General features: G+C 47.1%; 1 protein-coding gene and 1 long non-coding RNA gene across 2 annotated transcripts; one reads left to right on the top strand and one right to left on the bottom strand.

The window, feature by feature from the left end:
* Positions 1 to 459: 459 nt before the first annotated feature.
* Positions 460 to 226,856, bottom strand: Lama3 (laminin subunit alpha 3). Its single transcript, XM_028876683.2, is given in 76 exon segments — positions 460 to 1,810; positions 2,657 to 2,776; positions 4,689 to 4,782; positions 6,901 to 7,034; positions 7,134 to 7,293; positions 10,795 to 10,935; positions 13,343 to 13,526; positions 17,763 to 17,932; positions 23,989 to 24,142; positions 25,186 to 25,317; positions 26,275 to 26,414; positions 28,790 to 28,930; positions 29,169 to 29,286; positions 32,278 to 32,411; positions 33,200 to 33,319; positions 36,783 to 36,927; positions 38,602 to 38,735; positions 39,146 to 39,308; positions 39,452 to 39,603; positions 40,885 to 41,055; positions 44,061 to 44,203; positions 45,720 to 45,899; positions 45,982 to 46,098; positions 47,781 to 47,883; positions 48,836 to 48,977; positions 49,274 to 49,428; positions 50,046 to 50,162; positions 51,451 to 51,647; positions 52,818 to 52,985; positions 53,171 to 53,282; positions 53,390 to 53,500; positions 58,199 to 58,350; positions 59,025 to 59,075; positions 60,736 to 60,842; positions 64,222 to 64,302; positions 66,875 to 66,984; positions 72,509 to 72,622; positions 76,521 to 76,751; positions 79,510 to 79,593; positions 81,368 to 81,466; positions 84,795 to 84,956; positions 87,647 to 87,787; positions 88,399 to 88,543; positions 99,955 to 100,159; positions 101,054 to 101,265; positions 102,305 to 102,420; positions 105,240 to 105,379; positions 105,480 to 105,606; positions 109,359 to 109,503; positions 111,222 to 111,319; positions 113,032 to 113,140; positions 116,275 to 116,435; positions 119,281 to 119,434; positions 119,934 to 120,031; positions 122,107 to 122,249; positions 124,714 to 124,846; positions 127,944 to 128,100; positions 129,972 to 130,071; positions 131,061 to 131,166; positions 131,390 to 131,442; positions 132,148 to 132,247; positions 133,669 to 133,715; positions 135,392 to 135,529; positions 146,521 to 146,655; positions 156,061 to 156,123; positions 157,303 to 157,341; positions 157,344 to 157,433; positions 157,966 to 158,056; positions 163,899 to 164,017; positions 166,328 to 166,443; positions 169,429 to 169,520; positions 171,853 to 172,023; positions 173,758 to 173,876; positions 174,530 to 174,647; positions 203,381 to 203,533; positions 226,524 to 226,856. Coding segments are annotated over 76 exon segments (10,008 nt in total). The 5' UTR covers positions 226,809 to 226,856; the 3' UTR covers positions 460 to 1,664.
* LOC119086243 lies at positions 185,120 to 189,686 on the top strand. Its single transcript, XR_005089467.1, has 2 exons — positions 185,120 to 185,362; positions 189,420 to 189,686. It is a non-coding gene; the product is annotated as an uncharacterized LOC119086243 (long non-coding RNA).
* Positions 226,857 to 243,793: the final 16,937 nt, after the last annotated feature.

The following is a 243,793-nucleotide window of genomic DNA, read 5'->3' as shown; positions in this document are numbered from 1 at the left end:
CATGACCTTGCAGATCCAGTCTGTGTAACAGTGAGAACTGAGAGAGATCATTCATATTGTGAAGACCTGCTGATGGCTGGAAGCATGGAGGAGCTTCCAGCAGATGCCAAGATCACCACTGGGTTTTTTTTTTAATTTTAAAATCAATGTATTTTGAAGCACCTGACTTGCAGTCAAGCAGCATCCCTAAAGATTACCAGTCAGCTTTCATGAGCACCTGCTGGGGTAGGGAATTGGCTGCATGTGTACAGCTGGAGCTGGTGGAAAGCATGCTCAGAGGACTGTGTTGCAAAGACCATGGAAGAACTAGCAACTCAGAAGTGGAGAACACAGAGCTCTAAGGATACCATAGAGGATTACTATACCCAATTTTCTTATTATACCCCATTTTCTTATTATACGCAATATTCCCTTTTTCCCCTATCTAAGAGTAAAAGATACAAAAATACTTGCATAGTCTTTGTTAGCACAAGTGGGTAGTAATGCTTGTCTATTGTATCATGAATTATTTTGTAGATAAATCTAAAAGTGATTTCTCCTAGTTGGGTCCTGGTGACTTGCCATCAAAGCTTCAGTCATCAAGTGGTCTAGACAGCTTGGTAGATAGGCATGAGGATCTGAGTTCGGATCCCCAGCAGCTGCCTAAAAGCTAGGCACATGTCTGTAACCCTAGCACTGTGGGCGAGATGGAAGGATCCTGGAGAGACTTGCTGGGTATTCAAGCCCAGTCAAAATGTTGAGCTCTGGGTTCAGCAAAAGACCTTGTCTCAAAAAATGAGGAGGAAAGTGATTGAGGAAAGTGTTGAGCTCTGGCCTCCACATACGTGCACAAAGATACACAAAGCTTCAGTTATAGTGCATATATTCATCTTAGCACCTCTACCAGATGGCTTGTGTTCTCAACAAATTAATAATCATAATTTAGATTTGGTAGCAGATTGGGGAAGACAAGGATTGGGAAGCCAGTGAGCCTCATTAATTAATGGTTTCAGTGGTTCAATATGCTGGTTCCTATAGTATGATATTGTATGTCTCTCCATTGAAGTGCATGCTCCTTAAGGGCAGGACTGACTTACTAAACGTCAGTGTAGTTCACACACTGACTTATTAAACGTCAGTGTAGTTCACACACTGAGCACACAGATAACCTCTTAGCATGTGCTCAATAATTATCTGTAGGAAATTGTGTTGCAGGTAACACTTTGAGCAGGTGCCGAGGAGTTAATATAATTAGCAGTGATCATCAGCCCTTGGTTTTCCTTGCTTGTAAAACATCATTTGAAGAGTGCATTGCATTTATTTAATCCCATGAACTGTAGCAATTTAACATTTTAAAGTTTTATATTCATAAAGTGCTCTAAACAAAATTTACTTTTTAGCAATTGGAAAAAATGTTCTCTAAAAGGCATTTAATTCTTAGTGGAAAAAATATTAACAAAAGCATTGTGTGCATGTTTGAATAACAATTTGTTCATTTTCTTCAAGAAATGGGCTTTTATATAAAATACATGTGTAGCACTGAATGGCAAAATGATCGGTCTGTATAATTGAAATTAAACATGAGATTGGCTTTTAAATGTGTGCTATGGTGTCTTGACTTTATGGGGAGGGAGATCCACTGGGTTCTTGGTGCCTTCAAAGGTGAATTTTCTTGCTGTGTAGGGTTAGTGGTCAGGGCAACCATTCAGGCTGACGGATCCGTGGACTTCCGCAGCCTCAGTGATGGGGACAGGGGTGTGGTTGACTTGAATATTCTTCAGACAGCCAAAAAATGAGTTCCACACAGGGAGTGTAAGCATTTTCAGTTTGTCTGAAAGAGGAAAGGAAGAGACACTCAACAGACAGCTCACACCATGAAATGAATGCACCTGGGGTGTTGGGAGGAGTATTAGAAAGAGTCAGAGACCCCGTGGCTCCGCCCACCTGGCAGCTTCCTGCCTTCCTGCCTATGGTGATATATCAGCAACAAAGCTGTTGTTTGCCTCCAGAGGAGGAACTTCCACAGCCCGAATCAATAGATAATAACTCTCAACTCTGCTACCTTTTATGGGTTATAAAAGCACTATAAAATTAGTAAGCAGACTACCTGAAGGGACATAAAACAAGAAAGAATGAAAAAGCCCCTTTCCAGGCAACATTTCAGTCTTAGAACTCAACCCGCCCAATTCTCCCAGGGGAAGAGAGACCATTGTTTCTCATCAACTTTCTTGTTTATTTGCTGACATAAGCTTCTGAGTTAATGGAGTCTCTTTTTGTTGTTGTTGTTTTTTGAGACAGGGTTTCTCTGTGTAGTTTTGGTGCCTGTTCTGGATCTCTCTGTAGACCAGGTTGGCCTCAAAGTCACAGAGATCTGCCTGGCTTTGCCTCCCAAGTGCTGGGATTAAAGGCGCCACCACCGCCCAGCTTAATGGAGCCTTATTAAGGGAGGATTATAGATGACAGGTTTGGAATCAGGGAAGCGGTAGTCATGTGGCCTCCACTATCCTGAGATGTACCAGATGCCGAGGTAAAGGACCTTGCCACCTCCACTGTGCACCTAGGGCTGCCCTTCTCTTTATGCAATTATGGGAGCACCTTAACTGTTGGGTTAAGAAGAAAATGTCAAGAGCTGCTTGGGTTCAACAGGGGTGTAAAAGTTGGGACTAGAGTTACTGACCTGGGACGCCTCCGACGTGTAGTGACCCTTGGGTGTTGTTGGGTGGGAAGGACAGCTGTCCGGCAGTGTAGCTACTGTCTGTGTCCAGTTCCAGGTGCAGGATGTGCTGTTTGACAGAGACTGGAAGAAAGGAAGCTGGTCGGGTCTGTCCCGAGGAGAGCCCGCCCACTGTCTAATATCTGCACGCCTGTGTCACCGCTGGCTTTGAACTCGTTCCCACTGGACCCTTGGAACTGTGTGAAGGCACTTGGTCAGCCTTGGGTAGAAGTTCAACACACCACTCAGAGGCAGTCAGGGTTTGGTGTCCTACGGACATTCCTAATTTAATCCCTAAACCGAACCTGTGGGTCAAGGAGATAGCCACGTTGGTAAAGCGCCTGCCTTGCAAGCGCGGGACCCGAGTCAAGCACTCAGACTTTACCTAAAAACAAAAAGTGCTAAGCGATGTTGTGCTTTTGCAATCCCAGTGCCAGGGAGGCAGACAGGCTGGTCCCTGGGGCTCACTCAGCAGCCAGCTGAGACTACTTAGCAAGCTCCAGGACAATAAGATCATGTCTCAAAAACCAAGGTGGTTAGCACCTGAGGAATGAAAGCCAGTGTTGGCCTCTGGCCTCCACGGGTGTGCACACACATCACCTGCACACAGTGAGTCTGCAAAGGCCACATCGTTACTACTCACTAAGGGACTCACAGAGGGCCGAGCAGAGGTCGCTCTAAATGAAACCCAAGCTCTGGTCTGTCTCCAGAGGCCATGTGCACGTGATCTGACCTCAGGTGCTTTCTCAGAAGCCAGGGTCAGTCCGTACAAACTTTGACCCTCAACACAAAAGCTTTCCTAGCTTGAAAATTGCATCTAACAGAAAGACAGCTTTCAAATTAGCCAAGAAAGGACTTTTTACAAAAAGGTGTTTTAGCCAGTCCAGGCTCAGGTATTTCTACGCTTGATCTTAGCCAAAAGGCCAACATGAGATAGAAATCATGTTTATTATTTACTTGCTTGTTTATGGGGTCTCATACTGGCCTCAAACTTACTATGCATCTCAAGATGACCTTGGACCTCTGACCCTTAGCCCTAACCCTCTTTCTCCTTCCCAGTGCTGTGGTCACAGGTGTGTACTGCCATGCATGGTTTAGGGGATGGGACGCAGGGATTTATGCACACAAGGTAAATATTCTACCAACTGGGCTATACCCCCGGCTTCAGGCTCATATATCTCTAAGTTAACACCACAAGTCGTTACTAAAATAACAGATTCTGAGAGGGTGTGTTCACTTTCCACCATTGTTTTATTTGAATACTTTGGATTAATTTTGAATAATTGTTGAAAAATAACAATGATCCTTAAAAATCCAGCAATAAAACTGGATTCTTACTGAATGCTCACTAAAGATCAGATGCTGTAAGTAACCTACCCATAACAAGTGGTTTCTCTTTTTTAAAGCATGTGTGTGTGTGTGTGTGTGTGTGTGTGTGTGTGTGTGTGTACACTTGTGTGTCTGTGTGAATATATGTCTGTGAGTGCAGTGCCTGAGAAGCCAGGAAAGGGCATGAATCCCCAGGCTCTAGAGATGCAGGTGGCTGTGACCCACCCGATGTGGATCTGGGCACCACACTCAGGTCCTCCAGAATAGAAAGAAGTGCTCTTACCCACTGAGTCATATCTCTATCCCCAGAAAGTTGTTGTTGTTGTTATTGTTTTATTCCCAAGAGTTCAGAGCCAAAACCCAAACCACAATGTTATTGGCACCTTAAACACTAAAATAGCCTATCCGTTTTCTGGGCAGGGCTGGGCTGAAGAAAATCTCCACCTGAAGTTTCCACACCCCAAACTTAGCACATTATGGGGAAGTAGAGGCAACAGCCATAAGATAATCTGTGCACAGTTGGGGCTGGAAAGAGATAAGGAAACTGGTGATGAGGGCTGGCTATAGTATCTGGTCCAGTCTACACCTTCCAGTGGATGGACTGACTGCCTTCGAGATGTTCAAACACAGATTTCCCTGTATGTGCCAAAGGTTACCAATGCCATACCTGTCACTGAGTGCCACTGTCCATCACACAGAGACTGCTTTGGTGAGATTGATGTCAAGGTCCCACCTGTCCCACTGTTCATAGAGGCTGTGACCTGAAACACACATACATTTGGCGATTTCCTTCAGAAGGGCACATGGAGCCAGCTTTCCTCTGTCCTTTTCCCTGGAGCCTGCTAGCTGTGGCCCCCAACTCTTGTACCAGGTGACCACACAATGCCCAAAGCTTCCAAAGAATTCCTCTCTCACACTCTTTCCAGGCAAACAAACCAAACTGTAAACCCAGGTCCTGCCTAGAATTGCTAGCAACAGCCATGGGCTTTCCTAACCCCTCCTCCCCAACCTCAGAGGTCACTGGCAAGCATCCATCCCTCTCCTCGGCAGTTAGTGTGCAGCAGTGACTCTGCTGACAAAGACACCTGGAATCTGGAAGTCAAAAATGCTGGCAGAGGTCCGCATCTTTCTGCAAGGACCAGCCAGTTACAGTAATCCCCCAGTGCACTGCACATCACAGAGGTCCGCACCTTGCTGCAAGGACCAGCAGGTTACAGTAATCCCCCAGTGCACTGCACATCACAGGATGTTAAGCTACAGATTGTATTTGACAGGACATGTGTCAGGTGCCAGGCACTGGGTACACTGAAGGCAGAACCCCACCTTCCCACTCTCCAGGTTGCAGACTCCTCCGGGATCTTCCAAGGGTTAAGTCAAGGTGAATAGAATGAGAAGGCTAAAATAAGCCTATTTATAAATAATTTACATCTGATTTCTCTGTAGCTACATGGGGCAGGCCACTCACAAGCAGGTTTTGACTTTCATTCAGTCATGAAGGTCACCAAGTCTTGATTTTGTTTTCTTGGCATCATTTCCTGTCTGGAGGCAGTCAGTGATGACCCTCCCCCAAACCCTCCTCTGCAAAGCCAGCCACCACATGCCCACCACCCACGTAGGCAGCTACTTCTTCCTCTGCGTGACTGGAGATTCACACTGACTTAACGTTTACAGCTTCAGGAAGGATCTACCACCGTTGTTGGTTATGGGAAGGAGTGTCAATTCTTCACAAATTGCCTGTGCTCCACCCATGCGCCTGTGAGCAAAGCCAGCTGAACTCACCGGGTTCCCCCAAACCAAAAAGACAAAGTAGAAGAGGGGGAGTAGGAGGGGCCCAGGGAGCATCATGGGTAAATATGATGTAAATTCGTTATGTTCGCTCATAGAAACATCATAAGGAAGCCCATTATTGTGTATAATTGTCATTCGCTGATAAAAACTTTAAAAACGGGACATAGTGGCTGGGCCAGGAGTCCGGCACTGAAATAGACTCCTGCACAGTGTCAGAGACTCTGTGTTTGACCCCTAGAAAGAAAAAAACCAGTATTCTAGGACTTTGAGCCATTTTATTATCATCTTGGACATTCTCCCCTATTTTTAATAAACTGTTGAAAGCTAAATGAAAGAAAATGGTACAACATTCATCTTGACTTGAGGCCTTAGCTACAGAGAAGATTCCTGAAAGAATTTCGTTTTAAAGATATAAAATGTGGTTGTTGAAATAGGATATTGACTCGGGCCTGTGACTGATAGGAACCTGAGGCAGCAGAAGCATTAAATGGGGAAGAATCCAAGCCAAGCCAAGGGAGAGACGGTGTGGGAGCCGGCACGCAGCTTAGCACAGAGACCAGAGCACAACAGCTACTCAGAGAGAACTATGGGCGCAGAGTGGATTCCAGGGGCTCACCTGGACATGGAGGGCGACACGGAGGAATATAAACATGGGTGAGGTGTGTGGCATTTCCTCTAATCCTGACAAAAGTCCAACGATTGACATTTGTTTGCAGCCACACTACCTGAAGGTACCCAATCTTATCTGACCTCCGAAGCGAAGCAATGTCTAGCCTGGTGCCCGGATGGTAGAGTTATTGTCTATATTTTATAGACACTGCAATTGTGTCTGAAAAAATTGAGCAGCTTCTCCCGGATCCTATAATTAAGTGGTGTCTCCAGAATTCAGCTCAATTTGTTTGACGTTTCACAATTTTAAAAATGAAGCAGAGGAAATATGATAACCTGACTTGCTAATAAAAAATGGGAAGTTGTTCTCCAAATCAGGTCTCTTAGGTATAATATTGGATTCCACCTGTACCCTAACTTTAGACTTACTGAGTGTCTCTGTTAGTGAACCTGGCTCCCTCTCCCCTCCCATGTAAGCATACCTTTCCTGCCTTCATGTAAACACTTAAGTGCAGTCCAGATTGACTTCCGCCGATGTGTATTAAGGTCCCAGTGAGACTCCTCGGGCGAATGCTGAAAATGAGCTGAAACTCTGACCCCAAGGACACAGAATTGGCTTCCAGAAGAAAGAACAAGAAACAGTTAAAACATAATTAAGGAAAGAAAACAGAGTTCTTTAGACTTACAGACATGAACTCCGCCAACTGTTCCTTACCCAGGGCCACGTGGCCTCCTTCTTGGGAGAAATAAATGCCTTTCTCCAAAGAGCCACCTGAGCAAGGAGATACCCCAAACCTTGCTGAGGGAGAGTCCAGGAGTTTTGAGTTCAACCGGAAGTTCCTCAAGCACCCTACAAAGCTGTGTTGGGGGAGGCTCTGTAATGAAGCAGAGGATCAAACGTTCATAGCGTGTAACTCCCAGAAAAGCCATCGTGAAGGGCATGCAGCCTGCCAGAGAACTGGGGGGCGTTTGGAGGCAGCTCTGAACCAAACGCTGGGGGTGGGGTGGAAGTTGCTAGTCTGTGCTCAACTAAGAACAAAGAGGGTCAACATGACTCTGGCTCACACAGACTGAGCTGCAACACAAGGAGAATTCCGCCTCACAGTTTATACATCTCACCATTCTCTGTAGGTGTGAACCGTTTCTTAGGGTTTTGTGAGCCAGCGTGATAACTTAATTCCAGGCAGCTGACTGAAAAATGGGGCCAAAATGTTCCCAAAATAATGAAGTGCAGGATGGCTCTCTATATTTTAGGCTTGGTACACTACCAACAAGCCAGGAAGGCCACAGAGGTCAAAGGAGATACCGTGTACCTCATCCACACCTGCCTGAAGCGGGCCTGGAACAAGAGCTCCCAGTCTGGATCTGGGTTTATGACGGTTCACAATACCTTGTGGTATACAGCAGATGCTCACTGTGTGCACATCCCACCCTCCAGGAGAAGAACCACAGCACATTCGCCAAATCCACAAAACATTCCTGAAATCCCCAATTTTTACAGGTAATTTTAAGGGAGCGTGGCGACCTGAGAGATGTGTGTGGTGAGGCGGCAAGTGGCCCGCAAGCCCTCCTCAGAAATGAGTCTCTATGACGGTTAATGTCGTCACCTTGACAGGACCTGGAACCACCTAATAGATAAGCCACTGGGCATTCCTGTGAGGGAGTTTCTGGATTGGTAACTGAGGTTGATCCACCGTAGATGTAGGGGGCACCGTCGCATGGGCTGAGGTCTTCACCCAGTGGAAGCCCAGCTCTTTCACTGTTCATCTCCATGTCTAGCTGTGCATACATCTAGTTGCGGGTGCATCTAGCTGTGAGTGCGTCTAGTTGTGCATACATCTAGCTGCGGGTGTGTCTAGCTGCGGGTGCGATGTATAGTCATCTCCACTCTTGCCACTACTACAACTGCACTGGAGAACTGGGAGCCAAGATAAGCCCTCCCTTCCCTATGCTACTGTCATATTGTCAGGCATTTTCCCCAGCGATGAGGTAGTGCCTAACACATTTCCTCACATTTATTGTGCTACACAGACGTATTCTGTATCTGAAACCATGTGCAGACACCACAGGCCTGACTGTGACCCAACAGCCAAACCCAAGGCTGTCTGCAGTTCTGCTGCTTAGCACTCTACCGGATTTTATATTCTTACTGTTGGAATCTTAAGGGTCCCAAAGGCCACGCTAAAAGCCTGCCTATGGCATTACTGGAAGGTTGTGCACCCTTCAGGAGGCAATGGCGGTCATTGCTGGCATGCTCACCCAAGGGGGATGGGATCTTGGTTCTCACCTCACTTTTTTGCTTCCTGACCAAGGCAAGTAGCTTTGCCCATTAGACCTTCCCTGCTGTGATGCCCTGCCTTGCCACAGGCCCAAAGCATCAGGGCCAAGTGACCATGTCACAGGAAAATCCACTACGCTGTATATCAACTGAAAGTCCTTTAAATTGAACACTGTAAATAGACGCTGCTGTCTGCCCCCACTTAGGAAGCTAGGTGTGATTAATGAGGGTTAATAATAAGAGAACTTATCAGAATCAAAAGAATGCCCTAATCACACCCTGAATAACCTGTGACTTTCCTGAGAGAAAAATGGGTTTAGAGGTTGGAGCAAAGTCACTGTTAACAGTAAGGAGCCCTGAGTGTATGCCATAGACACCATAAGCCTATTATAGAAATGTGGCATGCAGTATTTGTGATGGACATTCAAAATGACTGCATACATAGTACCAAACCATTCTTTATTCCTTGCTGTGGCTTTGGTACAAAGAATGGGCCAGACCTACCCCAGCTCTGACCGGGTCACCCTGCAACACTAAGGTCTAAGCTGGTGGACAATGCCTGCTTTACTTACATCCTTTTCCAGGCCCAGATTCGAGCCCGGGCCCTTTCCTAGCTCACTGCAAGCGAACATCACACCAGAGAGCGCCCTCAACTCTTGAGGAAGCGCCAAAAACTACATCTGGGTAAAGGATAGCTCCCAGGCCTGAGCTCTCACGGTACCATGACCTGAAATGGCACAGCCAAGGTCAGGGACGTAGGGCATCCCTGGTGCAGTTGGCACTTTGGCAGAGTGAGAGAGAGACAGGGAGAGAGCAAGCAAGAGGGCTGCGGCCCTTTAAACGTGACAAGGACAGTGAACCGTAGCTCCTCTTGGGTGTCAGGGGACGCTCAGCTGTCACACAGCCACGGTCCCTAGTTTGAGTCTTGAGCCAACGCCGTCACTTCAGGGAAGAACGGTGTGATGCGTGTGGTGTGAAGATCTCCTCTGTGTTTTCCATCTGGGCTAGCAATCCGGCCCAGGCCCGAGCCCCAGCAAGCACAGTGTCTACTGCAAACACACCTTCCACGTCTTCAAGTCTCTTGGGGGCCCTCTGACTAGAAAAGGGAACGCACTTGGCTTTGTGCCAATGCTAATAGGTTTCAACACCTCTTGACTTGTTCGCAAGCTCCGCTCTCCACAAGAGCAAGCACAGGCCAAGCCACCTCCCCGGACTTTAATGATGCTGCCCCCTGTCCAAGTACTCATTTGTGTGGTTATTTGCTATTTATGATACAGACATTGGGTTTCCATTTATGAAAGAGAAGTGGCCCTTTAAAGTACATTTTGATTCAACAGCGAGGTGAAAGGCAGCGAAGTAGGAAGTACATGCTTTGGCTCCGGTTTGGCAAAGGTGGCAGAGACTGCCAACGCTTGGGACACATTGTCTTAACCCGAAACCTCTGCCTCAGGCTGGAGACGTGGCTCAGTGGTCAAGACACTGGCCATTCTTCCAGAGGACTAGGTGTAATTCCCAGCACCCAGATGGCCGCTCATAACCTTTTCTAACCCCAGTCTCTGGGGGATCTGACGTACTCTTCTGACCTCCACAGGCACCAGGCACACATGTGGTGCACAGACATGCATGCAAACACAATATCCACACACAAAATAACAAATCAACAAACACACACCTTTCCCTGGAAGAGAAGCTAAGAGAGTCATGTTTCTTCTTAAATGTTCTTAAAGAACACCATGACACTTCTTTTTTTTTTTTTTTTTTTTTTTTTTTTTGGTTTTTCGAGACAGGGTTTCTCTGTGTAGCTTTGCGCCTTTCCTGGGACTCACTTGGTAGCCCAGGCTGGCCTCGAACTCACAGAGATCCGCCTGGCTCTGCCTCCTGAGTGCTGGGATTAAAGGCGTGGGCCACCACCATGACACTTCTTAAATGCTTGTATCTCAGTCTGGTCCTTATACACAGGCCCGAGAATGCAGAGTGGGCACTTCCTTTGTGGGTTGAGAACATTAAATATGTCAAACAATTATTTAAAGGATGTTGAAGTATTAAATGTCTTACGTGATAACAGCTATAATGAGAAATATTTTTTTTCTAGCTTTACCTTCAACTTCCTTGATGGTGACAAGCCCAGGTAAACCTGTGCCCTGGGGCTGATGGTAGAATTTCCAGGCAAGCTGCCTTCCTGGGCCCTTAGCCCATCCACAAGCAAGCGCGCCTTCCCTCCACTTTGTCCAAACGCCACCTTCAGAATGAAGAAAAGAATCAAAGGTTTACCTCTGTTAATTACGGCCATATTTCACTAGCGGTCATAGAAAACTTTTAAAAAGGTTCTTCTACCCTTGAGTAGCTTTACAAGGAGAGAAAGGTCTTTTCTTGTTTATTATTGTGACCCTTGTTTTGAGATGATGTCAGAGACCGAACAGCTGTGATGGAAGCAGAATTCAATAAAGAGCTGCTTGAAAGTGGCGGAATCGCAGACACAGGGGTCAGGAATGTAAACAGAGGAGGGGTAACCAAGAGCACAGGCTGCCATGAGGGTCAGAACAGCCGCGGAGCTGAGGGCGGGGCAAGCCAGGGCCAGGCTCAGGGAAGCAGGAGTGCGAGCATTGTGTCTGAATCCTTGTCTGCTCTCTCCGTGGTGGTGGCGCTTTCACTAAGGACTCCCAGTCCAGTGCCATCAGTGGAGGTCTAAACTGGGCCCAACAACTAACTAACTAACTAACTAACTAACTAACTAACTAACTAACTAACTCTCTCTCTCTCTCCCTCTTCCTCCTCCTCCTCCCTCCCTGCCCTGCCACTAGCCCAAGGACCTGGCCAAATCATGGAGGCCACACTGGCTCCTCCACCTGCGACCGGACAGCTGTGCCCCTGCTCTTCTTTCTGCATCCACCCTCCACACCACGGCCCCCCACTCCTCCACACCACAGCCCCCCACTCCACACCACGACCCACCCCCCCCCGACTCCTCACCATGGCCTTTCCAGATGAGGACAACAACATCTGTCTGCTTTCCCTACTTCCGTTCTTGCCCTGGTCTAGATCCTTCAGCCAAAGAGACTCTGGAAGAAGTCACTATATTCCTGTGTCTGTGCCTTACCAGTTTAAGAGGCTTCCAAAGCTTCAGAGACACTTGTAATAGAACCCAGAGGCCAAGCTGGCTGTAGTGACATGCATGTGCCTGGTACTCTTAGCCACTTGGGCTGATGCAGGAGGATCACAAGCTCTAGGTCAGTCTAGGTTACCTAGTGAGTTCCAAGACAGCCTGGGTTATACAGTGAGATCCTATCCCATAAATAAATAAAAACAGCCAGGCCTGAAGGCACAGCTTGGTGATCCCAGCTGTCTGGAGACTGTGGTGGGAGGGCACAGAGTCAAGGTCAGCATAAGCATCTGAGCCCCTATAACTTCATGGCAGAGTGCTTACCTAGGTCTAGGAGGCCCTAGATTCAGTTCCTAGCATGTCTACAATACATACATAAATGCATACATACACACAGCCAGCAATATCCTAAACCCTTAGTTTGGGCTTTGAAGCTTTAAGCTATCTGATTCCTGTCCACCCTACGCCTCCAATCCCGCCCCTTATAATGTGGTCTGCTCACTGAGCTAACTCTGGTTCTAGTCCCATGATGTCATGTGGTGGTTGCCCTCGCCCCCCCTCCAGAAGCCTTTTCCTGATGACTTTAACAAAAATAGCATCTCCACTCTACTTCCCTGTGGTCTAGCCAGTCTAACACTTTCCAAAAGACTAGTATCTGACATTACAGTCAGGAGGCTTGTTCATGTGTTCCAAGAGAGCCGCCCATTGAATATTTGTTGAATATTAATGAGTGGAACTCATCAGGTCACGCAGGTTTTCTGATTAACAGTTCCATCATTAGAAAAACATGGCTTCCTTTTCTAGTGTATACTTTTAACTCAACTAGAGTCGGGATGCAAGGGATGCAGTGAGAGACGGCATTCTGCTTGTGCTGTGAGAAAGAATACCAGGTACAGAGAGAGGAGCCTGGAGCCCAGAACTGGTTCTGAGAAGCGGTCCAGTGTGCAGAGATGGGAAATAGGCTGGGGAGCCATGCAGCCCAGGTAGTTCGAGAGGAAATCACAAAATTAATGGTTGAAGTCTACCTTGACATTGACATTCAGGCTGCCATCCACACATGGTGCATGCATTGTGACAGACTTTGTCCCAAGATGCTGGGTGTCCAGTGGCCCTACCCACCCAGACTCTGCCTGTACACATGCAAGGGCTCCTGGGAATAACTCTGGACTTTTCCTGTTGGGTCCTGATACAGTAGATTCAGGACCATCTGGAAGTACAGACTGGATCCGGGATCCCTTATCTGAAATGCTTGGTACCATAAGTGTTATAGTCTGTTTTCTGCTTTCAGAATGTTCATATATACATAATGAGATATCTTAGGATGGGACTCAAGTCTAAACACAAAATTCATTCATGTTCAATATATATAAACAGAAAGAGAATCTATATATTTAGTATTTTGATTATAATCTGTTATAAGAGACTGGGCATGAAAATTTCTATTTGAGGTACTGTCTTTGCTCAAAATGTTTGGGACATTGGACCATTTTGGGCTTGGGGTTATTTCCAGATGCTCAACCCATTTTCACACAGTCCCAGCTCTCACCGTGTGCCACTTCCCATCATGGTATTTCTTCTTGCTCCTGAGCCTCAGTCTCTTCCCTTCTGCTCCCAAAGCAAAGATGACATGCCCTTCTGAGAGATAAAGAGCCATGAAGGAGTTCTTGGTGCCTGTGTAAAACACCAGCCCTTTGGAGGAGGTTGTCTGTATGTCCACAGAAAACTGTGACCTGTGGATAAAGAAAGAGACAGGGACAAGGACTGGGCATGCTGGCCTATAGTCCCAGGTTTCAGGAGCCAGGGGCAGGAGGATTACAAGTTTGAGGCCAACCTGGGCTCTCTAGACATTTTCAGGTAACAGCAGTAAGATCTTTGCTCAAATAAGGAAGGAAGTATGTGAATAAATATAAAAATAAAGGGAAAGAAATAGGCAGTGGAGGGATATAGATGCCTTCAGTTTCCTGCACCTCAGAAGAGGAGTAGGGGTGAGCCCACTCCCAAAGACACAGGGACTTCTGGACGCCAGAGCACACTCGCTGTCAGTAGTTTTCTGGTACAGTTTCCTGACTATGTTGGGGAACTGCACATATTTCCTACAGCGAGCCTAGCTAGTGGAAAAGTCCTAGCATGTGGCAAAAGGAACATGCTGGAACTTTAAAAATCAACATTAAAAATATGGTAAAATCACATGACCTAAAATTGACCATCTTCGCCTCTTTTGAGTGTCCAGTTCATTAGGGTTGGTTAATTCGTAACGTTGCCCCAAACCATCTCCACAGCCCCTGTGTGTGTGAAACACACGTCCTAGCCAATAGTTCTACTCTGTTTGCTGAGGGTCTGGCTACCGCTCCTCCACTTCTGTCTCCCGGCCCTGACTGCTCTTGGTACCTCATGCAAGCGGAACCACACGGTTTGTCTTTTGGTGGATGGCTTAGCTTCCTCACTAACACAGAGTGTTGAGAGCCGATGAACGTGCTTTCCATTCGTGTGCGTTCATGTGGAGGAGGGTGGCAGGAGGAACAGGGACAGCCTGGCTAATGACAGTGTGGCTTGGACATCAGACGAGCACTTTGTATGGGACATATTTAACACAAAGGCACAGGAGTACGGATTCACCTTCTCCTGCTCCCCTCTTTTCTCTGACCAACCCCCCAGACCTCAACTGTCCTGGAAGAGGAATTGCAAAATATTCTTGAGAGCCAGCAGTAATTTACATGATGGCTTCATATCATTTCCAAACCAAGCCAAGCAAACTTTACTTTATATGAAGATTCCTATCCATCCATCCATCAAAACCATTCAAGAAACATTTATTAAGAGTTCAGTGTGTAGAAGGCACTGTGCTGGGCCCTGGGGATACAGCCATAGAATTTTGTTTCTTGAACTATCTATGGTGCATGGGACCACCAACAAGTTCACTGAGGTACAAGCATGAAAAGGCAGTAGAGAGGCAGGAGTCAACTAGATATCTGTACTCACTCCATGGGGTTCATGTCTAATACCCCCAGGAGGACAGAGACCAGGGTTATCTTGCTATTGTAGCTGTATGGGTAGTTTCTACTACACAGTACACATTCAACAAATAGCAATGAGATCGAGTTAAGGAGGAAATGAATAATTCAGGAGTAGAATCCGGAGGTAGAAGACATTAGACTGTTAATTCTCTGCTTCTCAACATTGTGAGTCTAAGATGCATATTTGTTCATCAGATGAACAGGTTTCCTAGAGGGCAACATTCTTCAAGATGAAAAAGAACCCGTATTTGTTAAATGAAATTGCCCAGATGGCCCATGGCTCCATATTTCTCCTGACGTGTCTGGTCTCCTGTGCCAACTTAAAAGAATATTGGGATGCACTCCAGAGCACACAGCACTTGCATACGTGGGCGCAGTGATTGGACTTGACATTCGCTTTCCAGAACTGTTTCTTAAGGCAGTCTTCCGCAGAAAAGACTAACATTTCAAAAAGGCAGCAGCACATTTGCATCCCAGACTATGGCAGAGCAGCTGTGAGTCCTCACTGCTGAGGGGAGGTTGGGGAGAGCAAGAGCAAGTCACATATTCACTGCAGGGTTCAAGTGATGGCGCCCTTTACGGGACGGTGAAAACAGCTAAGATGCAAATGATAATGAGGACAACAGCTCACAGCAGAGCAGGCAGCTTCCTGAAGGCAGAACTGTTAAAACATTTGGGACTGGGGTAGCTTAGGATTGCACACACTAGTGTGACAGCTCATCTTGACTGCCAACTTCACAGGACTTAGAGACACACCCTGCAGCAGTCAGCAAGGGGTCTTCCAGAGAGGTTTAACTGGATGTGGCAGCACCAGGGCTGGGATCCCTGACTAAATGAAAAGGAGAACGTGAGTATGCATTAGCTGCCCATCTCTCTGCTTCCTACTGTGGATGTAATGTGACCTCACATTCCTGCTGCTTTCTCTGCCACAGTGGACTGTACCCTCAAACCATGAGTCAAATGACCGTTCATTCTTAAGTTGCTTTTGCTACAGAGATGAGAAAAATAACCAATATTGTAATGATCAGCTTTCTACCCCCTACCCCCACTTCACCTTTCAAAATGCTACCTGGATGAGAAAGCATCAGGGTTGACTGTGAGCAGGCCACTATGCTGAATGTATGAAGGGAGAAAATGCTGAGGGCAGGAGGCGGTGGGAGAGGGGGGGGGGGGGGGGGGGGCAGAGCTGGGGGGGAGGTGGGCGGTGGGCAGGGGGGGGGCGGAGCGGTGGGGCAGGAGGCGGTGGGGAGAGTGGGGGGAGGAGGCGGGGGGAGAGTTGGGGGGCAGGACGGCGGTGGGAGAGAGTGGGGGGGCAGGAGGCTGGTGGGAGAGTTGGGGGAGGAGGCGGTGGGAGAGTGGGAGGAGGGGAGGAGGCGGTGGGGAGAGTGGGGGGAGGAGGCGTGGGGAGAGGGGGGGGCAGGAGGGCCGGTGGGGAGAGTGGGGGCAGGAGGCGGTGGGGAGAGCGGGGGGGGGGCAGGAGGCGGTGGGGAGAGTGGGGGGGTCAGGAGTTGGTGGGAAGCCGGGACAGTCAGGGCGGCATCTGCAGATTAAGAGAGGGATCGTTGTCATTAAGGTCAGCCTGGCCAAGGGAGCAGGGCTAGACAATGGAGCCTCCCTTCCCAGAAGTGATGACGTCATTAGAGAAGGGCCAACTGAAGGACATCCTGCCTCCTCCTGCTCTGGTCTTCTACAAGTTGAGTTTCTGCAAATGACAAGTTCTGAGTCTTTCCATGGGGTCACTGCTTGCTCAGGCTTTTCCTTCAGATTATTCTGACTGTCACATCTGTGAGTCATCCTGTGGCTGAGTGGACTTCCAAGGGCCAGTATCCTGTCAAACTATTAACCTGTTCCCATAGTCAGGAAATCAGTATTAACCCCTTTTAACCAATGAGAAAATAGAGGCTAGAGAGAGATGTACCATTAGCTAAAATGTCAGGCACACTGAGAAGGGAAATACAGATGTAGAAAGACACACTGTTTTGAAGGTCACAAAGATATATCAATTTCGAGAAGGCTTGTGACAGGCACAGGGTAGTCCCCAATTGTCATATTTTTTGGATCTGCTGAATGTGGCAGGCATGACAGAACATAGACCCTTCCGAGGTGATTTCTGCTTCTGGGGACCCCGCAGGACTAGATGGCTTCCTCAGGTAGCGCTGCAGGCTGACGCCCATTCTCCATAGTGGCCCTATCCCAGACTCAGGCTCTCCCAGCCTGTGCCTGCCTGCCCCCCTCTCCCACCTTTCACTTCCATACTAAACCCCTGCCTCTCCAGACCCATCTCGACATCCATATCACAGAGAAGTGAGCTAGCGTATGACGCAGCCAGTGTGTGGCTAAGCGCAGGCTGAGAACCAAGAGTTCAAGCCAGTCTTTTTGACCCCTGGGCCCTTCTGCCGCTGTTTAAAAAATGAAAGTCTGAAGAAATCGCTGGCATCCATGTTTCCTTCAAGACACCCAAAAAGGACAAAATGTTCGTCTCTCCTTTCTTCTGACATCATTAGCTAAAAGCATTCTCTAGGAATGTTCCATCTGCACCAAGGCTACCTAAGAGAACAATTTCCCTTTCAATACACAGTGCAAGAAGAAAGGTGATTTATCACATAAATAATAACTAGCTTTGGGGGTGGGGCAGCAGCCTTATTTTTAGAACACCATCAATTCTCAGCCAGAGCTGAGCTTATTGTTTGGGCCCTGAGCAGCAGCAGTGGCGGCGGCAGCAGTCACATTTCCATTCCAGCTGTACAGGGGAGAGAACACGAGGGCCCCCACTCTGTCCTATGCAGGCTACGGTCTCCAGCAAACTGACAGCACCCCCTTCATGAGCGTGGTGTCCTGGGGAACAGACTTTCCTGGGAGAGGTGGGAAAGTGGGCTCTGATTTGGCACTGAATGGAACAAGAAAAAAAATTTTTTTAAAGAGAAAGAGTAAAAAAAGGGAAAGGAGAAATACCTGGGTTTCAGCAGCTCCTGAGGAAGCTTGAATAGCAAGTGGCTGGTGGGACTGTCCCCAAACCGGAGGGCTCTGTGGCTGGCCTGGGCGTTAAGAGGGGGCAGGCAGGCCTTCCCATCTTGCCATGCCTCCATGCTCCTTGGGGAGGCCTGAGGTGCGTCCTGCAACAGCTGTGGGGGAGAGCGAAGGGGAGACGATGAGGAAGATGAGGGGCCAGTGGGGCAGCTGGAGGGCGGCGTGCTCGCCTGGCCAGCGCTCAGGTGTCACCCCGGCGTCTACGCGATGAAGCCAGCAGAGAAACAGAAGACTCAGCAAATGACCCCCAGGGGACTCCCCCAAGAGTCCTTCCAGGGGGCCACTCGGGGGAGACAAAGAGGAAGGTGCACACCTAGTCTCAGCTTCGTTACTCTCCTGCACACGCACCCAGCACCGTTCAGTGCCCCAGTGTGGCTGTAGCTTGGGGCCTTTTACCTTCAGGACGTTATGAAGGGGGCTGGAAGACACAGCTTTGGAGAATCCAAACATCCCTTTTCTCCTATTTCCTTTCTGGGGAGAGTACATGTTCCTCATGCCTTATACAAGTCTTCCTCTTTAGGGGAAACCGCCAAATCTGGAGCCTGCAGGGATCCAGCATTCCATCCCATCATGGACCACCAGAAGAAACAAGTGTTCTCAGCGACACCCATTAGGAGGCATCTACAGCCAGAGTAGGACACAGAGCCAAAACCTGCCACCTCCCCTGCCAGGCAGTCCCCTTGGGCTTCTGTATCAGGGCAAGTAAGAGGCTGAGAGAAGGGGCAGAGAGCAAGGGCCCTGGACCTGTCCTCACTGCCGTCAGCACTGACCGGGGCACAGTAATCTGTCTATGGTGGAGAGCGCTTTCAATGCTTGAGCGTTAGCTAAGAAGTTGAGTCTCCAGATTGCCTCCTTTCCTCACATCAGAGTCCAGGTTCTGGTGTCCAGGTCTGGACCACAGGACTCAGAGCTCAATGGGGATCTCCGGAACTCGAGTGAAAGCTGAGGATTTGTCCTGCTAAGGGTTGGTTCAGGAATGAACATGTGACCCTTGCTCTTGGACATGATTCTCAAGGAGAAGTTGTTGGGAAGAGCTGTCCTGGCAGAGAAAAGCCCCGGCAGAGTCCGTTGTTCCTCTGCTGGACACTGCTCAGCAAGTGCTTCTCAGAGCCAGCCAGGATGAAGCAGAGAGAGCTGGGGTCGAGCTCCATGTTCCGCCTACCACTGAACGGCCTCCTAGGTGGGATCCCAGCTCCATTTCAGCCGCTGTGAGAAAACACTCTGACAAAAGCGACTTAGAAGAGAAAGTGGACATCGAGGCAGGCACCTGAAGCAGCTAATCATATCAGCCCCAGTCAGGAGCAGAGAGAAATGCATGCAAGCATCTTTACAGCTAATCATATCAGCCCCAGTCAGGAGCATGTTTACAGCTAGCTTTCCCCGCTCAAACACAGTCCAGGCTCCCACGCCAGGGAACAGCGCCCCCACTTTCCGGCTGCTTCTCCCCACACCAGCGAAGGCAATCAAGATAATGCCCGCAGACACATCCCCAAGTCAACCTGATCTGTTCAATCCTTCACTGAGACTTTCTCCTCAGGTGATTCTAAATTGTGTCAAGTTGACAAACAAGCCTTCACAGGTCGAACTGTTGTCCTCGTGAAAGCCATTTGCAAGGAATCTTTGGGAGCCATCAGTAAAGAACTCCCCTGAAACCTCCTTCATAGTCGGGTGTTCCTTTCCAGCCTGATCCCAGACAGATATGGTGCCAGAGTGTACACTTCATACCAGCTGTCTGTACAGCCAAAGCCAGGCCTGTTGGCATAGGCCTGCAAGTTACTCTAGAACTGAGAGAGGAGGACAGCAAGTTCAAAGCCAGTCTAGGCAACTAAGGTAGACATGGTCTCTAAATGAAAGTAATGGAGAGTTAGGGATTATTCCAGAGATGGGATGCTTGTCTAGTGGAACACACACACACACACACACACACCATACACACACACACCATACACACACAACACAAACAAACACAGATTCAGGGCTGCAGAGGGGGATAGACTACCATATAAAAGCAGCCCAAGCTTGCACACTGTTGGAGATGTTCAATCACACCCATCAGAACTCTAAGTGAACTGCTGAATCCAGAGCTATGCTGGGTCCTCTTGAGAACAGAACCCAGCCTGAGGCCTGCCTGGGATCACTCCAGCAGGCCCTACTGCCTCCTAGGAACCCTCCTAGGGTTCCTTGTCTGTCAATAAGCTCCCTCTGACACCGTTAACTCCTCCGTTCTCTCATCATCCTTGAAGGACCCAGGCTCAGCACCACGGCCTCTGTGGACACCTGCCCTCTCCTTCTTCCATGCATCACCCGTGTCCTCCTGCTGAGCTCTGTGATGGACTTCGTTTCTTTGCTTCTTTCCTCACATCTGGTTTCTCTGCCCTGGGAACAGCCCTGCTCTTGCCCGGATGGCTGTAGTAACTCGCTATCTCGACTCCTTGTGTTTATGATTTTCCTACGACATGTCATCGTAAAGCTTGCTGCTAGCCTACTGTGCTTTGATCTCCTAAGCAGCTTGAAGAACTCCTTCAGTAGCTCTACACCAGCAATGGAAAACGTCCAAGTCACGTATGTCACCAGCCTGACCTGGCATCGGGGGGATTCGCGTCCCTCCCTCAGCCTCCTTTCTCTATCACATTTCCCAATGTTTATCAAGTTTTTCAAGCCAGTAGAGACTTGAAGAGCAAATTCACTAGGGTGATACTATGCTTAATGAGAATTCTGGGTCTATCATTTACTGACCAGGTATTATTGGAAAAGCTTATAAACAAAACAAAACAAAACAAAAAAACCACTAATCTGAAACCTGACATCTGGACCTGTCCAGTTTTCACTTCCTTCTGCTTTCCGAGGAGTGTGGTGTGAGCAGATCACCATAAGCCTTGTTCTCTCTCCATTGCCAAGCTATACACAGCAGAAATAATATAGTTTATCTAATCTGGAGCTTGTGCAGAAGAAGGAAAAGTTAGACAATACATTCACTAATGCCTCTCAGAACAACGCCCCCCACTACTCTCTACCTGTCTAGGCCCCCTAAGAGATACCAACAGTTTCCCACCAATTCTCTCTGCCTGCATGACCTGCAGGTACCCGTCACTCAACATGCCACAAACTCCTCTGTCCCTTCTCTTTCTCTCCAAATGCCTGTCCCCCATCTTCACAAAAGTCTCTAGCATCACCATGTAGTCTACAATCTAGACTGGACTAGGATTTTTCTGCTTCTCCCTGCTCTCCCAAATACAATTATTGTCTGAGCTTAACACTCTCTACCTTCTGAGTAATAGTGGAGTCCCTTCCCTCCTCACCAGCTCCACCTCCAACCTACTGACTCCTCACAGCTCCACCCCCATCCTGCTGACTTAGTCCCAGTAGCTACCAGCCTAGAACAAACAAAATACATGACTTCAGAAGGGGCGATTCTAAAGGCAGTATTGTCATCATAGTAAGATAACAGTCCCCAAGTATCCATGAAGTGAATTGTTTCTAAGCAGTACAGAACATTTCTTAGTCAGTATTGCCTGTTAATAACCACCACGTGGCTGGGGAATATAGCTGGATGAGGAGCAAATGGTCATTGTTAATGAGCACTGTGGCTGAGCTGGAGCAGCATGCTCTACTTGGTCAAAAACTAGTGCTCAAGTACTGAGCTCTCCCTGCAGCCCAGCAGCTTGCTCTTAGAGGGCACAGCCCCATTGTCCACCTTCTGTTCATAGCATAAATTGCTCATCTGTCCAGACCTGAGCCTCCTTCTATGTACGATGTGGCTAGTGATATAAGAACATGTACCCACGCCTTAGCAAAGTGCCTGGTAGATCAAGGCTGCGTGTTCTTCTTATTGTGACCTCAGTTACACTCTGTTGATCAAGCTCAGAGCAAGGCTTGTGTTTAATTAATGACAATGATCACACTCTTCCTTGTTAGCAACATGACTTCCTTTTGGTCTCTGCAAGACATGAGAATCTCCCGGAGGTCCCTGCCAGGTACTCAGACCCTCTTCAGATGCCTCTGATCTAAGTGGTCATTGAGCATTGTGATTTGAAAACTCCTTGCCTGTTTAAAATACACAGTCCAAGCTAAGCTACTCTGGCTTTGACAAAGCTTGGGTGAATATGTAACCTTGTCATAGAGGGTGCACCAAGGGCAGAGGGGATATTTGTGGGCACGTATGTAAGAAGGGGCATAGCTCCCCTAGTCTTGAGAAAATCACCAGACCTGCTATCAATACATGAAAGTATATAAAAGCAAGGAATCAGCCACAGAAATTCCGACCGCCAAATTAAGGTCTGTTAGCAGTTAGGCAGGTAGCTTTAGGGGCAATGATCTTGGCTTAGGCAAGGGTTGAAGAGTGAGCTGTTGTACCTTTAAATGCCAGTAAGGGTCCTTTGGGGGCTTTTATTTGTTTCAGATAAGGCCTTTGTGATTGTGGTGGTTTGAAAGAAAATGGCGCCCAAAGAGAGTGGCACTATTAGGAGGTGTGGCCTTGTGGCAAAGGTGTGGTCTTGTTGGAGGAAGTGTGTCACTGTGGAGGTGGGCTTTGATGTCTTATACATGCTCAAGATACTACCCAGTGTGTCAGACCACTTCCTGTTGCCTGTCAGATGTAGGACTCTCAGCTACTTCTCCAGCACCATGTCTGCCTGCACACAACCATATCCACCATGATGATAACGCACTGAACCTCTGAACTGTAAGTGAGCCACCCCAATTAAATGTTTTTTCTTCATTTAAGTGTTGCTGTGGAGATGGTGCCTCTTCACAACGATAGAAACCCTAAGACAGATGATTATCTTTAAATGTCAACTTGACACAACCTCAAATCACAGGAGAAAAGTCTTAATGAGGGATTGTCTAAAGTGGGTCTGTCCGTGGGCACAACTACGGGAAATCATATTGCTAACTGATGGAGGAAGATGCAGGCCACTGTGGGTGACCTCATTCCCTAGGCAGAGAGCCCTAACTTGTGTATGAGTGGAGAACTCTAGCTGATCACAAGCAAGCAAGTGAGCAAGCATGCATTCATTTCTCTCTGCTCTTGACTGTGGAGGTGATGTGACCAGCTGTTTCAAGTTCCTGCCTCAACTTCCCAACAATGATGGGACTGTAACCTGAAATTTTAAGATGAAATACATCCCTTTCTCCCATGAGTGGCTTTTTATCACAGTGACAGAAATGAAACTAAGTAATCCCTGCAAAGCAGACTGCAAGGAGCTGGTTTAATACAGCTAAGACTACATTGCCTCTCCTCCAAGTGACTCAGAGTCAATGCTGCTCAGGATGGTTGCATTATAATGAAAATTCCTCTGCAGAGGGTGTTTCTGTTCTACCAAGTTTGGACAAAGGATATATGAAAAAGTCGCATGATGTCTAACTGAGCATGCTCAAGATTGTACCTCCCCTAATGTGATGGAAATATTTTCTATATGATGTACATCAGTTTCCCAGTGAAAGCCCCATAATTTCTTGGCTTGAGGAGAAGCACTCTTGGAGAATGAGCCTCGATATTCCTATTAGATACAAGTAACAATGCTTCTTTCCTCTCTTGTGCCCCAGTTGGGTCCACTGGTGTTGCACTCACAGAGTGAGCTCACAGCATTCGGTTACAGCCCCACTTCTTTGGAGACTGCAAAAATCACCAAATTCTTATCAAGATACAAGATAAATGTTGAAGAGAAATCACTTTGTCATATTTTTAGTGTATGTGTATGTACATGTTTGTGTATACATGAGCATGTGCGAGCATGGGGAAGTCGAGGCCAACGTCAGTCAGATGCCTTCCCCTGTTGCCCTCCACCTCAATTTTTGAGACAGACTTTCTCACTGAATCTGGAGTTCACCAATCCAGCTGGACTGGCTGGTCAGCGAATCCCAAGGATCTTCACGTCCTCTGTGCCCGGTTACAGATGCATGCTATCACACACGTGCTGGGAATCCGAATTCAAGTCTTCATGTCTCTGCATGACTCTACCACCCTGCTGACTGAGGCATCCCTCAGCCCTGGCTTTGCCATTTTGGTGTCTGTCAACTGGTGCTGATCCTTTGGTGCCACTTCATGGTGGCACTAACCAGCAGAGACTGGGGGATGTGCTCCCCTCTCCCATCATCTCCCCCTAGGCAAGGTCAGGAGAAGTAAAACCCAAGGTAAGGCTTTGACACTTACCTGGTTGACATCGAAGGTTCTGGCCTTGTTAAACCTCTTGGGGCCTTTGAACAGCAGGAGAAAAGGCGGCTTGTTCAAACTGCAGCCTCCCAAGGAGGCATCCCTCTTGGTAGATTTACTGGCCAAATCCAGGACTTGGGGACTCTGTGACAACCTGGAGTGAGGGAAAAATGAAGACTATGACCAAACTCTTGCCTATGGAGGGAGACCCACAAGCAGGCAGAGAGAGCTCGTGGCAAAGGACGTTCTTACTGTCATGATCTCTACATGAACTTTTTCATCTGCGCAAGTCACATATGCAAGATAGAAGGGCTCCAGAAAGTTCTGCGGACTTCAAGTATGGCAGAATACTGGTTTATTCTTTGAAATGGATATCATATAGAAATATAAAATCAAATACGCAGAGAGGGAAGTTACAGACATGGTTCAGCACGGGAATCTGGGTGAACATCAGGACGCCACAGAAGTAGTTTATGGAAAGATCTGTGTGACAGTGCTTGCTTAGAGCTGTGTGTGTTGTCTGGCAGAGGCTGTGAGTACACACCTCCTGTCTTCTCTGTCCCCCCCAACACACGCTCTGCTCCAACCACTGGCCTACAAGCTCAAGAGAGCTGCTTTATCAGCTATGGACAGGAGTGAGAACTGTGCGCCTCATCGTGGTCCAGAAAGTTCATGCCTGCTGGATGGTCGGAGGGATGATGGTGCCATTTTGGAAGGCTGCAAGTTCCAGCCTAAGGTTCCCAGCCAGAGCCAGGACCTTCCTCTGCTACAGTGTTCTGAATCAGAGATAGCAATTAAAGCTTGTATGAGTGGAATCCTGGAGCTCTACTCTTCTGAAAGTCATGGTCAGCACTGTGTGACTGGGTCTCCCCAGAACTGCACAGATCCTCAAAATTCCTTAGCCCTAAAAGTCATGGAGAGCTGATCCAATCAAACTGTACAGTCTTGATTAAAATGAAACCATATAGCATGAATATTTTTTCAACGGCCATGATCTGAAAGTAAATTTTTGTTAGATCTTTTCCAAGGTCTGTGCTGCTAGGAGCTTTTGCTTGTCGGTTTTTAAATGAATTTTGGAAATATGCAGAATGAGAGCCTTGAGAAACACTAAGAAATCTAATCCAGTAACTGGGTTAAGTGTGACAGTGTGCAGGTGGGTGGGCTCTTATTGATAACCACAGAAAAAAGATCCCCCACCTTTGGACAAAAACGTTGCTGATACAACCCTCGAAATAACCGCCTCCCAGACGGAGGGACTGCTGGAGATTCGAGAAGCCAGGGAGCCTTTGGTTCCTTCCCTGAACCTGGTCATCAATGAGGAGTCGGAGGCTGCAAACGGAGAGACACAAGACAAGGGTGAGACTCCTCGCAAAAAACCAAACAGCAACAAAACACCCCCACACTGTGGGCACGATCTACTGACTGACCCAGCCTCAAATCTGTCACCCACGACTAGTCAAATCAGAAACGATTTGAAAGTGCAAAGTATTTTCACACACAACACTTCAGCCAACTAATATATATGTACTGAAAGTATGTATCATAGACATCTGCTCAAGCAATTTTTTAAAAAGGTTTTTTAATTTTTATTTTATTTGTATGTGTTGCCTAAATGCATGTCTGTGCACCATATATGTGCCTAGTATCTGAGGAGCCAAAACCAGGAGTCAGATTTTCTGGAATTGGAGTTAAAAATGGTTGTGAGCCACCATGCAGGTGCTAGGAATTGAACCTGGGTCCTCTGAAAGAGCAGCCAGTGCTCTTAACTACTGAGCCATCTCTCCAGCCCTTCAATGAATTTTTGCAACATGAATATATCAAAATAGTTTGCATTCATAGAAAGATACCAACTTTCCCGGTACCTCAAGAACACAAGTGCCTCGTGTTAATTGTAGTTCCCAGCTTCCCTCTCCCTCCAGGAATAACCACCACTCTGAATTCTGAACCAGTTGATTTGCCTTGTTTTTAAACCCGTGGACACAGAGTCACAGGAGGTCCCTCTCAGATGTGCCTCTCTTCCCCACATTTTTGGAGGCTCACCCATGCCATCCTATATGAAGGTTTGTGATGGCTCCCCCCACGTTTAGGGTGGGTAGTCCATTTTGAATTTTATCTGTCCACACACATCTGACCACTGACTTTACGCTTCAGTCAGGACAGGTGGACAGAACTAGGAACGGGAGAACACGTAGCCAACCAGCGTCAGCACCAGGAAGAGATGCTCTGAGAAGCTATGCTGGAGAACTCTGATGAGCTAGACCCCGGCAGCAGAGGCAGTCCACTCACCCTGAGGTGTCGCTGATTACAGACACGTGATGCAGTAAGCCGTCCCTGTAGGTCTGTGAAGACTTGAAGATGGGGTCTCTGCTGTCCCTGGTGCTCAACTCAATGTGACCATCTTCTAGGGTGACCTGCAGGCTACTTGTCTGAAACCATCCCAGAATACACCACCACCAATTAATGTGCATTTAGAGATGACGAATGAACGATCAGAACTAGGCATAAAGCAGCCAGGGTGTTTTGACCCAGATAGTTGGTCCTTGACTCTTGATCGAAAGATAATTTTAAATAGTTCACCTCCTTGTTTATGAATATAATAATGATATGCAGATTACTTCAACAATGATGAATTTGTCAGTCTTTGTCTAGATCTACTTTTGTTCGGCCCACTTGATTTTCTAACCAGATGCATAGAACATTAAATCACATCTAATTTCCCCCTATTTTTACTTATTTTGATGAAGTTATCTCTATCAGAATCCATTCTCTTCTGCATAAACTTTACAGCAAGGAGTTGATTCATCATCATTCAGAATCTTTTTCCTATGTAAGATAACAACAAGGACTCCTTCTCTGTGATTTTCATAAGTGTTTTATGTTTTGGTCATTATTTCTAAGAAGCCCAACTTTCCAGGTCAAGCTGTGCTCATCCAAACACTGGCAAGACAACTGACTCTTTCTGTCAATGAGTAACTTAAAACCTATCATTAGTGGTCCTTTCAGCTTCATTCAGTTTCTCTGCTATGTCTAATTTCTGACATTTCCCTTAAGATGTGTGTTCTCGGCGAGTTCTTCTCCAGTGCATACTCACAGCCAGAGATGGCTTTGCAGTACTTGTTACCAATGGGATCAACTGTGTTTCCTAAATAACCATTTTTGAACTTGAAAGCAATATCCCTAAGACATTTCTAGAGTTCCTGTACTGTACAGGGTTGCTCTAACTTGTTGCTAATCCAATCCTTCCATCTGCTTTCAACCATTTTGTGGAGGGTGTACCAACTGTACGTACATGTGACAGAGGAAACCAGGATTAGGAATCGTGCTAGGTCTGCGCTGGGGACATGGTTCGGTCAGGAAAATGCTCGCCACACAAGGATGAAGACCTGAGCCCAGTTCCCAGACCCACAGAGAAAAAGCTCGGTGCAGTGGTGTGCGCTCACAATCCCAAGGCTGGGGAGAGGGAGACGGGACGATCTCTAGGGCTGGCTAGGCAGCTTAGCCTATTTGGTGAGCCCTAGGCTGGGGAGAGACCTCCTTGTCTCAAACAAGTGTGCTCACACGTTCATGCACACACACACACACACACACAGAGAGAGAGAGAGAGAGAGAGAGAGAGAGAGAGAGAGAGAGAGAGAGAGAGAGAGAGAGAGAGAGCAAGCGCACAACATTAGGTCAAACTAATGTGCTATCGAGCTTGGGTAGACCACCTCCTGTACTATCTAATGGCACATGTCGTCTCTTTAGCGATCGTTTTAAAAGTCTACAAAAACTGGTAAATAAGACACCGAAAGGTGAGTGACCCTCCTAATGGGCACAGCCACAGAGGCAGCCACTGTCATCCTTTAGATCTGATACAAAATATCCACTGTGGTTGGCAACACTAAAGAAGCAAACCAGAGACCATTATTTATTTTAAAGTCCCATTCTTCCTAGGAGTGGATTTCTAAGCTGACTCATCTCAGGAGCTATAGAGGGCCTTGTTTGTGAACTGAGTCTCTGTCTCAGTCTCTCTCCCTTACCTCATTCTCTCTTGCTCTCTCGCTGTGTGTTCCTTTTCTGTGTATGCCCATGTGATGTGCACTCGCCGGTGCTCATGTGTGTGGAGGCACACGGTTGCCTCCAGGTAGGTGTCTTCCCTGATTGCTGTCTACCTCGCATAGTCAGTCAGGGTCTCTTACAGAACCGGAGCTCACCATCTGGGCTGGTCTAGCTCAGGAGATTGAGCCCTAGACTGCTAAGGGGATATCCTGTCTGCTTCCCTGAGTCGAGACTGGAGGTGGCCTGTCGTGCCCACCCTCACATGGGTGCTGCAGATCCAAACGTCAATCCTCACATTTGCATAGTAAGCACTTTACCTGCCAAGTCGCCTCCCCAGCCCCCAAGGGAATTTCTACTGAAGAGGGCACTGGGCCGGATTTCCTCAAAGTCTCCAGGGTAAAGATTTTCTGAGGAGTAATTGCTGCAATAGAGGATTCTGAAGACCATCTTTTGAAGTTGTAATCAAGAAGAAAATGAGTATAAACCTTAATGTTTTCCTAAGCCACATTATCGCTTACTCCTGTTATAGTTCATTTTAACACTTATCTGCAAAGAATGGAAAAGATTGCTCAATACACACAAATCCAGCTCTATCAATTACTACGCAGCTTCTAGCTGGATTTCCTTCAGGATCTGGCCCAGGTGGAGAGTTGCTCACGTGATAGCAGATAAAATGCCTAAGTCCTCTACCCTCCAAATCTCTCTGCTGCTCTGGACAGAAACTGTGGAGCCAGAATCTTAATTCAAACATTCCACCTCTTACCTGTGTCTGATGATTCAATAGTGTACCGCTGGGCTGAAAGGTCTGAAACCCAAAAGAGAGCTGGAAGCGGTCGGGCAGGGGCACATTCAAGTTGGTAAAGCTCATCTGTCCTCCTCTGGAGAACGAGGCAGTTCGCACGAGCTGACATGCAAACATGGAAATCACTGATGTTATAATCGTGTCCTGGACGCCCAGATATGGGCTCTAAAACTGCACCACTTTCCTGCAATGGCGAACACCATGAGGGCAGTCCAGATGGACTCGCGCTTCGCTTTGCCACACAATCAGGGTTCCTAGGCAGTGCATGAAGCCAGCTGACCGCGGGCACCACCATGGCTCTTGGGGACGCAGTGTGTCCCATGCCCTGAGTCCCGCTTACCTTCCAGTCTTCGGAGCACTTCTTGGTGACTCCCACGGTGTCGTTCAACCTGACGACACCGCTGGTTTTCTTCAGATTCTTCATGCAGCCTTGGAAAGCAGGCGTGGAGATGTTAAACCTGGGGGAGGAATGCAGAAAGGGGACCTGTCAGGCTGGCCTCCCTGGAAAGGCTGGTTTCCCGGTGCTTCTCAATGCATGGAAAGTCTGTGGGTGCGCTGTAAACAGCAGGTGATATAGAAACATGTACGTGGGAATTCAAGATCCAGGGATGTGCTAAAAACCTTCAGGCTCTATTTTACCACAGACCCTGTGAACTCAGGAAACTGTTACTTTTTAGTTCTATTAAATTATGGAAAACATGGCTGATCTAATCAATGCCAAGCTGACACCCTGGGCTTGAATTTACCTGCTGCCCCCGAACTGTGCCATGTGAGCAAGTGGTTGTTTTGAGGATGAAATACATTGATGTTCAGAAAGAGCCTGGAGTGATGGTGGACGCAACACAGGTATGTGAGAGGCTCCGAGTGGGTGAGGGCTGTGGGCCCTGGAGCTGGGCTGCCTGGCTCAAGGTCTGGGTCAGCTTAAGCAGCTTTCCTCCTCTGTTCCTCTCTAATCCAAAATGGAAAACCCACTGCTCTGCTTCATGAGCTGTCATACGACTAACTTAATATGTGTAACCTGCTCAATAACACTTAGGGAAACTGAGGTCTCATTGCAAGACAGTAGGGCTATCTATATAGTACCTGGAACATCACTTTTCATCCTACATTACTGCCCTATTATCATTACGTCAGCCATTTCTTCTGGTTGTGTGGTGGACGCGTGTACATGTGTGTGTGCACTCCTGGGGGGGGGTGTATGTATGTGCATGCTGAAGCCAGAGGTTAACAATGGATGTCTGTCTCTATTGCCCTCCACCTTATTTTTTGAGACAAGGTCTCTCACTGAAGCTGGAGCTCACACCTCAGCTAGAGCGGCTGGCCAGGAAGTCTGAGGCATCCTCTTGCCTCGGCCGCCTAGCACTAGAACTAAAGGCACATACCACCGTGCCCGGCTTTTTTATGTAGGTGCTAGAGATCTGAACTCGGGTTCTCGTGTTTGTCCACTGAGCCCTTTTCAGAGTGACACATCTTCCCCGGCTTACACAAGCCATTTCTATAGCAGACCTTTCTATGCGGCACCCGGCCACTCCCTTTGATTGACTTCCTGACCTGTGTGGAGGTGAGTTCATGAAAATTATTAATACACACGAACCAACTGAGGTCTAGGCAAATATTAATGTTTCTTAATCAAATGATGCACTAAGAAAATCCAGTGCCGATTTCATTATAAATCCCTAAGGCAGCTCTACTAATCCTAATGGAGAGGTGTCCTGCCTTCAGTCTAGTCAGATTCATTATAAACAGCAGAGCTATGAGGAATGTGCATGAATTAAATTTAACTAAAAGAAAAGCACACCTTCGTTGGCACTGTGGCTTAACTATTTTAGAAAGACAGCCTTCACCTTGGAGAGGGACGTATGCTTCAATTTCTGGGGCTGGTTACTTTATAAATTTGTTTATATCCATTCTCTTGGGCCCGCTAAGGGCCTAGACTCCCTCCAGGATGCAAGGTCTGAAAATACTTGCTAGAGGAACCTGATTATGTCAGGGCATGTGCTGTTCAATGACTTCCTGCATTGGAATGGATGTGCGTACTCTGGGCCCATCTGCCCACAAAAGCTCATCCAGCTCCCTGGCTGGAGTCAGCAGATGTGAGGGAACTACAAGATCACAAAGTGATGCTGAGCCCAGTGTCTGTCAGACTCCGGCTGACTGCCACTTTCCTGTGACCTTTGCCTCCACGTTTTATGATTACACTCAAATCCAAGGGAAAATGTCCTGGTTGGTGCCAGGCCCTCTGGCCTTATCAGAAAGGATTTATAGATGAGATCAACAGACACGTGATTTCCAGTTATAATCTCAAGTCGTTCAAAGACCTAAGTCCTCATTCCTAGGAGGCTGAGAGGGAGGAGAGCCATGGTCTCTGCAGCACAAAGCTTCAGGACACAGCCAGGACTCCACCCCGCCTCGTTCCTGTCAGGTGTGAGCTCTCTGAGTCTCCTCACTAAACCTTGAGAAGAGCTGTGTGGTGCCCTGCAGGGTCCTGCTGAGGCTCTCTAGGCCACCGGCCTGCCGGTGACCCTCATCAGCAGATAGTTGCAGGGACTCATTGGATGGTCAAATACCTTACCAGATGGGTAAGACAGGCCAGAAACTGATAAATACCGCTGAGCATTTTATTTCTGAAGAAACAAAAGGCCAGGTAAATATTTCCGTGGGCTTCTGTCCACTTCCTTTATTTCTCTGCTCTTGGGATTTTAATTAAAGCAAGAAAGAAAAGTATAAGCTTATTTAGAAAAGGGGAAGCTTCTCATTTGGAAGCATAAGTCAGACTGCCAGGAAAAGCCTCTCTCTCTCTCTCTCTCTCTCTCTCTCTCCCTCCCCCTCCCCCTCTCCCTCCCCTCTCCCCTCCCCTCTCCCCTCCCCCTCCCCCTCCCTCTCCCTCTCCCCCTCCCCCTCCCCCCTCTCCCATATGTGTGTTCTTAGCCTACACCTGTCCATGAACTTCTTTAATGTGTAGATCAATAGACTCCTTCTGTTTCCCTCGGTGTTACCCACCCAACTGGACTCTGTGTTTCTATCCTTCCCCGAGTGATAACCGGGGCGGGCGGGGGGGGGCATGAGAGTGTCAGACAGTTTACCCCACTCCCCCATGTTGGATGGCCGGTCCCATTATTCAGTTCTACAGTCTGTTCTTCTTTCCTGACTACATTGTTAGTATTGCAAAGTTAACTGTCTGTGGCTAAAATTAAATGAAGGGGACTAGAATTGTTGGTAGCGATTGCTGCCAGCGGGAGAGGGGGTCTGCTTTAATAAAATGCGGCACACTGCGGTGGCAAGACAGCTCAGTGGGTAAGGACACTTGCTGTCAAGCCCGATAATCTGAGTTTGATGCCAGGACACACAGGGTAGGAGGAGAGAACCAACCCCACGAGTGGTCCTCTGACCTTCACATGCATGCAGTGGTCCCCACCCCCCCCCCAAAAAAACCCACAGCGTCATCTTACCTTTCTCTGATTGCAATTGGAATTCCTCCCAGATAATATGTGCCGAAATCAAATATATCCCCTTCAATTTTTATATTATGGTCATGCATATACACCCACATGAGTTTTCTTGAGTTTCCGATTGTAATCGAAATCTAAAATGAATGGGAATGAATGAGCAAGCAATGAGACACAAACCTATTTGTGGTGGTTCACAGTAACTGTGGTTTTCTTTTCCTTGGCATTTATTTACATGCATGTAGAAGACTGCCCTGTGTGTGTGTGTGTGTGTGTGTGTGTGTGTGTGTGTGTGTGTGTGTATGTATGTTCATGTGTCTTCACGTTCATCCATGTGTGTGCAGAGGTCAGAAAACTACTATAGGTGCTGTTCCTCGGGCACTGTCCACCTTTGATTTCAGACAGGGGCGTCACTCACAATGTCTATCCTGCTAGCCCACAAACACCAGGGGCCTGTCTGCCTTTACATCCCCAGTGCTGGGATGACCAGCCCACCACACTTAGCTTTTTCTACTTAGTTTCTGAGAAGTTCAGCTCGGCTCCTCATACAGTCTGAGTTATCTCCCCAAGCCCCCAGAACAGTGGTTCTCAACCTGTGGGTTGTGACCCCTTTAGGACCATCACAGCATTAGGAAGGTTAAAAACCATTGTCCTAAAACATGTTAGTAGAAGTAGTCTCACTTTAATAGAAATGTTCTCAGTTGAAATTTATCAAGGTTTACATAATTTACATATGCTATATATATATTATACTTCATGCCTAAATGTTCAAATTTTTAAAGGACACACCCCTCAGTTAATAAGTTCACCTTGTAATAGGTTTGTGTGTCATTTGCCTATTTTTGTTTGGGGGGGCATTTCTTTCATTTTAAAGGTTCACTGACTTCTAAAATTTCAAATCAACAGACTCCAAGGACATACGTACCGTGTGATCTCGCCCATTGTTGATGGTGTCTTGGAATCCTTTCTCTTTGGGCAGCTCCGAATTCAGCTTGTATCTCACCATGAGATTGCCATCTTCTATGTCCAGGGATATGAAATTATCCTGGAGTGTGGAAACAGATAGATTACCGGGAGGCTTGGCTGAAGAAGTCCCGGTTCTCCAGCGATCCCCGATGGTGCTGTCAGCTTCAGGTGCTCCCGGGCTAACCGGAGACCAGGGCTGAGACCACAGAGGCAGATGACAGCTGACTACTGCAGCTGTGAGAGACACCCCAGCGCCCAGCACCCGGGACGAACTCCTACATGCCAGCCAGAGTCCTGACTTCGTTCTACCACAACCAGGACCAGCGGGCCACACATGGAGTCATCGCTCACCTTCCCCCTTTCTCGTCCAGTCGGCCCATTCATATCTTGGGATTTGCCCCTGAACTGTCACGGCACACCCCGGGCTCAGCCATATCATCACTCCTGTGGTCCTCCCCTGCCCCCCCAGATCACCTTCCACATGCAGCCAGGCAGTCTTCTGCCATCGACAGTGAGCATACTAACTTTCTTGGTTCTCAGGGCACAGCACAGACTCCCTGGCACAGGCTTCGAGGTGCTGCCCATCTCTTCACTTAGCTTCTCATCATGTCCTGCTGGCAGGCCATCTTCTGTCCCTGCAAGTCCTCACTGCCAAGGCCTTCTTTGTGCCCCGCCCCTGTTGAGTCCCCTTCTACCACACACACTTCCGATGTCACCTTCTACTTGTCCACCGGGTTTCAAAGGAGGTGTCTTTTGCTCTGATTTCATACTTCATCATTTTCCCTCTACATGATTCAAAATGGTGATGACGCTCACTGACCAGCAGGGCACCTGTGTGCAATGCCAGCATTCCCCTCTAGAGGGCAGGATATGGTTCATCCTGCTCAGCATTGCCTCTTGGCCATGGAGCAAGCATGGGCTTGAACCAGCTATTTCCGCAATGGTCAGAAAAGCTGAGGTTTTCTAACTTAGACTTGAAGCTGTTGCTCTTATCCAGTTCCCTATGATAAGAAGTCTTCTCTGTGAAGTCCTGTGAGTCTCTGAGAGCCTTCATCTAAAAGGCTTTCAGTGTGGATCCCAAAGTCTTGCCTGGAGAGCCATCAACCTGAGCCAGGGAACAGTGGCTCCCTGAGAGCAGAAACTGTCTCCTTAGCAGAGGCTCTAAGGATTCTTATGCAATGGGGTTATGTAAGGTTCCTCCAGACTAAACACTATTTCTGGTCCCGAGTCTCCAAAAACTTCAAAATGTAAAATAAATTGAGCATCCCCCAAGCCCCAAATTCAAAATGGGAAATGCTTCAAGATCAAAACATTTTCATTATCAGCAGAACAACACAGTTCTGATGGTTTATGACATACAAACTTTGCTCTGTGCACAAAACTGTTTAAAATATATTGCATAAAATTACTTTCACTCTACATGTATACAATGTGTGTTTATGAAACGTTCATTCAGTTCATGTTACACTTGGGTCCTGTGATGTTAGCTCATATTTACCTTGACACAGCCCAGATTCACCTAGAAAGAGCATCTCAATGAGGAACTGACTGTCTACACTGGTTTGGCCTTTGGACATGTCTATGGGGGTTGTCTTGATTGCCTTAATTGGTGTGGGAAGAGCCAGGCTTGAAACTGGGCACCATCGTTTCCTGGTATTGGACCCTGGAGTAGAGAAAGCTACCTGAGCACTAAGCATCCTCAAGATTCCTCATTATGTATATGCAAATATTCTAAAATGAAAAACAATCCAAAATGTGGGACACTACTCATCCTATGCATTTTGGGGGAAAAAAAAAGATCCTCCACCAGAACAAAGTAGACCTTGTTTTGGAATACAAGTGCCTTAGCCTGGAGACACTGGGTAACTGCCTTGCTCTCTCCAGCCTTTAGACTGATTGGGACCCTTCCAAACTTCAGAGCTTAGGGGCCAAACCAACCTCAGAAGGAAGAGTGGAGACAAGGCTTTGTTCCTATCTGGCAGCAGATGAGTTTGGGGAAAATCTCAAGCTGAATATCATCCACACATTCTCAGACTGGTGACCTAGTACACATTTTTTTTTTTTTGGAACACTGCAAGTATACAAGATGTGTTCTGGAGGTGGATCCAACAGAAGACCCATTACTGCAGAACCAGAGCGAACAGCATGTCCACTCTCCTCGAAGCAGTCGAGGGCACTTGCAATCATGAGTGGACGTCCACCTTGCGCACATCTACCCTCAGAAATATAAGAATGACCCTCTGGTATAGCGGGGTCGGCTGGCGGTTCTATGTCTGGTTTAGTTGTTTTCTTCTTTGAGAAACCTCCACACTGATTTTCAAAGGTGGCTGCACCAGCTGACAGTTCCACTAGCAGAACATTCAGGTTCCCTGTGGCCACCGCCACACCAGCACCTGCTGTTGTTTGTAGTGCCGACGATGGCCTTTCTGACTGGAAGGAGATGGGATGTTGTAGTTAGCATCTGTATTTCCCCGGTGGCTATGGATAATCCTGATCAAAAGCCCGCGCCGGCTTGGGAGGTCAACTTCCTTATCTATTTTTTCTTAGAACTTTATTATCTAATTTTCAACAGAATATATTATTTGCTAAATGGTCACAGTGTCAGACTGCCTCCGAATATTTGTGTTTATGGTCACAGACCTAGGCCGCTCTCAGCCTTGGTCAGAGTGGTTCTTCTTGCCAGTGCTGGGATACATGACTGGTCAAAGTGTTAAGAACAGGAGAAAGTGCTCAGCCCTAAGGGAGCATCTTTCTCACCACCACCCCTCACGACTACAGAGGCTCAGGGGTCATCTTTGCCAGACTTACGGCAAGGCGTCCCTTAATGAGTAGATACCGGCAGCTGATGGCTGCCAGGGGAAGGAAAATATTCTCCTTTTGAACATGTGGCCACTGCTAGATTTTCCAGAACCCACTGGACAGCCCCACACATAGGCGGCACTAGTTGGACTTAGTGAGTTATCAAGAAAAAGCCATGACATTGGGAGGGGACCATGTTGGGGGGATTTGAGGAAGTTGGAAAGGGAAACAGGGGAGCGGATTTGATTATATTATTGTACACAGTATAAAGGCCTCAAGAATAAAGAAAAACACTAAAAATAAAGCGTGAGCCTCTGACCTAGGCTGTTTCAAAGTACAGTAGCTCCCGTGCCGTGGGGAGCCAGGCTGCGGGCTCAGAAAGACACAATCCCCACAGCTGCCACGAGCCGGACCAAGGTCACAGCATCAGGAAGTCCAGCCACCTAGACTGGGGGACCCCAGGAGCTCTTCATTTGTTTAAAGCAGAGTGAGACGTGAGCAGGCAAGCCACCATTTTAAAGTCGGAAACGGATGTGAAAATAAGTTAGGAGGAGAATCCTGTCTCCTTTGGGTGGCAACTGTCCAATCCCTGGTCCTTTGTTCTCGTTAAAACTCACCTCAGCAGAAAGAAGACGGACGGGCCAAGGTCACACTGCCAAGCTATTGTACAATAGCCCAGTCACCCCGAGATTGCTAGACACAGTGGATATTCACGTGGTTTCTGGATGCTTGGTGTAAATTACCTGGTTTTCGGCAAAGAACAGCAAGCCTCTGTCCACGGTGGTCTGGATGGTCTGGATGAAGTTTGGGAAGGGGGCGCTGGCTTGCGTGGGAATGCGGGCGTAGCCTGTACCCTCAAAGTAGTTTCTGTCCGACTCTTCCTTCCGCCTGTCAGCACCAACCGGAAGTTAGAGGTCAGCCATCAAAGGCCACCTTGCGGGTGTGTTTCTAACACGGGGCACTGCTGGCTGAACAATGGAACAAGGAATGACGGGCTGGGAGGCTGTCATTGACAGGCTACACAATTGTGTAGGAAAAGGGGAACCACGGTTAGCATGTCGGCCAGCCTTCCTTCCTCGTGTGCTCTTAACCCCTGCGCTGAAGAGGCTGTTCCGTGGGTAAAGTGTTTGCTACGTAAGTACGAAGACCCAAGTTGTGATGCTCAGAACCCATGTTAAAGCTGAGCATAGCAGCACACATCTGTAGCCCTAGTACAGGTGTGTGTGGGGGGGCGTGGAGGCAGGTGAATTTGGGGGCTTTCTAGCTAGCCAGTTTAGTCAAAATGTGAGCTCTAGGTTCAGAAAGAGACCCTGACTCAAAAATAAGGTGGGGGAGTTATAGAGAAAAAGACTGATGTCTACCTCTGGTCTCCAACATGTGTACACATGGATGAACATACCTGGACACACATACATATATCATGTAAACCCGGGGGGGGGGGGGGAGAGAGAGAGAGAGAGAGAGAGAGAGAGAGAGAGAGAGAACATCTTCTAGAGATGTGTATTCAGGAGAAAGTGGCCAACTATAAGAAATTATTAATTTTCAGTGTCAGCTTCTAAATAACAACAGGAACATCTCAAGTCCTTTAAATTATAGAGACGGCTAGGAGCTCAAAAGAGCAGGGAGTGGTGTGAATAAGAATGGCTCCTATCGATTCAAATGTTTGAATATTTAGTCATTATGAGGTGGCACGATTAGGGGTGTGGTCTTGTTGGAGGAAGTGTGTTACCGGGTGAGTTTGGGGTTTCAAAGCCAGGCCCAGTGGCCGCTCTCTTTTTCTGCTGCCTGCAGACCTGGATCTAGAACTTTCAGCTCCCTCTCCAGTGTGCTGCCATGTCTGCCTGTGAGCCACCACACTTCCCACCACGACGATAGTGGACTAAACCTCTGAATGTAGGCCAGGCCCAGTGAAACGCTTTCTTTATAAGAGTTGTCGTGGTCATGGTGTCTCTTCCCAGCAACAGAACACTGACTAAGACAGAGCAATTTTCAAATAGCTTCAGAAGGCAAGTACACAGAAAGTCAATTGCTTTGTAGACTACTGTTATTAAAACTGAATTACATAATTATGTGCCTAAGTAATCTAAAATTGAGTATTTTTTGTAGCAGGAGGCACCAAAAAATTTAAGGCTCATTTTTTGAAAATTGTATTTATTATCATGTATGTGCATTATGTATGTGAGTGTATGTGCTACCGTGGTACACGCGGAGATCAGGGGACAACTTCACGACTTTGGCTCCTCCTTCAACCTTTCCGTGGACTCAGGGATCAAACCCAGGTCCGTAGGCTTGTGGAGCACATGCTGCTACCCATGGAGCCATCGCACGGTCCCCAAGGGTCAAGCTTTTAAAAACGGAGAAAACTAATCTGATGCCTGATATAAACTAGGGCAAGACCGGTCCTGCGATGTCAGGGATGTGGCATGGTGGCGTTGTCTGCAAACAGGAAGTAAGCAGTTGCAATGAACTACAACACCGACAACCTTGCCTGCCCACCAATGGTGGATGTGGCAGCAGAGCCCAGCCCAGCGCTAGGAACAACGGCCTCCAGACTCCACTTACCTCCTACAAGGCTCCACTTCAGTTGTGTTGAGATTGAAAGTTGTCTTGAAGTTGTACAAGCTCAGAACGTTTTCATTGAGGTCATCCAGTTCGATACAGCCTTTGTATGGAGGGAACCTCAGTCTGCTAGGCAGCTGTGAGAGAGACAAGACAAACCTTCCATGAGCTGAACAGGAAGGGACACTGGCCAGGCAGCGCCAGGACTTTCAACAGTGAGCATGGCATGGGGTGAAGGTTGTGGTTCAGGACTTTGACATGTAAGGGCTGTCTCTACCCAGGCTAACTCTTAATCTCCCCTGCCTGAGTGTCTTCATCTGTAAAATGGGGGTGATTATTAATATTAATAAATACAGTACATTAAATTATCTCTCTTAAACTTAAAACAGTGGACAAAGGAAATACATCTCAGCTCTTCTCACTAGGTGTACTCTAAGAGCATACGGGTAATTCATTTTGTACAGAACTGGTTAACACAGAGACATGAAGTCATTGTACCACACCAGAATTGAAGCGCTTCACTCGACGAGTCCACATTGATCCTTACTTGAAAATCGGGTGGGTAACCTCCGACGTAAAACACAGCAGTTTCTGGATCCAAATTCAGGAGGGTGTTGCTGCTGTCGCCCTCCAAGTCATAGACCTCAGGAGCTTTGGGTTTATTGGATGTGGCTTCTTTGGTGTAATTAAGTTTTGCAAGCTGATATATTCTGTTGAAAATTGGACAATAAAGTTGTAGGAAAAGTGAAAGAATCCAAAGCCAACATGCTAAGGGCACAGCTGTGTAACATCCATGGAAGAGTTTGAGGCTGGTCAAGTTCACAAGCAGCAAGCGTCCATGAAAGCACCGTACCTCTGGAACTTCACTCGGTCCATAACTGCCTCCTGGTTCTCACTCTCAGTCAGCACCTGGTCTACCTGGACTTCAGCTTCCCGACCCCCCAGATTGTAGACACATGTCAGCTGCCCATCTACAACCGCCATGCCGATGTAGTCCTTGGAGGCCTGGAGACATAAAGGCCACCTCAGACTCTTTTTGTTCAAAATGAGACAGCATTTAAAACGATATTCTAGAACAGGGTCTAAGCATGAGGGTTAAGACAGTGAGGGATTCAGAAGACAGACAGATATATCCCAGAGCATAGGTGTGACAAGAACTCAGAGCCTTTCAAACATTACAAACTCATTTTCCATATCAAGAGGTTCCCAAATGTTTTATTACATAAAATAATGGGCCTTATGCCATAGGCCTTGGGAAGACAGAACACATAAGGTATATCCTCTGAAGGCCACAACAGCACACTTGAGTAATAACACCAGGGCTGTCCCTCGTGTTTTAGTGGACTGGGTCACTGATTCCCCCACTGTTCAATCTAATCGTTCACCAGCATCTACCACAGAGCAAGCAGACTTAGCTGCTCACTGGAGTTCATCAGCAAGAGAGATAAACCACCTCTTCTCTGGGTGCCATGCAATGTCCTCTTAGCACTCTGTGCCAGCCTCTGCTATGACATTTCCCCATAGTCAGTGAGTGTGGCTTTCTTCTCTATTAGAATGGGAGAACCATAAGGAAGAGACATCTATGGATGGATGGATGATGAATAGATAGATAGATGATAGATAGATAGATGATAGATAGATAGATAGATAGATAGATAGATAGATAGACATTAAAACTGACAATCTGGACCTTTTTAAAGTGTTTTTTGGCATTCAGAGCATTTAAGTAAATTTATTTTATCATAAATATCAACTGTGGCACATAATTAAAACAGTGGTCCACCTGCTCAGCACCCATGGGACACTCAAGTCACCTGCTGACAATGCCTGTGGTGGTGGCAGTTTCATGAGTTTGGGGTGAAGGATGGGCAATAGAGAGGTAGGCTCTGCTTCCGGGTCTCATTTATATTATGGTCCCTACCCCTCCGGCCTGGGGAGACATCTGTGGCTGGGCCTTCCCAGGAAGAGGACAGGACACAGTGTGGTGAAGAGCAGCCACTTCTAGTTTCTAGAGCCTTGATACTGCTTCCTGGGAAGAAAGAACTAATCCTACAGTTGTAAGCATGCGTGTGCTCACATGTACACACGTGTGCCTATATCTTAAGCCCACTGAGTGAGGCTTCTCATCAGTGACTTCCATCTGTGATGAACTAGAGGTCTCTCCTGGCACCACCACAGCACCCAGGAGGTGACAGCAGGGTCACAAACTCAGTTATGTCACGAGTCTCCTGGTGGCCTCCAAAACCACCCTGTTAGTAAAACGAGCAAAGTCTGACCAGCACTCACATCCTTATTCCCGAGGTACATCACGAACATGTCCTCGGTGCCCCCGTTCTCCCGAAGGTCAGGTCTTTGGAGAAACAGAGACAGAGACGTGTATCCCTTTAAGTCTTCCAGGTCATTTGGCAGCCGGACCTCGACACCAGATTTCCCGTTGAACCTCATGGGGACTGCAACCTTGAGGAAGGGTAAGATGGAAGAACGCGGTGTCAAACAGCTATGAAAAATAGGACGTGCTCAGCGAGGGAGCTCCGCAGCCATCCTTCTCAGGGACACATCAGCTTGTCCCAGCTCCTGTGATAAGCATCAGGGAGGGGTAACATCTCTTGGACCCAGGTTAATTTTTGTGTTTTACATACATACACACACATATTCATACATACACACATATATACACATATATGTATACACACACATATGTTTGAGACAAGGTCTCACTCTGTAGACCAGGCTGGCCTCAAACTCACAGAGATCTGCCTGCCTCCCCCTCTTGAGTGCTGGGATTAAAGGCTGTGCTGCCATACCCAGCTTGGACCCAGGTTATAAATTCATAAAGTTGTTTGCTGAGCCATCTATTGTCAATGTGAATTGGCTAAGGGCTATTAAGAAATGAGCTTGGTCTTTCGTGGCGACGATGGTGATGACGATGGTGATGATGACGATGATGATGATGATGATGATGATGATGGTAACAGTAACAGTAATTCCTACCCTACAATTAGTGCTCACGGAGTTAATGTTCACAGAGTTAATGCTCATGGAACCACTTACAATAGTGCTTGCATATGGTTAAAATACATTAAATATTTTAAATAGTTTTTTTAGATAGGATCTATGTGATCCAGGCTGGCCTCAGGTGCACTCTACATCTCAGGATGGCTTTGAATTTGTGACCCTCCTGCCACCTCTTAAGTGCTGCGGTCACAGGCATGGCCCACAATACCCAGCTCTTTCAAGTCCTTTTAAGAAGGGAATGGATTGCCAATGAGTATGTTATGCACTGTGCCTACATTTATCACAGACATTCCGACTGGAAATAGGCACGCACTGGGGTGAGGAGATGGCTCAGTCAGTCATGTCATGCAAGATGAGACCTTGAGTCTAGACCCCTAGAATCAACACAGGAACACAGGAGCAGTGATGTGTGTTTGTAACCCAGCACAGCAGAGGAGCCGTGGGTTTGCCGGTCAGGTGCTCTAAATGAGCCAGCGAGCTCCAGCTTCAGTGAGAGACTGACCGTCTCACAACATAAGGTAGAGAGCAACCGAGGAAGACCTCCGGCCTCTGTACCGTGGGCACACACAGGCATTAAGACTATGTGTATATCTTAGATACTGTGTGATGGAGGCCCTGCCCAGCTCTCCACCTCCAGCTGGTCATGAACCAATACGTCTGTAACATCAAAATTACTAGAAAAGTGTAATGAGGAAGCTGTATGAAATGGAAGTCCACCAAGCACATGCAGTTCAAAGCACTGAAACTTCCCAGCATTACTGCTTACTTAGATCCTACGAACCGTCAGCAAGAGTCACCTAATTAGCACTGTCTGTGGACCACCACAGGGCAGGTCCAGTCCAAACCACAGAAAAGAAACATCCTCCTGCAGTCAAAGAACAACCATCTTGGAATGATCCTCCACATGACACTGCCACATGCTCTCTCTGTCACGCATTAGTGTTTCCTGGCATCTTGACGTGTGATGGTGAGGCCAGGGTCCTCTCACCCGCTCTGTGAGCTCACATCAAGACTCGTCCACTCACCATCTGCCCTCCAGGAGACCCAACAGCACCGCTGGGTCTCCTCCTGGGAAGCCGTTCTGTCCCCTGGTGAACCCACGCTTGTGTTTTAAATGAAGAAGATACTTTGTGTGGACGGTAAAAGATGGAGGTTGCGGCCCTGCGTTTGTATCCTCACCTTGAGAGAGGAAACATCCCTGACAGCCCTGTGCCTGCCGCCTCCTCTCATTCACAGCAGCCACCACCCTGCAGCTGGAGCCTTATGCAAATGCTCAGGGAGGGTTTGCTATTTTTACTGCTCATCTACGACTACAGCTGTGTCTGCTTACCTGTCAGCTACAACTGCTGTCTTTATCACACTTAAATTGTTTCTTGTGAATGCTATCTGACCACACTTTTATAACTTGCTTTCTTTACTGGAAACTATATTTGTAGGTTGATCTGGGTGATATGCATGAGTCCAGCTCATTAGTATTTAGCACTGTAAGCAGTTAGCTTTTTTCTTAAAAATAAAAACATGATTATATAAAGTGTATTGTAACAAGCATCCCTTGTATAGGGTGTGTATATGTGCATGTATGTGTATGGATATGTGTTTGTATGTGCATGTGTGAGTGTGCATGTGTGTGTATATATGTGTATGTGTGTATGTGAGTGTGTGTGTGTGCATGCGTATGGATGTGTGTGTACGTGTATATGTATGTGTGAGTGTTTGTATGTGCATGTGTGAGTGTGCATGTGTGTATATGGATATGTGTATGTGTGTATGCATGAGTGTGCACATGTATATGGTGTGTGTGCATGTATATGTGTGTATGTATGTATGAGTGTGCATGTGTGCATGTGTGAGTGTGCGTGTGTGTATGGATGTGTGTGAGTGTGCATGCGTGTGTACCAGGTGTGTACTTGCATGTAAGCAGAGGCCAGAAGAGGAGGTCAGATGTCCTGCTCTATAGAGCTTATTCCTTGAGCAAGGGTCTTTCTCTGAGCCTGGGGCTAGGCTGGCAGCTGTCAAGTCCCAGTGACCCCCCCGACCCCCAACCCCCACCCCCAACCCCCACCCCATCTCATCCTGACAGAGCTGGGGTCACAGACACAACACATCTGTGTCCTCCAACTCAACAAAGGTGGGTTCCAACACTTTCAAACTGTGAAAGACTAGGTCCTGACCACAGAGCCTTCACTAAATCTTGCAATTACCATCCACAAAGTGAGGCCTGAGAGAACCTCCTTTTGGCCTATGTGAACTCAAAGCCTGGGAACAGCCTCAGGTGCAGATAAAGCCACAAATTTAGGTGACTAAGGCCGTGCACACCGTGAAAGGTGACAAAAGGCAGTTAAACTTCATTTAACTAGAATTGGGAGAAGACAGAGCACCAGTTCCTGTACGTCCTGCGAACGTGTTGCGGCTCTTAGCGGCCGCTCTGGCAGCCTGGGAACACCCACCTTATTGGCAGCGTCCCGGGCCTGCTGGATGAGTTCTCGGATTCGGTCCACATTGTCAGAGATGTTCCCCAGGGGCAGCAATTGCTGGTTGATACTTTCAATCTTGATGAAAAGATCAGGCAACTTCTTGGTTAATTTCTTTACTGTTGGCAAAATGAGAAAATGGAAATATTACACAGTACATTGAGAAAAGGTTAAATGCAGACGTTCTTGATGGGAATGTTTGTTCTGGCAATCTGGGAACAAGATGGATCATAATCATGCAAGACTCTCCTAAATTCATTATAGATTTCTGTAATGATGTAGATATCAAATTATTTTCCTTGGTTAATATGGAAAAATATTTCTTTTTTATCTTTTAGTAGCAATCATAAGTTAATATATCATGATTAAGAACTCCCACAGTATCAAAAAGAAGAAGGAAAAGAAAAGAAATAAAGTAAAATAAAAATCTATAGGCCACTCTGGGGCTGGGGAGGTGGCTTAGCTGCAGAGTGAGTGCTGTGCACACAAGAGGAGTTCAGACCCCAGAGCCATGGAAGAAGCTGGGCGCAGCAGTGTGAGTGTGTGCCCAGCACTGAAAGGTGGGGAGACTGGTGAGACCGCTGGCCAGCTACTCTGCGTCATTTCCAGGTAGAAGCTCCAGCTTCAGTGAGAGACCCTGTCTCAGAAACTAAAGTGGAGGCTTGGGAAGATGCCCAGTGGGGACATCAGCTGCTGTTCAAGAATGAGGACCTGAGTTTGAATCCCCAGAATCCAAAATTGAATGCGGTGCGTGAGCCCACCATACCAGTGCTCCTAGAAGGGGGGCGGGGGCAGAGACAAGAGACTCACCAGCTTCTCACAGGCCAGCTAGTGTGGTGCACACAGAGTGAACCACAAGCAACCCTGCCTCAAAACAAACAGGAAGGCAAGGACCAGCACTCAAAACCTTCCTCTGGCTGGGCATGGTGGCGCAGGCCTTTAATCCCAGCACTCAGAAAGCAGAGGCAGGAGGATGTCTGAGTTTGAGGCCAGCCTGGTCTACAGAGCAAGTTCTAGGGCAGTCAGGGCTACAGAGAGAAACCCTATCTCAAAAACACCAAAACAAAGAAAGAAACAAAAATAAATAAAAAAAGCTGTCCCCCAACCTCCACACACATGCTCTGACATATGCATGCATATATATGCATACACACACACACACACACACACACACACTTTCTTAAGAGACAGGAAGAACATAGGGCACGGTGGTACACATCTTCAATCCTATCACTCAGGAATCAGAGACAGGTAGATCTCAAGGGGCTCAGCATAGCCCGATATGTATGTTCCAGGGCAGCTGGGGATATATGGATATACACTGGGACCTTGTCTCAGGGAGAGAGAGAGAAAGGAGAGAGACAGGAAAATGACTGAAGAATATACTTAACATGAACTTCTGGAGACTATTGACCTGCATACATTCATGAACACACAAACACATACATCACGTACACATCACACACACAAAAGGGGGAAAGAAGACACACTCCCTGTCTCTCTAACAGACCATTTGCTATTTGATCACACGATTCTAACTTGAGGTCAGACTTCACCAAAAAGGAACTGAAATGGATGGAGGCCTTAGCAATGGAGAACACAGCTAAAACACCCTGCCCGGAGGATGCCTCATACCTGAGTTATTGGCATCGGTCAGAGCCTTGTTGAAGTCCTCACTCCGTGTGCTCCCGTAGCTGTCCTTAATTCTTCCCAAATCTGTCTGGATGGGGTTGAGCCCGTCCAGAAGCTCGCTTGTTATACCATTGGCCTTCCTGACCATGTTCTTCGCACCGTTGATCATACTGTCGACATCACCTGGTGCACACACATAGGGAGGCATAAGGACATGAAGCATTCTTCCCAAGAAACTACAGTCAGGGGTCCAGGGTGACATTACCTCTCTGTAATCCATGAAGACCATCACGGACGGCAGTGAGGTTGGCATCTAGCAGGCCCTTCTGAACCGACACGGTGTTCAGGGTTTGCTGCAGGCTGTGGAGAGCTGGGCCGACTTCTAAAGGAAGGAAGGAGGAGAGAAAACACCAAGAGGCAATTTTTTCATGGATTTGGATGTTCCGTGGGCATTTGTGGCCTCTGAAGTGGGCGGTGTCTTCAGACCATTGAGTACGCGTGTACCTTGGTCACCACCCCACAGATGCTCCTGCAGTGGCCAGCCCCACAGCTCTGGGTACAGAGGCCGGAAGAGCAGTTACCAGAGCCTTGTGGTGACCAGCTGAAAGGACACACCCAGAGGAGAGCTGCAGACTAGATCAGGGGACAGCTGGACTTCTACTCTGACCTGAGCAGAGGAAGCTTGCCGAAGGGGTGTCCTAACATACAGTGTGCGGCTGGCACTGGCTGGGACTTAATGCTACTGAACGCTTGTTCAATGAATGAATGCTGGAGTGAACAAATGAATGATGCAGAAAAGATGCCTTGCGCCAAGACAAGACTGTTCTTGAGAGAGCCTCACGCAAAGGACACAAAGCGGATGTCTGTTTCTGCCCCTGCAGAACAATGAAAGGACCCATCTTTAGGGTTCTCCCCAGAGATGCTCCAAGTGACACATCAAAAATAAACTGACGAACAAGATGGTCCAAATCCACATCCCTGGCTGGAATGCAGCCATCTTTGGGATGTAGGAAGTGACTGGCCAGTGTATTAACACCATGCTGGTGACACATGGCTCTTTATGACTCCAGGACTCTTTTAGTTAGCAACATGGTCAGTATTCCACCATACTTAAAACACCTACCTTTGCCACAGCCACGCCACCCTAGCACTGAAGAGGTGCAGAGAGGAGGACTGATAGAGGGCATGCTTAGCATGTTCAAGGCCCCAAGATCAGTTCACAGCCATGAAAAACAAATAGACGAGCAAACAACCACAAACATACCAATCCAACTCTAAACTTGTGTAATGAAGACAGACCTAATTCCCTACCATCTTAATGTTGATTAATGATTGCACATCAGAACATACTTTGTCAGGGTTTTACTTTTTGTGCATTTGATTTTCAAAAATATTTAGTAAGCAATTTACATTGTCTTCATCTACCCCTCAGAATGGACAGGGTAGCCGAGCGAGGACGGAGAGTCCAGATGCCCGCCTGGCCATGGCTTCCTGGGAGAGACCATAACATTTCAAGGGCAGCATTTTCAAAGCTTGGGGACTGCTGAGTTTCAGATGGCTTCTATCCCTGTGTCCCAAAGCCTCTACCCTGGAGCTACATCTCATGTTAAGACAATTTAATTATTTTTTAAGTACATAAGATGAAAAACTACCAAAGATGCTTAAAATTTTCTCATGGCCCATGTTAGCCTTTTTTTTTTTGGACACTTTCAGTTGCTAAGATTTTAGGGCTTTTGGTATCCTGAAGCAGTTGCTGTAATAACCTGGAATGAACGGCCTTCATACGTGGCTTCCCACTGCCGGGGTCACCAGTGGATTAACTAAGAGTGCCTCAGAAGTCAGCCAAGGAAGGCTAGCATTCTGTATGAGACCTGAGTCAAGTCCATGCAGGATGGATAGGGGCTGTGTTAGGACTCTTGGTAAATGCACGGCACTGATAACATAAACCATGAGTGCAGACATGTCCTTTATGTTGGCACTGGGATCAGAACATGCCTCTGCATCCGACCGCCCCCACATCCCACAGGCTGACTTGACTGTCCCTGCCGCCCACCCTTCTGATACCTTGCTGTAGCTTCTTCTGTGTTATCTTGGCCTCGTTTAACAGCTCATCGCTGTCGGAACTCAGGGTCTTAGCTCTTCTTGGAAGATCTTCCTTTATCAGTGTCTGAAAGCAAAATGTTTATCAGCCTTGAGCAGACACTATACCTTAGCAAACACAGAGTAAGACTTTTCACCTTAGGCCCAAATCCCTTATCTTTAATCTTTAAAGAACAAGATTTGAACGAATGAATTGCACACTGTGGCCTAACGATGTGGTTAGGACTCTAGGCAGACGTGCGCCTGTGGCTTGGGGAGCTGGCCTGATCTCTGGTGACAGACGGCTTAAGCCCCTATGAAACCCCTGCAATCATTTACTTGCTTTGAGGCTTTCAAGCCTTGGAACCTGAAAGTCTTTGATCTTTTAAGGCCCAGCTCCCCAACTCTAATATTGAGTGCTCTATCCTTTATTTCTTGTATACGGAGATATTATACAGAGCACCAAAGATCCTGTAGGCTCTACAGACATGCCTAGATTTAAGACTAAATCATTAAAAAAAAAGGCAACCCAGTTAATTCCCAAAATCTTTCTTTTGGTAAACATCAATTATTAACTAAGGTTTAAAAACACCTAGTGAAAAGCAGGATATACTATTTGTTTAGGTTCAAAATTGACAGTGGTATGTTTTCTATCTGATTGTATAAATACACTTTAAATCATACTCTTTTTTTTTTTTTTTTTTTTTTCCGAGACAGGGTTTCTCTGTGTAGCTTTGTGCCTTTCCTGGAGCTCACTTGGTAGCCCAGGCTGGCCTCGAACTCACAGAGATCCGCCTGTCTCTGCCTCCCGAGTGCTGGGATTAAAGGCGTGCGCCACCACCGCCCGGCTTAAATCATACTCTTGATATCAAACAGTAAATGCAGAAATGGTCCATACCAAGAACAAACTCAAGTCTATACCTATAACAAGCTCTGACTTTAAATAAATAATTTTTAACACTGTTCCATGTATAGGAGAGTAAGAAAATGAGCTGCCTCCAGAGCCAGTCCAGAAAGCCAGTGCAGCTCCAGGTACCCACTTGGAGGGCAGATTCCGAGGCGCTGGTGGCCTTGCTGGCTGCATCCTCCGCTGCTCTGATGGCATTGAGGATGTTCTCGTAGGCGGTGGCAGCATCCACAGCACAGCGTACCAGCTCATCCCCGCTGGTATTTCTCTTTATCCTGGAAGATGACACAGGGTGGGGGTAGGTCATCCAGCATCCTTTCTCTGCCTGGGGATGCCATCCTCCCAATGAGTGTGCAACATGTGCTCTGCACTTGCTACTCTGTCCCCAGGGCACAACTGAGAGACAGATCTCACTGCAAGTCTGGTTTTGACTTGGTCTATGGGTTCTGGATGGCGCTTTGGCCTTGGTCCAGCCCTCCACCCTGTTCCCAGGTCCTAGCCAGCCCAGTGAGGACCTTGCCTGATACTCAATCAACCCATGATGTCTGGACCTCTGCAGCCAGGCACTCACTCTTCCAGCTGCTTCGCCAGCTCCTGTAAAGACTGTGCATGCTTCTCGGCCTCCACTACCAGGGATGTTTTGCTGGCAGATCTGGAGAGCTCTTGCACTTTGCTGCTTAGCTCCTGTCTTGCTCCATTCAAAGCCACAGCTAAGCTTTCGTATTCCTAATTTTTCCAAATAAACAATATAAAATCAAGCAGTGAACATGTACGCCAGTTTCTCAAACTCCTTCATAAATGATGTTCTAATGTGATTTTATATTTTCTAAGTCATTTTTATCATATCAACTTTTCCTTAGTTCAGATAGTGCCATTGACTATAATTCAAGTTTTGCTATCATCTTGAATATCTTCCTTTTGATGGGCACCATCTTTATAAGGTTTATAGAGTTACAATGTCATCATCGAGGTGAGGTTCAGCTAAATGGAAGGGCTACTTATGATATAGAAACAGATACTGGGAAAGATTACTTCAAAATGCCCACAGCCTACTAAGAAGTCTGTCAGGCTTTTATCAAGTCTTTGATGTCTTCCATCAAGAAAGGCATGTTTGATATTTTTAAAATAGCTTCGCAATGCTTGTTACCACAAAAGTGACTTGCTCATTGTGGACAAATGAGGTAATGTAGACAGACTTAAGGGAAGCCCAGCATTCACCCCCCTCTCCCAGCAGAGAGCTCTGTCTAAAAGGGATATACTCAAAAGTCAATAGGTTCGCCTATTGCATTGTCTCCTGAGCATTCGACTAGTTTGGATGTTTCTAGAGAACCGGAGTCTTCTACCTTCTGGCTTTTGTCCATCTGCTGCAGGAGATTGTTGGTCAGGAGCAGGGAAGAGTCTGCCGTGGCCAGGTACTTGGTGAAGTCATTCTTCAGGGAATTCATTTCTTTCATTTGTCTCTGGAGAGAATAAAAGAGCCCATGTGCACACATTCCACGACACATTAGCAGAAAGCACAGACATGTTCACGGAACAACAGGAAATAAGTCAGAGTCCATGTTTTCTTGAAGCTGACAGTAGCCTAGCCTGCTGTAAGTGATGGGGCCTGAATTCCCACGTTGCTGCGTTACCATGGTATCCTCTGCCAGCACGGCTGAAGAAGTCACACCCTGGGCAACCCCACCGGTGAGGTGGGGCATGTTATTAAGATCTGCTTTGGAGAACAGAACGTAAGATTTCAACTAAATAAATGCACCAGGGCCAATCGCCTCCACACACTAGACCCAGTGAGCATGCAGCGGTCATCTGAATGAAAGACGGCGCAGCCAGGAGTCTGCCAGGCTGGACGGCGTAGAGGCTGGGACCCACACTGCTGGAGCGTGCCCTCTTCCCTGGCATAACCAGAGATGCACATAGAGGTCCTGCTGTCCAGAACAGCACTGAGCTGAGCGCATCACCCACTAAGGTGATACTGGTTTGTGTTTATCAGCTTCCTCCTCTTTGGGTGCCATTCATGTTATTCAATTCCGGTCTGTCATTGACAACCCTTCATGTATTTTTTTGTTTGTTTTTGTTGTTTTGGTATAGGATAGTCACCATCAAAAATATAAACTATAGGGCTGGGGTGTTGGCTTGATTTTAAAACAGTTGCCTAACATGAGACCCTGGGTCGGATTCCAAATGTGCCAAAAAAGAAAGCCTCTACCTGCCTGCCATCTATCATCTATCTATCTGTCTATCTATCTATCTATCATCTATCTATCTATCTATCTATCTATCTATCTATCTATCTATCGTATGTGTGAGTGTGTATGAGTGTCTTATGTTATATGTAAATGTGTCTCTGTGTGTCTCTTGTGTGTGTGTGGTCTGTCTCTCTTGTGTGTATGTGTGCATGTGCTGAATCCTTAATCTCGAAATTCTGCCATTATAATGGCATGTGACCTATCCTTCTGCCTCTTTCCTATAAACAGGTAGATAATTGTTTCAAACAATTGATGAATTTCTCATTCACTCAGCAACCTTGTCCCTCTGATGGGCAGGCTGTGGCAGTTAGTGAGGCTCTGCCAGAGGTTCCAGAGTCCTCTGAAATCGAGGAAGTGAGGTGACTTCTCCTGCATTTAAAACCTCACTCCTGGCTGATCAGGGTCTGAGGTAGAAAAACCAGACAGGCGCCTGGTCGTGCCTCCCGCTCCCTTCAGCCCCACCATTAATGAAAGCATGAGGAGGCTTCTGCCTGCGGCTCACCTGGATGGCTCCTAGAACCCCGTCATTTTCACCGTTGAGGCCAGTGGCCTGCTTTGCCTGGGCAGCTGCCTCCTGGAGAACAGCACGCAGGTCCTGCAGTTTGGCTTCATAATCGTTTAACGAATCCCGAATATTCCTTAGCAGTCCATTGTTCTCCACCTGGTGGGTTTCCAGCCAGGTCCTGAGCCGGTTCAGCACTGCAACACAATTTCCGATTTTCACCTGAGAGATGAGGTTACTTAAGCTGGGTGTCAGAACAACAGAAAGAGGGCCACCTTCCTGCTCACTCCACGACGCTTCCACAGCCTTGGAGGGAACAGGACGGCAAAGCTCACTTTCATAGACCTATCGTGTGCACTCATGCTCTGCCTTTCTGCTGCCATGGTAAGCACCCAGGAAAGTAGCTATCATTCTCGTTACTGTGAGAAGACAGTCTGAAGGGTAAGTGACCTCAGATGTAGGAGCTGAGCAGAATAGAAGGCCATGATCCTTCCACTGCTAAAAGCAAGGATTAGTGTTGATTAGCACAAACGTCACACATCAGCTGCAACCTGCACATGTGCCCTAGATACATCATTTTACCAGAGAATAAATATCCATATGAAAGATATATGGTAAATTAATATGGTTATTTTTGACCCAGAAAGGCATTTACATATACCTACATTTACATATACCTAACTAGTTACTCAGATATTTGGTTTGGGCATTGTTTTATAATAATAGTGCCAATGTTAATTTTGTGAGTAAAAAATTCAGCCGTGGTAAAGTAATAATCTTTAAAAATGGTTTAATGGAGCTAAGCGTGGTGTCTCGTGCCAGTAATCTCAACACGTGAGACACTGGGGTGGTAAGGACTGCACATCAAAGCCATTCCGGGCTATGGAGTGAGACACTACCTCCAAGGTGAAAGGCAAGAATGGCGTCTGTGAGAGAATTAGAAGAGAGGAAATCGTCACCAGAAAGAGGTTTGTACAGATGAAAGGGCCACTCGTGGTGGCTCACGCCCACGGGGCCAATACTCGGAAGCCTGAAGCTGGAGGACTACCAGGAGTTTTGGCCAGCCTGGGCTAAAGAGTGAGACTTCACCTCAAAGACAAAAAAGTGGGGGAGGACAAGGCACAAATATTTTAATTTTAGGGTCACTTCTGAGGTCATTTACATTGTGGTAGGATGTCATGCCTCGTGGAAACTTGAAGAAAAGACTCAGCTCTAGGGGCAAAAGGGGCAGCCCCATTCCCACTGCGGCCTCTAGCAAGGTTTGCCGAAATGAGACCTTCCTCCCACAGCCCAGAGCTCTAGAGAGCCCTTAGAATACGGCATTTCGAGTTGGTGAGAGTGGACACAGGAATCGGGGCTGGTCTTACGGCGCTGGGCTTCTGTTTTCTCGGCCTCTGCTTCTCTGAGGTGCTTTCTGAAGTCTCGGGCTCGAAGCTCCCGCATCATGCGCTGGACTTCTGCCAGCTCCCTGGACCAGTCGCCCATCTGCGTGTCCGTTCCTTCTCCACCTGGCCTAGCGATCTGCTTCAGGAGAACTGGAAAACATCAAGTAGCTTATTAAACTGGGGGTTCTGGAAGCTTTGTGGAGAGTCCTGTTCATCTTTAAGTATCACAGTGGGATCTTCTTCCATAACGTGGTACTCTCAAAAATAAACTCTTCACTCAGCACACAACAAAAGCTACGCAATAGGTTTTAATTGGGCTGGGTAACTTTTCTTACTGTGCACGTTCTGGATGACGTTTTTAATCTTCGTGTCCAATTCTTTGGCGCTTTGGGTTGTCCGGTCAATGTTGTTATATAATGTTTGTGCTTTTCTGGAATTGACTTGTGCCTACATCAAAGTAAACTCATTAGGAGTGAATTAGAGTAAAAGGGAAAATGAAACTGAAAATATCCACAAGGGAGGGAAAGGTTAAGGTAATGGACTCAATACATCACCTTTTCCTGGACAGTTTCGAATTCACGGTTCAAATGGCCCAGTTCTTTTTCCAGGCCGTCCAGTTTGGACCCGTGGCTTGAGATGGTGGAACGTAGGCCCAGCAGCTGGCTCTGAAAGCAGACACAGAGATAAACCCTTCGGAGCAGACATTGCCCAGCCGTCTAAGTTCTAGTCAACAAGCCCAACGCTGGCTCCATGGGGGGGTGGGGGAGGATGGGGTTCTTTGAAGTAACTTACAAGATGAATCTACTTTCTGGCATAAATTATGATACGGTTGTGAAGTAAAGCAAATGTGTTGGCCCTCTTTCCACCACTACAATCAATTTAATAAATTATTATAGATAAAAGATAATCAACTGACAAAGAAAAGGCTTCTCCTGGCTCAGTTTTAGGGGTTTTAGCCCCATGGCCTTGGGTCCCTGGGGAGGTAGCGTTTCACAGTAGAAGCACATTGTGAGCAAGGGGATGAAACTGAGGAAGAGGAAGAGCTGGGGTCCGACAAAGTCCCTGGAGAGCATCCTAAAACACCTACCACCGTCTCTTACACTTGGAACACCCATTCAGAGCTTAGGCATTGGGAAGAGGGGGCACTAAAGACCCAAACTAACAGCAAATCCAACTGACAAGAGATATTTTTTACTTGAATTAATGACTTTGCCTTATAAAAGCAGTACATATAGCTGTTTGCGCTGAAAGAAGCTTTATATTCAAAGAGGCCCGTCTCACTGTAGGGGAATTCTGAGTGGCTATAGTTGGATGTCCTCACGTTCAAATGAGAAGTTGGCACACCTAAGGAAACTGGATGGCGTGTCTGAGGCAGCACAGCTGATCACTGATTGATTGTGTTGGGTCACAATCCAGTTCCCTATTCGTTTATTGCTGTTATATCATTACTGAATTGCCTTATTACTTTTAAAGGTGACATTGCCACGCATATTTAGAATAGGTTTATTTATTTATTTATTTATTTATTTATTTATTTGTTTGTTTGGGTTGGTTGGTTGGTTGGTTTGGTTTTTTTCAAGACAGGGTTTCTCTGTGTAGTTTTGGTGCCTGTCCTGGAACTTGCTCTGTAGCCCAGGCTGGCCATGAACTCACAGAGATCCACCTGGCTCTGCCTCCCAAGTGCTGGAATTAAAGGCATGCGCCACCACCGTCCTGTGGTGATATTGTGTCTCCCAATACATTGTGCACCCTAATAAACTTATCTGGGGTCAGAGAACAGAGCAGCCACTATATATAGAGACCAGAAAATGGTGGCACACAGACCTTTAATCCTAGCATTCCAAAGGCAGAGATCCATCTGGATCTCTGTGAGTTCAAAGCCACACTGGAAACAGCCAGGCATGGTGACACACGCCTTTAATCCCAGGAAGTGATGGCACAAAGCAGAAAGGTATATAAGGCATGAGGACCAGGAACTAGAGTCTGTTAAGCTCTTAGACTTTTAGCAGCAGTTCAGCTGAGATGCATTCAGATGGGACGCAGAGGCTTCCAGTCTGAGGAAACAGATCAGCTGAGGAACTGGCGAGGTGAGGTTGGCTGTGGCTTGTACAGTTTCTCCTATCTTTCAGCATTCACCCCAATACCTGACTCTGGGTTTGTTTTTCTTAATAAGATCTTTTAAGATTCGTGCTACACTGCCTGGCTCTAGAATAGGGATTATTTTTAATTTTTGGAGGAGGGATGTAATACCTAGAAAGAGAGAGTTAAATAAAAGGATTCCATTGCCTCCGTCTGTATGTCAGAGACAGTGCGGAGAAAACCAGACCCAGGGCTGCAGCTTAGCAGTGAGTCTGACGCTCCAATGAGGGTATTCCGAACCACTGGGTGTAGGTACGTTCTCATGAGCATGGAAAATGTCAGTTCGTTTTCACTGAGCTGTCTCGGAATTTGGGTGGCAGAGCAGTAAAGACAGACAGATCACTGTAACTTTACAGTGGGAAAGCCAAACATCGCTGAGCGGCCACGAGCGAAGGGTGTGAGAAAAGCGTGGGAGCATCGGGCCACGGGTGAAGGTGGGGAGCAAAGCATGGTCTTTAGACTTTGGATTTGAATCCCAGCCGTGTGAATATGCTATTGTTCTTACAGCATCTACATGTCAGCTAAATGAAAACACTTTTTCTCCAAGAGACCTTGTGGGACGTGAGTGAGACCCAGGACAGCACCTGGCGTACAGCATCCGTGCAGAGACACCAGATAAAGCAACTGCCTCACAGAGGCTCCTTTTCTCTTACCACAGAGACGGTCGTTTCCTTCTCTATATTAAACCCATAAACCACGCAGTTGAATTCCTTAAGGGGTGAGAAGGAACACTCTTCCAGAATCACTTTCAGACGGAGCCGCTGGCATCAGTTCTCATCCCAAAAGCACTCACTAAACCTCGCCCAAAGCCTCTTTCACTGTGGCTAGCCTTGGCTTTACCTCATCAATTCTTGTACTTCAGTAACCATATTTTTCCATTTCAGTGATTTTCAGTCAGTGTTCTCATCTCTCTCTTACTTGATTTCAAGTGAGATTTTCTCCGCATCTCATTTCTCATTTCTTCTAATGGATGCTATTCTTTCAAGAAACTTTCAGACTGTCCAGTTATTTTCATTTCTCTAAAGCGCCCTCATCTCTTATCTGCTGCATTTCTGGCTAATGTGTCTGTCAAACATTTGCAGACTCAATCAATCATCGGGAGTGTTCTCCTTCCTCCTCACACTCTCTGTCATCTCTAGTGATCTCATAGCTATCACAGCCCTAACACGAAACCTTGTTCCCTGAGTCTAAGGCCAGGCCATACATAAGCAGTTCAGAACTCGAATACTATGACGATGTTGAGGATGTTGTTTTCCAGCATGAATCCAGGCTTGAGGATGCCATTTTCCAGCACGGATCAGGCTTCTGGGCTTGTCTAGGCCCTGGTCAGAAGACTAGGACTCCCATGGTCCACCTCTTTTCTCCTTTTGTCAACAAAGGGCATTGGACAGTTTCAAGGTTTTGTGCTCAGCCCTCATTAACGGGAAGAGTGACCCTCAGGACTACTTGGGGGAGCTTGGCTCAGGCCTGTGGCCCCATCTCTTCTCATAATGCCCTCCTAACTCCCTCATTTCCAAGGACACTGAGAGCACTGACCCAGGTGGACTATATCCCAGCTTTGGAACAAACCTCAACACATCCAAAGGCATTGAAATCCTACATAGTTTGCTTCTGACCACAAAAGGAACAAATTATAAATCAACACTAGAAAGCCATTAGAAAAAAAAATCTCTGATTTAGATTTACCAATATACTTCTAAATTACTTGTGGGTTATTCATACATCACAGGGAAATAGAAATGTGTTTTGAATTGAATAAGAATGAAAACAATACTGTGATATAGTATTTAAGCAATACAGCAGAAGTGGTATTTAAGAGAAGTATTTCTTCACAGCAATAAATCCTTATGTTAGTAACAAGAAAGTTTTAAATCAGTAAAACAAGCTTTGATCATAAGAAACTAGAAAATGAATAGCAAATTATCCCACAGAATATAGAAAGAAGAAGCGAAATATATGTGTAAGAGTAGTAATCAGTTAAGTTTGATAGTATGCCCATTTAGCAGAATAATAGTAGCACCCTTGAGGCCTAATAGTACTAGTGCCCTTGAAATCCCCAGTCTGGTTCTTGACCAGATTTACTATACCAGCCATACGATTCCCCTAGTTGGTCACCCCTGATGTTTTTGCCACTTTGCACCCATGGACATATCTTGCCATGTTGGTCATTATTGTAGTGTGTAAAGGTTCAGGGCTGGCTAAGATGGCTGATGACATTTTTCTCCACAGTAGCCTGCAGAGAACCTCTGAGCACTATGATAGCCACTCAGCAAGGAAGAAGCTTCCTGGTCAGTACCAACTTGATTCCTCCATGACCTGAGAAAAATTTGTATCTCTCAATGTAAAGATTAGTCAGCTCTCAGCTCGTCAGAGCGTTTCTTTGTGCAGTGGTTGGTAGTTAACACAGAACCTCAGAACTGGCCATAGTACACAGAGAGTGTCAGCTGAGTGCTCAACACAAATGGGACCTACAACCAACTCTTACTCATGAAGAAATAAATGAGCTAATGAGTCTACTATCTTTTGTACAAATTCCAAATACTGATTATTAAAAGAAGAACCATCTAAGGACCACCTAGGCTCACATAACTTCCCTAGAAAATTCTAGCAACTATTTTAAGAGGAATAATACTAGCTTTGAAGAAGCCCATGTTTGAGTCCTCTGAATGCAGGACATGGAGCTGAATGCTTTATGAGAAAGCAAGCTTAGGAATGTTCAGTGAGCAATGAACTCACACTCACAAGTGTCAGACCTGTGTGTTGGTGAGCACTTCTCACTGGTGAGAATTGACTTGAGTTTTAAGTGGAGTGCCTGTACCCTGATTCCTGTCTAAGGAGCAGACATTTACACACACTCTATATCCAGCTCTCTGCATCCATGGTTCTATGTCCATGGATTCCACCAGGTCCAAAGATTTTGGGGGGAAAAAAGTATTTGTACTGAACATGTAGTGCTTTTTCCCTTATTATTCCTTAAACAATGTGGTAGGATGGTTATTTGGATGGATTTATACTTATTCATTGTTATAAGTAATCTAGAGATGATGTAATGTTTACAAGTCAGAATGATGGGTCTTAAGAAAGTCCTAGGCCATGTCATATTAGGGATGCGAGCATCTGCAAGTTTGGTTTTCCACAGAGGGTCCCAGAACCGATTCCCCAGTACAGAGCAAGGCCCAGCCACACTCACTAAGCACCAGTCTGGATCCCCACCGAAGGCTTACCCTCAGGTCCTTGGCCTGCGTCTCCACATGCCGGATCTGTTCTAGAACACCAGCGCTCACACTGAGGCTCTGCAGCTTTGACTTCACTAGGCGGAGTTCCTCACCCATGGTGGCCAAGTCATTCAAGAGTGTCATCACACAGCTGTCACAGTCTGCAGGGGCCACAGGGAAAGCCGGATATGCTGTAGGCTGCAGCCCAGAAAAGCCACAGAGAACAGCAGGGCTCTGTAACCTGTCCCCTCAAATACAGATGATCACAGGCAGAAGTCACACCCCTCCATGGCTCACGGAGGGATGCGCACTCTGAAGAAGAAAGAATTGGATGTGCGAGAGCATTTTTACTAGAAATGGTGACTCTTAGCAGCTTGTTGCTTATTTTACCTGTGGTCACCCTTTGTTTATGGGGTATCTGCTAATGACTATTTTTGTTGATTGGTTTTGAGACTGGGTTTCACTAAGCAGCCCAAGCTACATCAAATTAGTGATCCTCATGCCTCAGTATCCCATGTGATGAGATTACAGACATGTGCCACTACACACAGATGATTAGACCCTATGTTAAGTGGGTCCTCAGAAGGTCCCCAGAAGTTGTATGAGGTGGGCATTCTGTGTCCATTCTATACATAACTGAGACTTGGAGAGGTAAAGTGGCCTGTGGGTGGTAGACAGCTGGGAGGTGATGGGGCAGGACCTGAGCCAGTATTGTCCTTCCCTGTCCTCTTGTTTTTGTTTTCCCAGACTAGCAAGTGCCCAGTCCAGTCCAGCACTCATGCATCTTAAATGAAACACAGCTTGGGAAAGGCAGGGAGGGATTTTCTTTTCTCACCATCGCATTCTTCTGCAGGGCTGCCGTCTTTGGGTTCTTGGCTTACACAGTCTAAAGTCAGGAGGAAAAAAAAAGACATTTTAATTTACTTGGTCTTCATCTGCCTTTTAACTTGGTTTCAGAAAAGCCCATTTTGGAAGGTTTTAGTCGCCCAGTCACAAGCAACACTGGCCCCGGCTCTCCACTTTCACCTGCCATCGCCATGAGCGTGGACTTCCTTGGTGGCCTCCTTCACTATTTCCCTTCTAAGAAGAGCATTTCTCGGAAATGGCATGTCTTACTTCCTTTTCCTCTTTTGGTAGAGATTCAGCTGGGGTCTCACACATCAGACCATCACTCAGCCACGGAGCGACATCGTCAGTCCTCTCGTTACTCAGGTTTGTGTGTGTGTGTGTGTGTGTGTGTGTGTGTGTGTGTGTGTGTGTACCCCATCTATACAGATACCTGTGAAGGCCGGAAGAGGGCACTGAGTCCCCTAAAGCTGGAGTTACAGTTGTGAGCGTCCTGATGTGCAGGGTGGGAACTGAGCCCAGGTCCTTTGGAAGAGCAGCCATCATCCTTAAACACTGAGACATCTCCAGTCCCTTGTTACTTTTAAAAAACAGGGTCTCTCTAAGTTGCCTAGGCCAGACTTGAACTTCTGAGGGCCTGCTCCGATCTAACAACCGGTGTTAACCCGTTTGTTCTGTCCTGGTTTGGGGACAGTTACTTGATCTGCCATAACCTGCACATCCCCAGTTCAGTTCTTCAAGTTGCCCACAATCAGGAGAGAGTTCACCTAAGTACATCTCTGCGCTTTCCTAACACATCCTTTCAGCATTTTCTATGAAAGAAGAGAATATTCCTCTGTTCTGTTCCAAGTTTTTCTGAATGAATCCACACAAACTGTGACAAATTATCTTTCACACAGTGTATACTATCCAAACCTCTGACTTGAACATATCCCAGAACTTGTATAGCTAAGAAAGAAAGAACAGCTGAGCGGTGGTGGTGCACGCCTTTAATCCCAGCACTCATGAGGCAGAGGCAGGGGGATCTCTGTGAGTCTGAGTGGATCTCAGTGAGCCTGGTCTATAGAGTGAGTTCTATGACAGCCAGAGCTGTCACACAAAGAAACCCTGTCTCAAAAAAACAAAAACACACACAGAGAGACAGACAGACAGACAGACAGACAGACAGAGACAGAGAGAACACCTTAATTTCTTCAGGCTCACACAGAAAGAGCTGACAGAGAAATAACTGTAGAGTGGGACTAGAGAGAGAGCTCAGTGGTAAAGAGCTACTTTGCCAGCGGCCTGAGTTCAAGTCCCAGCTCCCCTCAGGTGGCCTAACTGTAACTCCAGTTCTAGGGGATTCTGTGCCTCTCACTCCCACTGACACTGGAGCTCGTGTGTACATACCCTCAGACACACATGTGCACATAACTTTAAAATAAAGCTGTTAAAAAAAAACTACAGTGTCCCAGGAACATCTCAGTAAAGTCACCAAAGTGGGTCTGAAGTTATTGAAGCTACAAATCATTGGGGTTTTAAAACAATCTACTTTAAGAAACTGAAGTAATTGTTCCTCAAAGCCACCAATACTACCCAGGCACTCGCAGGACTGTCAGGGGAAGGACAGTTTGTGAGCTACAGTGCTGTGCTTTGCCCGTTAGACCGTTGTCTCACAGAAGCTTTAAAACTGAGGTCAGGGGGCTGGGCATCGAACTTACCTCCAGTCAGGGGGTCACAAGTGCCTAACTGGCCATTGCTGTTACAGGTGCAGGGTTGGCAGCTACCTCCAAACTTCTGGGGGTTCCCAAAATACCCTGGTGCACACCTACACAAAACATGGAAAGGCTAAGAAACACTCAAATAACTATCATTTATCCACCTTATTTTCCCGATTTGAGACACCATAGCTGCGTAATAGGAAAAGTGACCCAGGCTGGCGAGAACGAACATTTCTTAAAGGGCGTGTTTATTTTCTCCCATGAATGAGGCTACTAAGGGTAGGAGTCAGACAGGGACTGCTGCTTGGCCTCCCAGCTGCCCCTGCTACAATGGCAGAGGATAAAGTGGTTTGATCAACACAGAAGGGTGGGCTGGATTTTCCTGAGTTATGCTCCTGAAGACATCACATAAATATCGTTTAATTCGAAGCCAGCATATTCATAGAAATAAATCCAGGAGATGGAAATTTTCACAGGGAGAAGAATTTCTGTATTTCCCAATGTGTGATTTCAAGGCTGTGTGATCTATATTTTCACTAATTACAGCAGTGGGGGATACAAGAATGTGACGTTACTGACGGGAATCACAGCTGCTGCCTCTGGACCTGGGCCACTGTTATTCTAGATAACACAGTAAAAGTCAAGTCCAAACCTCAGAGTTTAAAGGTCATGTGCCCTTGACACTTAAATTCAGTTAGTAAAAAAAAACCAAAAAAACAAAAAAACAAAAAAAAAACATGTTAAATTCTAATATTGGGAAGTCAATTAAAATATTTCTATTTATTAATATTTCCCCATATGAGGAAGTTGAATTTTCAGTAAATTGGTATATGGTATGTCAACATAACAGAGATGATAGACTTGAGGAAACGTGGTAACCCTTTCTCCAAAGTTTAAGTCTTGAATAATAATTATAATAAAACCCCAGCCATTTGCAGCACATGTTCCCAAAGGTACCCTGGTGATGTCTGCAGGGATGTAGATCCTAGATTGGAAACTTGTGCCCCTGTGCTGTGGTCTTGGGCTGCCATGTCCTTGCGTTCCAGCTGACCATCAGATGCCCTCAGGGAAATGTCAGTTCCATAAAGACACTGGGGGTTTTGTTCACTGCTCATCTCGAGGACCCACAGTGCTGCCTGGCCCACCCCAGGAGCCAAGCAGGTATCTCATGGATGGAGGGATGGAGGGATCAATGAATGACTAATAATGCCCACATTGATCAGTGGATATAAATGATATTAGTAATAATCTATCAGCCTTCACATATAGGCACTCACTAAAATGTACCCACGATTATAAGGTGGGATGCAACAGTCATTTTACAATCAGTATCACTGGTTATTGCTACATTTCAGAAAGCAGACAGGAAGGCAGACACTCACATACTCTTCCTTATTAATAAGGGTGAGATGTTTATCCAAATCTACAAAGCAGGGGGCTAAATGCTAGTACTGAGGCCTTACATACTGACCAGTCCCGTGTTCGTCTATTCCGCAGAAGATCTATGCCCTAAAATACTTTAGTCTCATTTCTCACTTATATCTAAAGTTTCTGGAGAGAAGATCAAAAGTACAATATACCCTTTATAAGGTCATAAAAAGAATTGGGGCATTTAATTCTCCTTCCCTCTTCTTACAAAGAATTACATTACTAGTTACAGGAAATAACCGGTTCTCTTATTTTCCCTTCACAGCTAAACACAGTGGATTGGAGCAGTGTTTCCTGCTTCCCCAGATGACATTAGCACAGGAAGAAAGAGCAGAGGACACACCTATCTGGCTCTGTGGCTGAGGGAGGGAGAAGGGAGCATGGGCGGAGCTAGGAGCCTGTCCGCACCTGTCACAGGCCACTCCTCCTCCAGACTTCTCCTGGAGTACATTCCCACTTCTCCCCTTGATTTTCTTACTTGTCATTCTGGACCTACCAAGCAGTGCTGTGGATGATGCCTAGGTGTGCAATCATGTTTAATAAACAAAAATGCTGTCATCAGCCTGGCACCCATTAAAAGATGCTTTTAATTAAGAAACAATAACTTGTTTTGAGACATCAAGTGTAGCACATGCTGAGAGAAGAACTGTTAATTAAAAAATGTCTCTTCAAATCAGTTGCCAAGCAAACAGATGCCTCTTCCAGCCTGTTACTGTCATTGACTTTGCTGTTTGTGTGGAACCACAAGGAGGCTAAAACTAGGAAGAGCCTCTCTCAGATGTGCACCCCAAACTATAAAATCACAAAACCTGGAACAACTTCCCAGTCCTCCTTCTCTGGCCTACATGCCCTTCCCATCTCCATATAGCTAATTCTTTCATCCTTTGCTCTCTGGTTGGTTGACCCTTCAGATGCAAGCCAACTCCGCCCAGTTGGTTTTGTGACTAGTGTCCCATGCATCCCCTACAATCAACATTTCATACTGGGTATATTTGGGAGGGGAACCAAATACTTTGTGTATTTTGTGCATCACGGCCCTTAGATTATTGAGAAGTAGGATGTTAAGTCATTAGAACCTGGGTCAACTTTTGCTGTACTCAACCTACACAGTATCCAGTGCATAGAAGTTACATAAGACAATCTGTGAATAACTAAAGCGTATCTCTAAGACACTGGCCCTCCCACAACCCTTATTAGTAGTAGTTATTTTACTAAATACATCTAATATGAACAGTGTCATGATAGGCATCAAGGATTGGGAAATGAACAGGCTTTCCTGATTGTTCAAAATATACTGTGAGAAGTACTTCGTGTGTGTGTGTGTGTGTGTGTGTGTGTGTGTGTGTGTGTGTGTGTGTGTGTAAGGCTATGGATTATGTGTGTATGTAGAATTATAATTAAAGTTATTTATATATACAGAAAAGAATATTGGTGAAGATAAAGGTATATAAAGATGTGTGCACTTGGGTGTGGGCATATGCAGCGAAGAGTCTTTATGGTAATAAGAGCATGTACAGATATTTTGGGGAGCAGTATTTAAGAATGTAGGGGAAGTGGTATCTAGACTTTGGGAGATGAGAGTTACATAAAGAACACAAAGGGTGTGGGTAAGGATGGATGTGTAGGGGTGTGGGTAAGGATGGATGTGTAGGGGTGTGGGTAAGGATGGATGTGTAGGGGTGTGAGTAAGGATAGATGTGTAGGGTACTGACCAAGGCTAGGGCATGCTGGGTGGAGGAGGGATGTGTAGAGATGGGGAAGGGCATGTGGGAATGAGGACGGGGCCCGGGGTGCTCAGTGACAGGTGTTGGGAGAATATAAGTCTGTATGTATGTGTGCTGGTGTGGTGTGTGCACCTCATCCTCAGACTTCTAAAGATGAGCAAGAAAGAAGAGAATGTTAACGGTTTGTTGAGTGAGAAGTCTTGTTTTTTCCCACAATTGTTTCAGCCCTCAGTAGGGTACCAGCTCCAAACCAACCTGTCCAACACACCCCACCTGCAGATTTCGGAAAAAGGGGGCTATGGGCAAGGGGTACATGGTGCAGGGAGAAACCTACCTCTCACACTGTGCTCCTGTGTATCCGGGTTTGCAGGCACACCTCACGTTTCCTCCGTCCACAGTACAGCCAGTAGCAAAACTTTAAAGGAAGACAGGAAAAAGGTCTCAGTGAAAACAGAACCCCATGGGCTCATTGTTTTCTATCACAAAAGACCAGCTTTCATGAAGCGAAAATTGAAAGCCATTGTCAGGAGGATTTTGAGTAAAGAAAGTTGTGTGGGGAGAAAGTTTTGCCCCTGGAGACTCTCCAGACTGCTTGATGAAGGGCTTCAGCTGCCATCGGACAAATGGGGTAATGCAGACATGCATTTTCTTTCTGGCTTGGATAAATGCATTCCTTCCCTGGAGACAGACCTAGTAACTCAGCCTGGCAGAAATGATTACAACACGGTTTCCCCAGGAATAACAAGGAAGGGCAGCAAGTCCAGGCAGGAAAGAGAACAACACCAAGTCCTGATTCTCTTAAAATCTGGTCTCCTTGTTTATCCCAGTGTCTTCTACACAGAGCCCACTCCTGGCAGACAGGCCAGGCCTTGGGAGCCCCAGAGAGAAGTACAGAGTTCCCTGTCCCCTTGCTTTACATTGTTTTCCAATCAAGTCCTAAAATTTCAATTCCTTTTCTTTTAGCTCTAAACTGACATATATTTGGGGAATAAAGAAGCCATGTGGATTTGCAAATTTGTGGAACATTAAGAACTGATGCACATCAGAGGGAATGTCTAGTTGGAGAGGTTATGCTTGGGAAGCCTCCCTGGCTGGGCGGCACGGATGTAGAACTTCCCCTCCTTAGGGACCGTGTCAAGTTTCTCAGTGGTGTTTCAGCTGATGGAGGACGAGGTATAAAACAGCTGCAATGATAAGTCTGAAGGTCTGTGTGCACTCCAGCCCCACCGGAGCTGGGAGCTGGCTTTGCTGACAGATCTGTGCTTTAACCCAAAACAAAGCTCCTGAGTGCACTGAGGGAAATCTTGGTGTTCTGCTCGTCTGCCAGCCTCTGTCTGGGCCAGTCTGGGCAGGCCCGGAGTGATCGACGCTGTACAAATAAGGCTGCAGGACGGCAGGCTGAACGGGACCCAGACACAGAGATGGGAAAGCAAGGCAGATGTTTCAGACTCGGGGATTCTCCAGGGAAGCAGCAGCCCTGGGGCACGTGACAGGAGAGAAGGAAGATGTGGTCAGTTCATCTGACCCCGGGCAGAGTCAGTCTGCTTTGCACCCTGGTCAGTTCATCTGACCCCGGCCGGAGTCAGTCTGCTTCGCACCCTGGTCAGTTCATCTGACCCCGGGCACAGTCAGTCTGCTTCGCACTCTGGTCAGTTCGTCTGACCCCGGGCAGAGTCAGTCTGCTTCGCACTCTGGTCAGTTCGTCTGACCCCGGGCAGAGTCAGTCTGCTTCACACACTGCTCTTCTTTCCGAGTCCGCGTCGCATAGACGCAGTTTCGTGATTTTTCGAGCCCATTTCTACTCTACTTCCTGTTGTGTCGCTCTTTCCTGGAGTCCATGGTGGACACTAACAACAAGAGTTAACAACAGTGTGCCAGGCCCAAAGGACAGAAGAAACAGTGACTGTTCTACCTGCCATCCGTCAGTCCCACCGGGCCTAAATGACAAACAATGTATCACTCAAGGGCTCCCCCAAGGCTTCCATCACAAGGAGTGAAGCTTGGCTCTATAGTCTTCAAGGTCCTGGAGTCTGAGTCCTGGTTGGACCTTCAGCTGCATCTCCAGACCTCTTGGCACTGAGAGAAAACCTGAAGAATCCTCTTACTTCACCTGCTTCTGTTTCCTTAAAAAAAAATTACCCTGAGCCGGGCGGTGGTGGCCACGCCTTTAATCCCAGCACTCAGGAGGCAGAGGCAGGCGGATCTCTGTGAGTTCAAGGCCAGCCCTGTCTACAGAGAAAGTTCCAGAACAGCTAGAGCTGCTACACAGAGAAACCCTGTCTCAGACCCCCCTGCTCACACAAATGACCACTGTGGGGCCCATGCAGCTGAGTGGCGCTATCAGACTCCCGTGAGCTTAGCTGTGGTAACACCCCTGACTCGCGGGTCTTAATGATCATCCAGGCGACTTTCAGGGCTTGAAAGCTGCTTCTCTCGGAACCACTGACTGTTCTCTTGGGCATGTGCAAGTGTCCCATGGGTGACATCGCAGACATCTTTACCATATGTCGGCGTCCCTAGTACAAAGCCAAGCTGAGGCCTGGCCCCATAATGGGTGCCCATGAAAGTCGTTAAACCATTGAGTGAGCAGCAAAAGAAAGAAGAAAAGGAAAAAGACAAAAGGGAACAATTTTAAAACTGTTTCTGTTTAACGATTGAGGTTTTTCCTTACACATGTGTCTGTTATTAAGAAAAAAATAAACGGCTCAACCATTAAAGGCTAGGCTGACAACCGAAATGACGTATATATACACCAACCTTAGTGAAGTGCTATTCACACACCGCACACTTTACCCACAAATAGTGCTCAGGGGCTCAGTGTAGTTGAGGAGCTGTAGAGCCACCACTGTGGCCGACCGATTTCAGAACACTGTCATCGCTGGAGAAACCCGCAGCCCTCCAGCCATCCCTTCTCCTTAACCCGTGGTCTCCTCGGCCGCCCTCAGCTCTGCCAGACCACACACTGTTACTGCCAGCTCCTACTGTACCTGTTGGTGTGAGGGCAGGGACAGACCCTACAGGATCCATGGATGGCGTTTCCATAGTAACCTTCCTTGCAGTGCTCACAGTGCTCCCCAGCTGTGCTGTGCTGACAGTTCTGGGGACAGATGAACAGGACAGTGAGTTAGCTGCTCATTATCAGTCTACACATCTTCTTCAGTGCTGATGATTAAACCCAGAGCTTCGTATGCTCGGTGAGCTTGGCACACCTGGACTACATCTCTAGTCCTCTGCTGCATGATGATATTGGCTCTGTTGAATATATATATATATTCCTATTTAATTGCTCTTGGTACCACACAAAAATACTGCAAGGCTGGAATGATAGCTCAGTCTGCATAAATTACTTGTCTTGCATGCACAAGGACCTGAGTTTGCTCCCTAGAAGCCGTGGTTTAAAAGCTGGCTATGGTGGGACATGCTTGTAATCCCAGGACTAGGGGGATGGGTAGATCTCCAGGCCTTACTAACTAACCTACTTGGCGAGCTCTAGGCCAGTGATAGACTCTGTCTCAAAAATAAACACAAGAAATGGATGGTGCTTTGGAAGGACACTAGTTTTTTCCTCCAGCTACACACACACACACACACACACACACACACACACACACACACCACACCCCCACCAACATCCCCACCCCCACCACAGTTCAAGGGTCCTTTCATTAGCTACAATAGAGAAAGACCATATAGGTTACTATGCCACAGCATCATTTCACAGCTGTGGCATCTTGGGCAATTTCCTTTATTTATCTAAGTTTTATTCTTTCCTATATCAATTTTATTGACATGTGTCTAAGTATAAGTACAGTTTTCCTAAAATGTGCCATTAGAAGAGCGCCACTTTCTAATGCTATTAAGAGTATTTTATTTTATCCCCCCCCCCCCGTCCCAATTAAGAGCATTTTAGAAAGCAAAAGGGAGGCTGGATGTGGTGGTGCAAGTATTTAACCAGGCACTCAGGAGGCAGAGGCAAGCAGAACTCTGAGAGTTCAAGGCCAGCCTGGTCTACATAGCAAGTTCCAGGCTATCCAGAGCTACAGAATGAGACCCTGTCTCAATCAGTCAAGTAAGCACACAACTAAAAATGTGCGGGGTCCTTGGGAAGTGTGGATTCCCTCTCCTCCTGTTAGAAAGGGTCTTATCTGGAAGCTAACCTCATTCGCTTCATAACTCACCTCAGTTACTGAAGAGCAATACATTTTAAATAAGTTTTCATATGTGGAATTTGTGAAAATAATAGAAAGTTACATAATGTTAGAAGAAGTCCTTTATAACTCAATTTCCAGAGAATTAAGAAATTGTGTCTGGCCAGGCAGTGGTGGTGCCCACTTTTAATCCCAGCACTCGGGAGGCAGATCTCTGTGAGTTCAAGGCCAGCCTAGTCTACAGAGTGAGTCCCAGGGAGACAGCCAGGACTACACAGAGAAACCCTGTCTCAAAAAACAAACAAACAAAAAATAAAAGAAGGAAGGAAGGAAGGAAGGAAGGAAGGAAGGAAGGAAGGAAGGAATTGCGTCTAAGCATTATATATTTATAAATCCAATTACCTTTATGTCACAGTTAATGTCTAAAGGACGGCACTCCACAACATCACCACCAATCAGCCTGATGGTGGGCTGCATGGATTGTGTAAAGCATGTTTTCCTGTGGGATTTTTAATCTGCTATAACCTTTCGTTGATTCACCCTCCCTCACAACAAAGCTTCAAATACACACACACACACACACACACACACACACACACACACACACACACACACACTGAGGGAAATCCCCTGTGCTATGGACCTCTGGTAACTAAGAGATAACTTGTGTTAATGAAATGACCTGGAACAAGGATGAGCTCTGAGGGTTGCTTACATGTTTTTACCTCTATACGCCACCACGGCGCTTGCACAAGGGAAGATAACCGGTGTAAAGGCTTAAATAAATCCTGAAGCTAAGTTAGGAAAAATAAAACACACGAAGATGGGGCTTGTCTCCAGTGGAAAAGACGCCTACTTAAACAAATCCATCCTTTATGAATCTGTAAGGAACTACAAGTTATATAAAGCATGGTGAGGTGGTGTGGTGGTTTCGATGAGGATGCCCCTTAGCCTCATATATGTGAACACTTGGTCCCCAGTTGGTGGAGGTGTTTGGGAAGGTGTGGGAGCCCACAGACATTTCCTAGGGAGATCTGAGCTCGCTTTACCCAGCAGGGCTGCATAAGGGGATGGACTGACCACAGGTGTGGTTACCAGGTGCGTGGAAGGGTCTGCACTTGGATGTGTGCTGTGCTTTGATCTAGCAAAGGGAGGGATTTTTGCCCCACCCCTTGGCATTCCTTTAAAAAGCCCTTTAGAAGAGCCAGAGGGGGCCAGTGGATTTTGATCCAGGTCCTCCTTAAGCTATCCTGTGTTTCTGTCTGTCTCCTCCCTGCTATCTTTTTATCTACTAATTCCTTATGCTTCTCTCCTCCTATAGGAACCCTGCAAAAGGTGGGGGTGGCCCCCACAGGAAGGATTAGGAGGTGTGGCCTTGTTGGAGGAGGTGTCACTGGGGTGAGCTTACAGGTTTCAGTGGCCTATGCCATGCTCAGTTAGCTCTCTCTGCCTCATGGCTGCTGCCCCCATATGTGGATGGGAGGGTGGGTGTGGGTGTGTACACACGTGTGGTAAGGTGGGTGTGTACACACGTGTGGTAGGGTGGGTGTGGGTGTGTACACATGTGTGGTAGGGTGGGTGTGGGTGTGTTCACATGTGTGGTAGGTGGGTGTGTACACATGTGTGGTAGGTGGGTGGGTGTGTAAGGCAGGTTCTTGAGAGGAAGGGTTGTGTCTGGCAGGTCTGAGCTCAGCAGGGATCTCAGAACCACAGCAGTTTATCAGGATTTCCTGAGGAGTGAGTGCTCAGCCTCGAGGAGCCACGGTGGCCTCAGAGACAAGCAAAGACAGAACTACAGAAAGAGCAAATGGAAAAAAACAAACAAAAAAACAAACCCTAGTTTGATTGGAAAATGAAGTATGACTCCCACAAGTTATCCTCCGTGAAGTGTACCGAATCTAGAGAAAATGCCCTTTGTTCTCTGGTGGCTTTTACAAGATAGACTTGACATCCAGCAACGGCTCCGTGGTAAGATAAACATTGCCTCATGATGAAAGCATCACCGAGTCACACACACCGGGAAGCATCAAACAGACTTCGGTTCAGGAAAACAACCCACTGGGGCCTTTTAGTCTTTTTGAACTTATAAGGCCAAATTCTAACAAAAAATTCCATCAGGCAGCCCCCTCGGCACTTTCCTGTTCTGGCCTGCCCCAGCCTGCAGAGGAAGCAGATCGCGAGCCAACAGCCAGGCAGGCTCAGGAAAGGCCAGGACTCCACAGGCGCTGCCTACCACACCACACCAGCAAGGCCATGGCCGCAGAGTGAGCTGCCTTAACTGGGGGCGGCCCTGGCTGCCGAATGAGGAGAGCTCTGATGGAACAGAACAGTGAAGTACAGTTAAAAACGGGTATATATATATATGTGTGTGTGTGTGTGTGTGTGTGTGTGTGTGTGTGTGTGTGTATATATATATATATATATATATATATATATATATATATATATATATGAATAAAAAATGTTCTTTTTGAGATGTGGTCTCACTGTATAGCCTTCTTAACCAGGAACCTGCCATGGAGACCAGGCCAGCCTTGAACTCACAGAGCACTCTCTGCCTCTGTTTCCCAAGTGTTGGAATTAAGTGCTACCATTCCTAGAAACAAGCTAATTTTTGTTGTTGGTTGGTCTTTGGTCTTTATTTTGGGGGGTGGCGCCACCCAGCTCCCAAATAAATCACACATGGAGGCTTATTCTTAATTATTAATGCCTGGCCTTAGCTTGGCTTAGTTTCTTGCCAGCTTTCCTTAACTTATTCTAACTACCTTTTGCCTCTGGGCTTTTTGAGTTCTCTTACTTCTGTAAATCTTACTCTTACTCCGTGGCCTGCTGTGTAGCTGTGTAGCTGGGTGGCTGTGTGGCTGGGTGGCTGGGTGGCTGGGTGGCTGGCCCCTGGAGTCCTCCTTCTTCTCTGGCTCCTAGCTCTTAGATCCCTCCTCCCAGTTTTTTCCTCCTATCTATTCTCTCTGCCTGCCAGCCCTGCCCATCCTTTCTCCTACCTTGCTATTGGCCGTTTAGTTCTTTATTAGACCATCAGGTGTTTTAGACAGGCACAGTAACACAGCTTCATGGAGTTAAACAAATGCAATGTAAACAAAAGTAACACACCTTAAAATATTCTACTACAAAAAAAATTCTACTACAAATTTTATTGGAGAGAATTTGATAAAATATTCCAAAGTAAGACCCTTTTCTAGCATATAAACTATAGCCATCAATAACTGCAAAAAAGAAAGAAAGAAAGAAAAAAGAAAGAGAGAGAGAGAGAGAAAGAAAGAAGGAAGGAAGAAGAAAAAAGAGGAAAGAAAAGGAAGTAGCTGGAAGGCCTGGGGCCTCTGTGAGGAAGGCAAGGTGAGGACACACTTCGCCTCCTGGGTGTGATCCCTTCACCCACCTCTCCTGTAACCCCACTTTATCTTGGCAGTCAGGGGTGTTTGTATTTGACTGACTAGGCATGAGCCATAAGCCATTCTCAGTATCCCCATCTCTCTAAATTTTTTCTTTCTTTTTATCCTTTCTTTTCCTTTCATCACTAATGCCCTACCTCTCTCTTCCCAGTTTTTTTTTCCTTCCATGGAAGGTCTCCTGTGTCTCTGGATGGCCTCAAACTGGTGGTTTAAATAAGAATGGCTCCCCCAGGCTCATGTATTTGAATGCTTCATCATCAGGGAGTGGCACTATTCGAGAAGGACTGGGGGTGTGGCCTGGTGGGAGGAAGTGTGTCACTGTGGGTCAACCAGGTCCAGTGTTGCTCTCTGCCTATGGATCAGGATGAAGGACTTCCAGCTCCTGCTCCAGCGTCCACCTGCATGCCGCCATGCTCCCACCATGAGGATAACAGACTAACCCTCTGAAGCTGGAAGCAAACCCCAATGAAATGCTTTCCACTGTAAGAATATCTGTGGTCATGGTGTTCTTCACAGCAACAGAACGGTGACTAAGACAACTTCCGATCCTCCTGCCTCCAACACTAGAGTCTGGGATTACAGCCTGGTTTAGGAGTGCTGGGGGTCAAACGCAAAGTCCTGTGCACACTAGGTAAGCTCTCTGCCCACCCAGTCCCATTTTCAACACCCTGTGATAGAGTTACCGCCCCTCTGACAGCCACAAGTGTCCCCCTTGAGACCCATGTCACCCCTACAACACTGAGCCCCAAAGTGACAGCTCAGACTTACATATCCAGGCAAGCGTTAAGCCCCGTGATGCACTTCTTACTATCACTTGCTGAGGCGGAGATCATAGAAAGGTATCTCATAACCGTCCCGACAGGTGCTCTCTTCTGAGAGCACATGTTACAAGGGAGGCAAGAGTGAAGTCTGAAATATCTAATTCAGCCTGAGCATTCAGAAGCCTCCTCCATGGCCATAGCAATCTCTGTTGGGGGTTCAGTGAGAGATGGAGCATTGGCATCTCAGGGGAGAGAGGAGGAACAGATTGCCTGCCAGCAGCAGCAGCGACTACCAGCTTACTCACAATGCACACCCCCGAGCCGTCCTGGCAGCGGTTTGAATGTCCGTTGCAATTGCAGGGAACACACCTTCCCGCGGGTAGGATTTTGTTGTCCCGATAGTATCCAGGGCGACAAGCCTATTTTTCAAACAAAAATGTTTCATCGATACAAAGAAAAGAGAATTATTATTTTCCAAAGCCCGTCACAATTCTTTCTGTGAAGAAGTCGAGGTTTTAAAACCTTCCCTCCCCGGGGGCTGTGTGGATTTCTGATCCACCAGCAGCCAGCGCGGCTGCTTTTTGGTAAGACTGTGCTGTGTCTTTGTGATGGTGGTGGGAATGGAGCCTAACAGAGGAAGGAGAAGTGGCCGTGGGCCCCTCTCACATACCAGTGGTCTCAAAGGGGTTGGGCAGGTGGAGGGCGGGAGTAAAGAGGCTGCCAGTCCCTCCTGGGGCACAGAGCTAAGCCAACTCAAGGTCAACAGTCTCCACACAGCCCACCCTCCCCAAGTATGGGGTCAGGCTTGAAGGGGGGGTGGAGTGGGCACAGTCTTCAACGGAGTCCGCTCAATAATGATACAATTATTGGAATCATTTTAGCAACACTCAGTAACCAGTGGTCCGCAGGTGTTGAGTGCTCACATGCAAGACTGTTCTCAAGAATTTGGCCCACTGTGAAGACAGAGACCCAGCCTGAGAGAGTCTCCGGGTTTAGTCTTGTTTCCATGTTTCTAAAGAATCAGTCAATTCTATCTCCAGTCTGCTGTCTCCTTCCAGATAATAGCATGGCTTTTAGCTGGATGAAAAGTGTGTGTGTGTGTGTGTGTGTGTGCGTGCGCGCGCGCGCGCGCGCGCGCACTCACTTGGGTTTTTTGAGGCATAGCCCTGGCTATCCTGGATCTCACTCTGTAGGCCAGGCTGGCCTTGAACTCACAGAGATCCACCTGCTTCTGCCTTTGCCTCTGAGTGCTGGGATTAAAGGTGTATGCCCCCACCACCCAGCAAGAGTTAATATTTTTTCCATGGACTTATGTCTTATTTAAAAGATGCTGTTAAGAACTTTCCAAGAGGACTTTAATCCCAGCACTTGGAAGACAGAGGTAGAAGGATCTCTATGAGTTCCAGGTCAGTGCTACAGAGTAAAACCCTGGCTTTAAAAAAAAGGATTATAGGTAGATGCGGTCTTTATCTTGGCAGAGTCAATCCATGCACAGCTTAACACTGGCTTTCCCCTTGTTTGTGGCTCTGGTCTCCCAGATTTCCATCTTGAAAGAACCAAGAAGAATTAATATCTCAACCCATCTGATGAATGATCTTAAACAGCACATATGTCCATAACAAGACTCTGAAATGGCAGTCAATGCAAAACCTGAATAAACAGGCCAGTCTCGGTGCCTGCGCCTGGGCATCTGGAAGAAGCGTGGGATCACGTGCTGTGGGGGGGGGGGATCAGCTCCAGCCAGGATCTCCTTCCCAAATGACCAATGGCTGACAGATCATACAAACAACAGAACGCAATTCCCAAAATAATGCTCCTTTACGTGATTAGGGACCATGTTTGGGCAAAGGGATATATTGCAATTTTTTTTTTTTTTTACTTTAAGGCTCTATATGAACAGGCTTGTCTAAAGGAGAATTAAGTATGAAAGGAATGTTCTGTAGCTCAGCTGGGAGACACACCTGAATGAAATCCAGCCAGGGACTGTGTGGCATATCAACAACAAACCAGCTGCAGGATGAACTGGCGGCTGCCTTACATACATCACGTCATTTGCTCAAAATAATTATATTTGGTAAGGGACAAATTATTCAAATGAACGAATAGGTCTCGTGAGTGAAGGCACCATGCTCGGACGAAAGCCCTAATTAAACCTGCTATGGGAAAGAACAGTCTATCATGATCAAAACAAAATCATCCACCTTAATGTGCTTTTAATTACAAGCAGGAAAAATGCTCTGCCCAAGTTCCAGGTCATGTGACTCGGAGTACTTGTCAGTGACTCAAGTGTAACCATTTCATGCCTCCACAAAGCAAGCAAACGCATTTCACAGAAGTATTAAAATTCTATTGAAGATCTCCAGGTGGAAATGAGTGTGTCCTATACTTCAATAAAGAGACTTAGAAGTGGTGAAGCTTTACAAAGCCGTGTTCTTAAGGATAAAATTTCCTGTAACATTTTATATTATAGATGATAAAATGCCCCATCCACTTTCCGGGTCAATCTCTTAGGCCACAGGCTCTATTTCTCTGTAAGTACACATGTAGCAGCCAGGGCATGTAAGGAGTGAGCAAAATTCATGAATGTTTCATGCCCGGCAAATCGCAGCATGTCCGTGAGGCACTATACAAACTTTGATCGTTTTCTTAGCCTTGGTTCTTACTGTTTGTTTTACTTTGTGGGCAAATGTTCTTCCTAGTGAAACTGGCAAGCGTACAGGCAGTAGCCTCTTGTCCCGGGCTTGAGCTAGTCCCTAAAGGGCACCGAGTTTCATGGTATACCGCTATTCCACAAGCATCCAAGCTCCCAACTGTCTAGGCATTCCACGGTGGGCCGATGTTTATGGGGCTTGTGGTTAATAGCTCGGGAGAGCAATCTGCCCAGCCCTGCAATAAACCCTGCCACTCACCACAGCCGGGAGGCTGCCTGCCCTTCCCCCAGCCCACCCATCTACTCCGTAATAACTCTAACTCAACATGTCACCAAGCTGGACACATTTTCCCACCCCAAACGGAAATTTAAAACGGGTATTACCTGACTAGGTCTGAGCTCCGTATAGCTTGCTTGCAGATGATTTTGACCTGGATGCTGAAGAAATGCTACCCTTTGCTGCTCTGAGCCATATCCCAGGCACTGGCCCAGGGCTGCCCCAAAGATCCAGAGCCATCCTGTGCTCCAGGCTGACCATCTCACTGCAGGGGGCATCCTGATCCCTGGGTGCCCCACGGGCCGCATGAAAAGCTCTGCACTCTGCCTCTTATAGGTGCCCTCCCTGCTCAGTGCCCGGGCCTGTCTGACTCAGGGAAGGAAGGCTGTCTGCAGCAGGGGCCCCACCTTTACACTTCACACATGACTCAGCCTACTGGGGAGAGAAAGCACAGAACAGTTCCACAGGTAAGCAGAGCCTTGTAATTCCTGAGAGGTGGGGCAGACGTCACCTTCTGCCCACCTGGCCCTGCAGACAGCCCCAGACGAAAGGAGCTGCCGTAAATCACAGGCTGAGTCAACACAAAAGCCCACACCCGGGCCACGAGGGTGCTAATCTGCCGTCTCCTCTTTCCCTTGGGCTATCTAATTTATATTTTAAGTCAGTTAGAAAAGAGACGGAAAGCATTGAGCTGAGTAGAGCTCAGCCAACCTGTGAGCCAACTCACAAGAAAAGGAGTCTCCAGGATGCCATCACAAAGGAGGAGTTTCTGGCTTAAAACACAGGAAAGTGAAGACGTTGGCTGGTTTACGCACTTTGGGGGACAGGGCACAGAACAACACCATTGCTCTCTCCCACTAATTTTGCCAACACCGATTCTCATCAGGGAAGAACACATTGATGTGTGGGCTGAAAATGGTTTCATTTGTAGTACATTTTAATCACGTGAGGGTAAGTTCAAACACCTCGGACCTGCTGAGAGGTGGAAAACGGGAGAGAGGTTTCCCTTTTGCATCCAGGGAATTCTCTGGATTTAACTGCAGTAGGCTTGCAGGGTGACAGGAGGCCCCAAAGATCCAGAGCCATCCTGTGCTCCAGGCTGGGCCAGCTTACAGGGAAGGACAGATAAACACCGAGTCTTCCTATCCCTGATTTCCACATCCACGGAGCACCCACAGTCTCCTGTGAAAGGCAAGACACTGTGGTGTCTTTGTCACATTTTGAATCCCTAAAGGGAGTCTCGGGAAGATGCTAGGCCTGGCCCAGCACACTTGGATGACCCAAGTAGAGAAAGCCCCAACTGTGGGCCATTGCTGGACAGCAGCCAGACCAAGTCAGACACGGATGAGGGCCCCAGGAAGTGAGGAATACGCGGCTGGGGAAATCCTACCTGACATGAGTCACCTGTGTAGTCAGGGGGACAGGCACACATCTCCACAAGATGAGCTCTGGGTCCGCTTCCTGTGTCGGAGGCTTCCTCCAGCCCTACCTCGCCCAGGGTGAGCCGCTGTGTCTCAGTGAAGTGGAGGCCCCGGATGTACAGTCCTTCCAGTTGGGACAGCACAGTCATCAGCTCTTCCCGGGACACTGGGGCACCGTTGCCCTCGTGTCTGAAGTTTCCCTGCACAGTAAATGGAGAGGTTTCCTTAGGCAAGGTCACTTCCGGAGAGAAAGGCCCTGGAATGGGTCCAAGCAAAGACATTCAGAATGTTTGAGGGAAAGGGAGTCCAAGAAAGATGGGGAAGTCCTTCCTGGGACAGGCACACCCGGCTGCTCCAGGGAAGGGATCTCCATGACAGCGCCATGCCTTCGTAAATGTCCTTTAATCTGGGAAAATATAAAGTCCGTGATGAGGATGCAGAAGAAAAAGCCTAACTCGTAAGTTAGCTAAATGTGCATCGTTAGGACAGCAAACACAATCACTTCTTGCACAAGTATTTGTTTGATTAATTTGCTGCTTTGTTTGTGTGCTTGGTTGGACTTTTGTTGTTTTGTTTTTTTCTTTTTGAGACAGAGTCTAGCTGAGACGCCTCGGCTGGCCTGGCACTCAGGATCCTTGTACCTTAAGCTTCCCAAGTGCTGAGATCCCCAGTGTGAGGAGACACTTCATGACTCTTCCTGTCATTTGTTATTTGTAATAGATGTATGTGATTTTTGTTTTGTTTTGTTTCAAGACAGGGTTTCTCTGTGTAGCCCTGTCTGTTCTGGAACTCACTATGTAGACCAGGCTGGCCTTGGACCCAGAGATCCACCCACCTCTGGCTCCTGAGTGCTGGGATTAAAGGCGTGCACCACCACCACTGCCTGGCTGATGTATGTCATTTTATTGTTAAAAACCACATGCCATGAAATGTACTATCATGTCCATTTTATTTATGGATTCTGTAGTGCAGTGGTCTGAGCTATGAGCACAACATTGTACAAGTCTCAAAAACTTGCTCGTGGTTGGAAACAGAAACTCTAGGCAGACCCCTCCACCCATGGAAACACACACCCTACTTTCTAAGAGGTGGACTGTGTTAGGGACCACATATCAGTGGACTTACATCCTGTATGTTTCTGTGACTGGGTACTTCTTACCAAGAAGTTATTTAGTAATGAATTTTCTGCTCGTAGCTCAGATCAGTGCACTAACTTTCTTGCACATGAATTCTTTGTTTCTTAATTGTTCACGTTAATTGTTTGTTTCTTCTGCTTTGTACTTTTTTCCACTTTCTGTGGTGTATGTGTATGAGCGCACACCTATGTCAGGACACATGTGGAGCTCAGAGGGACAGCTGGCAGGAGCCCGCCTCTCCTCCCACTACGTGGATTCCTGGTCTCGAACCTAGGTCCTTAGGCGTGCTGGCCGATGCCTCTACCTGCTGCGCCATCTCTCCAGCCCTCCTTCGGTGTTTGAATAGCTCATCCACCACCTTCGACCACCTCGTTCTGTTAGTGAGGCCACTTGCATGTGATGGATCGGGCTATGGTAGTCAGTTCTCTCTTTGTCTTTCTGCATGTGCATTACAATATGTTTGTGTGGACCTCTTCCTTCTATCCTAGCTAGACTTGGGGGTTTGGCAATGAGATATTAGTGACTCTTATCATGTTTGGTAAGTGATTCCTGCCTCGAATATTTTCTCTTCTCTTTCTGAAATCTCCATTACATACGATGGTACACTTGAGCTCCTCCAAGCTTGCATCTGCCTCCAAAAGAGGATACAAACAAAAGCATGTAAGCATCAGACCCCTGCGGTGTACTGTAGTCTAGATTATGTAGTGGGGATTTTGTGCTTTGGTCATAACAAAGTGCCAGGTAGTAGCTGGCTTATACCATGATGTTGTTGTCATGGTCCTGGAAGATCTGAGTGCCGGCTGCATGGGCTCCTGGGGAGGCTCTCTTCCTGATTTGTAGATAACCATTATCATTACATCTTGCCTCTTGTACGTTGGTTTAATTATGTGTATGTGGCAGTCTGCATGTGCATGACTCTCTCTCTCTCTGGAGAGCAGAGGAGGCACTGAATCCCCTACAGCAGGAGTTTCAGGAGGCTGTGAGCCACCCAGTCTTAGTGTTGGGAACCAAACTCTGGCCCTCTACAAAAACAGCAATGCTCTTAACTGTGGAACCATCTCTCTTAACATTAAAGAACATGAGCTCTCTGGTCGTTCTGGGCATGAGAGATGCTCAGTGGGTAAGATAGAGATGGGAGCATCCCCCCAGATTGATGGCCAGCCTACCTGGCAAGTTTCACACCAAGAGAAAGCTTGTCTTAGAGAAAGGAGAAACAGCAGCTAAGGAACTACAGCTGAAGTTGTCCTCTGGCCTGCACACACATGCATGTGTACACACACACACACACACACACACACACAGACAGGGGAGATATCTATAAAAGAGTATATAAGCAAAAACATGTAAGCATCAAACACTCAATGGTATATTATGTTCTAGATTATGTGCGTGCGCGCGCGTATCATGATGTTTGTATGTAGATCAGAGGACAAATTTTGGGAGTCAGTTTCCTCCTTCTACCATGTAAGCCCCAGGGATCAAACTCAGGTTGTCAGGGTTGGGATCAAGTTCTTTACCCATGTAGCTACCTGACTGGTCCCTGTTTGTTTTTTTATTTTTTGTTTGTTTTTTTAAGCCATATCACCCCCACCCTCTGTGTGTATGTGTGTGTGTGTGTGTGTGTGTGTGTGTATGTGTGTGTGTGTGTGTGTGTATGTATGATCTCTCTCTCTCTCTCTCTCTCTCTCTCTCTCTCTCTCTCTCTCTCTCTGTACAAATGCAATCTGTATTCTTAAAATATTCTTAAAGTGAAAATCTTGACTAAAAGAACTAAACACAGATCAAAAGACCCATCAGAGACCTCTTCGGGGACTTGTCTCACCTCAACCATTTGCACTCTCCCATGATGCAACCTGTCTGGCCGTGGGTCACTGGATTCCTTATGGATGATGGACATGTGCTGACCCTGTTTAAGGGGAAGCAGGAATGCATTAGTGCCTGGGTTGGGATGCTTAGAACAGATTTCTATGTGTGTCTACATTATAAAAACACCTGGCCCTAAACAGTTCAGAACTGACTGGGTTAGTGACCCAGACACAGGTGAATAGCAGCTCATATGGTACGTTTCCACATATGAAAACTACCTTGACCAAAAGTGATTTTAAAAAATGAAGAAAGAATAAGAGCTAGAGAGATAGCTCAGTGGTTTGGAGCACTGGTTGCTCTTTCAGAGGACCTAAGTTCAATTCCTAGTATCCCCTTGGAGATTCACAACCATCTATTATCCAGTCCCAGGGGATCTGCTGCTCTCTCTTGTGCACAGACAGACATGCACACGCAACACCCACACACATTAAATAAAGTATTTTTAAAAATGGACAAAAGTATTCATTTTAATCATTCTTTGTAGCAAATGTGGGAAGTGCACTCCATGGCTGCCGATAGGACCATGCTTCTAGACTGCTGGAGAGGGCGGGGATGGAGGGAGGGTTAACAGCCTAGCTTTGCAGCTGGTGTGCTCAGAGAAGAGAAAGAGTTCGTGGATGAAGGCATGGGCCCAGGGCTCCGGCCCCGCCTGTGGGATCAGGCCACCTACTCTCAGCCTCTGCCCCATCCCATTCAGGGCCTCTTGGGGGCTTTCACAGGACTGCATGGGCATGTCCTGCATAGCAGCCCCACCCCGAGTCTCACACCACAGCCCAGCTGTTCTGTGTTGGCTCCAAACCTGGAGGCAGTCCATTCATGAGGGCAGAGCATTATCGAGGATCACAGATCGCTCCACACCTTAATCTAAGAAACATGCCCCCAAGGCTCTTAATTACAGTGGTTTAAATAAAGCAACAAAGAAAAAATTTTGTGAGCCTAAATGATTTCCATGTCTGAAGGTAAAATCAAGGGGGATTTTGATCTTTGTCTCCAGTGCATTCCAAGAGCATGTACAATTAAGTCCTCTGCAGCAGACATTATACACAGCAGCAGCTTCACCTGTGAGATGCGCTGCAGAACAGAAGCTGAAACACAGCCCTGCTGGGACAGTGCTTCCATCGAGTAATACGTGTCCTTATGGAACTCTAAAACCTTTGTTGTTTAATTTTCACCATGCCTTCTAAGGTTCCTTTGAGTTCTTACCAGAACAATTCAATACATTTGTTTACTGGTCAAAGCCAAATGTGGCTCGGCAGTGCTTGAACACAAAGATCTACCAAGCATACGGGGTCCTTTGCTGTGAGGATGCGTGTAAGGCTTGCTGGTCCCCATTTACACTGCACGGTGCAAAGAAACCTTCCGGGAAGCTGGAGCTGCCCGCACCCACCATAGCATCTAAGGCAGAAATGGAGGTGGGGATGGCGCCCAGCGGCAGAGTGCCTGCACAGCAAGCGTGAGGCCCTGGATTACATCTCCAGCAGCCTCCTTCCAAATTAAGCAAGAACAGAGTTAGAGTCAGGCTAGGGCTCCCTAACCCATATTCCAGGGATTTTGTCCGTATTGCAGGGTGCCATGAAGAATGAACTCAAAATCATTTTTGAGACTAAGTTGAAAGACTGAACCACAATAAAGCACGAGGCGTTTCGAAGATGAAATCAGCTGCACTGGAAGGGGAAACAGGCACCCTTGGGCAAGAGTGCCGTGCATTCTAACCTTCTGTGTCAGGGGCTTCAAATCACAAATCAATCAACACTCTGCACAGCCACACTTACGAGCACTGCTTCCCCCTGCTCGGCCCACACCCTAATACCTACAGTGAGCTGCACATCTGGCTGCTTTTCCAGAAGAACCATGTCGCCAGGTAAGCCGAAGGACTTGGCTTGGTAGGTGAGGTAGCCGCCATAGGAGGAAACCTGAAATTGAACGGACAGTCTCCACAGCACTGAAAATGACCAGGCTGACATTAACCAGGATGTCTGGAAAGACGAACACGGGCCCATCGGCAAAGGCACTCTAGCGGGTAGGGCTAAGAATGCTGCCTTCATCTCCTACTTTATGTCATTTTTAGATTCCTGAAAACCATTGACGTGCTTTTTATAAGTGGGAATGTGTAGTGGGTAGCCATTCCAGCTTTGATCCGGAAGTTCCAACCCCCATTGAGGCTTCGGTAACTGTCACACCTACAAGGTGGGGCTGAGAGAGGACCCTGAAGACCGAGATCCGGATGCGCCGGCTCTCTTGGTCCTGGACCATGGACACTGGAGGTAGACTGAGCAGAGTTCTCCAGAGAACACCACTGGACTGCGCTGTGTCTTTCCCAGACCCTGCAACCTACCTATCCCTTCATTTGTAAGTTACGCTACTAAATAAACTACATGGAGTTTAACTTTTAACTACATGGAGTGGCCTTAATAATTTCACCAATAGAACTGTGTACTTTTATTAAAAAGAAAAATAACAACCATACTGCAACAGATAAGATTTGTTTTCTCCCTCTCATGATGACTGAATAAAAAGTTTGCTTAATCCAAAGAAATCCATTATTGAAATAGAAGAAATGGGATTATCAGTTGCAAAACAAACCCCTAAAAATAAATGTTCAAAAAAAAATCCCTTGACAGCAGATGGTGACCATTCCCTGTTTGCTGGAGAGAGAAGCCATGATCACTGGCTCCCTCAGAGACACAGCCTGGGCCCGCACAGTGTGACCGTGGTGGCAACGTGCAGTGAACAGTCATAACTTTCTGTCAACTAGTTCACCTCTCCTCCTGGTCCCTCCCATCTTAAAGTCATCTAGGAATGAGGAGTGACAAGAGTGTCACCAGTGACATCATCTCAGCTGAGAACAAAACGCCGCTGTTCCAGGGAGAGCGGGAAGTGTCTCTGGGGCCCTGGGCCACAGAGGCTTCTCCTAGGACCTGCAACCTGATCAAGCTTCCCAGAGCATTTCCAAGAGATACCTGGTCTCGTCTAATTGACTTTAAGCACTGTGTTTTCAATAGGCCAGGCTATTTTAAAATGCATGCATGAATTCTGATAATCCTTCCTAGAGTGGCTGGAATTAGCAATGTCCCCATAGGCTCAGGTATCTGGACACTTGGTTCTCTACTGTGGCCCAGCTGTTTGGGGAGGTTGTGGAACTTTTACGAGGTGTAGTGTAAGGTCATAGCTAGAACAGCCCCCCACTCCAGTGTAGCTTGGCCGCAGAAATTCTATCACTGGGGTGGGCTTTGAGAGTTCATACCCTTGCCCCTTTACAGCCCACTCTCCGCTTTCTCTGGGTGGTTGGAGGTATAATCTCTCAGCTTCCTGCTCTAACCACCTGCTTCCCTGCCTCCGCCAAAATAAACTCTTGTAGATGTTGCTCTTGGTCATGGTGTTTGATTGCAGTAACAGAAAAGTAACTGACACACGAGGGAAGTGCCATTGCCCTCTCCTTGCATGTGAGCTCAACTCACTGACTCATTTTAACAAGTTCATGAGCAGAATAAAGCAGATGTGAGACTTCACCTTTTCCAGAGTGGAGTTATAAGATTATCACTTCTGTCTAGAGTTCTTTCATTAATTCTCACCATCGCATTCCTCTTCCTCAGCTACTTTGTAGATACCTGCCACCTTGTCACGATGCTCCTCAGGTAGTCCAGGAAGGTCTCATGGGATGAGGCTCTGAAGCCTCCGCCAGATGGAGAAGGGACAGAAACCTGCTAGCAACCATGGCAGTGGCCTCAGTAAGTGGATCTTCTAGTTCTGAAGTGACTAGCCCTGGCTAACATCTTGACCACAGCCCCAGAGGAAACTCTGCACCACTGACTCCTGGATCCCCAGTCCACAATGAACAATTACTTGTTACCTTTAGCTGCTGCATAGTAACAGATGACCAACACGTGGGCTAACCATGGAGAGGAGAGGAGGGTTAGCAGGTGATGGAGGAGGGGGTCACATGACCAACACATGGGCTAACCATGGAGAGGAGAGGAGGGGTGGAGGGGGGTCACTGACCAACATGGGCTAACCATGGAGAGGAGAGGAGGTTGAGTGGAGGAGGGGGTCACGTGACCAACACATGGGCTAACCATGGAGAGGAGAGGAGGTTGATGGAGGAGGGGGTCACATGACCAACACATGGGCTAACCATGGAGAGGAGAGGAGGGTTAGCGGGTGAGGGAGGAGGGGGTCACATGACCAACACATGGGCTAACCATGGAGAGGAGAGGAGGGTTAGTGAGGGGGGGTCACATGACCAACACATGGGCTAACCATGGAGAGGAGAGGAGGGTTAGCGGGTGATGGAGGAGGGGGTCACATGACCAACACATGGGCTAACCATGGAGAGGAGAGGAGGGTGAGTGGATGATGGAGAAGTAGGTCACGTGGAAGAAGTAATTCTTTGCACATGAAAATGTCAAAGTTCATAATTCTTCATCCAGAATTGAAGATCTGGAGCCAAGGATGAGTTAACAACCACTGAGTTAACTCACAGACAGTGAGTTAATTCCTCAAAGACTGATAATTTCATCAATTTTGCCTACATAATTGAACATCCATAAACACTCTGATATTTATTCAAGCCATGCACAATATAAAATTATGACAACTCATGAGCTGGGCCCTCTGAAATCCACTCTTTTAACATCTTCCATTATGACTACCTTGAAGCCTACGCTACCTGATAGTCTTTCTACACAGGACGCGAACTGTACTCATACCTGGCCAGGCTCTGCCATGCTCATGTATGTGGCTCACTTGTAAGATCCTGGGGGAGCGTGCCATTAAGTACACTTGATCCTGCTTGTGAGAGTCTAACTGCTGTGGGTCCTGTGCTTCTTTTAATAACCCTGTGAGTCACTTTTCAGCTTTTGTTCTTCTGACAAGGAGCCTTTCTGCTTTAAAACAAAGCATTCTCAGCAGAGGGTTTAAAAGCACCTGGCTCATTTACAACAGCTATTATTTAAATGGTTTTATATTTCCCAGAGGAGAATTCCTTGGCAGGAAGCACAAATCAAGAAGAACACCATGCAGGCCTTCCTTTTCTGGGAACTCGTGTAAGTGGGACACACACACGTGAGATGCTTTTGCGGTCCTCCGTGTGACAGGAGGCAGGACATCTTCATTATTGCCTAACTTGCTCAACATTAATTACCTGAACTTCCAGATGCTTCCTCCCAGACCTCTAGGAAATGATAATTATGCAGCGATAGCTGAGACCACAGAGGGCTCAGAAGAACATCAGAACATCGTTACCTTGTCACCTAGGTAGGATGGAGGTGACACCCAGGATGCACTGCGGACTGAAGACGGCAGTTCCTGCAGATCTGCAACCACGCTGTTGCTGCCCGGGTTGAAGGACACAGGGACAGCAATTCCATCCTCTGTCTCCAGACGCCAGCCCGCCATGTCTACAAGCTAGAGCACAGCAGAGTGGTGGCTACGTCTTCAACCCTGAAGGACTCACACAATGACCACCGAGCTTCAAAACTTACCTTTATGTATATTTTTTTAATGCTGAATATTAAACTGGTCTAGTGTGGAGTTTACCACTGAGTCACCCCCAGCTCCATTCACCTCTCCTTGAGTCGGCCCTCCCTGGGCATGACAGGGCTGCCACCTAACTCTGCTCCCTTCTGACCCAGAGGACATGTGACCACATGGATGTGGGCTTTGTCTTTGTATGTCAGCACATACCTTGGTTCTTAACATGAAGTAGTTATTTACTGGATGTTCAAATAATCAAAAGATAAGTGTATGAATAATAACTTGGCTGTGGGCATCTTTAAAAGGTGAAATCCAAGGCTGGAGAGATGGCTCAGGGGTTAAGAGCATTGCTATTCTTGCAGAGGACCCAGGTTTGGCTCCTAGCACCCACTCTGGGTGGCTTAGCACCATCAGGAACTCCAGTTTCCGGTATCAGATGCCCTTTCTGGCCTCTGAAGGCACCTGCACTCATATGGTACACACACATACATGCAGGTACATGCACATATACATAAATAATAAATAAATCTTTAAAAGATGAGACCCACATAAAGAAGGATATAGGAGGAATTCAGGGGACCTTCCTCATCACAGATGAACTATTTCTTAGGAATAGATTCATGAATGGGGGGAGGGGAGGGCCATTGCCTTTAGTTGTGAAACCACTGGTGACTCCATCAAGCTCCAATGGGGAATTACAAGTCAATGATCACACAGATGACCCTGGTAACTAAATGGGTAACAAAACCAAACCAAGGGTCATTGATCTGGGAGAGGAACAGGAAAGAGCAGGGGCTGGTGGGGGGGAGATAAGAGGGGAGGAAATAATCAGAATTTAGTCTATACAAGTATGAAACTGTCAAAGAATTAACTTAGATTTTTAAAAGGTTTTTGACAACATTAAAATTTTTTTAAAAAAAATTAAGTAGCTAAAATAAAATATTTCCTTTGTCCCCAAGGAAGTCAGCTCCATTTAGAGGGGAGGAAAAAACAAAGAATGGACAGATTTACAAACTCATTTTTCTTCCACTTACCAGCCTGCCCTCCACCCGGGAAGCAGGAGGCAATATAAAACGGTATCACACAAAAACAGTATGCATAGTGCCGCTGGTTCACGGACTAATGAGGGTGACAACAATCTTAGTTTTGTAAAGTCAATCCTAGAAGTAGACAGGGCTGCGGAGATGGCTCAGTTGGAAAGCACTCGTCTCGCCATCATGAGAACCCGAGTTGATCACCAAGAACCCACAGAAAAAAGCACCTGAGTCTCAGTGCTTGGTAAACAAAGGCAGGGGGATGCCAGCCAGTGTAGCCAGGGCAGGACCCAGGTTCAGTGATGGAGAGCCATGGAGGAAGACACTTGACATTGACCTCCGGCTTCAGCGTGCATACACACACACACACACACACATCGCAAAGTAGGCACATTTAAGATGTGGTAAACATTTGAGAAAGAAATTAAAAGAGGAAGAACATGAGAAGAGAATGAAGAATGTGATATTACCATCATAAAATATTTTGTGGGGCTGGAGGGATAGCACAGAGACTAAAGTGTGTGTCACACACGCACAAGGACCAGAATTTGAATCCCCAGAACCCATGTAAACGCTGGGCCAGCGGGGCAGCTCACCTGCAGTCCCAACCCTCAGGAGGCAGAGACATGACAGTCCCAGAGCCAGCTGGCTGGCTAGAGCAGCAGAACTGGCAAGCTCCGGTGTCAGAGAGAGCCCACCTCAGCATGCATGGTGAACCAGGATAACGGCTGGCATCTAACATGAGCAACTGGCGTGTGCAGACATGTCCAAGCACACCCGCACATACACATGAACCTAGGCACATGCAAACACACCCTGTTTGCTTGTGAGATCCGGATTATTGGGCCTCCTAGTTAGCCTCAGGATGGGAGCTGGAGAGAGGAAGACCAGCAGTGTGTAGGGAGGCAAAACTTTCAGGCCATCCTTAACCTTCCCATAAGTCAATTACCAGTTATGTTAATTACCAATAGCTAATGATTTAATCAATCATGTCTGCATATGGGAGCGATGTGAAGACAGTAAGTGATATTTTTGGAGGGCTCAAGGAAGTGGCATGTCCTAACTTCGTGGTGACAGAAGTTAGTGTGCTTGGGGACCTTCTGACCCTGGAGATTTGCCTGCACAGATGTCTGTCTCGATACCACCCTGCAATACAACAAAATCTATTCATCGAATGGCATTTCTGGGTATTTTTATGTCCCAAATTCCGTCCTAGGCCCTGGTATATGTCAAGGAGTTAACATTCTACTGATGAAGGGAAGACAATAAGTTAAAGGCATAATATGTTACAAAGTGCTAAATGCTGTAGGGAAGTCAAGGGCCACAATACAGACAATGACCAGGATTATCTGTTTCGAAGGGAGTGGGGACAGAAAGCACTCTGAGCATGTGACACTGGATCAAAACCTGAATGATCTGGAACACAATCATGATGGCATCTCTGGAGACAGTGCTGAGGCCAGCGAGCGTGAGGGCAAGGCTGGCGACGTGAATCATCAGTACACAAGACACACCGCAGCTCGTGCCCATTCCCTTGTATCTCAGTCAGGAACACTGACCGAGAACCCAAACCTAACCCTCACACACCTTAGCTCTTCGCTTATGTGAACTTTGACAGTCAGTATTCACTCCAGAACAGAAGCATGCGGTGCAACCCTTTGGATTGGCAGGGTGTAAGTAGAACGATCCTCGGCGGCACACGTGGCATTCTGGGCCTTCTACGTTCTCCTGTTGAAGCAAAGGGTGAAGGATGAGTCCTGTAAGACACTCTCTAGCGTCGGGAGGCACAGACAGCCCCGTGTGGGGGACAGCAGGAGGGGCAGCTGGTCCAGCTTCCACCACCTGGAACATCTGCTCAGATGTGATCCCACCACAGCCTCGTGGGACCTGCGGCAGGGAAGACAACCTGGGTCCTCATCCAAGAACAAATTACAAAGAAGATACCAATCTCTTTAGAAAACAGTTCATGTTGCCTTTCTTGATTTATTCTTTTTTATTTTGATTTTTTTTCTATACAGGGTTTCTCTGTGTATCTTTGGCTGTCCTGGAGCTCACTCTGTAGCCCAGGCTGGCCTGGAACTCACAAGAGATCCGCCTGCTATGCCTCCCTACTCCTGGGATTAAAGGCGTGTGCCACCACTGCCCAGTAAAAGGATTTATTCTTAGCAACAGATTATCATGGGGGGGGGGGGCTGCAGTCTTTCTAAAAGATGAGAAAAGTCTTTCCTTCAATTATGCGTATAAAGGGAGATGATAAGTACAAAATCTACACACGTTACAGAAATCATCATGGCTCAGTTCCCTTGAGGAACTCCCAGGTGTCACATGACCTGCCTTACCTTGCACATGCAAGCCCCAGTCCCTGGGTCACACACTTGGGGCTCAGTCCCATCTCTGTTACAACTGCAGGGAACACACTCAGGGAACTGGTGGAAGCCGGGAGCACATCTGTCGCACCGCTGCCCTGCGATTCTTGGCTTACACCTGCCCAGGAATAAAGGAAACAAACCCACATCATTGCTCTATGCAGGTCCTGAAAGGCCTCCCTGCCTTGAGAGAGAGCAGCCGCTGCAGGAGAGCAGCTACACAGACACGGTGCTGAGTGTGGCTGCTGATACCACAGAGAGGGGCACACTGTGATCTAGAACAGACCACCCACAGAGAGGGGCAGGCTATGGTCTAGAACAGACCACCCACAGAGAGGGGCACGCTACAGTCTAGAAAAGACCACCCATAGAGAGGGACACGTTATGGTCTAGAACAGACCACTCACAGAGAGGGGCATGCTGTGGTCTAGAAAAGACCACCCACAGAGGGGCACGCTACGATCTAGAACAGACCACCCACAGAGAGGGGCACACTGTGATCTAGAACATACACACAGAGACACGCTGGTCTAGAACAGACCACCCACAGAGAGGGGCACACTATGGTCTAGAACAGACCACCCACAGAGAGGGGCACACTATGGTCTAGAACAGACCACCCACAGATAGTAGGTGAAGACATTACCACAGATGGCCTGCGACCCCTGGATCAGGATCCCTGCTGAGGGCTGGAGGTGCAAAGATGTATAACACCGCTCCCCGAACGCCGGCAAGTAGAAATGGGAACAGTACACATGGGGTCCAGCCCAGAATAGTTCCCAGTTTCCCTGGGGCAGGTCACACCTGGGCTGACGTTAAATGCCGTAGTGCCGGTGTTTTGAGCAGAGGGCACACAGTAGGGACACCACCGAGGGTGTTCAGAAAGTACATTTGGTGTCACTGGAGCGGAATCCCACGTGGAGAATGTCCAACCTCAGGTCTGTCAGGTTAGGTGAGAGCTCCACTGTGCGGCAGAAGGGCTGGCCCGTCCTGCTCACCACAGCGCAGGGGTTAGGGACTGTGCACCAAAGGCAGCTGGCTGAGGTGCTAACTCAGGCCTCAGGTATGACGGATTATCTTACGAACTGCACGTTTACTGCTCTGCAACAGTGCATACAAACTCCAGGGCTGCACCTCCTTCGAGGCTACTCCTAAGCTGCGCGCCGCATGATGAAGAGGTGCCTGAGGAGGAGAGGATGTGGCCAGACTGTGCACAGGGTGGAGCTGAGGAAGAGAGTTCCGACAGAAGGCTGCCCGGTCAGGAGCTAGCTTCAGAAAGGGGATTTAGGGTGGGGAGGAGGATGGTTTCTAACGGTATTTTGAGTGGGGATTCTGGGACTTACATCTTCCACAAGACAGGGAAGAAGAGAAGATGGAGAGTACCAGGTTTCCAGCTCAGTGAGAGGATGGACTCCAGACCCCGTGAAGTCAAGGAAAAAAGGAATCAGTGAGTAGGAGCATGTGGGCAGGAAGTGGCCAAAGGAAGCAGATGGCGAGAGGAGCCACCTGGGGCAAGTCCAGGAGAGACGGACCGTGAGCGCCTGAGCCCATGGACACTGGTTTGTCATTCAGCAGCTGATGCATGGGATGAACAAGGAAAGGTGGGTCAGAGGGGCAAGAACCCTGAGGGGCTCACCATGTGGGGGCAGGGGAAGGGAGGGGGCTGTGTGCTCAGTCCCTGGTCCCATACCTAAGTGAGATCAGCTGCTTTTTAATCCAGTACCTGCTTGTGACCACAGAAAGGATTTTTGTTACAGTGAGAACCTGGAGGCAGCAGCTTTAGGTGCCAGTCCTGTGCTACAGCTCACTGTGCAGGGGGCTCTGGGAAACGTCATCCTTTTTACAACCAGGTTTTCCACATCTGTACAAATGGATTGTTCCTTTAAGTAAGAGACTACATGTGAGACCCTCAGAACGGTGCCTTGCACACACTGATGTGTCTTTGTGACGATTCCTGCTCAACCCCGGCGCACAGAGCCCGTATGCACCCAGCATACATGCAGAGATGACGTCAGCATCTCCAGGAAGGCCTGCCAACAAACCCATGTCAGGTCAGCTCTTCAGTCCCAGCCAGCTCACATCCTCATTGCCCGATAGTGCTGACACTGTCCTTAAAACTACACCTTGGTCATCTAGATGTGAAGTGTGAGTACATCCAGAAGCACACAGGCGGAATTCATAAATGTTCTGCTGGGAACTATCACTCCAGTGCAGGGGATCAGAAATTTTAAAGGGGGGCAGGGATATGCCAGGGAAGCTGGATAATCTCTGGACTATCTTACTCTTACACACACATACACACACACACACACACACACACACACACACACACAAAACCCACACAACCTACACATACACACACCCTATATACACATACCCTATACACACACATACACACAACCTATACACACACATTATACACACACACCCTTATACACACTACCTACACACATAACCTACACACACCCTACATATACACACCTTACACACACATACATACATACACACACACACAACTGGCTTCCAATATCAGAAGGCTTCTGGACCATGGGTTAGTAACACCCAATCTATTCTTATGAAATTCAAACTAAATTCAATCAGATACCCAAGGGAAAAATATCTAAAGCTTGTTTTCAAAATTTGATCTGTTTCTGAAGAGGCATCAAGTGTGGAATATAAAACCATGGAGGTCCAGAGATGCACAGAATAGGAAACTCCATGTAGCAGGTACCTTTGTATAACTGTGTCCAAGACACCCAACAGACTTGACTTATGGGAGTAAATTCCTGTTCGACTCATGGTTTCCGTGGGGTTCACCCTGGCCTGGCAGAGAAGCATGGTGCATGGAGGATGCTGTGGGGTAGCCTCCTGTGCACTGTAAAGAGCTGTCACTCAATTCGGTTAATAAAACACTGGTTGGCTAGTAGCCAGGCAGGAAGTATACACAGGGTGACCAAACTAAGAATGCTGGGAAGAGGAAGGGCGGAGTCAGGAGTCACCAGCCAGATGCAGAGGAAGCAAGACAAGTACGTCACACTGAGAAAGCCACGTGGATAACATAGATAAGAATTATGGGTTAATTTAGTGTAAGAGCTAGTCAGTAATAAGCCTGAGCTACCTGTCAAGCATTTATAAGTAATATTAAGCCTTTGAGTCAATCATTTGGGAAGGAGCTGCTGGATATTTGGGAGTTGCTGGCAGACAGAAGAGTCTGTTTACAGAGGCGGAGGCGCTGTTCACATTGCTGCAGGCAGGAAGCAGAGAGCAAGCCATGGACCAGGGGCTGAGTACACCCTTCATAGTCCCTCCCTATACCCCAGGTCCTAGAGGTTCCCCTAGCTGAGCAAGAGCTCAAAACATGGAGCTATGGGGTCATTTCAGATTCCAACCATATCATTCAAACATGGAAGCTCAGAACGAGAACTCTCAGACCAGTGGGAGGGCTTTGGAGAGGACCTGCCTTAGACGTGGTGGGTCGTTCCTCTCTTGGCATGGTGATGAAGAAAAGGACACTGTGGGACAGTGCTGCTGTCATGAAATAATACATTGTCCCAAGGTCCAGGATGTTTTTTTCGGCAAACATGTAGGGCTCTGTCCCAAGGCTGCATTAACTGAATGTCGGTGCCAAACTGTACAGTGAATGCCTTCGGTCTCAGGTCAGAGTAGTTGAGTATTTCTAAACAAGGAAGCAGTGAGCATGGCCAAGCATCATGCAGCAGAACCTGCACCTGTGTGGGTACTTGCAGCATCTATAAACCACTCCCAAGTACATTGGATTGAATCGCATCCTCTTGATGGTCATCACAGCTTCTTTTCCCGTTGCTATGATACACACCGTCACAAAAGCAGCTGAAGAGACAAAGAATTTACTCTGGCTTACAGTGACAAGGGAACCATTCCATCGTGGAAGACATGGTTTCAGGCACAGAGTCACAGAGGCAGGAACAGAAGGCTGGCTGGTCAGATTGCATCCTCACTCTGGAAGCCTCGAGAAAGTGGGGTTGGACTATCAAGCTCAAGGCCTACCTCCATCAACCCACTTCTTCCCAAACACGTGTGCCAACATGTGAGCCTGCAGGGGACACCTCACATTCAAACAACAGTCTCAGATACTGCAGGGACACTCACGCTCCACTTCCAACGAGGTCCTAGGCCAGGACCTGGAAGGAGAGGGCGTGCTGCTGGAGACACAGCTGTTAGAGTCTCGGTTTGTTGGGAAAGGGAGGTGTGGGTGTCTGTTACAGCTAGGGAGGGGCTGGCTGGGACAAGACAGAAGGGAAGTGAAGGGAAGCTAAAGCGCTCTCTCTCTCTCTCTCTCTCTCTCTCTCTCTCTCTCTCTCTCTCTGTTGATTTCAGGACGCTTGTGAGCTGATGACATGGAGAGGATGATGGGGACCATTTCTGTCACACTGCCCTGGCCCTGAGCTCACAAGGCACAAGGCAGCCGAGAGCACAAGAATGGAGAAGAAAACCCCAAATAGGGAGCCGTGGCCTGGGAACTGTTCCTAGTCCAGATGGGGGTGACAAGTCAGGGCTAAGCAGAACCTGAAGAATATGGGATCTATACTCCAGAGTAATGCAGTGTTTGGATCGCGAGCTTCTGAATCCTGTGAACATCAAGTAACCAAAGGAGGATGGGTGGTGTCATGACAACCAGGAAGAAAAAAGAAACATCCGCTCCAAGATCTGGCAGAGGAATTTCTAAAGCAACCCCCACCCCCCGTCAGCCTGACCTCGCACATTTCTCCAAGGAGACTCTTTGCTACCCAAGTGTGGCCTCTGCTGCAGAGGCAAGAGGACTGCACCGTGCTGCACCGGCTGGGGCCACCTGGAGGAACAACGGGGCAGCTCTAGGGATGCCGGTCTATGAAGTCATCTCTGAGAACTGGGCTCGGGGCCCAACATTATGTAATAATATCTGCCCGTGTGCCTGTGTGGGTGCCTGCAAGCATCTCATAGGAAACCTGGTCCAGATGCTCTGGAGAGAACACTGTCTTTTTGTTATTAAATACTGCAGTTCCCTTCACGTGATGGTCACACCAAACTCCAGTTCCAACCTACAGCCCAGAGGCTACCATGTCACCCATTCCCCCATTTGAGAATCGTTGGCGGCTTCCACATTTCACATCTCTGTGTCAAGGGACTTGTGGGGGACTTGGTGTGGGGTTAGGGGGAGGCTGAACGAGCCAGTCCTGACATCAGCAGTCTCACTGAAGACATGGAGATGTAAGAAATTAAGTAATAGTGTGAGAGATAGGATGACTAAACACTAAGCTGGCTTGTGTTAAAAACAATGGCGGGACTATCTCTGTGACTTGTGGTCTCGTTCTTTCTGTGAGCTTTCAGTTTGCGACACAAAATCCTTGAAGGGCATGTAGAATCTGAAGGCACCAGAAGAGGGACAGAGGCCTTTCTTGGCTGGAGAAGTGAATGTATACAAAGCTTACAGAATGGTGGAAACTCAGAGAGAAGGGAGGGTAGTTGGAGCAGGTGTAAGACAGACTACTACAGCCTTGGTACTTGAGACAATGGGAGCTGAGGGAGGTTTTGATGAAGGATGGTATGATGGAAGTGACTCTGTGTGGAGTCTCATGTCACCAAAGAATCCCCCCACAACACGGCTGGCACTCACAGGCCAAGCTGCCATGATGAATTAGTATAGGTTTCCTCGTTAGAACATAAACAGGATAGAAACACTGTACCCCAAACGAAGCATAGATAAAGCCTGAGCACTGGAACCAAATATGGATGCACAGCAAACAATACAGTCACTGTGAAAACCAGTCTGAGCGTTCACCAGAAACCGCGGTTAGGTTCATGTCCAGAGGAAACGACAGTGGTGTGTCACAGAGACAGCTCCGTGCTCACCTCCAGTGAAGTGCTATTTACAACTGCCCAACAGCCAGATCAAGCTACATGGCCATCAGTGGATGAATGGAAGAGAAAATGTGGCTGATGTGCAGAGTGGAATACTACCCAGCTATGGGACCGTTTGCACAGTCAATGGACGGAGGGACTTGTGCCCGGTGAATTAAGCCATTCATACAATTAAATTCGGCAGGCTCTTCTCACATATGGAATCTAAGATTACAGCGCTCACAGAGTTGAATACAGAATAGTGGTTACTGGAGGCTGAGGAGGGCAGAGAGAAGGCAGGCCTGAGAAAAGCACAGTCAACAGGTAAAGCGCTAGAGGAATACAAGAAGAAAAATGGTGCTTTACTCAAAGCAACCAGAAGAGAAAAAACCTGAACATACTCACCATGCTTAATATGATGTCTAGGCTAATGACCGGGACTTGGTCATTATACAGTGTTATGAGATGAAGCATCATGGTGTATGCATAAATGTACACATATCATATCATTTAATATAATCATATAAATATCACTTTAGGTATGAGCAAACATTTAAATAAAGATTCTAAAAGGCAACAGAATCAGAAACATGCACTCATTTTACTGTCTCAAGTTTTATGGACTAACAATATTATGTATCAGTGAGAAGTCAGGAGGAAACAGATGTTAAAATCCCAATATAGTTGTGAATTAGCATATTCCTATTAAATTAGGGATCCAGAGTCTCCCTAGAGAAATGTGTAAGGTCGGCCTGACTCTAGACTAGTTTAATAGATGTTCAGACAGACTTCAGGAAGGAAGTTTCCTTTTCTTCTCTGTTGTCATGGTACCAACCAAACTCCTCTGGATAGCTGTTTGTTTACTTGAATGAGTGAATAAATAAATCAGGTGGAGAGCCAATCAGGAGACTGCCACTACTGGTCCAACATGAAGTGGGACAGGGATTTAGAGAGGGTGGTAGCCAGAGGGAAGGACAGACCCGACAGGATAGTCTGTCCCTTGCCAGAAACTGACATGTGATTGGTATAGGGAAACTGAGTTTTAAAGTCTGAAATGTTGGCATCTTAAAAACAAGAAAGAGGCCATCATCATTAAGCAGATGATTTGAAATCTAAGAGGTGAGATGCTTGAAAAGCTTGGAAGGCAAGCCATGGGGGTCAGACAGACTGTAGAACTAACTGGGAGTCAGAGATCAGCTAAGAGGGTGCTTTCACTAACAGACCATTAAAATGGCATTTTGCCTGCCCACCCCCACACGGCGTGGGCAGGGCAGAAGACACCCAAGAGGCCCCGCCCACCCCCACATGGCGTGGGCAGGCAGAAGACACTAGAGGCGCAACATGGCGTGGGCGGGGCAGAAGACACCCAAGAGGCCCCGCCCACCTCCACATGGCGTGGGCAGGGCAGAAGACACCCAAGAGGCCCCGCCCACCTCCACATGGCGTGGGCAGGGCAGAAGACACCCAAGAGGCCCCGCCCACCTCCACATGGCGTGGGTGGGCAGGCACCACTATGATGAGCAAGTATGTGGTCGAGATGAGAGGGAGAAGCAGGACAATTGTGTACCATGAAGGGGGCGGAGCTAGAGGCGCTAGGGTGAGGCACAGGCTGACGTGAGCAGTCTGCACTGCCACCCGCGGCCATGGTGATGTCCTGGCCCATGCTGGCCCATGGCCCTGCAGCATCAGGGGTCTGGGTCGATGTCCGTGGCCCCTGTTACCACCAGAGGTCATGGGAACATCCCTAGTCTGGACTGTTGCCTGGGGCCATGTTAATGTCTGAGGGCTGTGCAGAGCGGGCCCCACCCTCGCCTGGGCAGCACAGGAGAGCTGGCCCTGGTGGCTGGAGTGCAGGAGAGATGGCCCAGAGGGCATGAGCACTGGAGAGCTGGCCCCGCCCCTCACCTGGCCCCAAAGGGGTGAGAGCAGGTGAGCTGGTTCCACTGCTCACCTGGGCAGCACAGGAAAACTAGCCTCGGTGGTGGGGGTGTAGGAGAGTGGGAGAGCTGACCGACTCAGCTACCAGCCAGGCCCAGATCCGGGGCTTTGAGTTGGCCCACTCCAACATCCACCCCATCGAAGAACCGCTAGAGCATGTGAAGGGACCGGTCCTGCAGAACCAAAGCTGCAGGGTCTCCAGGACACAGGGCAACAACAGGAAATCTGACTCCAGGCCCGGTGAGCATACAGTACTGATGGTGTAGCGGAAGCCGGAGGCCTCGAACCAGACCAATGACTCATTGCAATGAACATTTGCAAGTAAAACTGTTTGGGCAAAAGGTAGACTGGGTGACACACCATGACACACCACAGCTACCATGGTGAGCGCTTGTTTTCTTTTGGAGGGGCACTGCAAAGGTGGAGGGTGGCTATGGAGATATGGAGAGACAAGGAGGTGAATGGGATTGGAGTACATGGTGTGAAATTCACAAAGAATCAATACAAAGTTTAAAAAATATTATTTCATTGGGGGCTGTGAGAGACAGCTCGGTGGTTATGAGCATTTACTGTTCAGTCATAATTATTGTAGTTCTGTTCCTAACACCCACGTCAGGTGGCTCACAAATACCTGTAACTCCAGCTCCAAGGGATCCAATACCCCCTCTCACCTCTGAGCGCACCTGCACACACGTGTGTACATATACTCACACCGACACAGACCTGTGCATATACACACAAATCAAATCTTTAAGATTATTTCCATTATACATGTGAGAAGACGGGAGCCGCAGGACTTCAGGAGACATGGTCCTAAGTAGAGCCAGCCGGAGCATCCGGGAGAAGATGAGAGGACAGGCAGGGAGGAGCAGGAGGGGAGTGCGGATCTGAGAGACACTCGGGATAGAGGTGTCCAAGTGCAGAAGGGTCTGGGCAAACACAGCACAGAAAGAGAGAGGCAGACCGCCATGGCCCTGGCCAGTGCTAACGACTAACCTTCACTGGGTGCTGAGTGTGGCCAGGCACTGTCTTAACCGTGTTTGCACACGGTACACAGTCGTCTGAAGTCTCTGGAGACAGAGCAGCCCTGTCTCACAGAGCAATGAAGGCAAAGGAGAGCAGGCGTTTGCTTCAGGTCACCCAGAAGCGAGGGGCTGAGGCAGGACGACCTGCTGCAAACTCAGGCCCAAAAGGCTGTGTTTTTCCCTTTGGGGGCAAACACCAGGTATCACCAAGCCATTTTCTTACTCACGCTTTAGGTGTCACTAGGCACAGTCCTTGCTACCGTCCAGAAATTTCCCCGTGCATAGGGAAGCGGTGTGTACACAAAAGTCTTTTCTGAGAGTGGGGAGACAGTTCAGTGTGCAAAGTCCCTGCCACATAAGCAAGAAATTCTGAGTTCAGATCCCCAGCACCCACAGAAGCCAAGTGGGGCAGTGTGTGTTCTGTAAACCCAGTGCTGGGGATGGGGTGGAGACAGACGGACCCAGGACACACTGGCTGGCCAGCCTAGCCAAATAGCTAAGCTTCAGGTTCCGTGAGAGATGGGATCTCCAAAACTCATGTGCACAGTGACCACAGAAGGCACCTGGGGTTGAGTTTTGGCCACACAGATGGCGCGCACACACACACACACACACACACACACACACACACACACTCACCAGAAAACATATAAACACCATACATACAAATACACACAAAGATTTCATGAAGAAAATTTTTGTAAATAATTATTTTAAGCAATTAAATGCTTTTTTCTGTATAAATATTGGATTTTGTGCAATTTACAGCATATAGCAAACTGCTAAAGTTGTTTGGTTGCCATGTTTTCTTCTTCTTCTTCTTCTTCTTCTTCTTCTTCTTCTTCTTCTTCTCCTTTTTTTTTTTTTTTTTTTTTTTTTTTTTTGGTTTTTTTCAAGACAGGGTTTCTCTGTGTAGCTTTGCGCCTTTCCTGGAACTCACTTTGTAGACCAGGCTGGACTCGAACTCACAGAGATGCGCCTGGCTCTGCCTCCCGAGTGCTGGGATTAAAGGCGTGCATCACCACCACCACCACAGCCTGGTGGTTGCCATGTTTTAATGCTCTCTGCTAAGGACTCCTTCAGGACAAGGCCATTTGATCACATACTGATATGTGTTCCCATCAGGTTATGCAGTCTCTTTGACAATTTGTCAAAGCGAGCAGTTTCATATTTTAATTAAGCATGACACCCGTCAATTAAGGTCCCTTTTCCAGGCAGAATTATATGGCAGGCCTTGCTCCCAAGTTAAGAAATTTCTAGTCAGTTAAATTATAACTGTTGGGAGTGGGTGTTAAAATTCCTCAGGTTATTTTCCTCAAATGCTGTGCTGAGGCAGACCCAGCTATCATCTCCTGCTGTGGAACTGGGTTTAAGCTTTTCAGATCCTCTTTCCCCATGTGTCTGCAGTACTGGGAAGCGCTAACGGTCAGGTTTTAGACTGAGCTCTCCGGCTTTTCTCCCTGTCTGAATATCAATTCTCCAGCCACCCAGTTCCTCTGCTTCCTATGATTAAGCCTGGGCTTCACTGAGAGGCCCATGCCTGATCGCTGACTGACTAGCTGACTCAGGCAGGATTCATGGTTGTGGTTTCAGAGTCCTAGGATGGTCTGTGACTCGTTTTTCTCTCAGCTTCCATGCAATGTCTCCCTACCCGAAGGAGCTGGCAGGCCCCAGACAACGGCTGAAGGCATGGGGAAGAGTTGGCTCTTCCCTGGAAAGGGAACCACTGCTGGAATGGAGAGCTGAACCGTGTCCACCAAAGGTGGGAGCATGCATTCTGGTTGTAACCCCAGTTCCAACAATGGGCTGATACCTGAAAACACGTCTTTGTCGACGCAATTAAGATGGAGCCATCCTAGAATTTGCTGGCTGTTAAGCCGGCCTGGCTGGCATCCTTCTTACAAACTTACATAGAGTGAAATCCCTAGCACTGAATAAAAAGGAGAAAGCAGGCTGAGCTCTGGAAGCCCTGCTTCCTGGCTACCCATGCATGGGATCGGCCACTTCCGGAGCCTCCCGCCATGCCTCCCCCACATAGTGGACTGTACTCCCGAGCTGTGAAGCCCTTTCTCTTCTAACTCACTTCTGTCCGGGCGTTTTAACACAGCGTCAGGAACAAATAACTAAATAACTGCTACAGCCACCATTGCTCAGCTATTGTGCGCAGGACCACAGTAGTTCCCGAAGATGGCCAACCCAGCCTGGTGCTCCGAGACCAATAAACCCTGCTTTGGAGGCCTGTGATGGTTACCTGTGTCAGCTTGACACCGTCTAGAATCTCATGGGAAGGGAGTCACAAGGGACTGTCTAGACTAGGTTGAGACCCTTTCCAGATGACTCTACGTTATTCGGAGTTGACAATCAAAACCATCAAGACAGTGGTATCATGACACACACACACACACACACACACACACACACACACACAGAGCACAATCCTACTGTGACAACATGTTGGGCTAAGTGGGGGAGCAAGTCTGCTTCTGGCTTTGAGGGAATGGGTAACCTCTTACCTGGGGCTCTGTGTGGCTCCCCTAATCAGGACGGACCAACCAATTCACCCACCAAAATCCATTCCTACTGGGAAGCCCCAGGCTGATGCCCTCACAGTGAGGAGGTAGGAAATGAAGAGGGACCATGACCAGCATGTGCACAGATGTACCTGGCTGTCCCGTGACAGGATCTGACACACTAGTGTACCACAGCTCACCTGCACTGCCCACTGTCCCTGTCACACTCAGAGATGGCCGCCTCCATGGTGCCCTTCCTGGAGCAGTTGCAGACTTCGCAGCCAGCCAGGGGGTGGAAGTTGAAGGAATTCATCTCGCAGACCTCACACTCGGGCCTGACTGTGCGGGGCGGGCAGAGACACTTCCCTGTCACCTCTTCACACAGGCGTCTGCCACAATTGCAAGCTGCCAAGGGATAAAGAGACGCTGTATAAGAGTTGGACTATACAAACCGCTGGGATTTCCAGGAGTTTCCAAGGAGTCTGGGGACATGTGTCCTTTTCCTTCTGTATGGGTGTTACTGTCCATGGTGATCTGAGCCAGTCACCAAGGGCTCCCAGGGGAGAACCGTATGGGGCCCCCAAGTGAGGAGCAGCCGGACCAACCGGCTCTAGGTTCCGTACTCACGAACCTATCAGGCTGCTGGCCTCCCATTCTAACAGGGCCTCCTTCCTGTTCCACAGAAGGCTCTAAAAGGCATCAAACCGTGAATGTTTGAGACACTCTGAAGCAGCTTCGCAAAGCACCCAGGTCCAGGGCCCACGGCCAGCACATCATGCAGCAGTGACATTGCTTTGTTTGTTCAGACAGAGTGGTCCCCTGTGGTGCTCTGTCTGCACACCTGTGGCTCTCACACCACTTACAGCATGGGCTGAGCCAGAGCATCAGGCCACGGGTGATTCTTAAGTAAAAATACGAGGGTTTCTAAGTTAGTGGATAATATACCCATGAGACCTTGAATGTCCTGTCTAAACTGAGTTTTCATTGGGCCACACAACCTGAAAGGACTTTTGAGAGAGAGAGGCCTGAGCTGTCCATGTGATGAGTATATTCTCACATTTATATTTATAGCCCAGAGCCTTGCCACTCAGAGTATAGTCCGTAGACGTGTGGCATGAGATAGCCCAGATATTTATTAGGAATGCAGTTTTAGGCCCAGACTAGGTCTCTCGAATCAGGACTTCATCACAAGCCCCAAGGTGTGTGTCCAAAACAACGTCATCTGAGGAGTCCTGCCATGCATGGGTTTCATCCTCTGGGGACTAGAGAAGGCGTCAGAAGCCTGGCAGCGTCACTTACGCTTGCAGTGTGGGAATCCATAGTGGCCTGCTGCACAGCGGGTGCACTGCCTTCCGATGATGTTGGGCTGGCAAGGGCACTGCCCGCCCTCAGGACTGCAGTGACGGCTGGCAGCCCCAGCAGGGTGGCATTCACAAGGCAGGGCACCGTTATGGTAAAAGGCTACCAGGGACCTCGCAGAATTCTTACAGAATCCGGAGGCTGCCTGAGGACTGTGAAAACAAAAATAAAATAACTCCTGGTGGTAACCTGGGCTATGTGTTTATCCTCAACTTCCCTTTCCCACCAGTTACCCAGCAGCATCTGCGGGTGTGGGGGGGGCGGGGCTTGGGATGCCAAGCACTGGGAAGAAGTGGAAAATGACCCCACTGTGGATTCAGCCAGTGACAGCCACTCTGTCCCCAACATCTGCTCCAGGAGAAGGCATCACAGGAATGGCCAGTGGGAACATGGTGAAGCAGCTGCAGGATGAACTGTGTGGTATGTGAGGTAGAGCTTGTGGAAAGATAACGAAGGCTAGATGATGCGCTAAGAACCGTCAGCTACATCTCAGCCTTACAACCATCCAGCCAATTGGGTCATTTCACAGATAAGGTACCTTAGCTGTAGGGTGACGCTCCTGAGGATGAGAGGTATGGAGTGGATGAGATGTCATTTAAATCCACAGTGGTTTGGCTCTGGGGCCATAGCTTTTGTTATCACTATACAAGAAGAGACCGTCTTCAGGGTCTCTGGAGCTCCTGGCTCCTTCTGGAAGCTTCTAAGGAGCACTGAGTTCCACAGCGGGGCATGTATTGAGACTGGTATGCTCTTAGCACTCAGGAATGAGAAGACAGGGTACAGAGGGCACAGCTCTGGACAGTCCCCATCATAGCGGTGAGTGGGGCCTGGGCTATGACCCTGTCGGTGGGAGACACCCTGTGTGGTATCTTTTAGGACATACAGCAGTAAATGGGGATTAGCCAGGAGCAAGGGATTCTCCTAATTGGTCCCTAATCGTGAGTTGAGGGTAGACCTCTGCTGAGTTCAAGGCTGAGTGTGGCCACCTTGCCCAGATGGTACATGGCGAGGTCTCTCATAGAGTGGTGGGCACAGAGGAATGACATCACCTTCCCGAGACTCCAGCCTCACGACTCTCTTGGGTGGTGAGAAGAAGCCAACTCCAGGCCAATCTCTCTCCAGACCTCACTTTGGCTGGGAATGAGAGCATGCCCCATGCACACCAGAGCCCTCCCACATAATAACACTTACTCAATATAAAAACTGTCCCCTCCACAGTTGCTGATAAACTCAAAGGACTTGTCCACTGATGTTTTGTGAAATATTTGGTAGTCATAATTCTCTGCGGGTACCACTAGAACCCGGACCTAAAAGAAAGGCATCAACCCATGACTAAGGCCAGTGAAGGAGGAAGAGAATGACCCCACATCCTTTCCTGTTTATCCAAGTGCCAGTAAGATGGGATTTCGAAGGAACCACAGCAGGAAATCCGAGGTCGGGGTAAAGGCTCAATGCAGTTGCTAGGAAACAGTGGGTACAAGTGGGGGCCCTTGAAGCACCTGCTCCAAGGAACGAGGGATAGCGGCACTTGGTGGTGGTTGTTCAAGGTACCCTGTCGACTTGTATCCCTAGCGGAGCCTGTTGGGGTTGCCGGGGCAACCTGTGACGAATGCCTGGGACTCCCCGGTTTCCAGTGGGCATTGCTTTATAGTTCTAAAGGTGAGCAAACTGAAGTTGCAGAACCAACAGGGAACCCAAGTAGGCCTTCCTCTGAAGTTTATTTACTACTTGTGGTTTAAATGAGAATGTCCTGCGCAGCTCTATTTAAACACTCCCTAGCTGGCAGCACTATCTGGGGAAGTTCAGGAGGTGTGGACTAATGGAGGTTGAATGGAGATTCAGGAGGTGTGGCCTCGTGGAGGATGGATGGGGAGGATCAGGAGGTGTGGCCTCGTGGAGGATGGATGGGGAGGATCAGGAGGTGTGGCCTCGTGGAGGATGGATGGGGAGGATCAGGAGGTGTGGCCTTGTGGAGGATGGATGGAGGATCAGGAGGTGTGGCCTTGTGGAGGATGGATGGAGGATCAGGAGGTGTGGCCTTGTGGAGGATGGATGGAGGTTCAGGAGGTGTGGCCTCGCGGAGGGTGGGCAGCACTGGAGGCGTGGCCTCGCGGAGGGTGGGCAGCACTGGAGGCGTGGCCTCGCGGAGGGTGGGCAGCTCTGGAGGCGTGGCCTCGCGGAGGGTGGGCAGCACTGGAGGCAGCCTTTGAGAGCCCAGTGTGTGTATGCACAGTTCCCACCCCTGCCTCCTGTTTCCTACTTGTGATTCAAGAAGGAAGCTCTCAGCATCCTGCTGCAGCCACAATGCCTGCCCTTGTCACTAGGCCTCCATCCATGATGCCTATCTCTGGGACCACAAGCCCCAGGTCACCCTTCCTTCTGTGGGTGGTCCTGGTCAGTGTTTTTATCACAGCAGTAGAAAAGTAAGTAACACAGAGTAACTGTAGCACGATTCTTTTCCCCTACACCTGTGCAAGCGACAGCACTCACAGACCCGGAGGGAAGGCTCGATGTCTTTAACAACAGTTTACCAGCTCACAGCTGACAGAGAGGACTGTTCTCCACAATCATCTGCTGAGCACCACATGCCAGGCAGTGTTCTAGGCACAGGGGATATAAAATGAATACCCTGTACTCTGGAGTGATAGGAGAGGGGGGGGGGAGGGGGGAGAGGGGAGGGGAGAGGAGAGAGGGGGGGGTGGAAACACAGGAACAAACAGGAAGGCCTCAGAGCAAAACCCAGTAAACTCTTTCTGGTTTTTTTTCTAGGCATCCTTAAGGAAAAGGTGAATTAACTCTAAGCTAGGCTCATTGGTCAACAGGATTTTGTCAGGTACAAGTGTAGGCAGAAGGTTCTAGAAAAGAGCGCAAGAAAGCCTGCTGGCATTGTCAATGATGGCACAGCTACGAGCTTTTGAATGATGATGGTCAGAGAATGAAGGGAGGGCATGGGACAGAGGAGGATGAATGAAAGATGAATTAGAAGTGTGGAGGGGCCCCCAAACGACTTGACCACACAGCTGCCATGAAAGGCCTAGAGGCCCAGGCCCAGCTTCTGTGACAGGCTTACTGGCAGGCAACACCCAGATCCAGTAAAAGCCATGAGCTGACCCCACCCGGAGATCCACCCAGGGATGGGGAAGTACCTGACATCCCAAACATTCCAACCATTAGACAAGGTGGTCAGACGTCCCTGAGTGTAGCACATGCCTATTTTTGTTTTACAAACACCCCTAGACAAATGTCAGCCAATCAGGGTCCTGAACCCTGGAAATCCCCTCACCTCAACCTCTGCTATGATAAAAAAAAAAACACCCTGCCTGGGCTCGGGGCTCTCTGCTCTCACCACCGCATCAGACAGACAGAGAGTCCAAGCTCGGAGCTTGAAGAGAATAAAGGCTCTTTGCTTTTACATATGGGATTCGGTCTCCATGGTGGTCTTTTGGGGGTCCCCAAGATCTGGGCATAACAGAAGCAGGCAGGAAGGGCCATGAATTCCAGAGTGAGGTGAATGAACCAGAATGAAGTGGGTAGACCAGAGAGACGCAGTAAACAGAGCAAGGACGCGGGCCAGGGTGAAGCAGGTTCAATACCAGGGACAGCACAGAGATCTGGAAGCAGGTCAGGCCACGTCAGAGGGGACCTTGGATGGGTGGATATTGGTCCTGGGGTTCAGGCAAGATCAAGAGTGAGTTCAGAGACATGGGTGATGTTCCCACAAAGCAGGGAACAGACTCGACAGGCATGATGCGCACAGAGAAATAACACAGGGGTCCAGAGAAGAACCTGGGGGCACATGAACATATGGAGACCAGGGTCAGGGAATCACTAAGGGGACAGGAGAAAGGAACAGAAAGCAGTCAGGAGGGTAAAAGCTTCAGAGAGGGGCCAGCAGGGACAAGGAGCAGGCAAAGGTGGGGGAGGGAGGCACTGGCTCCCCGCCATGCCTGTTCTCCTGGCTTTGATTGGCTCTTAGTTTCATTGTATGGGTTTGTAAAACACACTTTTCTACAAATCATCAGCTCTTCCACTAAATAGAATTAATTCCTTGTTGAAAGTATTGGCAGAAGCCTAACACACAACGGCTGACCAAGGAACACGTTCCGTTCGGCTAAGCAGAACACACCAGCTTTAAGGACTTTCCTTCTGGAACCTTCACCGTCACAGCTACCTCTGCTTCTGAGATGTCAAACTCCACCTGGCCATCGGAGAGCACTTGGTCCCGGCAGCCAAGTAGATGAGGGCAAAAGGAGGCGAGGAAGGAGCCTGGAGAGGGAGAGACGCTGCTGTCACATGACCGCAAGGACGACACCCGCTGTCACGTGACATCCGGCACGTGCGGTGGAGCCTGCTCGCGGCTGCTCACCTGACCACCGTCCTCCTCCATCCACAAACACCTCTGTGGGGAATGTCGGGTGTTCTGCTTGATAGAAATGGATGACAACGACGTGTCGGCCCAGGTGTGGTACGAGTCCTCTCAGGGTCACTTGATTCTAAGAGGGAAAAGGGGATGGGGGGAAGGACCTCTCAAACGGCAGAACTTTGAATGATCAGGACATGAGATGTCGCTGTAGTTGGTTCCTGCGAAGACTCGTGGCGAGACTTAATTCTTCAATGCAATGTTGCGGGGCAGGGCTTAAGGGAAGCAGTTAGATTATGGGGCCAGAGCCTTTGTGAACAGATTAAAAACATCTGCAGAAGTGAGTTCTTCCCTCACAGGGTGGGGTCAGTTACCACGAGAGTGAGTTGTTAGGAGGCACCAGCCGCCTTGCCCCTCTTCTCTTGAACGAGTGACCAATTGCTACTGGAACACAAGCTCCGACCACGTGGCACCTTCAGCCATGTTATGATCCCACAAGATCCTTCCTGTCAGGATTCTGCCGCTCCTCCAGCTGCATGACCGCACATGCGCAGTTCAGTAGCCAAGCAAGGGGCCTTACGTCATCCATACGCTATGTGATCACGCAATGTGCGCAGCACAGTCACACATTCTGCGCATGTGTGAATAGCTCCATAAGCCCACATGTGCATGTGCTGGGGGAATCCTCAAAAAACCGGTCATAGATTCTCCCTCTCTTCTGCTCTCTCCTCCTCTCCTCTCTCCCTTCTCCTCACCTGTCTCTTCCCAGGCCTGGCCATGCTCCTTCTGTTCCCCCACCCCCAATAAAGCTCCGGTACTGGGTTTTGTTGCGTCTCCTGATCTTTCCTCACAGAGTAAAAGCGCCACATTTAAAACCAACACTTACCAGATAATAGCTACCTGATCGTGCACTTCCCAGTCCCTAGAACCATGACCTAAGTAAACCTCTTCTCTCTAAATTATCCAGCCTCAGGTATCCTGCTATAGCAACTATACAAACAGGTTGAAAGCCTAAAACAAGCTAGGTATTTTAAATGGCAACTCTATATTCCTAGAGAAGCCTTCACATGAGTGTTTATAGAAGTTTTAATTTGCAATCACACACAGCAAAAATTATATGCAAACTAAATGTCTCTCACCTACAGAATAGAGAAACTGAGGCAGAACCCATACATTTGGTGGGGGTTGGGGGAGTAGATTGGTGGTATTTATCAAAACACATGACACAGCAGTTACATACCTGGGTACATGACCAACACAAATGCACAGTACGTTTGCAAAGAGCTGGACAAACACCCTGCCCGTGGTGTGGGGCAATACACAAGCTGTTAGCTGTGTGACTCAGGACACATGTAAGGAGCAGGCTTCCATTTGTGAGGAGCTTTTGGTCACATGACAAATCCATCTGCTCTCCCTTCCCCAAATCAAGCCACGCCTCCTGAGTTCTGTCTGTGTCTCTGCGGGTTAATAGGTGGCTTGGAGCTCTTAAAAAGTGGAGTTCCTCCCCCAGAGCAGCTGCAGGCTAGCCCCTGCTGCCCTGAGTTAGCCTCTCCTCAGGGCCTTCCTGATGTCCACTATGCAGGCTAGGTCACATGGTGCAGAACTTACCCACACCCCAAAACTGTAAGACAAGAACACTGCCCCTTTGCTCTTTGGAATTGAAGACTTTCCTTCAAGACCATACTGTGCGGCTCTCCCCCGCAGTCTGTTACCTGAGGCCCCGCCCCTTTCCCTTCAGTCATCGCCACCCCCACCCCCACCCTCACCCCCACCCTACTGTGCTATCCCTGACGGCTCTCTCTCCTGAGCAAGCTCCTCCCCCAGCCTGAAGGCTTGCCTTCCACTTCCAGCTGTGATGCTGTAACTGCCCTAATAAACTCCTCTGCAGGTAACTTCACCTCAGCTTCCTGTCCCGGAACCTGCAACATCCGTTACTATTTATAACAATGACCACTTTACACCGGGACAAGCTGCTGAGGAGTCCACGCCCTTGCTGTGGGGGAAGGGAGCCTCGTTCTGGGCACACCCAACCACTCCCCACCCCCCAAGCACAAGGGAGCCCAGTGCCACACTCTGTCGGCCTAAGTGAACTCCAAAAACTACAGCAACAACACCATGCAGCAGCTGGGACATCTATCATCTTTCAAAACGAGTTTTGTGCCCTTATTTGTGCCCTGGGGTGTGGGCCATGAGTACCCCTGCATGCATGCAGCAGTCAGAGGACAATTTCAGGAATCTGTTCTCTCCCTTCACCGCATCCCAGGGATGGAACTTGGGTTGTCAGGCTGGGCGGCAAGAGCCTTTTTTTTTAAACCTTGGGAGCTGTCTTGCAGGCTTCTATCCATCTTTCAAGTGAGGGCTGCAAGTTGGATAACCAACTTTCTAATGTGATGGCAAAACCAGGGCTTCGTTTCAGCTTTTTTTTTTTTTTTTTTTTTTTTTTCCACTTAGCTACAAGATCGCCTATGAGAATGTCTGACCCCCAAAATTTCCTTTTCCCCAAGCCTGGCATTTAGATAAAAGCCAGCATTCCCTCGGGGACTTGAGGAAGTAGCCCCTACCTGCTGAAAGGGGGCATTCTCCTTGTCTCTGGCAAAAGGGCATTTGCCTCTTCCATTAACCTGGGTCTATTAGCGCATCCAGGTCCATGCTAGCCTCCAGGCTCCTTCAATCCCCACTCACAGGCACCTGCTCTGCACCTCAAAGGCCTCCGCCCCAGCGCACTGTCTCCCTCCTGACACGTACCCCATTCCCTTACACCCTGGAAACTCCCCCACCCCTCCCACTGTTCTCGCAGTCCAGAGACAGCCTGGGTGGTTTGGAATAAACTTTTCACCCACAGAGCAGCTATTTGGGTGTCTTTACTGCACCCATTTCATTCAGGGAACTTCCTCAGTTTTCCCTCTCAGACAGGATGAATTTCCAAGTCCGCTGCTGCTAGAGCCCTGGTGGGTTTACGCAGATGTCCAGTATATTTCCATAATTCAGAACGTTGTGATGGCTTCAGTGAGCCTGTGATTTTTTTTTTTTTTTTTTTTTTTTTTTTTTTCGAGACAGGGTTTCTCTGTGTAGCTTTGCGCCTTTCCTGGAGCTCACTTGGCAGCCCAGGCTGGCCTCGAACTCACAGAGATCCACCTGGCTCTGCCTCCCGAGTGCTGGGATTAAAGGCGTGCGCCACCACGCCCGGCGAGCCTGTGATGTTTTTATGGCTTATGGTAAAAACACTTCATGACCTTACTACATTTCGCCTCCTAGCCCTAGATGATAACTGGAGAATGTTTATTGAAAATTCCCCACTTAAATGGTCCTGTGTTGGTGCAGTGGGGGACGCCTAACCATTTACTGGCTGCACCAGCTCCTCTCAAAGTTCCACAGTCCATCTCCGGAAGAGAACTAATACTCCACAAGGTCAAGCAGCGGCTGCCTGTGAACACAATGGGGGCATGGAACACGGGCCACGGAAACGTGCTGAGTGGCCACGTGGACAGAGACGGAGGGGAGGGAGAGACGGAGGGGAGGGAGAGACGGAGGGGAGGGAGAGAAGGAGGGGAGGGGGCAGGCGTAGTCACAGTCAGGGCTACCCAGGCTCCGCTCCAGCATCGCTCAATGGTCCACAGCCAAGAGTGGAATTTCCCACATTTCAGGGGCTGGGAACAGGTAAAAACCCAGATGACTGGCCCCACTCCAGAGCCTGGGATGAAGGAGGTTTGGGGCAGGGCCTGAAAATGTGCACCCCCCCCAAAAACCCCAGGGTGAGGTGGGAGCTTGGGGGTGGTGTGTGTGTGTGTGTGTGTGTGTGTGTGTGTGTGTGTGTGTGTGTGCCACACTCTGAGAACCACTGGTCTAGAAACAACACACTGGGCGGGGGGTGGGGGGCATTCTTACCTGTGGTGCCTTCAGGGTAACTCCATCAGTGACATCTGCAGGAGGGGAAGGCTCCTGGGGCCGGAGAGAGAGGGGGCCCCTACTCGGAGCATCCAAAACTAAGGCTGTCGGAGGAGTTTCATGGGCCAGGGGGACACAGGTGGCCCTAAAGAAGAGAACACTTTAAAATATGGTTGTGTCATAACAAACAGACAACAGACACTGAGGAACAGCCAATGGCAAAGAAACAGATCAGAGGACCCATCAGGGGTGGGGTCTAGGAGCTTTAGGGCTAGTGCGGCCTGTTGGCTGCGTAGTCCAGGCACCTGCTCAACTGGGTAGTTAAAACAGAAAGAAGATCTTCGTTTTAAAGTAACACATGCGACAGAAATGTATTGACACTTCCTTCTCCCCGAACAAAAATGAGTTACTAAAACGAGATCTCTCTGTAGCAATGCTGACATGAGAGGCAAAGGGGTGTCCTTTGTTTCTCGGCTAAAATGGCACTGTGCCCGAGTCCTAACCATGCACACAAGTTTCCAGGGATGAACCTTTTAATTATTTTTGGATCTACAGCAAAACCACACCCCTAGAAACCCCGGTGAGCACTAATTAGCTAGTCCTGATGTCACAGCTCGGAGATGGATCATTATTTCTGTGGTCTTTCAAAAGAAGAGCCTAGACGCAGAGATTAAAGGATTGGAACAAATGGAGTGCTCAGAGGAGAAGTTGGCAGACCTGCACTCAAGGAGCAGGCTTAACCGTTTGTGTGCATATGTGTCTGTATGCGTGCATGTGTACATGTGTATGAAGGTGTGAATGCTTGTATGTGTGAGCAGAAACAAGGGCATGGGCGTCCTTCTCTACCTAGTCTGTCTTTGAAGCAGGGTCTCTCCCCAAGCTTGGGGCCTGTGTGTTCTTGCTAGCCTGGAAGCCAGCAAGCCCTCGTAATCATCCTAGAGATGCCCACCTTGGAGCCAGGCTTGCGGGTGTGTGCAGGATGTCCAGCCCCGCCCGCACATGATGCTGTGATCCAAACTGCAGTCTTCATGACTGCACAGCAAGCTCTCTTAACTGCTGAGCCAACTCTCCAGCCCCACGGCTCTTCTCTTTTTAACATCCCCTACTAAAATAAACACCAGTGTCTTGCCCCACGGTGCAGTTAAGCAGATGCTGAGCACCCCAAATTCCACACCCCAAGTGCTCTAAAATACGAACCATCTTGAGCACCAACATGATGCCCCAAGTGGAAAATTCCACTGGTGACCTCTTGTGATAGCTCATAATCCAAACAGAGCCACACCAGCGACTGTATAAATTTAGCCACGGGTGATGTGAAAAGCTACATGTGATCTATAATTCATTTCATGTTTAGGCTTGGGTCTTATCCCCAAGAGATTTTATTATGTTAATTGCAAATGCTCTCAAATTCATAATAGTTAAGTTCCAGAGTGTTGTAAAACGGCGCATGGTGGCCTCGGCTGGTCTGAGCCAAGATGAAAAGACAGCCACTCCATGCAGCGGAGTGGGCGGAAAATCACACTATGCGGACGACGCGGCATCCACGTGGAAAGCTTTATTATTAAAGGGGGAGGAGAGAGGGAAAGAGAGAAAGAGAAGGAAAGGGAAAGAGAAAAGGCGGAGGTGCGTGTAGCCTTATAGAAGGAGAGAGAGGGAGATAGGAAGAGAGAGAGATGGGGGAGAGGTTTTCTCTTAAAGGAGACTTTACGTTAAGGTGACTTGGTCAGGACAGGGGGTGAGGGAAGGGGTGGCGGTCCCCGTGAATGCTAACATTCCCTAACACCGAGCATTTCAGAGGCGCTAGCCCGCATAAAGTTTCATACTTACATATACAACACATTTGCTAAGGAGGAGACACATTACCTTGGATTAGCACGCGGCCCATAGCTGGCAATACAGTGGACTTGAGGTCTCAAATATTCAGTTGAGAATTCTTCAGCGGGTATGATACAAACATGATACTGCCAAGCAAATAATAAAGACACACAGCAGTTATCGGCAAAACACCAGCGGTCCGCCACACTCTTAAAAGCAGTTATTAAGTGAAGAACTCATCCAGAAAATGGATATTATTTTAAAGTAGTAAAATTGCAGGATGGCGAGCATGTAGCACCCCACAGGCAAGAAATCCCTTTTCTTGTTACACAAGATCACTGACTACACTGTTGTGGGAATAATTTTACAAATAAGTCAAAGAACAAAATCATGGGAAGGTTCAAGATCTGCTCTGTTCAGGGCCTTTGGTGCCTCTTTTTTTCTCTCCTAGGGCCAACGTTGACACCAGAGATGCTTCAGGAGGAGAGAAAGAGGCAGCAGATGCCCAAAGGGCTTGTTGCTCGAAGAGAGAAACTCTCTTGATAGAGGATGTCTCGGACCTCAGCCCACTTGGACTTTGAAGGATTTGTCTCTACAGCCAGTTTCTGGGTCACATAAGAAACTCAGCCACTAACATATCTTTTGTTAGATTTGAAGTCAGACCGTATTACCACCTTGATGGCAGAGCAGGTCAGTAGTAACAACAAAAATGTATGGAGCATCACCAAGACGCGGTGTCTATAGGACCAAGATGGACAATGCTCTGCCTTCATGGAGCATCCATGCTAGTCACCCTGACCTTCAGTGACTGTGGGCTACTTTTTGAAGGGCACACTTAAAAGGCTGAGCCAGTCCCAGGACAATTTCCAACAATGACAAGGTTAGATTCTCAGAGGGAAAACCACCATTTCATAATAATAATTTTAAAAGTCTGATTCCAAACTATCCCTTAAGTTCCAAGTTTTTACTTACTCCTGCTAGGTTAGGCACAAATATTTAAAGCACTCCCCCTGGCATTTCCCGGGTGTGATGCATGCTTGCTGCCAGCCTTAACAGGAAGCTGTTTCACACTTGGGTAATCTCAAATTCCCTGAAGTAGTTCATGTAAGTCTTCCGATCCCTTTCCTAGAGAGACCCCATTGTTGACCACAGCTCTCACCGTCGCATGGGTGGGTGTGAATATCATTTAATCTGCCTCTTCAGTTGGCATTTAAATCTTAAAAGTATATATCTCAGTAACTGAATTCCTTATTGGAATATAGGGTATTATAATATAACCAGTTTTAAAATTTAAATAGCTGATGAAACGTCCCAAGAAACTACATAGGATAGTAAATGGGACAGGATGAGATGATAGCCAGTGTCATTTCTGCACCCAGACATAATAATAATAAAGTAGAAAATATAATGACAAAAGATATTTCATTTATGATAATGATAAACAAAAATTAATGAAATGTGATTTTTTTGTGGGATGCATTCAAATTTGATGGCTGAACTTTATGAGGCGACATGAAGAAGGCTGACGCGGAGAAAAGTTACTGTCAAGGCTGAATTTACAGATACCACGCAATTGCAGCCCAATTTTTTTTTTTTGTTTTGTTTTTTTTGTTTTTTGTTTTTTTGGTTTTTTGTTTTTTTGTTTTTTCGAGACAGGGTTTCTCTGTGTAGTTTTGGTGCCTGTCCCAGATCTTGCTCTGTAGACCAGGCTGGCTTTGAACTCACAGAGATCCGCCTGGCTCTGCCTCCAAAGTGCTGGGATTAAAGGCACCACCTCCGCCCAAATTTTAATAAGCTTTTGAGAAATACAGATGACAGCAGAAGGCTTCTAAAGTTCGTGGGCTAGAGGAAGGCATACCAGAAGGAACTTGGCCATGTGCACCTTGAGCTCAATGTCTGCATCTGCTAACAGCTCGTACACAGCCGTACGACTCAGGCTGTCAATCACCACGCTCCTGCACAGAATGCTGCAAAAGAGAACAGTTTTCTTAGCCTGGCACCTGGCATCTCCCTTGCTGTGCGGATTGTCAGCTTTTCCTGATTGTAACTGGGTGGACCAGAGGCAATTCTCCGGTACAAGTCAAAAGGGGATGCAGCCTACTACTGTTTGAATGATCACCCAAAACTCATTTGAAAAGAAACGGCCACTGTGATCTCTAAAAGGTGGCGAGGGAGTGAAGACTCCGCTCTGTGGGCGGACTGCTATTACTGTGGGTGTCAGAACTCTGCCCTCACTCCAACTGCGTGACTGCACATGCGCAGTTCAGGAGTTAAGCGAAGGGTCTTGCATCTTACATCATCAGTGTGTGCTGGTGATCATATATGTGCTGTGTGGTCACGCAATCTTCGCCTTAAAGAGCCGTGACGCAAACCCCACCCTCTCTCTCTCTGTTCTGCTCTGTCTCCCACCATCTTTCCCTCTCACTGCACCTGCTCCTTTCCCAGGCCTGGTTTTCCCCCCACCCCTCTTCCTCCTAATAAAGCTCTAAAACTAATACTGGGTCTGTCGTGACCGTGACCTTTCCACACAGTAACCAGCGCCGTAACCAGCGCCGTTTATCATTCATTTCAGTGAGGGTGGGCTAGCTGATATGGGAATGAGACTGGTGCTCATGTGCACTCTTGCCCTTCCCGCTCCTACCACGGAATGACTCAGCACAAGAGCCTCCCAGGAGAAGCTGACTCCCAGTTTCCAGAACAGTGAGAAACAAGCTTCTTTATTTATAAAGCACCAGGTCCTGGCTGTTCTGCTATAGCAGCACAAGGAGAATTAGATTCCAACCACCATCTCTATAGATAAGAGGACCTTTCCGTTACGGCCCCTGCCGGACCTCTCAGGACTGCGGCCCCTGCTCCCCCTTTCCACCTGGAGTGATAGAAGACATGGTTAGTCATTAGGAAAAGGTATCCTGGGGCAGTGACAGCAGATCTTCTAGAAATTTACCAATATTCTTTGGACCGTTCAAGGTACACATCAGTAAACACAGCTGGCTTTCCTACCATGGGGGAAGGGTAGGCCAGGTGACCTGCAAGGCTGAGTCAGTTTTCTTTCTTAGTCCCTTTCCACTTCTACCCCTGGCTCCTTCCCTCCCACTCCATAGGGTTTGAGACCATTTTTTAAAAGTCACCGTCTTGCAGCATGGACTCTGACAGTAAGTCCATTAGGAAGCATATTTAAGGCCATTTTCCTTTGCATATGTAGAATATGGAGCTAGTATAAGGATAGGACAATATGGCCACCCCAATAAACACCAGAAATAGTTTAGTCAAGGATGTCTGGGTAATGACTAAAAGGAGGTAAAAATATGCAAAGAATCAGGCAGAAGTTGGGTGCACAGATAGAAACCTAACGTCTGCATCTAAGTGCAATTGAAGCAGTTCTTTTGGACTGAAGTGTTATCCTGGGAGCTAAGTACATTGATTCACTTGCATTTAGTTTTATTGTTATCCTTTAAAAAGTCTCACTAAGAAACAGATGGCCATTGGTTTATCCATTACGGGTCACTGCATGATGGGGAGAAGACTTGATTTATCATCGCATTATTCTGAAAATGATGCACCCATCACTGTTTCGCTGAGATGTTGTCTTTCTAACAGAGTGGTTAGAAATCACTTGAGACATGCAGGAGAAAGTTCAAGCCTCAGCGGGAGACTGTGCAATGCTGAGCAGACCTGTCATTTAGAACAGGCCTTCCTGTATTTTCAGACTCCCACCCCTGTAGTCAGTTGACCACTATGACTCCCAGAACATAAAAAAGGGAAATACTTTGGCCAAGCAAAATATGCAGTGTGACTTTCCTAGGAGTGGTTAGGTATGAAGCGGGCAATCTCTAGTCTAATGTGATGCTGTCCTGTTCTAACGATGGATTTGCTAAAGGATCTAGAATGTGATACAGCCTCCCTCATCAGAAAACCAACATGAAATCCTGCAAGGGTTTTCTTTCTTTCTTTGGCTTTGTAAACCTTCCTGTCAGGCCAGGTTTGGTGGCACATGACCATCTCATGACCTCCTTTTAGATTCTGTGAAAAGGAATCAAGCCCATGGTGTGAAAGACGAGAGGAGTCTGGAAGCTGAACTGGAAGCTGGGCTCAGATAGAGAGACAGTGAAGAGCCCCTGTGGCTAATACACCCAGGACTCAGGCACCTGAGGCCCTCCCCGCAGGGGGTACACATTACAGTGGTACTGATGCCAACTGTACATGAAGCTCTTATATTCAGACACTGGTAGATGGTTCTGAGAAACTACTTCAGGCTCATCCCATGCCCTTAAAACTCACGTACAGAGCTGAGGACACAGGCCTAGTGGGAGAGTCCAGCATGTGCATGCACTGGGTTTGAGCCTTGACACTACACATACATCCAAATATGATTCTTCATTTTTGAGATCTTCATCCCTCTGCAGATTTAGGGTCACTGGGAGCATAACATTAATCCAAGAGACATTTGTTCAGGCCTCACAAAAATGCCTGTGTTTAGCTGCTGAAAGCAACTCCTGGCATACATTTTTTTTTCATTTTGCACCAGGAAGATGGTCAGCTACTTCAAGTTATCTTGGGTTTGACATAAAGCAACATAAAATCCAGGTTAACAGTATGTTGAAGGCCGTGACCAAGGACTGGTGTGCTCACCATAGCTCTCCTCTTGTGTATCAAGGGACCACAGCTTCGGGTGTCATTAATTGCACTTAGTCTGCAAATATCCTTTGTGCTGATTCTTTAATTAAAGAATGTTCTTGAAATATTATGCAAAGAAAATCAATTTTAGTAAACCCTTGTCAATTAGCGCTCTTGGGTGAAAATTTTGTTAGGGTTAATTTGAGAGACCTCCAAGAGACCTCCGTCCCTGCTTTTTGCTCAGCGACCATCAACCATTAATGATGCCAGATTCTGACAGTGGGTCGTGAAGACAGATGTGTACTCTTTCACAACGCTGCCCACAGAGAGGCTCCCAAACCCTGGGGATAATGTAATACCCTCTAACTAGTTGCCTGCTAGTTTTCAAAGGTTGCCCCAAAAGGAAGTAAATCCAGTGCCCAGTGCGGAGATGACCAAAGCCCCGCAGACTTCCCTGCTGAGAGAATTCCGGGGCTGGGCTCATTACCTGTGCTTGCAGCTGTATATGTTCACCTGGCCTGCCGAGGCAGACCCTGGGCTCTTCAGGTTCACGTCCACCACAAAAAGCTGGTCCACCTCCGTGGCATACTCCAGCATGATCACGTAGTGGCCGATCTGTGGGACGCGCAGGCGCAGGTGCAGTTCTACCTGCCAGAGAGGCCGAGTAGACAGGTGGTCATCCAGAGGTGCGACACACTGGACATCGACAGACACAACGGCAAAGCAGAGGACGCCCCAGGGTCTGGTCTTGTCTGCATAGTACACACGGGGTCCTCCAGAGAGGGTGTGGGGAAACAGATGCCCTGTTCAAATTCTCAGCTCCGAGAAACATTGCGTAATCTCTTGTCTGGAACTTCATGCATTTCTGTTTTCTAACTCTAGAGATTCTGCGTCTAAGGACTTCTGTTCTCAGGGATGCTTCAGCTGCTTGTTTCTTAATAGCAAACAACAAACACTCCCAACTCGGAGTAAAAAAGAAGTGCCACAGACCGTGAGAGTGGAAGTCTGCTTGGAGGCTTCTTAATGCTACTTCAAGAGAGAAATGTCAAGTTCGCCGAATCAGGACCATGGGAGCAGCACCCACCTCCTTCCTCCCCAGGAACGATGGATGGCACGTGCCTTCCATACTTTCAAAGCATTTTCTGTGTGCTTCCTTCTTTTGTTTTTAAGAAAACTGGTTATAAGAGTCAGAAATCAGGGGTGCTCGCAGGCTGTAATGACCCACAAAACTGGAAATGTCTATTCTCTGGCCCTTTCTGGGAAAAATGTGACTTTCCCCTGGGGCAATCATGAGGCAGGAGCTTTTAGTCCAAAATCCAGCTGACACTGTGTGACCTAGAGCTTCTGACTCAATGTCTGTATGCCCTCCATGAAGTGGGGATAGCACCAGTGCCCTCCAGGAAATGGGGATAGCACCAGTGCCCTCCAGGAAATGGGGATGGCACCAGTGCCCTCCAGGAAATGGGGATGGCACCAGTGCCCTCCATGAAATGGGGATAACATCAGTGCCCTCCATGAAATGGGGATGGCAACATCAGTGCCCTCCAGGAAATGGGGATGGCACCATGCCCTCTCAACACAGCTGAGGTTAAATGAATACACAGAGAGTGTTTAAATCTATTGGACATACAACAATTCTTCAGAAACATTGGTGGTTCTAATCAGTGGTGGGGTTTTTTTTGTCATGATTTGTTCCTTTTGCCCAACAGAGTTCCGTGGTGTGTTGTTTGATTTATTTTCACACTTATTGGTGTGTGTAAAGATGCACCCCTATCACATAAGACTGGAGACTGGGGGTCAACCTTGGATCATTCCTCAAAGGTTATCCATCTTGTTTTTGTTCATTTGTTTTTGAGAGAGATTTCTTACTTGCCAGGAATTCACTGGGTGGGCTAGGCTGGCTGGTGAGCCCCAACAATCCGCCCATCTGTACCTACTCAGCATTGATTTTAAAAGCGTGTGGCACCACATTCCATTTCTTTCACATGGGTGCTGGAGGTTTGAACTCAGGTCCTCATGCTTTCAAGGCAAGCACTTTACCAACTGAGCCACCAATCCAGCCCTCGCATTTCATGTGCCTTTATCATTATATTCATACATGGTTTATTTTCCTACTGGCTGTCTGGCATCCTATGAAATACAAATGAAAATTTTAAGCTAGAGAGAAGTTGCTGGGTAAAGCACCAGTTTCACAAGTATGGAGGCTGGAGTGGGGATCCCCAGCCCCACACTCATCAGGTGGTTGTGGTGGGCTGCCTATAATTCCAGCACAGTGCACCAACAGTGAGAACACACATCACAGCACCCCAAAATGAAGATGCTGAACTACAGTCTTCTTCCCTCTGTTTTCACTCTTTTGTTAATACTGTCTACATTCAACTTCTGAGGAAACACTTCTTTTGGGGTAAAGTGTATACACTGAGGAGTGTATACACAGGAGAAACCAGAGCAGGTGGCCAGCAAGGATAACCAGACAGGCGCGCCCTAGGTTTCATTGAGAGACCCTGTCTCCTTGAAGGAGGTGGGAAAGTGACCTGTGGAGAATTTTGGCATCAATTTTGGGCTTCCACATGTATGCACACCCACACATGTGCCTACAAACATGTATACACAAACATAACACCTGCACACACACACATGAAAATCCTGTTGATGAGATAACATCCAATGTTATATCACATATATACGCACACACATACATGTGTACATACACATCATCGTGCTGGTATTTCTGTAAGATTTCTAGAAGGGGAACTCTTTAAAGTGTGCGTGCACATTTGATGCCTGAGCCAACCGAAGAACTCCCTCCATTCCTCAGTGTATACACTTTACCCCAAAAGAAGTGTTTTCTCAGAAGTTGAATATAGACAGTATTAACAAAAGAGTGAGAACAGAGGGAGGAGGCTGTAGTTCAGCATCTTCATTTTGGGGTGCTGCGATGTGTGTTCTCACTGTTGGTGCACTGTGCGATCTGTTGCCAGTACACGCTTAGGTTTGCCCGTGCGGCTCCGAGAACTCCAGGGAGAGACACAATACCCCGGCATGTACTAACGTGTCCTCCCAGCCATGAGGCAGAAGCCTTGGGTGGAGCAGTTCCAGATTCCAAGCCCTACCAATTCAGCTCTTACAAATTGTTAGCCTGCAGGGTTGGGCAGTGAGGACCTGCTGTGTCCTTTTAAGGTAAACTACTGGAGGCCTGTAAGACCCAGTCTCGTCATTCTTTTTTAAGGAAGACTTTGCTGTGAGTCAGGTGGGGCAGGTAAACAAAATCACCTGTGATCCTATGATCGGCCATGGCGGCTGTTGCTACATCTAGAAAGTGCTTAAAGAAAACCTCAGCACAGCTCACGTGGAGGACACTGCAGTCCCAGTTCAGATCAGCGCACTCAGCACCTGGGGCTCCACACCTCTGAGAAACCCTTCTGGGACTGGAGAAGCAGCCTGGCTAAGCATTCAGCAGACACAAATGGAGCCCAGAGAAAGGCTGCCCCACCTCTCTCCCACTGAGGTCCACCATGGCTGGGTGTGCGGGAGTGGGCTGCCTCGCCACCGCGGGTCTCAGCTCCCCATCAAGCAGGAAGTGTCTGGCCTCACAAGCCAGGGTGCAGGAGAACCGGGTCACTGGTAAATGCTGGTAAAGCAGACAGCTTTAACGACAACAGAACACAATCGTTACCACATGAACAACGCGATACAGAATACTACAGAGCACTCAGGGACTCCGTGACGCATGTCACCATGGCATCCTTGCATCATTTCTTCAGCAAAGTCTTAGTAAGTGGACATCAGAGGCACCGAGCAGTAGGTTTTCCACACAGGACGGGAAGAGACAGGTCCAAGACCCTGCCCTCATGTTACGCTCTCCCCTCGCCAGATGAAAGACTCTGAATGACCTTGCAGGTGTGCTGTGGCATTTCCACACCCACAGGGCGGTAGCCACTCCTAACCCAGCTGTGCCGTGCAATGTGCTTTGAGATTCTTGCTCAAGCAAGGCTCAGAACAAACACTTCACAATGAAACTACCGGTTGGGCTGTCCTGTAACCATTGGGACTGTGAGGCCCACCATCATGAGCCTTTGTATTCCAGGCTCATCCGGAGAAGTCTGGCGGCATCAGGCTGCCCTACCACCCCCGCCCCTTACTAACTTGTCCTGGGGAGCTCCTGTGTGGGCACACGGCTCTGTGACTGGCACTTGCAGGGCGAGTGCTTCATAGTAGTCCCGGGGAAGCAGCACCAGGTAGTCCTAGAAAGGAAGACCACAGAAAGTGTTAGTCCTCATCTAGCAGGCCTCCCTGGTAATAAAATGACCAATGTGTCTGCTAAGTGAATAATGCCCCAGGAAGTCCCTGGTGAATCTTGACTTCAGATCAGCTTTTTCGTTCCTCACCCTGACCCCCCAGAACCCACAATGCCACTCCCCGCCTGTTCTTCACACTGGAGGTCAGGGCCACGGTGTGTACACTTGCAATTTCTAGATCCACAGGAAATGTTACTGCATCTTCTTATAAATCCCCCCCCCCCACACACACACAATGATCAAAGGAGCTGAACCACATCATTGAGATTCTCTGCTGAGGGGCTGGAGAGATGGCTCAGTGGTTAGGAGCACTGGCTGCTCTTCCAGAGGACCCTGGTTCAATTCTCAGCACCCACGTGGTGACTCACAACTGTCTGTAACTCCAGTTCCAAGGGATCCAGTACCTCACACAGGTAAACCAATGTACGTGAAATAAAAATAAATAAATCATTAAAAAAGAAAAAAAAAGATGGCCCGCTGAGACACTGGCTGCCCTCATCACTACAGAGCACCAACTATGACCACTGATGTGGCTTTCAGTTCCAACCCTGTTCATAGTGGGAAAAGCGAGGTTTTGTGATGTCGGTGTCTCGGACTGGAACAGCCTCACCGTCTTTCCTCACAAATGAAGGCACGACTATTCCACCAACCATGCCAAATGAAGCCTGCAGTAGATGCAGCTAGGCTTTCAGGAAAGCAGTGTTCCGGGCTCTCAGACGTGGCTGGCTGGGCAGTGTTCCAGGATCTCAGGATCTGTGGCCCCACTGCACGTGCGCAGAGGAGAGGAGGCAGGATCTGCCTCTAGAGGGAGATACACGTGTGGCCCACAAGCCACTTCCTTTCCTCAGGAAGAAATGTTTAGCAGGGGAAAAAGCAGATTGTGACTCAGGGGACTCAGTGGCCTTCCTAGCTGGGTGGGTTTAACTGTTCTAGAAGCCATTCCCTGAGCTGGGCCCATAACTGCTATAGTTCCAAACACCAGTAAACATGAATAGCAAGTGCTCAGTGAGAACAGAATCATGAAGGGGGCATCAGCATAATGTCATTCAGCTTCTCCCATCTAGGTGGTAAGTTATAATCATACCTTCTTCCCATCCACCCAACTTCATACCCGTATTGGCATCAGAGATATTTTCCTCTTCCTCACTTCTAACATCTGCGAAGTATCCTTTGAACTTACTTCTTTAGACATGAAGTTTCTTTGCCAAGAAGGCATAAGAAAAGCAAGGCCCAAAGGATGTTGTGTAACTTCCCATTGTTTGCATTTGGAAAAGACACACAAGGATAAGTTCTATCCCTGTCATTCCGGAGAAGTGATGGAGGCAGGCTCAGAGCTGTGACCTGCTTAAGACTTCCCAATGTGCCGGAAGGACCTGCTTTATGTTTCCTGCGTAAAGCACCTGACATCAAATGTGTGCCGAAGACTTCATCTACAACCTTGTCACAAGTTATAACAAGCCTGGGGTGTGGACAAGGAGGGCTGCCTCGGAGAAGCCCTTTGTCGGATCAGCTGTATGACTCTTGAGAGGGTGAGGGTAAAAAGTGCTGGGGCAGCCCTGGCTCCGGAGCCCTCCCTCCCCTCCCGCACCCCCAAATCTCACTGCTATTTATCCTCCTCATTAATTAGATTCTGCATGGTTGGGTGTGTGTGTGTGCATCTTTAGGTGCCTTTCTGCTTCATAACAAAAATATCAAACAAAATGTGAAAGGTGAGGGGTCATGTGTTTATAAGGGCTTTGTGTTTGTTCCAATAATTTTGTTATAGTCCATTTACATACATATAGTTTGTTTGCATATAGATTATTTTTGTCCAAGAGTAGTTGACTGGAAGGATGTAAAACATCATTTTAAGTAAGTTTCTCTGTCATCATGTCCTCTGAGGGCAAAGGTCACATAGTTTCCTTTGCAGTAAAAGGGAACTGCATGTGAGCTTTATGTCTTCCTATGGGTCACAGCATTGGACAAGGCTCTCTCAGCAACAGGACATCCCACAGACCTGGGCACTCAGAACTCTAGCTTACCAGGAGGACTCCTTCCACCTGGATGCAAGTGATCCATGTCCCTGGTGTGATGGAGAATGGGTCTGCAAAGCCCTTCCCAGGGACAGTGACAAAGGCTGGCTCCTTACTCGGGGGAAAGGAAATCTCTTTGCTTTGAGAAGCATCTATCAGAAAGACAAATAGCAGTTGAAGATGTTAGTAGTGGTATCTGGTCAGGCTTCAGTTTCTTCAGGTTTATTAAATACACATGTATACTAATATCTACATACTTGACACAGAGTCAACCCTGTAGCACTAGCTGGTCTAGAACTCACCACAGAGCACACTGGTCTCAAACTGGTTATCCCCCTGCCTTTTCCCCTCAAGCTCCAGGATGACAGGTGCATATTACTACATCTGGCCAAGACTTATCTTTAGGAATGTATCTTCCAGATGTATGTATTCAGTATATTATATGGCTTGTTTGATTTCTTTTCTTGTTTGTGTATAGGAGATAACCATTTTTCATTTTTATTCATGAGCATACATTCACTTCGCAATTAGGAAATACCCCAGCTTTCTATTTACATGTTTCCGGGATGTATCGTGTATTTCTTCTGCCGACAAACAAACTCTGGTGCCTGAGTCTGAGGGGTCTTCTGGAGAGGAGATGTTTGCTCCAAATACCTGCAAGACTCTCAGTCTATAGACATTTACAAAGGTCCACTCTGTGCCAGGCCCAGGCTGTTTGAAGGCAATGCAGTGAACCTACAGCATGCATGGCCTCGCTCCCTGGGGACACGAGAAGTGAGAGACAGAGGTCAGAACGCAGAGTGAGATCGAAGCGCAGACAGCGGTTGTGGAGAGGAGAGGAGGCGTGTATGCCTTAGGAACACGTGACAGGGCACCCGATTCAGATTTGGAGGAAACTGTCTCAGAGAGCAGGAGAACAAGCCAAAACGTGTTCTAGTTGTGTGGACGGACAGAGGGCAGACCGCAATGACACCCAGGAGCAGAGGGGTCTGTGTGGACAGACAGAGGGCAGACCACTGACACCACCCAGGAGCAGAGGGGTCTGTGTGGACGGACAGAGAACAGACCACTGATAGCACCCAGGAATGAACAGAGGGGTCTGTTGGGATGAGCTTGGAGTCTACAGACTGTCCACTTAGACAGCTTGTTTCCTCTGGTCCACAAGGCTCTTACGGCATGAGGCCACAAATGCTCAGGCTCCTTGCATTAAAGAGAGCCCACTAGAGCTCTCTAGTGGCTGTGAGCTGCTTAGCCTCCAGCTACACATGTTTGGCTGACCCAACTCCATTACTTCCCTCACTTCCAACTCTGACATGCACGTGAAATAAGGATAGTTAACATCCCGATTCTGAGTCAGGTTTCCATTAGCACAGCGCTCTGTCCTTCTGGGATTCCAAATGATTTCTTGAGTTTGTTTCTGGGATTGGCTGAAGCCCTAATTCCATGGGTTTCCAGGCTCTGCCCCTGACTGCTGTGAGCTGTACCCTCTTCTGCTCAGGAAGTCCTCACCTCTGAAGGAAGTCTGCAGGGACTTCCTGTTTTCTGACCTTCATTTCAAAATTCCAATCCTCCTCCACTTCTCCTTGCTTGAAACCATGGGAGAATTCAGGGCAATAGGCCAATAGCTCCCAAATAATACCCAAAAAAAGGGGCACCCACTTCCCCATGAGTGAGCTGGACAGATCTGATTTTTATCACTAAAGGTATCATGACCTGTGGGGTTGGAGTCTAGCCAACATTTGAGCATTGTTATGTTGATTTTTTTTAACCAGAGTTAGAATGGGCTTTATTAGAAAGAAGAGGGAATAGGATGGAGAAGCCAGGCCTGGCAGAGAGGAAACACAGAAAGAGAGGCACAGAGAGAGATGCAGAGAGAGCTGTTATGTTGATTTTTAAAATGACAACTGATGGTAATTTAACAGCAAACGTAAAAGAAGCACAAAGTGAAGAGAAAGCAATGGTAACGGAGAGCATGCAAGAGAACCGGCCAATCAGGTGGCAAGGAAGGATGCAGGAGAAACGGCCAATCAGATGGCAAGGAAGGATGCAAGAGAACCGGCCAATCAGGTGGCAAGGAAGGATGCAGGAGAATCAGCCAATCAGATGACAAGGAAGGATGCAAGAGAACCAGCCAATCAGATGGCAAGGAAGGATGCAAGAGAACCGGCCAATCAGATGGCAAGGAAGGATGCAAGAGAACCGGCCAATCAGGTGGCAAGGAAGGATGCAGGAGAATCAGCCAATCAGATGACAAGGAAGGATGCAAGAGAACCAGCCAATCAGATGGCAAGGAAGGATGCAAGAGAACCGGCCAATCAGATGGCAAGGAAGGATGCAAGAGAACCGGCCAATCAGGTGGTAAGAAAGAGCATGCAAAAGAGCCATCCAATCAGATCTTGTCATGGGCTTAATGTTGTTTAAGGATGACGAACTTTGTGAAAACCAAAAGAATGCTATATTGATCCTTTCTCAATTGAAAAGAGGTGAAGCCAGGTTTAGAGGCTCATGCCTGTCTATCCAGCACTGAGAGGAAGAGCCACTCTGGGCTGTGTCATGGGACTTTGTCTCTAAAAACAAAAACACAGGTACAATAAAGAGGCTTGAACTTGTACCTACCCGACTGTGCCCAGGATGGATAAACAGTGATGCGGCCAGATACTTCTTCAGTTCCAGGGTTGACGTATCTCAGAATAATGTGGAACAAGGAGAGATTTGACTTCCTCACAGTCAATCTCATCCTCACTTCATTCTGAAAAGCACCCCCAAAACCATGAAGTGTAGAAAAGTGGCTGCGAAGAAATGCCACAAAAAGCAAAGCAGGGGCTTCTAAGTTTCCCTATTAGATGTGCAAGGCACACACACACGTGCACATGCATACACACTCAGTAAGTACCAAGTAATAGGTAGAACTAGGCAAGCCTAACAAGAAAGTCACTTACAGTTCCAGTGGCAGTGGAATACACTCCCTCAGCAACTAGGGTTCTCTTTTGACCTTTTTTTGTGACCAGGCAGACAGAGTGGAGTATTAGATGGACTAGTTTAAGAGAGTCACAGTGACGGGGTAACCACCACTGGCTGGGAAAATCAAAGTCAGGAGAGAAGGAAGGAAAGCATGTCACTTGACACCACCACTCATAGAGACCCTGCAAGCCCCAGTTCACACCACCATTCATAGAGAGACCCTGCAAGCCCCACTTCACACCACCACTCATAGAGACCCCTGCAAGCCCCACTTCACACCACCACTCATAAAGAGACCCTCTAAGGCCCACTTCACACCACCATTCATAGAGACCCCTGCAAGCCCCACTTCACACCACCACTCACAGAGAGACCCTGCAAGCCCCATTTCACACCACCACTCATAGAGAGACCCCGCAAACCCCATGCCTAACTCCACGTCTAAATGGCTGCAGACAGTAATGGTGGGGGCAAAGATGAAGGACCCCTAACACGTTTGTGGTAAAAACCTAGATGCAACTAAATATGCCTGTTTTGTCTGAGAGTGTTTTATCTCAAGCTTTTATCAATAAACAGTTAGCTTTTGAACTCGAGGAGGGGTCTGTGTGTTCCCACACTCTGGGGTCACACAACACTCTGTACGGATTAATAACACAAGTAAATTATAACTTATTTATTAAGATTCACTTGTTGTATGTGGATAAGCATTTTGCCTGCATATGTGTAGATGCACTGAGGTCAAAAGAGGGTGCAGGATCCCTGGACTGGAGCTGGGGATGCTTGGGGGCCACCATGCGCTCCGGACTGCCAAGCCATCCCTCCAGCCCCGAGAAGAAGTTATTTTTATTCAGAACCACAAACCAGTGTCCAGATCCAGCTGTGGTCCCAGGGAAGTTCACAAAGTGCTGGAATTTTCTTTCCTCCCTCTCCAGCTGGTTTGGGTTTGAGGAGAGGACGTGTGCTGAGTGAGGTACAAGGACAGCGAAGGCTAAATTCCAGGTGATCCCCAGCTCCGACACACGAGTGTGAACGGTGCCCATGTGGGAATTCCCGCCAGCCCTAAGAGTTTGGTTGAATTCATTTTAAGCTCTGACACCAATTGGGAAATAAATGCGCATTCAAAGAGTAAAGAAGATGGCCACGAAGGGCCACCACAGCTGCTCTGACCCAAAGACTGCTCACAGAGGGGATCGTTAGAAGTGGATTTCTTTGGGTCAACCAAATATTCTGTCAATCTTCAGACACCTGTGAGGACGCCTAGCCCGGGCTGTGCCAGCCACTTCCCATCAGGACTTGATAGAATCCACCATGATTTTATGAATAGTGAATGTCCACAGAAGAAACAGAATTGGGGACTGGAGCAGTCAAAGCTCTCAGAGAATGTAGTTTGTTCTCAGCACCTACGTGCCATAGCTCACAGCCTCCTGCAACTCCAGATTCCGAGGATCTCACACTCTCCTCTGGACTCTGCAGGCACCTGTGCTCACATGTGTGCACACCCCCAGTGCACCTGCGCTCACATGTGTGCACACCCCCAGTGCACCTGTGCTCACATGTGTGCACACCCCCTGGTATACACATAATTTAAAGTAGAATGAATCTTTTTTAAAAGCCTAGTGTGGTGGCACATGCCTTTAATCCAAGCTCTTAGGACAGGGGCAGGGGGAGGTCTATGAACTGAAGTTCGGTCTGATCTGCATAGTGAGTCCCAGGTTAACCAGGGCTACACAGTGCGACCCCGGGTGAAAAAGAAAGAAATTGAATTGGTGTGGATGCAAGAAAGGGGGAAATGCAGGGTGTCTCACAGTCCTGTCTGCTAAAGCCAGCTTCAGTCGGGGAGAGATGGCCAGGAAAGATCATCACAGGAGCTCCAGGAGAGCTGTGGGCTGACCTGGGTTCTCTATGACCTGCCAAGGCCAGCACTGAGTGACCACGGCCCCCAGATCCTTCTCTTCCTCTGATTTTCTCTATCTAGAAGCAGCTTGAGGAGATCAGCCTTGAAGAGAAGTTCAAAGACTTGACATGTTTGGCTATAATATTGCATAAGTGCTCCAGATAAACAAACAGTGTACACATCTCTTATTCCACCGTGAAGGCAAGATGGATGGGCTCAGCAAAGAAGAGTGGAGGGAAGGAGGAAGGAAAGGAAAGCTATGCACCGCCAAGCACATCGTTACCATGGTCTCCACTCAGGGAGTAATCGAGTTTGAAAAGCACCGCCCCCAATCGGCGACACCACGCAGTGGGAGTGACACACAGCTGGTATTATGGCATCTCGGAGGCCAGTGCAGGCCAGCCTGAGCCATACACAGGACTGTCGGAGGAAGAGGAGGAGGAGGAGGGGGAGGAGGAGGAGGAGGAGGGAGGAGGAGGGGGGGAGGAGGAGGAGGGAGGGGAGGAGGAGGAGGAGGGGGGAGGAGGAGGGGAGGAGGAGGAGGAGGAGGAGGAGGAGGAGGGGAGGAGGGAGGAGGAGGAGGAGGAGGAGGCTAGCTTTTTTAGAAGTCTTCAAGTCAACTCATTTTTATTTCCCAAAATGGCATTAAAGAAAAATGGCCTCTATGTTTTAATATAGTCTAATACCATTTAAGAAATTTCCCTCTATCTACGAAAAGCCTCCAGAGACAAATACTTTATTTCTTCATTTTTCTGATTTAGTGGCCAAATTATAGTAGCAATAAACTGTGAAATCCAAGTATATGCTTATTAATTAAAATCTTTCCCTATCCTAAATCCCAAGCCTAGCCTTCAAGCCAACCCTGGCCAGTACTCTGGAGAAAATGAATCCTGGAATAGGTCTCAGGGCAGTGTGGCTTTTAGGCCTGTGAGGGTGTTGTGGGCACACACAGGGGTCCCCTGCAGTGAGCTGTGGCCCTCTGGCTGCATACCTGTACCGAGCTCATCGGGGCATATCCTCTCCAGCTAAACTCAGGGAATACCATGGGATCAAATCCAAACCGCAAGTCTCTTCCATCAGGTCCAGTGCCATCCTCAACCTCATGCTTCATGTGGTGCAAATCCGGGAAATAGTAGTTCTTTTCGGGCCTTCACAAATCACAAGGAAACGTGGACATAAGAAGTTAGGTGCGTCGGTAATCCCATGTCCTCTCCTAATAGACACTGAAGGAATGCTGCCAGCTGACAAAGCGCATTTCATAAGAACAGAGGGAGGATGTTCCCACTGCTGCTCTAAATGATTCTTTCATTCGGGAAAACGCTGGCACAGAGCACACTCAATACCCGCTCATTCCAAGCACTAAATTGAGGAAGTCATTTAGCACAAGTCATGAGGTCCTCAACATACCCTCGACTATGTTCTGATGGTTGCCAACAGTGAAAATCAAATATCTGACTTACTATTGGCTCACTCATATTCACATATTTTACAACATCAGTAACTGTGCCAGGCACTGTCCTAAGCATCATCATATAATACCTTATATATTAAACACACATAATTTTTACTATAGTCTTAGTGTGCTTGTGTGTTCTTGTGTGTGTTTGTACGTGTTTGTGTGTGTGTGTGTGCACAGATGAGGAGGACTTATGGAGGTCTGAGGACAACTTGCTGGGTTGGGTCTCTCCTTCCACTGTGTGGGTCCTGATGATTGAACTCGGGTGGCCGGGCTTGGCAACAGATGCCTTTCTCCTCTGAGCCCTCTGTAGTTAATGGGTGGGTTCCTTTGACAAGCCCAATTGTGGCAGTCACAGAGAATGCTCAAAAACGTCCCATGCTATGTGGCCTCCACACCCAAACTACTCGTGTTCTTCAAATCAATATACATGCCAATCTGGTAAGATGGGTAAGGAGCTAATAACAGTTATTGGATTTAAAGAGATAAAGATCCGCCAGTCAATGGGATAAAAGCCACGCGACTGTACTGTGAGCACCGAGGAATGCTCGCATCCCCTCAGAGGATGGACAGCAATCCAAGAGGGGGTTTGTTCCAGCAACTTAGCAATTCATCAGGAACCCATTCTAAAGAATTAATGCAAACATGTCTAAAACAGGGAGCAAGATTATAAATTAAATAAATTATAAAATATTCTATAGGCATTAGTATTTTGAGGACGTTTTGAATTTACAAGAAATGCTTATGATATGTACAATTGGAAAATTTGATTTTAAAACTTTGCATAAAAAATGTCATTGGCCCCTGACTGAGAAAGAGCATAGCCAGGTGGCCCTGACTTTCAGAATCCAAGTGTTGGAGACAACTGAGGGACAGTCACAGCCAACTGCACTCAGAACTACTCCAAAGAATGCTTTAACTAATCTGTTGATGGAGCAGGTGGAGAAGGTGCATGAGATTTTGAAAACCTTGCCTTTCTTGGAGTTTCAGCATATGACTGAAATCCAGAGTTTAGATTTCAATTTCCCCTCCTTCCACTGAGGAAACGCTTACTGTAGGATCATCACCCAGAGACGCATGAGCACACAGTCCCCACTCCAGGTCTCTGTCCTTCTGCTTTTGTTTTTAGCACTCCTTTCCAGCTGCTTCTGTGTCAAGACTTTCCCCACCGCCTTATTCTAGTACCCGACTGACTTCACTCCCTCACTCAAGGGAGACAAACCGGAACTGAATGTCACTGCTCCAGAAGCCTGGGCCTCTGTGTCTGGTGCCTCCATGCTGTGGCTTGTAGAGAGGCTCCAGCTTCCAGCGGGCACGGTGCACACTGGTTTCTTACACCTGTTTGCTTCAAGCCTGGGGACTCCAGGGTGCAGGGGCTTCGGAGCTTACAGCACAGAGCTGGCGTCTATGGGCATCCAATCTCCTGTTCTAACTAGCGCGCGGTCACGTGTCCAGGCTCTAGTCATAGCAACAGCGTCATCCGCCTCCTTAGGATGCTTCCCTCTTCTCTACCCCAGGATCAGCACAGTCAGGGAAACGGGAGGACACTTCCCCAAGACTCACCTCCGGCACTCTTTTCCCACAATGTGCTCCCGGCACTGGCATTCTCCTGAGGGCCCACTGCACATGGTGGTGAGAGACCCACCAACGTCACACTGACACCCTGAAAGTCAAGAAACAGCTGGGTTACTGCCAGATGTTTTCCTCCCCGTGAGAAGACAGCTCTGATATTCTCTGCACTGATGGCTGCTTTCTTTCCTCTGCCATACCTTAAATCAGGCAGGGATGTCCCAAACAAAAATGGCCTGTCCCCTCAAAGGTCTACCTCTGATTTCAAGAAGTGTGACTATAGGCCAGCAGGTGGGTATGCTGTTGCCCAGTGGAAGGTGAGGCCAGGAGTTAAACATGGTTAAGTAGCCTGGGAAGAGGGATCAGTGAATGAAGTGCTTCCCACACAGACATGGAAAGGAAGAGGGATCAGTCAGTGAAGTGTTTCCCACACAGACATGGAAAGGAAGAGGGATCAGTGGATGGAGTGCTTCCCACAGACCGGGAAAGAGTAATGTTACGAAGGGTGCAGAGACAGGAGGATCCCTGGAACGATTGATCGGGGATAGTCAAACTAGCAAGCTCCAGACTCAGTAGAACGGGGTGGAGATAAGTGAGGGGGTGCCTGCCATGGACCTCTGGCCTCCATGCACAGAGGCACACACATCCATGAACATGACACACACATAAAAGGAACAGCACGGCTGTAATAATGTTCATGAGGAGGCCCATGTGGAAGTCTGGAGCAGCCTCACACACTAGCCACTTCTAGAATTTCATGATTCAATAGAACTCTAAATCTAAGTATCTATCTCTTTAGACAATAGATCTATAGCTTCCAGGTGACTAACTCTTGGGGTTAGCTAATATTGCATGGGCCCTCCATCCCAAGTATGCATTTTGGAGTTGATCCTCCAGTGTGCTGGTAGGAGAGAAGAGGAGACAGCACTCTTGGAGGTTCACTGCAAGAATCAACTGAAGGCCTGGCCGAGTTCTCAAGAAGAGTGTCTCAGCGCCATCCCTGAAAGCCAGCCGCCGCTGGTCAAGGCAGGATCTGGCCGCCTGCGTCCTCCACCTTGCTCGAGCCCTGCTGTACACGTTCACCTTGACAGCCGAAGTAATTGCTCTTCTCCAGAGCAAAGTATCCGTCTTCGCAGGCATCGCAGGCATCGCCAGTCACGTGAGCTTTGCAGCTGCAGTCGCCGTCTCCCTGGAGAGCAAACGAGCCAGGTGGCAGCGTTTGAGACGTAGGACTTAGCAACCTTCAGGGTGGGAAACAGGCTCAGCACACAACAGAAAGCACTGGAGCCAGGATGGGAAAAGTATGCCCGTGGCCAGGATGACTAGTGAGGGGCTGGAACCCTCCTCCAGGAATCCCACGGTCAACCACAGCAGCATCCTCCAGTTATCACATGACCAACGGCCCCTGTTACCTGCCCACACTCTCCAATTCCACTCACTGTCCCTGCCTCGTGGCACTGGCATTCTGTGAAGACAAAGGAGAGTGTCTGTGAGCCAGGGGTTTCACAAGAACTGTTCCCTGCCCTAGGGACATCACATGTCTACAATATAACTCGGTGGTTGGCCTTCCCTGTGGACCTAAGCAACATCCAGCCTGCACTTCTGGGTTCTAAAATGGGATTGCTTTCTGAGGTTAGTTAGGTTAGATAGACAGGTCAATCAATAGGACCCATCTAGAGAAATGGCTGGCTTATGGCTACTCCAGCACAGAGTTTATAAAGGTTTCCAGTGCTAAGGTCATTATTGACGTCTCTATAAAAAGACACTCTAACCCTAAGATAGTCGCTTCACTTAGACATTTTACTTAAGTGTTTTAAACTTGGTATCTGGCTTTACTAACTGTAGAAAACGAAGGTGCAGTAGTATATGCCATTGCTATAATATGTGCATAAGTAAGCCGGAGAGAGCGGTCTATAAGAACAAAGAGCAGACAGGCATTTATCAAGCGGCTGCCTTGGCAAATAACAAAATTCACATGGGAACCGTAGAGATAAGTCTTTCTGTGAAAACGACAGAAGTTCTGCCCGCATGGAGGTGGGGACACCGAGCATCATGCAGCATGTCGAACACATCGAACAGGTCTAACAGAGTGCTCTCTTGTCGACGTGGGCACCGAGGAGACAAAGGGAAGAGGTAACGGCATGGCAGGGCGGTAGAGGAGACCGCGCACCTGAGCATCCGCTGGGATTTTCTTTGGCCAGATTCCAGTATAAAGGTTTGCAGACACTGCACGTAGGGCTTGCGACATGGAGCTTGCACTGGCAATAACCCTGGAAACGAGAATCAGACTGACACTTGGCATCTCAAAATTAAGATCTGTTTCAAACGCGTGCTTTTGAGCAAAGCTTTGTCACCAAAATTAAGTTTGACCATGAAAAATAAGTCAAGGAGTTCACTAAGGCACAAGGTTGCTTTAAAGAGTCTTCTGAACTGCAACAACAAGAACAAAGGTTTGTTTTTATTTGTACATTTGAGTGTTTACCTGCATGTATGTATGCTCACTATGTGTGTGCCTAGTGCCCAGGGAGGCCAGAAGTAGAGGACCTGATCTCCTAAAACTGGAGTTAAGGATGGCTGTAAGTCACCACGTGGGTGCTGGGAATTAAACTTCCTCTGTAAAGTAGTGAAAGCTCTTAACTATGGAGCCATCTCTCCAGCCCCTGAACTTTTTCAGTACGCACTTACATTTCACATGGATAACCAACAAATGTGGTTAAAAGCTGTCAGAAAATACAGAGAAGGAAAATCTGAAGATCTCTCTTGTTTGAAACATTGTGATGTCTGAGAAGATGGTTCAGTCACTAAAAATGCTTTCCTTGTAGGTATGAGGGCCCAAGTTTGATCCCCAGAACCCACATTTTAAAAGCCAGACATGATGGGCAAGGGGTTCCAGTACCGGGACGTGAAGACAGGCAGATCTTTGGGACTCACTGGTCAGAAGCTTAGCCTACTTGGTAAACTGTGAGCCAGTGAGACCTGTCTCAAAGAAGATGGTGGATGATCCCCAAGGAATGAGATCCTAGGTTGCCCTCTAACCCCCAAATACACACATGTGTACAGGTACCCATACCTAACGTGCATACATACATATGCTTGTGTGTGCACACACAAACCGTGCCAGTATCTGTTAATGCTGTTACACTGTAGACTATAAATTTATTGAAATTTACACTGATGCTCTGAGTGTTTTTATGAGATGTCAAATTCCTCTGTGGCTTCAGTGTTATCAAACCCCACAGTAGGACCAGCAGGACCTCCTGCCACTTGTCCTCCAGGCTCTGCTGTCCCTTCCTAGGTTGTGAGGCCACGAAGAGGAGGAAAAGTCCTAAGCATCCTAGGAGATTGTTCAAAGCATCACAGTATGCGCTTGGAATAAAACAGAGACTGAGTGATGGTTTTGTGAATGGCCAGCTTTATGTCACAAGTTCTTGGGCAATGATTGAGCCTGGATGGCTCTTCATGATGGTAACACCCTAACAGAAACCTCCAGGAATAGCTAACTCTGGGACTCTAGGATACAAAATCTAAATAAACCTTATTCTTTTGTTTAAAAAATGTAAACATCACAAACTACATATACATCTTTAAAAAGAACCATGGCCTCTTTAAGCAATGGATCTGTGTCTTACGTTAATTTCAGGAAGTTTCCACATGGTTAGTCTTGACCTTTTACATAGATCCCCCTACTTACCAAGCTGGAGTCAACGGTCCCAGCTGGGTCACAAATACTGCTGGATCCTGTATATGATTTAGAAATGTTACAAATGTCTGGCTGATGCTTTTGATACTTCAAAAAACTTTAATTTTGCTTTTTCAAAGTGCGCCTACATTTGTTTTTGATAGCTGAGTGTCAAAGCCTGTGTGTGCCTCACACTAAGGCACACCTGGCGGTCTTTATGACATCATCTGTCACTCAACAACTCTGCCCTGCTTGGGAATACACCTGCCTTCCTTTGTTTAATGTTTTCTATATTTTATTTTTAATGTATATTTTAACTTATTTTTGAAAATTACATGCAATATTTTGATCATAGTCTTTCCTCTCCATCAACTCCTCCCAGATTGCCTCCTACTTCCCTACAAAACGTCCTTTCTAAGGGAAGTTAGAACTGAAATTTTTAGCATCTTTAGAATTGTCCAGAAGAGGGCGATATTGCATTTCTTTTTTAATATTAAAAAATTTTTTTCTTAATTGTGCAGCAAAAGAAGTTACAGAATTCCTAAGTTCATTTTGTAACTGGGAGATAATTATCATCAGCCCCTGTCCCCACGAGCACTAACGAGCACGAACGTTCTTGGTGACTCCTCGGGTGTGCTTCCCACCTTCGCCTGCAGAGGCTGTAGCTGAGCACTTGCTAGTCTCGGCATCACCCTGACAGCAGGTTGGTCGAGCCTGCTTCTCAGGCTGGGTTTCGTCATTGAAACATATCCACAACTGGATCATCTGTCCTTACAAACGGCCCCTTAGCTTTTCACCTTCCTTTCTCCTTTGTTACGTTTGCCTCAGTTTCTCATGATGTCTCCCTTCCCCCTCACTCTCTGATCCATTTTTCTCCAGCAGCTCCACACCCCACTTTCTCCTTTTGTTTTCCACACTGACCATGGCCAGCCCAGGGCTCCTCCAGGATGGCCGAGGTCACTCTCCAGCTCCAGCACATTCATGACTACTCTGCCTCTGCCACAGCACTTACAGCCTGAGGCCTTCTGGGGACAAGCCCTGTCACTGCCCCCTGTGGTTTCTACCCCCAGGAAAATCTGCTCTGCAGCATGCTGATTGAGAAAGTTCTGGAAAACGTTGTGTGCTCTTCTACCTGGTTCCACCCAGCTCTGAGTGTCACCAGGAGCAGGAGGGCACCCACAAAATCCACATTCTCCTGATGGAAAGTCAGCACAAGGGACCTCTGCAATCCCCAGGTGGAGCCGGGGTACACCCTGGGGCTGCCCACACAAAGAGTTTGGGGGAAATGTGGGCAGCTCGTGTGCTGGGGGAAGGACAGACCACAGCACTCAGCCCACAGCAAAGATCCTGCGCAGCCCACATCGGCACTGAAGCCACTGGGGACAGAAGGCTTGACTGACGCCTTGGCATGGCCGGGGTGTGAGGGGTGCCAAACCAAGGCAGGGGCAGGCTCCACTGGGCCACCTTCACCGTGCTGATGCAGAGAAGTGATGTGTGAACCAAGAAACCCAGGAATTTTATAAATGGGATTTAAATTCTTCTCACTAGGCACTAGCTGTCTCTGAGGTTGAGCGTGTGATGGATGTGTGTTCAGTGAGGTTGGCCAGGGCAGACTGAACCAAATATCTAGGGTGGCTAGAGTCAATCTGGAGAAGACTGGCCAAGCTTCTCGGAGAGGCTGCCTACACCTACTCAGATGAGAACCATGCCTCCAACACGCTGCTAGCTTCCTTACCTCGGCAGTAGGGGAAGTCGTAGGCTCCTGAGAGACACCTGTCACACTGCCTTCCTGTCACGCCAGGCAGGCACTCACACTGGCCAGTCACCGGGTCACAGGGTACTGGATAGGATCCAATGGTCGAGCACTGGCAAGCTGTGAGAAATAGCTTGATCAGACAATACAGGGCAGTGTCTGGGTGGGACCCCTGGGAGGGCCAGAAAGACACATTCAAGTTCCAGATTCATGTCTTTGATTGAACTAAGCCTCAGTTTCCCGTCTCTTAAACGGACCTGATACTGGCATCTACTTGCTAAGGATTGAAGAATCCTTGACATATGAATGATGTTCCTGCCATAGGCAAAGAGCCTTTGAGGGGGTGAGACCGAGACCATGCTGTCTGCTTTCATTCCCAGCAGGGTGTGGGCCTATCTGGGACTTACTCTGATAGGGCTTTTTAGTATGGATGACAGTAACTGGCAAGTGTTTGATCTGCTGTCACTGTAGTCATAAACTCACCGAGGGACTGGAATGAGGTTGGTCTCCTCATTCACAAATGAGGACCTGGGAATCCAACAGGCCATGCCACTTTCTCTGAGATACACAGTGGCAGACCAGAGAGTGTATATATCACCATCTATGTCCACCATGCCAGCGGACAGCGATCAGCGTTCCACTGTACTTCATGGTAGCATGGCTAGGTGTTGTGTTGCAGGAAAATATAAAAATACACATTCCTGATCTTGAGTAGTTCCAGAAGAGGAAGTAGAGAATTAGTGACAGTGTGAAGAGCCCTACCCCACACAAAGCTATGTATGAAAAATGTGCCTGATGCCACTCGACCAACTGTTGGCAGGCACCCCAACAAGGACATGATACCTGGCTGCTGTCTCTACCAGGGCTCCTTCCTGGCCCTGTGGCCCCACCAAGCCTGTCTGTCTGTCTGTCCAGGGCTCCTTCCCGGCCCTGTGGCCCCACCGAGCCTGTCTGTCTATCTGTCTGTCTGTCTGTCTGTCTGTCTGTCCAGGGCTCCTTCCTGGCCCTGTGATCCCACCAAGCCTGTCTGTCCCCCCCTGTCTGTCTGTCTGTCTGTCCAGGACTCCTTCTTGGCCCTGTGATCCCACCAAGCCTGTCTGTTTGTAGATTAAGTTCCTACCTTGTGTAGATTCTGAGGAAACGTCCTTGCCCTCTGTGACTGCTGTTTTTATGAGTCAGCCAGGCCAGGCCATAGTAACCAGATGTTTGATCAAACACAAGTATCAATGTTGCTAAATGTGTTTTTCATATGAGATTAACGTTCAAATCAGTAGACTTGCTAGACAGAGTATACATGCCTGTAATCTCAAAACTCTGGGAGACAGAGGCAGGAGAATTCCTGCAAGTTTTCAGGTCAGCCTGGGCTATACAGTAAGTTCTGGGATAGCCTGATCCTATTATATCCCTTCTGTCTCACATACACAGACACTCGTACAGACAGAGAGAGAGACAGACACACGCAGGCACAGACACATAGACACACACAGAGAGACAGACACACAGACACACACAGTAGATTTTAAGAAAATCAGATTATATTCCATGATGTAGCGAGGCTTTATCAAATCAGGTCAAGGCCCTTACAGAAAAAAGACTGTTCCCCTGAAGGTGTTCTGCCTACAAACAGCCTTTAGATTCAAACTACAAAAATGTCTATCCCAGGTCACTAGTCTGCTGGCTTTCCTTACAGATTCTGAACCTAACAGCTAAATGCATAATTGTGTAACTAAATCAGTCTCTCCTTTCTCCCTTTCTCTCCTCTTCTTCCTCTCTCTTCTCTCTCTCTCTCTCTCTCTCTCTCTCTCTCTCTCTCTCTCTCTCTCTCTCTCTGTATGTTTGCCCATGTGAGGTGGATCAGTTTCTCTGGAGTCAAACACAGATTTTGGTTTCTTTAAACTGTTACCAGTGCAGATATAGTCTGCTCTCTTGAGGGACAGACTCTGATGAGTGCATTCTGAGTTGGTGTGGGAGCTTCTGAAATAAAATGGCTTTCTAGCCTGACTACAGAAGCATTATTGACTGTGTCCTTCAATGACAAGATCTGTGACAATCCATACCTTGGTGTGATAACACAGATGCAAACACATATGAAGTCAATATTCTAAGTATTTGATAACTGAGAGGGTTTTGTTTTGTTTGTCCACTAATGAGTAAATGACATTAGCTGGTTGTTTCTTATTGTGCTGCACAGAGTAAAGGCAGAACAGAAGAGTTCCAGAATTTGAATGCTCAGCTCACACACAGCATAAATGACCCCATATCTTGCATGTCTTTCCCAGAGGAGGCCCCAGTCTTCTGCAGCCTCCAGGCAGAGGTTACATGGAGGAGCTCTCATCCTGGACTGGCAGAATTACAAAAAATCGAATTCTCAGCCTTGCAAAGTATCTGTAGGAAGAGTCAAGGAAGGACGAGCATAATCACCATTGTCAACGTGGTGGGGCTTGGAACCACCTAGGAAGCACCCCTAGGCTGCCGGGGGTCTTTCTAGAGAGATGTAACTGAGAAGGAGGCACAGTCTGAATGTGGGTAGTAACATCTCCTGTGCTGAGGACTCAACTGAAAAAAAGGTGTGAAAAGAGGAATCGCTGGGTATCAGCATCGATTCCCCCCACTTCCTGACTGTGGATGCAATGGGAGCGGCCCACCCTGTGCACGCCTCCATGCCTTCCCCGCCATGATGGATGGCCCCCTCAACCGGGAGCCAGAGAAGACTCTTCCATCGGAAAGCTGCTCGTCGGATATTCCGTCACAGCAGCAGCAAGAGTGACAGACAGTCTTGCAAGTTGGGAAGATCAGGATGCAGACAAGGACACTGAGCCCCTCCATCCCATGAATCTGTTTGTCAGTAGAACAGCCACTCTGCCAGCATCTGGGAGAATCACCTGTTTTGCTTACTGAAACTGCAGTTGCCTTGAAGAAGTAGCTGCTTTGCAAAGACTGAGATGCCACTCAGGACCCACCCACCACCCTTGTTTCCCTCTAGACTGCTCGCTAGACTCAAACCCCAATAAGCCCTAAAAGTGGGGTCCACGATGTGGCTCACAAGGAGGTGTGCTACATTTCAAAACAACTTTGAGTATGTGTTTTCCAATTTAAATAGGCCTGTAATATTATACAAGGATTCCCTCATATAATATTAATTAAGTATTATTATATTAATATAATATATAATAATAAATATAATACTATTAATATTATATTAATTAATATTAATTGATATTAATTAGGAATGTGGGAACCAATGCCATGGAACTAGAAAACTTAAATGCAGGGCAGCTCCTGGGAGAGCAGGAGTCAAATGTCTGTGCCTAATAACCACCCAAATCAAGAAGGATGGAGTTACCATGACAGACAAGAGAGTCAAAGTGGCCCAGCAAAATCGACCCCCCACCCCCCCCAGGGACCCAGGGTGTTGCTCGTCCACTGTGTGTCCCTGGACGTGAAGCTGCTGGATTCTTACGTGATCTGTTCAGAGGCACAGCTCTAGGAACGACAAAGACCAGCTCCAAGTGTAAGAACAGAGAATCCCATCCCAGTAACGAATTCCCAGATGAGCCAGTTTACAGCCCCCAGAATTCCTAAGTGATGGGGAGTCTAGATCCTTTTGAGGAAGGCGCTCACCACACTGCCCCACATTTTCAGTTCATCTCTTTCCCAGCCTTCTCCAAAGAGGTCCATGGCCTTTCAACACAGTCCCTGTGCTTGGGGGAAAGAAAGTTATCAGAACTTCCAGAGGTTATTGGAAGCTGGCACTGAACTGACACTAATTTTAGGAGACCACAAATGTCACCATGTCACTACTGCCTCAGTATGGAGGTCAGGTGATCAATGAGGTTTACCTCACATCCACCTCTCAAACCTGTCCTATGGTCATTTCCCCAGTTCCAGAATTTATAGCTAGAATAGATAACCCATCAGCTGCCAACATAGTCACAGTGATAATGGGGAGGTCAAGTGGAGGTCATTAGACAGACAGGCTCTCCAGATGGCAATGTGTGCCCTTAGTGTGCCCAGAATGTGATGTTGTTTCTTGAACAACCAGGATGCATGGGTCCGGGAAGCAAAGCATGGGAGTTGGCACAGCATCACTCCCCATTACCCAAGGGACCCTCTTGGCTTCCCATCCTGTCCCAATTTGTGCTCAGTGGACCTATAGGCATTGTTTCCACAGAGAAGGGCGTTTCCACCAGGGAACCCACAGCCATTCCACTGAATTAGAACTTCACAATCAGCAAAGGTGGAGGTGATCATTTTCCTTGATGGCTAAGGGGGACACAGGGCTGCTACACCACCACGGAAGGAAGGAGAACTCGTCTGGAGTACAGGCGATCCTGTATCATGTCAGGCAGAATCATGACCTTGTTATAGATTTTATTCAGAGATAAGGTGTGGTGTAGAGACACGTGCTGTGGGATAATCCCTTTGTACACTATAAATATGTTATCGCTCTCATTGATGAGTGTCAAGGGAACAGGGGACCAACTGTGTCAGTTTTAGGAGCCATTCTGGTTAGGGCACAGAGTTCCCAGGTGTTTGGCTAGACCCCAGGGAGGAGGTTTAGATGAAATTAGCATTTCAATAGGCAGACTTGGGTAAAGCAGATGACCTTTCATTGTGTGTGTGAGTGCCACCCATTCCACCAAAATCCTCTAGAGGAAAGACTGAGCACTTCCTTAAGAAACGAAAAGCACTCCTTCTCCAGACATGTCTTCTGTCTTAGCGGGGGTGGGGTGGGGGTGTGCATCAACTCTGCTCCACCCTGCCAGCCTGCACTGTGGATTTCAGACCTTCCAGCACCCACTGCCCAGAGCCAGCCCCTTACAGTAAACCTCTCTGCACACACCCATGCCGGGTTCCAGGCGAAGCCTGGCCAGTTCAGGCTCGCTCTTCTGCTTCTGCCTCAGGGGAGTGAGTACAAACAGAAAGGGAGCGGGAAGGTGTCGGGGCAGCTGCCTGGCACACAGGGTGCCCCTCTACTGCATATGGGTGGCACAGACACTGGCCCTTAGGGCCACGGAAGCTGCCCCAGGACATGCGGCCACACACTGGAGGTGAAAATGAAGACTTGACCTTAGACACACGTGCTGTTTTAAATGGTGAGTCACCCCATCTGCCGCGGTCTTTTCATTTTACTCCAGCCGCTCTCCAAGCTGCCAGATTCCAACACCAACACTGGCAGCCCTCTCCACATTCTTGGCAACACCACGGCAGGCCTTTGGAACAGCCTTATTCTTTCCTTTGTTTTAGTCTGGGTCCTTTGAGTTTCTGAAGCATTAGCTTCTCCCATCCACCCCACATTGTTTCGGGCCTCAAACACTTTTACTCCCAAGGTGTATAAAACTAAGACAGACTGAGCATCACCTGTATCAGAAGGGTCTCAGACATCTGCATGTATGTAATGAGGCTTCTTAGGGATGGGACTGGAGTCTAAACACAAATCCATACGTCATATATGGAACTCTCTGTGTAGACCAGGTTAGCCTTGAACTCTTGGGGAGATCTGCCTGCTTCTGCCTCCCAAGTGCTTAGATTAAAGGCATGTGCCCCGTGTCCAGCCTTAAACAAAAATTTTAATACACATCTATCTTGGCTGTGACCTCTCTCATGATGTCTGATGTAGAAATGTCTTCTTTTCTGACCCACAAGCTTCTGATTCAGGAACAGGGAGATAGCTCAGGGATAAAAGCGTTTGCCACACAGGACTGATGAGCAGAGTTCAGTTCTTCCACGTAAGCATGGAAGGAGAGAACTGACTCGGCAAGTTGTCCTCTGACCTTTACATACATGCCCTAGCATGCATGTGCTCCCTTGGCATGCTATCACACACACATATAATAATAATAATAATGATAATAATAATAATAATAACAATTTCAAAAGTATATTTTCAAATATTTTGGACTTTTTAATTTTCAGGTTAGAGCTGCTGAACCTGTAAGAACAAACGTTCGAGTGGTCAGGACCTGACCTCATGCTCGGCCATCATGCCCTCCACTGTCTCCAAGCCCAAGCACAGTCCTAATCCCCCGAGAATGCCAAACATGACTACAAAGGGAATATGAGTGACCCTAGAAATCCTAGTTTGAGTCCTAACCTGAACATGTCCCTGATGGGTGTTACCTTGAACCTTGCAACCTGGTCACCAGACAAGTATTACCGTGAATCGGCCACTCTCTTCACCTCATGACAACACAACCCAGACAAGAAGCAGATTAAAGTGCACGGAGCCCCTTATCCCAGAAGTGATGTTTTCATTGCCCAGGATTTGGGAGTTCTTCCTTCCTCATAGGAAAATAGATTGGTACCTAATCAGTCAAAGCCATGAAGCCAACAATAGGTCCCACAATATACATCACAATCCACTTCTCTGGAACTGGACGTTGGAGAAGTTAAACCTTAGGACCTTCAAAGCCTTTCCAAGTAACCACTTCAGACGTTTTCTTAGGAAAAAAATGAACTACAGAATGCAGGGTCAGTTTGAGCAATGCTGCACAGAACCTGGCCCCCAGGGTTCGCAGACCCAGCCACACGTTCTGTTTGCCCCAGAGTGGCTGCCAGCTTTCCCAGGGGCGTCCCTTGTCATCCCAGATTGGGATCTTCTGGAGCATCAGTCACAGTCGGTGTGATGGAGGGTTTAGGGTAGTGTCAATGCCACACGCCTTGAGCTCATGGCCAGAGAAAACCACCGTTCCACATCCCGCTCCAGCCTCTCTTGTGCTAGCAAACCACACCAGGACAGGAAGCAGGAGGAGGAGGAGAGGAGGAGGAGGAGGAGGAGGAGGAGGAGGAGGAGGAGGGAGACAAAGAGATGAAGAGGAAAGGAGAAAGGAAGACAGAAGGGAGAGTGAGGAGCGGCCCGCTCCGCCATCGCCAAGCCACCGAGAAAGTCGTAGTTACAGTCTATGGTTGAAGACAAAGTGTTAACTGAACACAAATATGCATGTAAGTTTTGTACGTGTATAGACATCTTGGCAAGTCGGTCTCTTGTTTGGTGATTTGATTCTATGAAACAAAATTACAGAGTAGTTGAGTGACTCAAAGTAAAAATAAGAACAGTATAGCCTTGTACTTCAGAAGTCTGGAGTCAATTAATTTAATGAAAAACACAAATCCAAGCCTGCAGTCTCAAGAACAGCTTAGAAGTGTTTTTTAAATTCATTTTAAGGAAGATTTTTTCAAACCTTTAAAGCAATAAAGGGCAAAGCCTTAAGGACAGATTATAGCAAAAATATCTGATGTAGCATTTGGGGCAATGTTAGTTGATTTTAAATACAATGGGTCATAAGGGGCCTGCAAGATGGTTCATCGGTTAAAAGCACCTGCCATCGAGCCTGATGACCTGAGTTTAATCCCTGGAACCAGACATAAAAGCCAGATACAGTCAGAGAGACGACTTAGTCAGTAACAGAGCCTGTCACAGAGCCCAGTGGCCTGAGTCTGATCCCTGGTGCCCACAGAGTGGAAGGAGAGAACCCCCAAAGGTTGTCCTCTGACCCCACATGCACACCCCAGCACAAGTGTGTGTGTGTGTGTGTGTGTGTGTGTGTGTGTGTGTATGCACATGCATGTGAGCATGTGTACACACAGTTAAATAAGCAAGTAAATAACAATAGGTACAAAAGTTATCTTTAAAAAAAACAGGTAAGCATAAGAGAAGGGCAGAGAAAGATGCTTTGTGGACTCAAACTCCTCCAGAATGTTTCAACCTTGAGGTAAGAAACTTCAGGGTAGACTTGGGCACCACCTCTGGAATAAACAGTGTGTTTCCTATGCAACTCAAACAACAGTTAGCGAGCATCATAGGATTCTGGGAAGGTGGACACATACTCCCATTGAGAGAAAATACAAGAACAAAACTCCAGCTTGAATGCCAAAGTCTGTGCCATTCTCTGTCCTCACACTCTGAGCAGAACTAAGGAAGAAGTAGAAGAGGAGGTGTTGTGGAATGTTATTTTAGGATGTGTGACATCTGTTTATGCTGCAGAACATTTGTTTAATGATGCAAAGCTGTGTTGCATTCTTTTATGTTGCGTTTAACTCTGTGAAGCTGTGTTACTGTGCCTGTCTAAAACACCTGATGGTCTAATAAAGAGCTGAATGGCCAATAGCAAGGCAGGAGAAAGGATGGGCAGGAATAAAGGGGAGGAGAGATCAAGGAGCAAGAAAAGAGGGGGCCAACCACCCAGCCACACATCCAGACACAGAATAAGAAGGAGAGAAAAGATATACAGAAATAGAGAAAGGTAAAAGCCCAGAGGCAAAAGATAGATGGGATAATTTAAGAAAAGTTGGCTAGAAACAAGCCAAGCTAAGGCTGGGCATTCATAAGAAAGAATAAGACTCCGTGTGATTTATTTGGGAGCTGGGCGGTGGGCCCCTCAAAGAGCAAAGAGTGAAGACAACCAACCACAAGGAGGTAGTGAGAGCACAGGACTAATCTGCCTAGCTCTGCCTTGTGAGCCTCTCTCTCCACTCGGAACCACAGACAGAAGCCAACAGAGCTGACAGCAAACACTCACAGCAGGGACCAGAGTCTGCTAGTGTTCCAGTAGCCCTGACACTCAGCTGCGAGCAAGCCTTGTCATTTTTATACTTCCAGCAAGCTCCAGTGGCTTTAGAAGACCTTGGGAGCAGAAGTCCAAACACACTGTGATAAAAAAAATAAGCAGAAGATAAATCTTACCATGGACCTATAGACTCTGACTCCAGTCATTTAAAACAGGGAACAAGTGGCACTATTGTTAGCATTCAGGAATTTACACTGGCCTGCTCTCGGGGACCTAGCAGGACATGTCCGCAGCAGCAGCAGCCACCAAGTAGAGCGCTCTCCTTAGGTGCATGCGCTATATCCCCTATAAAAGGCAAGCCCTTCCTGCCTCTCTCTTTCCTTCTGCTCTCACTCAGAGGCCGCCTCTGCACCTCCCTCCAATAAACCTCCCCTGTGAGCTCTGTTGCATGCTGTGACTTTGTGGTGCCCTGGCTCCAACCCTCCAAGGTTGCCTTCCATCGCTAAACTATTATACGCCCTGCTACCAAATGAACAGCTTGCCAATCAGTCAGGTGTCAGCTTTTTAAGAAGAAAACGTTAAAGCTGAGCGTTTCTTAATCTCTCCCAGGGTATAGAAGGATGGTGCTTCCTCAGAGCACTGAGGAGCTCATACAGTTTTTGTCACTTCTTGGTTGTGGCACCCCGATTTTGCATCAGGGGATCTGCCCTGCTGGCTCCATTCATGAGGCTCCGATGTGTTCTTGCTACTTCTGGCTCCATGGATTTCAGAACTCAGGCTTGACCAAGCAGAGCATCACAGTCCCAAGGCCATGGGACTGATTCCGTTAGTGCAAACCTTTGCGGGTGTCCCTTCTGATTTTCCAGAAGAAACAGGGTTGCACAGAGAGGGGATGAGATAGTCTCAGCCACTGCTTTTGCTGAAAGGATGGAGACTAAACAGGAACACCATGCACTCCAGTCGATTTTCAGAAAAGTAGTCTACCTACTACTTACTCCAGGAGTTCACACCTGAGATGCAACTGATGAAGGAGAATGGGGGACAAAGATGGCTACGGACGCTTCCCCATCCTAGACCCATTCATAGACCTGTTCTATTCATAGACCCCATCCTAGACCCATTCATAGACCCGTTCTATTCATAGACCCCATCCTAGACCCATTCAAAAGACCCTGGGATAAAACAAAATGGCTGCTTCTCTGTGTGCCAGATATTGCTGGCCTTTGGTTCAATTAGTGCAAATGATGTGGCCATTTAAATGGCCTCAGTGGAACAAAGGCCCAAGCCGCCTTTATTAACTAAATCCAGTCATTTCCTTACTTACCAGCCTGATTTTTTCTTCTTTTTTTCTTTTTTCCTTCGGAGCTGAGGCTCGAACCCAGGGCCTTGCGCTTGCTAGGCAAGTGCTCTACCACTGAGCTAAATCCCCAACCCCCCAGCCTCATTTTTAAGTAGGCAAAATGCGCTAGTTGGTTTTCTGCTGTTGAGACTTAAAAGAAGGGTTTTGGGGTTCAGGCCACGATCACGTGACCCTTTCGCTTTGGTCTTAGGGTGCAGCAGTACATCTCACATGCTCACCTACACCGCACACCCGTCCCTGTGTGGTCCCACGGGGAGTGCTCATACTCCCACTTCTGACAGCGACAGCGCATCTCTCCTCAGGTCACCGTAGAGAGAAAGGGTTGGCTTCTCCCTGTTCCTAGCCTCCAACCTGCCAGGTGACCCAGTAACTAGAAAGGGGTGGCTGAGACCTTCTGTGGCTAAGAGAGCTGAAGGCTGAGAAAGGACAGCCAACATGGCATGCAGACATGTAAGCAAACAGGACAAGAAGTGGGACCAGGATTACAGGCTCTGTAAGCCAGGCAGAGGAAGAGGGGCAGAGACGTCATGGAAGAACGCCAACACCTGGGCAGGTCCCTCGGCTTTGCACATCGGTGTACACGTGACCCTCACGACAATGTTACGTGGTGGATCAAGTATCGGGAACTGTACGTGTCTGTGAGGGAGTGTCCTGATTGCCTTATTGGTGTGTGAAGACCTACCCTAATGTGGGCTGTACCTTTTGGTAGCAGCCTAGATAGAAGGATGTGGGAAAGCGGAAGCTTTGATTTTTTTCCTGGCTTGGCCTTCATGCTCTCTGGAAAGTTCATCTACCCAGTTGCTGCTACTACTGGTTCCTTCACTGACACAGGAAGCTGCTTCTTCAGGCTTTCAGTGTGGACTAAGGGCCCGTGGCTCTCCGGGAATCCTCCAGGACCTCAGCACCAGACTGGGACTGCTGGGACATCCAGCCTGGTGGTGCCATGTCATCCCTGCCTCCTTCTGTCCACTGGGCGGGTTCCTGAACTCGCGACACCAATCTTGAGAGCCAGGACCTGAACCCAGGGAGCTGACCACAGAGCCAGCACCTGGCTACCAGAGAGAAGGAAGGCTAGAGAAAAGCAAGAGAAGGGTCTCAGAGGACAGAGAAATGTCGCATCCGTGTAGAAGGCGGGGCGCTGGTTAAACCACAGGTCATGCTGCTCCGCTGGGGAGCTCGTCTGGGCTTCCTCAGGAGTCCAAGCTGGGAGACTGCTGACCAGCATTTCTGGTTCACCCACTTACCTTGGCATATAGGGAACGAATAGGAGCCTGAGCGGCAGGAGGCACACCGGGGACCCTCAACCCCAGGGCGGCACAGGCATCGGCCATGGTCGTCACATATTTCTGGAAGAACACCTTCCAAGTGACAGTCACACCCTGCAAAGGAGGACACTGTCAGGGAGGCCACTGTGCCTGTGTGGACTTCCTGCTTCCCCTCCCAGACTGGCCTGTGGGCAAGCCTGTGGTGTACTTCTTAATTAGTGACTGTTGTGGGAGGGCCCAGCCTATTCCAGGGGGAGCCACCCCAGGCAGGTGGTCCTGGAGTGTGTAAGAAAGCCGGCCGAGCAAGCCATGGAACAAGCTAGTGAGCAGCACCCTCCAGGGCCTCTGCTTCAGCTCCTGCCTCCAGGTTCCTCCCCTGACCTCCCTCAGGGCTGGACCGTACCTGGATGTGCAATGAACCCTTTCCTCCCCGAGTTGCTTATGGTCATGGTGTTTTATCGGGCGACAGAAACCCCAGGTAAGACAGCTCTACACCATCACACCCAGCCGCTTTTGTGGCTGTGGGGGTTGGGATGCAGGTCCTCGTGTCTTTGAGGAAGACACTTTACTGCCAGTCTAGCTTCTATTTTTGAAGATAAAGAAGCAACACATATTCAGCCCTAGAGTGTGTCAAGCTTGGCTTTTGGGGTTTCTGTGGGATTGTCTCACACAATCTGCCTGGCACACAGCCTTCCAGCAACAGGCTGCTGCCAACACACCAACTGAATACACACCCACCTCAGGACCTTTGTTTAGACCGTAACATCCTATGTCTGTAATATCCTATGTCTGGCACATCCCTCCTCATGTCCTGGCACAATAGCTTTTCATCTTATTCAGGTCTATGCACAGCCTGCTCCTCAGAAGGCCTCCAGGTCACCGACTGTATCAACAGGCTCCGCCCCCTCCGCTCTCTGTATCAACAGGCTCCGCCCCCTCCATCTCCTATTCTCATCTTAGCTGCATCTTCCACCAGCTTTGAAAGCTCTCATCGGGTGATCACAATGAACAGCACTTTGCCCTGTGGCTCCTGAGGTCGCCACCGACCTTGTACTTTCTGCTCTGACCCTATGGACATCCTGAGAACACCAGAGAAACACAGCCAGGCCTCCTCTAGGAGGAGGGTCACAGCAGAGCGGCCCGCAGTCTTTAGACTGGAAGTATCTTCTGTTGTTAAACTACTATGCTTGGAGTAACGGTTCACTACATGGAAACAGAGGAGGGGAACCCCGTTAGCCCAGTACTTCTCCCTAAATAGTATTTCTCAAAATCAAGCTTCTTGTTCGACCCCACTGTGAATGCATGAATAGCCAAGCTAAACAAGAGCCCTGTAAGATGTATTTACAGAAAGGACACATGGGGCACAGAGCATGTCAGGAGCTGCATCTGTCCAGGTCTTCCCGCAGCCTACCTGCTGGGCAGGGTGGCTCAGCCAGGCCACGGAGTCCTGTGACGTCACTGCCAACCAGCCATGGTCCTGAACAACGGTTCAGGGGTGAGCAAGTTGGTTTTGCCCTTGGCCCCTTTTGGTTGGGGTTTATGCCTTAGGCTTAGGGTCCCCTGCATGCTCTGAACCTAGAGAGGGCCCATCCCCTCAACAACACACCTATACACATCCATGTAACCTGTACACATCCTTGTAACCTATATACATCCATGTAACCTGTACACATCGGTGTATTGTAACCTATACACATCCATTCATGTACTTTAAATCACTCCACATTACTAAAAATTACCTAATACAAAAGCTGTTCAAGTTGTTACACTATATCATTTAGGAAATAGTGGTAAAATTAAGTCTGAACACATTCACTACAGACACATTGTTTCCCTGAATGGTTTCAATCATACGGAGTCTGTCGATACAAGCACCGACCGTAGAAAATGGAATGTTCTGAACCCCTCCACTCCCAAAGTTCTTGTAAAATTAAACTGTCACACAAATATCGTAATGTTCTGGTTTCTTCTGGTAATGTTTTAGTCTTAAGTACTACATTAGAAAAATGACTCTACAAATTTGTTATTAGCTTTTTATCTGAAAGGTAAGGGTTTAGGGCAAAGAGGAAGAGGAAGGAGTTAGAAATTTTGTAAATTATTGTCTAGTCTTAACCCTTGTGCAGAATGTTTCCAACACTCATGAGCTCTTCCTTCCCAAGTAGAGGACAAAAGAGGTTTTTACATATCAAGGTGGAAGGTAGAGTGAAGCAACATTCCTGAGGAGGCAGAGGACAACCTGGCCAGGGGAAGGAGAAACAAGTGTTTTCTGTAGACAGAAGGACATGACCAGGGAGAAGAGAAGAACACAGAGGTTTGGTAGATGGTAAGGCAGGACTCTTGTAGAGTTCATCAGAGCCAGGAGTAAAGAGCAAGTGGAGATGGAGGGCAAAGAATCAGAGGATGAAGATGAGGCTGGAAGCATAAGAGCTCAGTTGTTAGCAGGACTATGAGAGGACAGTAAAAGAGGACAAAGAGGAACTGAGTGTCAGGACAGAACTGAAGCTATGGAGACAGGATTTCATCCCAGAGAAATAAAGTAGACAGATAAAGAGCTTGGTGTATCTAGATTTATCCCTGCCCTGAATGCCTGACGGAGCTGTAGCTGTATTGATAGAATTTTGTCTTAGCGGAATAAAGTTAACAGACCTAAGAGCATAGTGTACATAATTTTTTTTCCTTCAGATATCCCACGCCGGATGGCCGGATGTAGCGTCTTCCCAGACTCTGGGCAATCCATACTCCAGTGTATTTCCTAACCACCATCTCACACTTCCCTGCCCCTGAACAAGCTCCTTGGCCCTGCCATATCACCACCATTTACTGTTCTTTGTAGAGCATCTCTAGAAGTTTTGGTACCTGACAGCATCATTGGACCTTCATTTGCCTTCTGAAGATAGCCATGCACACATGTACATACATGCCTTTTCCCTGTTAACCTCCCTATGTTGGTTCAACTTTGAGGTTCAGCCACAGACTCTAAGAGTGCAGAACAAAGTTCTTCTTCCTCTGCAGAAGTGACCAAAGTCATATTCATGACATGAGAAGCTTGGAGCAGGGGCTGTCCTGAGTGTCACCCTGGAATCATTCTCACTGGAGTTACACAGGAACCCAAGCACACAGCTCTGCAGGCTGAGAGGGTCACAGCAAAGAACATTCCGCTGTGAACTGCAGCCTTGGGGTTAAACTAGGCACTGGAGTCTATGAGGAGCTTGGACTTTCCCTAGCATCCAAGTTCAGGGAATCACAATTTACAATTGAAACTGAAAAAAAAATCCCCAACTCATCACTGGGTCACAGTCATTTCCTCCCAGAAAAGTCCCTTGAATCCTCATCTCTGCCCAGAGTTTGAAGTTCAGAGTCTCATCCTTCTTTGTCTTACTTGGAGACCCTGGGAGCCATCTGAATTCTGTCTTACTGTTGCATTTATTTGTTATTTATGTGGGTGCATATGTGCAAGCATGTGTGAACCGCAGCACATGTGTGGAGGTCAGAGGATGAAGAACTTATAAAAGTCAATTCTCTCCTCCTGCCACGTGGGATCCAGACATCAAACTCAGGTCATCAGCTTGGCAGTGAGTGTCTTTACACACTGAGTCACCTCACAGGCTTGGCACCCTGTCCCACACTTCTGAATTCATTTCATGCTGGAGTCACAGTGTCAAGTCCCTGGGCAGTGACACAATGCCTCAGGACACAGTCAAAGTCCTTCACATTTGTGACAGTGAAGATCTTTCCAAATCTCCCAGACCACAGCAGACCACAGGCCCCTTCATGCACATTAGAAAAGATGCACCCTCCTCAAGGTGTCACCCGCTGTGGGATGATCAGGGGTCTGTCAGTGGTGATGTGCCCCTCGGTGAGGCCCAGCTGTGTACTGCAAACTTGCATGTTTGAACCTGGCTGTCCACTCAAATCCTTTCCTCATCCTCTCAGAGCCCTCGCCCCAACTTCCTCCCCCTCCACAGTCCAAGCCGGTGGCCTTTCTGCCACCCCCTCTCCTACCCCCATGCCACTCTTCAATGCTTCTTCTTGGCTAATTGCTCTTTATGCTCCAAGACTCATCTCAAATGTCTTCCTTCCTACTCTGGGGAAGCCATACTTCCAACCCACCTACCTCCTATCCCCCTTTCTTCCTTCAGGGATGGCCTTCCCCTTGCTCCCTTAGCTCTGGGTTCCTCCTGCTCGTGGATCTTAGCTGCTGCTCTTCTAACTGTCCACCTGTCCATGTCTCCTGTGGACTGGGATCTCTCGGGAGCAATGGGCAGTACATAGTACAGGGTAGGTGTGCCATCAAAGCTGATGCTGATGCATCAAAGACTATGCTCCAGAGTCAAGCATCAATTGCCCTCAGTAAACGCCGGTCCTTCAGTTCTATTTTATCGGCAGAGCCTCCGATGGAGCTATCACAACCCATTTGTCCATCTCTACGCCGCATCTGCTAAGCTCCAAGCCCTCAGTGATGCCTTAGCCCATCTGCCAGATGAATGCATGTGCCAGAGAGATTACCCAGGCCTTTTGGGGTGTTCCCTGTTTAACACATCCACTAGACCCCAGCCACTGGCTTGAGTCAGGACCTTGACAATAGCAAACAGTTCTTTACAAAGTGGGTGGGAGATTGCAAACCTTTCCATAATCTTTTCAGGAACTCTGCCCCTGTAATAATACAGAGCTGGCCTGTCTGCAGGCCTGACGAGCTGCTCTACAGAATCAGCCCAGATCGCCACAATTTCCCTGATAGAGTAGATACCTGGCCTCTCCTTCTCACTGCAATTTGAACTTGGAGGACTAGAGGAACCCACACCGGCAGTCTCATGTCCTTGAGCATATATTTTCAGGGAATAACAGGCTTCATGATCACTACTAAAGGGATCCCTTAGAGATGTGTCTATGACACACCTCCTTTCTACTAATAATGCTCAAGTGGATATATATAACTGGTCCCTCCATCTGAACTGGATAATAATATCCAGTTATGAGATAAAGATAGAAGCCTAAAAATAGTCAAATCCACATAGCTATTTGCCTAATTAGCGTCTCTTCTTCAGTGTCAGGAATCCTTATCAAGCACAGTCATTCCTTAGTACTTACTGGTGGGGGATTCCATGGCACTCCCTCCCCCTTTGTGGACTTAAAATCCTCAGATGCCCAAGTTCTTCAGCTCAAATGACAGGGTAATATGAAGCCTTTGAATATAACCTATATATGTATTTCCAAACACTTTAAATCACAGCAAGACTTATACCTAAAACAATATGCTTCTATACAGCATTAAAACTAATGATAAGAATTCTACATATATGCTATAAATGCATTCTTATAACATTTGCATGAGAACCTGTATGTTGTAGTGGGGTGCTATATGCATGCTACTCTGTGTGTGGAATCAGGAATATCTCATGCTGGTGTTTACCTTCCACCTTCTTGAGGACAGAGCCTCATCTCTGTATACCACACTGGCCTATGAGCTCCAAGGGATTCCATTGTTTCTACCTCCTGTCTCACCATAGGAACATTGGGATGTGAGATGCTGTGCCAACACTACACATAGCCTGGAGATCCAAACTCATGTTTCTGCTTGTATGGCATGCACTCTACCCACTGAGACATCCCTCAAGATGCATTCTTAAAAAATATATTTTTGAATATACTTTAAATATATATATATATATTTAAAACATATATTCAGTAGGTATGCAGATGAGATTGAATACCAATGGACAGGATTTTCTAGACTAATTGTCTCAGTCTTAGCTGGTAATAGGAGTCTCTAGTAAAATACTTTAGCTTGGGTATAGAAGTGCACATTCAGGGACTCTGATGTGGTCCTGGGTGCAAGTGTTATAGCTCTGGAGGGAAATGCACCCTGACTGTCAGAAGTCAGGCTGTACCTGCATCTGTGAAGGGAAGGTATCTGTAAAGGGAAGGTATCCTGGATACCTACAGCTGTGAGGAGAAAGGTATCTTGACTTGTCGAGAAGTCAGGCTATACTGAAGCTGGGGTCCGCTGTGGGATGGTCTTCCCACAGGATGTGGCAATTCTGCTCCTCTCCCAGAGAGAGCCATTACAGCTGAGCTCTGCTCTGCTTCCTTAAGGGGGTTTCCCAGCAGAGAAATCCATTGCTTCTCTGCTCCACTCCACTTGGGAGTTTCCTAGCAGAGATTCTGCTCTGTTCTGGCAAAAGAAGGTCTTCACCCAAAACTCTTTGAAGAGATTTATTTGGGAGGGAGAAATCCAGGAGAGTGGCTGCCTCTGCCAGAGTGAAGGACAGTTACTAACTGAACAGGCACAGGGCTTATATAGGGCTTCTTAGGGGCGGAGTTTTCCCAGGGAGAAGATTTGCAGGGTGGGAATTAGATTTCGATCCCCTTGAGCTTGGGCAAGCTCAGATTGGCTAGATTTCCTGCTCAGGGATTGGCTGGTTTTGAGGTCAGGGATTGGTTGGTTTTCCTGCTCAGGGATTGGTTGGTTTCATGAACAGTTGATCAGGGGCAGATTTGGCTCTGGTCCAGAGCCAAAGTGTGTTTCTTTGGCTCTGGTTTCAGGGTCAGGGTGGGTTTCTTTGGCTAGTCCATTTTACCCTACACTGGGGGTCTGTAAACTTTTGGATGAGAGCCAAATATACCCGTTTTTAGAAAAATAAATTTTATTGGAACACAGCCCAATGCTTTCGCTTGCATATTAGCTGTGGCCCCCTCAACAGCAGTTGAGGACATGTGACAGGATCCACCAATCCCCAAAGCCCAGAAGTTGTTCCTATCCGATCCTTCACAGCAAAGCTTGACAACTGCCAGACAGGAGCTTCTCTGGGCTGAGTCAATGTTCCTTAATGAGAAGCATCCAGAGTCAGGACAAGTCTCCAGCCTAGGCTCTATCCCCGAAAACCTACATCAAGACCCTGAGCGACAGGCAGGAATAAAAAACAATTTTTTAAAGCACATGCTTAGTTAAGAACTGCTATACTCAAGGACACACAATCTTCTCCAGGCCTCAGAGGTTAGAATTCTCAGGGGTAGGAAGGAGTCCAGTTCATCCAGTGCTCTGCATTTGCTGGTAGCTTATAAATTTGTACTTCTAATATGCTCTACCAATAATTAAGTCCCAAACTTGGTGTTTTTAAAATGTATTAATAGGGCAAGGCAGATCAGTTGGTAAAGTGTGTGCTGCGCACCCACGAGGGCCTGACTATGATCCTCAACACCCATGTAAAATTCCAGGCACAGAAGCATGTACTTATAACCCCAATGCTGGGCAGATGGAGATGAGAGGGTCGGGTCCCAGGGGTCTGCTGGCCAGTCAGTCTAGCCAAATTGGTGACCTCCAGGTTCAGGAAGAGACCTTGTTTCAAAAATAAGGTGAAAAGCTACTGAGAAAGATATGCTTGGCCAATCTCTGGCTTCCAGATGCGTGTGTACAGATTGGTATAGACATACATCACAAAACCAATAATTAAAATGAATTAATAAGTCAGCAAACTGAGGTGGATCACTGTGTTTGAATTCTCCAGCTTTACTGTGCTAACACTTACTCTCCACCAGGCTGTGTTCCAAGGTTTCCCTAGCATTTTGTGGCAGATATCTGAACTTCTCTACATGTTCAGTTAACCCTCTTTTCCTGAGGTCACCACAAGCCTCTTTGGAGAGAAGAAGAAGTAGAGTAACGAAGAGATTACTATTACGGACTATAGATGGGAGATCTAAACATTCTGGGGAGAGAAACCAGAGCTGTGTATTGCCAAGGCTCTAGGTTCCACTCTAGTTCATTTACAAATGTTTAAGAAAACACTGGCTGATTCCCACCGTGGGCATCATGCCACAGACCCTCCGCACTAAGAGGATTACAAGCCAAGCCAGGAATACCCACCCTCCTCCGGCCCTCCTCACAGGCACATGGAGACCTGGCCGGTCAGAGGCGTGGGTAGAGCAGGAGGCAGGGGTAAGGCAGGGAGGCAGATGAAGCCAATTGTAACTGACTTTGAGGGAGCCCCAGTGCCGCCCAGCAGTCCTGGGACGTTCCCTGAGCTCACACCCCTGGATGACTCTCACGCCTCCTCCCTCCACACAAAGTCCTCTTCACCTTCCTCACTGCCCGCTCTAACACGCGTGCTGCTTATTTCAGAGAGCAAACAGAGCACAGGGCGCTTCCACAAGTCTCCATGGTTACCCCCGCCTGTGCCTCTCCCCTGCATGCAGACTACATTTGGTCAGGAGCCTTTTGGGTTCAATAAAAGGTAGCTTCTCCCTTCTGTGTGTACAGACAGCCCCAAGGTCCTGGAGACAACCCGAGTCTTCTCTTCCTCACATACTCTGTTCCTAATGTAGAACTTGTTAGGATCCTGCTCTCACTCCTGTACATGCGCAGCTCGGGGTCTTACATCATCAGAAGGCACTGGCGACTACGTATGCACCTTAAAAAGCCGGATGCAGACCCCAGTTCTCTCTCTGCTCTCTCTCTCTGTTCCCTGCTCTGCTCTGCCCCCCCCCCCATCTTTCTCTCCAGGCCTGGCTCTCTTCTTTCTCCTCCCCCACTTTCCCTCCTAATAAAGCTCTAAAAACTAACACTGGGTTCTGTCGTGACCATGACCTTTCCACATGGTAACCAGCGCCGCCACCAGCCCCGTTTATCTTTCAGAAATCCCCCTTCAAGTCTGTCTGGTTCTCTCTGTGGAAGACACTCATCTCCTGTTCCTCTGGGGATGCCACTTGGGTCTCAGCCACCATCATTTCCTCCTAAGTGACTGCAATGGCTCCCCATTGGGTCTCTGCACCCCTTCTCCCCTGTAATTTGTTCTCAGGACAGCACCCAGAAGGGTCCTTACATGTAACGTCTCTCTGTGCAAAACCCCTGTCTCATTCCAAACAAACACTAAATGTTTCACAGTGGCTGGTAACGGCTTGTCCTAAGGCCCGGCACTTCCCTTCCTGGCCACTCGTCCCTCATCTCACTGTCACACCTCTGGGATTTTGCTTACTGGACAGTCCTGTCCTAAGGACTATGTACTCCCTCTTTCCCATGCCTGACTATTTCAGTTGATAAGCCTCCCTTTCCCAGCCTCCCCCTCTGACATAATTTCACCTCCGGCCCTCCACATGCAGCAGACCCCGACTACTGCATGACCACAGAACCTCAGCCAGGATGCAGAGGGGCTGTGATGCCTCACACCTCACACACATGCCCTTCCCACTCCCGTCCTCTGTTTCCTGGAACCCCCTCCCAGATACAGTACTTGCACTAAGTTCGTGTGGGTGGGACAGGTGGCTCAGTAGGGCAGGAAGGTCACTATGAAAGGATTTTGAGCCAACTGGCAATCTATAATCCAAGCTCTACCCAGTACCCTGAATTGGGCAGTGCCCTTTCAAAAGATAGACTCCGACTGGGAATGGCCAGGAGACTCTGCAAAAGCCCCATGGTGCCCCACGGCACTCCGGAACTTCACTTGGCCGTGGCAGTGTGCTCAGAAACCAGGAAGGGAATGGAACATAGTATTTTCGTTGACATTAAACCCAAAAGAGGCTACTTGCCTTTTATATTGCCAGCTACCGGGTCTTCTGGACTCAGAGTGTAAACGGGAGAGACTGGAATTCCTATAAAATAATTTATTTAAAAACACAGATTATAGAGATAGTAGCATGAACCACCAAGTTGCATTAAGCAGGAAGAAGCCCCCTCCTTCAGTGAAAAGCCACACATAGAGACTGAATTAAGGAAAGGCCCTGCACTCTCCATGGCCAACACGCCTCATAACTGAAGCGAGGGTGCTTAGCTGATTAGCAAAAGGAAATGGGGGGCATTTTATACTCACAATTGCTAAATCACTCATAACAGTTAAACCCAAAGAATAGCTATGCCTAAACAAGAATAGCACTTATGGTTATTTTTTAAACAGAAATTTTACTGTTTTTTTTTTAAGTAAAACCGAGAGTAGCTTTGAAAGATTTTCTTCTAAGTTTTTCTCTGAATTTTTGCTTACTCCATTACAAAAAAAAATTGAAGTGTCCTCTTCTTTTTCCAACTGAAAAAGCAGGGCCAGTTTCTATAGAACCTTCCCACAGTCCCAGATTCTAAATGGGCAAGCGCTTGGAACAGAGTCAATGGCTTCAGACATTGTTCCCTAAACTATAGTTGATTATCCAGAGTAGGAACGTCTCCACAGTGAAACGGCCACTGCTTAATCACCATTCTAGGATGACATTCTAGGACAGCACGTATACACTGAACAGGCCGTCCCAGGTCCCCACTTCTCCCACCACATTCTTCCAAGACAGAATACATCACGCTTCTCCTGAGAGAGAACATACATACATACATACATACATACATACATACATACATACAAACATACATATATTTTTCCTCATGAATATGTTAAAATATTCATTCAGATCTTTGTAGTGGGGTGGAGGAGACGAGGGCCCCGACAGCTGCCCTCTTGTGCACTGGAGAAGAGAAAACACATCTTCTTGCCCCCAACCCTGCAAAGAATGATACACTAGGTCTATGAAGTCACACTCATGGGTTACTATCAAGTTGAATCTCACGGTATTTGAGCCCTTGACCTATTAAAATGGCAATGTCTACTGTACAATGCCAAGCTAAACATAATTCTAAAATTTGACTTTGAGACCTAGGGAAATGCTTTCATGTAAATGCAACCTACTTGGTCCTGTTTCTAGCCCCTGTACACCCTCCATGCTCTCCATTGTTCCCACACGGAGATTGGCTATGGGCCAGACAGGGGGTGCTCACCTACACCGGATACTTACTCAAGCAAAATGGAAAGTCATAGTAGCCATCTGCACACATTCACAGTTGTCCCCGTGGAAATTTGGCTTACAGTGACAGCGGCCTGACCCCTGTTCACAGTCATGTGCACGTTCAGGGTCACAGCTGCAAGCTAAGAGGAAAGATAATCACTGAGTGAGCAGTCCCTCAATGTATTAATAAAACACACTTGTCCTCATTCCTCTCAGCAACGTCCACTGTCTTACACAATCTCTTGTGCATAGTAAGCACTCACCTACAGCTAACCACCATGATGATGACTAAATCTTTGTGGACTCGTTACTATGCTGTTTTGATGTTAATTATGACAAACTTGAAATTATTGGAAACAGATCGAACCAGTTTAAAAAAAAAATGAAGATGCACCGTCTATTACAGGCTTGAGAGGTGACTGATTGACTGAATTAAGTGCTTTCCTGCACACTTTTGATAGCATTTTGCCTACTGTTAGGAAATACATTTATTATCATTATTATTTACATCTAAGAATTCTGGGGTTTAGAGAAAATATGGAGTCTCTGGAGAGAGCACAGCCAGAAAGAAGCAGAACCAGTAACGCAAAGGCAAGGGACAAAGGCCACCCTGAGCCATGACACCCTTGGGGCAGTATACACACACTGTCATAGGCATGACATGACACTTACGGATGCATGCACGGAGTGCATCCATGGGCACGCCATAGGGCCGGTAGTAACCCTTTGCACACTTCTCACAGTTCACGCCCGCTGTGTTGTGCTAGAGGAAAGAGAAAGAACAAACTTACAAAGGACGCCAGAGAAGCCCAGCAATCTTTAGTCTGCGCTAATCCACCACAGAAATAATTCTCTCCTATGAAATCAAAGTCCCAAAGTCCTAAAAGCATCCGACTTGACCCTGTCACAGGACCCGAAATGTGTCCTAGAACACTGACTCGCCTTGACCCTGAAATCCCCACCACACATGTGGGAAAAGGAAATAAGGAATGTTCAATAAACTGGCAGCCCTGGCTTCCCCCTCTAAAAATAAATTAAAATAAATAAATTGCTTTAATGAACTTGACACTTGAGTAAGAAAAAATAATAACCCTCAATGTCCCTGTAGCTTTGGCCAGTCCGTATAGTGTTGCTCAGAAACCAATGGATGGACACTCACCAGCCCTGGCTTAGCTCAAAGAATGAGATGGTGCATGAGAATTAATATCTTTCCCAGTTTTGGAAGGAAAGCATATAAAAACTCTGTTTCCCGTCATTCTAATTTTATCTGTGTTTCCATCATGAAACCATTCTCAGGATATTTTCATTGTGTGAATGGACAATGCAAGCATGAGGCTCATACACAGAGCTCAGTTTTGAGTCGGGTGGCTTTTTCCAGTCCGTGGTTAATCCTTACAGTTGCCACAAAATCAATAACCCACACACATCATTGGTTTTCAAGAAATACACGTCACAGCTCAATTCCGTTCCCTCTCACCTGGAAAAGCCCTGGGACAGTGGTACCACTGAAAGGGCAAGAAAAGCAAACCAACAAGAATGAACGCAATGGGATCCACACGGAACCTGCACAGGAACTCAGGGAGAACAAAGGCCCGGTCTGTGTCCTCTCCCTGCAGAATTTTATTAACCACAGACCCTTGGTTTTTACCACTCTTGTCCTGTGGGCTAAAAATCTGAATCCACTTTAGCACCAAGGTCACAAACCATGAGGGCCACCCTGCTAGCATTCACATGAACCTTGTGAACAAATAAGAAACAGCTCCAGCTGCCCACTCTTCCCATCAAATGCCATTCACCTTCCATTCCATTGCTTGCTACTGTGGCTAACCTTGGCTAGCAATCCAATTACAGCAGGACCTGAGAACTGTTCTCTGAGGTGGGCAGCCTTGGCTCCTTGCCTCAATTCATGCTTGAATAGCAGTGAAGGACCAAGAGAGAACAGACACCACAGATAAAATAATGCCTATTTTGGATGGTTTTCTCCAAGGCCTCCACAGTAAGAGGGCAACTCATACCATTGGATTTGTGGAGAGCAGGGTCCTGGCTGGACTGAGCACAGGCAGGTCAAGACACAAGACTCAAGGTGGCTTCACAGGTTTACAATGGCGGTCTAGAGGAAGCAGTGGTAGTCTAGAGGAGGAGTGGGTAATTGAAGTTGGGCCTGTTCAGCATCAAATGAGAACCACAGAGACCCAAGCCGAGTAGTGTAATGGCGCCCTCTGTAGGCAAAAAGCCTGTCTCCCACCTACCAGCTGCTCTGGCTCCACCTGGAGAACAGGTGTGTGTGTGTGTGTGTGTGTGTGTGTGTGTGTGTGTATGGTGTGTCGTGGTAAACATATAGGGGTCAGAGGACACTTTCAGGAGTTGGTTCTTTCAAACTCCAGGGATTGAACCCAGGTCATCAAGCTTAAATTGCAAGTGCTTTTATCCATTGAGCCATCTTGCCAGCCAGCACATGCTTCATCCACAAGGGTTTTACAGCTCAAATCCAAGCCTCATGCTTGCACAGCAAAAGCTACAGACTGAACCATCACCCGGGTCCCCTGGGCAGCACTCTATGGAGTGCTCACCTAGAAGCCAGGCCCTGCCCTGATTGTCTGAGGTCTGGATTCTACCACATGGAGCTTTTCCAACATGTTTTGATCTTTAGGCAAATACTAACCCTCTGCCTCTTGCACTCAATTCCTTGACTGTACCTCCTCCATTACCTTCCATCTCTGTGAACCTCAATCACGTGGAGACTGTTCACTCATTAGCCGCCTTGTCCCTGAAGACCCCAGAATGAGTTTTCCTTACAAAGGTTCCACATAAACTAGACTTTGGTGCCTTCCTGGAATTATTTGCCCTTCTCTCGATTCACTTATCCTCCAACTATCCTGGGATCTTGCTCCTTACTAAGGCCTCTTGTCCTTCTGTTACTCCAATGCCCCCAATGGATGTCTGGCTCATTCTCTTATCTATTCACAGCTCATGAAATTGGCCACCTTACTTAGAATATCTTATACCCTATCCCAACAGTTAAAATGGGAAACCCAAGAAATAAAATAAACCAATACCAATAGAGTCTCTGGTAACTGCTTTCTATTCAGGACAAGAATCTAACTCTGTCACCATGACTATATGCTGTGGAATAATCCTATTGAACACTGTGAAGATGTTTTGCTCTCATTGGTTTAATAGAGAGCCAACTGGCCAATTAGGCAGAAAGAGGTTAGGTAGGAGAGCCAGACTGAGAGAACACTGGGAAGGAGGGCTGAGTTGCCAATGAGAGTGAGCAGGAGATGAACATGCCATGTTGAAAAAAGGTACCACCACATGGTAGAGCACAGATAAGAAATATGGGTTAATTTAATTAGTAAGAGCTAGTAGCAAGCCTAAGCTATCAGCCAAGCATTTATAAATAAGTAATCTCTGTGTGGTTATTTGGGGAGCCAGCGGTCCTGACTAAAAACTCTGCCTACAACTATCTGCTACAGTTCAGCTGGGTCTTCTTCAAAATTCAGGCTTAAATTCAATGGCCAGCGTAATAGTGTTAAGAGACACTGGCTTTGAGAAGCGATTCAGTCATAAAGGCTTGTCCTTCAGGAGTGGATTAAGGCCCTTAGAAAGGAGACCACAGAATCTGACTCTTTATCCTCTGCCTTCCACCAAGTAAAGACAGATTGTCACCAGATGACCGAACAGGCTGTCATCTTGATCCCAGACTTCATGGTCTCAGAACTATGCAAAAGTAAAAGTTTCTTCTTATGAATTAACCCATTTCAGGTATTTCGTTATAGCTGTACAAACTGACTGAGATACTACGTGATGGTGTCTAGGGACAGCCTGTGTGTGTGCTCTGAGATGATGGCAGATAATTCATCATTTTCTACTTGCAGACACTGAACAGAAATGGTGGGAACAGCGCAATTACTGCATTTTAGGGGACAGAATTTGCTGTAGGGTGTGTGTTCTTTACCAACAAACTCAAACCGGATCACCAAGCTGGCCGGCCCTGTGGCCCCTCTTCTCTTCCTTTACCAGTGAAGACTTTCACATCCTTGTGTGCATGGCATAAAATACAGTTCATTTTTCCCCAAATAAAGAACCAAGTGTCCCAACAGCACTTATAAAATGTCCATCTTTTCTAATAGGAATGACATTAAAATCAAATCGTGCCATTCCCATGAGCTGTCTTAGGTTGTTAGTTTCTGGCAGTAATCCCCATGCCGAGTCCATACCCAAGGACAGATTCAGAACAGTTTTGATTCTGAGAGGCTGGGTGTCCCACAGTTACTCATTTCTAATAATCTAGTCTCGTGTTCTCCGCTAGTAAGTTCAGAATCTGCCTGTCCATCCCCACAAAAGTCCTAAAACCACACTGAATGTATAGGCTGGCTTCAGAAAATATCAAGCCTGAAAACACTGCGCTCAGCACAGGTTTTGTGTTATAGATTTCGGTGTAGTGTTAGGAGTTTGACTGGCCCCACAATCAGCTCCTTTTGTGGCCTCTTGGGGCTCCACGTCATTCCGACATTTGCAGTCTTGTACCCTGTCTGGAATGTGTTTCACGTTTGCTTTCTTCTTGAATCTTTTGGAGTTGCTGCTCTTTCCAAACAACACAACTTCCTCATTTTTACTTAATAATGAGTTCTGGAGAAAGGGTGCATTTTGCTTTTTAAATATCTTTTCTGTGCATGGTAGGGTTTGGGGCAGAACAGAACCATGTGTTCTGTGGCTGGATTCCCATCTGTTTTACAAGGTGTCATGTGAAATACAGATGGTTCTGGAATAGTGAGACAAGTACCTTATTGACCTCACTGAATGTGAATAACTAGGGAGCAAATGCTGTCTTCATGGGAGACGTTCAACTTCATTTGGTTAACAGAGAGAGAGAGTACCTCTGAGCACCACCTCAAACAACCTGGGTAACCGCCAGTCTTCGCTAAGTACGTCAGTGTTACCACAAGAAACAGAAGTCAAGAAGGAGCGGATGCAGGCAAGCCATCCAGCCTCTTCCCCTTCCCTTTGCCTCGGCGTTTGTTACGGGAAGTTTTCACAGTGACCAGTCATACAAGCCCCGCCCACAGATCACCACGAACATCCTACTCTATTTATTTGACACATAATAAGCATTCCCCAACCTCTTCCTCCGTCCATGCATCAACATCTGACTTTTTGTGTATTCCCAAATGCTACAGGTGCCAGCCATCTTCCACCAAGTATTTAAGCCTGGACTTAACTAACTGGAGTTCAACACATGCTTGTGATTTTCGTTCTTATAAAACATATTTGGTACATACAAAACTCTAAATCGTACATTCACCAAACTCAATTTCTTATCTCAGTATAAAACAACACCTTACCTCAGAAAATCCCCATGTTGCTGCTCAGTCAGCCCCCCACCACTACACCTCCTTAGAGCTAATCACACTTCTGATACTTTCTCTACTAACTTGTGTTTAAGAATTCTGTGCCAGTGGCGGCCACACACATGAACCCTTTGTGAAAGCTGATTTTCCATTACCACACTGCTCCTAAGATCCTCAGGGCTGTGATGTAGCATCAGCCCAAGGTCCTCTCTGCCCTTTAGTGTTCTGTTATGCAATTGAGCAAGAATTTGTCTGTTGATCCTACTAATGATGACCAAGGCTATTGGAAAACAAGCATTTCTGGGGCTGGAGAGATGGCCCAGCCATTAAAGGTTTGGCTCACAACCAAAACATTTCTGTTTCTTATAGATAAACTGGGAGTAGGGTTTATCCCAGGGTAGGAAGGTGCATGTTTCATTGCATTTTATACATTGTTGGGCCTTTGCCAGAGCCATGGCACACCATTTTACATTTGTATTGATGGGGGAATGGTATCTACAGTTGTTTCACATCTCACTGAAATTTAGTTGCTAGGCTTTTTAATAATTGCCATCTTGGTGAGAGGTGGAGGTGATTTGTGGTTTTGATGGGCATGTCCCTCCTGATGGAAGCAGCTCAGCCCTTGACTGCCAGCTTATTGGTCATTGACATACTAAAACACTCGTAAGAGGCTGTTTGGTTATTGTGTGTATGTGGGGTTACCTGTCTGCATTTAAGAGCTTAGGACCTCTTTATTTGTTGTGGTTACCGACCATCTGACAGACTTCAGTTTGTGAATATTCTCTCCCTGTCTGCAGCTTGCCCGCTCATTTTCTTCAGTGGGAGTGAGCAGAAGTTTTTCACTTCAGTGAAATTGGATTTCTTCATCTTTCACGATTACAGCTTTCTTTTCTATGAAAAGTCTCTCACCTTCTGAATCACACGGGGATTCTATGTTTTTCTCTCAGGTTTTACAGCTTCAGCTCACTCTCGTCCATTGTTTAATACCAAGTCAACTTTATATATGCGAGCAGGGATCAAGGCTTAAGTTTTCCACATAACATCTTGTTTCAGAGCCGGCTGTGGAAGGCTGACTGTGTCCTCTGGCTGCTCTTGTACTTTCCTCCAGCTCCCCCCCCCCCCCCCCGACATAGTGGGGGCCTGTGGGGCCCCTGTTGTTATGGTGACAGCTTTGCCACATGGATCTACTTGAAGACCGGATTCCAGGCCAACATCGGTCGACACCTGCTTATGCGCGCATCTCACGCATCTCACCTGACAGTCGATGCAGACCCCTCCCCCTGCATAGGTGCCTTTGGTGTTCAGGCTCGCCTGCTGCTGTTCCACATCTGGGTCGTAGTAACAGTCCGCGGCATGCCCATGGCAGTTGCAGGCTGGAAGAAAAGCACTCTTGGTCAAATTACTATGTAACGTTAGTAAGCTCCCAGGCAGGATCTCTGCTCTGTGGCTTACAAGAAAGTCTGTCCTGAAGCACTAGAGATACTCTGCAGAGGATTACAGGTTTGTTTGTTTGTTACACAAAGACTGCTATATAAAAGATTGTGTACTTTTTGACAGTAAATGAAAGATTTCTCTTTTCTTAAAAGATATAGAATTATAGCTGCCTTTAATCTCAGTACTCGGGAGGCAGAGGCAGGCAGATCTTTGTGAGTTTGAGGCCAGCCTGGTCTACAGAGCAAGATCCAGGAAAGGCGCAAAGCTACACAGAGAAACCCTGTTTTGAAAAACCGGAAAAAAAAAAGAAAAGATATATAATTATAACAATGATGAATCAAAATACCTATTATAGTCATGTACACAGACTACTGCCACTGTTGATATTACTACAAACTATTGTTCAGCTCTTTACTTACTGTGCAGTATGTTCATATGCACTGTTGCATTTAATCTACTCTCTAATATAGGTGCCATTATCCCAATACCACAGATAAGAAAACTGAGATGGAGCAAGGCTACAAGATGATTCATAGCTACACAGCCCATACACAAGAGAGCCAGAAATCAGTCTTGTCTTTGTTTGATTCCAAATCTTATATTTGATTCCAAGCCTATATTCCAAATCCTATCAGCCAATATAGGAATTAGGTTAATGTCTAACTATAGATAAATCACACACCTGGCTGACTACAAATCCTATGAAGATGGAGCTGCACGTATTTTGTTTATGATGGAGCATGGTCCTAGGCACACGGTGGCACTCCACTAACCCCCACCATATTGACTTGGAGTCCTGCTGTGGTGATACTATATGCCACCAAGAATTCATGATGATTGGGAAAGAATGTCAAAAATATCTTTTTAAAAAATCAATGAAAAAGACCAGGACATAAAATTAAACAGAGTATAATCTTGACTAGTTAGTATGCCTAACACAACCTATCTGAGTAAAATGTTCATAGCACTTCCACAATATGGTCTGAACGTTGGTGTTTCTTGGAAATTGACCCAGCAGAACCCAGTTATCATCCTTCACAAGTTGCTTTTGTTGGTAATCGTACCACAGCAACACAAAAAAATAATGCAGATGTCGTGGGGTGTGTTAAAAACCATCTCTTCCTTAACTTTCTAATACAGCTGTGAGTTTAAAGCAGCTTTCCACTATTGTCTCCGATCTCTCCCACCTTCCCCACGATTTAATCCACAACAGCATCCACTATGCACCAGGCTTAGCCATCATTCCCATCTCCATCTCCAGCCCTCGGCCCTCAAGACAGTGTCGTCTCTATCTGCTATCACACCCTAAAAGTGCTAAAAAGAGAGGCCGACATGTTAAAACACTCAGCCCGATCCATACATGAAAGTACCATGTATATACTTAAGAATTTTTCTTATATTCGAATTCAGGATACTTTCCTCTTAAGTCTGATGTTTTCCTTATACTGGTTCCCTCTTATCCATGGTTATATTTTCCATAGTTAAGTTACCTGCAGTCTACAAACATTAAGTAGAGTCACAAAAATCAACAATTTGTGTTTCAAACTGTGGGCCATGCCAGCAGCACAGCACGGTGCAAGCTGTCTTTTCGTGGCTCTTGCTTCCAGCCCGAGTCACCTGGATTCACGTTGGTGATGAGGTCAGCTTGCAGGGTCTCAGGTTCCAGTGACCCTTGTCTTACTTTTTGAGTTAATTTTGTATCCCGCCACATTACTGAAGGAGTTTATCAGCTGTAGGAGTTCCCTGGTAGAGTTTTTAGGGTGACTTATGTACACCATCATATCATCTGCAACTAGCGAAAGTTTGACTTCTTCCTTCCCAATTTGTATCCCCTTGATCTCCTTTTGTTGTCTTATTGCTCTAGCAGGAAATCCAGTACTATATTGAATAGATATGGAGAGAGCCCTGTCTTACTAATAAAGGCTCTCGCGTGCACAAATTGTGATGCTGGCCAGTTTATCACAATCTGGTGTCATCACAGTTCTATTTCTTATTAGTTGCTGTTCATCTCTTACTGTGCCCAATCTGTAAGTTTAACTTTCTCATAACCATGAATGTAGAGGAACATATAGGACATCTTGGGGTCTCCACTGTCCTTGAAATCAGCATCCACGAGGGGTCCGAAACACATATCTAGAGTAAAGGAGGGTCTACCTTATAATAAACAGAACTGAGACTCTGAAGTTGACATGACCCCATCCTCTTTGTGGCCTCAGGTAGGAGGAGAGGAGCTCCCCATCAGCACCCACCTTCACACTCACTGTGCTGGCCCCGAGCAGCAGGCTGCCAGCGCTTCTGATTGTAGCCTGCACAGCAGCGATTACAAGTCTCCCCACAGGTGTGGTGCTGGCATTCACAGCGGAACCTGAGCACGAAGGCAAAGCATATTTTGGTAAATGAAAAGAGTTGTTGTAGGTATAACACCAAACTCAGGGCGGTACTCCTGCCTTGGCGTCCTGAGTTTGGAAAGTTGTTTGACTTGGATTGATTTGATGTTTTATTTTGTTGGCGATTGGTTCTCATTTATCACAGACTGACCTTGAACTCACTATGTAGCTCAGGAAGACCTTGCACTTCCACCCTGCTTCTGCCTCCCGAGTGTTGGGACTATAGGTGTATGCTACATGCCCGGTTTATGGGTTCCGGCTTTATGTGGTGCTAGAGCTCAAAGCCAGCACTCCGTGCCTGCTAGAGAAGCACCCTACCAACTGAGCTGCACCCCCCAGCACCAGATCAGTTGTTCCTGCTAGTCAAGCATGCCAGGCCGTGAGTTCAATGTCCAGCACCAAAACTAAACAAAAACCTCTGTTGTTGTATGCAAACATGATATATGACACACACACCATTGTTGGGTCACCCACAGCACATTCACTGCACCATTGCAGAGCAAAGCAGTCTGCACACGTTATGTCAACCCCATCGTCTCCACAGCACAGACGGTGAAACTAAGATGCAGACAGGAAGATGTTTGCCGAGGGTCACGTGGTAATAACAGAGAACCAAAGTCAAGCCGAACTTTGACCCTGAGATGCCAGTTCTTTCTCCTCTACCACATTATGTTACAGTAACTGAACAATATGGCATGATGGCTCACACTTGTAATCACCCCTCCATAGAGGCTGAAGGATAGACAGTATCCAGGCTAGCCTGGGCTACAGAAAACAATAAATATAAATGAGTAAGAAGTAAGAATAAGTGAGCAGGCAGGTACTAAGTTTCCTGGGATGCATTTAGCATTGCATCTTCTCTGAAACCTGGAGTGAGCTGGGAAAAAGACCTTCTAATGCAATGGAAGGCTGCATTGAGTCACCACTCATCTGGTTTGAAAGAAGACTCAAAACCATCGTGGAACAGCTCCCGGCTGGGCCTCCAGGCACCCCCACGGCCCTGATGTAAGAGGCAGTGGGGAGGATGGCCTGACTGAAGAGTCACACTCCAGAAAGAAGATTCCATCCTTCTCCCTGCTCTACTGTCTGCGAAGGCACACTGACGTGGACTTAACTGGCACAGCATGGCAGCTGGAGACCACGTGGGCTCTCATCAGAGGCAGTTTCAGCTCTACCAATGACATACTTGGTATATGTTGGCCTGAAATAATATTTAAGGGATACTGCTTGAAGAACATGGGCTCCAACTATATTCATAGGGAAATTTTGAGCAGAGCACAGAAAAGAGCCTGGTGCCTGTCTGGGCGGTGCCTGTCTGGATGGTGTGTCTGCCTGGATGGTGTGTCTGCCTGGATGGTGCCTACCTGGGCAGTGCCTGCCTGGGTGGTGCCTGTCTGGATGGTTTGCCTGTCTGGATGGTGTGCCTGTCTGGATGGTGCCTGTTTGGATGGTGTGCCTGCCTGGGCGGTGCCTGTCTGGATGGTGTGCCTGTCTAGATGGTGTGCCTGTCTGGATGGTGCCTGCCTGGGCGGTGCCTCTCTGGATGGTGTGCCTGTCTGGATGGTGCCTGTCTGGATGGTGCCTGCCTGGGAGGCGCTGACATCCCCAAGCCACTGCTGTACTGATTCTCAGTCTAGGCTAAAGGTGAGGTAGCACTTGACTTTGCATCTACTGCAAAAAATGCTTCAGACCCAGCCGATTAGAGAGTCCTTTCCATGATGGCCTCTCCATCTTCTTAGCTTAGTATCTACCATCATTTTTCTACTAAGCAGCTGACATTTTAGGTTGTGACACAGCAAAAGATGAACCTGAGCTGACTCCTCCTGTTTAGTAGGCTGTTTGAAAGCCCAGAATCAAAGGTGCGATCCTGCTACTATCCATGTAGCGAGGTCAGGATGGTAAGCCCTCTTGGTTAAAACTGTATTCTGCCTAGAACTAACTTCACTGATTGTCCAAAATGGGCTTCCTCCATCAAGTTCCTGGGCCATCTCAAGCAGAGGCTGGTTCCTGTTCATACATGTAGATTTCATGAGTATTGACACTGGATTGCCATTGCTGAACTGTTCTGTATTGGCAGAATTTAAATGAGACTGAGGCTATTTGACCACATGTCAATCATGAAAGATTTTCTATAACACAGAATGTTCACGATAAGCCAAACCCTAATGTGCATTCCCACCTTCGGTGCCAATTCCAACCTGAGGTAGGAACTGTCACACATGGTAGAAACCCCAAATTAAATAAAGTCAAAATCAGGGGCTGGAGAGATGGCTCAGCATTAAGAGTACTGGCCTCTCTTCTAGAGGACCTGGGTCCAATTCCCAACAGCCACATGGTGGATCAGAACTGTCTGTAACTTGAGTCTCAGAGGATCAGTGCCTTCTTCTGGACTCCTCAGGCACTGGGCATATATGCAGACAAAACATTCAGACACACAAAATAAAATAAAAATAAAATTTTAATTTAAAAAATGCAAAATCAAACTGTGGATAAAAATTATTAGTGAGTGTCCAGCATGGTCTTGGTTTTGGGGATTTGGTAGCAGCGTTCCATATTATCCATATGGTGCTGTGATTGATTAGTCATGTCTGCCATGGACCCACTGGGAGTCTGTGGAAGGAAAGTTCACACACACACATACACACACACACACACACACACACACACACACACACACACACATGTCTGCAACCACTGGAGTCTGTGAAGGAAAGTTCACACACACACACACACACACACACACACACACACACACACTCACCACCTTTCTGTGGACTCTGAAACACTCCTGTTGAGGTCTAGAACCTGAAACTCTTTACCAGGGTATACATACACATTGCAACATTAGGCTCATCCAGAGCAAGGAAGGGGTGGGGAGTGGGGTGGGGGATGGGGGGTGCGGTGGGAGGGTGGGTGGGTGGGGGGTCCTCCGTACTCCCATTTCTCAGGGCCTCCGTACTCACTGTTTCTCAGGGTTGTCAGCGGTACACTCATCCGCATGGCCGTTGCAAACACACCGCCCGCCGATGCTGATGTCCTTTATGCTGTAATAGTACTGCACGACAGAGAAGAGAATTAGCAGCTAGTGCCTTCACCTGCAGGAGGGGTGACTCGGCTTCTCCTTTAGTCTACACTCTTGGGCCATTTCTCCTTGCTGATCTGAACACAAATGGGAGCCATGTGGCTTGTAACTTGTGTTACAAAATGAATGCATTCCTCAACTAAACTTAATTTTTTAAAAAGCCATCACAATTTGTCCATTAAAACATCAAATGCTTTAAATGCAGGGAAGAAAATTACCTATGGGGGGGGGAATCATACGGACAGCCTACTGGAATGAGATGATGTGTTTTCAGTTTGTTTATACATTGAGCATATGTATCTACCAAAATGAATTTTGTACCTCCTATGTGCAAACTGCCCCTCCAGGGTGTGGGAAGAGGAAAAATATTTACAAAGATGGATCAGATCCACCTGTAGTCGTTGGCAGTTGTTGGAACCTTCCTAATACATGTTCAAAAAGTCTAGAGCTAAGAGTTCAAACTCCCAAAGACCAGCCAGAGTCAGCAGCAGACCCAGGGGAGGCCACATGTACACACACACACACACACACACACACACACACACACACACACACACACACCTTGCAACACTCACAAAGATAATTGGAAGTGCAGGGAAGTGGTGAGCTGAGGCCTTGTAGCTTTTCAGAATGCCCAGCTCATCTTTATCACTGTCTCCATCTACCCACGGGTTCAGAAAGAGCTAAGAGCACAGGAAATGCAGGTGAGTCACCTACAGACAAGGTAGCTGACCTTTCTGGAAAATGCTCAAAACTGTGACAAATCTTTCCCAGGTTGTCCACCTCCGACCTCTCTGCTATTAACTACATAAAATGTCAAACTCTAGCAGTATAGTACATCTTCCAGTCAGCCTTCTAGGTGGATCTTGCCCCTGGTCCTTGGGCTGACCCCTGTATTATCAGCAGCCCCATATCTGGCTCCCTAGCTTCCTCTCTGGTTGTGCCATTAAGAGGCACTTGCAGGAGAAGAGCAAGCTCAGGTCACTTCTTCTACTGGCCCCCTCTGTCCCTAGAAGCCAGGGTACCATCCTAACACTGGAGGATGGGAGATGTCCCATAGCTCTCCTTCAGAGTATAGAGTTTACTGAACCACCACATTCTCCTCCCCTAGGTCACTTTTTAGAGGAGGGTCTATATTAGGACCAGATCTTCTCAGTGGAAGCTGCAGTCTTGCTTCTTCCTCCAGATCATTGGTGCACTGGTCCACCAGGAAGGAGGGAGCGGAAGCAGGGAACAGAGTTCAGACGGCTGTGGGTGCGATGGCGACATCCTCTGGGGGATGACTGGTGAATCAGCTTGGCTTTATTCCAGAGTATAGGGAACATATAGGATTAGGAAGCCAGGGGACAAACCCTAATTTGCATTAAGTGGCCCACTCCTATGGTAAGGCTGGGCTAGTGGCAGCAGTGTCCTGTAGTAAAGCTCCTAGTGTATGTCTCCGTTTCCATATGTGCAGCAGGGAAGGCTTCTAACAGGAAACTGTGCCAAGAGTCAAGCTAGAGATGAATCAGGCATCCAGGCTTAGAGACAGCTTTCAGACAAGGTCAGTCCTCAGGGCCCAGGGACATTCTCCAGATAAGGGCAGGTAGAGAGCAGGAAGTTTCGCTGGGGAGGAAGTCCCCATGTCACTGAGCTTTGGAAAAGGCTGCCAGGCCATGATAGACTGCAACCTCTGACCAGCAAGACCTTCCATCAGAAGTGACTCTGTAGCTTGGGGTGTGTGAGTTTCCTTTGCTCCCTCTTTCCTCTGCTGAACTGAAGCAGAGAATCGGAAGGAAGACACTAAGACACCGCTAGAAACAAGGAGCCGGGTCCCCAGGGTGACCGCATGGAGCTGCGCTCACCAGCTGATACACACCCGACTGTGACATGAGCCAGGCCTTCTCAGGCCTCTGACACTGGGGCTTGCTGACGGCAAGAGCTACCCACCTGCACCCGTACCAGACCGACTACAGTCCGTTTGGGTATAACAATTTTTCTTGTCTTTGGGACTGAACCCAGGGTTCTACCACTGAGCTGGATTGAGAGCTAAGTTGCCTAGGCTGTCCTGAGACTCATTCTGCAGTCCAACCAGGCCTTGCATTTGCAATCCTCCTGCATCAGCTTCCCTGGCAGCTGGGATTACAGACCTCCACCACCATGGCCTGGTTAATTTTTCTTCAAATAGCCATATCTATTTTAGACAGGCCCCACCCTCTACCTAAAGGTCACTGGCTGGGAAAAGTACTCAGAAGAACTGAACTCATGTGACAAACAAAACAAGCACAAGACACAGGCGATCGGGCGCTCACAAAATGCCACTCACCCGCCGGGTAACAGTGGGGTCTCGCTCTGCTTTGGAGATAAGATGCCCAAGGAGGGTATTGGTTCGGAGAAATCGCAAGCGAATGTTTGTTGCTTTAGTAAACTCCCTCAGGGTGTCAGAGAAAGCGAAATTTTTTGCACCTGGACGACCATTTATCAAGGATACAACCACCTTAAAAAACAAAACAAAACACCAGACGAAGTTCTTTTCTCAAAATGCAGCTACAAGACACTAAAAATAACATATGCCCCCAAAGCACCCAGTTCTCAAAGGAGCCCCTGGACGGGCTGAGGTGATTGAGCATCTAGTTTATAGGTCAGAACATTTGCTAGTTCTTGGATCTACATTTAAACCTGATCTCTGTGAAGATGTCCTCACTTCGTTCTTAAACCTCTGACTGTCAGGTGGCTGTGGAAGGGAAACACCATGAAATGTTGGAGAGAGACTGTTATGTCTGTAAACACAGGGAAGTGATTCTGTCAAGCTGCATCAAAAACAGAGCTGAAATGATCTACACCAGAGCTTCCCAACCGTCCTAACGCTGCGACCCTTTAATAGGCTCCTCATGCTGTGCTGACCCCAGCCACCATGTTATTTTCGCTGCTACTTCATAACTGTAATTTTGCTACTGTTGTGAATCATAATGTAAATGTCTGATATGCGGGAGTCATTTGACCCCCAAAGGGGCTGCGACCCATAGGTTGAAAACGCTGATCTAAATGCTCTTAGAAATGTGAACCAGAACAATGGCTCAGGTTTTCATGCCTCAGCTGACAAAGTCTAAGCCTCAGAGCTTGAACCATGAGCTGCTCCCCAGCTGAAGGTACTGGGTAGAGCTATTTAAGTAAGATCTCACACTCCTAACTAGAGTTGATTGGAAAGTCTGTTTACGTTCCGTGGAATTCTTCCCTGACTGTCCCCATCTTGGTTTGTCCCTGCATAGCTACAGCCAGGCTGATTTCACAGCAGGGCCAGAGGCAACTCCAAGGGGACGGCAGTTGTTTCCCCCCAGGAGCTGACATCCACCATGTCACATGGGACCAAGTGAAGGAACTCTAGCCAGCCCAAGCATGGCCGACATGGCTCTGGCAGGCCTTGCCCTTCTCCCCAGTTCCCTCTGCCTTGCTAAAAACATTACACTCCTAAAGCCAGCCACCAAGGCCTAGGTCCTTATTTAGCCACTTCCTCCCCCTGAGGCTGACTACCAGAGTCCAGCTATCGAAGTATTGAAGTCCAGCGATCAGAAGCCCCCTTGGCTCACCTAATTAAAATGCCCAATCAAAATGAAAAACCTCATCCTAACATGGGGCTTCCCCTTGTACCTTTATAAACTGCCATTTTTCTATGGGCCACGTCTGTCTCCTCCCTATCCAGAGGCCATCCTTTGTCCTCTGGAAAATATCCCTTCTCTCTCTCCCTTGTTCCCTTCCCCTTCTTCCTCATCCTCTATCTCCTGTCTCCTGTCTCTGTGTCTCATTCCCTGCCCTTTGTCCCTCTGGGGTAAATAAATCTCCTTTGTGCTGAGGCCTCGGTCTTGGGAGTCCTCTGCCGACAGCAGTCTCTTCACCAGGGCTTAGCGCTGCCGCCTGCCCCACCTCCTCAGTCTTAGTGGAAACAGTGTGTGAGATGTGGGAGGGAGGTCACCAGTTACCAGGGACCCACTGCTCTGGCACCAGGAGAATTCCGAGACCCGTGGGCCTTGGATCCCAAACCCTAACTTCCTGAGGAGAACTCGGCCCCACACGGAACTTCCAACCCAACTCATTCTCAGCCTTTGGAGTGATTCCTTTTCTATTTCCTCCAAAGCACTGCTTCCCACCCTGGTCTGTACTGTCTCCTGGGAGTACAATGTCATGGCCCCCTGTCCCTTCCGGATCCTACCCGACTGCCTTCCAAACCATTTACCTCGCCATTTTCCAGAGGCACAATGCGGGAATACTCCGTGACACAGAGCACCTGGTCATCCCGGGTGACGGCCATGCTTGCTTCTTGCCCAAACTGTTCTAAACAATCTCTTCTAGAGTCTAGAAAGGAAACAGTGAAACATTATCAAATAATGCATCTTTTCTTCTAGAATGCTTCCAACACCTTGTGTTTCCTTAAGAGGAAGAACCAAGAGTCTTTTGGACTCCTAGATGGAAGCTGAGGATGAAGATTTTTAACTCATGAAAAAGAAATATCTGGCTGTTTCAGTTCAAGTGCCCTTCAGCAACCACCTTTGGAGATACACTATCAATTCCTCATGCCTTGAGTAGGCAACTTTACCCTCTAAGCAAATTTGCTGCCACTTTGATTCATCATGTGGTCCAGAGACACTTACATACCTCATTAGCAAAGACAACAGGTTCTAAATGAGAAACATGGAACCCAGATCCATAGAGAGCCGACTGTTCCTGACTCCTCATGAAGGGGCAAGAACATGAGTGACAGCTCACTTACAGGTAGCTCCCACCAGGAGGAGCAAAACTGTTATAAAGGGGTGCTACCTCCATTCTGCATGTGGGACCCTTAGAATCAGTGCATACAAGACTGAGAAACAGGGATGTTTTGAGGACAACTTGGGAGGTCCAGTCCCTGCGTAGTCACACTGAGACACTCTTTATTAACTAAATCCATAGTCTTAAACTGTTTCAGATAAGTCAAAGCCCCTCATAGCACAGAAGACAAGATTACTTACGAGCAAAATACTGCCATGGTGAGTAGGTGCTTCCAAAGTCTACAGATCTTTCCAAGACCCAAAGATCAGGGCGTGGAGAGTTTGCAAATTTGATTAAAACATAGGCCACTTGGAAAAGCTGAAAAAGCAAGAGAGATGCAATTTGTGTAGACTGAGAGTACAGCTCAGTGGTAGAGCACTTGCCTCAAATGCAAAAGGCCCTGGGTTCAATCCCCAACATCACCAAAAAGAAAAGATTAAAGTCACGTTGTCCGTAGCTCTGATATTTCTACAGGACAGTGATTCCCAAGGCTACAAGATGCAGATCCCATTTCTATCTGCCGGTGAACATCTCTACTCAGCTGCAGCCTTTTCAAGCTTGTTATTCTCAAAACCATATAGTCTTCCTTCCCCTCTCAGTATACATGGTCGCCATCATTGTCACATCTTAACCAAATGTCTTGAGTTCAGCCAGCCTGCACAGCCTCGTGGTCTATGTCAGAAGCCCGGTGGCAAGCACAAAGAATGGTGTGCCAATTCCTTGGAGGAGCAGGAACCAACAGTAAAGCTCGAGGTTCTCTAGGAGTCCTGTGGGTCCGGGTACTGGAGAGGTTCCAGTCACAGACTGAGACCACACAGCCATTGGGTGGGCCTGCACCCTCTTTCCCCATGACGGCTGCACTGGCCTCCTCTTTTCCTGTTTCCCTCTTACCAAGTTTCCTGTTGACTCTCATCCTTCTTTCACCTGTGACCAGAGTGAAACAAACACACGAAGAAAAGAAGTTGGGCTCTGGGTCTGCTCTCTTCACCTCCAACTCTTAAATGCCCACATAGAGCCCAAGAACGCCCAGCATCTCTGCAGTTTATTCCATACTCCCCTTCCTCAAAAAGCATTCAAGCTCTGTAATTATACAGTCAGGCCTCCACATTGGTGCTACGATATCCAAAATGTGAGTCAACCAAGCACCAAAAATGTTGGAGTGGAGGATATCACGTTGGCAGTGTGTACGTTATTCTTGATGGTAGTCTTTGGCAATGCAGTGTGTAACAAGTACTTGTATCATATTAGTCACCTAGAAATTATATAAGAGGATGTGCATAGGCCACACTTAAGTGCACCATTCTACACAGGGACTTAGGCGTCTGCTGGGGATGTTTTTCTGTATGCTGTGAATTGAATGTGTTGCTCTGATTGATTGATAAATAAAACATTAATTGGCTAGTAGCCAGGCAGGAAGTATAGTATAGACGGGACAAGCAGAGAGGAGAATTCTGGGAAGATGAAGGCTGAGTCAGAAGTCACCAGCCAGACACAGAAGAAGCAAGATGTAAAAGTACCCATAAGCCACAAGTCACATGGCAACTTATAGATCAATAGAAATGGATTAATTTAAGATACAAGAACTAGATAGCAAGAAGCCTGCCATGGCCATACAGTTTGTAAGTCTCTGTGTGTTTACTTGGGTCTGAGTGGCTGAGGACCCAAGCGTCTGTGGACCCAAGCGGGACTGGAGAAAACTCCAGCTACAGGTATCCCTAAGGGATGCAAAGGACAGAGGGGACACCACTAAGGGATGACAGCAGAGCACGGGTCTAAACAAATCTGCATTATCATGTTAATGAACCTTCCCTGCTCCCCAAACCCCTGGACCCAAGACACCACACCTAACAGGATCTACAGTGGCTGTCTGAGCAGGCTGCCCACTGCATTAGCTAACCCACCAGAGCCAGGGCCTCATCCACTGGGAGAAAGGAAGGACAAGAGGGCTGTGGGGCTCTATTTCCTGGGGAATACTACAAGAGAACTCTTGGTGTGTAACTCAATAGGCAAGGTCTTGGCTCAATCCCTGGGAACAAAATAATAGTAACAACAACAGTAGGGTTTAACCTTTTTCCACATTCAATGGTTTAAGTTGTATGGTAGATGTTTGTGTGTGTGTGTGTGTGTGTGTGTGTGTGTGTGTGTGTATTAAAGTCTGAGAACTATTATCTAATATTAATACTTCAAACTCTAAATTAGGAGCCCAAATCTATATTCTCTCTCTCTCTCTCTCTCTCTCTCTCTCTCTCTCTCTCTCTCTCTCTCTCTCTCTCTCTCTCTCATCTCCAAATTTCTTTACACTTTAAAAAATGATAGAAGAACGCAAAAATCTTTTCTGTTGATCCTTCTATTGACGTATTAACAATCACAGTTGAGAAAATTTTTTTGTTTGTTTGTTCTGTTTTCAAGACAGGGTTTCCCTGTGTAGCCCTGACTGTCCTGTAATAAGTCTTTTTCTGCCCACCAGCCAGCTTCCGAATAATGACATACAGACTTCTTATTAATTATGAAAGCTCAGCCTATAGCTTAGGCTTGTTTCTAACTAGCTCGTATAACTTAAATTAACCCATCTATATTAATCTGTGTTCTATCACATGGCATTACTGCTCTTTCATCTTGTACTTCCTATTTCCTCTCCATGTCTCCTGGCTTCTCCTGTGCACCTAGATTCCTACTCTTCTTCCTTTCTCTCCCTGGAAATCCTGCCTATACCTCCTGCCTGGCTATTGGCTGTTTAGCTTTTTATTACACCAATCACAGCAAATATAATCTTAATATAGTATACAAATATCCTACAACAGTCCTGGAACTTGCTTTGTAGACCAAGCTAGCCTCAAACTCACAGAGGTCTGCCTGCCTCTGCCTCTCAAGTGCTGGGATTAAAGATGTGCACCACTGCCACCTGACTTATAGTTGAGAAATTTAAAGCATATATATTATTATTCATTTAAAGTAAGAACTCCATTATGTAGGAAGCCCTGAGTAAGTAAAGTCCTGAATGAACTGTGCTGTTGACATGAGCAAAGCCATGTCAAGGACCAAAGCCTCCCCCTAACACCTACCCCCACTCACATCCCTCCTGGTGAGGCTCAGAGCAAAATGGCAAAGCCTTCATCTTCCATCCAAGTGTGAGTGTGGATAATGTGTGCAAAAAATGTCTACTGTAGCTTTCCTCACCGGGATGTTCAGGGCTTGAAGACTGCTCCCCTGCAGAGACTGCTCTTACTAGACTAGCTAACCCGGCTCCTTGGTCCAGCTGTGTGCCACAAGCCAGCCTCCTGGTTTGTCCTGTCTGTAATAGCCTACTTCCTTGTTGGGCTGGATGCAATAACCCCACCTCTCTATTCAACTCTACTTAATAAACACGCTGAGACTCCAGGCTGCTGAAGTTTCTTCATCTGAGACCTGGTCTGCTCAACGCCCAGCTTTTCTGTGTCTCTTCTTCACACACGCACACACGCACACACACACACACACACACACACACACACACACACACACACGCACGCACGCACGCACGCACGCACCCGTCAGGTCTGTCCTTAGAGCAGTGCTGAATGCAGCACCATTATATCCTAAGATAAATGCTATAGTATGGTTATGAAAAGCTGTGTTTTCTCAAACAAGAATATTGGCAGAGCTCTGTTTTTGCAAATCCCTTTAACTGTCAGAGTGAATGGAAGATGAATGGGTTTTCCTATCTGCTTCTACTTCTCTCTGTAGTGACATGTTTTGCTTGGGTGAAGTATTTGGAAAAGATCTCACCCCAGTTAGATCTTTAATGGTAAAAATGAGGTCCTCTGGCCTTGGGGACCCCACAGGCTCTCCTCTGGCCTTGGGGACCCCACAGGCTCTCACCTGACTCTGAGAAGCACCACTCCCTTACAGAGTCTGCCTTCACGTAAGAAGCCTCTTTGATTGGTCCTCTAGGGAAGGAAGACAGTCACAGCTGAGACAATACCCTAAGTCCCAGCCAGTTCTGTGCCCTTCAGGCCTGTGCTTTTCAGTTTTGGAAATAATACTTACCTGGGCTGTGAGTCATTCTGTTAGGTCTCAACCTGGGGCAAATGGCTAACCGAGGTGCCTATTTAACATCGTAAAGCAGGCCTGGCCACCAGGTTCTCCCAGCATCCCTCAGTCCTATCTGTTACAGGGCATGGCTGACATACCACACCACACCCTAAACCTCTCCAGTCCAGCTCTTCTTTCAGTTGCCCTGCCCTATACAATCCAGCAGTTCTGGCTCCCTAGGCCCTTTCCTCTCCTGGCTCTCCCCTCCCCATCTCCTCACATGGCTCGGGGTCATGTCCACGCTGGACTCTCCCAGGTAGCTCTGCCTCTAGGTAGGTTCTCCCTTTTTTCTACAATAAACCTTTTCCTCCACCATACCTAGGAGTAGTTATGTCTCTCTGTTTATTTGTTTGTTGGTTTATCTAATTCAATACACCCTACTCTCCACCAATGTGTGGGGAAACTTCCTCCTTGATACAGAAGCACTAGGAATTACAAGGGTGGTCTGAACACCATAAAGCAATACCTAAAGGTAGAAATAGAGGTTTCCAAAAGACACAGGCCATAGTTGCACAGTGAAGGGATTTATGGGAAATTGGAGAACTCCTGCTTGGAAAAACTATAAGAAATGTAGAGCCCTTCCAACTGCTTATACACCTGTGTCAGTCCTGTCAAAGTAAAGCCACATTTAGTAAGAGACTAAGATGGACAATAAATGAGGTGTTTTGAATACAAGAATCTAACTAAGCATGCTTTATCTCCCACCAAACTCTCATAGTCCTAGCTCCTACAAAATATTCAATAGATTATCATTAGTGGCCACTGCCTCCTGAGCTTAGCTTAGCTTGTTTCAAGGTGTTACGCTATTCTTCTGTAACACTGCAGTTACTGAACATCCCACCAAGAGCCATAGGGGTTATAGGAGCCATCGGGTTATAGGAAGCCATGGGTTCGAGCTCCAGTACCACATAAACCAGGAGGCGGAAGATCCAGATGTTCAAGGTCATCCTTGGCTACATTCCAAGTTTGAAGCCAGCCTGGGCTACATGAGACACTGCAAAGGAAGGGGGAAAGGGAGAAAGATGGAGAGAGGCGTGGGAGGAGAGACTTCAGTAAGCAGATGGGGCCTCGGCTTGTGTGAACCTACTCCCTGGGCTAATTCAGTGAACATGCTGCGTCTATCCACCGTGGTCGGTTAGCACCATGCAGACGGGACGGTCCACTTTATGTGCCCCTCCCGGGTTTTGTCTTGGGACCTGTCTCTGAGGTTCCTTGACACACATGTGCAAATGCTCTGGCGATGGGCGGGCTGCATTCACTTTTCATTCCGCTGGCACAGTTCGATGGATCCACCACCACTGTGGAAACCTGCTGTTCATGCTCACACAGGACTCAGCTCAGCAGCAAACCCCTCTGACATCCGTACTTTCAAAGGCTGTTGAGCAGTAGTGAGTGGTCTCTGGGTGCTCACAACCTGCTCAGCATGGTAAGCCAGCAGGCAGGGTCTGCTTCCTGCTGATTGGTCACTGGAAAGCATAACACAAGCTGCAACTGGCCGTTTCTGTTAAACGATTTCCTCTCTTCCTCCCACACTTGGTCTCCCACCACTGAAAACACTTGGAAGCATGCATGAGTGAGCCTTGAGATTCACTCACATAAACGAGAGGGCCCCGAGAAACTAGAAAGCAGCAGGCCGAGGAGCAGGGGAGCCGAAAGCAAAGGGCATTTGCAAGGAAATATTTGGGGGGCAAAGGTAAGATAAGGGGTGGGGGGAAATAGCTGAACGCTGTGGACTTGTAATCTCTCAAACACTTGTGACAAGCTAGAGCTGGCTTGGCTCTGTCTACTTAGGAGATACACGGCAGTCTTTTAAAAAGTGTTCTGATGAAGCAGATAAGACACTTAAAAGGCCTTTTGACTTCAAAAGACTTCAAGGCGAGTAGGTGCGATAAGACAGAAGTCTTCCTGGCTCCCTTGAAGTCCTTGAAATTACAGTTTGCTACAGCTGGCTGCTTATTCATTGCAGGGCTTTCCTCAACTGAATATTTGCTATGAATAGAATAATATATGGATATAAAAATGAATGCATTAACCAATTTTTTTAAAAGCTGTGTAACTGGTCCTGGGTTCAGGAGGCAGATACTAGCAGGCAAACAGGTTGAGTGAACCTCAAGAGGGCCGTACTTGAGCATTCTAATTTAATGAGTGAATATACTGATCAATAAAGAAGCATTTTAATAATGACTTTTTAACTAATGCTTTACTTTGAATAGTCTGCAAACCTACAGAAAATCTCAAAAAAAAAAAAGTTTAATGGCTGTCCATCTGCTGTTCACATTTGCTACACACACACACACACACACACACACACACACACACACACACACACGGAGATTTGATTCTTTGAAAGTGACAGACACCATGATGTTTGCTACCAAATAATTCAGCATGTATCGCCCCCAAATATGGACATTTTCATAAACTTAGAACTTTTAGGACTGTTCTAGGTTTTTTTTTTTTTGTGTGTGTGTGTGTGTGTGTGTGTGTGTGTGTCTTGCAGTGATAAAACATTCCAAGCAAATTGGGGAGGGAAGGAGTTATTTCGCTTTCACTTCCAGGTCACAGTCCATCCTTGAGGGAAGTCGAGGCAGGAGTCAAGCCAGAGCTTGAAGGTGAAACCCCATGGAGGAGCACTATTTGCTGGTTCACTCACTCACAGGCTCTCACTCACAGCCTTGCTAGCTTTCTTATATAGCCAAGGACCACCTTGCCTAGAGAATGGTGCTGTGTACATGGGCTGGGCCTCCAATAATCAACAATCTAGCCAATTCCCCCCAAACACATGAGGCCAATCTCACCTAGCTGCTTCTCAGATGACTTAGGTTGTGTCAGGGCGACAATAAGATAACTAGGACAATGAGAAAGGAATGTGTAATCAAAAAAAAAAAAAAAACTATTTAATACATTGTTCTTGTTCAAATTCCCTTTTAATTCCCCACACTAATGCCTATTGCGCTCTTTTTCTGTTCCAGGATCTTATCAGGTATTAGATACATTTAGATACAGGCATCTTCTGTATCTTTTGTCTAAAATGTCTAAACATACACACACACACACACACACACACACCAGTCACCATGGTTTTGTCTTTCTCAACAATGACATTTCAGATGTTTGGGATGTTCCGTAGTCTACCCTACAGGCTGGCTATCCTATAAGAATATTCCAGTCTTAATTTGCTCATCATCTGGCCCAGGTGAAGCATCTCACGCCGATCACTACACAGGTGATCCGCACATGGGTGTGACATCCCTTGTCCTCCATCCAGTCGTTTAAACAGCTTGAGGGTTTTTATTTTTCATTGAGAAGGGAAGATACAGGAGAAATGAGATGCTTCACTGTGGTGACCTGGTTTGAAAGACTTTTTATAAAGAATCCAGTCCTCAAAACATGTCAGAGCCAGTGATGAAAATATAACTCAGCCACCGGCCCCTTTAATCCTGGTCCAGAGTGCGCCTGTCAGCTCTGCAGAATGCCACCATCTCTGCCACTGCCGTCATTCTGTGCTGGAAAGCCCAGTCCCTTGCCTCTCATCAGAAAGATGTATTTGGCCAAGTTCTAAAGAAGCACTCCTGACTTCTTACTGGGTCCCAGAAGAAACTGCTCACTCAGAAAGGGTAAGGTAGATCATTCCAGAAACTATTAAGACAGGATTCAAAAAGTGCTATGTGACCTCTGACCCTAGCATCTCTTTCTGAGAGGACCCCATTGCACTGTTGACGAGGACAGGCCACCAGAGGCTTTCTGGGTGCTTTCTTAACACCTCTCCCAAGTCCTCCTCTTCCTCTGAGGGCAAGCCTATCCTTCATCCCACATGCCAACCTGCCCAGAATAGAAAAACCCACACCAAGGGTCCCTGAACTCAAAGCAATGAATCAGCAGGACGACAAGATTAGGGTAGAAACTAGAAGAGAAAAGTTAGAATTCTGTAAAATCTTGGTTGGAAAATGATTCAAAGGAACCAACTTTTAGTTTTAAATAAGTCTAGTGGACTATTCCACATTAGGGTGACCACAGATAAGGAGAACAGAGTTTGGATGTTTTCCATAAAGAAATAATGTTTGAGGAAATAGGTATGCATATCCCAAATTGAACATAACATAGTGTGTGTTCATATATATGTATTAATATATACATATATATAAATGTGTGTGTTTTTATGTGTCGGTTTGAATTTTTGAAAAAAAAATTACAAAAGCCTAAGAAATAAAGTCCTAAGCCAAAACTTAGTCTAAACATCGGGGCTTGGTACCATGTGCACACAGTGTCCACTCCAGAGGAGAGACTAGTGTCCTTCGGTTGTTCTGATTAAAGAAAAATCCTGTTCCAGCAAAAAAGAAAAACCCGGGGCTTAGACCGGGGATGCAGCTCTGTGGTGGAGTGCTTGCCACACATGGACAGCATGCCTGAGTTCACTTCCCACCACCACACTCAAACACGAAAGCTAAAGATGTGGGTCACTGGGCACAGGGCACATGCCTGCAAATCCTTCGCTCTGCAGGCAAAGGCAGAGGGCAATGAAGGATTGAGACCAGCCTAGTCTGTGGTGAGTCCAGACCAGCCGTGGAGACAGACCCCATCTCAGTGAAACAACCAGAAAGACCTGGGTCACCGACAACTTAGAAGAAAACAATAAACAAGAAGAAGATGGAAGCCCTGCACCTCAATCTTACACTGGGGAGCTGAGGAGACAGCCCAGACAGAAAAATGCCTGCTGCACAAGTCTGAGGACCTACATTCAGATCCCAGCCCCTCGTGGGAGCCCTGCCTGTTTGTGCCCATCAAAGACCTAGAACTGGGTGTGGGCGGGAGGGCAAAGACAGAAGGATCCCAGCGCTCTCTGCTCAGTCAGTCAGCTCAGGGTTCAGTGAGAGCTAATTTCATATCTTCAGTAACCATGTAAGAGCCAGGCATGGCCATGAACATCATTAACCACAGAACTGAAGGCAGGGAAGGAAAGGGAGGATCCTCAGAGCTCTCTGGCTGGCCAGACTAGCCTATCAGTGAGCTCAGGGATCATGGAGAGACCCTCCTCAAAAGACGAATTAGAGAACAAACAATAAGGAAAGACAGCCAACACTGCCCTCTCAACTCCATGAGTACATGCACACATGTGGACACATACACACACACACACACACACACACACGGACACGGACACGGACACGGACACGGACGGACACACACACGGACACACACACGGACACACACACGGACACACACACAAGCATACGCACATACATACAAAAAATATTTTATACTAATAAAATTTTTGGCAGCTTAGAACACGATTTCCAGTCCTTATGGATTTAGTTATCATTCCCTAGTGGGCTTAACGTGTAGAACTTGAGCCCGAATTGCTACTGAAGAACGTTTTATCCCCACTTAGCATCTGTAAATAGAACTGGCAGTGATTATGAATTGGTTGATGACAGGCACCATGGTGGACTTCTCCTGCCTCCACTAGGCAGGAGTTTCAGTTAAGTTTCAGTTTCTGATAAGGCAGAGGAGGGAGATATTGCAGATCAGGAATGATTCAGCACTTACAGTCCCAGCCAATAAGAAACATACTAATGTGGCTGCTACTCTCTTGGCCAATCATGTTTAGGATGACCTAATCCCCTCCTGGTTGTCTATAAAAGGAGCCTGCAAGCTTCTCTGGGAGTTGTCACCATGTTGTTGAGTGGCCGACCCGTGCATGCAGGAACTCTCCTCTTGACAGATAAATGCTCTTGTTTTTGCATACGAGTGGTGGTCCTTTGTGGGGTGATCTGTGAACCCTAATAGTTGAAACCCCATAAATTCCAGTTTAGTGGTTTGAAGAGAAATGTCCCCCATAGGCTCAGGTACTTAGACACTTGGTTTCCTGTTGGTGGCGCTGTTTGGGAGGACTGTAGACCCTTTATCAGACGCAGCCTTACTGAAGAAAGCACATCACTGGAGGTGGGCTTTGAGAGTTTATAGTCTCGCTGCACTTCCAGTGTGCTCTTGGCTTTCTGTGTGTAATTAGAGATGTGATCTCTCAGCTTCTTCCTTGACCTCCTGCATTGGACTCTCCCTCTGGAACCCTAACCCCAAATAGACTCTTCCTGAAGTTGCTTTTGGTCATGGTATTTTATCACAGCAAACGAATGTAACACCCAGGATCTCTGAGCCCCATCCTATACCAAGTCTTGTGTTTTATCCTATCCTCTAGCTACTCTCAACTCTCAGGGAGTGTTTGTGTCTGGAGTCTGGTGGCCCGTAGAAAACCCCATTTCTTCATGCATGCCTTCTGTTTTGCCAATTTACAAGCAAATTGCTACAACATTTGACTCACTGAACTGAGCAGCCAGAGAACATACCTGACAAACCATGACAAAGGGAAATTGCATAGTCATGTTTACCTAAGGCAAAGAGAACTGAACTTTAATTACTGCCAGTAAATTCTCCAAATCCTCCTCTAATTGGTTGGCTAATTTTATTCTTTATTGGATAGTGACACATTTAATTAGTAATGGAGTACAAAATGATGCCATAATAAGTGTATGCACTGTGAAACCAGTAGGACTTGGCACAGTAGTAACAACGGTACTGAGGAAGTGTTTGTGTGGTACTGGGGTTAAAGACATGACCTCACACTAGTACTCTGCCATGGAGCCACCCCCTCCCCCACCCCACCTACAGTGTGAGACTACTGAGTTAAGCTTGTTCACATCACCTAAAATACCAACCACTTATTCTTCCTGTCCAACTGAGACAATATATTCCTTGATGGACATCTCCCTGCTCCCCCATTCTCCAGCTCTGGCTACTGCCTTTCTGGTCTTATAAGGATTAAAGAGTCAATTACTCAAGTGATGTCACAGTAAATAGGTGTGCCTACATCAGAGCACCTCAACACAGGAAGGAGATGAAGGTCTGGAGACAGCTGTGTATTTTTGACATCTGTGTATTTCTAGAAGCCATAATGATGGCCAAAGGTACTGGCTCAGCATTTTCAGTTTTACCAGCGTGTTTATTTTGAGAATCGGCTGTCACATGAAGTTTGACTTCAAACCAGCCCAGCCTCAGATCAAAGATTCTTAGAACATCCTCTGACCTTTACTATCTCTACTTCCTGAATACTAAAGCCTCTAGAGTGTGGATACTCATTTAGTTGATTTATTTGGGGGGGTCAGGTTTTCGTGCAGTCTAGGCTGGCCTTGAATTCCTAATCCTCTTGCCTCTACCTCCCAAGTGCTAGGACTACAGATGTATGCCGCAAGATGTCCTATTGCTTGTCACAATGACAAGCCCATACAACAGCATCCACCTGATCTCTGAGAAAGATTGCAGCCAAGTTCTGGGGTTTGGAGTCTGTCCTCTGGGTATTGTGGGTGCCACACGGGGTCCTTCAGCACCTGCCCAGAGTCTGGCTAGAGACAGGCTATCTGTCCTTCCTCTGTTTGACTTCTGGGAACCTAAATGTCCTTCCTGTCACCTGAACGTTTCTGTGAACGGAATGCGACTCTTACTTGAAATGCTTCAGGTGCCAATTTTCCCAGCTCCCTACAGGGAAGGCAGATGGGCCCATGCCTTGGGCTCAGTGCACTGATGTCTCCTTCCAAGACTTTGCATCTAGAGCAAGAAACACAAAAAGGCAGACACTAAAAGGTTCTTTCCAGAAGCAGGGCAGATAGCACTGTCTGGCTTCTGGGGACAATGGCTGATCCCAGCAGGGGCCTACTGAGCCCAGGATCTAGACCCAGGGCTAACCAAGGGATCAGGACAAGTGGCAGCAAGCAGCATCTAGCCTCAGCAGTGACCTTGAAGATGGACTCCAGGCTTTCCACTGCCTTTCTGGTTCTGACTGTGCAGCTTCCTGGGTCCTGACCCTGATTGTCTTTGTTCCCCAACTCCCACTGCTGTGGAAGAAGCACTCTTGAAGGCTGCTTTTTCTCTGTTGCCAGTAATACATGTGCATACACACACACACACACACACACACACACACACACACACACACACCTTCTCTTATACAAATCTGACTACGGTAGCATCTGCACACACACCCTGCTTACCTCTGAACCAGGGGAGGGAAAAACTGTCTGTCAAAAGCTCATCCCACATTCCAAATCTCACTCTCCTGGCCTTCTATGGAGTCATGCCATTGGCTTTTAAATGTGTCTGTCATTTCACAAAAGAGAAAAACTGTCTTGTTCCAGTCACACTCCTTCTTTCCCACCTTCCACACCTCTCCTATCCCATGTAGCTCCAAACTGCCATGAGCTAGCTCATCCCCTTCTCTCCTCCAACTGCCCAAGATCCTTTCCCCATCTACATTCACTTCCATCGTATGGTACTGACAACCACGTCTCCCTCCAGCCAACTTCACAGCCATACACTCAGGTGTCGACTGGATATCCCACTTAGGGGAGCCTCACTTCCCCTCAACTCCAAGTGACCCCCACTGAAGCCTAACTGCAGCCCCCAAGATGCCTGCTAACACTCCTGCTCAACCTTCAGGTCCCGGCTCTGCCATTGCTCCCTGATTAGATGTCTGCATCTGCTTCAAAAGTGCTGTGCAAAAACAAGCAACCTCACAAAAGCAATTAAGGAAGTGTCTGCCCTGAGGACGCAGGGTGTAGTCTGGGTTATCCCGGGCAGGAACATTTGGCACCCGGAGCCTTCAGTCAGGACACAGCCTGCGTTTTACTTGGACGAAGGCATTGCTGGTAGGCGGCCAGAACTTAAGGAGTGTGCTTATTTGGCATAAAACAAGTCCCTGCCACTGTAGGAAGGGCATCCCAGGGGACTATCGAACAGTGAACTTGCCTGTGTCCCAGATGTTCCCACCTGGCTGTCCTGGATTTTGTGAAGACCCCCAGCAGGCATTCTTCACGGCAGGACCATGTGTGGGAAATGTGCAGGAAAGCTCGGGGGTAGCAAAACGGGGGGCAGGTAGATGGCTGGCCATGAGCCCCACACCCTCCATACCTGATGGGTACCAGAAGTGGGTCTGTGCCCAGCTGAGCCTTGGTCAGAAGTTGAGGTCAGTTGCCGGGAATCCATCTGGGAGATGTTATATTTAGACATGAGGATGTACCAGAGAGGGGACATAAAGTAGAAAGGAGCCAAGGAGGTGGGCAGGGCGGCCAGACAGACCCACCACATAGGATGTGGGATAAATGGGGAACTAGAACCAGTAGCCCGAGGAGAATTGGCTCCAGGCATCCTGGTAGGTGTGCGAGCAGTTTTAATCTCCCCCACACTGGCTGAGAAGGGGACTCAGTGCGGAGAAACATCATCTGTGCCAGCAAAGAGCATAGAGAAAACCCAGTCCAGCCTCACCACCCACAGGATGAGGTCTGCATCTGAGGAAGGGTAAGCATTAGTAAGCAGCTAAGGATTCTACAAGAGAGAGACAGGCTATTGTGGGTTGAACCCCAAATTCCGTCACTCCAGCCTCCACACCAGGGCTGGCTCTGCTCACTCTCCAAGAGCGAAACCTAGAGCCTGCCAATCCTCTCAATTATCTGTCTTTGTCCCCAAAGTAGCTGTGTTCCCTACACCCCAAATACTACACAGGTACGAAGGGATTTTCTCCTAAAGCTCAGGGTTGGTTCATCTGGCAACCACGTATAAAAGCTTCCATAGCTGCAGCAGAAGATCCTGTGCTTTTGAAGCTGAGGGGATAATTCTTAGTAGATATTTTCTTAGAAAAATACAATACTAATTCTAAATATTTTGTATGGCTTTCAGCATAAAACATTTATACCTGAATGTTTTACACCATGGTAATATTATATCCAATAATAGAACACGGAAATTCAATCTCACTAATGACCATACAAATGCCACCTCTGGAACCATCAGAACAAGAAAGCAGAGTCATGGATGAACATGGATGGGGTTTCAATAATGTGAGGCGTATGCTCACACGACATCAAACTAGACGCAATAGCCCATTTACATACATGAAAAGCAGTATGTTAGACAACATTCCATGTTCTATGGTCAGTGTATCGTGTCATAAGAACTGAGACTGTTGGATCTGGAACCAGACCCTGTGACCTCTGAAGAGGTCAAGTTGTGGGGCCACTTTATCCCTCTGCGCTTCAGTGCTCGTCTGTAAGGGAATAGTCCTTACTGTTGGCGCGAAATTTCAAAAGGGTCTGCTGAGAATGCATCCCTCGTCCCTATCCAGTATGAATCGAAACACCGGAGCTGGGCAGATGGGGAAGCGTTCCTTTTGTTTCTGATGAGGCTGATGGTAGAGTATGGAGCTGTGGCTGCTAATGGTAGTGTGATCAGATAGTGTATGTAGTGGGTAGCCATTCTAGGACAGCCTGTGGCCGGGCCCAGCGTGGCTGTGACCAGGTGTGCTCACTGCACACAGGTGTGGATGCTAAGGGTAAATCCTCATCTGTTTAGACCCAAACCTTCTCCTGGCTATCAGCACACACAGGTATCTTGCTGCTACTGGAATAATTTTAGAGCAAAAGAAAATTCCTTAGGAACAGCACAAAAGCTAGCAAGGTCTCAGCATCAAAAGATATTTTTGATCTAAGGGGAAAAAAATGAAATCAACTTAGAAACAGAGAGCTGGGCTGGAGGGGTTGCCCAGTGGGTAAGGGCGCCAGCCACCAAGCCTGACAACCTTAGTTTGCTCCCTGGAACCTATGTAGTATAGAAAGAGAATTGACTCACACGCGGTCTCCTCTGACCTCCACACATGCTCTGTGGCACATGTGTACCACACGGACACACACACACACACACACACATAAACGCACACTAACCAGTGGTTCTAACCTTCCTAACACAGCGACCCTTTAATACAGCTCCTCATGCTGTGGTGACCCACACCATAAGATTATCTTCCTTGCTACCTCCTAACTGTAATTTTGCTGCTGTTATGAGCCGGAATGTAAACATCAGACACAGCTAGGGGGTTGAGACCCACGGGTTGAGGTCCCCCGCTAAACAAACAAGAAAACTACATTTTACAGAAGGAAAAGAGAAAGCTAAATAACACCACCTCTTTATCCCCGGCAGGCTGTAGAGGGAAACCTATAACCTGGCACATTCCTCAAGCAGACTTTGATGCTGGTCATTCCACTCAACGCTGGCTTCTCTGCGACAATCCACTTGAACAGAAGCCCAAAAACCAGCTCTAGCCGGCCCGCAGAGCTCAAGTGTTTGCCACGGAACTGCACCGTGCTTCTTGAGGTGACTCATAAATGCTTCATGCTGCACAAGAAGTGTTTATATACGAAGATATGACTGCGTGGAAACAGTAAATATGCTCTACAGTTTCATCAATCCGGCCATTCTGTTAAAAGGCACAGTGGAGAGGGAGGGTTTAAGGCGTGTGTAAGGGTGGGAAGAAAACAGTGTGAGATGTCAAAGTCAAGGAGGAGGAGGAGGAAGGCAAGGGAAAATGGTGGGTAGGGATGGAACACACACGTACACGCACACACATATACACACACACACACACACTCACATGCACATGCATACACACACACACACATGCACACACACACACCTGAGTGAATTCTTCACCCCTGCCATGCCACCTCGATAATTTCCTTTCATTCTTCCAGAGATGTGCCCTGGGGATCTGGGGACCTTCCATCTGCAGACAAGTGTCCTCTGCAAGTTAGGGGCCGACTGTCACAATGTGTCCCACCAGTGCTGACTGCCACACAGTGTCACAACAGGAGACAGAGAACCTTCTAGAAACAAGTAACTGAAGCATGCTTGATAAAAACAACTTTTTAGAAGGCAGTAGGCTGGGAGAATGGAGGCCTTTCCATGATGGAAAAGAATCTGGGGCCTCAGAAGACCTAAGGACTGTCCCTACCCTGGGTCGGAAGGTACTGATGTTGTTACTAGGGCAAAGCTGGGGTCAGGGAGACACCCACAACCAGCAGAGGGAGCGAGTTTCCCAGATGGCCCAATATGCCTTGTCCTCATTACCTTGTGTGGACCCAGGAGGGGCCAGATTCCCAGAGGCTCATGTGGAGGAGCCTGTTGTCACTGTATGGAAGGAAGCCGTGTCCAGAACTGAGTGACTTGCTAACTTAGAGAGTAATGAGTTTAAACCTGGTCTTATGCTGTCAACATAGTGACCGACTAATAGGAGTAAACTGGGCAGCCCAGGCAAGATGCCAGGCCAACCTATTCCAAATGTGCTTGGCTCTCTGTGTCCATGGTTCCACTTCTGCAGATTGAATCAGCCGTTATTAAGTCTATCAGATCTGGGGGGAATACCGCCTCTTCACTGAGCATGTGCAGATAATGCAACATGAACACTGTACTGGGTATCACAGAGACGGTTCCAGGAAGACCATGCACAGGTTATATGCAAACAGCTCTCCATTTTCGGAAGGGACTTGAGCATCCATAGATTTAGGTTTCCATGCTGAACCACTAGACACCTTTAAGCCCAGTTCTGCCCAGGCCCTGAGCTGAGAGACAGTCAGGCCTGGCAATGTGGGCTCATGTCTTCCTCTATGACACAGGAGTTCACAAAACATCAGTCTTCCTTACATCCCTGACCACGGCTCCCTCTAGAGCAAGGAGGCTGGGCTCTGTCCTAGGTGTCCCTTACTTCACCTCAGCCGGGCAGTGAGCTCGGCTTCTCTGCGCCTCTGCTCACTGTCCCAGCTTCTCTCTCTCTCTCTCTCTCTCTCTCTCTCTCTCTCTCTCTCTCTCTCTCTCTCACCTACTTCACAGACTTTGCTAAAGCCTCAGTCTAGATTTCAACCGCCCAGGGCCCCCTGGGTCTGGCCATTTAGATGGACCCCGAAAGGGAGTCTCCCAGCTCTGGCTCCCCTTGCTTTCTCCATCCACCTCTCTGGGAGCTCCTGAGAAAAGCGTGGTAGCAGCAGGTGATGAGTGGTGAGAACCTGCTCAGCAAGGAGGATTGTGGGAGGCCAGGGAGAGAAGTGAACGCTCCAGCTGGCTGCTTTGTGACGCTGCAGGTCGGTGAGGAAGCTGTACCATCTCACTCGGGGTGTGTGTCACACGGGACGCTCCGTCTGGAATTCCTAAAGTCTGGAACATTTGGACTAGGGGTAGCTTGGGGGCTCACTCCTCAGAAAGAGAGAGGTGGAGCAGAAAACATCCTGGTGGTAAGGACTATGGCTGCTCATACTAAGGAAGAAGCCTAAGCAGGGCCAAGCATTCATAACTAATAAGTCTCTGTGTCACGGTTTGGGATCTGGTTTGTGGCCCAAAAGAAAAGGCCTGGTACACACAAGCCTATGATCTAAGTGAGAGTTATGGAAAAAAGTCAAAATCATAGATAATAACTCCAGCCAGAGAAGTACCTAGCATTTCAGTGATGTTTTTCCCCTTAACTTTGTTCTTGGTTTATATATAAATCATTCTTACTACAATATAACATCTTATCATACTAAATACATATCATGTGTATGTATATGTATACATATATTTTGTGCATATATATAACAAACAGTGTATACACACACACACACATTTTTTCTTTATAATAACACATGGATTTATTCAGAGCTTGGCTACAACCCTATGGCATCATTAGAATGTCTGTGTGTGAATGATTTTTTATTACACATCGAGATTCTTCTCCATTTTCTACAATTATAAACAAAGCTTGGCTAAATATCCTGGATTAAACACTTTAGTGTTTATCTCATTAATTTCTGCATGTGAAATTTCTGAAAACAGTCCTTCCGTACTAAGCATGGTAAGTTTCTTAAAGTATAGATCTTTGGGAAGATGTTCTGTCAGCCCTGAGTCCCCAGAATGTGGGGTGAATGTGTTTATAGACACTTCGCTCACTTGGAAGAGACAAGCTTCTAAGCTGGTGGTTCTCAACTTGTGGGTCATGATCCCTTTGGGATTTGAATGACCTTTTCACAAGGGTCACCTAAAACCATTGGAAAACACATTACAATTCATAACAGCATCAAAATTAGTTATGAAGTAGCAACAAAAAATAATTTTATGGTTGGGAGCTCTCCACAACATGAGGAACTGTATTAAAGGGCCACAGCATTAGGAAGGCTGAGAACCACTGCTCTAAGCTGAAGCCTGGTGGAAAGCCAGGGTAGGAAGGATGAACATCAGTCATCTTTCCCTCAAGGAATATTGTTAGTGCTTTATAATGCTCCAATGAGCACAAGAGTCTAACCATAGACAGTGAGTCCTCCCTACTGACTAGGATCATCACTAGCCCCTAGACGCCTGGTCCCAGCTAGCCCCAGCCTATGCCTTCGCCTCCTTCCAGGCCTGACTACTCTCACAACCAAAGGCGAGATGCTTCCCAAGAACATGCTAAGTTTCCCTCTCTAACACCAGCACTGGGGAGGCTGAGGCAAAGAGGATTAGAGTTCAAGGCCAGCCTGAGCTACACTGTGGGTTCGAGGCCAGCCTAGATATGACCGTGTCTCTAAAGGAGGAGAGACAAGCCAGAAAACTGACTCAGTGGGGAACAGCACTTGGCTCCAGTCCTAACCACTGAGTCTGATCCCCAGGATCCATGTGGCAGAAAGAATGAACGGCTGAGGATGTCTTTCTGTACGCTGCAAATATGTGTTGCTCCCATTGGCTAATAAATAAGCTGCTTTGGCCTGTGGCAAGGCAACTTGGAGGTAGGTGGGAAATCCAAGGAGAGAGACAGGGAGGAGAAAGGAGGAGTAGAAGAGACGCCAGTCTGCCGCCCAAGGAGCAACAAGATGCCAGCAGACCAGTAATGCCACAGCCATGTGGCAACATAAAGATCAATAGGAATGGGTTCATTTAAGATGAAAGAACTAGCTAGCAAGAGGCCTGAGCCATAGGCCATACAGTTTGTGATTAATATAAGCCTCTGTGTGTTTACTTGGGACCGAGCAACTGGACCAGGCGGGACACGGGAAAACTTCCATCTACAAAAGAGCACATATGCCCACACAAATACACACAAAAAAGTAAAAATATAATTAAAGTATTTTTAAAGAAGAGAGGTGGTAAGAGGAGGGAAGGAGAGAAAGGGAGGAGGGGAGGGGAGGGGACGGGGGGAGGGGAGGGGAGGGGAGGAAAGAAGGCAGTAACTTCTTCATAGGTGAGGGGCAAGGCCACCCTGCAGAAAAAGGATGGAATGTAGGCAAAAGGTCATATGAGTCATGAAAAAGGATATAGAACTATTATTTTGCCAGTTTCAGCTCCATCATAGTTTTTTTGTTTTTGTTTTGTTTTGTTTTTTGTCGTGGCAGAAAAGTGAATAAAAACGTAATTACTAGTGAAAGTGTAAACCTGTTAACCGACATTTCGCAGCTCCAGGTTGGCCATTGTAACTTCGTGGAAATTCACTGAGATTTGGAACTGGGCAAATGTTTAAGTAGCTTCCTGAAACCTGCTCTGTGATGTTTTTATTGTGAGTTGATTAGAGTGATTTCATTTGCAAATAAAAATATTCTACATTTCCTTCCTTCCTTGCCAGTTCCCCAGCTGCTCGTATATATCTCCTCAATTGTATAGAAATAGGATTAACCTTCTTTTAATGCACAAAGACATAGTTTCTGTTTAGCTTTCTCTTCTCAGCATGACCCATGATCCTAAGTATTTACTGCCCTGTAAGAGCCTGCAAGACCTGGGCTGACTCAGCAGCCAGGAGCTTCCCTCCCGACGCCACACCCGGGTCTGCAGGCTTCCCGTGTGCTCCACACCCTGGCTCTCACTTCCCCTGGACAGAAAAACCCTCTGACTTTACAATGGCCTTGTCCTGCAAGGTGACCAAAGGCAGAGTCCTAGCTGTGGGTGAGCCAGGGCTTTCTGGTAAGTCACCAAGTGTGTCACAGTGGCCCCCACGGATCACTTTATCACATTAACTTCCCTATGTAGAGACTGAGAGAAAATTCCAGAAGGAAGCGCCTCATCCCCCAGTGTTGCTCCTTCCCAGTTCAGCTTTTATCCCTGCACATGTTTCTGAGGCATATGCTGTCTGCTCACAGCCCCTGACTGTTTGGACAGAAAATGCATTTAGTGTATTTTCTGTTTTATCTGTTGTATTTGTGGTGCAAGTTAGAAGGAAAATAAAATAAAAATGTTCTAGAGACCTTTCCAATTGAATAATCTGCAATTGCAGAAAAACATGTCATCAAATGGGAAATCAGAGGTGTTGGAGTCTACAGCGGCATGATCCAACGTTTGCTGGGAAATGGCACGCTCAGCCCAGGACTTCTCAGTCCTGTGGATTTAAAAGACCGTTGCTTGCACAGCCCCTGGCCTTGAGCTCGGGGTTCACATGGCCTTTGTAACACAGCACTGAGTGGAGGGCAGCGGCACTGGGTTATCTTGGGAAGAAGGCAGCCAGAGCAGGCAGGAAGGGAAGGGATTCTGAGGACTGTGAACTGTACCAGAAAATGGCTCAGAGGCAAGAGACAGCACAGGATGCTCGAGGAGCAAGGTTAAGCCTCTGCTGGCGTGGAACACAGTCTGCGGGAGAGGGCGCCACCAAGAAGTTGGCAGACAGACATTGTGGCTAACATCTACGATGTAAGCCCTTAGGAGGCTGAGGCAGGAGGACCGCATGTTTGTGATCAACCTGAGCTACACCATCTCTGAAAACGTAAAACTGCAGGGGGAGGGGGTGGAGAAGAGGAGTTGGTAAGCGGCTAGGCTTTGAAGGGCTCAGAAGTCTTGTCAGGAAAATGGCCGTTATTCTGTAACTAGAGGGAAGAAAGTGACTAGAAGATGCTAACCAATGTGTGCCTGACCAGCCTGCTCTGGTCTTTACTTCTCCTTGGAAGCCATGAGAATATGGTAGGTGGACCCTTAAAAGATGGCCGACTTCTCATCTCACCCGTAGGGATTCTGACCTTCAGCCAACTGCAAAACAGGGTGAGGTGAGAGCGGAAGCTGGAAATAAGTGAAGACTGATGAAACCCACTGTGAAAGGAGTTGTCAAGAGCCGAGTCAGGATCGCATAGCGAGAGAGGAGAGAAGCCAGAATCCAGAGAGCTTCAGAAGCAAGACATGGGCGAGGACACGGCTCTCCTGTGGAGTGCTTTCTCACCGCACACAAAGCTCTGGGCTCAATTCCCACGCCGTACCTGTAACCCCAGTATTTGGGAGGTGGAGGCAGCCAGATCAGATGTAGGGGACCAGCCCCCACACTTACTTACCCCAAAACTCTTGAGGAATGAGGGATAAGAGAGAGTTAAGAAGCAGAGAGAAAACACAGGATAGACTTGGGCGGGCTTAGATCCTTCTCCAAACGGGTCCAGAACTTTATTCCAAAGGTCTATTTATAATAATGCCAAGGGAGGGAGAAAAAGACCTCCCTCTTGCTAGTTAGACCCTCACAAATACCGGGCCTGTGGTCATATCAACCTCCCATGCAGTCCTGCTGGGTACAGCCACTAGGAAACCTAGTGGACTCCAACAATCAGAGAAGTTGAAACTCATTCTCAGCTACATAAAAAGCCCAAGATCAGCCAGGGAGGAAGGCACCGAGATGTACTAAATGTCAGGGAGTAGGTGGTGGAGCATTTGCCTGGCATGTATGAGGTCCTACATTCCATTCCCAGACCCACAAATGTAAGAAGAGTAAAGTAGGGTAAGGAGAGGGAACTAGAGAGACGTGGAAGGCACGGACCCGTGTGTGGGTAAACTGCCCTCAGATGAAGAGAGATGTGGAAGGCATGGACCCGTGTGTGGGTAAACCCGCCCTCAGATGAAGCATCTACCCATTCCTGTGCTAGAAACACCCCTGTGGTGATTTCATAGCATATTTATTAATAGCAAGTTGCTCCAAACATAATCTATGTTTTCTAATTGTGTTACTGCTACCGAATAGTTAGAGTCTGTTGCCTATGACCTGGTGTCATAGTGGAACCCATCCTCTAACTGCGGAGCTAAAACTGGCCTGCTCCATGCAGAGATTCCGACTCACAGCAACCTGCTTCTTCTCATTGTTTCTGTTCCCTGACAAAAGACAACTGATCCAGGTTCACCTTCTGTTCACTCTACACAAACTGCAAAACCTTTACTGAGCATCTGCTGCAGGTTAAACATTGTACAAGGCATTAGATGAGAAAGGAACCTCACAGGCGGATACAAGATGACACTCCCCGGCTTCCTGAAGCTACAGCCGGGGACAGTTGCTAAGGAACCCTTTTGGTTTTGATGAGGTGGAAACCAGGTATTGTCCACCTTCGGGATGGTGCTGCATCTGTGCAGGGGTCCAGTCCTTCTGAGGGCAGGGACAGGGTTTATTTCATTCTGTTTTGTTTTCACATAGTAGCAACAGCCTACATAACAGGTACAGAAAAGCCTTACAAGTCTTCTTGAGGTGAATTCCCGGACAACAGGTACAGCTTGCTCCCTCTGGTTCCTAGACACTCTCTCCATCCTGATGGACAGCCAATTCTTCACAACATCCAAGATCCCCTTATTTCAGGGAGCACAGAGGAACGCCCACATGTTCTCTCAATGTATCCTTAGACCCCAGCCTGAGGGAGCAGGCAAGTGGGTGACGGGTTCATAGTAAGACTCACTTGCAGGAAGTCCATGTGTATAACACCAAGACACCCTGCCCACCAGGGCACCTGGAAGACACAAATGTCCCTGGGCCTCCAAGACTCTGCTTGCAACAGCCAAACACCGCATTTCACTTTAAACGCAAAAGCAAACTGATCATAGCTGGTTAGATGACCTAATGTTTCCCATAAGACACAGCGTTCTCGCTGGATTTATAGCCTGAAACTCATAAATAACACACAATGTGATGAACTTGCAAAACCCCAGGAAACACCACGACTTCAGCAGATCACGGGCAAAGATACAAACCTGAAGATTGACCTGAAGATGCTAACTTAGGTAAAACACAGTGAAAAGTCACCAACCAGCAGGGGCAGTGGGAGGGAGACTTGAGTTGGACATAATATGTTCTATACGTATATGAAGTTGTCAAAAGAATTTAAAATATTGTTTTAAAGAAAACATGCACACGTGGTGGGGAGAGGATGGGTCACCGGCTAGTGCCGAAGGCGGCAGAGTGATCTACTCGCCTCTGACAACATAAGCCGTCAAACTGACTCCAGCTCTTCACAGACAAACTTCACCTTTCAGCAAGTTGAGAAAAGTTGATTTGGTCGAGACAAGTCAGTGATCCGTTTTATTTCCCAATCATGCATCAAAATTCACACTTCCCTAATTCTAAGACATTAATATGACTTTTAAATGGTGAAATCTGGCCTCTTGACGACATTTTTATGGTTAAGAAAATAGATCATATCAATGAGGCATAAAATATGAATTGCACATGACAGCACACGCTTCTTGACATACCGCACTGTGCCAACATAAAAGAGAGAAAATGTGTTCAGTCTGGGGTAATTCATATTACTTTTCCAGATCTTAAACGAAGAGTATTTTTTGTTTTCTAAAGGCACAAAAGTTATGAGTCTGTTCTTTTTAATAATATGTTCATTGAAATTCACTTCATTTTGTGTGGAGACCCACGGAGGCTTCCTAGTGAGAACTTACTCAGGGTCAGAGAATCTGGGCTTACTTTACCCAGCAGGACTGCATAATGGGAGAATTTGACCATGGGTGTGGTTACCAGGTCTTTGAAGGGTCTACAGTTGGCTGTACAGTGTGCTTTGATCTTGCAGGCAGGGATGTCTTTTGCTGTTCCCCTTGGCATTGATATAAAAAGCCCTTTTGAATAAATTCCTAGTGCAGCTGGGTATTGACCCAGGCCCTCCCGAAGCTATCCTGTGTCTCTGTCTTTCTCCTTGTCATCTAGGTCTGTCTTTCTACCTAATATTTCTTCATTCTCTCTCCTCCACCCAAGAACCCTTCAATAGGTCAGAGCAGGTCAGAGCTGGAATCCGGCAGACTCCCACAATTTTGTTAAATAAAAAAATAAATATTATCACTGCCCCAAAGAGGTCTGGAAATGAAGCCATTAACTCACTAAACCTCAACAGTCCTGTGGTTGCCTGGGTTTATAAACGAGGGAACTGAAGCACAGACCAGCTAGCTCATGTGTTGTAAAGGGCCACACAGCAAGTCAGCAGGATGCGAGGCACAGGCTGGGACAGGCTGACTGTAGACCACTGAGCCACCCACTGTACAAAGCCGCTCCTGGCCAGCCAAGAGGTGGGTGGACAGAGAGCCTTCATGAATATGCATGTTATGACTGATGTCTGTCAGACACCAGCAGATTACTAACTTGTTCCTATGTTGGTGTTTTCTGAATTTAAGTGTCTTAATTAGGGGTTCTTTAGCACATCAAAGGGGTGCTTTCAAAAGCAAGTCTTTTTCAAATGGCCTTTAAAAAGGCTATAAGTATAACTGGCATGGTTATGTTTGGTGAGAATCATTTTGATGGGTTAAAATTCCACGTTGCAGAAAGCCTCAGGTAAAAAGTGACGTAATAAAGGTTAGGCGTGCCCAGCCTGGGTCAGGCCCTGAGTACAATTCCCAGTGCCTGGGGGGAAAAAGTGACATGATTTGTACTGGTATATGCCTGTAGTCCTAGCATTTGGGAGGCTAAGGCAAGAAGATACTGAGTCCTAGGCTGAACGGATTACATAGCTAGACCTTTTCTCATTAAAAAAAAAAAAAAAAAGTGACAATAGGTAAATCTTGGTCATTACTGATAAAACCTGAATAAGCTTCAGGTTAGCTCTTTGGGAAAGAAAACTAATTCACACTGTTACTGAATCAGCGTACTACAGCCTTTGACCCATGATGAATCTCTGTGAATTAAATCACATGCAAATGGATGGGGAGATACTGTCAGGAGCGGCCTGCTCATCACAACAGAGAGTAAGGAGGCTGAGGGCCTTCTGTCATAAAACTAGGCCCACCCTGAATGAAAATGACATTCTAAGAAACCTCAGTATCTTTCGATTTTCAGGGAACAGCGAACATCTTTATCCATTTCTTTTTAGCAGAATTTTGTAGGTGAGCTGTGCTCTGCACACAACAGCGACAAGAACAGCCTGTTCGTCAGAGCAGCACTGGTGTTGTGTGGTATACGTGAGTGTTGACAACATCTGCCGGAGCCGCACCGGCAGCTGTGGTTCTTCCTCTCACGCACGGTGCTCACATGCAGGAGCGGCTGCTAAACGATGCTTTCCTCCACAAACCACATTTCTACTTTAGACCTATTAGCAGCCATTCTCCAGCTTTCTCCAGAAGCCCCAGCCCAAGCAGGCACCAAGCTAAGGTTTCTCTCTCTAGATCTGCCTCTCCACATTTCACACAAGCTGGAGCACATGGCCTCTTAACTGGCTTCCTTTACACACCATGATGTTTTCAAGATTTGCTCATGAAGCTTTCATGGAGATTTTACAGCTCTTACTGTTGGGTAACAACCCATTGTGTGCATATGATGTGTCTGGTTTACTCATTCATCAGTTGGCAGACCTTCGAGTGTCTTCCACTTTTAGCTGTTACAAACAGTGCTCCAATAAATGATCATAAGTACTCTGAAACAAAAACCCTCCATGAATAAATAAAACATACAACAAAGAACAAGTAGAAAAGGGAGCTGAAAAGCACAGGAGGCAAAGTTCAAATTTTCTCTGTAGGCCTGAGAATGTAATTGGGGCAAAATACAAAATAATCTGTGGATTTGAAGTCAGGACAAACCGTCTCAGCTGGGGAAAAAAGGAAAAGAATCAACTGGAAAATAAAGAAGAGCACAGCACCAGAGAACTGGAGAACAGTGACGGAAGAGCTGGCATTTGGGGCTGGGGAGGCAGCTGGGCGGTTAGGAGGGCTTGCTGCTCTTGTAGAGGACTCACGTTCAGTTCCCAGCACCCATGTCCAGTGGCTCACAGCAGCCTGTGACTCCAGCTCCTGAGGGCGAGGGTCTGACCTCTGCAGACACTTGCACACATGTGGTAAACACTAGCACCAACACACATGCACACATACACACAGAAAAAATTTAAAGCTAACATTTGTTGTCAGAATCCCAAAAGGAAACGTACTGAGAATTATTCAATGAAATAATTGAAATGTTCAAAGCAGATGGAAAGCTTAAGTCAACAGACTTGAGAAGCTGCTGGGAGAAGCCAGCACAGACGAGACCAAAGGAATCTACATTCAACTTCTACTTCTCCCCCAGAGAGCCCTCCAGAGCCACAGCACCAGACGTGCGGTCTTCCCACAGATGTTTCTGTCGACAGTGGTGCTCAAGCGTCTAGGGAGTCATCCCTAAGTCCTCCCTTTCCCTAACTCCACTACAATCCACTACGACATCACGGCAGCTTTATCATCCAATCACCGGCTCCCACGGCTGCTACCAGCACCTCCCTCATGGGCTGTGGTTGGTTATCTTCCTCCCACTCAGCTCCTTATCCGCCCCTACAGAACACCCAAAGAGATGACTTTAAGATACGCAGCGAGTGTCCATTCTAGACTCAAAACCCCCAGCTGACTCTCGCTTCATTTTCTGGTCACCTGTGGCTTGTTCCTCCTCGACCCCTTCTCCCTCTACCACCTCCTCCTTTGCTCATTCTGGTCTTCTGCTTTTCATATAAACTCTGTCTTAGGGGTTTGGGAGAGCTGTTCCCTTTGTCTGGGTGACACGCATCTGTGGTGATATTTTGTTTGTGCTTTAACAAATAAAGCTTGCCTGAAGACCAAAGGGCAGAGCTAGCCACTAGATAACCATAGAGTCTAGGCAGTGGTGGCGCACGCCTTTAATCCCAGCACTTGGGAGGCAGAGGCAGACGGATCTCTGTGAATTCAAGGCCAGCCTGGTCTACACAAGATTGATCCAGTCTGAATGAGAAACAAACATAACTTTAAACCCAGCACTAGGGAGGTGGAGACAGGAAGTGATATGGCTGGGTGGAGAGAGGAATATAAGGCAGGAGGAGACAGGAGTTCATCTCCCTTTCAGGCTGAGGATTTCATAGAGGTAAGAACTAGTGGCTGGCTGTTCTGCTTCTCTGATCTTTCAGCTTTCACCCTGATATCTGACTCCGGGTTATTATTAATAAGACCAATTAGGATCCGTGCTACAGACATCTATGTGCTTGACACAGCCTTTCACATGCTTCAGAACTCTGCTTCAACTGTAGTTCACAGTAACCTCTGCTCTGAAGAGCCAGAAAAAGCAGCAGCTACAATGGTCCCTGACACACAACACCTTAGCCTACTTGGCTTTTTCAGTCCTCCATTGCTCTTTTCAGTTTCAAACACACTACACGAGTTTACTATGTATACATTTAGGATCTGTGATATATCCCAGGTGCCTACTGCAGTGTTTGGCACATGGAAGAAATGTAATAAATACAGGTAAAAGGAAGAGTCTGAACTTCCTCAGGGAGAATAAGTTGTATTCATTTTCTGCTTGGGCATAACGACGTACCTTAAACTTAATGTCTTGAAATAACACATTTATTATTTCAAAGTACTGGCTAGGAGTCAGGCACGGCTTGGCCAAGTTCTCTGCTCAAGATCAAAAGTGCAATCAGGCTGTCGGCTGGACGCTGCTCTGTCGGCTGCTGGCTGGGGCCACCTTCAACTTTGGGAGCCTACTTTCAGATCCTTGCCCCCATGGTTGTCCCTAGGGGAAGTACACAACCTGACAGTGTCTGCCTTTCAGGCCAGTAGGGGAGTCTCGCAAGGGTCAAATGTCTCCCCTCAGAAGGTACAATCCCATTGGAAACTCTACTCATCAGAGAAAACTTCCCCATTTGAATCAACTGGCTTACGGAACCATAAATGCATTCACAAAAATTCCTCATGCTTGTCATACGATGCCACCTAAGTATGGGAGTCACATCTATGACAGTCACAATGCTGCCTGTGCTCAAGGGCAAGGGAATCGACTGTATGCTATATGCACCAGGGGCATCCATCCATCTTGGGACCCTCATAGCCTACACAGGATAGACCTCAAGCCTGCCTCCCTGTGGACCAGTTGGCCAAATAAGGCTCCAAATTATGGTATTCATTGTTCAGTGATTCAGAATTTCCAGGAAGAAGAATGCAATAAAAATATAATCACCACACCCATGTATTTGATGGCACTATTCACAATAGCCCAAAGCTGGAAGTAACCCAAGTATCCATCAATGGAGACATACAATGGTGGATAGAAATACATGGAATGCTATTCATTCAGCCCAGAGGAGGAAGGAAATGTTGGCACATGGTACAAAAGCTTGAAAGCTTAGGTTAGCCACAAAAAGGCAAGTTTTATATTTCACTTATGTGACAGTCCTAGAGATATCAGTCCCCAGCAAGTAGCACAATGGCTGCCTGGATTACAGGAGAGAGGGAGGAAGGGCCAGGTGGGGAGTTTCAGCTTTACAAGACAGAGAGGTGCAGACTGTGGACAGTGATGGTGTTTGTCCAGCAATGTCAGGGCAGTAAACGCCACTGAACAATACACTTAAACGGTGAAAATGATAACTTTATGTTTGCATTATGACACAAAATAATAACAAAGAATATTTTCACAATATTCACAACTCTATATTTATGTGTATGCATGTAGGTGCATGTGTGAGAGTATGTAGACACATATGTGCTCTTGTGTATGGAGGCCAGAGGTCAACACTGAGTCTCTTCCTCAATCATTCTCCATCTTCTTTTTTGAGGCAGGGTCTCTCACTGAACCCGGAGCTCGCTGATTTGACTAGGCTGGCTGGTCAGCAAACCCCAGGATTTTCCTGTCTCTACCTCCCCAGCACTGGATGACAGCCGCCACCATGCCTGGCTTTTATACTGATTCTGAGGGACTGACTCAGGTCCTTATCTCTGTGTGGCAGGCACTTTACCGACTGAGCTGGCTCTCCGATCCCCACCACTGTGTTTTAAACGTAATTCATAGACAAGGTGACTCGTGCTGGTCTGGGTTTTAAAGGAAGCAAATATCAATGTCATGGGTTGAAAACAATGGATTAAAACTAAAGTTTATTTTTGACCAATAAATTTTTCATGTCAGAAACCATCACAGAAACAGTGATCCAAACCAATATCCCGTTCCACTCAAAAGCCAAACTCACCTGACCCAGATCCAAGGTGAGGTTTACTTCGTTGTATTGTATGCCTGAAGAGAGAGGGGGACTTTGCCACCAACGTTCAGATCCATCAATCGCATGGGTGGCCAGATGTGCCTTCCTGGAATCCTCAGAATTACAATAGTCACAGAACTGGCCCTGAGGAGGAGAAGAAAAGGTCTTTTTAAACATTTCAAGGAATGTTTTTGCATCAGTTTAGCAAAAGAAATGGTCACACCAAGACTGCTGTCTGCTAGCTTACAGATGCTGTAGAGCTACATGGCAATATGCAGCTCTGAAGACCGCAATCAGGCAGGGATTTTCTTTTTCACTTGGTGTGAAACCATGTTACCTGTAGCTCAGGTTGTTTCCTTCTGTCCATCATAGCTCTGTGTACCTCGACTCACACAAGGCTCTACAAAAAGCTTTCTGTATTGGACATGCAAAGGTTTTCTCCTTAACACGCCCCCTGGACTCTAAATCCCCATCCTAGCAGTTCTGTGTGAGGCACTGGTACAGGGAGGATTCCCTTCACAATCCCAGCAGAGGCACTAAGTGTACAAACAAGAGCGGGGAAGCCTAGGACCCAGCAGGCGCCTCTGCACAGTATCCGATGCCGAGGTCTCAGGCGGAGCACAGTCCACCGTGGACTGCCTGGAGAGAGTGGAAAAGAGGTCTCTGGTAAATGGTCTCTAGCCTCAGACAAGAAAGTGTTCCAAGTTGAACAGCCAACATGAGCAAAGACGGGGGCCAGCCGGTCCCTACTGACCTAAGCACTGAAGGAGACTTCAGAGATCAATGGTGAGATGAGGTTGTGAGTGCTGAGTGAGAAGCAGCTCATTCAGTTGGTAAAGTGGAGTGTTTTTACCTGGGGTGATGTCTGGTGTTAGAATAGCCAGCCCCTAAATGAGCTGCTCTCTTTGGCAGGCAGATGGTTTTGATTTCTGTTTTGTTCTACTTTGTGCTTTTCAATGCAGAAGTTTACAGCTGTTTACCAGCCAAAGAGCTGAGCCTTGGTCTTCCCTGTGTTTGGAACACATACACACACACACACACACACACACACACACACACACACACACACACGTTGGTTTTTTGAGACAGGGTTTCTCTGTGTAGTCCTGGCTGTGCTGGAACTCACTTTGTAGACCAGGCTGGCCTTGAACTCACAGAGATCCACCTGCCTCTGCCTCCCGACATTGCCCAGCTCAGAGTCCTGCTTCCTCACCAGGGATGGACCTCAGAGACTGAACTACTCCACTCCAAACTAAGTTATCCCAGAGTATAAGCAGCATGAAAGAGAGGGAAGGCACAGGAGCAAAGTTACGCTCACCCCCTCCTCAGAAGCACGCTGTGACAAATGGGTAGCTCTTCCGGCATCTTCAGTAATTCTCAAATGTTCAGAGATAAGCTTGGCTCTGGTGTGGAGACAAATGTGCTCGTGCACAAAATGTTTTCATGTGGTGTACAACTGCTCCTTCCCATGTGCTGAGCTGTCTGTGCAGATGTTTATCTTTTGATATTACATAAAGACACTTCTAGGACTTCTCAGTAAGGCAGGCACTTTGGTGGATCTGAGGCAGTTGAGTATTTCCGCAGCGACTGTTTGTCGGGGTGGCAGAGCCAGGCGGATCTCTGTGAGTTCAAGGCCAGCCTGGACTACCAAGTGAGTTCCAGGAAAGGTGCAAAGTTACACAGAGAAACCCTGTCTTGAAAAACAAAACAAAACAAAAACAAAACAAACAAACAAACAAACAAAAAAGCCAGACGTCTCACAGAGGAGGCGGTAAAGACTGGAGAATGTATCTCCCACCATCACCGTTAACAGTTGTAGCAGACCACATGCAGTAGATCTCACACACACTCAGGCTGCCCAGATTTACAGTGCAGCAAGTATCAGAGAGGGTGTGAACTGGTATAAAAACTCGAGAAGCTGCTTTGGCATCACTCCTAAAGTAGATTCACACTTAGAACACAGGAATACAACTCCTCAGCTCAGAACTCAGAAAGAATGGCGTGTACATTTTTGATGGTATCAACTGCAAGAATATTTATTGCAGCCTCTTCACAAGGGCAAACTCCTGAGACTAACCCTGCCTGGCTACGGGAAAGCAGGTCATTCAAGAATGGCATGGCCACTCCATAAGTGGACAGCAGTAAATAAAGGAAGAGATTCAGCAAGGATCTTGGAAATACGTTAGTGAAAACAGCATTAAAATTAAAAGCAACCCACAATGAAAGCCTTTATTCTTCAGAAAATATATGGATATAATAAAAACTATTTCAAAGAGGCAGCAGGGCATGGAGGTGTATGCCTGTAATTGCAGCACTCAGGAAGCTGTGTGCTATAGTTTGAACGTAATTGGCCCCCACAATCTCATAGGAAGTGGCACTATTAGGAGGTGTGGCCTTGTTGGAGGAAGTGCGTCACTGTGGGGGTGGGCTTTGGGGCTTATGCCCAGTGCCTCAACCTCCCGTTGCCTGCGAGATGGTGGGCTCTCCAGCACCACATCTGCCTGCACACTACTACGCTGCCTGCCATGATGATAATGGACTGAACCTCTGAACTGTAAACCAGCCCCAATGAAATGTTTTCCGTTTAAGAGCTGCGGTGGTCATGGTGTCTCCTCACAGCAACAGAAACCCTCACACTGTGGCACAAGCCTCCCGAGCCTGAGGCCCATCCTGGGCCTCACCGTGAGACCCTGTGTCAAAGAAGAAAACAAAACAAAAGGAAAGAAGGAACTGGAGGGAAACAAATAGTTAATGAAGGGTCCAGGGTGGGGTTCAAGTAACTGGAGACAGTGGAGACAGGGCATATGCTACCACGTGGGCCATCATTTAGGTTCTGCTTTTGGTTTTGGTAGCAAGTTCATGCATTTCATGTATGTTTACTTTAGTATTAAACTATCACACACACACACACACACACACACACACACACACACACACTCGCCATAAAAGGGCCATAGGAGCATGTCATAAACTGAAGGTAATGAGAAATCCTTAGTCGAAGCCTGCGTCTGAACCCCAGTATTTTTAACAACCACAAACAAATCAGGAGGAAAGCGGCACAAAGAGTGAATATTCCCTGTACACACAGCAAGCAACTGTTGCGGGTACTCTGCACCAGAAGTTTCCAACACACAAAGATGTACGGGACAAAAGATTCACTCTCAGTTGCGCTGAGGCTGTCGTCAGTCGAGGATGTAGGAAGCGGAAAATGCAATGGAGGGGCTAGAAGGGAAGGGAATAAGGGCTGGAGAAACAGTTCAGCAATTAAGGGGACTTGAGGCTAGAGTTCAGATCCTAGCACCCACATCATGAAGCTCACAAATACCTATAACTTCAGATCCAAGAGATCCAACACCCTCTTCTAGCCTCTTTGGGCATCTGCACATCCATGTGCACATACACTCACACAGACAGACAGGCAGACAGAAACACACACAATTTTTATAAGGGAGGGAGGGAGGGAGGGAGGGAGGGAGGGAGGGAGGACTCTTTAAATAAATAGCCAGCATAAGACTCCAGCATTGGTAGTGCATAGGAGATAAGCCAGCATCCATCCAGTAGCTCAGCAGCAGCATCTTCTTCATGCGGATGGACGGATGGACATCTCATCTCTGCTAGCTCCCCACACTCTTGACAATGTCTTAGGCTACACAGCCTCTGGCATGTCGTACTCTGCACTGAATTTACAATGCAAACACTGTATGGTTCTAATTACATAGGCACTGGTTCCAACAGTAACCCCGACAGAACTTTCGGTTTTCTGTTTGAACAGATTCCTTTGCTCAATTTATCCAAATTACTCACAACCCAGAGCATCAGAACTGGGCTGAAATCAGAGAAATAACACTAATGGTTGAATCTGCCCTTGAAGAAAGTTGCTAAGAGACCAGAGAAGTCATTTGACCATCACATATTCCTAGAAAGTGCTAGACTAGGGATGGCATGGACATGTGGGAGGCTGGGAGCACGAAGCTACAATGTGCTTGCTTGGTATCTACAACACTCTGGGGCTCATAACAAAGCCCATGAAACCTGAAGGTGGAGAAATGAAGTCAAAAAGAGTTAAAGTGCCTTGCCCGAGGCCACACAGCTAGGACATGCTGGAACCAGGACTGCACAGAGGTCTAGAGATGCTACCTACAACCCAAGACTGTACGTACTCTTCCCTGGCTGATCCACTCTGCAAGTTACATCAAAGAGCCTGTCTCCGATTTGGATGGAACGTGAGGCTGAATTGGAATAGCAATTATGCTGTTTTCCAAGTACCTGCCACCACCAGATGTGCCCAGAGGCCCAGCTCAGAAAGGAGTCCTGCCTGGCAGCAGTTTACATGTTTGCCCTCAAATCAGGTGCAGAAATCCTGGCAAGAGGAACATCTGACCACACTCATCCATCAACAGCCCTGTCAGGTGCCATGCACGCACATTGCCAGTGGCTCCTCTCCTGGCAGCATTTCCTAAGACTCCCGAGGCTATGGTATCTCCAGTGCTCAAACCTAAGCCCGCCCTAAAGTGGAGAATTTCCTGCAGTGAAATTCCACACCTCAGGCTGCCCCTGCAAAGATCCTGCTCCCGTTGAGAGGCACCCAAACACACAGGTGGGTTACAGTCGTTAAAGCAAGCACTCTGTCGTGTTCCTGAAAGTTTGCATGGTGTGGTGTGAGTGGGGCTTCACAGCACACAGAGAACAGTTCTGTGGCTCCTGCACGTTTCCCAGCTCAGAGGCGGGGGCATTACCTCCCTATGTGCCAGGCTTCCACTTATAAGATTTGAATGGGAGAGAAAACAAGGGACTCAAGGTTGGTTCTAAGAACTTAAGGAAAACTTTAAGAAAAATAAACAAGTATATGCAAATGAGTAATTCAAAAACTGTGCACATCTGGTCCAAACTCCAGGCAGGGTGGGTGCGTGGATCTTTCTAGCTCATTCTAGAGGTGTATATTTTGGAGCAGAACAGATGTGTCCATGAGCTTTGCTGTAGCTATGACAAAACACTTGAGAAATTCCTCTAAAAGGAGGGAAAGTTGTGGCTCACTGTTTGGGGGGTCTCAGTCCTTGGTCACCTGGTCCCATCCATCACTTTGGTCCTGAGACAAGGCAGAATGGAGCCTGTGGTAGAAAGAAAAGCTGGTCACCTCATGGTGACCAGGAAGCCAGGAAAGAGGCAGGGGAAGAGAAATGGCTGGGAACAAGATGAATTCCTGTGGTAGTGAATATGGATTTTCGACTTGACAGGATCTGGAATGACCTGGGAAACAAACCTCTGGCCATGTCTGTGATGGACTTCCTAGACTGGATTAACTAGGGGGAAGGGTTACCCATGCTGGGGTGGGCCTCAGTGGTGCAGCTGCCCTCAAGGAGTCCCTGATCATCTAAGTCACCCTTCACCCACACTCCCGTACCTCAGCGAGCTCACTGGCTCATCAAATTGAACTTTGGTGATATGACTGCTGTCGTCAGTTCCTATCTGAGATGAGTAGACATTTGTATCTCATCTCCTCAGGAAAAGGATCATAACAGTAACATGATCATCTATTAGCACCGCCCATGAGCTGGAGTCTTTAACAGTAACATAACCATATACTCTAAGTGTCGGATAGCACCGCCCATGAGCTGGAGTCTTTAACAGTAACATAACCATATACTCTAAGTGCGGATAGCAGCCTATGAGCTGGAGTCTTTAACAGTAACATAATCACATACTCTAAGTGCGGATAGCACCGTCCATGAGCTGGAGTCTTAGAGGGGATAAAAAGGAGAAGAGCAAGCCGAGCACCAGCATTCACCTCTCTCTGCTTCCTGACTACTGAGGCAATGTGATGTCACCTCATGTTTCTGCCACCATGCTTTCCCTGTCATGATGATGCACCCCCAAACTGTAAAGTCAAAAACTCTTCCTTCCTTACTTCCTTAAGGTTTTGTTTGTTGTTTGGTTAGGTATTTTGTAACAGCAACAAGAAAAGTCACTAATACACTCAATCCCTAAGAGCACAACCCAGGGCCCCCTCCTTCAGCTGAGTCCCCTCTCAGGAACATCTATCACCTCCCAAAAGCCCATCCTGATCCACCCATTTCCCCAGAATCCATCAGCCGGCAGCCAAGACACTACCTCATGGCCTTCAGGAGGGATTTCAGATCCAAACCACAGCAGGTAGAGGTTCAAATCCGACCCTCACGATTACAGCCGTGGAACATTAGTGGCATCACTTACCCCCCCCCAAGCTTTGTTTTCTTTTTATTTAAGTGTGTTAATCCTGCCGATTTTATGCTGTTCTCATGAGGGTTAAATGTGAAGCTCCACATGAAGTGCCCTGCTCTGGTACATGAGCACACTGCCACTGGGAAGTGCCATTGGCACTTGTTGAAAATGCAGTCTCGAGGGTCCTGCACTGGCCTTACCGAATCAACATCTCTGGTGAGAGCTGGACCAGAATTCCTTAAAGGCACCTCCCCCCACCCCAACCCCCAATGATTTTTCTGCTTGTGAGTCTGGAGAGTAAGAGGTAACAGGATTGATACACACAGGTGCACCACAGAGACCCCTGATGGCCACGGTCACAGAGCCACTGTGTGGGCAACAATGGAGACAAGCCAGGTTTCACACCCTGCACTTTGCTTGTGTGTGTTTTGTTTTCTAGATAAATCCTGGAGGTAGAGACAATCACCGGGGAGTCAGAGGCACAAAGAGAAGGAACAGTCTGTCCAAGGCAGGAGCGGAGAGAAGAACCCAGGAAGGGCTGAGTCAAGCTGGGCACTGGAGCAGGGAGGGGGGAGGAGACTGGATAAAGGCAGGCATCTGGGGTTGGGACTGCAGTCTGTCCTTGGCTGGAGGACGTCTGTCTGTGATGAGGGCACCACCTACCTGACACTCTGACTCAGCCCGCTGCACGAAGATATGTTCAGCCTTTGTCTGTGAACAGCGGGAGCTCTCTACACCAAGGGCTTTCTGCCCTTCTTCCCTCTTCTTGGAGTTACTGCTGCATACATGCTCCCTGCTGTCAATGCTCTTCTTTCCCTCCCTTCTTATCAAAGCAGGAACCCACTTAACCTGCTTTGGTCCTGATCCACAGCCTCCCTCTGACTGCTGAGCGCAGTCTGCTTGCCTTCCCTCCTGGGGCTATGGAGACAGCATCTGTGTTCAGGCACCTAGATCATCTCTCTGGCCTGTTCAAAAACTTCACATAGACAACTATACCTCCCTTACCCTCTCTCCAACACTGACGCTATTTCTCCAGTGGCCTAGAAGCTATGGCTGCCTTGGGCTCTGTGCATGCTGTTCTTTCTCCAAGGAACACACTGAACTCAACTTCAGACCCTTTTCAGAGCTTTCCCCTAACAAGGAGTAGGTGAACTGCACTCTCTTACTTATTTATATCCAATCACTGACCATTTAGATTCATGATAATTCTTGAACTGTAAACACCCTCTGATACATTGTTCACAACCGTAAACCTAGAATTAGGTACCTGGCACAAGGCAGGTATTCAATAGTCATTGACATGATCAATAAGTTAAGGTGACATGCACCAATTAGCTACAAGTTAATCTGTGGCTTAGTGATAGTTTCCATGGGGACAGACTGGACATTAGAGATGTGCTGTGTCACAGATGTGCTGTCACTAAGGTCACCTGGATCGCTTCCTCTGCCACCGTACAAACCCTGTGGCCTCCCCAGAGCCAGCTCCTCTCCTCACTTCTCGGCTGGCTGCTCTGGCCAGGAAGTGCCTCTCACACTCGCTGGGACCTCCCTGGTCCCCAGGACCTCTCAGGCACTGATGTCGTCCCTTGCTTATTAAGACCAAATCAGAAAGGAATTGTAACCCTGGTTACAGTATGCTTCTTCCGTGTGGTTCTTTTCTATTCAAAAAGGGTTTCCCAGCCTGTGCACTCACTGCCCCAAAGCAGTCCTTCCTTAGCGCTCAGCTGGAGGCAGGGGCTGAGCACAGTGGGGCTGCCTAGTAGACTGTTCGTTTGAACACCAACCATTGGCCTGCTAAGAGCTAGACATGGTCCTCGTCCCGGGGGTGGGGTGGGGTGGTGTGGGGAGACAGTCAGACCCTGGCCCGACTCATTTCCTCAAATCAGACTCCCCCTCAATCTCCAATTACTACGTTAATCTTGTAATTAGACCCTTTCTGATTTATGTTTCCATTGTCTCAAATCCCTCAACACTTCCATTCATCCAGCTTTGGTTTTATTACTTAAATTCTTTCAAAGACCAGAAAGGATACAAATGCACACAGAGTCAGGGTGAGATGGTTGGAAACCCTGGAGAAGTTACACAATCTCACTTAGGATAATATTCAAAATACATCACATCTGGGGACTGTGAGGTTTTCTGAGTTCCTAGAAAATACAGGACATGTTCCCACCTCATGTTCCCACCTCAGCTGTTCCTCTACCTGTAACTCACTTTCCCTGCCTCACACTTGGATTCCCCTTCACACCGTGGGTTTCTGCCATTGGTCTCTATGATGGACTCCTACATCCTCTCCTCAGGTCAGCGATGACCTGTGATCGGTCCATTTTACTCATGGTTACCATCTCCCCATAGGATGTTAGCTCAGGGACCGGCCCTGCCTTGTTTTTGAAATGTCTCACCTGCCCTTTATCACCATCCCACCTCCCCGACTCACAGAAGATGTCAGTAAATATTTATTAAATATGGAGGCAAATGAATATTACACACAAATGCATCTATAAGCATTATCTCCAGATACTGCAGACAGGTCTTTATAGGTGGGAGGAAGCAGAGATCACCTCAAAAGACACTTCACCAGCCCCGTCCACTCTCAGGTGTTAAGCTGGTCAGTTGGAGTAAGGAAGGCAACCACCACGACCTTTCATTTTCTGTGACCAGAGGCCAAGAAGAAAAGGGGGTGCTGGTGCCCTGGGTTTCCACTGTACCCCCTGCCATGGACTATTACCGTGCAAAGGTCAGATGGCAGGAGGAGTTGCCCCACCCCCAAAGATGCCCCCAAAAGGCTTTTTATGGCCCAGGAGAGAAATGGAAGGAAGCGGGAGTAGAGACTAAGAAGTCAATTAGGGAAAACAGGGGGGGGGGAGGGCTAGCCCAAGACACTGGTGAGCTAAATTGGGTCCCAAAATCCCTATGTTAAAGACCTAATCTTTAGTAGCTCAGAATGTGACTGTATTTGGAGAAAGGGAATAATTAAGGTAAAGTGAGACCATGTATGGGGTCCCTAAGGCCAGTGTCCTTCATAGGTGAGATTAGGACACAGACTTGTCCAGAGGGAATAGTGTGTAAAGGCCGGGGAGAAAACAGCCCCCTGCAGCCAAAGAGTGAGACCCAAGAAGACCTCGTGGACAACAGTTTGATCTCCCGGCCTCTAGAGCCATCCGAGTCCTGTCTGTGGACTCCTTTTGGCAGCCTCAGCCAGCTAATTGAATCCCACATAAAGGGAGTCTTGATAGAGATGTGTATGAGGTGCCCCGGCCAAAGCCCCCAGTGAGAAAGTCTCCAAACAGATCGCCCAGGTGTTTCTGTGAGCTGATCCAAACGGGCCTGAACCCTTACCCTGTACCAGTCCGGTGAGCACCTCACATATAAGGAAGACTCCTAAGTCAATATTCCCTGCCATCTGCTCAGCTTCATTCTGTCTAAGGACCACATCTGTAGTAGTCTGGTTAAACATCTAAAAAAAAAATGGCCTTCATTCCACCCCTAGGGCCTCATACAGCACCCCATCTTCTGCTCTCCCTTAAAGACAGACCCCTCCCATCCTGGTCAAAAAGTACTGTGGGTGACTGATGTGAAGCTGCAGTTGCTGTATAGAAAGCACTCGTAGGCTGACCTAGAACAGCAGTGGGTGGTCTCACTCGGGGGCGAGAAGCCCAAACTCAAGATGTCTACGGGGCTGTGCTCCTCCTGAAACCCGTCAGAAAAAGCTCCTTCTGCACCCTCCAGCTTCCAGAAGCCCAGTTCCAGACATCCATATTAACTGGTGTGTCAAGGCCACACCTGAGACATTGCTATCTTCAAGAGCAGCTGTGAGGATTCAGAAGGTCAGGCCTGGTGATGTTGTCACAGAAGAAGAACCTCGTGTCAGATTCCTGCCATCTTTCTGCACGTGGTCCTTGGGCTCATGACTTCAGAAGGCATGACAGTGTGTAGAGGTGGGGGGCTAACTGACGGGAGGGATCCATCTCTGCAGCTATGGGAAGTGTCAGCTCTGCCGGGGTGTCTTTTCAGTAGGGTGTCTGCTTGGGGGTCACCACCTGTGCACTATACGCAGACCCCTAAACCCATTGGCTCGCCCAACTGAACTTGGTGGAATCATTGCTTTGGTCTCCCATTGGTGCCCTATCCACACCTCTCCAGGGAAAGTTCACAAAACCCAGCTTGCTGACACTCGGGTGCTTTCCTTTCCAAGGCTTCCACCAGGGCATTTGTTGTCCTGGCAGGAAACTCCTAGGCTGGCATTGCCCTTTGAACATTGCGTCTAAGACATGCTGCCACAAGAGAGACTGTCACATGCAGGAAGAAGCAGTTCCACCCTCAGGGAACCGGCGAGCTAACACAGAAGGAGATTGGAGCAGAAATAGCTCCGAAGTGGTGTGGAATCAGAGATGGTTCCAGCAAAGCTGAGCTGGAGCGCTGAGGAAGGCATGGTTACCTGCACAGTGAGTAGAGTGCACACTCGTACCAGGGTTTGAATCTTGCTCACCACACCCTGTGGTCTTAGACATGTCACTTACCTTCTCTGTGCTTCGGAATCCTTTTTGGTAAGATGAGTATGTCCAACAAAGCTCCTTCACGGATTCCTAAGTCACTGTGATGACTAAGAGGTCACAGAGACAAGTGGGGTGGCTCACTAGATAAAGGCGCTTGCAGTACAAGCCTGACAGCCCAAGTTCAATCCCCCAGGACGCATGTAAAGGTGGAAGGACCAGACTTTGTTCTACACTATTACATTGTGTGTGTGTGTGTGTGTGTGTGTGTGTGTGTGTGTGTGTGTGTTTTGCTGGCTTGCATGCACAGTTGAATGCTGACCACACATGCATACACACACACACACACACACACACACACACACACACACACAAAGTGTATACACGCATACACATGCACACACACATACAAATTATTTTTTAAAGCAAGGAGTCAACATATGTAAGGTACATCCAGACAGTACCTGGCATCCCTAAGTATACGACACGAGTGTGTGTTAAACTACGATCTCACATTAAGCAGCGGTCCCTGATGATCTGCTTGCCTTTCCTCTTCCCCATTCTGCCCTTTGCTTGGTACCTTCCTATAAAGTTTGCGCTGCGGAATGATGGCATCAGAGTCACGGGGAACCAGCTTCTCTCCCTTCTCATGGTGAAGACAGTCACGGAAAGCCTGTACTTCTGACCTCCACGTGTTAATCCCACGTGTTTTCTGACAGTGGTGAAACCAATGAGAGCTTGTAACGCTTACAAGGCTGAGAGGACATGTGGGACTCAATGAGCTGGCTTCCCTTGGGCAGGCCCACCCTGTTGGCGTGAGGATTCCAGTTGGTGCCCTGGAAGCTCTTTCTTGCAAAGCAGGCAAAGGCCCCGTGCAGAGGCAGCCCTGTCAAGCAGATTTCGAACTCTCCTCAGCCTTTAGCCAGGAGTTCACGCAGACACCACAGCCCCAGGCAGGCCTTTTCATTTAGACCGCTGGTTTCAACTACTTAGGGACCATTAATAAGTCTTTTCTCAGTGGGCAAATGGACCCAGAAATAGCTAAATGACAACCAGAAACTATTTGTGATCTGGAAAAAATATATTATTGCTATCTAAATTAGCTTTAAAAATTAACCTCCCAAATGGCATTGTATCCTATGCATTCATTAGTGTCTAAACTAGTCATTAACATGTTCCAAAACAATGTTACACTGCTATAAATAGAAGGCTTCAGAAGTGTTTGCTGGTGAGAATGAGTCAGCACACCGGATCTATCCAGTTTATAACACAGTGTGCATTGCCACAGAAAAAGGATGCTGTGGGCCAGCAGGATGGCTCAGTGAGTAAGGTCGCTTGTCACCAAACTTGGCCACCTGAATTTGACGTTTGGTCCCCAGGACCCACATGGTAGAAGAAGAGATTCCCACAACTGGTCCTAGTATCTCCAGCATGAGATAACACACACACACACACACACACACACACACACACACACACACACGAGCTACAGTTATTATTGTTCTTTTGGATGTAAGGAAAATGAAGTGACATCGTTTTCCAGCATCAGGAAGCTGGGGGAATTAGAATAAGACTCAAGTCTAAATTACTGCTATCAGGTATTTCAGCATGAGAAGAGCTTCTTCCGAGACACAGATGACGTTACAAGCCACCGAAGGAGCTTCCCCACAGTTTTAAGGAAATTAGGCCTTGCCAGCACTAGTCATCTATAGGTAACTTTGTATCTAGATGCTCTTTGCATCCTCAGAATATAGAATAGTAAGCATTTCATAATTGATTGTGAATGGATGGGTGGATAAACTAAAGACATAAGGATTGGAAAGGATGAAAAAATGCATCCAAATATACACCAAAGAATAATACCAAAGAGTCTATTTAAAAAAACAAAAACTATAGCAAGGTCATGGATGTAAAATCAATAATTAAAAATCAACTGCATCTCTAATGCAGATGTGTATAAATATAGAGGAGAGCCAGCTCATATATTTATTCCCAAATCCTGGCCACTGAGAGGGCCTGGAAGCAAGGCCCACTGGTAGTGACAAGGGACGAAGACCCCTTGGTTTCCAGATGTCATACTCAATAAAACCAGGCTCCTTGAAGAATTAACTCCAGGGCTGGCAGAGAAAATAAAAATTACCCTACCTGAAGAATGTTGTGATACCAAAAACTAATAAAGCCTTTAAAAATGTGGGGAGCTGTTAAAAACAATGAAGTGGGGAACCCCAGGATCTGTTCCCGAACCCCACTGAATTAACAGACAACAATCCTGAAGTCAGCTTTCTCGGACTCATATCTGTTCAAAACCCTACAACAACCTATACATAAATGGAATTTGAAGAGAAGTTATTTACACGATCCTGCCTAAAGAATTGCAATAGATACATTTTATAGAATTTAAACTATGCGTCACTAAAGCTGTGGGGAAGCACTTGGGTTTCAAAACCCGGAAAAAGAAGAAGAAATGACATGGTTTTCATCTGTGGAGTAAGGAGCCGCAGCGGGAGAGCCGACTCCATGAACACCACTGAAGGAGGGGCTGGAATGAGCAGCATCTTGGGCCTCTCCTCCTCTGCCCGCAGGTTTCTTTCTCTCAGATGAACTGATCCCCACTCTCAATGGCAACAGGAATTCAGAGCACACAGAGTCTGCTTATTCAAGGATCAGACACCTGTAGCTTCGGCAGCCCAGAGGAGCATTAGCCCCATGGGATTTGCTTAAGGGCAAGCTGAAGTGGCTGCTGGTCCGGTGTGTGGGACGTGCTTCTTCACTGGTAGGTCAGGTTGACTCACCAGAAACACTCTGTGTGTCCTCTCCGTGTGTGCTTTATACACGGCCTTTCATTGCCAACCTTGGTTGAGATCCACAAGCACGGACAAATATTAGAAATATTCCTTTTAAATAAAGAGGGGCTGGAGAGATGGCTCTGCAGTTAAGAGAGCTGGCTGCTCTTCCAGAGGACTGGGGTTCAATTCCTAGGATCCTCATGGTGGCTCACAACCGTCTGTAACTCCAGGTCCAGGGAATCATACACCCTCTTTTGGCTTCTGTGTATACCAGGCACACACATGGTGCATATACATACATACATACATACATACATACAAAACACTCATATAAAGTCAAGCGGTGGTGGCACGTGCCTTTAATCCCAGCACTTGGGAGGCAGAGCTAGGCCGATCTCTGTTAATTTAAGGCTAGCCTGGGCTACAGAGCAAGATCCAGGACAGGCACCAAAACAACACAGAAAAACCCTGTGTCAAAAAAGCAAAAACAAAACAACAACAACAAAAAAAAACACTCATATAAAATAAATAAAGGTATTAGTCGCCCCTAAGTGTATAGGCATTTGTCTGAATTCTCAAAATAACTTTTGCCATTAATAATTGTTACAGTATGTCAATGAACACAGTAACTGTCTTCAATCTCCAGCCCTCACTCAAGGATCTTACATGAATGAAAGGAAAGGTCCTGTTAACAAACGATTCTCTTTCACATAGTTCTATAAACAGAGCTTTGGTGTGACTCAGTTTCCTGTTTATGACCACTGGTCCCAGGTTACACAAGCACACAGCTGAAACTGTGGCTTATAGGAAGTAGCGAACACTCTCACACTGGTCCGTGTGTGTGTGTGTGTGTGTGTGTGTGTGTGTGTGTGTGTGTGTGTGTGTGTGTGCATCAGTGTGATCCGAGCCAAACACACGCTCTTTACACAAACCACAGTGGCGTGCAGGGATGAACGGAGGCTGGGTGGGCTTGTCACCATACAAACTCAAGATCTCTGCCGGCAAATATGTGCATTTCATCCCTGATAACTGTAGTGTTTACGCCAGGCTAGTCCAAGCTCTTAGGTTATATTTTCCTTTTGTTATTTTTAATTATGTGGAGGGTGTGTGCCTGAATGTGGTTATATGCACATGCGTGCAGCCAGTGGCATCATTCACCTGGAGCTGGAGTTACAAACATTTGTGAGCCACCTAATGTTGTTGCTGGGAACTGAACCCAGGTCCTCCGCAAGAACATCAAATGCGTTAACCACTGAGCTATCTCTGCCCCTGAACTTGATGCTATATTTTCAACATAGCTGTCCGTCCGTTTCTGTGTTACCATTGCTTTAGTCCAGTGTCCTAATATGTAACATCTCCAGTTCCACAGGCAAGAGGACATTCTAACCAGTCCTGGGATGTGGCATCCTCTTTGCTCCTCCTTCACATCGACCCACCAGGTTAACTGCTTTACAGCCTTTAACGCCTGTCCGTCCACTACCCTGCAGCCGATCTTCTCTAAACTCCTGCTGCGTTGCAGGCTACGTGAGAAAGCTGAGGACAGGGACAGGACCCTTGGATCACAGAAGTCTCTCAAAACAAAAACTCAAAAATCTGAGTAATAGTGAGAATACAAAACCTTCTTAAAGGGATCTTTAGGGCCAGAAACACCAGTGAATAATGTCCACATGCAAACAAAACTCAGACTTATAAATCACCCTGCCTGCTGACACAAGCTTCCATTAAAATACGGGCATTGCTGTTATAGATGCACCACCAAAAATAAACCACTACCCTGGAACCAGTCTATTTTAAGAAATGACCTTTATTCATTTTGTAACTTTAATTTTTCTAGATCCTTTTGGCATGAGATTCTAAATCCTGGCTGGTCTCACAAATCTATTTTTAGAAAGTTTGAGGAAACAGAACTGCTTTAGTTAACTCCTCCGCTGCCGAGCACTAGCCATACATAAGGAGAGCGAAGTCCAGCCTCACTCAGATACAACCCACCAATCAGTAAAACTGCGTCTTGGGGAGCATGAGGTGGCACTCAGTTGGCAAACCTGGGGAAACCACAGATATGGATCTCCGTGAGGCCTTTCCTCACTTCACACCTGCTCTACCCATACCCGGGACAACTCTCGCCAACACTGGCTGAGGTAAGCAACCCAGGGCACCCAGAATTAAACATCCAAGCTACAGCTGATAGTTAAATGGGGAAAAAACTCAGTTTTGCTAATATTTAATATACAGATTGTCATAGGGGCCTTCACCTAGTCTCCAAGTCAGGTGATCACTTGAGTGTCTGAGAGAGGAGGTAGGCCACCAGCCTAGCATGTGACCATGACACATGGTCAAATAAAATATGGATTCTCTTCCCTTAAACAGCAGAACAATGTAGTGGGTAGCCATTCCAGCTTTGATCCGGAAGTTCCAACCCCCATTGAGGCTTCGGTAACTGTCACGCCTACAAGGCAGAGCCGAGAGAGGACCCTGAAGACCCGAGATCCGGATGTGCCACCTCTCTTGGTTCCTAGACCCTCGACGCTGGAGGTAGACCGAGCAGAGTTCTCCAGAGAACAACGCCAGACTGCGCTGCGTCTTTCCCAGACCCTGCAACCTACCTATCCCTTCATTTGTAAGTTATGCCACTAAATGAACCTCCCTTTTAACTACATGGAGTGGCCTTAATAATTTCACCAATAGAACAAATACAACCCGAATTGAAATGAGAAGTGAGCGTGAAATTCTTTTGAGTGTGCAGTGCTTACTCGTCATCTCGTGCTGAAGTATTTAAAATGACTCGCAAAGTCGGGGAGAGAAAACCGCAGGTTTGAGGCCGCGGCAACTCCCGATTCTCACGGGTTCGGAAACAGCCAGGAAACTGCTTCTGGGCAGACCTTGAGACTAAAAGGATGCACTGAGGTTTAAACAGAGGGCACTGTTGAGAGACCAGAGACTGGTTGTCAGAGGGTGAGAAGAGGCACAACCGTGCACAGACCAGACGGCCCGGCTGCTGGGGGGCGGGGGCAGGGACGACGGGACCGTACAGCGGCCGAAAGAGAACGATGGCAAGGCAGCCTGAGAACCAGTGCAGACACGAACCAGAAAGGAAAGTCTGACCACAGCTGATTTGGAAACTGCCCAGCACTGCCCCTGGAGAATCCCTCTGCTCTTCTCAGTTTCTCGGTGTAAAAGTGGAATGCTGTGACTGGGAGCTGCTACTTTGGGACATGTTAGTTCCTGTGGTGGTTAGAGCTAAGTGTCAACTCCACGCAATCTAGAATCACCCGGAACTGTCCAGACCAAGCTGACCTGTGGGCGTGTCTGTGATGGGTATGGTAACTGAGGTGGGAAAACCAAAGCTACTGTGGGCAACGCCATCCCCTAGGGTCCATCCTGGACTGTGTAAGAGTGAGGAAAGTGAGCTGAGTGGTAAGCGCACATGAATTCACCCTTTCTCTGCCCTTGACTGTGGAATGTGACTAGCTGCTTCAGATTCCTGCCTTGACTTGCCCACAACTGTGAACTGTAATAAGAATTAGAAAAAAATGAAATAGCATAAAAACAACAAAGTGACAGAAGATAGCACACACACTTCCACACTAACTCTGATTGGAAATGGCCTTAACTGCCAGGCAGGTGGCACACACCTTTAATCCTAGCACTCAGGAGGCAGAGGCAGGTGGATCTTTGTGAGTTCAAGGCCAGACTGGTCTACAGAGTGAGTTCCAGGGCAGCCAGGGATACACAGAGAAACACCATATTAAACAAAACAAAACAAATAATCACTGCTGACCATACAATATCTAAAGAAGAACTGACATTATAATCTTCACTCTACTCCATAGAGAAGGAGTTTTTCTAATGTCAGCCATAAAGCCATTGTAATGGGTAGCTGTTCTCGCCATGCCCTGAAGTGCCAGCCCAGTGAGGCAGCAGGTAACTGTTGCACCTGCCTATGACCTTGGAGTACACGCCCCTGGGGTGTGGCCGCCCTTAAGATCTGGGATGCACTCAGGCTCACTTTGCTACTCGTTTTGGAATGCTGGGACGGACCAAGGCATATCTCACCAGAGAACAGCGTTGGATCGTGCCTCATCCTTCCAGGATCCTGCAACAAATTCCTTTATTCTGTCTTGTGAGTTAATCCCCAAATAAATTCCTTTGCTCATTAAGCAGACTCCATGGATTGCTAGTGATAAAATCCCATTAAGCCACTATTACCCAGATACCTAAGTCAAATAAGGATAACAATTGGTAAAAGACCAATGCTCTTGGTGAACATTAATGCAAAAAAGAAAAAAGAAAAAAAAAAGAAAAAAAATGTTCAACAAAATATTTGCAGACTAAATTCCACAAACACTAAAAAGATCATGCACCATGAAAATGTTAGTTGCATTCAAGGAATGCAAGGATGATTCAACAAATGCAAGCTGGTCAATATGACTGCCCCGAATAGAATCAATAACAACCTCACACGATCACCTCAACAGATGCATGAGGTCATTTGACAAAAATCAACATCGCCTCATGATAACTGGTCAGAAGAAACTACATATAGAAGCACTGTGACTCAACATAATAAATGCTATAGATTGTTCACTTCAGGTAACATCATACTGAAGGGGAAAAACTCAAATCATTTTCTCTAGAATCAGGAAGAAGCTAAGAATGCCTACTGCTGTTGTTTTTATTCAACACAGTACTTAAATTTTAGCTACAGCAGGAAGACAAATAACTAAGTAAATAAGGTATCCAGATGGAAGAGGAAGATGTCAAATTATCCCTCTTTGCAAATGATATATGATCCTATACTTAGAAGGCCCTAAAGATCCACCAACAACCTTCTAGACCTGACAAACAGGTTTAGCAAAGTAACAGTATAAAAAAAAATCAACATAAAACTCAGTAGCTTTTTCTATACCAATAATGATTCTGCTGAGAAAGCAATTAGGAAAATAATCTCATTCATAAAGGTCTAAAAAAGTCCTGGGGATAACCTAACCAAAGAGATGAGAGGCTGTTACAGTGAAAACTATACAACACTGAACAAAGAACCTGAAGAAGACCCTCAAAGATGTGCGGTTTTGCATTCAATGCAATGGCTGCCCTGCAAGCCACTGCTGTCTTAACCGGAAGTTGCAGCTCCACAGCTACCAGCAGCTGTTAGCAGCACTGGCCCAGCCAGGCAGAGTTCTGGTCCCTCAGGCACCGGCCCTATCACGGCCACCAAAAGAAACTTCATCTGAATCTCTGTCCTTCTGTAGAACTCGGGATTCAAAGGTTGAGGTGGGATTCTGCTGTCCAGAGAGGCTGGATAGCATGTAGCTCATGTCTCCTGGGAAAAAAGGGGGTTGTCCTTTTCTGTTCAGCCACCACTAAAGAACCCTCGAATTTAGTTCCTCCCTACTACTTCCTGTGAGCTAGTTCCTGACTCAGCCTCCTGACCCAGGTTAATTTTATTTAATCAAACAAATGTAACACATCTTTGAATTGTTAACAAAAGCAGCAGAAACAAATGTAACACAACTTTACACAGTTAAAATAGTATTCCACAACAAAGACAGAAAGAACTCCGGTGCAAATGAGTAAGCAGAATAAATACATTTAAGATATAGGCTGGGTGATGGGGGAGACAGAGGCAGGCAGATCTCTGTGAGTTCGAGGCCAGCCTGGTCTCCAAAGCGAGTGTTCCAGGAAAGGCTCAAAGCTACACAGAGAAACCCTGTCTCAGAAAACAAAAACAAAAACAAAGATGTCTATGTTACCAAAAGCCATCTACTGATTCAGTGTGTGTGATCCCGATCAAAATCCCAGTGACTTTTTCACAGAACTAATTGAACACACAGATACACCCTGAGCAGCCGTAGCAATCCTAATCAAACAGAGTGACACTGGAGACGTCACAGTACCTTACTTCAAGTCATACTGCAGAGCTATGGTAACTAAAACCTCATGGAATTGTCACAAAACCGGAAACAGACTACAGGAATAGAGAACCCCCCAAACACACCCATGCAGCTGCACCCAACTGATTTTCAACACAAATACCAAAAACATACGTTGGAGAAACTAGCGCTAGCCACTTTAACAAATTGTGCTGGGAAAGCTGGACGGTGGCATGTAGACCACTAGAGTAGATTCCTGCCTGTCACCCAGATGAAAATCAAAACAAGGTGATTCAAGACCTTAGTGTGAAACGGGAAACAGGGGGACCCATCAAGCTACAGGGACACACCATGACATTCTAAACGTCATTCACGGGACTCCAAGGGTCCAGACAATAATAGCAAGACATGATGATGGGAGTGTATACCATTAAAAAGCTTCTACACATCACAGGAAACAACTAACAGAGTGAAGGAACATACAGAATGGGGGAAATCTTCACCAGCGACTCGACTAGTAGAGGACTAATATTCAGGATATACAGAGAATCCAAAAAACCAATCCCCGGAACAATAGACAAACTGATGTGATACTTTCCAAAAGAAATAACAAACAGCGGTAAATACATGAAGAAGTGTTTGACATCTTTAGTCTGGAAATGCAAATCAAAACTACAGTGAGAGTGCATCTCATCCCAGTCAACATGGTACCATGAGGAGAACAAGATGTGCTCGTGAAATTCATAGAAAGAAGTCCTTACACAGTGCTGGTGGGGATATACATTAGTGCAACCACTATGGCAATCGGAATGGAGGTTCCTTAAAGCATGAATAAATAAAACTACTATATAGTGCAATTACACCGTAAGTCCTGGGGTGTACCCAAAGGAGTCAAAGCTGGCTTACAATAGAAATACCTGCATGTCTGTGTTGATTTTCACACTGCCTACAACAGCCAGGATGTGGAATAGCCTAGCTGTCCATCAACAGATGATTGGATGAAGAAAGTGTGGTGAATATACACAGCAGAGCAGTGGTTCTTAACCTGTGGGTCCGGACCCTTCAGCTCAAACAACCCTTTCACAGGGGTGGCCTAAAACCACCGGGAAACACAGATATTTGCATTATGATTTATAACAGTACCAAAATTACAGTTATGAAGTGGCAAAGAAAATAATTTTATGGGTGGAGGTCATAAACAAAATGAGCCAGACTGAGAAAGAAAATGTCCTGCTTCTCCCTCTTGTGCAGAATGTAAATTTTAAGGAAAGTAGAAGCTGAACTGTTAGGAAATGGGGTGGGAGGAGGGAGAGAAGGGAAGGGAGACGGTGGTCGGTGGTCGATGCATGGATGTGATCGCAGGTGGGAAAATTGAAGCCCGTTGTCTTGTATAATTAATATACAACAATAAAACACTTTTTAAAAGAAGAATTAGATGGATTTTCCCCAAACATTCCAAGTTTGCTGACTGTCTGAGATGACAATTGGCTGCCAGCAGGAATCTGTTGGACAATGACCTGATATTTGCAGACTAATAAAGACAGACCTCTGTTTTAGCAAAGTAGGGGTTTTGTGCCAAAAGTGTGTGGAAAGTAAACACATTTCTAAGAAAATACGTGCCTCATGGAGGAAAAAGCATTCTGAAAGGCAGGTGTTTGGGAATGTGTGCCTGCCTTCTTGTGGCAAAGCCAGAAATTCATTAACTTTAAAAGTTTCATATTTTCATTTATTTAAACGGGGAAATAAAATTTTCTGATGTATTTTTTTCCCAAAAGAAAACTATCAGTGCTTTTTGAACGGGTTGTCTGAAACATTAAAGCACATGATTTTCCTTAGCAGAGAATGATGAATTTAGCATGAAATGAGAGCAATGACTCACCAAGTTTCTGTGGGAAAAAAACCCGAGTGAATTCTGCGTAAGTACGCACAGCATGAAACCTGTCACCCAGCGCAACTTGGTGGCTCCTCTGTCTGTCACCATCCAAAATGTTTTGAAGTGAAAAGCATGTTCTTTTGGTCTGCACTACAGTACTATAATTCAGTGCTCCAAACACAACAGTAACTGAGCCAGGACACTGTTCAAATAGCCTACACTACAAAGAAAGGAAGAAAGAATCCAAAGTCGGAAGGAAAAGGAAAACAGAGATAAAAGAGAGGACAGTGAGTGGACAACAAAAGTGACATGGCCCTGACCTTCACCCCACCCCCAACGCTGTGCATTCTTGAGCAAGGGCAGGTCACCGCCTCATGCCATTTGCCACTCTGACTTCTCAGTCTGTATTCTAAGTATGCTAGAAAAGAGCATGTCAGGGACGCACTTGAAGAGGCTAATGAGCTGCTCATGTATCCTGAAACTAGTTCCAGCATCATAAAAATTTTAATGATTTTTTTTCCCCACACAGGGTCCTACTATATAGCTCAGGCTGGTCTTGTACTTGTCATATAGGCTGAGTCAACCTCAAATTCTCAGTCCTCCTGCCCCAGGCTCTCCAGTGTTGAAATTAGAGGTATGCACCACCATGCCTTGCAGCAGAGAATGCTGTTTTGGTTTTCTGCTTGTGTTTAGTACTGGGATCAAACCTGGGGCCTCCTACATACTAGACAAGAACTCTACCACTGGGCTATGTCCTCAGCATGCGCCTCCATCCTTTCGGAGATCACTCAGATGTGCGACCTGTGAGACCAACTTGGAACCGTTGGGCAACAAGTGACAAACTAAATGTGTCACAATTACATTTGTAGACATGTCTAATTAGCCACAATAACAAGTAATTAAAGCAAAAACAATTGACATCTGTTGGAGAAAATTAAAAGTATCTTCATCATCATTATCTTCTATTCCCCTTTTTGCATATTTACATTATATATACACATATATATAATGCTCACATGTATTAATTTATACACAAATTCACGTCTACCACATGGCACATTCAGCTACCTATCATTTATGGCGGTACCAGTCAAGACTGCCCAACACACTAACCCAGACACTCTAAGCTCCAGAATTACTCCCTCTTCTGGCCACACTTCCTCTCCTCAGCAGCACTCCCAGGAGCAAAGATTTGGACTTAGGGCTGGATTCAAGCACTCACACCCACCCTAGGTAAAATGCTGTTTCTTAGCCTCCTCCTTTGAGCACCTTCCAGCCCAAGATGAGGCCTGGGTGGAGGGCCTGGCACATCACCAGGTGCGATTAAGCGGCACCGACCGCAGGCACACTCATCTCCACCAGGTGCTTGCCAGAGTGTGGCGTCTGCTTCTGCCCAATGAAGGTCTCCTTGGCCCCTGGGACTGCGGGTTGGCGCATCAGATGAAATGAATCTTTGCCGACAGTGAAGTAGTACTACGGATATAACCTGAAATGCTACCCAAGTCTCCTAGGCATAAGGGTGCAAAACCTGAAAGTTTGGCAGACAGCCGCCTCTGAAGCCCAGGTCAGTCCCGGGCTGGCCGGGCGCCATCTGGGTGATGGACATTTGCTATGAAGCCTCGAGCTTCCTCCTCTACAAGCTGGAACCTGACCACAGCTTTCACTCACTCTGGCTTTGCCCACCCCACCTAGGATGGCATGCGGCCAGGGCGGCGCTCCCACTGGCTTGTACCAAGAGCACTGCGCCCAGGTCATCCCCAGCCAGTCTGGCCTTGGGACAGCCCGGTCCCCTGCACTTGTGGTCATTCGCTCCAGTGAGGAAAAGAAGACCCATCCTTTGGCCACGGTGACAGGCCCATGTAGAAAGCCAGTCACAACTCTCGACCCAATCGTCGCTACCCGTGGGGACCGTACCTGGATGGTGTGGCCGCTGCCCTGTGCGGTGGGGCCGCCCACCAGTTTGCAGTAAAGCTCGGGCCGGGGCCTTGCGACCTCCGGACCCCGCTCTCCGCAGGTAGCGGTGGCCCAGATCCTTGCCGCCTGGGCCAGGTTGAAGTAAGGCGGGTGCAGGCTGAGCGCGGCCGCCCGAGGGTCCTGAGCCACCATGCTCCAGCAAGGCGACATCCTCAGCAGCAGCAGCAGCAATAGCGTGAGCAGCGGCGGTGAGGATCGCGGTGCCCACCCTGGAGCCACCGCCATCCCGTGGCGCTGGGTCTCCTGCCTGTGCGTGGCGTGGCACCGAGGAGCAGGCGGCTGCCACTCCCCGCGCTCATGGGCAGCCCCGGGATGTGGGCGGCGCCCCGGGCCGCGCCCCTAGGTCCACGCGCTGAGCCCGCCTAGGTTGCGGAACCTACAGCTACTTCTGGCACCGGAGCCATCAGGAACCAGCAGGAGTGGACTCTGTGGGCTGCAACCCCCCTCCCCCGCCTCCCCAAAGCCCGGAGCACCAGCAAGGGTCCTCCGACTGTCCTAACAGCCTGGTCAGAGAATCAAAGCGGTCTTCTTTCCAAATATCCAGGGTCTCCAGCTTCTGGGGGGCTTGCAGGAAACCGCCTCTGCCTGTAGAACTTTCTCAAAGACGTTCCGCGTTCCCAGGCGAGGGATTAAAGGCTCTCCCTGAATTAGCAGTGGTGGAAAGCACACATCTAAACCACAAACCAGTGGTGCACGCTGTGGTTAGCCGACCTGGAAAGGTCCCTCGGGGAATCCTTTAGATGTCCAGGTGCTACTCCCTCACGCTGAAGCTTGGTCACCCTCCAACAAGGAGTCCACAATAGGCCCTCTAAGCTATTAGAGGAGGTGCCATTGCTGGGGAAACCAGCATGCTAAGGGCTTTGAGTGTCCCAGACGAACAGGACTAAAGCTTTGAAGACTAGGGAACGGGGAAAGAGGCAAGATGTGAAAACACTGCTCCGCCAGGATACAGAGTTGGGGACAAAATGGCACAGGAGAGGTGCTGTGGTCTGAATATCCCTGCCCCTCCCCCACAAATTCCTAGGTTGAAACCCTGCAGTTCCGCTTGTACAGGTTTATATCCAGGAATACTCAAGTAAATACATCGTGGGATTGGTACTGGTGAACGGGATCAGTGTCCTTACAAATGAGCCTCAAGCTAGACATGGTGGCCCACACCTGCAATCCAACACTAAGGAAGGCTGAGGCAGGTGGATCGAGTGTTGAAAGTCAGCCTGAGCAACATAGAAAAACCCCATCACAAAACAAACAAACAAACAAACAAACAAAAAAACGAATGAAAAATAAGAGACCAGAGTGTGCAGGCTAGCACTTGCAGTGTGCTGCATGAGAGCACAGTAAAAAGATTGTTGTATAGAAACCAGGACGCAATCCCAACCACCACAAGATGTCTGTTCGTGATGTCACGGTCTATGGCGACTTCGTAAAGCTTTTACTCTGCTGTAAAAGCTCAAGTGGACTGAGATGAAGGATTGAGCCAGTGGTATATTTATAAAATGCTGGGGTAGTTATGCGACCTACTCAATCTTCTGTTTGTTCTTCGTGAACATGGAGGGAACAGAATTCATGAGCCTACCTAATATAAAGGAGAAGCCGTGAGAATGGACAACAAGAAAGGAACGCAAGGGCAAGAGAAACTGTTCATCCGTGGTGTCTGCCTAATCCTTTGGTAATGCAGCTTCTACAAAACAAACACAGAAAAGGCTGGACACGAGGGCTACGAGAGCAAACAGGCAACTTACATAAAAACAAAATTTAAAGCAGATAAGCATCGCTGGTTTAAATTTTGATCTTCCTGGGAATAAGATGCGAACAAGACACCAACCGATAAGCCTCGTCTTTCACTTATCAAACTGATAAAATGAATTAACTATAAAACCGAGGATGGAAGAGAATTCAGGAAATCAGCACACTCTTGGTAAAAGTGCGGAACTTTCCATTTAGGGGAGGAAGTTGCAGCTTAGGCAGAGACTCAATGTATAGCTTGTCCTGCAGCTCCTCTCGTAGAGACTTAGAGCCCTGAAATAATCAGGGGTGTTTATCAAGATTTGATCCAATGTTTCCTTGAAGCTGTTTAGTTTGTTCGTTTTAAGTTTATAAGACCCTAAATATTATTGCAAGGCTATACAAACAACCTTAAAGAAATATATCTTGACATGTTTGCAATCTTTAACAAAAAGGAAATGATATAAAAATGCACAATTTATCAATTCTATCTCTAGCACTAGCAAAATGAAATTAAGAAAAACAAGTCCATTTATAACAGCATCAAAAAGAATAAAATTCTTAGGAATAAAGTAAACTAAAAAGTTTAACCTTGTCCTGTAAAAACTGAACATCTTTCAAAGATGTTTCAAAAGAACTTGATACAGATGTACCTTGACTTACAATGAAGCAAAATCCTATAAGCTCATCATAAAGTGACAATATCATGAGTCAAAAGATGAATTTCGGACACCTAACCTACTGACGACGTAGCTTAGCCACATGGGGGGAGTTTTGTGTTTTCACCTTCTGGGGTGTGGGGAACCTGGCACTTTCTACTGCTGCTGCTGCCCACCATCAAAAAATATTACAAGTCATTAGCACATGAAAAGATTTCTTAATTCAAGGCATGAAGTAAAGTTCGTATTGTCTTCATACAGTCAATAAACGGTGGGGGGGGCAGGTGTTCTAGTCCACTTTGTTTGTTTGTTTGTTTGTTTGAGACAGGGTTTCTCTGTGTAGTTTTGGTGCCTGTCCTGGAACTCACTCTGTAGACCAAGCTGGCCTTGTACTCACAGAGATCCACCTGCCTCTGCCTCCCAAGTGCTAGGGTTAAAGGTGTGAGCTATTGCCCAGCTTCTAGTCCACTTTCTGTTGCTGGGATAAACACCGTGACCAAAAGCAACTTGGAGGGGAAAGGGTTTATTTCATCTGAGAGCTCACAACCCATCAGGTGAAGCAAGCCAGGAACCCCAAACCAGGAACTAAAGAGCAGACCCTGGGGGACACTTCTTACAGGCTCACCTCCATCGACCCTTTGGTACATTCACGCCCACCTTCTAGGGATGATCCTGACCACAGTGTGCTGAGCCCACCTACACCAATTAGCAAGAAAATGCCCCCCCAGAGGCCAATATGCTTGAGGTAGTTCTTCAGTTGAGGGTCTCTCTTCCAAGGTGTGTCTGGGTGACGATCAAAATAAGCATCACAATACATCATTGATGCAGGGAATATCTGTAAATGTAAAGTGTTATATTTATGGGTTGGTGTATAAAATGTTAAAATGACAATAGTCCACACAGCCATCTACAGAGTGAATGCAATATCTATCAAAATGTCAGGTTTCTTTGATTTTTTTGTTTTTGTTTTTCTTGCCTTTTTTTCAGAAACTGACATGAATCCTAAAATCTTTATGAAAATGCAGGCAGCCCAGAATGGTCACAATGATCCTGAAAAACAACAAAGTACAGGATTCACTTCTTGACTCAAGAATTTAAGACAAAGTGACAGTGACCGAGACAGTGTGGTGCTGTCTGGAGGATAAACACACAGATCAATTAACTATAATCGAGTCCATAAATAAACCTTTAAGTCCTGGTCACTTGACTTTCAACAGGATACCAAGACCCTTCCTTCTCTGAGAAAAGAGTCCTGTATATAAAAGGTTCTTGCTTAATTGGATGTCCACATGCAAAAAGAGCCAAGGTGATTCCTACCTCATACCATGTACAACTCAAATGATGTAAAAGCCCCAACTATGAAACTCTGAAAGAAAATAAAATGAAAAGTTTCTTAGATATATCAAAAGTGCAAAACAAATAAACTGTACTAGATTTAAAAACCTCTGCATTCACAGGGCACCTCTACCCAAAGAGTGGTAAAAGACATTTCAGAATCACCTGTCTCACAATGCACCCATATCCAGAATAAAGAACTCTTACCACTCAAACATTTCTAAAAAGCTGTATGTTTTGTTTGTTTGTGTGTGTGTGTGTGTGTGTGTGTGTGTGTATGTGTGTTTTTCCGAGACATGGTTTCTCTGTGTAGTCCTGCCTGTCCTGGAACTCACTCTGTAGACCATGCTGGCCTCAAACTCAGAAATCCACCTGCCTCTGCCTTCCGAGTGTTAGGATTAAAGGCGTGTGTCATCACTGCCCTGCATATTACATTCATTTATGCTGTGGAATATTTGTTTAATAATGCAAAGATGTGTTACATTCTTTTATTTGGACTTGTTTAACTCTGTAAAGCTGTGTAAACAGCTGATTGGTCTAATAAAGAGTGAATGGCCAATAGCTAGGCAGGAGAGGCATGGTGGGGCTGCCAGGCAGGGAATAAATAGAAGAATGAGAAGGAAGAGAGAAAAAAGGAGAGAGGACATTCAGGGAGAGATCCTGTCTCGGTAAATTAAATAAAGGGAGACACCCAAAGATAACCTATGGTTTCCACATGCACACACAAAAGAAAACACACACACACACACACACACACACACACACACATGCCACACAACAGAACAAAATGCCTTGTCAGGCTGGAGATGTAGTTCAGTTGGTAGATGTTTGCCTGGGTTCCTCCCCAGCACTGCACAGAATGGGGTGTGGTGGCGCATGCCTGTAAAACTAATACTCAGGAGGTGGAGCAGGAGATCAGAGGTTCAAGGTCATCTTCAGATACACAGCAAATTCAAACCAGCCTGGGAAATGAAAGAGCCTGTCTCACATGAAAAACTTGTGATGTTAGGGTCGTGTTTTCCAGGGATGGTAGCTTTAAAAACAACCAGATAAAGGCTATGCGTCTAGAGGGAGGGCCTGTTACTAAGGCCATCTCTCTAAAGGTGATGTATTACAAACAACATCTGCCTTCTACAAGCCTAGACACTGGAGGTGTTGGTATGAGTCATGAAAACGAGGCTTTGCAGGGGAGAGAAAGACTGTTTTCAAGTTTCAGTTAGTGAGTTTAAGTTAATTCTAAGCAGGTGCTTTTGACGACCCAGGCAGCAAACATGGCCACCCTCCTGTCTGAGGCCAGATGAAGCTGCTGTGTTTTAACCCAGAGAGATGATACTTCAAGAAATTAAATGACTTGCCAACGAGTGTGTTTGTGGCAGGAGATTGCTCGTAAGGCCATTCCACTGTGCCAAGAAAGCCACCTTGAGCCAAAGGACAGAGCCAGTGATTGGTGACCGCATTAGCTGTAGGGTTGTTGGAGGACTGAGGAGGTCAGCTGGAGAGGGACAGGAAGAGAGAAGAAAGACTTGGGGAGGGGCAGGGATTTTCTGGGCTGGCAGATGGGAAAACCGTAGAGAGAGGGTTCAGCCAGCCGACTCCGCTGTTGCTTGATTTATCAGATCTCTATCTCAATTTCTGACTCCCGAGCTTATTATTCTGGAAAAATTTAGGTAATCAATCATTGTTTCTCTTGTTTGTTTGTTTTTTGGTTTGGGCAACTTTATTGGTTTCATTTTGGATGGGATTTTTTTGTTCATATTTCTAATGGAAATAATAAGATAAACTCAGGTTTTATTTCTCTCTTTTCCCTTCCTTCATTCCTTCTTTCCTTCCTTTCTCTTTTTCTTTCTTCCTTCCTTTTTCTTATTTGTGACAATATTTCACTATGTTGCCAGAATGGTTTTGAACTTGTGGATTGAAGTGATCCTCCTGCCTCAGCCTACCTGATAACTAGACATACAGCTGCTCGTCACCACACTCTCAGCTGGACTCAGAACTTGGAATTTTCCTAATTTGTGTTCCCAGGAGGATTCTGAAAGGATGCCAGGAAAAGATGCCCAGATGTGGGACAAAGACTACAGACAAAGACTACTCGGGTCCTGAGGACATGAGGAGCTACTGAGCTAGTCCTAGAGGAGAGGGCGGAGCAAAACATGCATGGTTGATGTCAACAACACAGGTGAGCTTGGGACTTGGCTGGTAGCCGAATGCTTCAGAGATCATTCAGGCCCTTCTGAGTCCTTCAGAACTTAAGATGGGAATGAAATGCGTGTGCTATTGTTTTCAAGCATTTCCCTGGGGTCAAGAACCTAGATGTGCAAGGAGATTGACTCCCTGTGTCTTGCAAGGGTGAAATCAAATGTCAATAACCCTTGCATATTAGTGTTTGGGCAACAGTATACTCATAGCAGACGCTCTTTTAAATCAAACCTTGGGCTTCCTCTCTATCTCTTCCACATCCTCCCCAGTATGGCAGCTTTTCAGAGTCCTCCTGGGAATCCCAACTGGTTTGGCTTCCCTGAAGGAACAGGTTGTAAAAGTTGCCCTCCTTCCCACTTTCCCGTCACTCACAGAGAAAGCAATGAATCTGTTGCAGACTGATAGCAGTGTGTGGATATAAACAAAACAGGAAAACGAAAGGCTTGTTGATACCACACTTGTAGCCTCCAGAGGGCAAAGTAAACCATGAAAAGCATAGTGACAAATTCTGCTCTCCCAGTGGTTGGCTACATTGTAAACCTGAAGGTGGAAAGCCTCTTTCAGGACTTCTTAAAAAAGAAAGCATTGCAGCCCAGCACGGTGTAGGCTCCCAGTCCCAGCGCTTGGGAGGATCAGAAAGTGTTACAGCCGAGCACAGTGTAGGCTCCCAGTCCCAGCACTTGGTAGTTCAAGGTCAGCCTGAGCTACATATGGAGACTACAGGCAAGAAGACAAGTGAAACAGAGCAGGGGACCCAGAAATAAGCCCACAGCTATAGCCAACCCAATCTTTGACAATAGTGTCAACACGCATATTGGATAAAAGACAACCTCTTCAACAAATGGTGCCCAGAAAACTGGATATCTACATGCAAAAGAATGAAACCAGATCCATCTCTTCCACCCTGCACAAAATCAATTCAAAATGGATCAGACCTAAAAAAAAAAAGCTGACATTCAGAAAGTGCTAGAGGAAAACAGTAGGGGAAAAGCCCGAGAATGGACAAATGGGCTTGCACAAAACTGCAGCACCTCTGTGCCTGGAGATGTAGCTCAGTGGTAGAATGCTTGCCTCGAATGCGTGAGGCTCTGGGTTCGATCCCCAACAGTGCAATCCATGCCCCCCAAAGGGAAAGATACTTCAAGATCAGCAAAAACGCTTCTGTTCAGCACAGGAACCATATGGGGAAAACCTTGTCAACTACACTTTCAATAGGGGACTGAAATCTAGAATCTATAAGGAACTCTAAAAACCAAACACCTGAAGAATGTATCGAGTTAATAAATTGAACAAATGAGCTGAAAAAACGGCTCTCAAGGGAAGAAATGCAAATGGCTAGTAAACTCTTGACAAGATTTTCAACATCTTTAGCTGTCAAGGGATGCAAAGCTCAGCCAGAACGGCTACACTCAAGAAACCAGGGCTGAGGGGAAGACTCAGCCAGTGAGTGCAAGTGTGAGGACATGAGTTTGACCTCCCAGGACCCATGAAACACAAGCAAACATGATGGCATGCACTTGTAATTCCAGCACTGGTGAGGGGAAGCAGACTGGTCCCTGGGGCTTCCTGGCCAGCAAGCCTTGCTGAGTTAGTGCTCCCCAGAGTGGTGAGAGTCCCTGTCTGAAAAAAACAATGTGGATGATTCCTGAGGAATGGCACTGAGGTTGACTCTAACTTGAATACCCACACACACACACTGCCCCCCACACACACACACTGCCCCCCACACACAGAGAGACTCAAGCGACAGTGAATGTTGCTGAAGATGTGGAAGGAGAGGAAAGCTGATGCAGACACGATGGAAATCTATTGCCTGTGATCCAACCTCATACAGCATTCCTGGGATGTTCATCCAAAACATTCTAAGGTGGTTTACCACAAAGATGCCTGTCCGTCCACATTCATTGCTGCACTGTTCATAATAACCAGGATGTGAAGCCAGTCTAGGTGTCCATTAATAGATAAGAGATAAAGAACTATGTACATTTACACAGTAGAATCTTATTTAGTTGTGAAAGTGAATGAAGTTATGACATTCTCAGGAAACCAAGATGGACCTGGATATTATGTTTAAAACAATCCAAAATCAGAAAAACAAGTGTCATATTTTCTCTCAGGTGCAGAATCAACCTTTAAGCACACACACACACACACACACACACACACACACACACACACACACACATTTATATTTATATTTATATTTATATTTATATTTATACTTATATTTATATTTATGAGGGTGTGAAAGGAGAATATGAAAGTGGAGGAAGAGGTCTGAATGGGGAAGAGCGTCAGGGACAAGGGAGTGAGGGACCAGTAGGGGGACGATGACGACAAAGGAGCATTTGGAAAGCAGTGGGAAGGAGGAAAATGAGAATATATAATGACACATCTGTGTGAAAAGTCACACTCCAATCAATTTCTGTGTACGCAAACCAAAATCTAATTTTAAAAAGGAAAGTAGGAAGTATTGCTCTTCTCCTATAACCTGCTTTGAGAGAATTCCACCAAGTGAATTTCTTAGCGAACACTTTTCCAAGTTATTGCAGATCTAGGTAACCGCAAGTGCAGACTTTCCATTAGCATGAAATAATTGGCATGACCATGCTAAGCCAAAATCATTCCTGATCAAGCAGAGAAGGTGAATATCCCATGGCTTGTGTGGTCATACCGTAAATAAAAGCAGTGCTGTTACTGGCCATTTTGAAAACTGAGGACTTCCCTTCGGTACTGGGCATCAGGAAACACACATCACTTTTTTTCTTTATAGAGATAGATACGGAGGTGTAAGTCAAGTCCTCATTACCATAAAGCAGTGCCCAGAATCCAGTCTCGGGCTGCCTCCCTCTACTCCCTCTCTAGTGTCTGCTCCAGGGCTCTGGTCTAAGTGTTCCCTATGAAGCAGAGACACACTCATTTGACCTGTGACCTCTGAGGACCAGAGCCTTCCGAGCTCAGAATCCTCAGTGCTAACCACACAGTGGAATTCTTGGCCTGGTTGGACCCAGAGTTCCTTCTCACCACAGGCAGATCCCAGCTTTGGTTGGAACCTTGACAGTGGTGCCTGGCGCTAGGGCACTCCCTGGTAGTTCTGCCAAAAACCCCGAGAAGAATTCACATTCCAATCACATGAGTTTCCTTCCAGCCCTTGCTCCACACTCTCTGGTTCAGCTTTATTCAAAATATGTGCTTGGGCAGAACAGGTAATTTACACATTTGCTGTTAGAAGAGGCTCCTTTTCCACCCTTGGTGTGTGTTACTGCAAGTGCAGTTCTAAGATAAGAGAGAGCTTACACCTAGGTAATAGCAGCTCTTCTACATGGCAGTCTTCCTAGCAGCCCAGAGCGACCCTGCTGGGCAAGTGGGTGGAAGCCATTCTTCTCATTAGGCAGATGAGTGAGAACAAGACAGTGAGTAATGATACATGTTGCTCAGGCTTACTGGAGATGTTAAGGAATGGAGCTGACTCCTCTTGACAAGATGTCGGTAGTTAATCTGGAAAAGATTTTAAGTGAAAATTAGCAAATAGCTTCAAAATCATCTTATTACAGTGTTTTCACTTCCCCCTATCCGGTGACCCCAGATTTAAGGATTTAATTCCTCCTGAACCGCCAAGAGAGTGAAAATACTCACCATTTCACACCCAGCAATGCTATACTGGTTTCTGGGTCTAAAATACATCATTTCAGAAGCAGGAATTTTGGTAAGAATCTTTCAAGCAGGCCCAAATAAAGAAATCATGCTCCAGTTTGTATCTGAAGGGCCCCCAGCGACTCCCTGTGGAAAAGGTTTGACCCCTGGGCAAACATTTAACTAGTTAGTGAGATACTGGAGCCTTCCAGAGATAGAGTCAGTGAAAGGAATTTGGGGGGAGGGTTGGAGAGAATTGCACTGTTGGCCCCCAATGAGCAATGCCTCAGACTTTATGTCCATGTGTTACTAGGCTGGATTGTGGGGCTTCGTGCAGCTAATGAGACACGAGCAAGCTCAGTGCCAACAGAAGTGTAAGAATCTCCTGTCCTCTAGAAGCTCTCCCTTTTGGAACTCAGATCCCAAGGTGTAAGTCTAAACGCCAGTAGAGAAAGAGGGGGTCCTGGATCTGTGAGATGGCATGAACTGTGATGGAATACAACCCATAGGAGAGACCTCCACCAACTCATCTTATCCCAGATCACTGAATTATGAGCATTTAGGAGGGTTCTGGGGATCCTCACACTTGCAACATTTTAACTGCTGAACCATCTCCCCACTCATGAGAGCCACTGGTTCTGATGGGGATTTAAATGCATCATAGATAACCCAGATGTGTGAAATCTTATCTTTTCCTAACCACAGACATGAATTGACCAAAGTTACCTGCTGTCCTTGTAGTTTTTGTTCTTAAATATCCGAGTTCTAAAGTGTTGGAAGTGTCAGAGCACTTTCTGGAAGATTTTACTTCCAGACTCTTCTGGGAAACTGAAATCTCAGAATCTGATGTTTACATTTATAACTTTTTGCATATAGTGCATGTGAGAAGATAAAATTAAGTTTCTCCGTCATCATTTCTCTCTCTGTCTTTGGCCTTTGTTTCTGGGTACGTATCTAGGGAAAAGGAAAATTTGATCTCTTGAGTCCCATGCCCTGTGTTTTGCTTGTGTCTAAATGTTCCGCTAATTCCATTCCAAGTTTTTTTTTTAATCGTCTTGGGGTGGTGCTTTCTGCCAAGCTATCAAGAGCAGTGCCAGAAAGGACAATTCTTGAGAAACAGACTTCTTTAGCTGCCTCTGTAACTTCTCTAAGGCAAATTCAGCATCCACAGCAATCTTTGAGACACGTGGTTTGCTCTTCCCTTGGAGGCCTTGGACACTTCTGGCTGTGGACCTGTGTGGCTTCTATTTCAGATTCTTTGATGCTCTGTTAGTCTGAGAAGGAGGCCCTTCTCCATTGCGTTTACGCTGAGCATCAGAGGTGAGTCTGAATAAAAAAATCCACCAGCACAATAAGTAAGACATAGCAAACCAGAAGAGAATCCAGTTTTTCAGTTATGGCGACAGGTTCAGTGTAGCCCTACCTTAGTAAATCCGGGCTGTCCCGGCGTGGGAACTGTACCAGGCTGTGATTGACTGTAGCAATGTAACTGTTACAATGAGGAAGGTAAGAGCCTCACGGGGAACACTCGAGCAGTTTGACGTTGCTATGCCATCCAGCTGTGCGGTCACTTTTCTCATAACCAGTTGTTTATTGTATGTTTTAAAACATGGGCCACCAGCAACTTGGACCTTATTCTGTTGGTTTTTCTCCCTGAGGAGTTAAAGACACACTAATCCAAATGACCTCAGTAAATGACCTTCCAGTTTCAGGACCAAGGCAGCGTGGGAACAGCATGGGCAGTTACAACCATCTGTCAATGACTGGGTAGTACTTGGTAAATAATATCTAATTTAAACCTTCCCTATTCACTCACCTGTAGATACGACAAATATTTAAAAACTGGAGTTTGGTGGCCCTGTTAAAATCATGAAACAGCCTGCCCAGTTCCCTTGGCTCAGGATGAGTAATTGAACCTGAGTCTAGACAACTCGAAAGAAATGACACTTTTGTTCAAGTTAACTCTGTTTTACCCACTCCATCCTAGCGTCCACTGATTCAGCTGTCTACACAGACATGATAGAAGGGGGTTTTAATACGAATTTGATAGAACTAAACCCATGACTCATTCACATGAAGAACAAATGCATCACTGGGTTATTTTAGGTGACGTCCACACCCTACATTTACTACTACAAGCCACACTCCTCAAAGCTGTGTGTCTACAGACTTACTTGCAGTTCATGGGAAAGTACTTCCTAGCAGGACCAAGACCCTGAGTTCAGTCCTCATCACTGAAATAAAATGCACTCTAACCTAGAACATTTTGTGCAGCTCCATTTTACACCAAGGAGGTCTCAGGGTGGGGTGGGGGGAATGTGAATCACAGCTGTGGGTGTCTTCCTCTCTCTAGCACATCAGCCTTGGGACCATCTTGCTTCTGAGTTTTCTCCGTTGTGTGCCGTAGCCCCAAAACTGGCTTGTTGCCTCAGTCCTGTGTGGTTTTAGGCGGTCATCCAGGCCTGTGTGCTTCAGGTGTCTTGTTGAAATAGGAAATGAGGACAAGGGTATTGTGCAGGTTAAATGACCTAGTGTTTGTGACCACTGTCCTGTTCCTCCTTCACCTTGCCCTCCCACACCCCCACAGACACCCTCCTGGGACCAAGCTTCCACTCTGTAGTGTAATAATAAAGCCCACGGCTGTAGAGTTCCACGTGTGAATCACAGTGCAAGCTTCCTGTCTCCTAGCATCGTTCCCCGTAACTTAGGGAAACTATGTGTCCTCTTTAAGTCTCAGTCTCTTCGAACTAAGCACGTGTTCATGGGTGGATGAATAAAGAAGACGTAGTGCAGGTAAATGCAAACACATATTCTCATGATGGTTGATTATTCCGCAACTAAAAAACAATTGAAACGACATGGATGAGCCTGAAAACATCATTTAAGTGAAATAAATAAGACACAGCCTTGACTGTGTAAGTGAAATCATTACAATGTCAAATATACAGAATTGGAAGACAGTGGTTAGTGGTTGTCAAGAGTTGGAGGCAGAAGTATGGGGAGGCGTTGGTCCCTATACTCGTGGCTTTTCTATCTAGAAAAGTCTAGACGTCTAGAAGGCGTTAGTAAAATGCCATGAGTTTTGCTGATGTTGCTCATCCCAATGAAATCCCTTGGGTTTCTCACCTCCCACTGTTTGTTTACGGATGCCTCCTCAGCCACATTCTCACAAAAGATGTTGAAGTCAGCTGTGTCTGAGTTTAGCTCAGCTAGCACTTCTCTGAGAAGGAAGAGCAAGCAGGGTGGGTGCCTTAAATGATGCTAAACTCTGTTCTTCTGCTTAAGAATTCCAGAGCCCATACTCATCTCCCCACACACAACACACACACACACACACACACACACACACACACACACACACACACACACACACAAGATGGAACATAGCCTCTTAGCAATTCCAGCCCCCTCTTCCTGTTCCACGGTGTTGACTGCTGTTGAGACTGAAGGCAAAGGCTCTGCCTCTTTGAAGCAATGACAGACAGGCAGGAGCTGTCATGCAGAAATAAGATGATATTCATGCCAGGCATGATGGTGCATGCTTTTAATCTCAGCACTCAGGAGGCAGAGGCAGGCAGATCTCTGAGTTCTGAGTTCAAGGCCATCCTGGCCTATAGAGCAAGTTCCAGGACAGCCAGGGCTACAGAGAGAAACCTTGTCTCAAAAACAAAAAACAAAAAATAAAAAACAAAAAACAAAAAACAAAAAAAAAGGAAGAAAGAAAAGAAATGGAAGGATATTCTTCTTTGTCGTCCACCCAGTGACCTCACATATTAGTAGTCACATGACTTAGGTTGTTAAAGGAGAGAAGAGCCTGAAAACTACAGACTGTAAATCTCATTAGAGAAAAGAGCAGCAAGAGCTTTGATTCCGTAATTGAGAAGTTCATGGATTTGTGGATAGCATGTGGACATTTGTTAATTCATTCAGAAATACTCAGTGAGCATGTACTGAGGGCTGGATTTAACATTGGGGTAACAGAGAAAATGAGTCTGTTGGCCGGGGTCTAATGCTCACATTCACCAGGTTCCTATAGCCTCAAGCTGCCATCCTGCTGCTGCCAGCGGCCAGGTGTGTCCAACCTCTTGACAATGCAGCACAGTTTTCTATATATAAGTTCATACTGGAGGGCCATCGAGATAGCTCAGTGGGTAAGCTCCTCTTCACCATGCCTGATGCCCTGAGTTTGACCCCTGGGACCCATAAGGTGGATCCCGAGAGAGCTGACTCCTGAAAACTGTCCTCTGATCTCCACGTGCATGCCATGGTCCATGAGTGGCACCCCAAACACATGACAAATAGACAAGTAATAAAAAGTGTTTTGTTCTGGGATGCTGTTTTCCTACACTGTGAAGCTGTGTCTTTGCCAAGGTGCCTTCTGATTGGCTTAATAAAGAGCTGAATGGTCAATAGCTAGGCAGGAGAGGATAGGCAGGATTTCCGGGAAAAAGAGGAGGAGGAGATGAATCTAGGCACACAGAGATGCCAGCGAGACGTGGACCAAGTCGGACATACAGAATGGAGGAGAGGTAAAAAGAAAAAGTCACGTGGAAGAACAGGTTAGTAGAAGTAGGCTAATTTAAGTTATAAAGCTAGTTCGGGGACAAGCCTAAGCTAAAGGCCAGGCTTTTATAACTAATAAGACATTTCCTTGTTGCTATTTGGGGGCTGGCAGTCCAAAGATAGCCTGACAAGAAAACTTGCTACAGTGTTTAAGTTCACAAAAATTAAAGAACACACGCAATGTTTTAAGCAAGTGTACAATTTTGTTTACACTTGTTTGTTTACACTTTGTTTACTCCACTTAAGATTTACACTTTCTTTAAGACATAGTTCAGTGTATTAATGTATAATTATCAAGCAAAGACCCCCAAAGTTAATATCAGTAAGAATGTTACACTCGGCATTCCTACCATAAGATGAGATCTATTTTTTCACAAACAAAATTAAATTTAAATTCTATTCTCACTTCCATGCACAACTGTGAGAGAAATTCCATAGCATGGGAGTCCCCCGGTCCTTTGTCCCTCAGGACAGACCTCAGCCTTTTCAGCTTCTCTTAAATCACTTTTGTTCAACTCAAGACTAAACAAAACGAGTACTAACTTCTCAAGTAACTTCAAACTAAGTCTGTCTGTGCATGTCTGCTACAGTTTTGTCCCTTTGTGAGTTTAGCGACATGGTAAAATCTAGGGGCTGAGCTTTTCTGTTGGAGAACATCCAGGGTTCCCACCACATTAGAAGACAATGCCATTCTGTGGATACTTTGAGGCCTCAGCAGGAAGCTGAAGGCAGCTTCACTTAGGAGCACCTCTGGGCACATTCATAATAGACGCTTTCATTCTCAAGGGCCAGATTAGTGATAGGACACTTTCCAACTCTTAACCCAGATTCTGATTAAACAACACTCAGAAGACAGGCGAGCTGAGAGTTACACAGTAATGCCAAGCGTTTAGATGAAGATCAAACACTCCAGGCACAATCTAGACGTCTGACAGCCACCCAAGGCTCCTCTGGCTGGCACCACTTCTTGGTCCACTGGGTCACAGATGGTTCTCTTAGATTCTTGCTGTGTGTAGCCCATGATTCATTACATTTTAAACCTCCAGGCATATGTCAGAGCAGGGAATGTCATTCATCTCGTCACCAAAGTTAAGGGAACCAAGCATTGTACTAAATCAAAATTAATAGGATACTAAAAACCACTGGACTAGACCAACACAAAAAGAGGCTTGGGAAATGGTTGAGCCATTTATGAGGCCCTTCTATGGAAAGGTGCTTTTCTTTTTTTCCTGGAGGGATTTTCAGACAGTCAAGCCAGAAAGAACACTTCATAAACCCAAGAACCTTACCTGGAGTGACATTCTGATATCCCACTCAAAGAAGAGAAACTGCTCAACAAGTAACAAAGGGTTTATAAACTGTTAATAACTGATCTAGTCCAATAGAAGATTCTCAGCAGAAGCACATTCATTTTCAATAATACTGTAGGGGTTGAGGAGATGGTTCAGGAAAGTGCCAGCCACACAAGCATGAGGACCTGAGTTCAGATTCCCGGCACCTACATGAAAGCTGGATGTGACATTTGTAATCTCAGCACTGGTACATGGGGTAGGAACCAGGCAGCTCTCTGGAGTTCATTGGCTGGCCAGCCAATCAATAGGTTCCAAGTTCAGTGAGAGACCCCATCTCAAAAACAATGTGGAGAGCAATTGAAGAAGACACCAACCCCAACCTCTGACGTACATACATCTGTATGTACACATCCACATGCATATGTGCACACATCCACACAAACACACAAGTGCACCCCACACACAAAACCTATCAAGGATATGATAGAGAAGAAAAGATTGTTAAAGGGCAAATCTATTAAGAGACTGGTTTAGTATCGGAGGAGACATAGTTAACTCACAAATGGTATTTCCAATACTCAAAAATTACAATGAAAGACTCTACAAAGTAGATACAGGATAGCAATCGTTTCCGGGTCACCCTTTAGTGCCGTACTCCAATTTTCAAAAATTATTTTCATCAGAGTAAGAATGGGCATAATATTATTGTCCATTCATGTATGCACTGATCTACCTGATTGACATTGTTGACATAAAAATAACAGCAATAACAAATGCCACATGTCAGGTACAATGTAAGTCACGTGCTTCCTGTGCATTTTGCTAATCATCATAACAGCCCAATATGCAATATCATTATCTCCATTTTACAGAGAAGGAAACCAAACTTTCAAAGAGAATAAATATTGGCTTAAATCTTGAGGTCGCTTATCAACAGCCTTTCATATGATTTTGGCCTGGAAAACTGTCAGTTTCACATTATCCCAGCTAAAAGGTGTGGGAGCCACAGAGATTCCAACATGTGGTTTGTTTCCATTTTGACTCAAGGTCAGAGAGTCAAGGCTTACCTTGCTCTCCAAGGCTGCACAATACGATGTTTTGGCCAAAGGCATGGTTACCAGGTGTCTTATGCTTCAAGGCCTAATTATTTGTTTGTGTTGTTCTGCTTTGTTTGTTTGTTTGTGAATGGCAAGCTGGACACCCTAGAAAGGGTCAATATCTCAGTTAAAGTCCAGAAACTCCTGATGGCAGAATCCTCTGCTCTCCTGGGAAGGCCGAGCTCTTTCTGTTTAGAATGATGAAGCCCACCATTATGGAGGTTCATCAGCATTACTCAAAAGTCTACTTATTTAAATGTTAATCTTATATGAAGGAATTTTACAGAAACATCTAGAATTTTGTTTGACCAAATAGCTGGATATCATTACTGAACCAAGTTTGTAGAATATTCCTTTATACTGTGTGAATATATATCATTGTGATTGGTTTAATAAAGAAGCTGACTGGCCAGTAGCTGAACAGGATAAGGTTAGGTGGTAGACTCCAAACTGAGAATGCTGGGATGAGGAAGGGTGGAGTTCGAGAAGTCACTAGTCAGACACAGAGGAAGCATGACATGTATGAAATGAAATGAAATAACAAGCCATGAGCCCCATGGTAGAATTTAGATAAGCAATAAGCCTGAGCTATCAGCTGAGCATTTATAATTAATATTAAGACTGGGGGTGGTAATTTGGAAGTGGGCTGGAGGGACAGGAAAACTCTGTCTACATAAAATCCAGCACCAAAGCCTACTAATTCAGATTTG

This window comes from Peromyscus leucopus, chromosome 19 (genome assembly GCF_004664715.2).
Source record: "Peromyscus leucopus breed LL Stock chromosome 19, UCI_PerLeu_2.1, whole genome shotgun sequence".
Classification (NCBI taxonomy): domain Eukaryota; kingdom Metazoa; phylum Chordata; class Mammalia; order Rodentia; family Cricetidae; genus Peromyscus; species Peromyscus leucopus.
This window is presented reverse-complemented; position numbering and strand designations above follow the sequence as displayed.